Below are 288,358 nucleotides of genomic sequence, written 5' to 3'. Positions count from 1 at the left end.
CCCTCTGGGATTTTTCACCTTATGCATCAGAGCAATTTTCACCTCCCATTCATTCGCTAATAACTTTATCAATACTTAACACATTGTATTGATCTATATCTTGTTTTTTTCTGCCACTAATTAGGCTTTGTTTGGGTGGTACATTTTGCTAAGAATTATGTTTTTATAAATGCATTTTAACAGGATTAATAAGAAAAAAATTCATTATTTCTCAGCTTTCGGCCATTATAGCTTTAACCACTTCCCGACCGCCTAACGCACAGTGGCGGCCGGGAAGTGGAGCCCGCAAGGACCAGCTCACCCACAGAGGCGGCAGTCCTTGTAAGGGCATGGGCGGAGCGATCGCGTCATCCGTGACGCGATCCTCCGCCGGCGCCTGTCTCCGCTCACCCGCCGCAACATCCCACCGGCCATACGGAAGCGCCGGCGGGATGTTAACCCGATGATCGCCGCATACAAAGTGTATAATACACTTTGTAATGTTTACAAAGTGTATTATACAGGCTGCCTCCTGCCCTGGTGGTCCCAGTGTCCGAGGGACCACCAGGGCAGGCTGCAGCCACCCTATGTCACACCCAAGCACACTGATTTCTCCCCCCCTGCCCCAGATCGCCCACAGCACCCCTCAGACCCCCCCCCCTGCCCACCCCCCAGACCCCTGTTTGCACCCAATCACCCCCCTAATCACCCATCAATCACTCCCTGTTGTTATAAACTGTTCTTATCACCTTGCTTCGACACCATCGTCTCACAGACTGTGAGATCACTTGACTCTCCACACAGCAAACAGTAGATAGACTTTCTCAGGCTTCTTCAATGTTTACGTTATTTATTCAGGACTACAGAAATACAGATAGATACATTCATCATATCCTAGCCATGCCAATCTTCATGTTGCGTTACAAGCTCATGATTAGACTCCCTACTGAAGTCACTCAGGCACTTCTTGCTAACCTACGTTCCACTAAACTACCTATGTACAGCAGACATTATATCAGATTACATAAAGGAAGAACATGCTTAAAGAAATAATGGGGTTCCAGTCAGTATTGCGAGCTAGTGCGGAAGGAAGAAGCAGAAGCAGAAGTGAGTTCTCCATTGCTCGCTCCAGATTTAATACCGACTAGGAAAGAGTTAAATATGACATCATCTTCGCCACCCCCTATATCAGTCTATTGGTGGACCCACTCGTGGTGTCATCATACCTGCCTACTCGATTAATAATCAATGAGGCATTTGACATACATGCAGGAATGTGGATATTTACAAAACATGGCTGATGTTTATTGTTCCATGTCCAGGTCAGGGAGACCTGCGGCCTTGTTCAGAACAGCTTCTTGGTATGTTCTAGTTCTGCTGACAGAACTGCAGATTTTCTCTCTACAGAGAAAATCCCCTTAAAGGACAGGTCTGCTCATCAAGCCTTTTTGACTAACTCAGTCCAAATAACTGAGGCCTACTTAAATTATAACAATCCCCCCTAAAAAGGCTTGATCCGCAGATCCCCACTTCTGAACCTAACCTGTACCTGGTTTCTTTTCTTTAGATTTCACTTTTCGATGTTCGTGCTCACACAACTTCTCTGCTCTAGGCGATTACCCCTGGAAGAGAGAGAGCAAGACCTCTTGGTCTTCCTGTAACCAGGCTCTCTGGGGGGGCCCTACTTCTAAGTCCCTCTATACCACATGCTCAGCATTTGCGTCACTTCCGTATCACTCACAAACTTGCATGACCACAGAAAAGTGAAACTCGTTTGGTTGTTACTTAAGGGAGCAGTGCCAGGTGCCTTCTAAAAGAACGCCTTTATACAATCAGCTCCATCACAGGTACTACTAAACCTATACCCGTAACCCTGTATATCCCTTAATTTGAAAATATCGGTTCAGGAGATTGTTTATGAGGCACCAATCTCTGAACCAGGTTAATTTGTTTTACGTAATTTTAACACGCAACCTCACCTGGATAATGATGCCTAAAGTTGTCATCCCCATCCAGACGACCAGTGGGTGTAGAAAGAACTTTGGAACCGCAGAGGCCCAGTCCGAGTGTCCCTGGAACATCACCGGAACCCTTGTCCACCAGGTCAGACTGGCACTCACCTGCTCATTTTTGTGTTCTACCTCGTTAAGATCACCTGTATCATGGTGAAATCTTACCTTTAGCTTAGTGTACTGTTTGTTTAAACTTTGTAACAAAATGTGGTCGTCTTGGATCAAAACCTGTTCCCCTTTGTCCCATGTCGTGTTCTCTTTCAGGACGGGAACTACCCGTGAAACTTTGCACTTTAGAGTTCTCTTAACAATTTGAGAAACAACGTCATCCCACCTGGATGACTGGATCCATATGGGATCTCCGCTCCCACCATATGTTCCCCTTGGAAACTCCCCCTTATCGGAACAATTATGAGAATATACCTTGAATGTATCATTAGAACTTATGTTAAAAAACCAAACCTTTCCTTCAGCCACCGGAACTATCGGTTGGGCTTCAGGGTGGATCTTTTGAATGGTAGCCTCGCATTCTGCGTTATTGAGCCTGCAGGCTTCTTCACTAAATTTGACTTGCCCCGGCCAACGCAGGTACGTCTGCAAGAATTGCCCGCATGAGGACAACTCTCCTTGCTTCACCTCCCCGTCTAGCACCAAAAAAGGTTGACCTCTCAGGTCCTGGTGTGAGACACGGGTTGAGGTGGGAACCAAGGAAGTGGCGGTGCCTAAAGGAATTTTGCACCGTTTCCCTTTGTTCACCCAAACATCTCGAAGCTGCCATGCAAAAGATCCTTCTCCAGAAAAATTAATATACCTCCCCTTGTCCAATCTCTCGCTGACAAAATATGTCCCCAGCTGTCCTGATTGGACCTCTTCCCCCCTTATGTCCTGAGGCACACTATGTACCTGAGGTCGGGAAGATGGTACTCTCTGCAATCGTTCGATTAAGAGTACCTCTTCACTTACCCAACTATCATGAGGATAAGCTGTTGCATATGGACTGTGTAATATCGTCCCCTGTTGTGACCCGTGTGGTGTGAATGGGGTTCCCTGTGTGGGCTTTCCCTCCCCCGGGACCGCTCTCCCCACCCTCTTTGTCACCTGGAAATGTGGCTTGATCTCTATTTTTACTTCTTGTTTCGAGAACCACCCACCCTCGGCTTTCCAGCTTTACGTGTGTATAGTTGTTTCAGAGGCACTCTCTGTTGGTAGCTCCAGAGTGTGATGTTGTCCCCCTCGTCTCTCCGGCAGGAGAATTGACGCCTCCTGCTCGTTCCTCTCCAATCTGGAACCATCTCACTCTGCATAACCAAGACAAGGTACCCCTGAATCACACACTCCACCTTTTGCACGTACCCATTGTACTGCAATGTACCTTTTAACAAACCTTTGGATCGGTGCATCGATTCTGGGAGTGTGGTATTAAATAGCAGATTTACACTGCCATTCAATCCCCACTGCCCGCACACCTGACCCTTCAGACCTTTCACCCACATTGTGCCATGAAATTTGTTTTCTCCTGGCACAAGTGCTCTTTCCCTCCATCCCTGCTTGGTCCATCTGTGCCAATCAGAGGGAGGTGTGAAAGGATCAGTACCTTTGTCACCCAACATTAACATGCTTGGGCCTTGCATTCTCATTAACCCCTTATTATACATGAGAATGTCCTCTCTTCGTTCTCCTAGGACGGAATGGCAACCTAGGATCACCATCAGCACGGTACTCTTCATTATAAAAGCACCACCTTGGGAAAGAAAAACATTAGCAATTTGCACTATGCTTTGCTCAGACAGTTTTGTTAGTCTCTTTCCGATCTCCGAAATCTCGTGTTTTAGTCTCTTTCCAATTTCAGGAATCTCGTGTTTTAGTCTCTTTCCAATTTCAGGAATCTCGTGTTTTAGTCTCTTTCCGATTTCAGGAATCTCGTGTTCCTCCAAGCTTAGATCGGCATCTGGAACCTTTCGCTTATCCGACTGACATCTCCATCTTTGCTGCCAGCACTGCAGCTGTCTCAATTCCATATTGCCAAACACCTGAAATCGAAATACAAACAAATCAATTCTTATTAATGATTTGGGATTCGCCCTGCGGCTTGTACTCTTTACACTTTAAATTGATCAATATATACCGTAATTGATCTCGTTGCTTTATGGTTCTCATGAACTCTGTTTACTCTTATTGGTAGATTGGAGTTAAACTTCACCCCCCTACCTCAGTACTATCCTCAGTACTTACCTGTTTACAATATGCTCCCGCGGACTTCACCTATGGAAGCTCGCTTCACCTTTGGAAGCTCTCACCCCCTTGCAGCTCACTCCACATCCCCCCTTATCTGTCCATGCGCGGCCGTCGCATGCACAGATTACGGATGCCACACCTGATGCTGCTTTGCAGGTGAGCCTGCAATGCTCTTACTCATTATCGCATTTACTTATCTAGAACTTCATCGCGATACCAGCTCTGCTAGAAGTTCTGTGTGTTGTACCCTCTGACCAATGTTTGCCGTGCCACCACCCCCAGACTTCACAAAAAAAACGGCTGCCTCCCTGTAGGAAGGAGCACTTTGCACTTAAACTACACAGGGTGCAGGGCTAAGCATACCAGCGTCGCATGCCTGTATGCAGATCCCTGAATGCCCACATGGTAGGTAGTCACATGGCAAACAGCGTACTGATACACTGTCACTCTGTAAACGGCAATTCTATCATCTGTATAATTGCCCCATGAACTGCTGTCAGTCCTAGTTCATTGTGCTACAAATGATAGGAGCTGGAAAAAACATATTTGACCAATCAGTGGACGAAAAAAAAACGCACAAAAAAAACGCTCCAGCCCAGCATAGACCTCCCAGTCCAGCTCTGGCTCTGTCCACGACCAAACCGGAAAAAACGTTACCGCTCTGCAACAGCGGCGACGGAAACCCGTATTGGTCAACTCCCTTTTTTCCACCTCCGGCACCCCCCCTGATGCGCTGTCCCCCCCTTTTCTATTGGGAACTTATGCTGCACCACCCATTAAGGTGCCCCACTTACAGGAATAATCCCATAAGCAACTCAGTACAGACACTTCCCTGACCTGCACTGCTACGTGTGTCCCTGCACCTAGCTGGGACACTTTTCCTAACCGTGCTCCTGCTAATCATACAGTAATAGCTTGTTGCACGTATCCTGGCATTCCTTTCCACGGACTCAGGGAAAACCTCTGGGGAAATACTTTGAGACCCGAGACACTCAGTAGACTGTCTCTGTATTTCTACCCCCCTCCCTTTCAGCTGCTCTGCCCGGAGCCGCGAGCACAGCCTGACGTGACGTGGATCCCCCAGCCCCTCCTCCCCCCCTGCCATGACGTGTGGGGGCCATGACTCTCGGGGGCGGGCTCTCTCCACTGCCGCCATTTTGAGTCCTGGACTGCCAGCTAAGATGGCTGCTCCCATAGCAGCCTCTCGTTTTCTATATCTTAGGAGAAAGAACAAAATACACACAGAACAAACATTGTTATGCATAGTTACACACAGCATCGATACCTTTTACCGAGAGTCAGCCTTCCGCTACCTATCCTCTCTGGGATGCTTGCCAAACTTGAGACCAACCGCGTCACAGCTGCAATGCTAAATATTTTACATCCTAGCATCACCCAGGAACGTGGAACCCTCTCTCTCCTCACAAAACATCTGCAGTTTATAACAGCGTAACTATAAACCATATTAACAGCTAGTACTGCTGAGACGAACAACAGACGAGCTGGCTGAACAACATAACAGATGCAGATATTTACAAGCATGTTAGCAGCTCTGACTGGAAATACGAGAAACTTGCAGAACATCTCACAAACAGAAAGACACTCGATTTCCTCTTCTATCCCCACTCCCTCCCATCCAGTACTAACAGAAGCACCGCTGGCTTATCTCCTGCTGCGGGGGACCCCCCCCCCCCCCCTGCTCTATCTGGACATTCTTCCCAGCCTCTGTAGAGACGGGGAGAGAAGAGAAGAGAAAAAAAAAAACCCAATCGACTTCTTTCCAGCAAAAACATGCCTGAAACAAATGCAGAAATAACCCCCACGTAAATATGCAACACAGGAAACTTGAATCCGAAGAAACCAAACAAAACACATAAACTCCGACAACCGCACCCTGCATTTACAAAATGCGAAACCCGCAGCCTCCACGCTGCAATTAACACAAAACACAGAACACATTATCCTCCTCTCATACAATAAAGATAATGCAACATAACAACGTAAAACATACTTGCCTGAGCAGAGGACTTTGTAAGCCTGCGAATTCGACCAGCTTATGGCAACTTTTTCACGACACTGAGTGGATCTCTGGAACTCCTGAGCGTCACCTCTGTGTACCCACACTGGCTCAGCGGATCGATATCCAGCGGCAGCTGCCAGCCGGCCTCGGAGCGTTCCAGTCACCTGCGATCCGGTTTAGGCTATGACTGATGTGCACTTACAGCCAAAGTTTAACATCCACGAGTGTCGCCGCTGGTTTTCTCGAATTGCAGCCCGTGTGTGCTCGGCTCCCACACACTCACACCAGCTTATCAGTATCAGCTTGATAAGCTTTACAGTCCGTGTCCGTCTATTCCGCTTGTTTTGCTGTGGAATATCTTGAAACCACTTTCTTCGGCCCCGGCCCCGTCTGCCTGTATTGCTAGGCAGGGAAGGATTTCAGGCACCACTGTTATAAACTGTTCTTATCACCTTGCTTCGACACCATCGTCTCACAGACTGTGAGATCACTTGACTCTCCACACAGCAAACAGTAGATAGACTTTCTCAGGCTTCTTCAATGTTTACGTTATTTATTCAGGACTACAGAAATACAGATAGATACATTCATCATATCCTAGCCATGCCAATCTTCATGTTGCGTTACAAGCTCATGATTAGACTCCCTACTGAAGTCACTCAGGCACTTCTTGCTAACCTACGTTCCACTAAACTACCTATGTACAGCAGACATTATATCAGATTACCGTATATACTCGCATACAAGCCGAATTTTTGACCCCCAAAAAGGGGGTCAAAAGTTGGGGGGTCGGCTTGTATGCGAGTCTTCCCTGGTGGTATAGTGGTGGGTGTTCCGCGCCCCGCTCCCCCCGCGGCCGCCGCTGCTATTACCTGCAGGCAGCGGCCGCTTCCTAATCCGCGTTCCTCTTCTTAAACTTTTCAGCGTGTATCACAGCAGCGCGCCCGGCGCTGCTGCTGTGACGATGCAGGGGCAGGAAAGAGCGGTTCCCTTGGTAACGGCGATACAGATCGCCGTTATAGGGAGCCGCGCTCTTTCCTGCACTCTGCATCGTCACAGCAGCAGCGCCGGGCGCGCTGCTGTGATACACACTGAAAAGTTTAAGAAGAGGAACGCGGTTTAGGAAGCGGCCGCTGCCTGCAGGTAATAGCAGCGGCGGGGAGGGGGGGGGGGGAGCCGGGAGTACTACCTACCTATGCTGGGCACTATACTGGCTAAACTGGGCACTATACTGGCTAAACTGGGCACTAAACTAGCTAAACTGGGCACTAAACTAGCTAAACTGGGCACTATACTGGCTAAACTGGGCACTATACTGGCTAAACTGGGCACTATACTGGCTAAACTGGGCACTATACTAGCTAAACTGGGCACTATATTGGCTAAACTGGGCACTATACTAGCTAAACTGGGGCACTATACTGGCTAAACTGGGCACTAAACTAGCTAAACTGGGCACTAAACTAGCTAAACTGGGCACTATACTGGCTAAACTGGGCACTATACTGGCTAAACTGGGCACTATACTAGCTAAACTGGGCACTATATTGGCTAAACTGGGCACTATACTAGCTAAACTGGGGCACTATACTGGCTAAACTGGGCACTATACTAGCTAAACTGGGCACTATACTGGCTAAACTGGGCACTATACTGGCTAAACTGGGCACTATACTAGCTAAACTGGGCACTATACTAGCTAAACTGGGCACTATACTGGCTAAACTGGGCACTATACTGGCTAAACTGGGCACTATACTAGCTAAACTGGGCACTAAACTGGGCACTATACTGGCTAAACTGGGCACTATACTAACTAAACTGGGCACTATACTGGCTAAACTGGGCACTTTACTAGCCATACTGGGGCACTATACTAGCTAAACTGGGCACTATACTAGCTAAACTGAGGCACTACCTACCCATACTGGGCACTATACTGGCTATACTGGGCACTTTACTAGCTATACTGGGCACTATACTAGCTATACTGGACACTACCTACCTATACTGGGCACTATACTAGCTATACTGGGACACACTGGGGGGCTGCACCAATCCAGAATTTCCTACCCCCGGCTTATATGGGGGTCAATCATTTTTCCCAGTTTTTTCAGGGAAAAGTTGGGGGGTCGGCTTATATGCGGGTCGGCTTATATGCGAGTATATACGGTACATAAAGGAAGAACATGCTTAAAGAAATAATGGGGTTCCAGTCAGTATTGCGAGCTAGTGCGGAAGGAAGAAGCAGAAGCAGAAGTGAGTTCTCCATTGCTCGCTCCAGATTTAATACCGACTAGGAAAGAGTTAAATATGACATCATCTTCGCCACCCCCTATATCAGTCTATTGGTGGACCCACTCGTGGTGTCATCATACCTGCCTACTCGATTAATAATCAATGAGGCATTTGACATACATGCAGGAATGTGGATATTTACAAAACATGGCTGATGTTTATTGTTCCATGTCCAGGTCAGGGAGACCTGCGGCCTTGTTCAGAACAGCTTCTTGGTATGTTCTAGTTCTGCTGACAGAACTGCAGATTTTCTCTCTACAGAGAAAATCCCCTTAAAGGACAGGTCTGCTCATCAAGCCTTTTTGACTAACTCAGTCCAAATAACTGAGGCCTACTTAAATTATAACACCTGTCACTATCTGTCAACGCTATTTTTTTTATCTCCCCCCCCCCCCCTGCCCCCTCCTGATCACCCCCCCACCCCTCAGATTCTCCCCAGACCCCCCCCCCCCCCTGTGTACTGTATGCATCTATCCCCCCTGATCACCTGTCAATCACCCATCAATCACCCCGTCACTGCCACCCATCAATCACCCCCTAACCTGCCCCTTGCGGGCAATCTGATCACCCACCCACACCAATAGATCGCCCGCAGATCCGACATCAGATCACCACCCAAACGCAGTGTTTACATCTATTCTCTCCTCTAAACACCCACTAATTACCCATCAATCACCCCCTATCACCACCTGTCACTGTTACCCATCAGATCAGGCCCTAATCTGCCCCTTGCGGGCACCCAATCACCCGCCTACACGCTCAGATTGCCCTCAGACCCCCAGTTATCAATTCGCCAGGGCATTATTTACATCTGTCCTTCCCTGTAATAACCCACTGATCACCTGTCAATCAACCATCAATCACCCCCTGTCACTGCCACCCATCAATCACCCCCTGTCACTGCCACCCATCAATCAGCCCCTAACCTGCCCCTTGCGGGCAATCTGATCACCCACCCACACCAATAGATCGCCCGCAGATCCGACATCAGATCACCACCCAAGCGCAGTGTTTACATCTATTCTCTCCTCTAAACACCCACTAATTACCCATCAATCACCCATCAATCACCCCCTATCACCACCTGTCACTGTTACCCATCAGATCAGACCCTAATCTGCCCCTTGCGGGCACCCAATCACCCGCCTACACGCTCAGATTGCCCTCAGACCCCCCCTTATTAATTCGCCAGGGCATTATTTACATCTGTCCTTCCCTGTAATAACCCACTGATCACCTGTCAATCACCCCCTGTCACTGCCACCCATCAATCACCCCGTTACTGCCACCCATCAATCAGCCCCTAACCTGCCCCTTGCGGGCAATCTGATCACCCACCCACACCAATAGATCGCCCGCAGATCCGACATCAGATCACCTCCCAAGTGCAGTGTTTACATCTGTTCTCTCCTCCAAACACCCACTAATTACCCATCAATCACCCCCTGTCACTGCTACCCATCAGATTAGACCCCTATCTGCCCCTAGGGCACTCAATCACCCGCCCATACCCTCAGAACGCTCTCAGACCCCAGCCCTGATCACCTCGCCAGTGCATTGCTTGCATCTATTCCCCCCTCTAATCACACCTTGCGACACCCATCAATCACCTCCTGTCACACTCTAGCACACCTACCCATCAGATCAGGCCCTAATTTGCCCCGTGTGGGCTCCTGATCACTCGGCCAAACCCTCAGATCCCCCTCAGACCCCCTTCCGATCACCTCCCCAGTGCATTGATTGCATCTATTTTCCCCTCTAACCACCCCCTGAGACACCCATCAATCACCTCCTGTCACCCCCTAGCACTCCTATCCATCAGATCAGGCCCAATACAACCTGTCATCTAAAAGGCCACCCTGCTTATGACCGGTTCCACAAAATTCGCCCCCTCATAGACCACCTGTCATCAAAATTTTCAGATGCTTATACCCCTGAACAGTCATTTTGAGACATTTGGTTTCCAGACTACTCACGGTTTTGGGCCCGTAAAATGCCATGGCGGTATAGGAACCCCACAAGTGACCCCATTTTAGAAAAAAAGACACCCCAAGGTATTCTGTTAGGTGTATGACGAGTTCATAGAAGATTTTATTTTTTGTCAAAAGTTAGCGGAAATTGATTTTTATTGTTCTTTTTCACAAAGTGTCATTTTTCACTAACTTGTGACAAAAAATAAAATCTTCTATGAACTCACCATACTCCTAACGGAATACCTTGGGGTGTCTTCTTTCTAAAATGGGGTCACTTGTGTGGGTTCCTATACTGCCCTGGCATTTTAGGGGCCCTAAACAGTGAGGAGTAGTCTACAAAACAAATGCCTCAAAATGACCTGTGAATAGGACGTTGGGCCCCTTAGCGCACCTAGGCTGCAAAAAAGTGTCACATGTGGTATTGCCGTACTCAGGAGAAGTAGTATAATGTGTTTTAGGGTGTATTTTCACACATACCCATGCTGGGTGGGAGAAATCTCTCTGTAAATGGACAATTGTGTGTAAAAAAAATCAAAAGATTGTCATTTACAGAGATATTTCTCCCACCCAGCATGGGTATGTGTAAAAATACACCACAAAACACATTATACTACTTCTCCTGAGTACGGCGGTACCACATGTGTGGCACTTTTTTACACCCTAAGTGCGCTAAGGGGCCCAAAGTCCAATGAGTACCTTTAGGATTTCACAAGTCATTTTGCGACATTGTTGGTTTCAAGACTACTCCTCACGGTTTAGGGCCCCTAAAATGCCAGGGCAGTATAGGAACCCCACAAATGACCCCATTCTAGAAAGAAGACACCCAAAGGTATTCCGTTAGGAGTATGGTGAGTTCATAGATTTTATTTTTTGTCACAAGTTAGCGGAAAATGACACTTTGTGAAAAAAAGCCAATTAAAATCAATTTCCGCTAACTTGTGACAAAAATAAAATCTTCTATGAACTCACCATACTCCTAACGGAATACCTTGGGGTGTCTTCTTTCTAAAATGGGGTCATTATTTCCTATACTGCCCTGGCATTTTAGGGGCCCTAAACCGTGAGGAGTAGTCTTGAAACAAAAATGACCTGTGAAATCCTAAAGGTACTCATTGGACTTTGGGCCCCTTAGCGCAGTTAGAGTGCAAAAAAGTGTCACACATGTGGTATCGCCGTACTCGGGAGAAGTAGTACAATGTGTTTTGGGGTGTATTTTTACACATACCCATGCTGGGTGGGAGAAATATCTCTGTAAATGGACAATTGTGTGTAAAAAAAATCAAAAGATTGTCATTTACAGCATGGGTATGTGTAATAATACACCTCAAAACACATTGTACTACTTCTCCTGTGTACGGCAATACCACATGTGTGGCAGTTTTTTGCAGCCTAACTGCGCTAAGGGGTCCAAAGTCCAATGAGCACCTTTAGGCTTTACAGGGGTGCTTACAATTAGGCACCCCCCAAAATGCCAGGACAGTAAACACACCCCACAAATTACCCCATTTTGGAAAGTAGACACTTCAAGGTATTCAGAGAGGGGCATGGTGAGTCCGTGGCAGATTTCATTTTTTTTTTGTCGCAAGTTAGAAGAAATGGAAACTTTTTTTTTTTTGTCACAAAGTGTCATTTTCCGCTTACTTGTGACAAAAAATAATATCTTCCATGAACTCACTATGCCTCTCAGTGAATACTTTGGGATGTCTTCTTTCCAAAATGGGGTCATTTGGTGGGTATTTATACTATCCTGGAATTCTAGCCCCTCATGAAACATGACAGGGGGTCAGAAAAGTCATAGATGCTTGAAAATGGAAAAATTCACTTTTTGCACCATAGTTTGTAAATGCTATAACTTTTACCCAAACCAATAAATATAGGCTGAATGTTTTTTTTCCATCAAAAACATGTTTGTCCACATTTTTCGCGCTGCATGTATACAGAAATTTTACTTTATTTGAAAACTGTCAGCACAAAAAGTTAAAAAAATCATTTTTTTGCCAAAATTCATGTCTTTTTTGATGAATATAACAAAAAGTAAAAATCGCAGCAGCAATCAAATAGCACCAAAAAAAAAACCTTTATTAGTGACAAGAAAAGGAGCCAAAATTCATTTAGGTGGTAGGTTGTATGAGCGAGCAATAAACCGTGAAAGCTGCAGTGGTCTGAATGGAAAAAAAGTGCCTGGTCCTTAAGGGGGTTAAAGCCCAGGGTCCTCAAGTGGTTAAAATAATCCATGGTACCATATTTAAAACCTATGTATTTTATTTGCCCGTTATGACACCATTTAAATTTTGTCCCTATCACAATGTATGGCGCCAATATTTTATTTGGAAATAAAGGTAAATATTTTCCGTTTTGCGTCCATCACTATTTACAAGCTTATAATTAAAAAAAAATTTGTAGTATACCCCCTTCAAATGCATATTTAGAAAGTTCAGACCCTTAGGTAACTATTTATGTATTTTTTTTTTCATTGTAATTTTTTTTCATTAAAAATTTTATTTGGGTAATATTTTGGTGTGGGAAATAAACAGTTAATTTTTAATGTATACATTTTAATTTACACATATAAAATATTATATGTGTAAATTAAAATGTAAAAAATATGTAGATGTAGTTTTACTATTTGGCCACAAGGCGGCCACCTTGAGTTTTTATTTCTCCTTGTGCTTCTCGCTAAGCGGAAGCACAAGGAGGACGCGGAAAATTTTACGTGCAGAAAGACTGAAGCCTCTTGTAAGAGCGCTTCGGTTTTTCTGCTGGGGACACGGATCGGTGATCAGGAGGAACCATGTTCCCATTCACTGATCCCAAGGCTACCGGGGGACAGCACGAGGGCACGGGGCGCGCCCGAGATCGCGCACTGAAGCGCGGCACCGCAGCAGAGCAGCCGCCCTGACATGAGCTTCACGACCGGGCGGCAGAAATGTTTAATGCTGTACCAAAGAACATACTATATTTTTAGAATACGATAAGAACATACAGTGGCTTGCGAAAGTATTCGGCCCCCTTGAAAATTTCCACATTTTGTCACATTACTGCCACAAACATGAATCAATTTTATTGGAATTCCATGTGAAAGACCAATACAAAGTGGTGTACACGTGAGAAGTGGAACAAAAATAATACATGATTCCAAACATTTTTTACAAATCAATAACTGCAAAGTGGGGTGTGCGTAATTATTCAGCCCCCTTTGGTCTAAATGCAGTCAGTTGCCCATAGACATTGCCTGATGAGTGCTAATGACTAAATAGAGTGCACCTGTGTGTAATCTAATGTCAGTACAAATATAGATGCTCTGTGACGGCCTCAGAGGTTGTCTAATAGAATCTTGGGAGCAACAACACCATGAAATTCAAAGAAAACACCAGACAGGTCAGGGATAAAGTAATTCAGAAATGTAAAGCAGGCTTAGGCAACAAAAAGATTTCCAAAGCTTTGAACATCCAACAGAGCACTGTTCAAGCGATCATTCAGAAATGGAAGGAGTATGGCACAACTGTAAACCTACCAAGACAAGGCCGTCCACCTAAACTCACAGGCCGAACAAGGGGAGTGCTGATCAGAAATGCAGTCAAGAGGCCTATGGTGACTCTGGACGAGCTGCAGAGATCTACAGCTCAGGTGGGGGAATCTGTCCATAGGACAACTATTAGTCGTGCACTGCACAAAGTTGGCTCTTATGGAAGAGTGGCGAGAAGAAAGCCATTGCTAACAGAAAAGCATAAGGCCCGGTTCACACTTGCGGTTGTTTGCCAAACGGACCGGATGACCAGGTTGCATCAGGTGTTCATCAGGATGCGATCCGGATCCGTTTGGCAAAAGTAACGTAAAAAACAAAAAAAATGTTGGGGTCTGGGAGGTCAGCAGAAGGGGGACCTGTGGAATCAGGCCCTCTGCTGTTTAGCACTCACCTCCACCTGCGACATGCTGCCAACATCTCCGGATCCGGATCCAGCTGTGCTGCTCCACTCCAAAATGCTTGCCCATGTGTCCCCATCCAATATCGCCGCAACAATCCGCATAGGAAGTGGGGTAGAACATCCGGATTTCTCAGCCAGTGTGTTGTGCGCTCTCCGGTTCCCATTGGTTTGTATTGGCCGGATGGTGCAGTCCAGCTCCGCCCTGGATACGGCTGCCGGAGGAGCCGGATCAAAAAATAGCGCATGTTGGAACGGAGGCCGGAGTCCGGATCCGGCCTGGATCCGGTCCGGCTCCGGTCCGGCAGAAGGGACGCATGTGAACGGACGCATAGGCTTTCATTGCTATGCCGTGCGTCCGTTCCGTCCGTTCTGCAAGCGGTGCGGCTCCGGCACGGCGATTCCGGACGGCCACCGCTAATGTGAACCGGGCCTAAGAAGTCCCGTTTGCAGTTTGCCACAAGCCATGTGGGGGACACAGAAAACATGTGGAAGAAAGTGCTCTGGTCGGATGAGACCAAAATGGAACTTTTTGGCCAAAATGCAAAACACTATGTGTGACAGAAAACTAACACTGCACATCACTCAGACCACACCATCCCCACTGTCAAATATGGTGGTGGCAGCACCATGCTCTGGTGGTGCTTCTCTTCAGCAGGGACAGGGAAGCTGGTCAAAGTTGATGGGAGGATGGATGGAGCCAAATACAGGGCAATCTTTAAAGAAAACCTCTTGGAGTCTGCAAAAGACTTGAGACTGGGGTGGAGGTTCACCTTCCAGCAGGACAACTACCCTAAACATAAAGCCAGGGCAACAATGGAATGGTTTAAAACAAAACATGTCCATGTGTTAGAATGGCCCAGTCAAAGTCCAGATCTAAATCCAATCAAGAATATTTGGCAAGATCTGAAAACTGCGGTTCACATACGCTGTCCATCTAATCTGGCTGAGCTGGAGCTGTTTTGCAAAGCAAAATGGGCAAGGATTTCAGTCTCTAGATGTGCAAAGCTGGTAGCGACATACCCTAAAAGACTGGCAGCTGTAATTGCAGCAAAAGGTGGTTCTACAAAGTATTGACTCAGGGAGCTGAATAATTACGCACACCCTACTTTGCATTTATTGATTTGTAAAAAATGTTTGGAATTATGTATGATTTTCATTCCACTTCTCACATGTACACCACTTTGTATTGGTCTTTCACGTGGAATTCCAATACAATTGATTCCTGTTTGTGGCAGTAATGTGACAAAATGTGGAAAACTTCAAGGGGGCCGAATACTTTTGCAAGCCACTGTACATGTTATATTTTGGTTTACCTCACTCCAGTTAGAGTATCAGATCTAGAAAGATGTCAAAAGACTTAGATTGCTTACGTCAATAAACCTAGTAGCGTCATATATGTACGCACCTGCTCAGATAACCCGATAGTTTAAAATGTCACAAAATGTCAGAATGTTCCAATTAAAAATACATTTGAATTTTGTGCGTCACCATAAGATCCCCTAACTGGCGTCATCTTAGAAACTTTACAATAAAAAGCCCTCGCAGGCTGGTATATTTTATCATTGAGCCTGAAACTCTACTGAGAGCGACTGAGGCCTAGAGACTCTAACTTCCACTGTAATTGTAGAACAGAAGAGAGGTTCTCTATGCATTATTCTTGGTGAATTTATTGACAATAGCTTATATAAACGTTAAAGAATTGTCATTTCAGACTTCTGCAGTTTTACGTTTCTAGATTAACTTTTTAATATCATTTTTTTATGTACAACAATCAGTAAGCATTACTATTTAAATGCAATTGCAAGTATAGGGACAACTATCTAGCTTTGTTTTTATGAAGATATATCTACTTAAAGTTCTTTATACAAGAATAGAATTCTATATACTATTTTTTAGGATAAAGCTATATTTGTGTGTACCATACACTGTACAATCTCGAGACAACAATTATCGATGGAGGATAAAATCTACAGCAGAAGAGTTGCTATATTGATATGGACTTGTTTCACTAAAGGAACTTTGACAATGTATATTGGATGATGGACAACAACTGGAGAGATGTATATTCATGTATATATGCTTTATCTATTTTTTTGTATATCAATATAATTTTATAAACTTCAACAGATGAGTGTTGTGTATTTTTTCCAGGGCTATTATTTATGTATTTGCTATATTTTGTTTTGTATGATGTTGCAACCTCTTTTTCTAATAAACTTGACTTGTTAAGTAAAAAAAAATCAAAACGAAAAAATCAAAACAAAATCAAAGTAAAGAAAAAAAATAAATGGCATTCTTGTGAAAGGCAAAAATACCTCACCTACACACCCAAAAGATTGTAGCTCAGTGATGCCAAGACAATTTTTTGTGTGTTTTTATAATTTTTACCTTGTTTCATAGTCAAGAGTCTGGTGTCACCTCTCAGTTGGCGGCTAACAACGCATTGAAGAGATACAAAGCTGATATGATGAGTGAAGACAAAAGAAAAAAATTAGGCTCAGCATTTTGAAAGGGGAGAGACGTCTAAGTATAACCTCCAACCGGTACAGTCCCCTCGCTTCCAGGTGCGAGTTGATATTATATTAAAGGGAAGGTTCAAGCAAAATAAAAAAAATGAGTTTCACTTACCTGGGGCTTCTACCAGCCCCTTGCAGCCATCCTGTGCCCTCGTAGTCACTCACTGCTGCTCCAGTCCCCTGCTGGCAGCTTGCCGACCTCGGAGGTCGGCGGGCTGCATTGCGTACATTTTTACGCATTCCCGCTGGTGCAGGAACATGAACACATACATTTTTACGCGTTACTGGTTCAATGCATACATTTTTACGCATTGAACCAGCAATGCGTAAAAATGTATGTGTTAATGTTCCTGCACCAGCGGGAATGCGTAAAAATGTACGCAATGCAGTCCACCGACCTCCGAGGTCGGCAAGCTGCCAGCAGGGGACTGGAGCAGCAGTGAGTGACTACGAGGGCACAGGATGGCTGCAAGGGGCTGGTAGAAGCCCCAGGTAAGTGAAACTCATTTTTTTATTTTGCTTGGACATTCCCTTTAAGGCTAAGTTCACAAAGGCTGTTGCATTTGCTGTGACAGCAGGAATGCAACAGATTACATATTATTTGCGTGATATGTCAATATAGAGTGAAGCATACAGTCAATGAAAAGTATGATTTACTGTAACTGTTAACATGCTTTTTTGTGGTTAGGCAATGCGTTACGATGCCGCATGCTGTTATGCAACACACAGTATTACAGTGCTGCTAGCTACATTTACAAAGCGGTCATTATGCTGCAACGCAATGCATCAGTGTGAAAGTCAAAATCCTCTACATGCACTGCATTTAATGTTGACATTTGGCTGGTTTTGCACTTGATTTGTGCGATCTGGTGCGGTGTGAGCAACATATGAAGCTTCATATGACCCTGTGCCATGTTGCAGCGACAGGATCATATGCATATGCCCACTCCCAGCTAGTACATCACTGGAGCTCCCATCAGTCCACGCATGTGCGTCGCACTGTGCTCTTGTAGTGCACATTGCCTGTGGCGCCCATTCACTTAGAGTACTGCATGGTCCATGCGATAACATGCTGCACACTTTGCGTCAGATCGGATGCCCATCGCATCGCACCACATTAACTTACAAGGCTCCATTGACTTACATTACATTGCACTCGCAGCACCTTGCAGTAAGAAAGGGTAATGCAACGCAGTTTCACAATGCCAATGTGTGAGGGGTCTAAAGGAGGCAGTGTGTAAATGTAACCCCCTCAATAATGAGAGTGCATACTAGTGGTTCTTAGATGCATATAGGTGTGGGACAACAAGTCAAATAATTACTTATTGCTGCATGCTACACTCTTTAAACAAGGAGGGGGTGTGCTCTCAGAATATAACTGTTTTGTTTTAGGACAATAAAGTTGGTTTTGAGTAGAGGGGGAGGGTTGTGGAGCTAGAGGAAAGAGGCGGGGCACATGGTGGGCTGAGAGAGAGAGAGCTGAAGGAAGAGTGGGCCTGTCAAAAGGATTCTAGCTTCTCCTGAAGGAGAAGAAAGATCTAGTGGCCACAGGGACCCCCAAGTACAGCTGTCTGCAGGGAGAAGAGGGGACTATCTAACATTAGGCAAAGCAGTGAGCAAGACACCCCAGCACCCCCAGACAGGACTCCAATCTGCAAAGCTGCATGTGACTGCAGCTCTCAAGATAAGTTTCCCACTCACTCTGAGCACAGACTGATCTATCCTATGCATAGGAGGCGTGCCTCAGGCCATCCAGACTATCTGTGCTGTGTAGCTCCTGAGTAGGGTGGCCACTTGCAGAACCCCAAAAAGGAGGACATCACACCCTGAAAAGGAGGACATCGTACCGAGGACAGTGGCGCACAATACTCCACATGGTGAAGGGCCAGCCGACCACAAAATGCAATCAGATCCCCGCAAATGCAATGAGATTGGCGGCAGATTTACCCACAAATGCAAACTTATTGGCAGCAGATTTCCCCACAAAATGCAATGAGATTGGCAGCAGATTTCCCCACAAATGCAATCTTATTGGCAGCAGATTTCCTCACAAATGCAATGAGATTGGCAGCAGATTTCCCCACAAATGCAATCTTATTGGCAGCAGATTTCCCCACAAATGGGACCCCCGGCAGGAGGGGTGAGCTCAGGGACGTACCTCTGCCTCGTTCCAAGCACGGGGAAGCAGTAGTGATGTCCGGTTCATGAGCCATTTGAGCTGGTTCTTTCCTGTGAGTTTTATGATCCGACTCATCACACTGAACGAATCAGTTCAGTGGATGAGACAGGAACTGTAGCTGCACACAGTGTGCAGCTGCAGTTCCTGTCTCATCCACTGAACTGATTCGTTCAGTGTGATGAGTTGGATCATTAAACTCACAGCAAAGAACCGGCTCAAATGACTTATGAACCGGACATCACTACTGCTTCCCCATCGCTTGGAACGAGGCAGAGGTAAGTCCAGCCCGCTGCCAGCCGCCCCAAAATTTTAGTTCTGGAGGGGAGAACGAGGAAAGGGGAGCCCCAAGGTGAGGAAAGGGGGGGGGAGATGTCCCCCCCTTTCCCACTGCTGTGCCTACCACTCCCTCTTCTCTGCGCTCTCTCCCTCCACACAGCCCAGCGGTCCAAAAAGTAGGACATCTGGCCGTCCGTCCTGGCCTTGTGCCGGACGGAGGATCAGAAGTCCAAAAACCGGACTGTCTGGCCAAAATTCGGACGTATGTCCACCCTACTCCTCAGAGAGACCTTATTGCCAAGAGAAAGTATCCTATTATTTAATAACTAGTGACTTATCCCATTTAAAAACGGGCTAAGTCTGTCACTAATACTGCCGCACGTATGAGCGCACCCGCCGCGTGGCCATCGTGCATGTGCCCGCACCCGCCACGCACACCCGTCCGAGCACATACGCCCACCCGTCCCTTCTGGCCCTGTACTCCTCCGGCTCTCCGCAGTGTCACTGCGTCTGTCCCTGCACATGCGCAGTGCAAAAAAGCACGGACACAGGGACATTAGGGTTTTATTATAGAGGATGCTAAGTTCTGGTGAATGTTCTATGCATGAAAAACCCTTAAAGAGACAGTGTTGTACTGCAAATCAAAGTTCCTACTGCTGTAACATTGTTCAGTCACCGAACGAGGTTAACACATTGCTTGCTATGAAACATTGCCTTATAGTGGACAGAGAAGTGTGTTCTCTCACTTTATAATAATGAAAGACGAGATCTTCCTCTGGGAAAAATATTTTCTGCATTCACAGTTCAACTTTGTTATACATTTAATCTACATAAAATGAGTTAACGCTCTGATGTCTAGTAGAGAAGAAAAAGTTCCGCGGCACCAATGGCTGGGTGAAAAAAGATTCTCCGTTTATTATTACATCAGTGGGTACAAAAAGGTTAAAAAAGCTTTTTTAACCTTTTTGTACCCACTGATGTAATAATAAACGGAGAATCTTTTTTCACCCAGCCATTGGTGCAGCGGAACTTTCTTTCTTCTCTACTGGTTGCTGAGCTTACAGGTTCCTGACTCCCTTTGGCTCATTGTGTGTGGATGTTGCGGGTCCTTTCCTGTTTTGCTCTGATGTCTGCCTTTTCTTTATTGCCATATTCAAGAAAAGTATAGTGTCTCAAGGTTAAAGAAGAACCCTGCACTGGGTTACATTAATGCGGGAGGGGGGATTTAAGTTTATAAGTCAAGTGGAGATGTGGTGCCAGCCTATGCTTTTTTTAAGAGCACTGAGGGGGTGAAAGGCAGCAAGCTAACAATTCCACAACTGTCCAGCAGCAAGCAAACAAGTAAAAACAAGTAAAAACAAAACTGGTGCAAATTGGAAAGGGAGACTGCACTCAGGTTTTCTTTTTTTGTAGTTTCTTGACAAGTTGATTTTAAAAAAAAATGTTAGTTTTTTAAATTGGATCTTTGCAGTTTTCCAGAATAAAATAAAGGAAAAAATATAACTGAGAATATCCATCACAACAGTTTACCTCGACTGTGCATGCTTAGGATAATGTCCTGACAATCATTCATAACCCTTCTAATATTTTCTGTATCCACTGCACATGTGAAGTGAGGGTAACAGTAATGCCGTCCATCTCCGCTTGCTGTACTGATTCTAAGGAACTCATCTCTGATAAAGTACTTGGCCCTTGTGACTCTGGGGTCCTCTCCAGGCTCTGGAGCTGCATCATCTGGGGTTGTGTAACGATGGAACTCTGGAAAGTAGTGCTCCATTTTAGATTTACCAGCCAAAACCTTCTCTGCAAGTACATCTTGTTTATTCAGGAAGAGAAAGACTGAAATGGTCCGCAGCCATCTATTGTTCCAGATGCTATTAAAGAGATATAGCGCTTCCTGCAGCTTGTTGGTTTGATTGTCCCCCCTAATCACCATATCATAGCTGCTGCTGTCTACCACATATATAATTCCTGTTACAGTTAATTGATGTTTCCTGCGTTCATCTCTAGCCCTGTCATTAATAAACATGTGAAAATACAATTTATTGACCTGAAACGTCATTTCAAAAAATCCATATCTCAGAACTCTGCTGCACCGTAGCAAGTCCTGGTCAGTGGGGGTGTAATCCTTCTGCTGCACAATGTCGATTATATCTAAAAAATATTTTGCGCAGTCGATGAGCTGGTATTCATTCGCCCTTTCGTAGCAGGCCTTCACACCTTCATCCTGCCAGAGTGCCTTTGTGTGTTCATAGAACTCCGGAGGGAAGTCAAAATCCTTGTTGCGCGGTAAATTTAGGATATAGTCAAGTCGGAACTGGTTGTCTGGATTTGCTAGCTCCACCGGAGGGGACAGAATGCCCATTGTTCTAATTATGGTCTCAATGGCCTCTTTAATATTATTCTTAATATCTTGGACTTTTATCTTTCTCTCTTCTGCATTAAATCCATTCCTGTAAAGGATTTGCATTTGCTTCATGATTGTGCTTTTCCCAGATTCCCCAGCTCCGAGCAGCAGCAGCCAGTGTGTGGCCAGGAACACCTGTCTGTCCTTCTCCAGCTGCTTCTCGATCCTCCTGTTGGCCTCCCGCCGCGCCTTTTCCTCATTGCGCTGATCCTTCGTCTTACTGTTCCCCAGACAGCTTATCCTCCTCATCCCCTCTGAGTCACGGTCTGCACCAGCCTCTCCACCCCGACTCCCAGTGCCGCTGGAGGTGGTAGACAAACAACGATGACTTGGCGTAGGGAGTGGAATAAAAATGAAACCCCGGCTGTTCTGTTTCCGGCTTCTCGCTTGCAGGCTGATGCTGGAGACTGGGGAAGGTAGGTCAGGAGCTGACAGCCGAGAGAGCTGCTGGAAATAGAGAGACTGTGAGCTGAGCCTGAGCGGCACGTTGTGTAGTGTACAGCTTAGACCAGATCGGGACTGGGAGTAGGGACAGGACTCCACCCTGGCTGCACATATATTATTCTCTGTTCCTTCCCTTCCAGCCTGTGTTTGTTGACTGACTCTTTTTGGCTGAACATGTGTCCTTCTAGCCAACCCACTCACCCAGCCCAGCAGCATGTTTTCCCTTGCTACTACTAACTCTTTCAATGCTGGTCAGTAGTACTGTCTCTCTGTCACTTGTCTCACCTCAATCTTGTTCCTTGCTACTAACCCCATCAATGCTGGTCAGAAGTTAATTTAACTTATGCACTACTGTCACTTTGCTGTGAATTGATTTGCTCCGTATTTGATGATTGCTTAACTGTCTTGCACTTTTGTTTAGAACATTTTCCTGCATTCTTTTTATGACTATCAGCATTGGAGATCCCCTCCTGGGATCACACTACTACTTTGGCACTGAACACTTTTTTTTAACCCTTTCTTTGTTGCATATTATATATGGTATCTACCCCAATTGACCCAGCATTTCTACCTCTTGGGGGGTCACACAATTGTATATTACTTACCTCAAACCGCACTGAGTACTTTTTTATCCTTCCATTGCTGTTTATGGCATTAGTGGCATTAAGGACTACTGTCGCAAAAATCTTAAAATTTTAAATAAATGTAAACATAGACAGACAAGAAGTGCATTTCTCCCAGAGTAAAATGAGCCATAAATTACTTTTCTCCTATGTTGCTGTCACTAACACCGACAGGTCTTGGACTAGCCCATCTCCTCATGGAGGATTCTATGGTTTTCCTTTATTTTCAAAAGCACTTAGTCAATGACAGCTGCTCTGTCCAACTGCCAAAAGTGTATGGTGAGCGGGGAGTCTGGTCAGCATCTTTGTATAAATCTTTTTCAGGCAGTGTCTTTATGAAGAATAAAGGCCATGCTGAGAATCCCCTATGGAGAGATGGACTAGCCCAAATCCTGTCGGTAATGTCAGATTTCTACTACTTATTGTAAGTGACAGCAACATAGGAGAAAAGTAATTCATGGTTCATTTTACTCTGGAAGAAACATACTTCTTATTTGTATGTGTTTATATATATTTTAAATTTTATGATTTTCGCAAAAGTGGTCCTTTAACTCGCACTCGCACGACCCCAGTGATCAGCCTGCCAGCCAGCGATCGGCACTGCCAGGCGGTTTACTTTATTTATTGGCTAAAAATGTATATAGCGCTGACATCTTACACCAGAGGTTCCCAACCGGTGTGCCGCGACACATTCATGTGTCGCGGCAGCACCAGCTATGTGTCGCCGCTCTCTGCTCCCCCTGCTCGTCTCCCCCGCAGATCGCCCTTCTCAGGGCTACAAGAAAATGGCCGCCGCCGTTCACATTTGCAGACATGCGGCGGCCATTTTCTTGTAGATGTACACTAACTACAGGCAGAGGGCGGAGGCAGCGCATCGAGGACGGAGCCACGGTGCGAATGAGTGGCTCAGGGAGGAGAAGAAGGGGCGGAGTGGTGGCTATGGAGGGGTGAGTTAGGGCGGGGATCCCCAACCTGCCTGTGGTCCGCAGGATTGTCCTCTTCCCTTCCTGGGGCGCTATACTGGGGCACTATATTAGCTATCCTGGGGCACTATACTGGGGCACTATACTAGCTATCCTGGGGCACTATACTGGGGCACTATACTAGCTATCCTGGGGCAATATACTGGCTATACTGGGGCACTATACTAGCTCTCCTGGGGCACTATACTGGCTATACTGGGGCACTATACTAGCTGTCCTGGGGCACTATACTGGCTATCCTGGGGCACTATACTGGCTATCCTGGGGCACTATACTGGCTATACTGGAGCACTATACTGGCTATACTTGGGCACTATACTGGGGCACTATACTGGCTATACTGGGGCACTATTCTGGCTATACTGGGGCACTATTCTGGCTATACTTGGGCACTATACTGGGGCACTATACTAGCTATCCTGGGGCACTATACTGGCTATCCTGGGGCACTATACTAGCTATCCTGGGGCACTATACTAGCTATCCTGGGGCAATATACTGGGGCACTATACGAGCTGTCCTGGGGCACTATACTGGCTATCCTGGGGCACTATACTGGCTATACTGGAGCACTATACTGGCTATACTGGAGCACTATACTGGCTATACTGGGGCACTATACTGGCTATACTGGGGCACTATTCTGGCTATACTGGGGCACTATTCTGGCTATACTTGGGCACTATACTGGGGCACTATACTAGCTATACTGGGGCACTGCAGCATCAGCAGATTGTTTCTGAGCCCCTCATTGTGCCTGCAGCATCAGCAGATTGTTACTGAGCCCCTCATTGTACCTGCAGCACCAGCAGATTGTCACTGAGCTCCTCGTTGTGCCTGCAGCACCAGCAGATTGTCACTGAGCCCCTCGTTGTGCCTGCAGCACCAGCAGATTGTCACTGAGCCCCTTGTTGTGCCTGCAGCACCAGCAGATTGTCACTGAGCCCCTCGTTGTGCCTGCAGCACCAGCAGATTGTCACTGAGCCCCTCGTTGTGCCTGCAGCATCAGCAGATTGTTTCTGAGCCCCTCATTGTGCCTGCAGCATCAGTAGATTGTCACTGAGCCCCTCATTGTACCTGCAGCACCAGCGGATTGTTACTGAGCCCCTCATTGTGCCTGCAGCACCAGCAGATTGTCACTGAGCCCCTCATTGTGCCTGCAGCACCAGCAGATTGTCACTGAGCCCCTCATTGTGCCTGCAGCACCAGCAGATTGTCACTAAGCCCCTCATTGTGCCTGCAGCACCAGCATATTGTCACTGAGCCCCTCATTGTGCCTGCAGCACCAGCAGATTGTTACTGAGCCCCTCATTGTACCTGCAGCATCAACAGATTGTTACTGAGCCCCTCATTGTGCCTGCAGCATCAGCACATTGTTACTGAGCCCCTCATTGTGCCTGCAGCATCATCACATTGTTACTGAGCCCCTCATTGTGCCTGCTGCATCAGCACATTGTTACTGAGCCCCTCATTGTGCCTGCAGTATCAGCAGATTGTTACTGAGCCCCTCATTGTGCCTGCAGCATCATCAGATTGTTACTGAGCCCCTCTTTTCTATCATACGGGACGTGTCATGTATATCTGAATGTTTGGCATGATGTGACGTGTCCCGGATATCTGAATGTTTGTCGTGATGTGTCACGACCTGGAAAAGGTTGGGAACCACTGTCTTACACAGTGCTGCACAGAGTAAAGTCTCATCACTTTACTGTCCCTCAGAGGGGCACACAATGTAATCCCTATCAAAGGCATACGTCTGTATATATAGTGTAGTGTATGTAACGTAGTCTAGGGCAAATTTAGGGTAAAGGCAGAATAAAAATATATACATTTTTTTTACAAATTTTTTTTTTTTATTACTAAAAAAAAAAAACGCAAAACGCAGCAGCAATCAAATACCTCCAAAAGAAAACTCTATTTGTGAGAAGTAAAGGAGGTAAAATTCATGTGGGTGCTAAGTTGTATGACCGATAAAATAAACCGTTAAAGCTGTGAAGTGCCGAATTGTAAAAAATGGCTTGGTCACTAGGGGAATATAAACCTCTGGGGCTCAAGAGGTTAAGCAATATTTACCCCCTATTGTCGGATGAGGACAATTGGGCACCGAAATCTAATAAACTCCTATGTTAATTATTGGTGCCCAAGCAGTGATTTGGACATGAGGCAGCTAGTAGCCGATTGGCTACTACATAGTAATAATTATAGCTAATCGGCTACAACTAGTGGCCGAGTGGGCGCCAGGGATACAGATTAGTTTTAGGCACTCACTCACTGGGGGGGATTAGGTTAGATATAAGGTGGGGGTTCGCTTTAGCTTTTATTGTGGGGTTAGGGTTAGGCATCTATAGCAGAGGGTTCAAGTAAGAATAGATGCATAGTAAAATATTTTGGTAATTGACTTATCTAATTACCAATATTTTGGTGCTTAACTCATGAGTGAGTAGTGCTTGGTGCAACCGTAACTTTAATAGTTTTGCAAGACCTTACCAGAGGAGCTGGTAAGGTACTATCAGTACAAGAAATAGTGTAAAAGACCAGACCTTTCCAGAGGAGCTGGAAAGGTACTAACAGCGGAGTAAATAGATAACTCTCGCCAGAGGAGCTGGTGAGCACTATCCGCAACAATAATCGGGAGAGTACAATGAAACTTCACCAGAGGAGCTGGTGGGAACAATAAGTAAATAATGAGTGCTCACCAGAGGAGCTGATGAGCCTCAGGAACCCATAAGGCAAGGCCTCACCAGAGGTGCTGGTGGGCACTAGCTGAAAAAGCACTGATAAGTACGGCCAGACCTTACAGAGGAGCTGGCAACGTACTAACAGATACGGTAACTGTATAGTTGACTAGACCTTACCAGAGGAGCTGGTAAGGTACTATCAGTTACCGTAGCAGTACAATTTACGCCCGACCTTACCAGAGGAGCCGGTAAGGTATTATCAGTCACGGCAACTGTATAGTTTGACAAGACCTTACCAGAGGAGCTGGTAAGGTACTATCAGTTTAGGTGACAATATAGTTTGAGCAGACCTTTCCAGAGGAGCTGGAAAGGTACTATCAGTACACTGACTGTGTAGTTTAACCTGACCTTTCCAGAGGAGCTGGAAAAGTACTAACAGTGAGAGTACAGAAATAGTAAAGCTAGTCCTTACCAGAAGAGCTGGCAAGGTACTAGCAGAGCTCGTGACGGTATAGTTTAACCAGACCTTACCAGAGGAGCTGGTAAGGTACTATCAGTCACTATAAGGGAGAATAGTGATACCTCACCAGAGGAGCTGGTGGGTATATAGCATACCTCACCAGTGGCAAGGGCCCACTGGTGAGTAGAGTGGTCAGGTAGGCAAGGTTCGGCAACAGAGAGGTAAGTATCAGTACAGAATCGTAAGGCAGAAGAGTAATCAGTAATCAGGCAGAGGTTCAGCAACAATAGGCAGATAGGCGGAAGTACAGAATCAGTGAGCGGATGCGAAGTCAGAGTATAACCAGAGTCATACACAGGTAATAACAACAATATACAATAGTCCTAGTCTTGTGTGAAATCCCTGGTTTCCTCCCAGATCAAAGCACACCGGATACTAGTCTAAGCTCTGAGCGCTGACACATAGTATTCACGACAGCAGACAGGGAACAAATGAAGCTCGGAGGCTTAAGAAGCAGAGGAGACCTCACAGGCACGCCCCCTACGATCAGCCAATCCGGGGCGCCGTGAGTCTCCTCTGACGACAGCCGACCAGCAGGTCAGCTGACGAGCCTCCTCCCAGCATAAAGGTCCTGCGAGACAGGAGACAGCGACCTTATGGGCAAATGACAGTCCCGTCCTCGGCGTCCTAGACGCCGGAGAGACGGGCAGGGGCACGGAGGCAGCTGCGGCGGCGGTGCTGTTCGCCGCAGCTGCCCCTACGGTTGTTACAGTAATCAACACTAATTAGATGGTTGTTTCTCGTCCAACATATATTGTTTTGAAATTATTTTAGACATGGTTTTGAATATCTCTATTAATGAACATTGATTGATTATTTGAAACAGGCCTGGGACTGCCTTTTTTGATTATATTACAGGGGGCTAATCAGAGCTGGATTTACCATAAGGCACTTTAGGCATGTGCCTACAGGCGCCTGATGATGGAAAGGTGGCTCACTCTCCTCCCTCCTTCCCTATGCAGAGTCCTGATAAGAGTGTATATGAGAGGTTACTCACCCTGCTCTCAGCATTCCACTGATGAGATCTCCCTTCAGTCAGGGGCACCTCTAGCTACATAATATTGAGGTTCCCCTAGCTACCTAATACTCTACCTACTTAAAATTGAAGGTACTACTTCTGGCTACCTAATACTAAGGGACATCTGTAGTTACCTATGATGGACAAGGGAAGTAAGGGAAGAGTGACAGCTGGGACAGCCAGTACATTTGCGTTGCATTTTGTATGCTCATGGAGGACGAAGTCTAAGGTGCCAGGACATCTATGCCTATAGGCTCCTGTGAGGTAAATCCGAGGTAAATCCTGCAGTCAGCTTAGGAGGTCTCTGTCTTCTTCATAGCCTTAGAAGAACTTTCTTTTCATGAGATAAGTTGGCTCTCTGATAAGACCTGTTTGTGTAATTAACTTGATCAAAAGAGTTCCTTCCTGGGCCACGGACACCTAGGTTTGAAAGCTTTCCAGCAGCCTAGTCCACACTAGGTCCGGAAACGTATCCGTGGCTGCGTTTTTCAAACTGGATGAAAAACGGAGTCCCGGATACTAATGTTGAAAATAGCAGCCAGCCTCACCCAAGTAAAAAACGGATCCGTCTGCGTTTGCGGGGACCCGTTTACAAAACCTGAACGGAAGGTCCGGATCTGCTGCATTTTCACGGACCATGGATACACGGATGGGTAGCGAAAAGCAATGGGAAAACGCAACTCCATCTCCACAGGCAAAATAGCGCCAAAAACGGATGACAAAACGGATAGCCTGAACTTCCTTCTCCTCCCCTCAACGTCATCTCTGACAGCTTCCTGTTTACGAGCTGGGAGAGACACGAGTGCAGACATCATGCCCAGGAGCTTCATCAATGTGGAGGACTTCATTATGGCCGTCCAAGAGCGGCCAGAGCTCTATGACAAGAAGAATGACCTCTATAGTGACCTACAGCATGCCAGGAGGGTATGGGAGGAGATCACAAAACAATTTGTTCCTGACTATGACAAGTTTCCAGCCAGGAAGCAGGCCAAGGAACGTAAGTGTGCCCCCTCATATCTGTGTGGTTTGAAATACATGTTTTTAAGTAATCTAAATGCCACTCTCTGCCCTTCCCCCCTCCAGTGTCTCCTAAACTGCCACTCTCTGCCCCCCACCGTCCCCTCCCCCCCCCCTCAATCTAGCCCCCTCAGTGTCTCAAGTGTGCCCTCTCATATATGTGTGGTTTGAAATAGATGTTTTTAAGTAATCTAAATGCCACTCTTTGCCCCCCCTCCAGTGTCTACTAAACTGCCACTCTCTGCCCCCCCCCCCCTCAATCTAGCCCCCTCAGTGTATCAAAAATGCTCTGCCCCCCTGAAGTGTCTCCTAAAATGCCACTCTCTGTCCCCCACCGTCCCCTCCCCCCCCCCCCCTCAATCTAGCCCCCTCAGTGTATCAAAACTGCTCTGCCCCCCTGAAGTGTCTCCTAAACTGCCTTCCCCAGATATTGCTGTGGATATAATAATTTTTTGGTTTACTAGCCCGAAGTGCCTGCCACATACAGTGTGTGCCTATCAATCTACTTCTGTGCACCTGGCCATTGTTATAGCTCTTAAATGAGACAGCTTGCCTGACCTGTGGACCTGCACATCAATTTTTTTGTGATAACATATGCAGTAAGACCACCTATTGTGATGGATTGAATCTCTCTATCAGCCGTTATTCAGCCTTTTGATCCTGCAAATCACTGGAAATATTATAGCAACACAGCCGGAATCTGATACACCTGTGCTTTTTCTACTAGGATGTCTTTTCGATTTAGGTCCTGGACACTTGGCCTTTAAAACCAATGATATATTTTTCTCTAAGGTTTTTTTGTTTCAATGTTACCTGCTAGGAGTCGCTTCCCCCTCTTTTTGCATTAAGATATTTGATGGATTGCGCACTATCAATATTTTCTTTAGGGGATCCCCTACATCTTTCCATCTGGCCTAGACATGGTGGCACACCTGTGTGTTCTGGTCAATTTTAAATAGATTTACATATATATGTGTTTGTATTTTGGTCATTAATAAAATTTGTACTTTTATATATAATTTATTTCCTTCTGCTTCCTTAGTCTTACATTGGTCATATTGAGAAGTCTCATGCTATGTACACACATGCGACAACGATCGTTCGTTAAGAACGACGAACGAACTTTTAATTGATGAAAGAACGACCTAAGTAAAGGTAGTTTTAAAATGTGTGTAACGATCTGATCGTTAGAACGAACGTTACATCACAGAAAGCAACTATTGCGCCTGCGCATAAAAATGAGAAGTTCCATGGAGAAATAGTGAAATGCGCATGTCAAGCCTAGTACGAACGATCGTTTCCAACGATGTACTACTTTTGCAAACGATCGTTGGTTAAAATCCGCCGAGACAGAACTTTCTTTTGTAGCGATTTGGCTCGTTCGTCGTTTGCCTTAATAGTCGGTGGTTCGTTTTTTGTAACGATCGTCGTTGGTAAAGATCGGGGAACGATCGTTACAAACGACTATAGTCGCATGTGTGTACGCACCTTAAGACTTGTGGAGGATTATCTGTGATAGGAATTTTTAGGACCCATTTGTCTAAATTGTTTCACACAATAGACATCAAAGCCACTCCCAAAACACTCCCCTGTACATTACAAATATCCTTACATGGTGCTAATCTACTTTCTTTACAGAAAAACCACTCCCACTTCCCGGCTATTGTTCCAAATCCACTCCCACAGCCACCTCCACTACATTCCCAATGCTCAAAAAAGGGTAATTAACCTTTTTTGGAAAACATTAACCACACCCATGTCCTGCCCACTGAATTGACCACACCCATGTCCTGCCCATTGAATTACCATTCAAATTGATTGATTATTGTCCCAAAAACTCCTCCCTTTTGGTCAAATTCCATTGAAAAGCATAGAAACGTTTTCTGTCCGTTTTTTGGGGTTAAAAACGGACCGGAAACGGATGCAAAACGGATGCACTTTTTTGTAAAACGGATCCGTTTGCGGTCCGCGGGAGTTCCCCTCAGCACGGACTGCAGCATCCGTCCTGCAACTGTGTCTAGTGTGGACCAGGCCTTAGTGACTGGGGTCCAAATTCACTAAAGGGACAGAGCCACAAACAGCCAATCAGATTTCTTTGCTGGATAAACTGCTTCCATTTACACAATTTTGGTGCCAGGAACCCGAAAGCTCACAAACTTGGTCATTGAGTGACTGTGTGTCAAGGTCACAAAAAGTGGGTGGAGTCAAAAACAAATTTCCCTGGGAAAATGTAAACTGCAGTCCTTCTTCACTGTTAATGGCAGGATTCTCCAACTTCAAACTTTGCACAGTTGGTTACTGGGTGACTGGGATTAATATTCAGAAAAGTGGGTGGAGCCTAAAAAAGCCAATCAAAAATTGCCTGTTGATTTTCAAGGGGACTATTTACATTGCTGCCATTCACTGCATTGATAATGGCACAAGCCTCAAACCTGGTACAGTTGGTCATTGGGTCACTGGGGTTCAAATTCAGAAAAGGGGACGGAGCCACAAACAGCCAATCACATTTGTTTCATTTCACTGGGAAAATACAAATTATTGATGCCAAGGACCCCAAAGCTCACAAACTTTGTCATTGAGTGTTTGTGTGTTAGGGTTAGAAAAAGTGGGCAGAGGCAACAGCAGCCAAATACACGGGCAACGCCGGGTCATCAGCTAGTAAAAGACTAAAAGTCATTTTCTCAGCTGCATACCTGCTTTAAGCAATGCAGAAAGAGTCCTAGCCTGTCTGAAGATTCACTACCTGAAGTTGTATTGTTTAGCCAGATACAATATAAACAGTGGCATAACATTTGCCCCCAGCACCACTGCAGTGGCAGGGGGGCCTGGAGCTGGGAGGAGGCCCGGTAGGCATAGTCCCCAACAGTCCCGATTTGATCGGGACTGTACCGATTTGGGGGGCCCCTCCCGCCATCCCGCGCTGCCCCCCTTCTGTCCCGGCCGCTGGGCAGAGAGAAGGAAAAAAATTGATCGAGGCACCAGCCCCGGGGATCTGCATGCGGGATGGATTACGGCCGCTATTTATTTCTCCCTCCCTCCTTCCTAATGTGTCCCCCAGTGTCCCCGGCTTCCCCCCGCACAGTAATATGGGCAGCGGAGCGGGCAGTGAGTCTTACCACTGCCTCTCCGCTGCGTACCGGGATCTCCTCTGATCTTCTCGCTTCCTGTGACGTCACAGGAAGCGAGAAGATCAGAGGAGATCCCAGTACGCAGCGAAGAGGCAGTGGTAAGACTCACTGCCCGCTCCGCTGCCCATATTACTGTGCGGGGGGGAAGGGGACACTGGGGGACACATTAGGAGGGAGGGAGAAGGATAATGATGGCGGCGGCGGCCATACATGCCGCATACCGGGCGGGCTGGTGCCTCGATCGGCTTTTTTTCCCCCCTCTCTCTGCCTGGCCACCCCCCTCCTCCTCCTCACCACAACCACCCCGGCACCCTCCCATTTGGGAGTAATTTAATAACAAAATTATTTAAAAAAAAACAAAACTTTTTTTCCCCTGGGGTGGGCGTGACTAGGGGGTTGGGGCGTGGCCAGGGGTGTGGCCTAATTGTCCCGTTTTGGGACATTGAAATGTTGGGAGGTATGCCGGTAGGCGGTCATGGTGATTGGCTGGCTGCACACAGTGCATAGCACTTGGAAACTAGGTAGTCCCCAGTTAATGAACTAGATAGGGACTGTAGGTTTGTTCTTAACCTGAATCCATTCTTATGTCAGAACACTGTGTCATCTCTGTCCCCTTTGCCTCCTATGCGCCCCCTTTGCCTCCAGTGTCCCCCTCTGTGCCTCTCTGTCTCCCTCTGTGCCTATTTGTCCCCTTCAGTGCCTTTGTTCCTCCTCTGTGTCTGTTTTTTTCTCCCCATGCCCATTTGTCCCCCATGCTAGTTTGTCCCTGTGCTAGTTTGCCCCCCTTTGTACCTCTCTTTGTCCCCCTCTGTGCCTCTCTTTGTCCCCTCTCAGTGCCTGTTTGGCCCCCTTCTGTGCCTCTGATTGTCCCCCACCCTCTGTGCCTCTTTGCCCCCCTGTGCCTCTGTTTGTCCCCCCCTCTGTACCTCCGTTTGGCCCCCCTCTGTGCTTCTGTTTCTCCCCCCGAGCCTCAGTTTGTCCCCTCTGCGCTAGTTTGTCCCCCCATCTGTGCCTCTGCTTTTCCCCCTTGTGCCTCTGTTTTCCTCCATAGCTTTTTGTCACTCCTGTGCCTCGTTTTGTCCCCCCTGTGCCTATGTTTGTCCCCCCGTCCCTTGTTTTTGTCCGTCCCCCCCGTGCCTCTGTTTCCCCCATCCCTCATTTTGTCCCCCCCTCCTGCGCTGGACTCACCTTTCAGCCCCAGTCCAGCGATGTCTGTCTAGCCACTCCGCCTCCTGCTCCCTCTAGTGTACCACACTGCTTCCTGTATGCCATGTAACATACAGGAAGCATGGCGTGCACAAGAGCCAGAAGGTGATGGAGCGAGGAGGACGGACAGTGTTGCACTCTGTTTGGAGGTGAGTCCAGTGCTACTGCAGCTGTGGAGATAGGCGCCGGCACTTGGGGAAGTTGAAACTGTTTCTTCAAACTTCCCCCCACACAGAAATGACGTCATTGTGACGGGATCGTGCCGTTTGCATCAACAGGTCGTTTGTAAGTCGGACGTTCATAAGTTGGGGACTACCTGTATCCAGGAAGTGATTGTAGGAGTCTCGTCGGGAGCAAGTAATGTATAATAACGCTTCTGCTGCGCTGACTGCTCTGCATAATGATGTACTGGAGCAATCCCCCTAGCTTTTGCCTCCACCCCCAAGGTGGAGAAGGGGGAGGCCTGCTGACAGATATCTGCATGGGGGTCCCGTCCATTATAGTTATGCCCTGAATATAAACAATACAACATTTAACAAAACAAGACAATGGTGGATTACAGCTGATGCAGTGAACAAATTACTTCAGATCTTTAAATAGGAGTAGAAGATTTGTATGCACATTACACAGCATTGAGAGACAAAAGGGAAAGAAAGCCCTGGCCAATCGGTCTTACATTCTACTGGGTTAAGGGATAGGACAATAGGTGAAGGGGTGCTGTGCAGTGGTGCTCATCTGAGCTAGGATATCCGAGGTACTCGGATATCCTAGCTCTTTTTTCACTATTCGAGCTCGAATAGTATTAGCTATCCGGGCTGTGCTATCCGAGCGCACTCGGATAGCAAGCAGATATCCGGAGATATCCTAGCTATCCGAGCTCGGATAGCGTCACCAGCTTGGGTAGCGTCACGTCTGACGTCACCTAGAGTCCTCACAAGCGAATCAGAGGGCTCCCAGCCCTCTGACTGCAGCCAATCACAGAGGGGGAGCCTGGCTAAGCCCCCCTCTATAAATAGCGGATGCCATCTTGCCTCACTCGTCCTGCTTGTGACTTACTGACTAACTGTACTGAGAGACTGCTCCAGTGCATTTTGTCTATGTGCAAGTGCATTAATATTGTTCTAAACCAAGCGTTTTTACACTCCAACACTTGATATTCAACTGTATTGCTTTGTATTGTAGATAGATTGTATTTTAGGCAGTTTAGGTTGTGTGATTAGGGACTAGGGAGGGAGACTGTCACTGCTGCAGCTGCAGCCAGCAGCTAGGCCCTGTGCCTAGGCAAGGCAGCCTGCCCTGCTCTGTGCTCTAGTCTCTAGTTATAGTTACCTGTGCTCTCAGCTGTCCTACTCTACTGTACTACTACTACTTCTGTGTTAGATAGATTTGTACTATTTTGTAGTTAGCAAGGCCCAGCTTTACTGCTATACCTGTCCTGTATCTGCTCTCTGTAATCTAGTCACATCTGTTCTATTATTTAGCTAGATTCTTCTATTGTTTAGTTAGTACTACTAGTACTGTAGTGTACTCAAGTCTGTGTATAGGGACCGTCCGTCACCGCGTTACCTAGGGTCTTTGTGTGCGCAGTGCACGTCTGCACTGTCCGCACCCTCTCGTTAGTGCTACACCCGTCCTATTGTTTATATTACTTGTATTGTGTATTCGCTGAATTCTACTGTAGTCTGTGTATAGGGACACCGTCAGTCAGCGTCAGCTAGGGTCTTTGTGTGCGCAGTGCACGTCTGCGCTGTCCGCACCCTCTCGTTAGTGCTACACCCGTCCTATTGTTTATATTACTTGTATTGTGTATTCGCTGAATTCTACTGTAGTCTGTGTATAGGGACACCGTCAGTCAGCGTCAGCTAGGGTCTTTGTGTGCGCACTGCGCACTCTCTCGTTAGCGCTACACCGATCTCTGCTGTAGAGTACACCTGTCCGTCACCTCACACACCCACCACCACCAGTCCCACCCCATTAAAGTACCCCACTTGTCCCACCCGCCTTTACATACATAAGTTGTTTTTTTTTAATTTGTATAATATTAAAAATATACGATGTCTGGCACTGGCAGCCGCGGTTTGGGCAGGGGCAGCAAGGGCATCGCCAAGAGAGGAGGTCGTGGGCGTGGCAGCCGCGCCACCACCACCATGCACAGTTCTGCGTCTGCACCAGTGGCTATTCCGCCATTAGCCACTGGCCGTGGATGCCTTGGCCGCCCAACAGCTGGGAGTCATGCTGCAGAGACACAGCAGCAGCAGCATGTGGCGCAGATGTTCCTCTCACCGCCAGGTCGTAGTCGTCCTATTGAGGAGAAGGACGCAGACGCTGTGGTAGAACTGATGGTGGATGAGCAGGCCACCATTAGCTCTGGAACCGAGTCCTCCACCCTCGCCACCACTCCTGTTCGCAAGAGCAGCAGCAGCCGACCAGCACTGCCTGGGGAGTAGGAGGAGGAGTGCAGTTCTCCAGCCCCAGCCGGCGACACCAGCACCCTGTCACTCAGCACCTTCTTATCCCCAAGCACAGCGGGGTTATGGAGCGCTGTTGCGGCAGAATTGGAGGAGGAAGGAATGCTCATGGGCACTTTGGGGGATGATGCTTTGGACAGTCAGACAGTGGTGACTGTCCATCCGCCCATGCATGCAGAAGGGGAGTTTGTGGGATCCCAGCAGGACATGTTTGCGGAGGGGGAGGATGATGATGACAGGGTGAAGGACAGAGACTGGGTGCCAGGTCCTGGGAGTGGGGATGTCATCAGCTCTGAGGAGGAGGAGGAGGATGTGTCTGTGGGCCTTGCTAGAAGGATCAGCATCGCAGGCATGGGCAGGAGCACAAGTGGGCATGGTATGCAGGCCACACAGCGTGCTGATCCGGAGATGAGTTCTGCCAGTGCCACCACCGGCCGCACCAAGAACCCCCCCCCCCCCCCCAACCACCACAGGGAGACCAGCGGCAGCAGCACCTTCCAGCCGAAGGGGCAACTTCACCTCCCCAATATGGAATTTTTTCACCCTGCCATATGTGGAGTGCTAGTATGCCATCTGCAACCAGTGCCGCCAGCAGCTCAGCAGAGGGAAGGAGCCCTCTGCATTTGGCACCACCTCTCTGGTCAACCATCTTGCAGGGAAACACTTTCATGAGCATGAGGAGTTCGTGAAGTTGAAGGAAGCTGGCAGTGGCAGACCCGCCACCACTGCGAAGCCGTCGGCACCAGCCACCCGCCCTCCTCCACCTCCTCCAGCAGCACCAGCAGGAGTGCGTCAGCAACGCACTGCTCCTCCTCCCTCTGCAACTCCTGCCGCCGACACTGAGGCCTGTTCTGGCAGCCAGTCCTCAGTGGCCTCCTCTGATCCCTCCACTGATTCCCGTGCCAGCAAAAGGTGTCGCCAGACCCTGCTCAGCGACACCTTCCAGGGGGTGGTCAGGGTTCTGCCTCCCAGCAGCCATTGCATGCGTCAGCTGAACGGCTTGCTGGCACGGGCCATGTGCTCCCAACTCCTGCCTTATTCCCTTGTGCAGGAGGGGAGCGACATGCGTGCGCTCCTGATGTGTGCAGCCCCCGATTGGCCAATCCCCAGCCGACATTTTTTCGTACGCACGGCCATCCCTGCACTTCACCGCTCTGTGATGGCCAATGTCGGGAGAGGGCTGGAGCACGCGGTGGGTCAACGGGTCCACGTCACCATGGACTCGTGGAGCAGCCGGTTTGGGACAGGCCTCTATCTGTCCTTCACCGCGCATTGGGTCAGCTTGGTGGAAGGGGGTGAGGACGGGGGAGCAGCATCGGGCACTGTCAGAGCAGCAGCAGCACCAACAACGCAGTGGGTGGTGCCACCATGCAGGGTCAGCGGAATTGCAGCAGGTTCCTATGATCCGCTTCCATCCTCCGGCACACCAGCCCAAACCCCCCGCCTCAGCAGCAGCGTAAAGCCCCGCCACTGCCAAGCGTTGCTGGAATTGGTCAGCCTGGGGAAGACCAAACTGACGGCGGACCATGTCCTGGCCAAACTCCGAGAGCAGGAGAGGAATTGGCTGACCCCCAGAGGCCTCAGAGTCGGAGAGGTGGTGTCCGACAATGGGGCAAACCTGGTTTCTGCAATCAGCAGGGGAGACCTGACCCACATCCCCTGCCTGGCGCACGTCCTGAACCTGGTAGTCCAAAAGTTCCTGCGGACCTACCAGGGGATGGACCGACTCCTTGAGGCGGCAAGGAAGGTTGTGCGTCATTTCTGGCACTCGCCTGCAGCCGTAGCGAGCCTGGAAGAGGTGCAGAAGGAGCTGCACCTGCCACAGCACCGGCTCACGATCGATGTTCCAACTCGCTGGAACTCCACCCTGGTGATGTTGGAGCGTCTGGTTGAACGGAGGCAGGCTGTCAGCCAGTACCTTGCGCGAGCAACAGTTGCCTCCATCACTGCAACTGGGCGTGCCGCCACCAACCTCCCGTACATCATCTCCACTGAGGACTGGGGGCACATGCACCAGGTGTGCTCAGTCCTGGCACCCTTCCTGCAGGCCACCAGCATGGTAAGCAGGGACCATGCAATGGTGTGCGAGTGGGTCCCCTTGGTGTGTGTGCTGGACAGGGCCCTGTATGCACTGCTGGAAGAGGGAGCGGCAGCCTTGGACCAGCAGGAGCTGCAGGCAGCTTCACAGGCCACCTCTGAGGAGGAGGGCTTGGAGTTGGTGGAGGTCCCTGACCTTGCTGCTGATGAGGGGGAGCAGCAGTGCGCAGCTGGACTAGTGTGGGGGTGGAGAGAGGATGAGGTGGAGGAGGAAGAGGAGGACAGCACTGTCGGCTCTGGGGCTGCCGATGATGTGCCAGCAGACGTGGCCAGACTCTTCCCAATGGCAGCGCACATGCTGAGGTGCCTGGGCAAGGACCCAAGGGTGATCCAGATGAAGCAGAGGGAGGACATCTGGATCTGCATGATGCTGGACCCACGTCTGAAGGGGAAGCTCAGCCAGTTCCTGCCTGCAGGAGGAGACCGTGCGCAACAAATGAGGGATTTGCAGCTGTCCCTTGTTGAGCACTTGGAGGAAGCCTTCCCTCAGACATCCACCCCCACTGTCCAGCCAGCACAGAGGCAGCAGCAGGTGCCTGCATCCACCAGCAGCAAGCGCACGCACACCACAGACCTGCTGTCTCTGACCCAAGAGCTCTACATGAGTGTAGAGCTGCCAAGGACTAGAGAGGAGGTGCCTGCAGCAGCATCCTTCTCCAGTCACAGGCAGCGCTTGACCCGCATGGTGGCTGACTACATGGGGTCCTTCAGCGGGCTTGACAGCGTGGCCCCTGTTGATCCCATGGAGTATTGGGTCAAGCACCTGCTGATCTGGAGCGAGCTTGCGCAGTACGCCCTGGAAGTGCTCTCCTGCCCCCCTTCCAGCGTACTGTCAGAGCGTTGCTTCAGTGCAGCCGGTGCAGTCGTCACTGAGAAGCGATCTCGTCTGTCTCACAAGTCTGTGGACAGACTGACGTTTCTCAAAATGAACCAGGCTTGGGTGGAAGGCGAATTCCTGGCCCCTGTTGTCGGCGAGAGGGGGACATGAAGTGGCGCACACACATTACACCTGCTGCTGCTGTATTTCTTCCTGCTGTCTGTGTCTCCACTGCCAGGGAACACATTACAAGGTGCTGCTGCCCATGCGCCACCAGCTATTACGCTCAAAAATTAAATTATTTTAGACGTGTCCGGGTTGAAAACTGTGCTGTCCCAATTGTGGATTGGACACAATGTGGGCTTCACGACCGCTGTCTGGAACCTCATGCTGTGTATTTACGGCCCTGGAACTTCTGCTAGGAACCAGGGCCTCTTATGTCTCGCTGCCTGCCCTCCTGCTGCCTGCTGCCAAATGCCAGTCTGCCACACACACTCATCCTCCTCACGCTGCCTGCTGTTGTATTTCCTCCTGCTGTCTGTGTCTCCACTGCCAGGGAACACATTACAAGGTGCTGCTGCCCATGCGCCACCAGTTATTACACTCAAAAATAGCTGCCTGCATTATTTAAAAAAAAAAAAAAAATTGTAATTATTTTAGAGGTGTCCGGGTTGAAAACTGTGCTGTCCCAATTGTGTATTGGACACAATGTGGGCTTCACGACCGCTGTCTGGAACCTCATGCTGTGTATTTACGGCCCTGGAATCACCGCTAGGAACCAGGGCCTATTATGTCAGTCACATCACACTGCCTGACACACACTACTCCTCCTCCTGTAGCTGCATTGAGCTTCTGCTGTCTGTGTGCTGCTACCACTGCCAGGGAGAACAGAAGAAGAACTATTTTCTGCTGCCACCTGCCCACCCACTCTCCTACCAGCTATTACCACACTACAACTTGGAACTACTTCCTCCTCCTGCTGATGTCTGTGTTTTACCACCGCCAGGGTACACAGAAAAAGGCGCTGTGGCTTGCAATGTGCCACTACCTACTTATTATGCCATCAACACAAATATAACTATGACGTTATTAAAATAAAATATTTCCGCAAATGAAGTAAAAAAAAAATATTACAAAAGAAAGGAAAACCAAGACACATAATATAATGATAGAGAAGAAGAGGAAGAAGAAGAAGAAGATATAGAAGAAGAAGAGGAGGAAGAAGAAAGAAGAAGATATAGAAGAAGGAGAAGGAGAAGAAGACTTCCAACAACCATTTTGGACACACCTTCTCATGCAAACACTTTTCATGAAGTTAATTTACTATTTTTGATACCTTTTTTATAACTACTACATCACCCCATAATCACTTGATGTTTTTCTTCATAAAAAAGGTGGTTTCATGCATCATTGACCTCCAATACAAGTTTTAAAGGCTATTAAAGGCCAGCTCGAATATTTTACTCGAATACAGACTCGGATAGTGACGTCGGATATCCGAGGTCGAATCGGATATTTGATTAACTCGAATATTGAACTTCGAGTGAATTCGGATAGTTTACTATCCGAATTCGTCCAAACTCGAATAGGATAATGAGGTATCCGAGCAACACTGGTGCTGTGTATGAGATGGTAAAGTAATGGTCAGGGGCTAAAGTGTCCTAGGCAGGAAAGTATGCTTGCCTGAAGAGGTGAGCTTTTAATTTGCTCCTAAAAAGGGTAAGTGTGGGTGAGTGGCGGGTGTATTGAGCGAGGAGTTCCAGAGGAGGGAAGATGATCAAGAGAAGTTTTGTAAGCAGGAGTGAGAAGAGGTGACCAGAGAGGAAGACAGGAGAATATTGTTAGTAGAGTGGAGATTGCATGTAGGATGGTATCTGGAAATAATTTAAACAATAACGAGCTAGCTTGTAAAATGCTTTGTTGATGAGTCAGGATTTTGAATTGTATCCTTTGTGTTGAAGGTAGGGACTGACAGAGGGGGCTGGTACTGGAGAAGCTGGAGGAGTGGTGGTCTGGTGGATGAGTCATGCAGGAGAGTTCATAATAGACTGTAGCTGGGCCAAATGGTTAACAGGTAGACCACAGAGCAGAGAGTTGCAGTAGTCTAGTCATGAAATAATGAGGGCATGCACAATAATTTTGGTAGTGTTCTGTAAGAGAAAAGGGCCCATATGCAATTCACTTTTCCTCCTAAGTTTTCTCCTAGGAGATCATTTTTCATCTTTATTTAAAATAATTTTTCAGCACTTTGAAATTGAAAAAGTACCAAAAAGTAGGTGGAAAAGTACTATCAAAACTATTTTAAAGAGGAGCTGTTAGGTATAGGGTCTCAGAGAAAATAAACACATATATCAGTAGCTAAAGATTGGCTGTACTTACATTACATATGCATTTCACTGTCCACGTTTGGATTTCACAGAATTTGTATATAGTATATGCAGAGAATGATGCTCCTGACAGCTCATGGCAGGTTCCATGTTTGTGAAGCCAAATGTGTCGTCATGTCCTGCCTGCTTCTGATCACAGAACAGCTCATACTGAATAACACTAGTTTGCAGTGAGTATTAATGAGCCATGTGGCTAGGAACAATAGCGGACTCCTGCAGTGTACGCTGCCCCGAGATTTATCTGTGCTGTGGCTGGACTGAGTTTTAGAAGCTGCTGAAACTTGATCCCGTCTTCTCCTTAGCAGCCGAGGGGAGGGCCCCAGAATGCTTTGCAGTATGTTATGCGGCTTGCGTCCTGCTTAGGTCTAAGCTTTGCTGATAAGCATACATCAAAGGTAAGAGAGATCTTTATCTTAAGTAATGTCTTTTTGGCTTCCTTCTAAACTGTTTAACACAGGAGACTAGAGGTTTAAATTAGCTTCTGCAGCCTGACAGTTACTCTTTAAGTATTTTCTTGCTTGCTGGTGTTTGAAAAGACATTTTATTGACAAGTTTGAAAATATCACTTTGGAGAAAACTCAGGAGATAAAGTTAATTGCATATGGCCCAAGGGCTGATGTGGGAGATGTTTCTTAGGTGAAGATGACAGGAGGAAGATAGTTTGCCAACGTGAGGTTTGAATGAGAGTCAAGTATTGGTCCTGCAGAGTAATTAGAACTGGTTCAGAGGGTGATAGAATGGTTAGTTTCATTACAATCAGCAATATAATAAAATAATTAACATTATTTGAAAAAAATGACCCCATTTTTTATGCTGACGAGCAGTTGCATGAGATTTTGCAGCCAGGATGTAAGTTCGCATACATATGAGCTCCATCCTTGGTAACCAGCCTGTCCCCCCACAGATTCTTCATGTCCCACCTGACTTTCGACCACAGGATTCTATTGATGTGGTTACTCCACCTATAGGTATTGCTCCTGTCACCGTCCTGCATGCCAGATTGTCTCAGATGCAAATGGTCAGTTTTCCTCTCTATCAGTATATTAATTGTAATACTAGACCTGTCTTGTATGTCATCACCTATATGAGTTTCAATGTACAGTATGTGGGCTGCATGACTCGTCCAGATAGTGATAGATAGACACAGATAGTATTTCCAATGTTGCCAGACACTTCAGACAAGTGCATGGCGGTGACATGAGAACCTTCTCTTACCAGGGGGTGGAGAGAGTCACATGATCAGTGAGATAAGACGATACCTATCGCAAGCTACTATTATGTGAAGCCTTTTGGATAATGGCCCTGGGTACCCGCACACTGAACGCTAGGTGGGATTTGAATTTTATCTCTTAGTAACTTTTTATTATATTTGTGCTTTTGTGTTTTTAAATATACATAAATGTGTATTTCAGTAGCGTAGCTAATGAGCTGTGGGCCCCGATGCAGGTTTTACATTGGGGCCCCCCAAGCACTCTATACATAACAATTGATACTGCGCACCAAAAGCTGCCAATGGCAACTACAGTGTCAGAGGTGCAAGAAGGGAATGGGGAGCAGATTGTTAATGATTACCACTATGCAAAGTATCTATAGAAATGATTATTATGAGCACAGGACCAATAGAGAGCTAATACTGAAGTTGAGGGAGGGCCCCTCGGGACCCCTCTAGCCCAAGGGCCAAGATGCAGTCGCAACCTCTGCACCCCCTATTGCTACACCCCTGGTGTATTTGAATTTGATTTTAAAATAATCCAGAGACCTGCAAATGAAAAGTTTTTTACTTACCTGGGCTTCCTCCAGCCCCATAAGCACAGATGTCACTGTCCTCCCGCAGTCCTCCATTTAGCGGCAATCATCTGCGGAAACTGGCTCAGTCGTGTCAGTCCGGGTCTATCACTTGTGCATGCACAGAAGACCACTACTGACGCGACGGAGGCAGTTACCGGGATGATTGCGGACAAACGGAGGTCGCGGGAGGACCGCGAAGGACCCATCCGTGCTTATGGGGCTGGAGGAAGCCCCAGGTAAGTAAAAAAATCTTTGCATTTGCAGGTCTCTGGTACACATTAAATGCATTATCTACTAGGTATACATATATTTGAGCACTATACCTTCTAATATTTCACGGGCTCACCTAGAGGGTGCACTCATAAGGGGTGTGGCTTAGGGTTTATATACCTTGATTGATACATGTAACTCTGGGCTATGATTTAAGGACACACAATCTGAAACATGTTAGCCATTTTTTTTTTTTGCTATACCAGTTGCCTAAATAAAGCTTTCTGGATTTTTTTTTATGTACTTTGAAGTGTGCTTACATTCATTTCGGAAAAGCTTGAATTCAGCCTGATTTGTGTCATGTGTTAGATTGACCGATGTATCTGCAATCTAAGAAATAACCTTCTTTTATCGTTTCTTAATGTAATAAAGCTGAAAATATGTTATAACAGTGAAAACTATAATATATGTATAATTGTTATAATCCTCTATAATAATGCCTAAGTGTCTTTGCGTCCCATGTCCGTGTGTCCCTTTTGCGTTCTGCGCATGTGCAGGAACGCAGAGACACTGAGGGGGAGTGAAGTGCGGCAAGGGATGACGGGCCAAGGGGCGGACAGGCAGGCCTGCACGGTGTGCGAGGCGGACATGTGCGCGTGCGGCGGGCGCGTGCGCAGTGACAGACCTAGCCTGTTTTTTAAACAGGCTAAGGTCACTAGTTGCATAATATTGTATATAACCTTCATTTATTGTTTCTTCATGTAATAAAATCTGAAAATATTGTTTATAACAATGAAAAAAATATATAAGTACGATCATAATAACTGTAGTAAAACATCAGTAAATATTACTTACATTTTACTACAATTAAACCTATCGATACTCTCACACAGAACCCTCCCTCTACCTATCCCTAACCCTTTGACCCCCCCCTGGTGGTGCCAAACACTAAGACCCCCCCCCCCCCATGGTGGTGCCTAACCCTAGATCCCCCTGGTGGTGTCTAATCCTAGATCCCCCCAGGTGGGGCCTAACCCTAAGAACCCCATGGTGGTGCCTAACCCTAAGACCCCCCCCTGGTGGTGCCTAACCCTGAGATCCCCCTGGTGATGCTTGATCCTAAGGCCCCCTGGTGGTGCCTAACCCTAAGCCACCCTGGTGGTGCCTAACCCTAAATCCCCCTGGTGGTGCCTAAAGGCCCATACAGACGTCGGATTTTTCCGAACGATGGGTCGTTTGATCGTCCCGTCGTTCAGTCGTCCGCACGCCAAATCGGGCGTGTGTACAGACTGTCGTTCGCGTGATAAGACTGAGTTTGAGCGAACCGCCCGGCGGATTGCTCAAACTCAGTTTTATCACGCGAACGACAGTCTGTACACACGCCCGATTTGGCGTGCGGACGACTGAACGACAGGACGTTCAAACGACCCGTCGTTCGGAAAAATCTGACGTCTGTATGGGCCTTAACCCTAAGACCTCCCTGGTGGTGTCTAACCCTAAGACACCCCCATGGTGGTGCCTAACCCTAAAATTCCCATATCGTTTATCAAATTAGTTTTTAAATCCATATATTTCGTTATTTGAGGAATTTTGTATTTTCCACTACAGGGAGTGCAGAATTATTAGGCAAATGAGTATTTTAACCACATCATCCTCTTTATGCATGTTGTCTTATTCCAGCTGTATAGGCTCGAAAGCCTACTACCAATTAAGCATATTAGGTGATGTGCATCTCTGTAATGAGAAGGGGTGTGGTCTAATGACATCAACACCCTATATCAGGTGTGCATAATTATTAGGCAACTTCCTTTCCTTTGGCAACATGGGTCAAAAGAAGGACTTGACAGGCTCAGAAAAGTCAAAAATAGTGAGATATCTTGCAAAGGGATGCAACACTCTTAAAATGCAAAGCTTCTGAAGCGTGATCATCGAACAATCAAGTGTTTCATTCAAAATAGTCAACAGGGTCGCAAGAAGCGTGTGGAAAAACCAAGGTGCAAAATAACTGCCCATGAACTGAGAAAAGTCAAGCGTGCAGCTGCCAAGATGCCACTTGCCACCAGTTTGGCCATATTTCAGAGCTGCAACATCACTGGAGTGCCCAAAAGCACAAGGTGTGCAATACTCAGAGACATGGCCAAGGTAAGAAAGGCTGAAAGACGACCACCACTGAACAAGACACACAAGCTGAAACATCAAGACTGGGCCAAGAAATATCTCAAGACTGATTTTTCTAGGGTTTTATGGACTGATGAAATGAGAGTGAGTCTTGATGGGCCAGATGGATGGGCCCGTGGCTGGATTGGTAAAGGGCAGAGAGCTCCAGTCCGACTCAGACGCCAGCAAGGTGGAGGTGGAGTACTGGTTTGGGCTGGTATCATCAAAGATGAGCTTGTGGGGCTTTTTCGGGTTGAGGATGGAGTCAAGCTCAACTCCCAGTCCTACTGCCAGTTTCTGGAAGACACCTTTTCCTTAAGCAGTGGTACAGGAAGAAGTCTGCATCCTTCAAGAAAAACATGATTTTCATGCAGGACAATGCTCCATCACACGCGTCCAAGTACTCCACAGCGTGGCTGGCAAGAAAGGGTATAAAAGAAGAAAAACTAATGACATGGCCTCCTTGTTCACCTAATCTGAACCCCATTGAGAACCCCATCATAAAATGTGAGATTTACAAGGAGGGAAAACAGTACACCTCTCTGAACAGTGTCTGGGAGGCTGTGGTTGCTGCTGCACGCAATGTTGATGGTGAACAGATCAAAACACTGACAGAATCCATGGATGGCAGGCTTTTGAGTGTCCTTGCAAAGAAAGGTGGCTATATTGGTCACTGATTTATTTTTGTTTTGTTTTTGAATGTCAGAAATGTATATTTGTGAATGTTGAGATGTTATATTGGTTTCACTGGTAAAAATAAATAATTGAAATGGGTATGTATTTGTTTTTTGTTAAGTTGCCTAATAATTATGCACAGTAATAGTCACCTGCACACACAGATATCCCCCTAAAATAGCTAAAACGAAAAACAAACTAAAAACTACTTTCAAAAATATCCAGCTTTGATATTAATGAGTTTTTTGGGTTCATTGAGAACATGGTTGTTGTTCAATAATAAAAATATTCCTCAAAAATACAACTTGCCTAATAATTCTGCACTCCCTGTATTCCACTAAATAGTTTTAGTTGTAAAACTTTACGTAAATAGAAACAATAACTATAGTAAGTATGTTTGTAAGCGTTATTATATGGTAAGTATAATAGTTTGTAAATGTTAATATTCACCGGGTGCCCACTGAAAACGTTATTCACCGGGTGCCCAAATTTCAGTTGTGCACTAGAGATGGGCCGAACCTCCGATTTTAGGTTCGCGAACCGGGTTCGCGAACTTCCGCGGAAGGTTCGGTTCGCGTTAAAGTTCGCGAACCGCAATAGACTTCAATGGGGATGCGAACTTTGAAAAAAAAAATAATTATGCTGGCCACAAAAGTGATGGAAAAGATGTTTCAAGGGGTCTAACACCTGGAGGGGGGCATGGCGGAGTGGGATACACGCCAAAAGTCCCCAGGAAAAATCTGGATTTGACGCAAAGCAGCGTTTTAAGGGCAGAAATCATATTGAATGCTAAATGACAGGCCTAAAGTGCTTTAAAACATCTTGCATGTGTATACATCAATCAGGTAGTGTAATTAAGGTACTGCTTCACACTGACACACCAAACTGTTCACTGAACAGAACAGGTATGCAGTGGCGGGTTCACTAAACAGGTATACAGTGGCGGGTCCACTGAACAGAACAGGTATGCAGTGGCGGGTCCACTGAACAGAACAGGTATGCAGTGGTGGGTTCACAGAACAGGTATGCAGTGGCAGGATCACTGAACAGGTATGCAGTGGTGGGTGGGTTCACAGAACAGGTATGCAGTGGCAGGATCACTGAACAGGTATGCAGTGGTGGGTGGGTTCACAGAACAGGTATGCAGTGGCAGGATCACTGAACAGGTATGCAGTGGTGGGTGGGTTCACAGAACAGGTATGCAGTGGCAGGATCACTGAACAGGTATGCAGTGGTGGGTGGGTTCACAGAACAGGTATGCAGTGGCAGGATCACTGAACAGGTATGCAGTGGTGGGTGGGTTCACAGAACAGGTATGCAGTGGCAGGATCACTGAACAGGTATGCAGTGGTGGGTGGGTTCACAGAACAGGTATGCAGTGGCAGGATCACTGAACAGGTATGCAGTGGTGGGTGGGTTTACAGAACAGGTATGCAGTGGCAGGATCACTGAACAGGTATGCAGTGGTGGGTGGGTTCACAGAACAGGTATGCAGTGGCAGGATCACTGAACAGGTATGCAGCCAGGAAAAGCTAAGCCTAACTAATCTTTCCCTATGAGAGACAGACAGCAGCTCGCCCTACTCTCTCTAATGCAGGCACACGAGTGGCCGTAATGGCCGCCGCTGCCTGCCTTATATAAGGGGGGTGGGGCTCCAGGGGCTAGTGTAGCCTAATTGGCTACACTGGGCCTGCTGACTGTGATGTAGAGGGTCAAAGTTGACCCTCATAGTGCATTGTGGGGCGAACCGAACTTCCGGAAACGTTCGCCTGCGGGAGGCGAACGCGAACCACCGAAGTTCGCCGGGAACCGTTCGCCGGCGAACCGTTCGGCCCATCTCTATTGTGCGCCCGTCAAACGTTATTTAAAATGAAAATCAATGGCGGCGCCCTTTTTGTCCACTTGCCTCATGCCCAAATGTCCTGCTTCCGCCCAAGCAGCACAGGCATTTCAGGTCATACACAACAAATGGGCTGTAACAGTAGGTATAAGAATTCCTGTGTCCTGACATTTTTCTCATCAGTACACATAGAACAGCACAATTAAGATGCAATTAAGATGGTTGGTTTATGACTTATACAGGCAGGGATAAGCTGTTGTTATAATAAGAGGCAAAGCTGATGTATAACTTCAATTGTAAATTTCCTAATGGTCTAAAATACTGAAGCAAAATGTCTTACACAAAGTACTGACAGTCATTCTGGACTGTTTTTTTTTTTTAATTTAATTTTCTCTAATTTGCATGATCTCTTTTATTTCTCTGCTATATTTGCATTAAGTAAATACAGCTGGAATACGTAGGGATTTTATTGCGTGCATTTTTAAATATATTGAAAGTGCTGATTCTTTTTTTATACCTACCGTATTTAACAAGGCAAAGAGCAATTAGATATCAGCATTCCATTTTCTCCTCTTATAATTCAAAAGAAATGTACACACCATCAGTCTTCAAACTTACTTAGAACAAAACCACATAAATATCGGTATCTGGTCTAATAGCAAATTTTAAAGGGAAGGTCCGAGCTAAAAACAAACAAACTAAGATCTACTTACCTGGTGCTTCCTCCAGCCCCTGGAATCCTATCTATCTGTCGCTTCAGCTCCGGTCCCAGCCGGTGGCCCGGGGCAGGGGAAGGGGCGGGCCGAGGCATAGGCTGGAGAGGCTCCAGCCTCAGGGCGCAGTGTAGGAGGGGGCGCAGAATTCATTCAGCTGTCATTCCTAATTGTGTTTAAAGCAGAAAGAAATAAGAAAAGGGGATACACGGCAGTGACTACAAGCCAGATAACTAGATATTAAAGTGAATGTTTACCATTATAAAAATCAAAAAGTCAGATACTCACCTAAGGAGAGGGAAGGCTCGGTCCTAATGAGCCTTCCCTCTCCTCTCCCGGTGCCCGGTCCCGCGCAGGATCCCCCGTGACAGTATTCGACCAGTTCGGTCAAATACTGCTGTAAACGGTTTCAAACCGCCAACTGAAGGAGAACTCCACAGACACCAATGCAGGTTGTAAAATTCAAAAGATTTATTCAAAATAAAAGATAAAAAATACACTTTCTACTCCATGTAACCAATGAGAATTACAAACAACACAATCTAATATCACAGTCTTCTTATTATCTTCTGGTCTTCTTTCTATAAAACACTTCCGGAAGCTAGGAGGAAAACAACTGGTTAACAATAACACATAACCTTCCCACCCGGTAAGTATTTTCTCAGCGTTCCCACCCACTTTAATGAAAAATGGACCTTATTTAGATTTCCTCAACCCTGAATACTAAAGTAATTTCAGTTTAATGCTTCCCTGACAAAACCATTATATAGTACTTTAACCTCTAAGTTTGCTGATCAGCAAAATCTTTCATAACTCAATAGTAAATAGAGTACTCTTGTTTTTTTTTTTTTGTTCTCAGTCTGATCAATTATTCTGGCTATTTTTCTTGATCAATTGTTCAGCCGTTTCTTAGGAAAAGCCAGAAGAATAAATGTATAAGTTAGATGGTTAGGAGTTAATAAATTGGTTGGTTAATAAGTTAATAATAAATAATAAAATAAATAAAATTGGTTAGTGAATTACTAAATTCTTAGTAAATTAATAAGGTTACTAGAATTAAATAAGAAGAAAAAAATAACTCCGTCACTTGTTCTTATGAGCAAAACTACTCAATATGCTTGCCCAAAAAAACCAGCAGAAAAATAAAAACACAACAGTTTCTTTATAAATCTCAGCTTCTGCCGCTCCTGTATGTAATCTCTTCTGTTCTTTTGCAGGACCAGTCTATTGCCAAAAAAACAGTCTATTAACAGGTACTTCTTCTAAATCTTTCAACACTACTGGTAAATGGACATATTAATCATTTCTCCTTTCTTTCACAGGAATCCAGTCGGACCACTCTTCCCATAGGTAAGTATTTCTTCCAATATAACTTCGCACTATCTTGTGCACCACACATAAAATAACCAAAACGAAATGGTTTCCTGCATTTATTACTTTGGTAAAGTCAGTAAGCTATAAGAGGTTAAGATAGGCCTCTAGCGGACAGGACAGTAGCTCATTTCCTTAACCCTCCTGGCGGTTTGCTAAAAAATCGCCAGGGGGCAGCAAATCTTTTTTTTAAAATTTTTTTTTTTTTCATGTAGCGAGACAAAGTCTCACTACATGATAGCCGCTGCTCAGCGGCATCCCCCCAGCCCCTCCGATCGCCGCCGGCGATCGGCGATCAGGAGATCCCGTTCAAAGAACGGGATTTCCTGGAGGGCTTCCCCCGTCGCCATGGCGACGGGGCGGGATGACGTCACCGACGTCAACGACGTCGTGACGTCATAGGGGATTCCGATCCACCCCATAGAGCTGCCTGGCACTGATTGGCCAGGCAGCGCACGGGGTCTGGGGGGGGGGGCGGCTGCGGCGCGACGGATATCGGCGGATCGGCGGGTAGCGGCGGCGATCGGGCACTGCACGCAGCTAGCAAAGTGCTAGCTGCGTGCAGGACAAAAAAAATTATGCAAATCGGCCCAGCGGGGCCTGAGCGGTGCCTTCCGGCGGCATAGCCCGAGCTCAGCTCGGGCTTACCGCCAGGAAGGTTAAGCAGATTCACTTTCCTCTCAATCTCACTATCTCTTAGTCTCAGGCCTAGTATATGGGTAATATGCAGTTTCTGTCTTCCATAACACAACTGTTTTCCCATTACAGCAACCATTCAGGCCACTTATAAAAATCAAAATAAAATACAAGTGAGATTATATTCATCACAGTAGGGAGGGTAATTCTGAATTCTCAGCCTCCTAACACTACACTTCAGAAGTGGGGGATATTACCAGAGCCAAATTTACTGTAATTAAAAATGTTTAAAAATCTTTCTTGTGGCATGCTGATTTATCAACACATTGATCACATTTCATACGTGTCATCTTGAACGATTTCTTTTCCAGCACTTCAGTGTCAAGAATCACTGGCTATCATCTGTCTGGCTCTCTTTCCACTGTCTGAAATCTCTCTCCTGGCTTTCCCACTCCTTGTCAGCTTTACAGGACTGATGGCTGGCTTATCTTATGGAGGATTGAAGAATCATCATGGCTCAGAAATTTTCTCCCAAAATGTCAGCTATCGCATCGTCTGGCCTGCTTCTTTTCAGCTGTGCCTGCTGCATCTTTCCCCTTCTCCTGTCTGCTCCAACTGCCAACTCAACCCCTCAGAAAGCTGTTATATCTTCCCTAACGGCTCCCCAGCTTGTGTCTCTGGTTGCTTAGCAACCTTCCCTCAGCCATCAGCTCTGCCTACCCACACATTACAACTAAGGGCAAAATGCCCTTACTTAAGAAACCTGTATCAGCAGCGCCTCTATTTAAAGCTGCTGACCAGGTAATAATATAAAAATAAATAGATCCCCCCTCTTTCTACCTGCTACACTGCCACTTCCGCAGCCGAAGGGAGCTTTCGGAAGCCTTCGGGAGCACTCAGGCTCCCAAAGACGGGCCGCTCCATACTACGCATGCGCGAGCGCCCTCTATGACGCACTCGCACGTGTGTAGAATGGAGCGGCCCGTCTTCGGAAGCCCGGGTGCTCCCGAAGACCTCCGAAGTCCCTGCTGCGGCGGACGCGAACGGGGGAGCCAGCGCAGCACCGAGGGCACCGGGGGAGGAGAGGGAAGGCTCATTAGGACCGAGCCTTCCCTCTCCTGAGGTGAGTATCTGACTTTTTAATTTTTAAATAGGTAACCACTGGCTTTAAGGTGTTGGGGAGGTTGCGGGCCCTGTGGCGCCTCTTAGTCTAATAGCAATCAGTGTGTGATTGGCTGGGGTGGCAGGGATGGAGGGGCGCACTTTGGTGTCTCAGCCTTGGGTGCTGTAGGACCTTGTCCCAGCTCTGGCCCGGGGTCCCCTCTGTTGCAGATGCCGACTTCGCCAGGTCGGCATCTTCTGTGCCTGCGCGAGCATGCGGCTGTGCCACTCTGGGTCGCACTCCCGTCGGGGGAAGCATTCTGCACAGGAGTAGTACTTCTGCTCCTGCGCAGAATGCTCAAGGCTACGTGAGCATGCTCACAAACGGCGTGGCCGCTTGCTCCCACATGAGCAGTAGATGCCGGTCGGTATCTGCAACGGAGGGGGCCCCTGGACACCGGCTGGGAGCAGAGTTGCAGCGAGAGACAGATTGGCTGCCATGGGGGGGCTACAGGAAGCCCAGGTAAGTACATCTTGTTGCTCCGATGTTTCCTTTAAGCTGTGCTAGTAAATACACATAAATCACCAGAAGATGGCAGCACAGATTAACGTAATTTTGCAGTGACTCACTTGAAACGGTTTTATCATCCCAAAATCCTGTGTAATGCTGGGAATGCACAGTACGTTTTTGAGGCTCAATTCTCCCGGCCGATCGATTCCCCGCTTGATTTTGCATCCAATTCTCTTATCTTCCATTCATTTTTTTCTCTTCTTCCCATTGTTCCCCGTGCAAAATCGAGCGCGGAAATGATCAGGCGCAAGATCGGACGTGTCGGAAATTATCTATCGAGCCATCTAAATGGTTCAAAATCTAACCGTGTATTCCCAGCATAAGGGCTCTTCATACCTTTTTTCAAGCGCAGTGTATCTGTTCTTATAATAATAACGATGATTATTATTCATTGTTTGTATTATGTCCAGTAATATTGGTGCACAGATTGCTGCATGGTCCTATCTCTTCCTGCTTCCCACAGATTATTATACTTCAGCCTCCTATTGAAGCAAGTCCTAGCAGCACATCTGTAAATTCACCTGTGCTGTGGCTGCTCCAAACAGTTCTATTTACTCCTCGTCACCTGTGTTGCGTGTCTGATAAATCCCGAGATACTATTTGCATATAGTTTGAACATTAACTTATGAACAGTCAGTTTTCAGTCACTTGGGGATGGATTGAGGAAAGAAGAGGACAATCAAAAACTAAGTTTAATGGAATGTTGCTGAGTGGGACATTTTCACCAAAAAATATGTCAAAATGTTTTTCCCTCAGATATCCTCTATTTAACCATGAGTGGGCTTCAGCGACAGGAGAGTGGCAAGAGTGGTGGGTCCGTGCAGCATGACATTGGTAAGCTCTGTTTTTGTGGCAGAAAGTCTCTGGTCCTTAAAGAGACACTGAAGCGAAAAAAAATGATGATATTATGATTTGTATGTGTAGCACAGCTAAGAAATAAAACATTAAGATCAGATACATCAGTCTAATTATTTCCAGTACAGGAAGAGTTGAGAAACTCCAGTTGTTATCTCTATGCAAACAAGCCATTAAGCTCTCCGACTAAGTTAGTCATGGAGAGGGCTGTTATCTGACTTTTATTATCTCAACTGTTCCTGGACTATTTATTTTTCCTCTGCTAGAGGAGAGGTCATTACTTCACAGACTGCTCTGAAAGACTCATTTTGAATGCTGAGTGTTGTGTAATCTGCACATATTATAGAATGATGCAATGTTAGAAAAAATACTATATACCTGAAAATAAAGTATGAGAATATTTTCTTTGCTGCTAATCTTCTAGTAATTATTCATAGTACACAACCAATTCACTTTATCATATATTTTTTTTCGCTTCAGTGTCTCTTTAAAGAGACTCCGTAACAAAAATTGCATCCTGTTTTTTATCATCCTACAAGTTCCAAAAGCGATTCTAATGTGCTCTGGCTCACTGCAGCACTTTCTACTATCACAGTCTCTGTAATAAATCAATGTATCTTTCCCCTGTCAGACTTGTCGGCCTGTATCTGGAAGGCTGCCAAGTTCTTCAGTGTTGTGGTTCTGCTATGAACTTCCCCTTCCAGGCCCCTCTATGCACACTGCCTGTGTATGATTTAGATTAGGGCAGCTTCTCTCTTCTCTTTTACAAGCTGGATAAATCGTCCTCTGAGCTGGCTGGGCTTTCACATACTGAGGAATTACAGACAAGGGCAAAGCTGTTTGCAGGAAGAAAAGAGCAGCCTGAAACTTCAGTGCATGAGAACTGCAGGGGGAAAGAAACACACAAATGATCTCTTGAGATTCAAAAGGAAGGGTGTATACAGCCTGCTTGTGTATGGATGTATTTTCTATGTGTGAACATACTGTACATCAACCTACTTCCTGTTTTGGTGGCCATTTTGTTTGTTTATAAACAAACTTTTTAAAACTGTTTTTAACCACTTTTACTGCGGCGGGGAGCGGCGAAATTGTGACAGAGGGTAATAGGAGATGTCCCCTAACACACTGGTATGTTTACTTTTGTGCGATTTTAACAATACAGATTCTCTTTAAAGCAGTAGGATCAGCCATACTATTCCAAGGAAAAAAAAAACACATATATAAGTAGATAAATACTTGATCTACTTACATAACATGTATTGTACTGTCCACGTTTTGAAATCAGTGAATGTTATATAGTAAATGACGAGAATTCTGTTCCTGGTGGGGGCCATGTCTTTTGCCCACAGTAAAGGCTAACTCGTGATGTAATTTCTGCCCTTTACTTTTTTTCTTGTCTCCTCCAATCGCTGAGTCACCTCAGCCTTGCTTGTAAACACAAGTGATTAGGGGATCAGGTTTCAGATAAGCAGCAGGCAGGGAAATAAAGGGAAGAGGAGGAATATATTATAGATAAAAAGAACCCCCAGCATGCAATTCTTTGGCACCGACTACTAAAGAGCCAGTGCTCCTAAGGTATATGATAACTCCAAATCATAACAGCAGAAAACGTTTTGAAAGTTTTGAATGCAGGATTAGCATCTTTATCACTTAATACATTCAGACCAGTTGCTGCTGAAATTTGATTTTTATGGTGACAATACCACTTTAACCCCCTTAGCGGTAACCGAGCTAGACTCGGGGTGGAAAACCGCAGCTCAGAGTGGTAACCCCGAGCTACACTTGTGGTAGCCACCAGGAGGCCCATGCAGAGCATTGCGCACAGCGCGTGTTCTCACTCACCTCCTGGGCGATCCAAATGGTGGGTGAGATTGCCGACTGTTGTCATGACAACAGCCAGCAATCTCACTATAGGGTTACAGCGCCACCCGGAGGACGGAGGAAGAACTGCAGTGCTTGATCCCAGGGAGGTGAGTGAGAGACGGGGCTGCTGCAAAGACTGTGGCAGCATGATTTTTTTTTTTTGCTTTTAGATGCTAAAAGCACATGAAAAAATAGTACCACTTTTAGACTCTAAAATAAGAAAGGTATCATACTGCCAGGGAGGTTAAAGGATACATCAATTAGAAAAATAAAAGTTTTGCTCACCTGGGGCTTCTTACAAGTCTTTTAGGTCCCATGGAGCAGTTCTTCTCTGAGCCAGGCCTTTGCTTTCCCCTCCAAAAGATCGCACCCCTTGGCCGGGTTGGGATCTCCTGCACATGCGTGTGTGCACCTCTCGTGATCGCGCTGCCATGAGACTTGAACTGCGCAAGTGCAGAATGCTCCCAGCAAGGGAGCACGGTTACAACAGGCAGTGTCGCACCTGCATATGTGCAGAAGATCCCGGGTGCAGGTTGCGATCTTACAGAGGGGAGAGCGGAGGCCTGGCTCAGAGCAGAATTGCACTGTGGGACCTAATCAGGGGCGTAGGAATAGACCCTGCAGCCCCTGCAGTTGCAGGGGGGCCCCTAGCAAGTCAGGGGCCCGGAGGAGGAAAGGCTGTCACCACCGGCGTACCTACCGGGGATGCGACTCTCTCAGCCGCAGGGGGGCCCGGCCGCCCGGGGCTGCTCTGGGGCCCGCTCACTGTCCGTGGGGGGAGCGCTGCTCTGGACCCCCCAGCAAGGTGCTCAACTGGCCGCAGCGTCTAATAGACGCTGCGCCAGTTCATTCCCCGCAGCCCCGCTTCAGCAGCCTGCATAGTCGCAGGCAGAGCAGGGCTACGGCAAGATGGCCGCCGAAGAAGCCCTACACTGGAGACTTTGTGTCTCTAGTACAGGGCTTCGGCAGCCATCTTGCCGTAGCCCTGCACTCTGCCTGTCAGCGCGGGAGATGTGCTGCAGGAGGACTCGGGGAGCTGCGAGCCAGAGATGCCGGGAGAGGAGAAGACTTCTGTCAGGTAAGTGAATTGTTTTTTTTTCACAGGTGCATTTTTTTTTTTTTAGTGTCTGCTGCCCACATTGTGATTTTCAGGTGCCTGCTGCCCACATTACGATTTTCTGGTCACTGCTGCCCACATTGCGATTTTCTGGTCACTGCTGCCCACATTGCGATTTTCTGGTGTCTGCTGCCCACATTACGATTTTCAGGTGTCTGCTGCCCACATTACGATTTTCAGGTGTCTGCTGCCCACATTGCGATTTTCTGGTGTCTGCTGCCCACATTACGATTTTCAGGTGTCTGCTGCCCACATTGCGATTTTCAGGTGTCTGCTGCCCACATTGCGATTTTCAGGTGTCTGCTGCCCACATTGTGATTTTCAGGTGTCTGCTGCCTACATTGTGATTTTCAGGTGTCTGCTGCCCACATTGTGATTTTCAGGTGCCTGCTGCCCACATTATGATTTTCTGGTCACTGCTGCCCACATTGCGATTTTCTGGTCACTGCTGCCCACATTGCGATTTTCTGGTCACTGCTGCCCACATTGCGATTTTCTGGTGTCTGCTGCCCACATTACGATTTTCTGGTGTCTGCTGCCCACATTACGATTTTCAGGTGTCTGCTGCCCACATTACGATTTTCAGGTGTCTGCTGCCCACATTATGATTTTCTGGTGTCTGCTGCCCACATTGCGATTTTCTGGTGTCTGCTGCCCACATTACGATTTTCAGGTGTCTGCTGCCCACATTGCGATTTTCAGGTGTCTGCTGCCCACATTGCGATTTTCAGGTGTCTGCTGCCCACATTACGATTTTCTGGTCACTGCTGCCCACATTGCGATTTTCTGGTCACTGCTGCCCACATTGCGATTTTCAGGTGTCTGCTGCCCTCATTACGATTTTCAGGTGTCTGCTGCCCTCATTACGATTTTCAGGTGTCTGCTGCCCACATTACGATTTTCAGGTGTCTGCTGCCCACATTACGATTTTCTGGTGTCTGCTGCCCACATTACGATTTTCTGGTGTATGCTGCCCACATTAGGATTTTCTGGTGACTGCTGCCCACATTGCGATTTTCTGGTGACTGCTGCCCACATTGCGATTTTCTGGTGACTGCTGCCCACATTGCGATTTTCTGGTGTCTGCTGCCCACATTAGGATTTTCTGGTGTCTGCTGCCCACATTACGACTTTCTGGTGTCTGCTGCCCACATTACGACATTCTGGTGACTGACTGCTGCCCACATTAGGATTTTCTGGTGACTGCTGCCCACATTAGGATTTTCTGGTGACTGCTGCCCACATTACGATATTCTGGTGACTGCTGCCCACATTAGGATTTTCTGGTGACTGATGCCCACATTGCAATTTTCTGGTGACTGCTGCCCACATGGCGATTTTCTGGTGACTGCTGCCCACATTGCGATTTTCTGGCCCACATTACGATTTTCTGGTGAACACTGCCCACGTTACGATTGTCTGGTGAATGCTGTCCACGTTACGATTTTCTGGTGAACGCTGCCCACATTACGATTTTCTGGCCCACATTACGATTTTCTAGTGAACACTGCCCAAGTTACGATTGTCTGGTGAATGCTGTCCATGTTACAATTTTCTGGTGAACTCTGCCCACATTACGATTTTCTGTCCCACATTACGATATTCTGGTGAACGCTGCCCACATTACGATTGTCTGGTGAATGCTGCCCACGTTACAATTTTCTGGTGACTGCTGCTCACGTTACTATTTTCTGGTGACTGGTGCCCACATTACGATTTTCTGGTGAACTCTGCCCACATTACGATTTTCTGGCCCACATTACGATTGTCTGGTAAAATGCTGCCCACTTTACAATTAATTTACAGTGAAATGCTGCCCCATTACGATTATTTGGCACCTATGGGGGGGCCCCATCCAAATATTCGCAGGGGGGCCCAGTGATTTCTAGTTACGCCCCTGGACCTAATAGACTTCTAGGGGCTGGAAGAAGCCCCAGGTGAGTAAATATATAGTCCCCTGTGACGATTCAGCACCAATGTCCCGTCTAACTTGCTCCAGTTACTATCGGGGAATAGTCACATCGGTTGGCTTGAAAGGCTGTGAGCAAGCTGACGTTAAAAAGACCGGTTGCTGGATCACAGATGATAACGTGACAAAGCACGCCAAATCAATCCAATCTGCTACCGTGAACCATTCAGGGAATAGCTGTACCCGAAAGGCTTGAAACACAGTGAACAGACTGACGTTAAATATTGGTCACCCTGCTGCCAACAATGTAATGTGACACCCACCCACCAATCTCGTATTACTAGGCCACAGTCGCCATGCAGGTCTCATTCACTAGAGACTTCTGGAGGCGATTTCACTATGAGTGTAGTAAACTTTTAAGATTGGTTGGTGTGCCCATACTTGATACAATCTCAGTTGTACTGTATATACAATAGTTAAAATAAAATTATCGCTTAATCACTGGATATCGGGTACTGCTGCCACCACTGTCTGGGTTAAATGGAGGAGACAGAATCCACCTAGCTACTCCTAAAAGAAAGAAATGCTAATTTTACAACCTAGATAGGAGATCAACAATTTATAAAAACTAATAGAATTCGGTAGTGTGTCTCTTGTGAGGCAGAGTTCTAAGCAACGGTCAGATGGTCAGAAACAGGTGCAAGACTGAAACGATTCAATTGTTAGTTTTATTCTAAAACTATACACACAAATATACTTTACATCCGACAGGTATATATACCAGCCAGTCAGACAGACTGGGTAGATAGAAATGAATAGAGATGAAAAAAGGAAATAGAGTGTCTTATTGTAACAAATATAGTGGCAGCTGCGGCGAACAGCACCGCCGCCGCAGCTGCCTCCGTGTCTCCGCCCGTTCCACCGGCTTCTGGGTTGCCGAGGACGGATGTAACCTGGGGGGGGGGGCGACAGCAGCGGCGAACAGCACCGCTGCCGCAGCTGTTCCCGTGCTCCTGCCCGTCCCTCTGGCGTCTAGGACGCCGAGGACGGGGCTTTCTATTGCCCATAAGGTCGCTGTCTCGCACGGGCGTGCGCGCAGACAGGACCTTTATGCTAGAAGAGGCGTCAGCTGACCTGCTGGTCGGCTGACTTCACAGGAGACTCACGGCGCCCTGGATTGGCTGATTGCGGCGGGCGTGCCTGTGGGGTCTCCTCTGCTTCTTAAGCCTTCGGGCTTCAGTCCTTCCTCGTCTGCTGTTGTAACTTTAGTGTTAGCGCTCAGACCTAGATCCCAGGTGTTGAAACCAAGGACTTCACACCTAGACTAGGATATTGCTATATTGTTATTGATTATCTGTGTATGATTCTGGCTATACTCTGACCTTGCATCTGCTCGCTGATTCTGTACTTCTGCCTATCTGACTTATTGCTGAACCTCTGCTTGTTTACCCGTTATCCTTTTGCCTCACGATTCTGTACCGATACTCACCTCTCTGTTGCCGAACTTAGCCTGTCTGACCACTCTGTCCTCGCCAGTGGGCCTAGCCTCTGGTGAGGGATTCTAGTATAGAATCACCTGCTCCTCAGGTGATCATTAGTTGCAGTACTGTTTGCAACTCCTGCTCCTCAGGAATTCACTAGCCTGCAGTACAGTCTTAATTACCTGCTCCTCAGGTGATCATTAGTTACAGTATTGTTTGTATCACCTGCTCCTCAGGTGTCCTCTAGGCTGCAGTACCGTCTTAATCACCTGCTCCTCAGGTGATCACTAGGCTGCAGTACAGTCTGAATCAACTGCTCCTCGGGAGATCCTATCTCTTCAGTATCAGTATCTCCAGCTTGCTGGGGCTTGTACGCTATTATACAGTCAGTGTACTGATTGTACGTCACCAGCCCCTCTGGTGAGGTCTCGCCAAACTATTACATTACGGTTGCACCAAGCACTTCACTCTTAGCACCCTTTAGGCTATACTAGTATTATTGGTGATTCTGCAGATCACCACATAATCAGGTATAGCGTCTGCATTATTGGTGATTCTGCAGATCACCATATAATCAGACATCTGAGTTGCTACACCCAACCGTTACAGAACAGCAGACCAACTTATTATGGATGCACTGGTCAGTCGCATGGAGGGGTTAGTGACGACTGTTGACCGATTGTCCCTCTTGGTCAGCACTCAACAGACCCAGATTTTTCAATTATCTGAGGCCTTACAAAAGACCTCCCCATCAACTGTACCAGTGTCATCTCCACCTTTTTCAGAGCCCAAACATCCCCTCCCTGAGAGATTTTCTGGGCAAATGTAACGATCGGTGTAACACAGAGAGGATCTGATTATCGGTGATCTGCAGTATCACCGAGAATACAGATATATACCCGATTATTGATGAGCTGCAGTATCACCGATAATCAGATATATCTCTAACCTCTGGACTCCTGAGTAAGATGAGTGTTTGGTGCAACAGTAATACTTTGAGGACAGCACCCGTATCGAGGGTGCGAGGCAGTAAGAGATACTGCCCAAGAACAAGCTCCTTCCAATGGCCTGAGGCTCCCCAAGGGGAGGAGTCAGGCTGAGAGTGGGAAGGACCAGAGTGTGAGTGACACCAATGGTGGAGTGTCACTGACAGATCTGTGAACTATCTCTAAACAGAGGAGATAGTTCTTGAGGTCGGACAAGCCAGGTCGGCAACAGACAGACAGATAGATACAGTGGAAGAGACTGATTCAGAGTCTTAAGGCAAGCAAGGTTTGGCAACGGAGTATCAGATATAGCGAAGTACCAAATCAGAGATCAGAAGAGAGGTCAGGAAAGCAGAAGGTCATAACAAATAATCAACAATGTCTAGTCTATAGGTGTGAGCTCCTTGATCATCAACATCCTGGAACTAGTCTGAAGATTAACAGGATGGTAAAGCTAATTCCTAGTCTTGGGTGTGAGCTCCGTAGTCATCAACACCCTGGAACTAGTCTGAAGTATAACAGAATGATAACACAGATTCCTAATCTTTGGGTGTGAGGTCCGTGATCATCAACACCCTGGAACTAGTCTGAAGTATAACACAGAATGATAACACAGATTCCTAATCTTTGGGTGTGAGGTCCTTGATCATCAACACCCTGGAACTAGTCTGAAGTATAACAGAGATAACACAGATTCTAACAATAAGGTCTGAGTGCTTCCACGTAGTGATCGCAACGGCAGACAACCAGAGAATGACCAGCACCCAGTATATATAGCAAAGCTCTCTCCAGCGCCTCCCCTAAGTGCTGGACCAATGGGAAGTGGTACTACTGTCAGCTAACCGGCTTGGTCAGCTGACTCCCTTCTGGCTGTCATATAAGTTCTGCCTCTCAGCGCGCGCGTCCTTCTGAACTTGAGTGGACTATCAGTCCTAGCCACAACAGACATGTGATGTTAAGCACACGCTGCGCTGGACGTGGAATCCACAGCACCGCTATCAAGGCATGCGGCGGTTTCTCCGCGTTCGGCCATACTACTACGCGTACCAACCGCCGCGTTGGACGCGGAATTAGCCGCCTTGTTCTGAGTACACGCGGCGGCTTTTCCGCGTTTACTCACAGTACCCCCCTCCCCTGAGGAGTGGACTCCGGACAGCTCCTACCCGATTTCTCAGGATGTAGGGTGTGGAATTCCTTCTTTAATTCATCCGCATGCATGCGGCAATCAGGTACCCATGTTCTTTCCTCTATGCCATAACCCTTCCAGTGAGCCAAATACTGTACCGAGTTCTGTACTATACGTGAGTCTAAAATCTTTTCCACTTCAAACTCAGGTTGGTCATCCACCATCACAGGAGGAGGAGGAGTGGAACCTACATGTACTGCTGGCTTAAGCAGGGATACATGGCACGATCTTACCACACGCATGCTGGCAGGAAAATCAATGGCATAAGTAACATTGTTGATTTTCCTGGTTACTGGGAAAGGGCCCACAAATCTGGGTCCTAACTTGGGCGAAGGCTGTTTTAAAGTCAAATGACGAGTTGACACCCAGACCAAATCTCCTGGCTGGAACTTCCACTCTATGGAACGTTTCTTGTCAGCTTGACCTTTCTGACTCTGAAAGGCCTTCTCTAGATTTTTTTTCACGATCCCCCAAATGTTCTTAAATGACTCTTGCCAAGCCTCCAAAGCTGGAAACGGAGTGGAAGCTACTGGCAGTGGGGAGAACTTAGGCAACTTTCCAGTTACCACCTGAAATGGAGAGAATCCAGAGGAAGAGCTTTTCAAATTATTGTGTGCAAATTCTGCAAACGGCAAGAACTTGACCCAATCATTTTGCGCATCCGCGACATAACACCTTAGAAACTGTTCCAGTGACTGGTTAAATCTCTCGGTCTGACCATTGGTCTGTGGGTGGTAGCCCGACGAAAACGACAGTTCCATACCCAATTGATGACAAAATGCCCTCCAAAATTTAGAAACAAATTGGACTCCCCGATCTGACACTATATTTTCCGGGATGCCATGTAGCCGGAAAATGTGCATGATGAAAAGATCAGTATTATGGTAGAGAACAGAGGCGCCAAAAGGATAAAAACAATATTTAAAAGTTTTAAAATTATTGCTTAGGAGGCAGTGGTGGACTCACCTCCCACAAGCAGACACAACAACTGTGTATTCACAAAAGGGACATTTATTGGTATACTCCAAATAAGGTCGCAACGCGTTTCGCAGGTCAAACCTGCTTCATCAGGCAATTACAGGAAGGAGCACACAACAGCAGTATGTCCAGATAGCACCTGGCGCCTCAGAGGCCTTTTGTGAATACACAGTTGTTGTGTCTGCTTGTGGGAAGTGAGTCCACCACTGCCTCCTAAGCAATAATTTTAAAACTTTTAAATATTGTTTTTATCCTTTTGGCGCCTCTGTTCTCTACCATAATACTGATTGTATCCACCTTTGGTGGAGGGGGATACCCCTTCTTGTTTTTCAAGCCTACAGAGAGCGACTTCTTATTCCTGAGTGAGGACAGGCTAATCTCCTCACCTGCCTATACAGTGGTTGCCTGGAGGTAACCCTGGTTTGTGAGTATACAATTCATACTCTTTCTAATTATCCAATTACCTTGACATACTACACCATATCGGGCTCTCGGTTCTTCTCTTCTTCATGATGAAAAGATCGGCCAACTCCTGGGCAGAGGGGAGTCCTTTCAGGGGCACGAAATGGGCCATTTTACTGAATCTGTCGACTACCACCCAAATGACCGACATGCCTTCAGACCTTGGGAGCTCACCCACAAAATCCATGGACAAGTGGGTCCATGGTTCACTCGGGGTGGGCAAAGGCTGCAATGTTCCCACAGGTGCCAGACGGGAGGGTTTGCTTTTTGCACACACTGCACATTCTCTCACATACTCCATGCAGTCAGTTGCCAATGAAGGCCACCAAGCACACCTAGCAACAAGGTCCTGTGTTCTGGCGGCCCCATCATGTCCAGCATTTTTGTGGGAGTGGAACATCTGCAATATCTGGAGACGAAACGGCAATGGTACAAACATGACCCCTTCAGGCTTCCCCTCAGGAACATCCTGCTGGAAGGGACTTAAAGTCTCCATCCAGTTCTTCCAGGTCTCTGTGGCTGCCAATACCACTTTCTGTGTGATAATAGTCTCTGGGTCTGAGGGCTGTGTTGTCTCTGGCTCAAAGCATCTGGATAAAGCATCTGCTTTAATGTTTTTACTACACGGAGTATACGTAATTACAAATCTGAATCTCGAGAAAAACAGTGACCATCGAGCCTGAAGGGGACTCAATCTCTTAGCCCCCTCAATGTATTCCAAATTTTTGTGATCAGTGTAAACTGTAATCGTATGTTCTGCTCCTTCTAGCCAATGACGCCATTCTTCAAAGGCCAATTTAATGGCTAGGAGCTCCCTGTTGCCTATATCGTAGTTTTTCTCTGCTGGTGAAAACCTACGAGAAAAATAGGCACACAGGTGTAATCTTCCCTGCAACCCAGAGCGCTGAGACAGCACAGCCCCCACCCCGACCTCTGAGGCATCCACCTCCACGATAAAGGGATAGGATGTGTCGACGTGTCTCAAAATGGGTGCAGAACAAAATAGTTCTTTTAGAGTGGAGAAAGCAGCCAAAGCTTCGGGGGACCAGTGGTTGGTATCTGCCCCTTTCTTAGTGAGACTGGTGAGGGGTGCAATGACTGTGGAGTACCCCTTTATGAACCTTCTATAGTAATTTGCGAACCCTAAGAACCTCTGGAGAGCCTTCAGTCCTACTGGCTGAGGCCACTCCAGGACAGCAGAGACTTTGGCAGGGTCCATAGAAAGGCCCGAGGTAGAAATTATGTACCCCAGAAAGGCGACAGATGTTACCTCAAAAATGCATTTCTTCAATTTAGCATAAAGCATGTTCTGTCTTAGCTTGTGCAGCACAAATCTGACATGAGCCCTGTGCTCTGAGAGGTTATCTGAGAAGATTAGTATATCATCCAGATATACCAGGACAAATTTACCCAAAACCTCCCTGAATACCTCATTAATGAGTTCCTGAAAGACAACCGGAGCGTTACACAACCCGAAGGGCATCACCAGGTACTCGTAATGCCCATCGGGTGTGTTAAAGGCCGTCTTCCACTCATCGCCCTCTCTGATCCGCACCAGGTTGTATGCACCCCGCAAATCCAATTTTGAGAAAATCTTAGCATTGGTGACCTGAGTAAATAAATCGTCTATCAAAGGCAGAGGATAGCGATTTTTTTACTGTGATTTTATTCAGACCCCGATAATCAATGCATGGCCGTAGGCCTCCGTCTTTTTTCTTTACAAAAAAGAAACCTGCTCCAGTAGGTGACCGGGAAGGGCGAATGAACCCTTTAGCTAAATTTTCACGGATGTACTCCTGCATGGCCAACTTTTCCGGCCCAGACAAATTGTAGAGATGACCTCTAGGGGGCATACAACTAGACCGGAGATCGATGGGACAATCGAAAGGGCGATGTGGAGGAAGTTTATCGGCTGATTTCGGACAAAACACGTCTGAAAATTCAGAATACTGATCCGGCACCCCCTCCATGTGAATCTTGGTCTGGCCCAAGGTTACCTTTGCTAAACAATGATGAAAGCAATGGGACGACCAGCTCGTTAGCTGACCAGTGGCCCAATTAATCTGAGGGGAGTGAAGTTTTAACCAAGGCATGCCAAGAATGATCGTGGAGGTTGTCATGTGTAACACAAAAAAATGCAAATTCTCCCTATGCAGCACCCCTATAGTGACTCCCACCTCTGGAGTCTGCGACAAAGGACTGTTAGTCTGCAGAGGAGAATCATCCACTGCCGTAACTTGAATAGGTGGTTTTACCGGGGTGAGCGGAATACCCAATTTTTTTGCAAATTCGTAATCCATAAAATTGGCCGCTGAGCCTGAGTTAACAAAGGCTTCAGTGACTTCAGATTTATCCTCCCATGAAATACTACAAGGAAGAAGCAATCGTTCATCACCTAGGGGTAAAAATTGTACGCCTAGGGTATTACCCCCAACTACTCCTAGGCAGTAGCGTTTCCCGATTTCTTAGGGCAATTCTGTACTCCATGACCCCCCTCTGCACAATAAAGACAAAGCTGCTCTGCTATCCTGCGTTTCCGCTCCACTTGAGACAACTTTGACCGGCCAATGTGCATTGGCTCAGGTGGAGGCGAAACGGGAGGAGGTGGAGTCACAGGGGGCGCAGCGTGGGATACCATTCTCACATAGTTTCTACCCCGGGTCTGTCTCTGATAGCGCAGCTATCGATCTATTCTGATGGCCGATGAAATGGCCTCATCGATGGACTTAGGTTCAGGCTGACTTAACATAAGATCAGAGACCTCATCTGACAACCCTGATAAGAAACAATCTAAAAGGGCAAAGGTATCCCACCTGGCTGATACTGACCACCTCCTAAATTCAGCAGCATACTTCTCAACCGGACTCTTGCCTTGACGTAACAGTTTGAGCTTCCGCTCAGAAGTTGAGGCAATGTCTGGATCATCGTATATTATAGCCATGGCTTTAAAAAATTCCTCCACAGAGGTCAGGGCTAAGTCTCCGGCGGGCAGACTGTACGCCCAGGTCTGAGAATCACCTGATAACAAAGTTTTAATAAATGTGACCCTTTGGGCCATAGTTCCTGAGGATCTAGGTCTCAACTCAAAGTATGATAACACTCTACTCCTAAAATTTCGGAAGTCAGATTTGTGACCAGAAAACTTTTCCGGTACAGGCATACTTATCAAACATGACAAAAGAGATGGCACTCCACTGGCTGCAATCAAGATGCTGTGTATTCACGAACAAGAACAAGAAGTTCTTGTTCGTGAATACACAGCATCTTGATTGCAGCCAGTGGAGTGCCGTCTCTTTTGTCATGTTTGATGGTGTACGAGCTGTATGAGCAATCCAGCTGAGGCAAGGCACCGGCATTGTGTCTCAAGTAGTTACTACTTGGGTTGCTGCTTATCCTACATCAATCTCTTTGTTACAGGCATACTTATGTCTGTGCTAGGAGGAGATCGCACTTCATCCACAGCTGTCTGGAGGGTTTGTATAGACCCGGACAAAGCGTCAATTAACGCCCGGTGACTACCCAGCACTTGGTTGATGTTATCCACCGAAGTGGTAAGTGTGCCCAGACAGCCGGTGAGTGCGTCCATTTGCATTTGGTCTGCCGTTCTGTAACGATCGGTGTAACACAGAGAGGATCTGATTATCGGTGATCTGCAGTATCACAGAGAATACAGATATATACCTGACTATTGATGATCTGCAGTATTACCGATAATCAGATATATCTCTAACCTCTGGACACCTGAGTAAGATGAGTGTTTGGTGCAACAGTAATACTTTGAGGACAGCACCCGTATCAAGGGTGCGAGGCAGTAAGAGATACTGCCCAAGAACAAGCTCCTTCCAATGGCCTGAGGCTCCCCAAGGGGAGGAGTCAGGCTGAGAGTGGGAAGGACCAGAGTGTGAGTGACACCAATGGTGGAGTGTCACTGACAGATCTGTGAACTATCTCTAAACAGAGGAGATAGTTCTCGAGGTCGGACAAGCCAGGTTGGCAACAGACAGACAGATAGATACAGTGGAAGAGACTGATTCAGAGTCTTAAGGCAAGCAAGGTTTGGCAACGGAGTATCAGATATAGCGAAGTACCAAATCAGAGATCAGAAGAGAGGTCAGGAAAGCAGAAGGTCATAACAAATAATCAACAATGTCTAGTCTATAGGTGTGAGCTCCTTGATCATCAACACCCTGGAACTAGTCTGAAGATTAACAGGATGGTAAAGCTAATTCCTAGTCTTGGGTGTGAGCTCCGTAGTCATCAACACCCTGGAACTAGTCTGAAGTATAACAGAATGATAACACAGATTCCTAATCTTTGGGTGTGAGGTCCTTGATCATCAACACCCTGGAACTAGTCTGAAGTATAACACAGATTCCTAATCTTTGGGTGTGAGGTCCTTGATCATCAACACCCTGGAACTAGTCTGAAGTATAACAGAGATAACACAGATTCTGACAATAAGGTCTGAGTGCTTCCACGTAGTGATCGCAACGGCAGACAACCAGAGAATGACCAGCACCCAGTATATATAGTAAAGCGCTCTCCAGCGCCTCCCCTAAGTGCTGGACCAATGGGAAGTGGTACTACTGTCAGCTGACCGGCTTGGTCAGCTGACTCCCTTCTGGCTTTTCATATAAGTTCTGCCTCTCAGCGCGCACGCGCGTCCTTCTGAACTTGTGTGGACTATCAGTCCCAGCCACAACAGACATGTGATGTAAAGCACCCGCCGCGCTGGACGCGGAATCCGCCGCACCGCTATCAAGGCATGCGGCGGTTTCTCAGCGTTCTGCCATACTACTACGCGTACCAACCGCCGCGTTGGACGCGGAATCAGCCGCCTTGTTCTGAGTACACGCGGTGGCTTTTCCACGTTTTCTCACAGCAAAGGACCGATTTTTTTGAATTTCAAAAATCGGTGCCTCTCGTATTTTGATTTATGTCCTAGGGCTTCAGGGTCAGAGAGGCAGAGAGTCATTTTACTAAAGACATTATTATCAGGGGACTCACAATCTTGGGCCTATAGTCTTCCAGATGACCATGAGGCTTTGGCATCTGTGCAAGACTTCTTCAAAGCGATGGCAGTTATATACGGTGATCCCGATTTGGCTATTACATCGGAGCGGAAACTTAAGACCCTCCGACAGAACCATAACACTGTTGAGAGATATTGTCATGATCGATGTCAGCACACAGAGAGAATCCGATTATTGGTGACTTGCAGTATCACCAAGAATGCAGATATATACCCGATTATTGGTGATCTGCAGACTCACCAATAATCAGATATATTGCTAACCTCTGGGCACCTCAGCAAGAGAAACACAATAAAGACAGTAATATCACAGAGGTAATTCCTAAGAGGTGTGGTTACCTCTGAATGGGAACCCCGTGAGTGAGATCCTCTAACCAGGCTGAGTGAGGAATCTCGACCCCTAGCAGTAATCGTCTGCTTGGGGCAGGCGTCTCGGAGAGGCAAGCCTCAGAGATAACCCTCCAGTGGGAGACGTTCCACTGAAGGGAGAAAGGTCAGACAGGCAAGGGTTCGGCAACAGAGATGACGGCAGCAGTACAGGAGTGGAAGGCAGAAGAGTAATCGGTAAACAGGCAGAGGTCGGCAACAAAGATCAGATAGGCAAAGGTACAAGATCAGCAAGAGATAGAGTAGTCAGGGATAGCCAGAGTCAAAACACAGATCAATATACAATAATAATCCTAAGCTAAGGTGTGAAATCCTTAGTATCAACACCAGGGCACTGCACTAAGGTCTGAGCGCTAACACAGAAGTGTATTCACGACAGCAGACAACGAGCAACTGACAACTGTGGGCTTAAATGCAAAAGCCCTGTTTCACCAGCCCGCCCAGGGGGCTGGAACTGAAGTCTGCAAGTGATTGGCTGGCTGGCATATATTAAACAAGTAAAAAAAGATATTGCCAAACTAGAGATCGAATTTAAGAGAGGGAGTATGCCTTATGTTCAACATAACATTACCAAAGCAGAAAAAGAAGCCCTGTTTGGTCTAAAGAAGAATCAGTCTATCGTAGTTAAATCTGCGGATAAGGGAGGAGCAGTGGTGGTTATGAACAAAAATGATTATATTTCTGAAATCTTGAGACAACTTGAAGATAGTAACGTTTATAGGAAGTTGGATGTGAACCCGACTAGGAAATTTCTGAGTGAGCTTAAGATAATTCTTGATGAAGCTTTGGATAACAATATTATTGATCAAAAGCTATTTGATTATTTGTATAATGAGAATCCGGTCATACCGGTTATATATTGTTTACCCAAGATTCATAAAAGGCTCAATCAACCGCCGGGGAGACCAATCGTGGCAGGATGTGACTCAATCTTTAACCATACTTCTATCTTTTTGGATAGAGTCTTAAGAAAATGTATGTTATGCCAAAAGTCCTATCTTAGGGACACATCCGACTTCATTAAACAAATGAGTGAATTAATCTTACCCCATGAAGATTGTCTCCTGATCACGTTAGATATTGAATCATTATACACTTGTATTCCACATACTGAGGGCAAAGCTGCAGTTCGACAATCCTTATTGGGTGATCTATCAGTGAATGGGTTACAAATAGAATTTCTTATGTCACTCCTGGAACTTGTCTTGGAGAGGAATTTTTTCCTTTTCCAGGACACGTTTTACCTTCAAATGCGAGGTTCCTCTATGGGATCTAATGTAGCTCCGGTATATGCAAACTTGTTCGTGGAAAGATTTGAGGAGGACTGGGTGTATAGGAACAACCTTTATCGAAAATATGCATGTGTGTGGCGTCGTTACATCGACGACATCTTCCTGATTTGGTCAGGGCCCAGGTCCTCTTTTGATCTCTTCTATGACGAACTACAGGGAGCCTCCAATGCACTTAAGTTTACATTCAATATAGATACTCAAAAAATTGCATTTCTGGATGTCAGTGTGTGTAGGAGGGGCCGCATGTTATCGTTCGATCTCTTTTCCAAGCCAACGGACCGTAACACCCTTTTGGACTTCAATAGCTTCCACCCTAGGAGCCTACGGGAGTCCCTCCCTAAATCACAACTTATGCGTGTACGTCGCATAGTGAGCGAGGACCAACAAATTGAAAGATTTCTCCGCACACCCGCCCTCTGATCCAGCCTACTCCGGTAAGCCCTATACTGCACACGCACCTTCCATACACCAATTTTCCGCACTGGGGCTCCCATTGTTGTTTGTTCCCTCACTCCTTTTTGGCCAGCACTCTACTCGCTGGTCCCAACACTTGGCGACACGCCTCACATCTCCTTAATATTAGGGGGCATCAGCCTCACTTGCACTGATCACTTTTTTGCAGACTTAGATCTGCTTCACCCATCCCTCCCTTCTGTGCTCCCGGTGGTAACAGCTGGTATCTGGTCATTTGGATCTATTTAGCTATATCAGCACATACAGTGCAACTTCGAGGGCTATTGTACTTATAGTGTGCCTGTTTTTATGGTTTTATTGTATTTGTATGGATCAATAAAGGCTTGTTTATTATCTTTATATGCTGTGGTGCGGTTCATGCAGGGTCATACTTTCTCTTTTGGTTATATGCTCTCATTTTCATATTGGCCTTTCTGCACACATGCATTATTTGATATATATCACTTATTAGCCTGATATTATTTGATGATATACAGTATTAGTGATGGTGCTTGTCCTATTTGTTTGGGATTGGCAACAAATTGAAAGACGTATGTCTGGTATGGCGACAAGATTTCTCGACCGCCATTATCCTAAAAAGCTTGTGGAACGCATCAAAAGGGATGTTATGAAACAAGATAGAGTGGATTTACTCAAAACCGGTAAGAATCGGGGCAATGGAAAAGATGATCGCATGATTCTGGCAACATCTTTTAACACTATGTCATCAGAAATTGCAAAGGTGGTGAAGAGACACTGGCCCATTCTGCGCTCCATGGGTACTGAAATTCCAGCTTTTAGACAGGTCCCTATGGTGGCTTATAAGAAGGCACGTTCTATCCGAGACCACTTAATTAAAGCAGACATTGGATCCACTAGAGTTAGTACCCAAAGACAGCTAGTTCCTCAACAGAAAGGAACTTTTCCTTGTTCACACTGTTCGTGTTGCCAGTTAGTTTTAAAAGGGAGGAGTATCAATCATCCCATGAAGGGATTCCCTATAAAGTTTTCCCATTATGCCACATGTGATACTAACTTTGTAGTGTATGGCATCAAATGTCCATGTGGCAAAATGTACATTGGGGAAACCACTAGGGTGGTTAAGGAACGAATTATTGAACACAAATCTAAAATCAATGTAGCCATTAAACGGGGTTTGAACCCCTCTCAAATTGATTCCCCAGTAGCTCAGCATTTTGTGGAGATGGGTCACTCAGCAAATCAGCTGAGATTTTGTATATTAGATATAGTTTCCCCTCCTAGGCGAGGAGGAAACAGAGAATCCATTTTGCTCCACAAAGAAGCGTGGTGGATAAAGTTCTTGCAAACATTGTATCCTACCGGCTTAAACATTGATTATAGACCCCAATAAGTGACCAAGAATTGATTTATAGACTCCCATGAATGATTTTATATTTGCTTCTCTGTCCTTTCTTTTATCACATGCGCATTTAAGGGTGCGTTTTTCTCATTTTTGCTCATGTCTCTTTTCTTTCTTTTTCTTAGAAATTCGGATTACCAATGTGGGATCACGCTTGCATAGATCGTCTGGCTGGATATGTGGTAAATTATTCTTCTGGTGCCTCAATATATAGTGCTCACCAATTTTTTCAACATAGGTTAGGGTATGGGTATAGTGGAGTTGTATAATTAAAGGGTTTAGAGGGGTCTCATTAGGGTGTTATTTGCCCTCTCCTATTATCCCTTTTCAATAGTTCCCAAACTATGCCTTAGTCGGATTTCTTTAAAGTGTATCCTTGACTTACTTATGCTGGGAATACACGATGCGTTTTTGCGTTCGTTTTTGCCGTCGTTTTCGCTTTCGATCGATTCTACTCTCGATTCACTGCTCGATTCCCCTCTCGATTCCTTATCTTTTCTTATCAATTACATTCACTTGAATGAGGAGAATCGAAACGAAAGTAGAATCGACCAGATCCAACAGGTTGGAATTTATCTATCGAACCCATCTATCTAAAGTAAAAACTTAACGTGTATTCCCAGCATTAGGCTTCCAGATTGTCTGAATTTAAATCTGAACACAGGCTGTGGTCCATCTCTGCCTTATTTGATTGATTCTTATGGCATTTCCGCCTATATTTGGTAGACCTATATGATATTTCCGCATCCTGCACTTTAGCGCAGGTTGTGGTCCATTTCCGCCTTTACTCTATAGAGCCTTATGACATTTCCGCCTTTTACAGATCTATATGGCATTTCCGCCTTTATGAGATAGATTTATATGGCATGCTAGACGGATTGGTAGTTCCGAAAAGGGTATGGCGATCATCGTGACCGCCCATGTGTGTAACTCTTTCCCCATTGGCGCATTACCACGCCTACGTGTCCGCGTGTGCGATGTTGCGTCCCGGCGGGTATATGCTGGAGCGCACATTGAGAACAGGAGGGCGTTGATTGGCCATTAGTTTGCGCAGGCGCATAGAACATTGGAGGACGCCAAGTGTGGATATTTAAACAGCGGAAAGCGCCATTACAGTCAGGACTCCCACTCTAGCAGCGTTCTTTCTTCGTGACGCCGTGGAAGAGTAAGTATGGTTCCTATCTTTTGATTTATTCAACCTCACGAAAAATATATATACTCTAGTTACAGTACCTTATGTTCTATATGGGCATATACCTTATTTTCTATGACGCTTTGAGGGGCTCATGCTCTTATGTGGAGGGACTTGTGCTCTTATGCTGGCCCAACTAGGCTTAGGTTGCTGTATCCTGGAGGTTGCTTTGGGGGCACTATGTGTTGAGGTATCTTTGCCTTGCATCCAGTATATACATATATGTTTATTTTTATATTTTCACAGATCCTTATGTGCATCTGCTTGGTCTGGATGCCTGTGCTCAATTTTTTGTAATTTTCTGGCATTGCGCTAATTTTTTCCGCCATACAGGTTTGTGCTTGTGTACCCTATATTGTGCTTAAAATACTGCATCTTGAATGTCTTTCCATTGAACTGCGTTCTTTATATTATATTGGTGGATTCTTGTTGCTCTAATGATCTTAGTTTCTCTGCACTAGAATTTCCTGTGACCTTTGGGATCCTTAGTTATTAGCAGTGATACATGGACTGATATTCACTAGTCCATGGTGCAGACCTGCTCTGGATTTTCCTCTAAGGGAAAACTATGGCTTTTCTCTTTCTGATTTTCCCTTTCTTTTTCTTATTATATGGCATGAGCTTTTATATGATCACTGTAGGGTTTGGTGTCTACATTTCAATTTCCCTTTTTGGTATGTAGGTTCAGAACTTTTTCAGAGCCAGGTGTATTACATACCGGAAATCACAATGGTGAAGCTTTTTTCCCTTGCTCTTTTGTTCTTCTTTGAGCTTATTTTTTTGAGTTCTGATTTTTAATATCTGTTTTTATTGCTTGCTTTCTAGAAATGTGTATTACGGCCTGATGAAGGGCAAATTTACGACATAAGGAGCCCGAAACGAACATGTGTCGTTGCCTGTAAAATACAAAACCTCTTTTAAAATTGCATCAAGCTAGAATATAATATTTATCAATCAGTTTCAATCATTCATGTCTTATGGTATTGAATTGATCATATGAAGACTAATTGAAAAAGCTTTTAATATTTTTTGATATTTTGTACCAATAAAGTTTTTCTACAAGATTTTGCCAAAACTGCACTATACCTCCTCGTTCTTTGAATCTAAGTCCTTTTCTATAAATTATTGAGGTCAGCTGATCACCAGATCACGAGAGGCCAGGTCCCCGGTCAGCGCACGCCCGCATACGGAAGCCCGCCGGCTGGATTGCAGGGCCTGCCGCCATACTGACAGGCGCGGCGGTGACTGCCCCCCTCTGTCGGAAGCCGCCAGCTGGGAAGCGGAGGTCGCCGCCATGCTGCCCTGCGCGGCGGCGGTGGTCCCGCTATTCCTCACAGATATGCAGCAGAATTTAGAAGATGGGCAGTGACGGCCAAGTGGGGACAGTATGCATTACTTGATTGTTTTTTATCAGGTTTATCTGATTCAGTGGCCGACTTGATGTTAGGCCATCCCGAACCCAGGTCCCTAGACGAGGCTATAGCTCTTGCTATCAAGATTGACCGGCGAGTTCGGTTTCAGAAACGGATTCGGGGTAAGCCCCGGGAGTTTATGGAGATCTTATCACTTCCGCAGAGTGATTTAGGTCTCTCGGATCAGACAGTAGCTTCCGAACTGGGGAAGCAGAAGGGGTCGGGTTCCCTGACAGATTTTGAGTTTATGAGTCCAGACTTTTCACAGGATACTGACGGGCTGTACCGCACTCTTGTGGCTGGTAGTACCACGGTTAGTGGTTCAGCCAGGGCCGGATTACCGACCAGGCAACAAAAGCAGTCGCTTGGGGCCCCATTCAGAGTCAAAGGGGCCCTATCAGCACATAAACCAGCCCAGCGGTGGCTGGATGGTATAATGGTTAAAGGGACTCTGAGCAGTGCAGTAACTATGGAAAGATGCATATCATTTTAAAGCTCTCTTTCTCCTCCTTCCAATGATATATAAACCACCACCCTATGCCTTTTAGTTTTCGCCATTTTCGCGATCGAAATCGCAGCCACGGCAATTTCGATCGCGAAAATAGCGAAAACTAAAAGGCGTAGGGTGGCAGTTTATCTATCATTGGAAAGAGGCGAAAGAGAGCTTCAAAATGATATGCATCTTTCCATAGTTACATTGTATTACACAGCACAACTTCTCTCCAAATTCGGCAGCTCGATTCAGCACAATGCAATGAAATATAAGGAACCCAGGGGGATATAATTACAAACATCATGCTGGTAGGTGTGAGGATTTAATTAATTAGTTGTGGGTATGCTTAAAGGCATACCCACAGGCACTGCTCGGAGTCCCTTTAACCACTTGCCGACCGTGCACTCATAATGCGCGTCGGCAAAGTGGCAGCTGCAGGACCAGTGACGCAGATCTGCGTCGCCGGCTGCAGGCTAATTAATCAGGAAGCAGCCACTCGCGCGAGCGGCTGCTTCCTGTCAATTCACGGCGGAAGGCTCCGTGAATAGCCTGCGGGCCACCGATCGCGGCTCGCAGGCTAAATGTAAACACAAGCGGAAATAATCCGCTTTGTTTGCATTTGTACAACGCTGCTAACAGTAGCAGCGTTGTACTAGATCAGCGATCCCCGGCCAATCAGCGGCCAGGGATCGCTGTCACATGACAGGCAGGAGCCTGTTAGAGGCTGCACAGGACAGATCCATTCCTGTGCAGCCTCCGATCTCCGGGGAAGGGAGGGAGGAGAGGGAGAGGGGAAATCCTGCGGTGGAGGGGGCTTTGAGGTGCCCCCCCCGCCAGCCACACACAGGTAGGAGCGATCAGACCCCCCCAGAACATCATCTCCCTAGTGGGGAAAAATGGGGGCGATCTGGTCACTCTGCCTGGTGTTTGATCTGTGCTGGGGGCTGTAGAGCCCACCCAGCACAGATCAGCGAAAACAGCGCTGATCCTTAAGGGGGGGTAAAGGCTGGGTCATCAAGTGGTTAAGGGCTCTGCCTCTGACACAGGAGACCAGGGTTCGAATCTCGGCTCTGCCTGTTCAGTAAGCCAGCACCTATTCAGTAGGAGACCTTAGGCAAGTCTCTCTAACACTGCTACTGCCTATAGGGCGCATCCTAGTGGCTGCAGCTCTGGCACCTTGAGTCTGCCAGGAGAAAATCGCAATATAAATGTTATTTGTCTTGTCTTGTCAAATGATGCCGTGCGCTGCTGATTGTCTTCAGAGCCAGGCTCTCCTCCTAGGTCCCCCTCCTGCTACTGTGCACTCTGCCCACTCCTCCCTCCCTTCCCACAAAGAACCACAGCTGCAGCAAGAATGATAGCAGCAGATGGCAAACGCTCACTCACCTATCCATGATCCAAGCGATAGAGATCCTGTCATCTGAAACCCATTTGTCTCTTCTACAGTGCAGCCGCTCGCTCTGAACTTCCTGATTCTCAGATCAGACAGGAAGTAGGAAGTAGTAATAGTAGAAGTAACAGAGCGGCAGCACTCTAGAGGAGACAGATGGGCTATGGATGACGGGACCTCTATTGCTTGGATCGCAATAGGTGAATGTGAGTCATCTGGTGCTGTCATTCTCCCCAGCTGCTGCTGCCTTCCCTGCTGGACTATGGTATTCACTGGGATGGAGGCTGCATGGTAGATGTGGCTCTCTAGTTTGGGAGGAAATCGGTTGTTCGGTGGTGAGGGTGGTTATGTACGGTAATTCTGTCTGGGGAACGGCTTCCATTTTGGCGGTGTCCAGAGCTTTTTGCTATTGCCAGGCTGGAGATGCAGAGGGAAAGTGCTGCTGCTGTGATATCTGGCACCCTCTTCACAGGGGTGCCCCAGCCCTTGAGTGCAAATCTCCCAGCCAATTATCTCTCACTCTGCATTTTGGCGCAGCTATTGCCTGCATTGTGGACCCACAGAGGAAAGCGGGCTGTTGCCCATAGCAACCAGTAGCTCGGCTGCCCCGGTGTGTGCGGCATGTTGCTGTGCAGCTGCATCTTCTGATTCTATTATGACATGATTGGGGGGCCCAAATCAGTTACTTTGCTTAGGGCCCCATTTAGCCTTAATCCGGCTCTGGGTTCAGCCATTCCTTTAGCGGAGGATAGACTTCTTTTGCCCTGTGTGATCAGTTGGTGAGACCGAGTCCAGGAGATGCAGGCATTTTTGGACTCAGGCTCCGCCGCCAACTTTATGAATTAGGATTTTGCACTCCAGCTTGGGCTTCCTCTCCAGCCCTTGGGTCAGAATGTGTTAATTACCGCGGTGGATAGTTCACCATTGCAGAACAATCGATCTCCTTCACAGACTCCAGTACTATCATGTCAGATCGGTGCCCTCCACAAGGAGAATATTCAGCTCCTTGTTATCAAGATGGCCACCACCTCCGTGATCTTAGGGATGCCGTGGCTCGAGAAGCACTGTACTCATATTGACTGGGGTTCCGGACAATTGTTGAGTTGGTCCCCTTATTGTCAAGACCATTGTTTAGCGAACGATTTTTAGGCTTTGCCAATTATAATAGACTATTCATAAAGGGGTTTTCTTCTATAATTGTGCCCCTCACGGATCTTACCAAGAAGGGGGCGGACACCCACAACTGGTTATTAGACGCACTGACCGCATTCTCCTCACTCAAACTGTTGTTTTGTTCCGCCCCCATCTTGAAGCATGTAGATGTGTCCCTTCCTTTTGTGGTGGAGGTGGATGCTTCAGAGATTGGGGTAGGGGCTGTACTGTCCCAACACCCTGGCCTGCAGGGCAAATTGCATCCGTGTGCATACTTCTCCAGGAAGTTCTCCCCAGCTGAAAGAAATTATGATATAGGGAATCGTGAGCTATTAGCCATCAAGCTTGCATTTGAGGAGTGGCACCACTGGCTTGAGGGGGCTCAGAACACTATCACAGTCTTTACAGATCACAAAAACTTGCAGTATATTGAAGGTGCTAAGCGGCTTACACCTAGGCAGGCCCGGTGGTCCCTGTTTTGTACTCGGTTTAACTTTATTATTACGTATAGACCAGGCAACTAGACTGGTAAAGCGGATGCACTCTCGAGATGCATTGAGCCGGAATCTGTACAGTCTCGTACTCCTGTTGGCATTCTCCCTGAAAGTGTAGTCATTGCAACTTTGGGACTTCAGGGTGAGCAGACTACCAGTGCAGGGTTTCCTTTGATGGATGGTGAAGAACAGGTGGTGGATTGGAAAGTCATTCCGGCAGACAGAGTTTGGGCTCTCCCAATCAGGTCCAGGAGGTTAAGGTTCTTCTCGTCCTATCATTCTGAGCTTTTGAAGCAGAGACATTCCCCTCCCTCCCACCCTGAGCAGAGGTATTCCCCCCCTTCCCGCCCTGTGATGGTTAGGGTAAACAAAACGGGGAAAAAGTCTCAGGAAGCGTGTCCGGAGTCCACGCCTAGAGGGGGGGGGGGGGTACTGTAACAAATGTAGCGGCAGCTGCGGCGAACAGCACTGCCGCCGCAGCTGCCTCCGTGTCTCTGCCCGTTCCACCGGCTTCTGGGTCGCCGAGGACGGATGTAACCTGGTGGCGACAGCTGCGGCGAACAGCACCGCCGCCGCAGCTGCTCCCGTGCTCCTGCCTGTCCCTCCGGTATCTAGGACGCCGAGGACGGGGCTTTCTTTTGCCCATAAGGTCGCTGTTTCGCGTGGGCGCGCGCACAGACAGGACCTTTATGCTAGGAGGAGAGGCGTCAGCTGATCTGCTGGTCGGCTGACGTCAGAGGAGACTCGCGGTGCCCCGGATTGGCTGATTGCGGCAGGCGTGCCTGTGGGGTCTCCTCTGCTTCTTAAGCCTTCGGGCTTCAGTCCTTCCTCGTCTGCTGTCGTGCATACTTTAGTGTTAGCGCTCAGACCTTAGTCTAGATCCCAGGTGTTGAAACCAAGGACTTCACACCTAGACTAGGATATTGCTATATTGTTATTGATTATCTGTGTATGATTCTGGCTATACACTGACCTTGCATCTGCTCGCTGATTCTGTACTTCTGCCTATCTGACTTATTGCTGAACCTCTGCTTGTTTACCCGTTATCCTTTTGCCTCACGATTCTGTACCGATACTCACCTCTCTGTTGCCGAACTTAGCCTGTCTGACCACTCTGTCCTCGCCAGTGGACCTAGCCTCTGGTGAGGGATTCTAGTATAGAATCACCTGCTCCTCAGGTGATCATTAGTTGCAGTACTGTTTGTAATTCCTGCTCCTCAGGAATTCACTAGCCTGCAGTACAGTCGTAATCAGCTGCTCCTCAGGTGATCATTGGTTACAGTATTGTTTGTATCACCTGCTCCTCAGGTGTCCTCAAGGCTGCAGTACCATCTTAATCACCTGCTCCTCAGGTGATCACTAGGCTGCAGTACAGTCTGAATTAACCGCTCCTCGGGAGATCCTATCTCTTCAGTATCAGTATCTCCAGCTTGCTGGGGCTTGTACACTATCATACAGTCAGTGTACTGATTGTACCTCACCAGCCCCTCTGGTGAGGTCTCGCCAAACTATTACATTACGGTTGCACCAAGCACTTCACTCTTAGCACCATTTTGGCTATACTAGTATTATTGGTGATTCTGCAGATCACCACATAATCAGGTATTGCGTCTGCCTTATTGGTGATTCTGCAGATCACCATATAATCAGACATCTGAGTTGCTACACCCAACCGTTACACTTATAATACAGTTCAAATTACTGTTACTGGTAGTTCATGCGGCAATCGAAAGTCCATGCAGCAATCAAAAGTCTTTGTCTAATGAAAATTCAAGAGGGCTGATTGCCATGCAGCCAGAAGCCTTTGTGAAAAGGGAAAAACCAATATGGCCGCTTGCCAGAGTCCACCTGGTTGTTGGGATGGTATTCGACACAGGTGATGAACAAGGAACCCTGAGTTCCCGTGTTCTCTATGGTTATACTTCTTACTCAGCAAGGAGGAATGCGGGTGGGGATCACACACCTCTTGGAACCTGAGATGAGCCGACCCCTTCTCATGGAGACAGAAAATATATCTGAATTATGAAATGTGCTCTATCTCCACAACGGTGCAACTTATGATAAATAATCATATTTATCTTATTTGTCAGAGAAGAAGACAGCGGAGACTGGGGGGCTCGCGCCGGCCGGATCAGGTAATGTATGCGGGGGGTGGGGGGAGGAGGCGACGGCAGCTCCACAGATTGTAATCGGTTTCATGCTGAAATCGATTCACAATGATATGATAAATCGAATATCATTTTTAGGTCAGTCAGGATTTATCAAGAACAGTGATATCAAATATGAGTGAGCTGGGGTGAACTGTGGCCCCAAAATGCATATCTCTGCTTTGGCAGGACTTACTGTGATTTCGGAAACATCCCATCGTGTGGTTTGTTCCGAATCTCTAAAATAGCCGGATCTTCACCCTTTGGAAAGTCATATTTATGACAAAAGATGGATTTCAATGTTTCTAAGGTCAAGACAGTTTTGCTAAGTCAGGCAGAAGGCCAGCTGTGCTGATAAAGATCTCTTTCAACTTTCTGCAGAGTGGACAGATGGTAGGACTGCTATTGAAGTACGGAATGGAGGTGCCGCACTGTCTCCGGAAAGCTGTCTAAAGGGGCCCATACACCTAACGATTTTCCCGCCGATATACAGCAGATTTTGATCACTGTGATTGAATCTGCTGTAAAATTGTTGCGGAAACGTTGACCGAACAATCGATTTCTGACCGAAATCCATCGTACCCGTCGATTCCCGTCGTTCCTGTCTGTGCTGAAGATTTCGCTCGATCGCTGGCGGGTCGGGAGTGCGTTGATAGCAGCGTTGGAATGCCCGACAACCACCCAATACAGCGGCAATACATTACCGACGGCGTTTGTCCCCGCTGTCACCGCTGCTCCTTCTCCGCTGGGCTCCGAGTCCGGCAGGCTTCACTTCTTCCTGTCCCGGCAGGAAGTTTAAACAGTAAAGCGCCCTCTATTGTTTAAACTGCCCCGGACCAGAAGTTCAGTGAAGCTGGAGCCGAGCACAGAGAAGAAGACAGCGGAGACCGGGGGGCTCGCGCCGGCCGGATCAGGTAATGTATGCGGGGGGTGGGGGGGGAGGCGACGGCAGCTCCACAGATTGTAATCGGTTTCATGCTGAAATCGATTCACAATCTGTTTGCAGTAAAGGCAGCCATACAATCCCTCTCTGATCAGATTCGATCAGAGAGGGATCTATCTGTTGGTCGATCTGATGGCAAATCGACCAATGTATGGCCACCTTTAGGTGTGACGTTTCTCCCTCTACATGGCGATAATGCCATTTGGTTGTCCTGGGCCCTTGCAATATCTTAAGACTCTTGTCTTGATAAAGGAAGTCATTTGCATGAAGTTGCTAACATTTGACCAGGAAGAGGGAAAACTGTGTTAACCCCCGGTTAACCCCTACTCTTTTTAAACAGAATTGTTTTTTCTGTCTGCTGTCACAGGGAAAATGTTATAAGGCACTAACTACTTTACTTGGACTATGTACAAACAACCCAAGTTACATTATTTCAGAGATTTTCAGCTTGCTTAAAATGGTATAAATCTCAGTATTTTCTCTTTATTCTAAAAGAATATTTACAGCTTGAAATGTACTACTGCAAAAAAAAAAAGCAAAAATAAAGCATTCAAACAGTTAAACACAACACTTTGTTCTTCAGTGGAACGCTCCTTGCTGCAGTGGGAAACTTTTGTCCACATCAAAAGAAGTGATAACCACTGGCGTACCAATAGGGGATGCGACCCCTGCCGTCGCGGGGGGCGGGGCCCCCCTAGGGCCCCACTCAGGGACTTTTGGGGACAGGAGGGGTCGCAGCATAAGAGGAGAATGTGGCAGATCGGTGGGGAGGGGGGAAATTCCCCCCCCCTCCCTCACCTCGGGCTCTCCTCTCAGCGCTTCCCTCCTGCAAACATTGGTGGCAGCGGGCAGGCAGCAGCAGCGGCGGTGACGGCAGGATGAATACATTACCTCCTTCTCGCTGGAGGACTTCCGTACTCTAAGAGCAACTTCCTGTTTACACAGGAAGTTGCAAGAAGCTCTTAGAGAATGGAAGTCCTCCAGAGAGAAGGAGGTAATGTATTCATCCTGCCGCCAACGCCGCTGCTGCTGCCTGCCCGCTGCCACCAATGTTTGCAGGAGGGGAGTGGTGAGAGGAGAGCCAGTGGTGAGGGAGGGGGGGGATTGCCCCCCCTCCCCACCGATCTGCCACATTCTCCTCTTATGCTGCGACCCCTCCTGCCCCTGAATGGGGGGGGGGGCGGAATTTTTTTTTTTTGCAGGGGGGCCCGGGGATTTCAAGGTGCGCCCCTGGTGATAACATTATCTTTTGATTACATTCCTTTGTCAGATACATTTAGTAGTAAAGTAATTGCAAAGTGATGATACTGAACTATACTGAGCTGACAAGCAGAAAGAGCTGAGAAGTGATCACTAAATATAGACTAGATATTAATATATAAATACAGCAGCTATGCAATAAAATGCAATGGCAGCTTTCAGAGCAGATAAACTGTACTTTGGGAATTTGCAATTTGTAAACAGTCAACCCCCTCACTGCCCGGGCCTTCCCATGGTAAAGGTGCTGCTTCCCGATAGTTATGCCACCGTTCCCCACCTCTTATAACAATCAGACAGTAGGGTCTGCTGAGTACCAAGAGACGTTTGGTCTGGTAGGAGGCATTTAGGCAAGGTATAGAGGACAATTGTCATATACCCTTAGAAAGCTATTAAAGGTAAGACCACATTGAATAAAAAGGCTAGTCTGATGAATTGCAGAGTGCTTTATTCAGGGTTTACAATTACAAAGCTATTCAATTAATTACAAGCATGGGTGGTGCTACACTGGGACCTGATGGGTCACTGCCGCCCCCCCCTGCGAATCACTGAGCCCCCCCCCCCCCCCCCCTCCCCGCTCATTAACATACAGTTAACTTTTTTCAGGCTCCAGCAGCATACAGTGAACAGGATAGGATCTGTAAAAAATGTCAGCCAGAGTCTATGAAGACAATAAGTACACCAAGGGTCTTATCTATTTTCCATAAACACCTCACAATCCTTGCAAGATCCCTTGTAATCAATGTATCTGGGTGACACTTACTTTTGTAAAAAAAAATGTATGTTCTAAACATTGTCAATCAACAGGAATAGTCTGAAGAAGGCTTACAAGTTGAAAGCTTACTGTTTTTCTTTTAAATTAGCCAATAAACTAGAGCTTGTATTTTACAGTCAGGAAGTTTTGAATCAGGATCCCGATTCAAAACTTCCTGTCTGTAAAATACAAGCTCTAGTATCCAGCAATGAGATACAGGCTCTAGTCTCCAGCAATTTCTCTCCCTCCTGCCTCTTCCCCCTCCCCTTGCTTATAGAGTCTTGAGAGGCTGGAATGATTTATCTGTGATCTGTCCACACAGGAGCAGCTTGCTAGCAAGTAATGGTTAAAGCATGCAAACTAGCCAAGTACATATGTAGGTAACTTTTCTTCAATAAGAGCACCAACATTTGGACAATCTGCTCTGCTCAAAAGCCTTTGAGTTCTGTTTGTGATGTTTGCATTTGGTTCCTGTCATTGCTGAACTAGTTAGGCTAAATTTTATCCCCTGAATTAGGCAAAACATAACTAGAACTCACCATGAAAACATTGATTTTGATCACCCAAATGGGCCACACCAGCCAGCCATCATGCTCACTTTGTGCCCCCCTAGAAAGCTTTGGGGCCGCCACTGGTTATTGGGGAAGACACATGCTGTCTGTCATTGGGGACAAATGCTGCATAATTATGTTATTGGGGGACATACACAGCCTATTTCTGTTATTGGGGAGCGCATGCAATATAATTATAATGTTGGGGACACATGTTCTTTACTTGTGTTATTGGGGAACATATTGGAAGACACATGCTACCTATATATATATTCCAAGAATCACATGCAGCATAATTATTTATTTATTTATTATTTATTTATTGTATTTATAAAGCGCCAACATATTACGCAGCGCTGGACAATAAACTAATGAATTATATCCTCACACCTACCAGCAAGATGTTTGTAATTATATCCCCCTGGGTTCCTTGTATTTCATTGCATTGTGCTGAATGGAGCTGCTGACACTGGGGAAAATGTCGTCCTGTGTAATAAAATGCTGAATAAGGAATCCAAGATGGGGGCTGTGATTTCGAAAAATTTTGAAAATAGCGAAAACTAAAAGGCGTAGGGTGGCGGTTTACATATATATATCATTGGAAAGAGGAGCTTTAAAATGGTATGCATCTTTCCATAGTTACTGCACTGCTTGGAGTCCCTTTAACATTTATTGTACAGTCTCAAGCTAAGTGGCGTAACTATAGCAACCATGGGGGCTCCAGTGGAGGCAGAAAAGCATCAAGATGAAATGTGGGCCAAAGCAGGTTGCCAAACTTCCCCTCCACCATAGTCTTTCCGATAAGCTTCCACGAGGGGGTTTGGATGCCAAGGTATGCCATGGTAATTTTGCTGTGATGTCCCATGGGTTGTTCCTGAAGTCTTTCAACCAGAAACCCTGCGTCCGGAGAGCTCCTCTTGATGGGAAGGCAGTGTGCGGTTATTCTTTTACCGCTTACATTGATGCACATTTGAGGGCTCAAACCCACTAGAAGCCTTTTCTAAGGGCTAAGGATTTGAAAAAAGCGGATAGCATGCATCCCCACATAATAACATTATGTGGGGATGCATGGGGCATCATTATATTATTGAGGGAGACATGCAGTTTAATTGAATGTGTGTTATGACACATTTGTCCTAATTATGTTAATGAGAGACTCAGGTTGGCTATTTATGGTTTTGTAGGACATTATGGAGATACATGCAGTATATTGATATTATTGGGGTGCATGCAGACACATTCTTCCTATGTTATTTAGGGGACACAAGTGGCCTATCTATGTTGTTGGGAGAGAAAATGGCCTCATTCTTATTTAGAATAGGTGGCTTAACTTTCTCTTGGGGTACATGATAAGTGTTCATTGGGAAACATGCTTCCCTAATTGAAAATGCAAAGTTTGATGTGAAAATGACTTTGGTGAAGATTTCTCTACTCCTTATAAACAGTCCCCATTATTTGTATACTAGCATCAAGTTTTGAATAACTATGATACCATTTATTAGTTAACTATAGATTGAAAAGTAGATAATAAGAGATGGTAGGAAATAGCCGATTTCCAATTCTACAGAAATTCCGATTTTCTCTAATGTTGATTACTGAATCTGCGGATTTCTGATTTCCGTTTTCCATATTCAACTTCCAAGGAGTCTTTATTTGGTCATATTTTGCATTCTCTGATTGGCCAAATACTTCTGAGTTGACTCTGCATTCTCTGATTGGTCCAATGCTTCTGAGTTCTGGGATTGGGCTAAAAATACCAAGTTGCGGCAATGCAATATTTCTAAGCACAGTTTAAGCACAAGTGTGGGGAGAGGGTGTCAGCCCCTGGCTCGGGGGTTCTGGGGGGGGGGGGAATTTGGCTGCAACAAAGGGTCCGTTCTGCCGCTTTGTGGTCGGGAGAGGGGGGGGTGTTTATTGGGGGCCCCTGGTTTCATTTTCCCCAGGGACCCCATTGTTACTAGAACTGTCCCTGTCAAAAACAGAGCTGAAAGAAGCCATGTGGGGCTTGTAGGCTTGAGTTTAGGATATCACAGGTTCTGTGCTTACATACACAGCGAGGATAAGGGACACCCAAATGGCCAAGCAATGAAGGTGGTGTGCCTCAACTCAGTCCTTGTACCCTCAAGGATCACTCCATGTAATTATAGCAAGAAGTCAGCACCCACATAGGAATTAAAAGCTCTTTAATGTATTTCACCCCTTTGTCTCCTTTGTCAATCTGCTCAGAGCAGTTCTCAGCAGCTTGGCAAAGGGGTGAATACCCCGAAACAGCGGTCTGTGACGGCTGATTTGCTTGTATCTGCAATATGAGGCATTAACCCTCCTGGCGGTTTATTAAAATCCGCAGGGGGCAGCACAGATGTTTTTTTTTAGTTTTTTTTTTTTATATCGTGTAGCGAGACAAGGTCGTGATGTCAAAGGGGACTCCGATCCACCCCTCAGCGCTGCCTGGCACTGATTGGCCAGGCAGCGCACGGGGTCTGGGGGGGGTGGCTGCGGCGCGCCGGATAGCAGCGGATCGGCGGGGAGCGGCGGCGATCGGATTGCACACCCAGCTAGCAAAGTGTAGCAAAAAAAAAAGCTCGGGCTTACCGCCAGGAAGGTTAAAGAGGTTATAATTACTATGGTGGTGCTGATTTCTTGGTATAATTACTGCGCTGACATCCTGCATAAAACAAAACATTTTGGCCTGTATGCAAAATAATTTTCTTCTCTTGTCTCCAAAGTTGAATAATGCAGTTTTGAACATTCCATACTTTTTGAAATCAAGAAAAAATAGATGTGAGAATCTCCATTACATCAATACATATTGATGGAGGTGCATCTTTTGGATAATCTCCAATCATTAAAAACCCTTCTAATATTTTTCGTATCCACTGCACATGTGATCGAGAACTTCCCGCAGCCTGTTGGTCTGATTGTCCTCCCTAATCACCATATCATAGCTGCTGCTGTCTACCACATATATCATCGCTGTCACAAGGGCACTCCATTGTCTGCGTTGTTCAACACGTGGCCCGCTGACACCACCAAACATGTGAAAATGCATGTTATCTATCTAAAACTTCAATTCATATATTGCTGATGTCAGAACTCTGCACCGAAGTAAGTCCTGGTCAGTGGGGGTGCAATCCTTCTGCTGCACAATGTCGATTTTATCTAAAAAATATTCTGCGCATATCACAAATAAACTTCCCTCCTTCAATGACAATTACAAGAGTAAAAACTTGTATCCAGCATCTCCCAGGTTTAACCCTGTTATTGCCAGCATGCAGTAGAAATATCATCCACAATGAAAACTTGAATAAAATTGTTGTAACAATACAAAACAGTCCACAACCACCACCGACTAGTTTCGAGGTACATGGTTTGCTGCTAAATGGACTGAAAATCTTTCGCTGACTCGTTAAAGAGGAACTCCAGTGAAAATAAGGTAATGAACAAAAGTGCTTAATTTTTACAATAATTATGTATAAATGTTTTAGTCAGTGTTTGCCCATTGTAAAATCTTTCCTCTCCCGGATATACATTCTGACATCTATCATATGGCGACATTTTTACTGCTGGCAGGTGATGTCAGTGGACATAGCTGCGGCTTGCTTTTTTTGGCAGTTGGAAACAGCTGTTATTTCTCACAATGCAACAAGGCTCCCACAGTGTGATGTCAACACCATGGTCGTGACATCACACTGTGGGAAGGGTTTCACCACAGTATCAGCCATACAGAGCCCCCTGATGATCCGTTTGAGAAAAGGAAAAGATTTATCATGGGAAAGGGGGTATCAGCTACTGATTGGAATGAAGTTCAATCCTTGGTTAAGGTTCCTCTTTAATATGCACTGTGTCTTAAATGGGATGGGAACTTCCGTGCATGAGCAGAAGAGCCAATTGGCACAACTGAGACAGATTACCAGGGCTTATTGCGGCGGAACAAAGGCATTCGGGAGGACGGCGAGGGACACCTCGGTGCTCATGGGGCCTCAAGTGAGTATAAAATCTTTCTATTTCACTATCTAAGATTTACTTTAAGTGAAAGTACAATAGGTAAATGGTGTAACGATCGGTGTCAGCAACCAGAGAGAGAATCTGATCCTTAGCGATCCGCAGTATCCCCAAGAATACAGATATACCCGATTATTGAGGATCTGCGGAATCGTCAATAATCAGATATGTCTTACCTCTAGACACCTGAGAGAGTGTAAGTGTTTGGTGCAACAGTAACAACTGTGAGTGAAGATCACCAGAGGAGCTGGCGGCCTGACTCCCGAGGAATTCACCCCTGACTGTGGGTGATATTCCTGTAGCCTGTGGACCCCTGAGCGAGGGACCGAGGTTGGGGTTGCAGGAAGCCCTGCTGCTAATATAAGGTCTTGCCCTGAACTGGGCTAACATAATACAGTAGAGGCACAATCCTAGTCTTGGGTGTGAGGTCCGTATTCACAACACCCTGGAACTAGTCTGGAGCATAACATAAATGATAATACAATTCCCTAGTCTTGGGTGTGAGTTCCGTGATCATCAACACCCTGGAACTAGTCTGGAGTATAACATAAATGATAATACAATTCCCTAGTCTTGGGTGTGAGTTCCGTGATCATCAACACCCTGGAACTAGTCTAACAAATAATACAATTCAATTAGTACTTTAAGCTATCAACAGAATCTGGCTAAGTGTGAATTCCTAGGTCCACCTAGTTCAAACACACTGTAAGGATCTGACTATGGTCTGAGTGCCTTCACGTAAGTGTTAGCAATGGCAGACAACCAGCAACTGACAAGCAGCAGAATATATAGTTGCTGGACTCTGCCGCCCCGCCCGAGCCATTCAGCCAATCATGAGTCCTGCAGGAATCAGCTGATCTTCCTGATCAGCTGACACTTCCCCTGCTGGTATAAAGGTCCTGAGTTCAGGCCCGCGTGCACGTAGCTCTCCATCTGCCTATGTGCACTAACAGACCCAGCCACACCAAGCGCACGCTGCTGCATGCAAACCGCCGCGTTGAACGCGGAAACAGCCGCTTTGCTGTCAGGACATGCGGCGGCTTTTCCGCATTCCACCATACTACCAGACGCGTGTCTATGCATGCAAACCGCCGCGTTGGACGCGGAGTCAGCCGCCTTGCTCTTGGCACAGGCGGCGGCTTTTCCGCGTTTTCTCACAGTACCCCCCCCCCCCCCCCCCCCCCCCCCGAGGAGTGGACTCATGACATCTCCTTCCTGGCTTTCCAGGATGTAAGTTAGAGAATTTTCTTTTTATCTCATACTCAGGCCGGCCATCAGTCAACCCAGGGAGGGAGGGAGTGGAATCCACATGCAGCGCTGACCCGGGCAGGGACACAGGAAATGATTTCTTGTCAGCCTTTTTTTTCGGTGGTAGAATGGTTTTGGGCCCAAAACCCCTGTCTAAATCGTCTGCTTCGGGGCTTTTGCTATCAGGCTTATGCATTAGAGGTAATTGTGATGAACAGGAACCATTAGAAATATCTGTACGCTGTCCTGCCCTTCCTGCGACCTGTATCCTGGTTTTATCCACCTCCCCCTTCTTCAAACAGTGCTCATGACAATGGGCTGACCAGTCCAGTAGCTGTCCTGAAGCCCAGTCAATCAGTGGAGAGTGAAGTTGTAACCAGGGCATACCGAGAACAACAGCAGAGCCTTTCATCGGCAGGACCAGGAACTGTAAACTCTCTTCATGCAATGCCCCTAAACAACATGACAGTAGGGGGGTTTGGGAAAGAAACTGGGCACTGCGCAATGGAGAGTCATCCACTGCAGTGACCGAAATCTGCCGGTCGGGTGCAGTCACAGGCCCGCCATCAGGGGGGGACAACCGTGACTCCCGTCACGGGCCCCGGCCCTGCAGGGGGGCCCCATCCCCGCCGCGGCCCTGGCGGGTGCCGCCCGGCCGCCGCTCAACCCCCCCTGACCGCTGCTCCCTTCCTCCATCCCTCTAGCCGCCGCCACCGCCTAGTCAGACCCCGATCAGGCGGCGACAATAGTGCGGGCGCTAGGACCCAGCGCCCGCACTGATATGTGAAAGTTACGTCACTTCCGCATATAGAGCGGGTGCGTCCAGCGCCCGCTCTTACTGGTTGGGTCGCCGCTGATCTTGAGGTCTGACGCTTGGGCAGCACTGGCAAGGTAGGGGAGGAAGCGGCGGCGGCGGCTGGGGGGCTCTCTGTCAGTCGCTCACTAGCTAAAGGGCCTCCCTGTCACTCACTCACTACTTAAAGGGCCTCCCTGTCACTCACTCACTACTTAAAGGGCCTCCCTGTCACTCACTCACTACTTAAAGGGCCTCCCTGTCACTCACTCACTACTTAAAGGGCCTCCCTGTCACTCACTCACTACTTAAAGGGCCTCCCTGTCACTCACTCACTATTAAAGGGCCTCCCTGTCACTCACTCACTACCTAAAGGGCCTCCCTGTCACTCACTCACTACTTAAAGGGCCTCCCTGTCACTCACTCACTACTTAAAGGGCCTCCCTGTCACTCACTCACTACCTAAAGGGCCTCCCTGTCACTCACTCCCTAAAGGGCCTCCCTGTCACTCGCTCACTAGCTAAAGGGCCTCCCTGTCACTCACTCACTACTTAAAGGGCCTCCCTGTCACTCATTCACTACTTAAAGGGCCTCCCTGTCACTCACTCACTACTTAAAGGGCCTCCCTGTCACTCACTCACTACTTAAAGGGCCCCCCTGTCACCCACTCACTACTTAAAGGGCCTCCCTGTCACTCACTCACTACTTAAAGGGCCTCCCTGTCACTCACTCACTACCTAAAGGGCCTCCCTGTCACTCACTCACTACTTAAAGGGCCTCCCTGTCACTCACTCACTCACTACTTAAAGGGCCTCCCTGTCACTCACTCACTACCTAAAGGGCCTCCCTGTCACTCACTCACTACCTAAAGGGCCTCCCTGTCACTCACTCACTACCTAAAGGGCCTCCCTGTCACTCACTCCCTAAAGGGCCTCCCTGTCACTCACTCACTACCTAAAGGGCCTCCCTGTCACTCACTCCCTAAAGGGCCTCCCTGTCACTCGCTCACTAGCTAAAGGGCCTCCCTGTCACTCACTCACTACTTAAAGGGCCTCCCTGTCACTCACTCACTAGCTAAAGGGGCTCCCTGTCACTCACTCACTACCTAAAGGGGCTCCCTGTCACTCACTCACTACCTAAAAGGGCTCCCTGTCACTCACTGCCTAAAGGGCTCCATGTCACTCACTACCTAACCTGGGGGTCCCTGTCAGAATCCAGGTGAGAGGTGTCTACCATAATAAGGGGGCATTCTGCCTATTTATGTGAAATGCTGTCTATTTATGTGCCTCATGACTGCTGAATTTGTCTTGTTGGGGGCCTAATGATTGAATTTTTACTTGTTGGAGGCCTCATGATTTGTTGGGAGCCTCATGATTGCTGAATTTGTCTTGTTGGGGGCCTCATGATTGCTGAATTTGTCTTGTTGGGGGCCTCATGGTTTGTTGGGGGCCTCATGATTGCTAACTGCGAGACTATGGGAAAAGCTGAATCATTACCATATTAGACAATAGCATTAAACCTACTTTTTTAGCTTTTTTAAACAGAAAATAAAACTGGGAGGTTCTAAAAAAATGATGGAGCACTTCCTCCTTCCGGCTTGAAGGAGGAAGTGCTTGATATCGAGGCTTGCAACGCGTCCATTCGGACACTTGCACCTCGTTGAAACGCTGGGCGGAGAGCGGCGTTTTGGGTAATTAACCCCGCCGCATCTAGCCGCTCAGATGTGGCAATTAGAGCTAACTTGAATCACGAGTATCCACCATGGTTATTCATGATTAATTTGTGGACAGCAAGCCTCCAACTAGCTCTGCCAACATGTAATGGCTACGCGCATTTCTCAGTTTGTGAGGGGGGGGGGGGGCCCGGACTGATTATTTGTGAGGGGCCCCAAAATTTCTGATGGCGGCCCTGGGTGCAGATAACGGTATCCCAAAACTTTTGGCGAAATCGTAATCTATGAGGTTTGTGGACGAACCCGAGTCCACCATGGCATCTGCGGACTTGGTCCGACCTTCCCACGTAACCGAACAAGGAAGGATCAGCCGACCGTCGTTCAGGGTTGAATCCTGCTCACCTATGGTTTTGACTAACCCTAGGCGATAGCATTTGTCTGGCCTGGTGGACCCATGTAAGGCGTTCTTTTTTGGGCTCCTGTGACTCTTTCCTCCCAGACTCAACCTTGTGTACCCAATTTGCATAGGTTCGCCAGGGGGTGAGGGAGACCGAGAAGAGTCGTGTAAGATAGACCTTCTGGCCACTCTACCACGAATCTGCCTCTGGTGGCGCAACCGGCGATCTATCTGTATGGCCAAAGAGATTGCCTCATCCAATTATTCAGGCTCAGGATGACCTATCATTACCTCATGAATAGTGTCTGACAATCCGGCCAAAAAACAGTCTAGGAGGGTGAATTCGTCCCATCTAGCCGAGACCGCTCACCTCTTGAATTCTGCAGCATAATTCTCTACCGGACCCTTGCCCTGACGCAGAAGCCTGAGCTTCCGTTCAAAAGTCGAAGCGATGTCCGGGTCATCGTAAATCATAGCCATAGCCTCAAAAAATTAATCGACATGGGTCAGGGCCTGATGCCCAACAGGAAGACCATATGCCCAGGTCTGGGAATCCCCTGACAACAGAGTCTTAATGAACGTAATTCTCTGTGCCTCGGTTCCAGACGAATTAGACCTTAACTCAAAGTATGATAACACTCTATTTCTAAAGTTCCGAAAATCAGATCTGTCGCCAGAAAATTTTTCAGGTACAGGCATACGTATGTCTGTGTTAAGAGGAGATTGCACTGATTGAAGTTCTGAAATAGCCCCAAATATCTGACATATCTGGGTCTGTTGGTTCAAAACTGCCGCGGAAAGTTGGTTTACCGCTGTGGTCAGGACTTCAACATGGCTATACAGTGCGTCCATTTGGGTTCGGTCTGCCATTCTGTAACGATCGGTGTCAGCAACCAGAGAGAATCTGATCCTTGACGATCCGCAGTATCCCCAAGAATACAGATATACCCGATTATTGAGGATCTGCGGAATCGTCAATAATCAGATATGTCTAACCTCTGGACACCTGAGAGAGTGTAAGTGAGTGAAGACCACCAGAGGAGCTGGCGGCCTGACTCCTGAGGAATTCACTCCTGACTGTGGGTGATATTCCTGTAGCCTGTGGACCCCTGAGCGAGGGACCGAGGCTGGGGTTGCAGGAAGCCCTGCTGCTAATATAAGGTCTTGCCCTGAACTGGGCTAACGTAATACAGTAGTAGCGCAATCCTAGTCTTGGGTGTGAGGTCCGTATTCACAACACCCTGGAACTAGTCTGGAGCATAACATAAATGATAATACAATTCCCTAGTCTTGGGTGTGAGTTCCGTGATCATCAACACCCTGGAACTAGTCTAACAAATAATACAATTCAATTAGTACTTTAAGCTATCAACAGAATCTGGCTAAGTGTGAATTCCTAGGTCCACCTAGTTCAAACACACTGTAAGGATCTGACTATGGTCTGAGTGCCTTCACGTAAGTGTTAGCAATGGCAGACAACCAGCAACTGACAAGCAGCAGAATATATAGTTGCTGGACTCTGCCGCCCCGCCCGAGCCATTCAGCCAATCATGAGCCCTGCAGGAATCAGCTGATCTTCCTGATCAGCTGACACTTCCCCTGCTGGTATAAAGGTCCTGAGTTCAGGCCCGCGCGCGCGTAGCTCTCCATCTGCCTATGTGCACTAACAGACCCAGCCACACCAAGCGCACGCTCCTGCATGCAAACCGCCGCGTTGGACGCGGAAACAGCCGCTTTGCTGTCAGGACATGCGGCGGCTTTTCCGCATTCCACCATACTACCAGACGCGTGTCTATGCGTGCAAACCGCCGCGTTGGACGCGGAGTCACCCGCCTTGCTCTTGGCACAGGCGGCGGCTTTTCCGCGTTTTCTCACAAATGGAAGTTGTATATGAGATGGTAAAGTAATGGTCAGTGGCCAAAGTGTCCTAAGTGAGATAGTATGCTTGCCTGAAGAGGTGAGTTTTTAGGTTGCACTTAAAAGGGTAAATGTGGTGGGTGTCTTGAGAGAGAGTTTCAGATGAGGAAAAAGGATCATGAGAAGTTTTGTAAGAAGAGGTGACTAGAGAAGAATACAGGGGAATACTGTTAGTAGAGTGCGGATTGCATTTAGGATGGTATCTGGAAATATGTTTATTTAAATAAAATGGAGCTGGTTTGTAAAGTGCTTCAACTGGAATTTGACGATTATTTCCGTCATTTCCGATCTGCTCCCATTTCAATAATGTGATCGATTTTCCGAAGTATGAAATCGATAAGGAGCAGTTTGGACATGTACACAAGATGCAACACACGATGCAACTATCTGTCAGATTACCTGATATATTGGATGGGAAATTGCATCCGCCCTTTTCTAACACAGGACATTACCAAACATCTGGTGCATGTCCTGATTATTTCCTGACTAGACTATTGCAACGCTCTGCTCTGCAGTCTCCCTGCCAACCGTTTAGCCCTGCTACAGTCTATCATGAACTCTGCTGCACAACTCATCCACCTCTCCTCCCGCTTCTCCAGCCCAATCCCCCTCTGTCAGTCCCTTCACTTGCTGCCAGTTACACAAAGGATACAATTTAAAATCCTTGCTCTCGCCTACGGAGCTCTCCACAACATAGCGCCATCCTACCTTAATCAACTTATTTCCAGATACCATCCTACACGCAATCTCCACTCTGCTAACGGTATCCTTCTGTCTTCTTCCCTGGTCTCATCTTCTCACTCCCGCTTACAAGACTTCTCTCGATCCTCTCCCCTCCTCTAGAACACTCTCCCTCAACACATCCGCCACTCATCCACACTTACTATTTTTAGGTACAATCTGAAAACTCACCTCTTCAGGCAAGCATACTCTCCTACCTAGGACACCTTTCCCACTAACCACCATTTTTACCACCCCATACACAGCTTTCCTTTACCTACTGTCCTATACCCTAAACGTTTAGACTGTAAGGCCTTTTGGCCAGGGCTCTCTTCCCTTTTGTCTCACAATGCTGTGTAATGGGTGTACATACCTCCCACCCCTTGTAAAATATGCAGTTAATTTGTTCACTGCTTTAGCTGTTATACCCTCTTATCTTGTATCAACTGTTGTATTGTATACTTTGTATTGTTATACACTGTATGCTATTGTACAGCGCCACGGAAGATGCTGGTGCTATATAAATCAATAATAATAATAATTGTGTGAACCCAGCATTAGGCAGCCAGTGAAGGGAATAGGACTGGAGAAGCAGGAGGGGAAGTGGATGGGTCATGCAGGAGAGTTCATGATAGACTGTAGTTGGGCCAAATGGTTAGCAGGTAGGCCACAGAGCAGAGAGTTGCAGTAGTCTAGTCGTGAAATAATGAGGGCATGCACAAAAATTTTGGTAGCATTCTGTCTGAGAAAAGGGCCGATGTGGGAGATGTTTCTTAGATGAAGATGAAAGGTAACAGGGGTTATTGGAGGGCCTTTAATAGAGATTATTATGTCAGACAGGGAGGGGTAAAAATTTTGGGTGAAAAGATAACCATTTCTGTTTTGGTTGTCGTAAGTGACAGTGAATAGCTGGTACAGGAAACCAAAGGAATTGATGAGTGTGGATAGAGAAAAGGTGAGGTTCAAAGACTGAGCCTTGGAGAATTCAATCAGTGAGGGGATGTTTTAGAGGAGGTGGTGCTGGAGTGAGTGAGTCTGAAGGTCCTGTCTGTGAGATAAGAGGAGAGCCAGAGCAATATTGCTACCTTTCAAGGATATTTTACAGCTGGGCTTCACAATTTACAAAGCTAATTTGAGTACAGAATAACCATTAAGCAAATCACTGACTTCACATACTTATTTCCCCCTTTGTAAACTGTGCTTAAAGGATACGTCCAGGGAAAAAAACAAAACAAAAATCCACTTACCTGGGTCTTCCTCCAGCCCCTGGCAGCCGTCCTGTGCCCTTGCCACAGCTCCGGTAGCTCCCGGTCTTCTCCCCCGCAGAAGCCGACCTCGCCAGGTCGGCTTACGGGTCGGCTTCTTCTGCGCTCCACCGCTGACGTCACCAGCACTGCACTGCGCAGACGCAGTAGTTCACCGGAGCTGCAGCGAGGGCACAGGACGGCTGTCAGGGGCTGGAGGAAGACCCAGGTAAGTGGATTTTTTTTCCACTGGATGTTTCCTTTAAGAAATTCCTTAATATTTCAAAATGTACCACCACTCCAGCTGCAGAAATTGGAAAGTACAGCCGCCCCGTAGCAAAATATGTTATACTCTTTTGCTCCTGTATCCTTAATTTTGCACCATTAGCCTCATCTTACCAATGAACACCAAGCCACATGGGCATTTCAGGCCATGGCATACACAACCAATTTGCTGTAACAGTAAAATGTGTCCTGACGTTTTGCTCAATCAGGTCACATACAACATACAGCAGCACAATTAAAGCTAATGGGAATCGACCCCCCCCCCCCCCCCCCCAAAAAAAAAAAATCAACCAGATACTTACCTAAGGAGATGGAAGGCTCTGGGTCCTATAGTATAGAGCCTTCCCACTCCTCTCACGGTCTTCTCGTTTAAGCGCCGGCTTCCTGCTTGAATACTCTGCTGCAGGAGGCTTTGGAAGTCTATGAGAGGCGAGTGCTCCCGAAGACAAGTGGCAGGGTCAGTTCTAAATTTTTTGCTGCCTGAGGCAAACTTGTGAGGATGCACCCCCCCCCCTCCCGAATTGAAATGTTCGCACAGCACCCGACAATTTGCATCGCACTTTATAACTACGGTGAGCCCACCAAAAGACACCCTCAGTATAGGTAGGTAACTAGGTATAGGTGCCCCCTGTGTTGGTAGCTAGGTACAGTTTCCCCCAGTATAGGTTAGCCAGGCACTCTCTTCACTTCCTATTTCTTCCTGGTGCTGTCCTCAGACGTCTGCCGCCTGAGGCAGTCGCCTCACTAGGCATCATGGGCGGACCGGGCCTGAAAAGTGGCTCCATACTGCGCAGGCGAAAGCATTCGAGAGAGTGCGCTAGCACAGGCGCAGTATGGAGCCGCCCATTTTCGAGAGCACTTGGGCTCCCGAAGACTTCTGAAGCCTCATTCGGCAGCTGAAAGCAGTATTTGACCAATTGGTCGAATACTGCTCCTGGGACAGGGTAATTTCTAGGCTAAATAGCACTAAGGAGCCAGGTATAGGTGCGAACAGTAAAGGTTAGCTAGGTCTAGTTGCCCTAGTATAGTTAGCCAGCTATGGGTCCCTCCCCCAGTATAGGTAGCCAGGCATAGTTGCCCCCAGTATAGGTTAGCTAGGTAGGTGCCATCAGTATAGGTTAGATAGGTAGGTGCCCCAGTATAGGGTAGATAGGTAGATGCCTCCAGTATAGGGTTGATAGGTAGGTTCCCCTGGTATAGGTTAGATAGGTAGGTTCCCCCAGTAAATGTTAGATAGGTAGGTGCCCCAAGTATAGGTTAGATAGGTAGGTTCCCCGAGAACAGGTTAAATAGGTAGGTACCCCCTGTATAGGTTAGATAGGTAGGTTCCCCCAGTGCAGGCTAGATAGGTAGGTGCCCCGAGTATAGGTTAGATAGGTAGGTTCCCCCAGTATAGGCACAGTGGCGGGGGGAGCAGGCATAGTGTACTTACAACTTACCTTTTGCAATCCCCGCACGCAGCCTCTATCTTCTTCCTGTCCCAGGCGTCCGTCACATTGGTAACAGTGCCCCCTGTGATGACGTGCGGTAACATCATCACAGGTGGACCTGTTACCAATGTGGAAGATGAGTAGTAACTACTATGCCCACTCCCTGTCAATCTGGCGCCCCGGGCGATTGCGCTATTCGCACGCTCGTAGAAACGGCAGTGCCTGGAATGACAGGGCCGTGAGAGGAGTGGGAATGATCCCCCCCCCCCCATTAACTTTAAGATGGTTTGTGACTGATACCATGAACCCATTATAAAGAGGAGGTGAAAGTGATAGGCTGTTATAAAAAGACAAGATTGATTTATAACTTCCACTGTATATTTCCTAATTGTCTAAAATACTGAACCAAAATTTCTTACACAAAGCACTGACACAATAATTCTGGACCATTTTTTTTTTATATATTTTTTTTTCTAATTTGTATAATCTCTTTTATTTGGCTGCTGTAAGATACATTGGGCTCGATTCACCAAGCGGTGCAAAGTGTTAGCACCGTGGTGAAAAGGCCCTTATCACGCCTAAAGTCACTTTAGGCATGATAAGAAGAAACTCGCGCGAAGTTACCGCGCGCAAAGTTTTGCGCGCGCGCAGCGGCCCCGCTTCGCGCGAAGCTCCCATTAAGCCCTATGGGACTTTGCGCGCGCTCTCACGCGCGTACGCGCGGTAACTTCGCGCGAAGAGCAGGAAAAATCGGTGATAACTCAGTGGTGAAAAGGTCATCACGCCTAAAGTCTTTTAGGCGTGATAACTGGGTTATCACCGCTTTGTGAATCAAGCCCATTGAGTAAATACAGCTGGAAAAAGTATGTTTTTTTGTACATACATATCTGGTGTGAATCTTATGTAACATTCAATTACTGTAATAAGTTTTTAATTAGGATGATAGCGAATTTTAAAGCTAATAGGAACCTGGAAAAAAGAAATCAAACAAATACTGGGTCCTATATGGAGCCTTTCCATTCCTCTCATGGTCCCCTCATTGTAGCACTGGCTCCTTTGTTTCAATCTCCCGCTGGAGGAGGCTTCAGAAGTCTTCGGGAGCCGAGTGCTTCTGACAACGGGCAGCTTCGTACTGTGCCTGTGCTCTCTCGCACGCTCACGCAGGCGCAGTACGGAGCTGCCCATCTTCAGGAGCACTCAGGCTCCTGTAGACTTCCAAATCCTTCTGCGGCGGCCAAGAGCGGTATTCAGTCAAATACTGCTACAGATGGTGACAGTGTTGGAACAAGGGATCAGTGAGAGGAGCGGGAAGGCTCATTAGGACCCAGAGCCTTCGCTCTCCTTAGGTATGTATCTGTTTGATGTTTTCCCAAGGTTCCCATTAGCTTTAAAGGAAACCTAAAGTCTAACAAAAAAAGCCCCAAGTCGGTAAAACTAGCTTTTTTTTTTTTTTAAAGGGAATGTGCGAGGTCTTTAAAAAAAAATCTACTTACCTGGGGCATACTCCAGCCCCAGGCAGCCGCAATGTCCCTCACCGCAGCTCTGCTCTCAGCCGCTGGCTCCCCTCTGAGGCTGACCTCGCCAGGTCGTCCTCTACTGCGCCTGTGCACAACACTCCAGACCACATTTGTGTGATTGACGCTGGCGCAGTAGAGGACGACTTGGCAAGGTTGACCTCTGCATCGGACCGTGAGCCAGCTGCTGAGAGTGGAGCTGCGGCAAGGGACATAACGGCTGCCAAGGGTTGGAGGAAGCTCCGAGTAAGTCTTTTTTTTTTTTTTAAAGAGCTCGGACATTCCCTTTAAGCTGTGATAGTAAATACACATAACTCACCACAAGATGGCAGCACAGGTTAAGGTGATTTTGCAGTGACTCACTCAATGAAACTGGTGGCAGCCCCATCACCTCAAAATCCTGTGTGAGACTTAGCTCATGGTACAGTCTCTCTTCTCTGGTAGGTGCCACTGCCTGACCTCTGCTGTGACTTGAAAGGGAGGAGTCCGGCGCCAATTACTATTCCCCCTCCAGGTCAATGTGGATGGTGGGGAATGGTGTAATTCAGCCGTCAGCTATTGCTGGTGGCCGAATTACAGTGTTTTAAAAGTAACTTCAGCTCCGTCTTTTGACGGTGCCAACGTTACTCACTCTGCCCCGCTATAGCTGTAATTCCTATTACGGTCACCGTCTATGGTGGCTGTGCCCGAATCTCCTGTGCTGGATATCCTGTGTTCAAAGCCGAGGGGAGTGAGGGAGGCCCAGTAGGTTTGCCCAGTATGGGACCCAACAATTTCTAATGGCGGCCCTGACCAAATGCCATTTATGATGTGTGTTTAGTTTAAATATTTAGGCCTCAAATCAAGATCTGTAAAATTATTTTGGTCAGTAAGAAACTGCATTCGGTATATTACACTTTTTTTTTCCAAATTCACTAAAGATCTTCTGCATGAAACAAACAATTCCTCAATTCACTCAGCCCCTCACTTACCAGCTGTGTAGCAGGTCAGCAGTGATGCAGGGAGCTGTGTGTATGAGTCGGAGTATTCCGGCCAGTGTTTCGCTGACGCTGACATCTCTTTAGATGTGCTGCAGCCACCAGGAGGAGCTATAGTGCATGCCAGCATACAGATTTCACATCTAAAGGAATGCCGAAAAATCTAAAAATATGTCCCCTTCCTCTGCTCTGTGAGAGACCCACCCAATATCGTGTTGCATCAAATCAGCATGAGAAGCAGGGCTGTGTGGCTCTCCCTATTGTGGCTGCCTTGCTCTCCCTAAAGGCTGTCTTTCACAGTTACCTCACAGAGCGCATGGATTTACCAAATTTCTTGACATTTTCTGAGGCATTTACAGCACAAGTCAGTAATTTACCTCACTGGTCAGTAATTCTAATTTTCTGTGCGGTTATAGGTTTAGTGAATTGTAATTAGGGGAAGGTGATCTGTAAAATCATCTGTTTTCAGCATTACCGAATGCAGTTATGCTTAGTGAATTGAGGCCATAGTGTAATAAGCCAAACATTTTTAAGGGCTCGTTCACACTATGGAGTTGATTCACAAAGCAGTGCTAACTGTTAGCACGGGCGTGCTAAACAGTTAGCATGTGAAGTGCCGCTCGCGGACTTTTGCGTGCACAAAGTCTTACAATTGCGGACATTTAGGCACAATAATGTGGACTTTTGCGTGCGATCAGCCGCCGACCGCATGCAAAAGTCTGCATTATCGCACGCAAATGTCCTCGATCGCGCAAAAAAAGTTAGAACGCCCATGCTAACAGTTAGCACCGTTTTGTGAATCAACCCCAATGTGTCAATGTTTTTGACATTTTTTAAGCGCTGGCGATTTTCAAAATCGCCCTGAAAGCACTTGTGCAATGATTCTCTATGAGAAAGTTCACATCTGAGCGGTTAGTTTACGATGCATGGACCATTTTTGAGGCAATTCTGCCTAAATGGAAGGTATAGGAAAACACAAAACGCTCACAAAATTGCTTTGTGCAGCGATTGCGTGAGCGTTTTTAAGAATAAATACATTGCATTTATTATTTTCTGGATCAAAGAGTTCACTGATGTCAGGAAGTGGAAAAAAAAGCAATAGCTCTGAAAAAGCGCTTAGAAAAGCGCTTAACAAAACCATCCAATGCACAGAAATCGGGGAAAAAAAGCATCAAAAAACGGCCACGTGAACGATGGAATGCAATGGAACAAGGCCTCAAAGCATTCACTGGCCACATAGGCCCGGTGCACACCAAAAACCGCTAGCAGTTCCGCAAAATGCTAGCAGATTTTGAAACGCTTTTTCTTCTTTTTCTGTAGCGTTTCAGCTAGCATTTTGCGGTTTTGTGAAGCGTTTTTGGTGTAGTAGATATCATGTATTGTTACAGTAAAGCTGTTACTGAACAGCTACTGTAACAAAAAACGCCTGGCAAACCGCTCTGAAGTGCCGTTTTTCAGAGCGGTTTGCGTTTTTCCTATACTTAACATTGAGGCAGAAACGCATCCACAATCCAAAATCTGCAGCAGCCCGGGAGTATGCGTTTCTGCAAAATGCCTCCCGCTCTGGTGTGCACCAGCCCATTGAAATACATTACCCTCGCGGATCCGCACCCGCAAGCGGATCGCAAACCGCAGCAGAACCGCTCCGGTGTGCACTAGGCCATATTGTACAACTTAATAATAATCCGAACATTTATATAGCGCTTTTCTCCTGTTGGATTCAAAGCGCTCAAGAGCTGCAGCCACTGGGACGCGCTCAGGAGGCCACCCTGCAGTGTTAGGGAGTCTTGCCTTGAACTCCTTACTGAATAGGTACTTGACCTAGCCAGGATTCGAACCCTGGTCTCCCATGTCAAAGGCAGAGCCCTTAACCAGTACTCTATTCAGCCACTGTAACTTGTACAGTTCATATCCAGTCATCAAAAGGGGATTAAACTTATCTCAGAAAAATATCCACTACTCAACTATTTCCTTCTAATCATCAAAACTTTAATTTACCTTTCAATCAATCTATTTTTTTCCACACTTGTGAACATGCATGTCTGTACTTCTGGCAATAAATATATTTAAAATATCTGGTTGGCTAGCTGCTCTTTTTCAGTTTCATGTTGAATCAACAACGCAATCATACTGGACAAACAGCTGTCCAAACTCCTCCTTCTATTCCATTATATCCCACATGAGATAGCCAGGGGACAAAGTCTCGCTACATGATAGCCGCTGCTCAGCGGCATCCCCCAGCCCCTCAAAGAACGGGATCTCCTGGAGGGCTTCCCCCGTCGCCATGGCGACGGGCGGCATGACGTCATTGGGAGACCCGATCTACCCCTCAGCGCTGCCTGGCACTGATTGGCCAGGCAGCGCACGGGGTCTGGGGGGGGGCCTCACGGCGCGGGGAGCGCCGCGTAATCGGTGCGGAGCGGCGGCGATCAGAGGGCACATGCAGCTAGCAAAGTGCTAGCTGCGTGCTGCAAAAATTTTTTTATCAAAATCGGCCCAGCAGGGCCTGAGAAATCCCCCTGCGCGGCATAGCCCGTGCTCAGCACGGGCTTACCGCCAGGGAGGTTAAGGCAGCTTTCGCACTCAATCTAGACCAAAATTTCACTTATTGAGATTAGTGGCCGTGTTTTTGTATTTGTGATTCTGAGTTTTGCAATTTTTTAGTTCAAAATCTTCTTTTGTTTGTGTGCGTTTTCATGTGAATTTCCGTAATGGAAAATTTTCATGCATATCAATAAAATTATTCTATTTGAAAGTGTGTTTAATGAACTTCAAATTTGCATGTGTTTTTTTGCTCTTCTAATGCGAAAATTCACAATTCCTTGTATTGATATGCGAATTGCAAACATCGCACAAGGCAAGTCAAATACAATGTATGATTTGCATTAGATGTGCAATGAACACAAATTCCCAAAAACTGCACTTGGTACCTTACCCTTCATACAGTTTCGTCGGTGGCTTTCTAAAAGGATTTAAAAAAAAAAAGAAGACTGAGAAATGGCAGGGCAGGGTGATGAGAGATGCAAGTGGCACACATGATGCAATTTCTCGTCAGATTGACGGTCAATTTGATTATTTCCGACAGGACTGATCTAATTCCCAATCATCCTTCTGATTAATTTTCTGATCACTTCTATACAAAATAGACCAGAAAAACGATCAGGAATCAGATCAGACCTTTCGGAAATGAACGATTCGACCGTCAATCTGACGGAAAATTGCATTGTGTGTTCCAAGCATTAGAGATTCAGGATATTCTAGGTTAAGGCCAATAAAGTTCTCACTGCAGGTGTGTGTACATGTGACTGCAATGAAATGACTAGACATAAAGCACTACTTGCTTGGTCTGCTATAACCCAGGAGAGGGATCTATATTTTTGCTACATGATGGAAGACTAGATTTGAAAACAATCCACACCAACTTTGCAGAATTATTTCCACCTTCCACTGTTCTCCAGTGTTCTCCAGCTACATTTGGCTTGTTATTAGAGAGCACATGTTGCTTGCTATTGGGGGACACATGATCAGTGGCGTAGCTAAGGAGTTATGTGCAAGTTTTACATTGGGCCCACCAAGCACTTTATACATAACAACTGTTATAGCACAATACCTGCCAAGAACAGCCAAAGTAGTAGAGTGCACCTGCTTGCACAGCAGGGGATGGGGAACAGTTTGGTGATGATTACCACTATTCAAATCATCTAAAGAAGTGATCATTGCCAGCACAGGACCAATAAAGAGCTAAAGGCCCGTACACACGCTAGATAGGCTGGAACGACGGGTCCATCAGACCCTACCGCTGGGCGGGCGTTCCAGCGACAGTCCGGCGTGTGTACAGTCTGTCTGCAGACTGATAAGTCTGTTTCTGAGCGATCCGCCGGGCGGCCTATCTAGCGTGTGTACGGGCCTTAATACTGCCGCTGAAGGAAGGCCCCTCTGGTCCAAGGGCCTCGGTGCGTTCGCTGTGACGTCACCCTCCAATTCCTGTTTCCTTTGCCACAGCTTACCATTCAGCCTCAGGCCCTTAGGGAATCCTGAAGGCATTCAGCGCTGCAGGCAAAGTAACCTTTTGTATTGGTTTCGATTGGTTGGTTTCGATTGTATGTACAATCAATACAATCTGTGATCTCATTTAGAAAGCGGGTTGTTGCCACTAAATCACAGTAGTGTGCGAATACGCAAATCTAACTCTAGCTAGTCCTGTAAGGAAAAGGGGTTATTTCAACAACCTTTCTATAGATAGCATAAATATAACAACATCAATAACCATTATGGTAACGTTCTCTTCAGAGAAGCAGGACTCTTTGCAAGGCTATCCAGAACAAGCACTTAGACAAACAATTTTTTTAATCATTTCTTTTATAGAAAAAGCAGGCCTAAGGCCCGTTTAATAATGGGCACTAGGCTCTTTCCGCATAAGCTGCATGTCCGCGCACGCCGCCGTGCACGCATCGTGCATGCACATGCTCGGGACGGCGGCGTGTGCAGACACGCAGCTTATGCGGAAAGAGCCTAGTGCCCATCCTTCTCCTGTCTCAGTGGCTACACATGTGCAGTAGCCAAAACACACGGACACAGGGACAGGAGGATGATGCAGGGACAAATGGGGTTTTATTATATAGGATAATGCATAAAACTGAATACAGAAAATGAACAGATAGATACAGTAAAAATTAAGAGAATAGAAGTGAAAATAACTTGGTATAATGTCTGAGGCAGTCTGTAGAATTACCTTGTCCTTTGAAATTATAAGTCCAAAACAGAAGTTAGAAAGTTCTGTGGGTAATAGTCCAAAAGTAACTACCCAAATCCTTGATGGTAAATGGATTGGCATAGGAAGGACACCCTGACAGCCTATGTCCAGCAATTTAACCCTCTCTCCTCTGGAGGGTGGAGATGGTAACCAGGGATGATTCCTCCACCCCTAGCGAACCGTTGCCTTAGGGAGAGAGTTTGGTATTTTCTCCAATTATGTCATAACTCTGTGGATATCTGGCATATGATATAAAAACCAACCAACATTTAAGACTCATGTGTTGAAACTATAGATATCAATCATGCTTGTTTTACCACCTTCCCTGTCTAGGAAATTGATACCTCATACTGTGAACCAGCTATTCGAACCATGGACCTCTCAAAAAGTGTATTGACCTTGTCGCATTATGCACTGTGACTTGTGAACGACTGCACCTAAGCGGTTCTGAAATATTCTTCAAATTATGGCATCATGTGAAATTATATACTGTATATCAAAGTTCAATTAGGGGACACTGGCTCTGGGCTTCCGAAAGGACAGGCCTGGCAAATGTCTCTTTGAATGTCTTTTTGGCATTTATGGTATGGTTTATGTTGGGTCTGCTTTTCTGACTTAGCTATTAGTGTCCCTATGAAATAGGAACAAGGAATGTGAGGTGAATCTGCTTTAGGGTTGATTGTCCTCTCTCTAGGGAAGAACCATTTCCCCCAGAACAGAGGCCTGGGCTGAAGGAAATGCTGGTTTTTTTTTTTTTAAAGTTTAAGTTTTAAATGGATACTCTGAATCATGCTTGGTGTGCTCGATTTCGTGCGATTGTGCCGGTGGCGCCGGCGAATCCATGACAGTCGCAACCTCTGCATCCCTGGTTGCTATGCCACTGCACATGATGCCTGTTATTCAGGTATATGTAGTCAGTTATTTGAGGGATACATGCTGTCATTAGGAACAAATTAAAAAAAAGGACATTTTTATATACAAAAACTTCATTAATTAATAATAAAAACACATACATCGCAGCAGCAATTTTGTTGTGGCAACAAAAGGGGGGCAGATTCATTTGTGTGCCAAGTTGTATGGCCCTGTTCACTAGGGGGGTGTAAGCCTGAGGTCCTTAAGAGGTTAAGTGATGGTTAACACACCAGGGTGAGACTTCTAACCATGGGACCCCTCAGAGAAGCTATGATATGAGGGTCCCCCAACATGCACACCCCCTCCCCCCACCATGGTGAAGCCCTCGGACTTGGGGCCATCTGGTGGGAGTCCTATATCAATTGTGGCCACCATGATCCCTTCCTATATAAATGAAGTCACTACAGTATAACTTCCTTTATTTAAAACAAGTGTGACTGTAACAACACTTGCTATGGGGGGCTCCTGTATCAAAGTAAGGGAAGATGAGTATTTGAGGACCCCCAACGCCCTGGGTTGCCCTTTGGGGGTAGATCCTTCAGCAGTTACACCTCTGCTAACCTAGTACTCCACTATTTAAACTAGTTGGGAAAAAAAACTAGATCCTTTATTTCTATAATGTTGATGTTCTTATTTCTATAATGTTGCTATTCTATATTTTTCTCTTAAAAATAGGCTGAGTGCTGTATGTGTTAATTTTGTTGCTACAAGTCTGGAAAGTTGGCAACAATGACCTATATTTTTCAGTAAAATAATTCAAGACTCTTGCTGCTGCACTACATGTGTTCATCAGAGTAATAACTGCAAAAGGTTAAATTCTGAGCCAAACAGCCCTCCCATTTCAGTATATATAAACCCGCCTACTATTCAGGACGAGTGTACCTGTCCAGTCTACTATTAGACACTACAGGAGAGCCGGCAGAGGGACACGCTTCACACTCTGAGACAGGTTGGAACATTCAGTAACATTTTAAACATTCAAAAAAAAATGTCTATTAGAATTTTCTCACTGCTGCAAAGACATTTAATGTTAATGTAATTATGATCCTGATGTGAGAGGGCAAGGGGAAACATTGTACAGCTGTGCAGAAAGATCTGCTGGAATCAGAGGACCAGAATGTCCAGGGACTGAACCCTGCACTTTTAGCTGATTAGAAACGCAGGCCAGGGGTGACAAGCCTGGAACTACAGGTAATACTAGGGGGCTGAGGTAAAATAATAAGGCCAGAGGTGACAGCTTGGCGCTAAAGGTAATACTAGAGGATTTAGATGAATGAATGAATGAATGGATTTTTCTGACAATGGTGCTGCAGTATGTTTAATAGTTGTACTGAATGAATATTGATAGAATACAAATAAGAAAGGAGAAAATATAAATAGCGTAAATATACAGGCAAAACTGGCAGTCATAACAAAAGGATCGCATAAGGTATATGAAGACTGAAAATAACTGTTCAAAAACACTACTGTATGAGAAAAACTGTTAATAAAATATGTTAAGGGCTTATTCACACTTATGCACGGTGCTGTCCGTCGTGGCTCACTGCAGGTAGAGTCCACAAAGCAGGTAGCATGAAATTCTATATACGCAGCCGGGAACATCCTAGCGCACAACACACGCATTTGCGATTTAACATGTTGCGACACGTACTTCCATGCGGTGTACAAGATTGTGTTCTTGCATGCGTTGTCCAGTGTGAATGAGTCGGAGACAATGTAGACTTCCGGGCAGTATATGTAAAATCACAATGCAATAAGCTGACAGTCTTAAAAATCATTGTACAAGCATTATTATTTAATAGTGTTAATGTTAGTTGTAAGGTCATTTTAAGCAATGACTGCTGTGTTCTTCATCTACAGACTTCATTTTAAATAATTTAAGGCTGTTGAATGTAGCAGTTATATAGTATGCATGGGTAGTTATACAGTATTAAGCACAGTCCTTCCTTCAGCACTTCATCTACTAAGATGTATCGGGTGATGTATGCAGTTGCATCATTGTTGAAAATGCTTTGGAAGCCTGAAAGAGAGAGAGGAGACCGGGGTGTGGAATAGCTGGCATGCTGTGTGAACGTGTACAGAACACCACAAAGACGTTTTCTCTTTTCTCTTTCATTTTCGGAGGATTTTTATAATTAACATAACATGGCTAATATGTCATGACATGGCTAATATGTATTTACTTTGTTTCCTTTAGTTTGAAGCCCTGCCTGCTGTGGGGTGTGTGATCTCTGCAAGCTTTTGAGAGCATTGCCTGCTACTGGAACAGCATTTTGGCCACAAGTAGCAGTTCTTGCCATGAGGTCATGGATGGCTGTGTCCCTGGGCTGTATTAGCCTCTTGTTTGTACAGCAACTGCCAGGAACTCATTCTGTGCCCGCTCCTCACCTTCTGCTGCTGCCTTCCCCCAGGTAATCCAAATTGTATTATGTAATATGCCATACACAGGCGTTTAATCTCAAATCACACTATCATCCTGCTCAGAAAAAAATCTAGTATGTGACTTATTACTGAGGCGTGGTGAGTGACATTTTGCAAAATACCTCCCAGGTTTGGACCAAGTATGTGTCATTCTTTAATGTAGAGTAACCAAGCAGCTCAGGGTGACCCAAACTACTAGGAATGTATAGGGGGATAAAAGGAACCAAAAAGTTCTCCTACTAAAAAAGCAAAGCTTGGTGTAATTGCCTACTTAAAACAGAAGGAAATTTGCAATAATTCAGTTATAAATGAACATTTGTGGTTACCCACAATGCACTACCACTAAATATGCAAATTATCCCTTTTCGCCCTTGTTAAGCTAAGCAAGCACCCAGAACCGCTGGTGTATAGCAAGCCTATAGCTTTAAGTTTTACACAGCCATATCAAACCCACATGTAGACAGCCTGTTTCGGACTTTTGTTCCTCATCAGTACATGGCAGGGATTAATAAGGCTGTATGAAATAGGACTTGGACGAGTACAACAGAGTAACCAAGCAGCTTAGGGTGACCCAAACTACTAGGAATGTATAGGGGGATAAAAGGAACCAAAAATCCATCCTTTAATGTAAACTCCACTTTTAGCCCAAATGCTTTTTCTTTAACTAAAATCATACCTCCCTACTTTTTGAGATACGAAAGAGGGACACTTAAGCCACGCCCCTGCCACCCCCCTAACCACACCCCTAGTCATGCATACTATGAAGATTTCATAAGAAAAATGTATTGTTTTATAATTAAAACCATACTGTTCCTTTCTATCTTGGTTCATTTTCCTTCACATTAACACATGGAAGTGATAAATATATCAATTTAAAGGGAAGGTTCAGGGAGGGGATTAAAAAAATAAAAATAAATTTCCACTTACCTGGGGCTTCCTCCAGCCCGTGGCAGGCAGTAGTTCTGCGCATGCGCAGTACAGCCCGGCGGACGTCCGATGACGTCAGCGCGCCGGCGTGGGACGCAGAAGTGCCAGGAAATGGAGCGCAGAAGAGCCCGACCTGGCAGCCGGCCTGGCCAGGTCGGGTCGGGCACCGGAGACCACCGGGAGCCTGCGGAGCGGCGGCGAGGGCACCTCCTGCCTGCCACGGGCTGGAGGAAGCCCCAGGTAAGTGGAAATTTATTTTTATTTTTTTAATCCCCTCCCTGAACCTTCCCTTTAAAGGATGGGAATATAGTTTAGAGTCAATTAAACACATTTTTTAGTAGAAAAATACACATATTTACAAAGATATGTGTATCATTCTGAAAGAGGGACAAATGAGGAAGAACGAGGGACAGAGATATTTGGTTCCCAAAGAGGGGCTGTCCCTGCAAAAGAGGGAGAGTTGGGAGCTATGCTCAAATATATGAAAATGTTGGACACGTGCCTGGACACGTGCCTGGCTGCTTACAAGCTCACAAAACACACTTCTGAATACCAGTGTGAACAAGGTCTCATTGGGCACGTGGGGTCAATACTGGTCAGACAGGGGAAACCAAATATTATGGCTCAACAAAAAAAAGTGGGACTACACATTAACACTTTCATAGCCTACCTCAGCATAATCATTGGTGTCAAGGTCTGGGGACTCTTGTGACTGCACGCTCCTGACTTAAACAAATTAATTTGTGTTTTGCACCCCACTATGGTGCCCTTTATAGGCATGATCACTGAGATGCAAATCTTTCTGAGTTCATGCAAAATTATGTAAATTTGTATGCAAATTTATGGAGCTTGAAAATGGACCAAACAATTTAAACCTTGGCGGGACTTGATTGGTCAATTTTCAAGATGGATATATTTGCATACAAATGTACGTAATCCTGCGTGAAATATTTGTATCTTATTGACCATCCCTAATGTACTGTCAGGGAGAGACTCACCTCTTCAGCGGCGGCCAGTATGGACGCCGCTCGCAGCGCTGACGTCACCGGATCCCCGAACTTCCGGTCGGCATCAGCTGGCGGCGCCGGCGGCCGTCACAGCCACAGGTCATCATTGCAGGGCCGGGCAACGCGCTCACGCACGGAGCGTCAGGCCCTTTATGCCCTGAGGAGAAGGTTGCCTTGATCCGCCCTGTTGAGGCACGCTCCGCCCCTTGCTGACATCATCCGGGGGGTGGGGGTTCCTGGAGGAACAATCTGCATTTAAGCAGCAGACTGTCAGTACTCCTTGTCCGCTGTAGCGATCACACTCTGTGCTAGCTCTCGGATCCACAGTATACTTATATATTGGTTACGCCAATATATAGGTACTGGAAGAAATATACCATTGTATTTACCTGTGTCTTTGATCTTTTGCCTGTCCTTGACTCTGAGTTTGCCTAATCCTTCTGTACTGCTGCCTATCTGATTTCCCGTTGCCTACCTTGCTGTGCCCTCGTTTACTCTCTTGCCTACCGTCTCTGTACGTCGTATCTCTGATCTCTGTTGCCGAACCCCGGCTAGCCTTCTAGACTCCGCCTCCGCCTCCTGATTCTGTACCTCGTATTTCTGATTACCTGTTGCCGATCCTTGCTTGTCGACCATCCCCGCCAGCGGGCCCTTGCCGCTGGACGGTAGTCTGTGTTCTGTGGGCCCTCGCCACAGAACAATACGCTATTATTGTTTGCACCAATCATTACACCCCATTTTGGGTGGACAGAGGTTAGCGTATATATCAGATTATCGGTGAGACTGCAGATCACTTATAATCAGGTATATCTGTATTTCTGGCGATACTGCAGATCTCCAGAGATCAGTCACTCTCTGTCCTCTCTAGTTGTTACGGAACGTGACAGTACAGCGGACCAATTAATATGGAAGCCCTGGTCCAGCAGGTCAATACTCTGACTACAGTCGTTGCTCAATTGGACCAGACCATTAAAAACCAGCAGGTCCAGATCAACCGACTAACAGAGACTGTGCAAAACTTGCAGGCACCAGGTGTTCCCGCTCCCATAGCACCTGTCGAACCTAAGATGCCGTTACCGATACCATTTTCAGGGGAACGTTCCGATTTCCGAAATTTTCGGGATCGCTGTCAGTCTTATTTTTTGATGCGTCCTATCTCATCTGGTTCAGAATTACAAAGGGTCACGCTTATAAAGACCCTCTTACAGGGCAACTCACAGACCTGGGCCTACAGCTTACCCTTAGGTCATGAGGCCCTTACCTCTGTTGAGAACTTTTTTAATGCCATGGCGGTGGTATATGATGATCCAGATATAGCCGCCACAGCTGAAATGAAACTCAAGAGACTCAGACAAGGTCAGAACTCTGTTGAGACTTATGCGGCAGAGTTCCGCAAGTGGTCGTTCTCCACCAGGTGGGAGGCACAGTCTCTTTTAGATAGGTTTCTGACGGGGTTAGCTGACTCTGTATCTGAATTAATGTTAAGTCACCCTGAACCCAGAACTCTGGATGAAGCCATAAGCCTTGCTATTAAAATTGATCGAAGGGTACGTTTTCATAAGTCATCTAGACAACGACCCATTATGCGACTTCAAACTCCCATAAGTCTTCCCAGCTCTCCTTCCACTGATGAGCCCATGCAGTTGGGTCATTCTAAACTATCTGAGACAGAAAAGTTAAGAAGAAGAAAGGAGGGTCTATGCCTTTATTGTGGGGAGAAAGGTCATATCGCATCTGTTTGTACCAGGAAGGCGGAAAACTTCTCCGCCTAGGGTTAGTCGGAGGTACTACCCTGGGCGAAAATTCGATACCTCCCAGAGATAAAGTGTTATTACCTATTTCCATTTCCTGGAATAAACAGGTCAGTTTACTGCAGGCTTTTATTGATACAGGCGCTGCAGCCAATTTTATGGACTCTAGTCTAGCTTTAAAGATGGGCATACCAGTCATCCCGTTAGAAAAACATATCATAGTCACGGCCATTGATGATTCGCCATTACAGGATAGTTTGCCGGTCTCCGTCACACCTGAGTTGACATGTACTGTGGGGATCTTACATTGTGAGAGGTTACGATTCTATCTAATCAGAATGCCTTCTTGTCCTATTATTTTGGGCCTACCATGGCTACGTCTGCATTCCCCACAAATAGATTGGGCCTCCGGGCAATTATTATCCTGGTCACCATACTGTCAGAAGCACTGTATTTCCCAAATACCTCTCCGTGCCACTCAGTTAGTTCTTCAGGGACTCCCTCAGCCATATGTATCTTATGCCGACGTGTTCTGTCCACGATCTGCTGATTCACTGCCACCTCACAGACCGTATGACTGCCCGATTGAACTCAGACCTGGAACCATGCCTCCCAGGGGTCACCTTTACAATCTCACTGGTCCCGAGAAAGTGGCCATGAGGGAATACATCCAGGAGAACTTGGAGAAAGGGTTCATTAGACCCTCTAAGTCACCCGCTGGGGCAGGGTTTTTCTTTGTAAAGAAAAAAGATGGTGGCATGCGGCCTTGTATTGACTACAGAGCTCTTAACGCCATTACAATTAAAAATCGTTACCCGCTCCCCCTGATCGATGATCTCTTTAATCAGGTCACAGGTGCCCAGATATTTACCAAGTTAGATCTCAGGGGAGCTTACAATTTAGTCAGAATTAGGCAGGGGGACGAGTGGAAGACAGCGTTCAACACTCAGGACGGGCATTACGAATATACGGTCATGCCTTTTGGTCTGTGTAATGCTCCCGCTGTCTTCCAGGAGCTGGTCAATGACATTTTCAGGGACGTTGTGGGGAGGTTCGTGGTCGTCTATCTAGATGACATCCTGGTCTTTTCTCATGATATCAAGGAACATCGGTCACAAGTTCAGTATGTTTTGCTCAAATTACGTGAGAATTCATTATATGCTAAATTAGAAAAATGTTTATTTGAGGTCACAGAGGTTCCATTTTTAGGTTATATAATCTCGAGTTCCGGGTTATCTATGGATAACAGCAAGGTCACGGCGGTTTTGAACTGGCCTCAGCCAGTTGGACTGAAGGCCCTACAACGATTTTTGGGGTTTTCTAATTATTACAGAAAATTCATAAAGGGGTATGCCGCCTTGATAGCCCCTCTTACTGACATGACCAAGAAAGGGGCTAACACCGTCAATTGGTCTTCCGAGGCCATTTCCGCTTTTCAAAACCTTAAGACAGCGTTCTGTTCCGCCCCCATTTTGCATCACGTGGATTCTTCCAGACCATTTATTGTGGAAGTAGACGCATCTGAGATTGGGGTTGGGGCAGTCTTGTCACAATACACCGGGTCACAGGGAAGACTCCATCCCTGCGCTTTTTTTTCGAAAAAATTTTCCGAGGCAGAGAAAAATTATGATATTGGCAATAGGGAATTGCTTGCTGTGAAGTTGGCATTTGAAGAGTGGCGACACTGGCTTGAGGGGGCAGAACATGTGATCACAGTTTATACAGATCATAAGAATTTGGAGTATCTGAAGGGGGCCAAGAGATTGAATCCCAGACAAGCACGGTGGTCTTTATTTTTTTCCCGGTTTGACTTCATTATCACATTCAAACCGGGAAGTAAAAATGTCAAAGCAGATGCCCTCTCCCGATGTTTTGACATAGAGTCGGTATTGCCCTCTGAACCAGATCCAATTTTATCTGAGAAAGTGGTGTTGGCTTGTGTAGATTCGAGGGAGGATCTTGCCTCTGTTCTTCTTCCTCATCAACCAGACAGTCCGACGGGGAAGCCACCTGATCTGATGTTTGTTCCGTTACAGTTTAGGTTACAGGTGTTGCAGTTGTTCCATTCATCCAGACTGGCAGGTCATCCTGGAATTGACAGAACCAGAGAATTGTTATCCAGGAGTGTCTGGTGGCCCAACTGGAGGAGGGATGTCGAGGAATTTGTTGCCTCTTGTGCAGTATGTTCACGGAGCAAACCCTCACATATATCCCCAGTAGGTACCCTCCAACCCCTGCCCATACCCTCTGAACCCTGGACTCACATATCCATGGATTTTGTGGGGGAATTGCCTTCTTCAGATGGTAACACTGTGATTTGGGTCATTATTGACCGATTTTCTAAAATGGCTCATTTTGTGCCATTGAGAAAATTTCCCTCCGCCAAGGAACTGGCTGAGCTATTCGTAGTCCATGTCCTTCGCCTTCATGGGGTCCCGGAGAATATAGTGTCTGACAGGGGGGTGCAGTTTATCTCGGAATTTTGGAAAGAATTTTGCAGAGTACTAGGAATTACGCTTTCATTCTCATCTGGTTATCACCCTCAGACCAATGGTCAGACAGAGAGGGTGAACCAGTCACTGGAACAGTATCTCCGGTGTTATGTGGCAGATAACCAAACAGAATGGGTACAATACTTACCATACGCCGAATTTGCCCATAACAATCTCCGGAGCTCTTCCTCAGGGTTTTCACCCTTTCAGATTGTTAATGGGAGATCTCCCAGGTTTTCCCCCTTTCCTGTTAGTTCTTCTCCTTTTCCTGCCCTAGAAAACTGGCAGGAGACACTAAAATCCCGATGGAAGGAAGTAAATGCCAATTTAAAGAAGTCGGTTTCACTCCAGAAAGTACAGGCTGACCGAAAGCGTTCACCTGAGTGGGAGTTCTCTCCCGGGGATCTTGTATGGATTTCCACTCGGCATATCGCCTTACGGCAACCTTCAGCTAAGCTTGGGCCTAAATTTGTGGGTCCATATCCAGTAGCTAAAAGAATCAATAAAGTTTCTTATCAGATAACGTTGCCTCAATCTATGCGTGGGGTGAGAACATTTCATGTGTCATTACTAAAACCTGCGGTGCATGTGGACCCTGGTCCTCCTCCTGTGTTAGTGGATGGTGAGCCTGAGTATGAGGTCGAGAGAATACTGGATTCTCGATTTCTTAGGAGGTCTCTCCAGTATCTGGTTCATTGGAGGGGATACGGTCCTGAGGAGAGATCATGGGTACCAGCTCATCATTGCCATGCACAAGAACTCATACAGGAGTTTCATGACTCCCATCCTGATAAACCTTCCTTAGCGCGTTCGGAGACCACGCCTCAGGGGAGGGGTAATGTCAGGGAGAGACTCACCTCTTCAGCGGTGGCCAGTATGGACGCCGCTCGCAGCGCTGACGTCACCGGATCCCCGAACTTCCGGTCGGCATCAGCTGGCGGCGCCGGCGGCCGTCACAGCCACAGGTCATCATTGCAGGGCCGGGCAACGCGCTCACGCACGGAGCGTCAGGCCCTTTATGCCCTGAGGAGAAGGTTGCCTTGATCCGCCCTGTTGAGGCACGCTCCGCCCCTTGCTGACATCATCCGGGGGGTGGGGGTTCCTGGAGGAACAATCTGCATTTAAGCAGCAGACTGTCAGTACTCCTTGTCCGCTGTAGCGATCACACTCTGTGCTAGCTCTCGGATCCACAGTATACTTATATATTGGTTACGCCAATATATAGGTACTGGAAGAAATATACCATTGTATTTACCTGTGTCTTTGATCTTTTGCCTGTCCTTGACTCTGAGTTTGCCTAATCCTTCTGTACTGCTGCCTATCTGATTTCCCGTTGCCTACCTTGCTGTGCCCTCGTTTACTCTCTTGCCTACCGTCTCTGTACCTCGTATCTCTGATCTCTGTTGCCGAACCCCGGCTAGCCTTCTAGACTCCGCCTCCGCCTCCTGATTCTGTACCTCGTATTTCTGATTACCTGTTGCCGATCCTTGCTTGTCGACCATCCCCGCCAGCGGGCCCTTGCCGCTGGACGGTAGTCTGTGTTCTGTGGGCCCTCGCCACAGAACAATACGCTATTATTGTTTGCACCAATCATTACACCCCATTTTGGGTGGACAGAGGTTAGCGTATATATCAGATTATCGGTGAGACTGCAGATCACTTATAATCAGGTATATCTGTATTTCTGGCGATACTGCAGATCTCCAGAGATCAGTCACTCTCTGTCCTCTCTAGTTGTTACGGAACGTGACATGTACATTGGTTAGACTCTGGATTTTTTTCTGGTGAGAATTACAAGACTTATTTCTAGTCACATAGCATAAAAAATAGATATTTGATATTTAATAGTCTTTATGCTACAGGGCATTAATTTGTGTGTGTGTTTATATTGTCAAAAACAGAGCTGAAAGGGGGAAGCCCCCCCGTCTGCGAAAAGAAATCTTATATTGCCCCAAAAGTGAAGGCGGTTTAGCCCTCCCGAGCGTTGAGAGATATTACTTCGCCTCCATTCTAACTAGAATCATAGATTGGAATAGACATGGCTTATATAAACAATGGGTGAATTTAGAAAATAACCTTTCCCCCTATCCACTCACAGACCTAGTCTGGTTGCACCAAAAACCAAGTTTGCATTGGAAACTACCACCCTTGCCATATGCAACCCTAAACACTTATTATAAAGCAAATCTCAACTACCTCCTTGCACCTACCCCATCACCATTGCTCCCACTCACAGATAACCCTAATATAGGGCAGGACGGTCTAGGGAGTATTAGACATGTGGGAGAAGATACTACTAACAAACTGAGATTCTCCGATTTATGCTCTTCTGGACAATGGGCAACGCTAACTGAGATCAGACAAAAACCACAGTTCACAGGTACAAAGTGGTGGGAATATCTTCAATATAGGCACTACTTAATGAAGCAAAACTTTAACCCCACAAAATTGAGACTGCAGTCTGATTTTGAAGACCTGTGTGTAGCAGAAGGTCCCAGTAGTAAAACCCTGTCCAGAATTTATGAGATGATAGCCTTCCTAAGTATCCCGGAAATGCCCTTCCTCCACAACTGGGAAATTGAATTAGGGACTTCCTTCTCCCTGCATCAAAAAACTAGGATGTGTATCTTTGCCCATAAATCCTCAAGAACCGTTAGTATGCAGGAAATGAACTACAAGATACTATCTCAATGGTATCTCACCCCCTCTAAACTTAATAAGATTTACCCAGACACCTCTGATACTTGTTGGAGATGTGGTCTTAGTATAGGCACGTTGCACCATATCCTATGGACCTGCCCACTACTGAAAGTCTACTGGAGAGCTGTAGAAAGATTAATAAAAGCTATCACAGACAGAAATACCCCATTCACTCCAGAATTTTATCTTCTGCACCTCAATAGTTGGACCATGAAACAGTATAAACGATCTGTAGTAGGCCACATCCTAAATGCAGCTAAACGACTAATTACACGACGGTGGAAACAGTCAGTGGTACCGGGTGTGGAGGAACTGGTAAAGGAAATTGACGAGATACAATATATGGAAGAGCTCTCTTATACTGCATTTGATAAATATGAGATATATAAAAAAACATGGTCCTACTGGACATATTTCAGACACTCCGAAGACTTCATTAAGGTTATTCAGGCCTAAGGACCCAGCTTGAAGACATATGGTAGGGGGGGGAAATGGAGTTATCACAGATAGATGCCCTTTGATAAGTCGGTTTTGTGCTTTTTGGCACTCGCCAGGCTTAGCATTTTTAATTAAGGCCCATAGCTCCCGAAGTTGCTTCCAGAGGAAAAGGTGGGCGGGGGGGGGGGGGGGGGGGGGCGGGTGGGAGAGGGATCTTAAAATGAAAACTTTGGTGTGAACACTATTTTAAACTAGAAGAGACTATTTCGCTCCACTCAAGAGCAACTCAACAACTGCCAAGTGTAATGGTACAATAATGTTGACCTAGTTTTATGTGTTGCAAAACGTATGAAATTTGAATAAGGTTATATGTCATGTTCATGTTTTTATCTCCATAACAAGCATTTGGATCCTGTCTCTATGTATGTACAACTTTTATGGTGAATTGTTTATACCTTCTTTATAAATAAAGAATATAAAAAAAAAAAAAACAGAGCTGAAAGAAGCCATGTGGGGCTTGTAGGTTTGAGTTTAGGATATCACAGGTTCTGTGCTTACATACACAGCGAGGATAAGGGGCACCCAAATAGCCAAGCAATAAAGGTGGTGTGCCTCAACTCAGTCCTTGTACCCTCAAGGATCAATCCATGTAATTATAGCAAGAAGTCAGCACCCATATAGCAATTAAAAGCTCTTTAATGTATTTCACCCCTTTGTCTCCTTTGTCAATGTGCTCAGAACAGTACTTGACAAAGCAGCTTGACAAAGGAGTGAACAACCCCAAACAGCGGTCTGCAAATATTTTTGCAATAGCTGGCTAATCTGGGTCTTTTGGTTCAAAACTGCCCTGGAAAGATTGTTTACCGCGGCGGTCAGGACTTCAACATGACTATATAGTGCGTCCATTTGGTTTTGGTCTGCCGTTCTGTAACGATCGGTGTCCGCACGCAGAGATAATCTGATTATTGGTGATCTGCAGTATTTTGTCCTGTATACAAAATTATTTTCTTTTGACTCCATAGCTGAATAATGAAGATGTGGACTACAAACTTTACATTTTTTTTACAGGATTTTTGGAATTTCATGTCTAATTTTTAGTTGAATTAAAAGTCCAGGAAAAAAATCAAGAAAAAATGTATGTGAGAATCTCCATATCGCATCAGTTCATATTGATGGAGGTGCATGTTTTGGATAATGTCCTGACAATCATTAAAAACTCTTCTAATGTTTTCTGTATCCACTGCACATGTGAAGTGAGGGTAACAGTAGCATCGTTCATATTTGATTACTGTACTAAGGAACTCATCTCTGATAAAGTACTTGGCCCTTGTGACTCTGGGGTCCTCTCCAGGCTCTAGAGCTGCATCATCTGGGGTTGTGTACTGAAGGAACTCCGGAAAGTAATCCTCCATTTTAGATTTCCCAGCCAAAACCTTCTCTGACAGTAAATCTTGTTTATTCAAGTAGAGAATGACTTAAATGGTCTGCAGACACCAACTGTTCCAGATGCAGATGAACATATTTAACTCTTCTTTCAGCCTGTTGTCCTGATCGTACTCCCTATTCACCATATCATAGCTGCTGCTGTCTACCACATATATAATTGCCTTCACATTAAAATTCAAAAAGCGATCCACTCCACTGGCTCTGACTGTGTGCTTCCTTCTGATCTGGCTACAGAGCCTGGGAGGAGAGACGGAATACTAGAGCAATTCGCTCTGTGTAAAATCTTTTATTACAAATAAACTTCCCTCCTTCCATGACAATTACAAGAGTAAAAACATGTATCTAGCATCTTCCAGGTTTAACTCTGTTACTACCAGCATTCAGTAGAAATATCATCCACAATGAAATCTTGAATAAAATTGTTGTAACAATAAAACACAGTCCACAACCACCACCGACTAGTTTCGAATTGCAGGGTTTGCCGCTAAATGGACTGAAAATCTTTCCCTGACTCATTAATATATGTCTTAAAGGGGAATTTCCTATAGGCAATTTATTACCACTTCTCCATTAATTAGCATTCTATTTTAAAGGAAAATTACCGTAAACTTCACCTGCACCTTATTTTACAAAGCATGTAAGGTTGGATAAATTGGGAAGTGATTTCTCAATCATGATAAAACCAGCAGACAAGGGAGGAGGGATAGTGATTTAGCACAGAATCGATTATGAGTCAGAGACTGAAAGCCAAATAAATGATAATGTATAAATGTTTAGAGGGAACCCTACAGCTAAGTTATGTGATGTACAAAAACAGATTTTGATAGAGGGCCTCAACCCGAAAGTGATAACAATGGAGGAAATAGACCTCTTCTCCCCACACACAGGCAACCGATTGTCGTAGGTGTTGGGTATTGGGTCATTAATTCTGCCAATTATTTGGGGGGGGGGGAGGGGGCACAAAGAGGGCATGATAGCTGGCTGGTGGGGCCCATGGCCCATTTGGGCACTTGACAGTGAAAAAAATATACCCACCCACCAGTACGTAAAGTGTATTTAACATATATTACTTGCCATACACCATGCTGTCTCGAACGCTTTTACACCCCGCGTGGGGGAGGGGTTGTTTTGGGGGTTAGATGGGTTGGAATACAGTGGCTGTAGCTGCTGCTAACCCAGATCTTGGCTGCTGCTAACCAAGAACCACACTGTGGGGCTGAAGATAGACTTCACTGATTTTCTGCAGGGGGGGGGGGGGGGGTTGAAAATGGATCAGAGTGTTGCTACCAGACACTACTAATGCTGCAATGATCAGCTGTACGTATCTGTGCCAAGCAGTTATTACTGCAAAGTTCAACATTGACTGAATTACAGCCTCTTCAGATTTATGTCTGGGATATAAGCCCTGGTAACAAGTTCAGATGTTGGTCTTAGAAGTTACGTCACTCTGAGTAGGGGTATGTGAGTTCCATATTAGGATTGTTTTGTGCGTTGCTCTCCTATTCTCTCCCACCTATCCCTCAGTAGGTTTGCATTATTGTGTTTGACGGTATTTCCAGTCACCGCTCATCTATAATTTATTGTCATCTGGTCATAGGGAAGCTTAAAATATTTTCATGGAACGTCAGCGGTCTTAACCACCCTGGAAAACATTCCCTTGTAAATGCATATCTAAATAAACATAAACCAGATTTGTTATGTCTCCAGGAGACACATCTCTTGCCAGAGACATGCTGTACTCAAGTGCAGAAACCATGGTTTCATTTAAGATTTCACAGTACCCATTCCAGCTTCCCTTGTGGGGTCTCTATTTTAATTTATAAGTGCTTGAACTTCCTGACAAGATGAGCACTGATTGACAGAGGGGAAGGTTTGTTTGCATAGCTGCTGAAATAGAGAATGCTCCATTCCTCTTTGTTGGTATGTATATATAACCCTCCTCTGGCATCGAGGGAACGCCTATATCAAATTGCCTCCTTTATATGTAACTATCCAGATTTATATTTAAATTACTTTGGTGACTTTAATATGCGGATGGACCCTGTATTAGATAAGTTTAGCATGTCTGGACTGAGTATTTCTGTCCCAAATACTTACCTTTCTAGATTTATGTCAGAAATGATTAGTTGAATATCTTCGGGGGTTCGAAGCTAGGAAGTAGGGGGCCCTGGTCTGAAGATTATTATGCAGGGCACAGTGGAGAGCGCTTATACATTACCTGCTCCCAACACTCACAGCTCCTCCACTTCCTGGTTAGTTTGCAAGTGCTGTGCTCCGTTCTGCATAATAATGTGCAGTCCCCTATACCTTCCTACATTTTAGTACACTATACCTTCCTAGCGGTTCTGGGTCACCATCAGCTATTTGGGTATTCTGTTGTACTGGTCCAAGCCCTATCCCAGAGCATATTAATCCCTGCCATGCACTGATGAGGACCAGAAAGTCAAAAACACGCTGCCTGCATATTGGGTTGATGTGGCGGCTCTGTAAAATGTATAAGCTATAGGCTTGCTCTACACCAGTGGTTCTGGATGCAAGCCTGGCTTCAGGGGCATAAAGAGATAATTTGCATATTCAGGAGTGATGCATTATGTGAAATCACAGTTGCTAACACAAAGCTGAATTATCGCAAATACCTTCTTTTTTAACCTGTTGCCGACCGCGTCACGCCGAGGGGCGTGGCCGCGGCGGCAGCCCCAGTCCTGAGGCTTACATTTGCAGGAGATCGCGCGCACGCTGCGCGCGCATCTCCTGCTTGGAGGCGGAGCTCCGCCCCGCCTTCAGTCTCTTGCCGCTCGGGAGACTGTTAGACGGTGATCACGCCGTCTATGTATATGGTGCAGCGCTGCGATCAGCAGCAGCGCTGCACTGGGGACAGCCGTGTGACACGGCTGTCCCCCTGGGGGATAAGGGAGCAGTCGGCTCTCATAGGGTGAAGCCTATGAGAGCTGATCACCATGATTGGCTGGCTGGGGGGAGGGAGGGAAGGATTTTAAAGGAACAGGTCTTTTTTTTTTTTTTACGCAAAAAAAAATATTTATTTTAAAAAAAATAAACATGGGGGGAGCGATCAGACCCCACCAACAGAGAGCTCTGTTGGTGGGGAGAAAAGGGGGGGGGGAATCACTTGTGTGCTATGGTGTGCGGCCCTGCAGCTTGGCCTTAAAGCTGCAGTGGCCTTTTTTTTTTTACTAAAAATGGTCTGGTCACTGGGGGGGTGGGGGGGTGGGGGGGGGGGGGGAGGGGGTTTAGCCCTGCAGTCCTCAAGAGGTTAAGAAGGCAAATTACAATTAGTGAAGATCCTCTTGAGAAAACTATTGCTTTGTTCTAGATGTCTCCATCCCCTCCATGGATTACACAGTGGATAACTTTAATCAATGAAATGTTGTCTTTCCATAAGCTTATCCATATACAGTACATAGAGAATGCGCTACAAAATGCAAAGAAGTTTGGGACAGTTGGCTTTAAGGTGGCCATACATTTAGTGATCTGGCTGTACAATCGACCATTCGATTCGATCATTTTCTCGAAGCGAGAGAGAATCTATTGTGTTCCAGTAAGCCCAATCGATGAAAAAGTGGTTGATATCATGTCAAATCGACCAGCTTAATTGACCCAGCAGGATGAAACATATTGGTCGATCGCACAGGAATCGGCTACTGTTCACATGCCAATTGATTGACTCTGAATACATTTTCGCATTCAGAGCATCGAGGCACAACATTGGTCAGATCAATTAGTGATGGTGAATCGCATAGGATATTGCTTGTGGGCCACTAATCGATTGACTTTCAATCTTTGCCGATTAAATGAAAATAACTAGATGTATGGTTACCTTAAGTCTCCGCCAACAACCTCTGTGGACACACCAGTGTAAGTTAGATAATTCATAAAACAACCTATATCGATAAACATAAAATTGGAACACACCTAGCCGAGACAAAAAAAGGGGATTATGTTGTAGTTTGTGGGGGAGAAATGTGCAACAGAGATAGTTTTCTGTTTAGGTAGTTTATATGGTCAGAATGCAGTAGGGAGGTTGTGCACCATATAGGATTCCCAGGTGCTGGGCGATCAGCGATACAACAAATCCAGAGAGTTCACAAACTGAGTACTGTACAAATTAAATGTCCTTTATTGTGTCATACACCAGCTATCACCAGATAGCAATCTGGTGATCAGATGGACTTCTGTTGCATGACACAATAAAGAACGTTTACTTTACTTATTTAGATATGTCCGCCATGCTTGTATACTGTTGCAATATTGTACAATGCACATTACCATCTGTTAATCTTAATGTTCAAGTCTTGGTGGACTTTTATTATGATGTTATGTTCCCTCTGTAAAAGGGCTTTAAAAAAAAAGATATTACAAGTTTCAACAGACATGAAGTGCGCTTGGCTTGGCTAGCAAGGGGCAGTATTTTTGTGCCTTCTATGTCAATGCATGACTCCAAATTCCAGCATTTTTAATATGAACTGCTTATTTGAAACAGATTATTTCAAACAAGATGGCTAATCTTTATTATTATGTTTATTATTTTTTTAGTACTTACTTAGTACTTATATGGTAGTATAGGGCACAGCTCCCCAACCCTGTCCTCAAGGCCCACCAACAGTACATGTTTTGCAGAAAACCAAAAACATGCACAGGTGGGGTAATTAGTGTCTCAGCAGAGCTGATTAACTACCCATGTGGATTTCCACAAAACATGCACTGTTGGTGGGCCTTGAGGACAGGGTTGGGGAACACTGGGGTAGGACAAATTAAGGAGAAGCCAATGAAATTATCTGTATGTTTTTGAGGTGTGGGAGGAAACCGGAGTGCCAGGATGAAACCCACACAGACATGGGGAGAACATACAAACTCCTGGCTGGGATTCGATCCGGGGACCCAGCGAGATTACTAGCCACTATGCCACCACGCTGCAGAGCAAACGGATCTGGCAAACTAGTCTGGCAAACTGTTCTCTAAACTTCTCCCAGATCATGCTGCTTTGGCCATTTAAGGACCAGAGCCTTTTATGTTTCATCGATGATCACTATGATTGGGTCACGGTGATCACAAGTCAGGAGCCCAGCTCTCCGCACTCAGAACAAGACTATTAAAATCTACGTCCTGGCAGAGAAAAAAGGCAGCAAACATGATGAAGAATTGAACAAGGTTAAACTCAGGGGCATAGCAATAGGGGTTGCAGAGGTTGCGTCCACATCGGGGCCCCGAAGGGCCTTCCCACAACTACAGTATTAGCTCTCTATTAGCTCTCTATTGGTCCTGTGCTCATAATAATCATTTCTATAGATACTTTGAATAGTGGTAACCATTGACAAACTGTCCCCATCCCCTTCTTGCACCTCTGACACTGTAGTTGCTATTGGCAGATTTTGGTGCGCCATATCAATTGTTATGTATAGAGTGCTTGGGGGGCCCCATTGTAAAACTTGCATCGGGGCCCGCAGCTCCTTAGCTACGCCACTGGTTAAACTCATGTAAACAAAGAATCTCATAATTGTATCTTTCAACACACTTGTCACATTCCCCGCTTCATATATTGAGTCATTTGGAACTTCCTTATATTGACTAGTTACATAGTATTCAGCTTTAAACTGTAATATTTAGTAAGTCTATAATTATTATATATGTATAAAGAATAATTATCTAGTTTGTTACCGTTAAGCATGCTATTTCCATGCAAAATTTTGAGTCTAGGTTGGTGAGATTTATTTGGCCTTGTTAAATATAGTGGCTAGTGTTTGCAAATGTGAAGATCTCCAATGCCTGAATAGTCTGATGCAATACTGGTGCAATGTTAAATGTGTTTTAGATGATGCGAGTGCTCTAACCACAGGCACACACGCCTCAGCTCAAACTTTCCTACACATTCTCTGACATGAGTGTACAAGGGAAAGAGGGAGGGTGTAAATTCCATTCACAAACCTGCTGCTGAATGAGATCAGCAAGTATGGGATGACACATCATACACTGAATGGGGCTTGTTCAGCGAATTAGTGTTGAGCTCTTTATCACAGAAATGAAAAAGCAATAAACTGAAGCTGTGCAATATTTAGTGTGTCAGTGGATCAGTGTGCTAGAAGGTCTTACAGAGATTAGAGAATATGTTTAGTGATATCTTTGTGCATGAAGTACAAAAATAACATACTCTTCTGATGTTCTATACACCTCAGATTTGACGGAGTGCAGAGTTTAGGGTGCTATTACTCTGGTGCCTATAGGCTCCTGAGATGTAAATTCAGCCCTGGCTGTAGGAGTGCACAAAGAAACTCCTGTAAGTCCTGTTTGTGCATATTTGCTCCCCACCCCACATATAGCGCTCTGGTGACAACATGTGACATACATTCAGAGATAGTATTTATCAACAAATTATCATAGGGTCACTAATATTGGATGAGGCAGAGTAAGGCTATGTACATATAGACCAAGCTAGCCAACCCCCCCCCCCCCCCTTCCTCCATAGCAAGTGTATCCCATATAAACCCTTTCATCCAACAATGACAAGTATGATCAGGACCCCCCACCCACCCACGCATGGCAAAGTGTGACCAGTATAACAATCCTTCCTTCCCCATAGCAAGTGTGTCGACTGTGGTACTGCCCCTCACTCCTCATAGCAAACATGGCCAGATACTATAGCAGAGTGTGGCCAGTATAATAATCTCTGTTCCTAACTACTCTCTACCCCTATAGAAAATTGGTCCTGTAGAACTCATTCCCAACCCCATCCTCAACAAATGTCAGTAACAAGTAATGTTACTACAAAATATATTTTTGGGTTTGTTTAGCTTGATGAGGTTGGAGGTCCATGGAGTAAGACAGACCATAAGACCATAGTTTCCACACCAGTTGACACCAAGAGCACATGTAGAGGGGATCTTTAATACTACAGCACCAATTAAGAGCTAATGCAGTAACTGAAGGAGGGCCCTTGCGGGCCCCTAGGTCCAGGGGCTCTGGTGGGATTGCATTCTCTGCATACCGCCCTGCCTGATTCCTAAAGAGTCTCTGAAGCTAAGGCTCAGGTACCAGCCGTGTACTAGGAAGGATATGTTTAAAAGCATTTTTAAGACACTCTTTAACATCAGTTCACAGCTTGTGTGAAGTGATTATGATCTGTCCTGTCTGGCCTGTGCTCACCGGGCCCAGCCGTATATATGCAGAGGATCGAGTGCAGCGAAAACCATTAATCTCTTACTTTTCCACCAACGATGCCTGTCATTCTGTCACATATCGCTCTAGATCTTCTCACATCACGTGTAATCATCACATGATGCCGGAGGAGATGCTGGACACTAGAGCAAGTGGTGACAGGAGGATGCCCATCGCTGGAGAAGTGGGAGATTGATGGCTTCCACTGCACCCAATACTCTGCATATATACTGCAGGGCTGGAAGAGCACAGGATGGGGGCACTACTACCACCAGGGAAGCTGTATTAAAGAAGGAACCAGACATGCTGTATTGGGGCGGAGGAAGGATGGGAGGAAGCCCTAGGCCACCAGGGAAGCTGTACTGGGGAGTAGAGATGTAGCAAACCTAGAATTTCCTGTTCGCGAACAGCGTTCACAGTATGTTTATTGAGTTGGTTGTTTAGCCGTCTTGTCGTGTGTATGTATAGGTCATGCAGTTTGTCAGGTTGTGTGGTTTGTCATGTTGGTCATGTGGTTGTGTGCATGTTGGACGTGTGTATGAACCTTTAGGGTGGCCACTAACCATCCAATTTTTTTCATCCAAGTTTACCATGTCTATGTAAGGGACTGCCTATAGTATCTATTCAAAATATTCATTCAGTTAACTCTTCTACTACATTGATTTGGTAAGATTGGATGAAAAAGATTGGATTGTTAGTGGCCACCCTAAGTGTATCTTTTTCCTGGCTTCAAAAGTTGGGAGGTATAAGCATTTAAAGGGTTATACTGTTGGGCAGCTTCCTTTCTTATTATGGACTGTAGTTTTCAATATGATAGGAAACACTGTGTTGTCACTGAGCTTTTGTTTTAGGATAAGAACAGACGTTCAATAAAAAAATGAATCAGCTTAATCTGTTTATGTACTGCAGTGACACCTACAGGCTAAAATCATAAAGGCAGAAGTCTGACAGGCTTTACCAATATCTAGTAAAGAAAATAATTAGGAAGGACAATAATGAAAGTGAGTTTCCTTAGAAGAAATCTATACTTTATTCAATACAAAAAATGTTAAAAACCTGCCTTAAATACCTGCCAAACTCCCCACCCTCCCCACCTGCACAGCACTTGATATCCTCCGCCCCCATACATACATTCCCAGACATGCACTCTATGCAGTATCTCACAGTGGTCACAATCAAATGTTTGAACGATGCACTAAATCATGAATGGAAAAAGCTGCAGCCACTAAATTGGATGTGGATGCACTTTATGCATTATGCTCAAGTAACAGGTAAACAGCGAGTCCTCCAAAATACAGTGTTCATATGAGCATTTAAATCCTTTAATGTTAGTGAGCACAGTGGTAATAATGCAACAACGTGGTTATGCAGTAAATCAAAAAGTCCGGCAGCCAGACAGCATGTAGAGCAGTAGCATAAAGCATATGTCAGTTCAGCCAAGCAGTATATGAAATCGCAGCATGAAGCATATAGCAGGCCAAAGCAGTGTGAACCAAGTGAACAAAATTGCAAGTCTCTATATCTGCTCAGTAGTGCACATTGCACAAGACTCAGCATCCATATAAGCAGCAAGCAGTAGTTGAAATGTATAGTTGACACTCGGTCACAAGCTCACCACCACGTTAACCAGCAGATCCTGCATCTCCAAAAAAGGTTTGGGACCTATACCAAACGGTGGTATGCATATGGAGCCCATGATGTCAGTGCAAGTCCATTGCTAAAGCATGAGAGGTCTGGGTTGCGGACCAAGAGGGTGCAGCGGGAGAAACTGGCTGAAAGGATCAGGCAAGGCAAAGGTGCAGTATTGCCAAAGGTAGCCCCAACATGTTTCACAAGCTACATGCTTGTTTTCTCAGGAGGCGTGGCTCACCGCATAATCCTCATCCCTACATTTAATATGCAAGCGCAGCCAATGGCCGCGCAGCAAGTCCAACTGCCCGCGCCGCCAAACTTCAACGGCAGTGCGAGACACACAAAAACACGCACCCTCCACCACACCAATCAGCGGAAGAGGTGAGCAGCGGGACGCTTGCAGCCAATGACAGCGCGCCCGCCCCACCCCCGGTCACCCTGGGCCACCAAACACCCAGAGAAGGAGGCTGGATGGACATGCATAACAGGACAGCAGGGTGGGCAGAACAGGAGGACAAGTCAATGTAAATACAAACACATTTAAACATCCCCATACAACATAATCATAACTTAACTAAATTCTGTATATTAATAAAACATCTTTTATATGCCCTGTAATGTAGTACACAACCAGTGGCCGGAAAAAAACAGCCACAGTAATAATCTCCATACTGCATATCTATTTAAAACCTGAACAGTAGTCCAACAGCACCCCACATAGAGTAAACCAACAAAACAAAAGAAAACACGAAAATCTAGTTCAAACGTTTTATTATTTTTTTATTTATCATACTTATGTATCAAACTTTTTTATTAATATTTTCTTTATGTATTGCAGATTGTGTCATTTATAAGTAATATTATATGTAAGTATGTTGATCACGTCATTCCCACCAATTGTTTAACTGGACCAGGAGACTGATTCCAGTGGACTAATGACCCCAAACAAGACAGTCATGTTTGCAAAGCTTTCCCAAGAAGACACATGTTTTTATCACCCACCTGACTTGTACTCTACTTCTACCATTTGACAAGAGAAAATGACGTTTATCCCCCTAAATAATTAATGATCATGCAAACAACTCATTCAGTCTACACAGTTCAGAATAGTACAAAACACTTTACAAAAGAGACGTAAACAAGAGTTCAAGGCTAGGTAGATAAACTTCTTTCAGTTTTCAGACAACTAATTTCTATTGCTTTTGGATAGATGGCAAAAAAGTTAGATGTTCTGCAGGGGCTTTGGCTGGACCAACTGGAGAAAATCCCTGAATTTCTATGTAAAGGTGGCAATCAAATTACACAATCTTGACTGTACAATCGTATAAATTCTATGTAGTAGAAACATAAACTGAGTGAATATACTTTGAATGGATACTTTAGGTAGCCCCTCATATTACATAGAATTAGTAAGATTGTACAACTAAGATTGTATCATTAATGGGTACCTTTAGTCATGTATATCATTGAGCTGGGAAAGGAATCTGGCAAAACGCAAGTTGCCCCAGGTGACTGCGTTCACACCTGTGGATGGGCTGAAAGACACTTTCTTCATGCAAGGCAGATAACTTTGGGTGGTCCAGAAGATCCTGAGAACTTCAGATTATCCACATTCTTTACAAATAAATTGTTACAGAGCTGACTTCTCAAAGATTGTGCCCACGCAAAAGCACATCATTCAATATTTGAATATATTTCCTTATTTCCTTTAGTGCCATAATAAAACTGTTATCAACTTTTATTTCTAAAGCTGACTTTGAATTAATGGAGGTTACAAAACTGGCTGAAGTCCATATAGCAGGTTTATACTTTCCATCTGGGTAAATACTTACAGAGTATGCTGTGAGGAAGCGCAAGTAATGCAAACTGCTGTCTTGGCCAGCCTTTTGCCGTGGCGCCCACTTGCCTAATAGGCCCCTTTTTGCACCGCTGCATATTCCTGTGATCTTTGGAGAGCACAATAAAGCACTACTGATGCTAAGACAGTGACAGTTTTCCTCATTATCCATTCGTCTTATATGACAGATTTTCGGATCAATGCTGCCAATCTGATTAGATTGGTTAGGAGATTTTTGTCCATTTGTGGTCCTAATCGATAATTTCTGATCGTTCATATGAATAATCATTCTTAAAAAATTGTTTTTGGTAAATTGTTTCGTTAATGGCCACCTTTCAAGGGATATATAAAAATATGAGCACTATCTATATTCTGAAGACTTTTATCTATACAAATGTGAGGTTTATGTATTTCCACTGTGAAACACAAAAATTATATGGCACTCTGCGTTTTTAAAGTGGACCTGAACTCAGAACTCCTCTCTGCTCTAAAAGATACACAACAGCATAATAACCTTTAAACAAAAAAAACAAACCTTTTTTTTGTTATGGCTGATAGAAATCCTAAAATAAATCTGCACTGTTTCTACTATTCATGGAAGCAGACATATTGTTTTCAGCCTGTGCTTTCAAATGGGCTTATCTGCTTATCTGCCTTAGGCAGACATGTGACACAGGGGAGTGATCAAATTACAAGTAGTGATTAGACACAAATTAGGGGGAATTACCAGGGATGGTCGTAGTCAGCCAACTTCACTACGCTGGAAATACGCGTAGTTTAACGCAATTACGCTTCGCCAAACTACGGCTTCGAAAACAAATATTCGCTTCGTATGCATTTATTTATTTATTTATTGTATTTATAAAGCGCCAACATATTACGCAGCGCTGGACATTAATTTAGGTTACAGACAATATTTAGGGGTGACAAACAGCAATATGACAATACAGGAATACAAGAAAACCAGATCACACAGCACAGTATGAGTACAAGGTAATGCTTAGTCAGTCACTGGATGGGAGCATGGAGTTAGGCAAGTTAGGTTCACTCAAATGCATAGCATGGGTGCACAGTAATAGAGGTGCATGATCAGGTAGGACACAAAAGGAGTGAGGACCCGGCCCAAAGGCTTACAATCTAGAGGGAGAGGTAGGGACACGAGAGGTAGGGGACCAGAGTTCGGCTGTGGGTTTAGAGCAATTGTGAGGGGTGGTAGGCAAGAGTGAAAAGGTGAGTTTTGAGGGCCTTCTTGAAGGTGTTGAAGGAGGGGGCTGCCCTAATGGGTGGAGGTAGGGAGTTCCATAGTGTCGGAGCGGCTCTTGAGAAGTCTTGGAGGCGTGCATGGGACTGGGTGATGCGGGGGACGGTCAGGCGAAGTTCATTGGAGGAGCGGAGTGAGCGGCTTGGTGTGTATCTCTGAGTAAGATCAGAAATGTAGGTTGGACAGGTTTTGTGGATGGATTTGTAGGTCAGACACAATATCTTGAATCTGATTCTGGACTGGATAGGAAGCCAGTGGAGGGATTCACGGAGGGGAGCCGCCCTGGTGGAGCGATGGGAGGAGTGGATAATTCTGGCAGCCGCATTCATGATGGACTGCAGTGGGGCTATTCAGGTCTTAGGGAGTCCAGACAGAAGGGCATTGCAGTAGTCGAGGCGGGAAATTATGAGGGCATGGATGAGGAGTTTGGTGGTGGCAGGGGTCAGGAAAGGGTGAATCTTACAGATGTTACGAAGGTGGAAGTTGCAGGACTTTGTGAGGTTTTGGATGTGGGGAGTGAAGGAGAGTGCGGAGTCCAGGGTGACACCCAGACAGCGGGCTTGAGAGGTAGGGTGAATAGTAGTGTGGTTAACAGTGATCTGCACATCTGGGAGGTCCAGGGATGACCGGGGTGGGAAGATCATAAATTCCGTTTTGTCTAGATTTAGTTTTAGGAACCTAGCGGACATCCAGGAGGAGATGGCAGATAGGCAGGAGGAGACCTTGTCCATGGTAGTGGTGGATATGTCAGGGGTGTGGAGATAGATTTGGGTGTCATCTGCATACAGATGATAGTTAAAACCCATGGAGGAGATAACCTTGCCAATGAAGGATGTGTATAGGGAGAACAGTAGGGGGCCAAGTACCGAGCCTTGGGGGACTCCCACTGAGAGGTGGTTGGGGGTGGACGAGGACTCATTGAAGGAGGTCGTGAAGGAGCGGTTGGAGAGGTAGGATGAAAGCCAGGTCAGGGCGAGATCGTGAATGCCCATGGATTGGAGGGACTGGAGGAGTAGGGGATGATCTACTGTATCAAAAGCTGCTGAAAGGTCAAGGAGGAGGAGAATGGTGTATTTACCTTCAGCTTTAGCTAAGGCAAAGTCATTGACCACTTTGGTGAGAGCCGTTTCGGTTGAGTGGGCAGGCCGAAATCCAGATTGCAGTGGGTCTAGTAGTGAGTTGGCATTGAGGTACTGGGTCAGGCGTTTGTGAACCAGACGCTCAAGGAGTTTTGAGGCGAAGGGGAGGAGGGAGATCGGGCGGTAGTTGGAGGGTAGCGAGGGGTCGAGGGAGGGTTTCTTGAGCAGAGGCAGTACAGTGGCCTGCTTGAAGTCTGAGGGGAAGGTGCCTGTGGATAGGGAGAGGTTAAACATGGTAGTGAGGACTGGGGCCAGATCCGTGAAGTGAGGCTGAAGTAGATCAGAAGGGATAGGGTCAAGGGGGGAGGTAGTGGTATGGGAACTCTGCAGTAGGTGGTTGACCTCCTCAGTGGTAGTAGGAGTGAAGGAGGTGAGGGGAGGATAGGGTGGAGAAGGAGTAGGTTGTGAGCAGGTGGGAGGTGAAGATTGAAGATTGGATATTTCCTGACGGATGGAGACTATTTTGATGGTGAAGTGGGTGGCTAAATCTGTGGCAGAGAGGGAGGAAACAGAAGGTGGGGGGGTGGGTTTAAGCAGGGAGTTGAAGGTGCTAAAAAGACGCCGGGGAATGCATTTCGTAGAATACGCGTTAAAATACGCAATTACGCGTAGTGCGAAGCGTATTGTATGCGGATACTTATGCCCGTATGAAGAAAATTGTACGCATTAATTTCTTTAGAAATGCATATACTGGTAACCCTTCTATGCGTACATTCCCCTTTCCAATGCATACATTTGTATGCATACAATCGGAAGATTAGACGCGAGTAACGCATTCGTAGTTCACTACGCAATACACATGTTAACTACGCATAATGGGCGTAATCTACGCGTAGCGGTACTTCGCTACGCATAAATTCGTAAACGTAGGTTTGAAACTTTGCCTATGAACTTCGATGCGTAGATGCGAACTACGATGCGTAAATTTGCGCTGGAGTAGTTTCTGCTCATCCCTGGGAATTACACAGGCTAAACTCTCTAAGTACATACTGGGTGCATTTCGTTATGTTTTCCATGTGCCTGTGCAAGAGTTCATTTCAAGGTTTGAAGTCGCATTCACAGTGGGACGTTATGGTCGCTCGTTATAAAGTCTTATAACGCAGCTCACCACACTGCAATGATAATACTATGGGTCATTCACAGTGCGACGTTAAAGTCGCATTAAAAATGTTGCGTTACGGTAACTCACTGCTTGCAGTGCGTTACCTCTTAACCCAGTCACGTTGCGACTTTAACCTCGCATTAAAATGCAACGTCCCACTGTGAATACATCCTCAATTTCAGGTTTGTTTGTTTTTTCTTATCATTGCTGATCTGTGGTTACTATAGTCACAGGAAAAATCCTATGGTAAAAATTGTATGACTAATATAGGCCCATTTATATTTGTAAATATATGTGATGCTATTTATATGCTCACCTAGGTCTCAGTGAATCAGCTCATCATATTACAGAGCACAGGGGAAGGTAAAGTAATCGGATGAAAAGAGATTGCAATCTAAAAGAAAATACAAGGCCCCATATGCAACTTTTTTTCATGAGTTTTCTCCTAGGTGTTATTTAGAGAAGATGATAAATTATCTCCTAGGAGAAAACTCAGGAGAAAAAGTCAATTGTATATAGGCCAATCTGTGATAAAGTAGACCATCTATTTAGAATAGAGAATTGGCATATAAAATGACAAATAAGATTTAATGCTGAATTAAGCTAAGCCCAACAAGACACTTTCTTTATAAAATAAATGTGAGGCATCTGACATAGGTATGTTTGTAAATAGAAAGCCTGAGGCCCCTTTCACACTGGGGCATTTTCATTGCATTGTGTTGCGTTACTGCACCGTAATGCTCGGCAATGAAAGTATATGGGGCCTTTCATACTGCCGGTGCAATGCGATGCGCTGGAAGTGACGTTTATGCCGCACAGCCAAGACTAAGTCATCTGTGTGCATGGCGACGTGCGGCGGACCGGAAGTCATGTAAGTTTTCACAGCGTTGTTGCGGCACGCATGCGCGGAAGCGTATCTTTTACAATACACATTTCTTTTTTCGGCCACAGTTGTCAACCAAAAGGGGGATTACCACGTATAAATGCGAAAATCCCCGAAGGCTATTTTTAGCATTGCGATGCTATCATCCGATCACATTGCATCGCTACTGCCAGTTTCCAGTGTGAAACCAGCCTCAAGGAAATATATATGGCAATATGGATGATTTACTTCTGTGTTATACTTTGTACTTAAAATACATGGAAAACTATCTTAATAAATAATTTTTTTTTACTTTATATCTTACAACAGTTATAACTCCATACAAACAGCTAATATTCAATGTCATATTCTGTTTGCCTTTCTTTTTAGCAGTTGAACAGCAGTGCACAGGAGACCATGGTTTGAATCTTGGCTCTTCTGTTCAGTAAGCCAGCACCTATTCAATAAGGAGACATTGGGCAAGTCTCACTAACACTGATACTGCCTACTGAGCGCGCCCTAGTGGCTGCATCTCTGGTGCTTTGAGTCTGCCAGGATAAAAGCGCTATATAAATGTTATGTATCTTGACGACTACTACTACTACCACCACCACCCATAGAATTAATTGTTTCATAAGTTTATCTCCAGTTCAGGTTTGTTTTAATAACAACACTGAGTACCATGCAGACACTGCAAACACTAGCAGCATAATTGATTGTCGCAAATGGTAAAAATAAGATGTCTGGGGATATTTATGCCAGATTCTTAGGAATACCAAAAATCAGTATCTGGTACCATCACTAAAGTCAGGTATGTAACGGGGAAACATCTGCAAAATAATTAATTTGGTTATCAGGATGAAAATTGACCTTCCTATAATGACCTTCCTACAGTGAATTAAAAAATGCCAGGACTACTTTATAGGATCTGTGCTAATGAAACTGATTTTATTTTGATCTATGCAATATACAATGAATACTCATAAAAAAAAAATAGAAAGCCATTACATTTGAACTTTGGTCAGTTAAAAAAAATAAAAATCCTGTCCTTGATTGGAATAATCCCTTCTGTACTTCAAAAGAGTTAAATCTTGCAAAGTAAGCATTCTAAATGTTTGCACTGTTATAAATGGTACTATTCTAGGGAGTCTCGGACACTCATGAATAGCCACCTTTGTTGATTCTTTTTTTTTTGTACATATAATTATTAGTCCTTTTTCTGGGTATCAGGGCTGTTTTGTATGTGTAAAAAAAAAAAAAAATCATTAACATCAACCTTCTGCATCCAAGGAGATTGGTACTGTTGTTTTGTTTTGTTTTTGTAATGCCGAGGTGCATGCTAGTTCTGTGTAAGAAACTCAGTAGGATAGCTTTGTGTATGAGCTCCTTCATTATCATCCTACTGTGTCCCTGCATCCATGCACTCGCTATGCTACTCTGATAAGGCGTGTTAACTTTGATAAGGTGTGATTTCTTTGATAAGGTGTGATATTTTTTCATAAGGTTTGATACCTTTTCATAAGGTGTGATATCTTTTCATAAGGTGTGATATTTGAGTTATCACGGTTTAGTGAATCAAGCTTCATGTGTGGTGCCTATAACGGACAGCATATAAGTGTGAAAGGGTCCTAAGGAGAGGGAAATAGGATAGAATAGCTCCAGCACTTGCTGGGGAGAGGGAACCACCAAGAATTGAGGGAAGGGACTGAAAGTGGTGCAGACATGGTTGGAATGTAGGCCACACTTGTTAAAGGAGGTAGGGGGAGAATGGTGGCAGCACTTGTTATGTGTATGTGGGGAGGGAGTAATGGTGGCCATGTTTGTTAACAGGTGGTGTGGGGAAGGAAGAGTGGTTGTAAGTACTTTTTAACTTATTTGGGGTTGTGGTGGGAAAGGGGTTATGGTCACCGCACTTGCTGCAGTCTGCTGAGATCAATCTGCAGAGGGGAATAGCAGGGAAAGTAAAGGAGTAAGATTTTATGGAAAAGTAAAGCTATTTTGGAAAAAAATATACATTCTCGCCGGGCTCAAAATTTCTGTGAGATCGAGAAGTGACATTTACAAATAGAGAGGGGTGAAGAAAGCAAGTAGCATGTGAAAAGGAAATGATGTTCTATCGGTAAGGAAGATGACGGTGTGGGGAATGTATACTACCTGGATGGAGACTGCAAACTAGAGTGCTACACCCCGCCAAGCCTGACACGTGTTGTGCGCCACGTCCACTTCATCAGAGACTTGGCCCACGACATGCGTCAGGCTCGGCGAGGTGTAGCGCACTAGTGTGCAGTCTCCATCCAGGTAGTATTCTTTCCCCACACCGTATCCTTCCTTATCGATAGAACATCATTTCCTTTTCAATGCTACTTGCTTTCTTCACCACTTTATTTGTGGATGTCACTTCTAGATCTCACTCTTTCCCTCACTGGGCCAGCTTTTCTATTCACACTGTGCTCAGTGCGATACATTCCCTTCTATATCCTTGGTGGCTCTCTCTGCACAGCACTTGCACCTTATACATACCACGTTGCAGGCGCAGTCGGTTTGCACTATTGCTCTGTTGCGCAGAGTAATATATGTATCATTGCACTTTGTTATTACTCTCTTCATTGAACACACATACTATTCTATGATTGTATATTCTCAAATGTTATTCATATTTATGGTTGGTTTATCATATGATTATTTATGAGTTGTAATTCTGTTGAGTGCAGCTATTGTCATTATTATCCATATATCCTTGATGGTAGACACAAATATATGCAATTATTGCAGTACTATACATGTATTATTGCAGCCATACTTCGCCCCCTTTACTCTGTTTTTATGTTTTTTAATACTTTCATGTGATTAATAAAGGTAACATATTATTAGCATATCCTGGTGCGACCTTTTGGTTTTTCTCCTTTTGTTCAACTGACAGCGTATCATGTGATACCCTGTTGACATGGAGATGTGACGCTGGAATCGGCAATCAGGTGAGTTTTAAATAACCCCCTGTTACTGCCCGCTCGCAACTCTGCAGGGAGGGAGGAGGGGAGAAATGTAAGGCATACGGCCCGTGTTCTGCAGCATGCGGCCCGGTGTCTCAAAGTTTGCCCAGCCCTGTGCTAGATGGTTCTCAGCCAAGGCTGCCAAGAAGCTAGTGTGTCTACAACACCCCCGATTCCCTTTATGTGTTGGTGAGTGCTCAGCCTAGCAGATCGCCTTGCCCAAGCGCTACTTCTTACCCCACCCACTCTATGCAACTCTGTTGGATGCCACCCTGTCAACCCACGACCCATTTACATAGCAACAGAAAGCATCACTAACCTGGGGACTAGCAACATTCATTGAGTACCAAACTGTTGCCCAAGGGGTCAAGTCCCGATTCTTGTGGGCGTCAGAAATTAAACTGTGTACACACCTTTTGACCAGCTTAACCTATGTTGCAGAAACAATGGAAGTTTTTATAATATGTCTGTAAATCACAAATGAGTAACACATAAAATAGGCAATGCTGTGAGAGAAACAGGCCAGAGCACCCATTCAGCCTTACAGGGTTGTTAGTTTTACTGTGACGTGGAAAATGCTGGATAATCAAGTCAACAAAAAATGTGTTCCCAATGAGGTTCCGTCAGTCTTTGAATTATATTGAAGTTTGTTATTAGAAAAGATCAGAAGAAAAATTTCCATATCCTTCCTTGAACAAGTCATATCAAATATTGGCCTTTGATTTGCCATAAGCAGTGACGATTGCTAAACATGTGCCCTAACTTTCCATCCATTTAGCAACATCCTCTTTACCCTGTTTACTTGAACAGGTAATACAGTGCAAACACTGATCTTTATATCTTGCTGTGCTCTGGAAGTTGTCCCAGCAATAAATGATCTGGAAGAAGTAGGTTACGAAAGTCCAGGGATCAAGTTTATCAATGGCAGAAATGAACCAGCTTGAAGATACAGTAATTTGCTAAATGTTGTATTCTTTTGGTCAATGTTTTCTCAATCCAGGATATAATACTATTTTTTTCTTGGTGGGGCATATGATATAATTGTGCTCATTCTGGCTTTTGATTCAAACTTCTGGTAATAAAGTAGGGCTGATTATGATATATTGATTCCAATCTGTTGTAGATACTAAAAAGCACTTTAGAAAAAGTCAGCACATAGCAGCTAGATATTAGGATGCATTACTTCTATTGCTCAGGCTGCATTATCATAACTTACACTAGAGAACTATGTACCGTATATACTAGACAATAAGGCTAGAAATGTAGGTCTCACTCACTAAATACAAATTCTTTCAAAGAAGCGCTACAATCGTATAGTTGGAAAGGATAGTGCAATATATAAATTGTCACTTATGTCCAAGTCCAATCTAGTGTTTTATAAAAATTGCACCACAATATAGTCCACTTATATATATGCTGGCCGTTCGCTTTATATGGCTCTAGGTGAAGCTCCAAACAGTCTATTTGTATATATATAAAAGCGTTCTGGCCTTCTTATAAACAACGTCACCATTCACACCTTGTGGGAAGCAACTCACCTGATTGTATTGACCACTATTAGACTGGTCAATATCAGAATCAGAATCACTTTTATTTCGCTAAGCACGACTGGGTCGTGCCCGGAATTGGGCTTGGCACTTGAATACGGGGCATATACATAGAAACATCTGAGACATCAGAACATAGGGCATAATAGACATCAATACAACACATATACCTGCACATATATATACATAACCACAATTCTCCATAACTAGGTTGGTTACAGGCAGAAAGTCTACAGGGGGAGAGCATGAGCAGAGTTTAAAGAGAATCTGTATTGTTAAAATCGCACAAAAGTAAACATACCAGTGCGTTAGGGGACATCTCCTATTCCCCTCTTTCACAATTTCGCCGCTCCCCGCCACATTAAAAGTGGTTAAAAACAGTTTTAAAAAGTTTGTTTATAAACAAACAAAATGGCCACCAAAACAGGAAGTAGGTTGATGTACAGTATGTCCACACATAGAAAATACATCCATACACAAGCAGGCTGTATACAGCATTCCTTTTGAATCTCAAGAGATCATTTGTGTGTTTCTTTCCCCCCTGAGGGGGGAGTGCATAGCAGAACCACAACACTGAAGAACTTGGCAGCCTTCCAGACACAGGCTGACAAGTCTGACAAGGGAAAGATACATTGATTTATTACAGAGATGGTGATAGTAGAACGTGCTGCAGTAAGCCAGAACACATTAGCATAGCTTTTGGAACTTGTAGGATGATAAAAAACAGGATGCAATTTTTGTTACGGAGTCTCTTTAAGGAGTTCAGCGAGTTTACTGCTGAGGGGAAGAAGCTGTTTTTGTGTCTCATGGTCTTTGTGGAGATGGACCTATACCTCAGATAATATGAACTCTAGTATCCTCCCCGATCTCTGCATACCTCAAGATGTCTCCCCAGGTCCCAATAAAAAATAGATTTTTCACAGATATCAATAAAATCAACCTTAATTACATCTGGGCAGGGAAAGAACACAGATTAGCAAAGAACATACTCAACATTACAAATAAATCAGGAGGGGTAGGAATCCCCTGCGTAAAAACCTTATATACAGCATGCAACCTAGAAATTTCCAAAGCTTGGTGGTCAACAGACAGCTTACCACTTTGGGCAACATTAGAAGCCAAATTACTAAAAGCCCAAAAATAATATGCCCACCTTATTCTACTATTCAAGCCACAATCACAGCATGGCGATCTCTACTGAAACACCTGCCTCAGAATATACACAAATTCCATTTACCAATTCCACTAGAATGTCTTTCCTTTTGGATAGATAATATAAATCTGCACCCATGGCTTAAAGCAGGAGTAACACATACTCATGATCTATTCTCAAACAACGAGATGAAATCCTTTCAGAACATCAAAGATGAATATAATATTAAAAATTTGGAATTTCATACATACCTACAAATACGCCATTGGATACAACACAACCTTCCCAAAACTCCCCTATGGCCCAAACAACTGACTAACTCATTTATTAGTGGCTCAATCTCAAAAAAAAGGTATTTCTGCCTGTTATGACGTGCTTATACAAAATAATACAAACAACTTGGAGAAATATGTCCACACCTGGTCTGATACTCTCCAAACTAAAGTCTCCCCAGAACAATGGCAAAAAGCAACAGAACAGATATGTAAATATTCCAAATGTTGGGAAACCCTACAAAAAGTGTTCACACACCGGTACATCACCCCAATAAAAATGTCAAAATTTAATAAAAACTGCACCAGCAAATGCTGGAGAGATTGTGGAGAGACAGGCACACTAGCACACATACTTTGGTTTTGTCCAAAAATCCAACCAGTATGGGTATACGTTTTTGAACAGATCTCCCAATACACAAATACAACAATACCCCCAAATCCTCTATTAGCACTACTACACATAGGCCTGACGAATATTCCAAAGAAATCTCGCTTAAATGTGACACACATCCTCTATGCAACTAGACAAGCTATTAGCACAAATTGGAAAGATTCTTCTCCACCCACAATAGATGCAATTGTGCGCACCTTTAATCTTAATCTTGATATGGACCGCAGACTCCGAGGACATATTCATACAACATACTTATTACCCAAATAACCATACATGGCCTAAGTATTACAATTAACCACTACTTGAAGTTTTGATCAGTGGTGCTCAACAGAGCTCGAATATTCGAGTAGCTCGAATATTCGAGCTCTTTTTCAGCTATTCGAGCTCGGTATTCGAGCTCCGAATAGCTGGAGATATTCGAATGGGCTATTCGAGTGAACTTGAATAGCACATTCACTATTCGCGCTATTCGAGCTAACAGCGCTATTCGAGCTCGAATACCGAGCTCGAATAGCGTCATAGCCCAGATTGATGTCCTCAGAGCCAATCAGAGGGCTCCCAGGCCCTCTGACGGCAGCCAATCACTGAGGGGGACCCTGGCCAGCCCCTACCCCATAAATAGCGGCCGCCATGTTCGGTTTTTCCGTCCTTGCCTGACTTTGTACAGAGAGAGATCTGCTCCTTTGTGCTTTGGCTTAGCAAGAGCTTTATTGTGGTCATTCACCTAGCGTTTTTGCTCACATACACCTCCTATATACACCTATATTGTTGTTAGTTAGATAGACATTGTATTTTAGTTAGTAGCTTGTGTGTTACTAGAGAGCCAGCTGCTGCAGGCAAGCTTACACAACTTTAGGCCTCAGGGCCTGCCTGTGTGGGCAGCTCAGCTGTTCTCTCCTGTCCTCTGTTAGTTTATTTCTCATCTATACCAGTATTTCTGCTGTCCTTTACTAGCTACTGAGTGATTGTATTTTGTATTGTAGTTATATAACTGTACTAGGACACTCACTGTCACTGTTTGTTCATAGCTCCTGCGTGTGACCGTGTGTGTGTGCGTGCACAGTCTGTAGTGTACACACACTCTATTTCCTTCTCATTACTGATTAATTATTGTAATTTCTAGTTGTACTTCCTGACTGTTACTACTTACTTACTGTACTAGGGACACTCACTCAGTCACTGTTCATAGGCTAGCTCCTGCGTGTGTGTGCGCGTGCACTGTCTGTAGTGTACACACACTCTATTTCCTTGTGATTACTACTGATTATTGTAATTTCTAGTTGTACTTCCTGACTGTTACTACTTACTTACTGTACTAGGGACACTCACTCAGTCACTGTTCATAGGCTAGCTCCTGCGCGTGTGTGCGCGTGCGTGCACTCACTGTCTGTAGTGTACACACACTCTATTTCCTTGTGATTACTACTGATTATTGTAATTTCTAGTTGTACTTCCTGACTGCTACTACTTACTGTACTAGGGACACTCACTCAGTCACTGTTCATAGGCTAGCTCCTGCGCGTGTGTGCGCGTGCGTGCACTCACTGTCTGTAGTGTACACACACTCTATTTCCTTGTGATTACTACTGATTATTGTAATTTCTAGTTAGTGTACTAGGGGACACACTCACTGTTCACTGTTCACACTTACTGATTACCGATTATTGTATTTTGTATTTGTACTGTACTAATCAGTTAGCGATCTAATCACTTAGTGATTAGTGTCACCTCACCCACCAACCCACTCCATTAAAGTACCCCACTTTTCACCCGCCCTTTTAAAAAACTTTTGTGTTTACGCCCAAAACATCTAAGATGTCTGGAAGTGGCAGCCAGCGCGGTTTGGGCAAGGGGAAGGGCAGCAAGGGAATCAGGAGGAGAGGGAGCAGCATTGTGGCAAGCCGCGGCCGCGCCACCATGCACAGTTCCGCAGCAGCAGCAGCAGCGTCAGTGGCTAACATTCCTCCTATAGCCACTGGCCGTGGATGCCTTGGGCGCCGCCCAGCAGGAGCATCTGCAACTCACGCTGCAGAGACACAGCAGCAGCAGCGTGTAGCACCTGCTCCGATTTTCCTCCAGCCGGGTCGGAAACGTCCCATTGAGGAAAAGGATGCAGACACTGTGGTGCAACTGATGACGGAGGATGAGCAGCCCGCCATCAGCTCTGCATCCGAGGCCTCCACCCTCACCACCACCACCACCACCACCCCTGTTCGCAGCAGCCGCCCAGCAGGGCCTGGGGAGGAGGCTAGTTCACCGTCACTCGCCGACCTGTCATTCAGCAGTCTTTTGACCCCAGGCATCATGAGTAAATTGTCTGCTGTTGTTGCCGATCTTGAGGAGGAGATGCTGATGGGCACTTTGGGGGAGGAGGGATTGGACAGCAAGACTGTGGCGACAGTCAAGCAGCCCATCCATGCATCAGGAGAGGAGTTTGGGGGGTCATCATCCCAGCAGGACATGTTTCAGGAGGGGGAGGATGATGATGACACGGTGACAGACAAAGACTGGGTGCCACCAGCTCCAGGGGATGTCGTCATCAGCAGCTCTGAGGAGGAGGAGGATGCGCTTGTGGGCCTTGCAAGGAGACGCATCATTGCAAGCATTGGCAGCAGTAGGCAGGTCCCACAGCCTGCTGGTGTCTCAGGCTCAGCAGCAGCAGCAGCAGCATCTGCCAGTACCACCACCAGCTGCACCCAAGCCCCCGCCCCAACCACCACAGGGAGACAGGCAGCAGCGGCTCCAGGCCGTAGGGGGTTGTTTTTGTCACCAATCTGGCGGTTTTTCACCATGCCCACAGTGTACAGCAAGTACGCCACTTGCAACCACTGTCAGCGGAAGTTGAGCAGAGGTGCAGACCCCTTAAAGTTCAGCACCAGCTCGCTCATCAACCACCTTGCTGCGAAACATTTCCACCAGCATGAGGAGTTCCAGAGGCTGAAGGCATCTGGTGCTGGCAGTGGCACCACACCCATCACTGCACAGCCTTCAGCATCAGCAGCAGCAGCAACAGCAGCCACCCGCCCTCCTGCTCCTCCAGCAGCACCAGCAGGAGTGCGGAAACGCACTGCTCCTCCCCCCTCTGCAACTCCTGCCGCCGACACTGAGGCCTGTTCTGGCAGCCAGTCCTCAGTGGCCTCCTCTGCTGTGTCTGCTGATTCCCGTGCAAGCAAAAGGCCACGCCAGAGCCTTTTGAGCGAGTCCTTCCAGGGGGTGGTTAGGGCTCTGCCTCCCAGCAGCCGTCGCGTGCGGCAGCTGAACGGCTTGCTGGCACGGGCCATGTGCTCCCAACTCCTGCCGTACACGCTCGTGCAGGAGGGGAGCGACATGCGTGCGCTGCTTGCTTGTGCAGCCCCAGACTGGCAGCTCCCCAGAAGACACTTCTTCGCCCGCAAGGCCATTCCTGCACTGCACCGCCTTGTGATGGCTAATGTGGAGCGAGGGCTGGAGCACGCGGTTGGTGAAAGGGTCCACGTCACCATGGACTCCTGGAGCAGCCGCTTCGGGACAGGCCGCTACCTGTCCTTCACTGTCCACTGGGTCAGCTTGGTGGAAGGGGGTGAGGATGGGAGAGCAGCAGCGGGCACAGCAGCAGCAGCAACACAGTGGGTGGTGCCACCCCGCAGGGTCAGGGGAACTGCAGCAGGTTCCTCCGATCCTCTGCCATCCTCCGGCACACCTGGCCAAACCCCCCGCCTCAGCAGCAGCATGAAGGCCCGCCACTGCCAAGCACTGCTGCACTTGGTCAGCCTTGGGAAGACCAAACTGACGGCAACCCATGTGTTGGCCAAACTCCAGGAGCAGGAGAGGATTTGGCTGACCCCCAGAGGCCTCAGAGTCGGAGAGGTGGTGGCCGACAATGGGGCCAATCTGGTTGCCACAATAGACAGGGGAAACCTGACCCACATCCCCTGTCTTGCCCACGTGCTGAACCTGGTGGTGCAGAAGTTCTTGCGCACCTACCAGGGGATGGGCGAACTGCTGGAAACGGCAAGGAACGTTGTGCGTCACTTCCGGCGCTCGGCTGCAGCCTGTGCGAGCCTGGAAGACGTGCAAAAGGAGCTGGAGCTGCCACACCATCGGCTGATCCTTGACGTTCCGACTCGCTGGAACTCCACCCTGGCGATGTTGGAGCGTCTGGTTGAACAGAAGCACGCTGTCAACCAGTACCTTGCCCTGGCCACTGTGTCCGCCGCTCAGAGAAGGGACAGGACCAGCAACATCCCGTCCATCGTCCCCGATGATGACTGGAGGCACATGCAGCAGGTGTGCTTAGTGCTGGCTCCCTTTCTGCAGGCCACTAACATGGTGAGCAGGGACCATGCTATGGTCTGCGAGTGGGTGCCCCTGGTTTGTCTGCTGAACAGGGCCCTCGATGCTTTGCTGGAACAGGGAGCGGCAGCTTTGGACCAGCAGGAGCGTCATGCAGCTGCACAGTCCACCTCTGAGGGGGAGGAGGAGGAGGACTTGGTGGAGGTCCCTGACCTTGCTGCTGATGAGGGGGATCAGCACAGCGCAGCTGAGTTGGTGCGGGGGTGGAGAGAGGATGAGGCGGCAGAGGAGGAGGATGAGGACAGCACTGCCGTCGATGTGCCAGCACACGTGGCCCGCCTCTTCCCAATGGCAGCGCACATGCTGACGTGCCTGCGCAAGGACCCCAGGGTGATCCAGATGAAGCAGAGGGAGGACATCTGGATCAGCATGATGTTGGACCCACGCCTCAAGGGGAAGTTGAGCCAGTTCCTGCCGCCTGCAGGAGGAGACCCAGCGCAACAAATAAGGAGCTTGCAGCAGGCCCTTGTTGAGCGCTTGGAGGAAGCCTTCCCCCAGCCTTCCACCCTCACTGTCCAGCCAGCACAGAGGCAGCAGCAGGTGCCTGCATCCAGCAGCAAGCGCCCCACAGACCTGCTGTCTCTCAGCAACGAGCTCTACAGGACTGTAGAGGCTCCGGCAGCAGTGACTAGAGAGGAGGTGCATGCAGCAGCATCCTCCTCCGGTCACAGCCAGCGCCTGACCAGAATGGTGGCTGACTACATGGGGTCCTACAGCGGGCTTGACAGCGATGCCCCTGTTGATCCCATGGAGTATTGGGTCAAGCGCCTGGAGATCTGGAGCGAGCTGGCGCAGTACGCCCTGGAAGTGCTGTCCTGTCCCCCTTCCAGCGTGCTGTCCGAGCGCTGCTTCAGTGCAGCTGGTGGCGTGGTCACCGAGAAACGCTCACGTCTGTCTCACAAGTCTGTGGACAGACTGACGTTTCTCAAGATGAACCAGGCGTGGGTGGAAGGCGAGTTCCTGGCCCCTGTTGTCGGCGAGAGGGGGACATGAACTGAAGAACCATCGTTAATGTGCCTTACCACCCTTTACCACCTCCTGGCTCCTGCTCACTAAGCCAGCCTGGTTCACTTTGACTATTACGTCGCCTGCAGCCACACATTTTACACCTACAGTGGGCTGCTGTGTACTGCCCTTCTGCTGTCTGTCTGTGTTTCCCACTGCCAGGGTACACAGAATTACCTTCTGCTGCCACTCTGCCACCAGCTATTACGTCAAACAATAGCTATATCTGTCTGTGTAATTTTCTATAAAAAACAAAACAAATAAACCCCCCAAAAAAAAAAAAAGGTTTAATTTTTCTGAGGTGACCGGGTTGAAAACTGTGTTGTCCCAGTTGTGTATTGGACATGATGTGGGCTGCACGACCGCTGTCTGGGACCTCCTGCTGTGTTTATTTACAGCCCTGGTATCACCGCTAGGTACCAGGGCTATTATGTCACGCTTCGAAATCTGAACACATATGGGTACTCAGGCCACCTTAATATGCAAAATATCAAAGTTTATTAATAAATCAAGGACTATTAAATAATCAATTAATCACAATATAGACAGGACACACATGATTCAAAGATAAAATTGCATAAGCAAAGCTACAGTTTAGCCGTCAATCAGCCGCTATAATAAATATGTCAGCTTGACAATGCTTTAGGAAGTTAACCATCCATACATCACAAGCATGCCGCGCTTCCGTACTGGTGCCATGCACTATGGAAAAATAGTATATATATATGTGTATAGTGGGGGCCCCCCTCTTCCTTCTGAGGACAATAGTTCAAATTCCCATTATGATCCGTCGCACTAAGTAATTGAATGGACCTGGGAGCTAGCAAAAATTCATTCCTCCACAGGTAGTGCAGTTCGTATGCTTGTCAGCAAGGAATAAAGGATGGGTCTCACCACATGATGTTGCTGGCGTCCGTCCTGCTTTCCTGATACTTGTATTGCTGTTTCATATGCCACTGGGGAGTGGTTGAATAGAGAAAGGCCGCATCTCGGCTTGTACTCCTCAGTGCTGGTAATGCCTTTGTCCTGGCAGTCTGGTTAGCTGCCTGGGTCCAACCTGGCATGCATACAAGACGGAACGCCACTCCATGCGCTCGCAACACGGAAGCGTAGCAAGAGAACAGGCTGCGTGGCTCCACCCACCGACGTTTCGCGTCACCTGCGACGCTTCCTCAGGGTGTGGCTCAAACAATAGTTGCTCACATTACTCCTCCATTCCTCCTGCTGCTGCTGCTGTCTGTCTGTGTTTCCCACTGCCAGGGTACACAGAATTACCTTCTGCTGCCACTCTGCCACCAGCTATTACGTCAAACAATAGCTATATCTGTCTGTAATTTTCTATAAAAAACAAAACAAATAAACCCAAAAAAAAAAAAAGGTTTAATTTTTCTGAGGTGCCCGGGTTGAAAACTGTGTTGTCCCAGTTCTGTATTGGACACGATGTGGGCTGCACGACCGCTGTCTGGGACCTCCTGCTGTGTTTATTTACAGCCCTGGTATCACCGCTAGGTACCAGGACTATTATGTCACGCTGCCTGCCTGGCCTGTTGCCAGACTCACACTACTCCTCCATTCCTCCTGCTGCTGCTGCTGTCTGTCTGTGTTTCCCACTGCCAGGGTACACAGAATTTCCTTCTGCTGCCACTCTGCCACCAGCTATTACGTCAAACAATAGTTGCTCACATTACTCCTCCATTCCTCCTGCTGCTGCTGCTGTCTGTCTGTGTTTCCCACTGCCAGGGTACACAGAATTACCTTCTGCTGCCACTCTGCCACCAGCTATTACGTCAAACAATAGCTATATCTGTCTGTGTAATTTTCTATAAAAAACAAAACAAATAAACCAAAAAAAAAGGTTTAATTTTTCTGAGGTGCCCGGGTTGAAAACTGTGTTGTCCCAGTTGTGTATTGGACACGATGTGGGCTGCACGACCGCTGTCTGGGACCTCCTGCTGTGTTTATTTACAGCCCTGGTATCACCGCTAGGTACCAGGGCTATTATGTCACGCTGCCTGCCTCATTGACTGCCTGCTGCCACACACTCATCCTCCTCCTCCTGCTGCTGAATTTACCTCCTGCTGTCTGTGTGTTTCCACTGCCAGGGAGCACATACAATGGCGCTTCCAACATGCGTGCGCCACCAGCTATTTGTTACGCTCAAAAATAGCTGCATTTCTTTAAAAAAACCAAAAAATTATATATACTTTTTATTAATACTGTGTGATATTATTTTTAGAGGTGTCCGGGTTGAAAACTGTGTTGTCCCAGTTGTGTATTGGACATGATGTGGGCTTCACGACCGCTGTCTGGAACCTCATGCTGTGTATTTACGGCCTGGTACCACCGCTAGGTACCACAGCCTATTATGTCTCGTCTCGCTGCCTGCCTCATTGACTGCCTGCTGCCACACAATCATCCTCCTCCTCCTGCTGCTGAATTTACCTCCTGCTGTCTGTGTGTTTCCACTGCCAGGGAGCACATACAATGGCGTTTCCAACATGCGTGCGCAACCAGCTATTTATTACGCTCAAAAATAGCTGCATTTCTTTAAAAAAAAATATAAAAGAGAAATAAGTGAAGAAGAAGAAGACGATATAGAAAAAGAAGGAGAAGAAGAAGGAGAAGAAGAAGAAGGAGAAGAAGAAGAAGAAGAAGAAGATGAAGAAGAAGAAGATGAAGATGAAGAAGATGAAGAAGATGAAGAAGAAGAAGATGAAGAAGAAGATGATGATGAAGAAGATGAAGAAGAAGAAGATGATGAAGAAGAAGAAGATGAAGAAGAAGAAGATGAAGAAGATGAAGAAGATGATGAAGAAGAAGAAGAAGATGAAGAAGATGAAGAAGATGAAGAAGAAGAAGATGAAGAAGATGAAGAAGAAGAAGAAGATGAAGAAGAAGATGATGATGAAGAAGATGAAGAAGAAGAAGAAGAAGAAGATGATATAGAAGAAGAAGAAGATATAGAAGAAGATATAGAAGAAGAAGATATAGAAGAAGAAGAAGAAGATATAGAAGATAAAGAAGAAGGAGAAGTATATACAGTACTGAACAACATTTTGGACACAACTTCTCTTTCCACCTTTTTTTTTTTTAAAGGAACATCCCCACATAATCACTTGCTGTTGTTACTTGGAAAAAAAGATGTTTCTTGCATCATTCACCCTCAAAACAAGTGTTGGAAGCTATTTAAGGCCAATTCGAATAGTCAGCTCGAATAATGAGCTCGAATACCGACTCGAATAGTGAGGTCGAAGTCCGAGGTCGAATCGAATAGTAAAAAATATTCGACTCGAATATTCGACCGAATTCGAATAATTTACTATTCGAATTCGACCAAACTCGAATTATAAAAAGGGGTATCCGAGCATCACTAGTTTTGATGTAAAGGACGAAGTTTTTACTGTTACTGTTATAGAATGTTATGGCTTATAAATGATGATCTCATTTCATGTCTACATACATATGATGTTAACTACCTTTCTCTGTACCATGTACCAATTTACACTGTCTTGGTATGTAACATTTTATATGCTTCAGAAAAATGTATAAAAATTTGAAGTTCAAAAAAAAAAAGATGTCTCCCCAGGGTTAAACAGTGCTGCCTCCACTTCATAGACAAAGTGCTTCAATGTACCTCATAAAAGAAACGCCACCATAGCGTAAGTTTATATGGAGTTACGCTATGATGGCGTTTCTTTTATGAGGTATATTGGAGCACTTTGTCTACGAAGTGGAGGCAACACTGACTCACTAAATAAAAGTATAGAGGCCGACTTGTACTCAAGACGGACCTAAGTTTCGGACTCATAGGCGAGGGGTGGGAGGCCCACCTCTCTCTCAACCTTTGCATAGCTAGCCGCAGTGGTCAGCATGCTTTATAACCCCCTCCCCCTTTGCACCAATTTAGAAAAGTGGTGACACTTTCTTGATAAAGGAAATGCCAAGAAAACACATGTCTGAAAGCCCTGGCCACTACAATTAACAAGGAAAGGACAAGAAGAAAAATACTGGGCTGCAGTGCCTGCTAAGAAGGGGGAATGGCTAATGGCTGCGCTTAAAGTGTACCTGAGATGGTACACTGGCCCCTAATTATACTTACTTCCTCCATGGAGTGCAGTCATTAACAGCTCCTGGTCCCCAAGTGCAACTGTTAATTCCTCCAGGTCCCGAAGTGCAGCCATTAACTTTACTGGGTAGACTTATACTTGAGTTATTAAAAAATTCCAGCCTAAGAGGGTCTAATATTAGAGTCGACCTATGCACACATTCTAGGATATAGGTATTTTACATCTGAATTACTTCAGGACTTGTGCAGGGAAAAGCTGTGAGGTTTCCCTTTGTTCCCTTTAAACATGTAATCATATTAACGCAGACATTCATTCCCCCTCCCCCCTTTTTTTTTTTAATTTCCCAGAGCCTGTATATTGGAGACGATGGATGCCATGCATTTTCGCTGATCTGTTTTGTGTCACGTAGGATGGTGAGAGGAGAGGTTGAAAAACAAAAATCATGCGGTTTGGCTTTAGTTAGACTCAAGGAAATGTGCAGACTACCTTTCGAGGATAAATTCACTTATCCTTGAAAGGTGGGCTGCTCGTTTCGAGTTATTTGAGGATTCCGGTCCTCTTTAGAGATCAGTTCCATCTTTCTGGCACACAATAATGTAAAATGTAACACTAATTAGACTACATAAACAGTAAAAGCTGCATTTTCAGAATCCAGTTTATGGTTTAAAGTGTAGAATTAAAGCTCTGGGCAAAGTACTGCTTTTGTAAGTGAAATTAATTACAGTATATACTGTATGAAATATTCAAACAGTCAAACAAATTTAAATTCTGTTCATCCAGTTCAGCCAGTTTTTGTGATAAAAATAAGCTCCTTGGTGCCCCCTAAAGCAGCTGTAACCTCAGGCATCTGCATGGGTTTGTCTATGCCTAAAAACGGTCCTGTTGAGGAGAAAGAGAAGGAAACAAAGCTACTAACGGTGTTGTGCTATGGAGCATAGCACAACACCGTTAGTAGCTTTGTTTCCTTCTCTTTCTCCTCAACAGGACCATTTTTAGGCATAGACAAACCCATGCAGATGCCTGAGGTTACAGCTGCTTGAGGGGGCACCAAGGAGCTTATTCTTAGCAGACTGTGCTTTATGGAATTCTAATGCACAACTGCTAGTCTCATTAAGACAGGGGTGAATGGTAATTTTAACATCTAAATGGCCACTAATGATTAACATAATGCAGGTTGCCTGAATAGCAAAACATTCATTGGCGAATTAAGTTATAATTGTTTTGATTTGGTCTGTATTGATTGTTGCTACTCTTTTGGATTTCCAGGACAATATTCCAACTTGTAAAGACCCAGGCTTCACACAAACAGAATCATTTATTTTTATAAAGTCAGTACCCACCTCTCTTAAAAGTGGTCTAAGGAAGTTTGAGCCAGTGAGGTGTATCCGGCCTGGTAATAATGCATATATCCTTTATATACTTATTTTAAGAAACACTATTCTTGTATCTATCAAATGCCATCATTACTGTCTGCAAAGTCAGTTGATGTAGGCTACAGACTTCCTATTCATACGTTTTGGGGGTGGGGGGAGGCAACAGCTGCCTTGCCTCAGGTGTCAAAATGTCCAGAAACAACCTTGCTCCTCAGTAACACATCATGGCAAATATCCTCCTCCCAGCCTCCCAGCCTGCTGATTGGACAGTGTTGGTGATAAGCTTGCTGGTGAGCTCATCATTCTTCTCTGTAATCAGGCTCACAATATTACAGCAATAGCAATGTGCAATGCAGTAGAGTATGACTGGCTGACAGTACAGCCCTCCCACCTCCAGTTTGTGTGTGCAGTTGTGCAAGAATCATGTGTACATTCAACAAAATCTGGTACATATAATGGCTGTGTAAAATTTATTGAAATGTTCTTTATGAAGCACAATCATTTATACTTACCATGCTTTTACTACGCCAGGATTGTATGTGGAACCAAGCACCCAGTTTAAAGAGGAACTCCAGTGAAAATAATGTAGTAAAAAAAGTGCTTCATTTTTTACCATAATTATGTATAAATGATTTAGTCAGTGTTTGCTCATTGCAAAATCTTTCCTCTCCCAGATTCACATTCTGACATGTATTACATGGTGACATTGTTACTGTGGGCAGGTTATGTAGCTGCTCCTAGCTGTTTTGGCTGTTAGAGACAGCTGTAAACAGCTAATTCCTGTCTGTGAACCTTGTTACATTGTGGCAGTTTGCCCAGAGTACCGCGGTACTCAGAGCTTCTTGCGGGAGGGGTTTCAGCACAAAATCAGTCATACAGCGCCCCCTGATGGTCTGTTTGTGAAAAGCATTATATTTTTCATGTAAAAGGGAGTATCAGCTACTGATTGGGATAAAGTTCAATTCTAGGTTGGAGTTTCTCTTTAAGGAGGATTCCACGCTAGATAATTAGATTGTATGCTCACGCACAATACAGACCCCAACCCCCATGATAATTAAAAACTTAACTAAATGGAACTAAATGATTAAAATACTTAATATATACTATATTACAATACTCATTATACTGTACATTATTTAGTCAATATTTGCCCATTGTAAAATCTTGCCTCTTCCTGATTTACAATTATAAATTTATCACAGGAGTACAGTGATTTGGTAGATTTTTAGTCATTTTCCATAGTTTAGAATCACTTTTGTAGTGCCATATATTAAATGATAAGCTAGCACTGCCTGAATTCTATTTACACTAGTGAATGTGCAGAGCTCAGTGCACATAGACATCACATAGGCATGAATCACTACCCAAGCACAAGTGTACGTGTGAAACTGCAGGCAGCCTGCTCTCCCCTCCTCCATGTCTTCATTCTCCCTTCCCAGTCTCCTTACTTTCATCCTGACTTCTCCCCCACTGCACATTGCTTTCCTTTGCATCACTTTCCAATGTTTTTTCATCACTAACTTTGGAAAGTTTTACTTTCCACAGCACTGAGGATTTTTTTTTATTTGACATATAATTCTATATTTTATCCCAGCTTTTTGTAAGATGAATCTACATACAGGCTATCAATTATAAATTATTATAGAATAATTAATGGTGCATTTCATTTACCAATTTATAGATTTGCATGTTTCTGACTGATTGGTTACTATCAGCTTTCACAGAAGGTGAGGCATGTCCAGCCGGCAATGCTAAAATGCACCACCGGCAAAGCAATCCACCAAAAATGGCTGATCGTTGTTGTATCTCCTGTGCTTGCCCCCCATTTTTTCCCATGTCCGCTTTCTCTTCCCCTAGTGAATAACACACATATTTAAACTAATAAAGGGTTTTATTTACCCCATATTGGTCTAGGAATGAAGACATAGCTTGGTGCACATACTGTATGAAACTGATGCTGATATGTTGCAGCCATTTAAATGGGTGAAAGATATTGCTTATTAAGAATTTAAATATACTGCCTTTTTCTGCCATCTTCATGACTTGTGGTGGCAGGTAAGTCCGCACCTGGCTTAACTGCAGCTTAACTCCCTAATCAGGACAGGATTTGTGGGAAGGCCACATAGGCTCATGCCTGGAGCGCTGGGGAAGCTGGGGTAGTGCTGGTCCTTGAGCTCACTCTCCCGCCTGCATACAGAGACCTGCACTTCCTGCCCACCTTCCTGCATACACGCATGCTCTCCTCCTGCAGTCATAAAGTTCCACACGCTCGCTGTGCTACCTGGATATATCCAGACCTGCAGATCAGTGGTAGCACACATTGATGAGATAGGTGAGTGGTTCCCAGTAACGGCACTGTACACTTCAAACACAGTAAGTAAAACGTTCTCCCTCTGTGTTCTAGTTCCAGTGCTGCTGTCACCCCTATTAGAGCTATTTGACCAATTGGTCGAATACACCTCCTTGGAGGACTTCAAGACCACTCCTGTACTGTGCATGCGCAAGAGCGCTCAAGTGCACACTCACCCATGCATAGTTCAGAGCCGCCAGTCTTCGGAGTGATTGGGGAAACGAGTGCTCCAAATATCTTACAAGGTAGCAAATTCGAACAGGGGTGACAGCGCTGGAACCATGATACTAAGGACAAAATGAGAATGCTCTTTAGGACCCAGAGCCTTCCCTCTCCATGTAGTAGTATCTGACTTTTTTGCCTACAGATTTGCTTTAATTATTTTATCTTGAGGCAACTTGCTGTTTCATTATTTTTATCTTGAGCCACCACTACTCTTTCTGGAGGCATGTGACTACTTGATTCTTTTATCTGGAGGCATGTGACTACTAAATTCCTTTAACTATAGGCATGTGAACACGTAATTGTTTTATAAGTTAATTTATGGTTTCATGAATGGTAACTCTAAACTACCACCCAATCAACCATTAACTGTTATCTAGCTCAATGATCTGTCGAATCCCTGCCCAATTATAGTAACCTAACCATAAGCTTCAAGTGACTCAAGCCCATCACTAACACAACTCAGACCCCCCCCCCCCTTCCCCTTCCCAACACACACACACACACACACACACACACACACACACACACACACACACACACACACACACTTATCTGCCCTGTTTTTTCCTCCCTAAATCTATGGATACTTTGTCATTTGGATGCCGCTGTCCTAGTGGTTGCTGAGCTCTGCACCCACATGAATACAAAACTCTACGTTATTCAGACTGAATGTCCACATCCGGCCACCGTGTTGTGTCAGTACATAGCTTCAGGATATGTAATGCAATAATTGACTTTGCCATGCAGCAGTCAGACACTCCTGTGTCCATGATGTAGAGAGCACATAAATAGATTGGGAGTCGTCCATGGTCTAAACTGTGTTTTGTGCTTACCATTCAATGTTGGAGATGAAACTGATGCAACAATCACTGTGTTGTCATCAGCTAATGAAAATGCCTCATCATATCTAAACTAGGCACATAGCTGTGTCTATATGTCATATATGACTTGTTTCTCACAGTGAGGATGACAGATAGATGTAAAGCTGTTATAGCACATGCCACATTTTGCGTCATTGAGAGAGAGTAGATTTTTTTCAAGACAAAGAACAGATTTAAACAATGAAACTCTCATTGTATGATTATTTTCACCTAGAAAAGGTACATAATTTGTACTTTTCTGTACTGGACTACCAGACTAACTGAAAGACATAATGTGAGAACACCAATATAGCAAATATGCCAGTTCTGGGGCTTTCATCCTGATCCTGGATTTATCTACTGTGCAATAGGTATTTAGGATGGGATTTCCTGCTTAAACATGACCCATTTCCTGCTTAATCCACACGAGTGCATGCTAGTTCCAAGGCTTTTGCTCACTTGTGTAGTGTAGACAGGACAAGAAAAACCTTGCTCTGTGACAGTTTAATAACTGTTGTGGTATTGTTCCACTTCCTGGCAGTAATGGTTTAGGACTGGCTAAAAAAGGATAAGAGACAGTGCTGTGCCAATTTGTTTTGGAACCCACTCAGAGCCCCTTGAAGTGGAGCAAACTTGCCTCTACTGGGAACTTCTGGATGAACTCCTGGACAAGCCTCACATCAGTAGGTGTTATTAGCTTCTGTTGAGGTAGATGCTGCTCTTGATCTATTGGAATGCTTGTTTTCCTTTCCAGTTTCAGCGGTATTTGTTTCCTGGCCTACAAAATCTTGCTTCTGCAAATTTTTCCTAATATATGTTTCCTAAAATTATGATCTTGGGGTAGTAGACCTGACTTGCTCCCAGTTACCCTTGATATGGCCTTGTGCATTATTGCCCATCTAGCCATGGCAGTACAAAGCATTGACCTACTTGTACATCGGACTATATTGACACTTGCTGCTACAAGAAACTCAGCTGCCAACTTGAGATCATCCAAAGAAAAGCTAACATCCTCCAAGTCAATGTTCCTATGAACTTCTTTTTGAAAACTTTCAATCCTGATTTTAAAGAGACACTGTAAACTCAAAAAGTTCTCCTGGGGGGTACTCACCTCGGGTGCGGGAAGCCTCAGGATCCTAATGAGGCTTCCCACGCCGTCCTCTGTCTCACGGGGGTCTCGATGCAGCCCTCCGAACAGCCGCCCGACAGACCCGACTGTTAGTTCAATATTTACCCTTCCAGGCTCCAGCGGGGGCGCTGTGGCGGCTTTCGGCTCCGAATTAGACGGAAATACCCAATCTCAGTCGGGTCCACTCTACTGCGCAGGCGCCGGAGACTTGCGCCTGCGCAGTAGAGCAGACTCGACGGCGATCGGGTATTTCCGCCTTCTTCGGAGCCACCAGACCGCCGGCGCAGGAGCCAGGAAGGTAAATATTTGCATCGCCGCTGTACGGAGGGCTGCAGCGAGACCCCCAAGGGACGGAGGACGGCGTGGGAAGCCTCATTGGGATCCTGAGGCTTCCCCCTCCCGAGGTGAGATTTTCTGTAAGAGCCTTGGCTACTGATGTAAGATTCACTGCTACCCTAGATGATTCTCCTGATGCCAGAAAAGCCCTCTTAAGATCCTGATCCATTTGGCAGCCCATCAAATCCTCAAAACAGAATCCTTTAGGGGTAACGTAACATTCTCATTAGGACATGTTCACTATCAGAATGGTTTGGATTAATTATTCATCTTCCTCAGATAGATACATTTTTGGAATCTTTTCTTTAACTGTCTTCCCCCACTTTTTAAGAATCATCCCCTAGATTGTAAGCCTTTGGGCAGGGTCCTGCTCCTTTTGTGTCCTACTTGATCATGCACCTCCATTACTGTGCACCCATGCTATGCATATGAGTGAACCAAACTTGCCTAATCTCCATGCTCCCCTCCAGTGACTAAGCATTACCTTGTACTGTGCTGCATTATCTGGCTTTTTTTGTATTCCTGTATTGTCTTATTGCTGTAAGTCACCCCTAAATATTGTCTGTAACCTAAACTAAAGTCCAGCGCTGCGTAATATGTTGGCGCTTTATAAATACAATAAATAAATAAAATAATAAATCTACTTAATCTCCTCCATCAGTGTAAACAATATTTTACTTTTATTCATTTGTTTTTAGTACGTTTTCTTTTTTGTGTTTTGGAAAATATACTTCCCCTTGGCACTTAATTGCTTCTGTAACCTTTGACACAAATGGAGGAATCAAAGAAAAGTCAAATCCTAATAGCCCAATAGACTGCAGAGCTACACACCTTCTGGCAGCAATGCTCCAGTTCCACCCTTGAAAGCTACACTCCATGCGCGTGCACATAGCCTCTCGATTCCTGAAGTACATGATGGGGAGACACCCACTGCCAATGGACGCGGTGCACGATGGGAAGCTCTGCTATAGCTACCCTCCATGAACCATGCCGCCTTCCATGAGATGCTGAACACTGCCCACCAGCTCACTAGGTAAAATAACTTAACCGAGGGACAGAATAACGCAACTGTCAGCTATAGAGGAGCCACCATACCCTTAAGGTATGCCTGGTGGATGCAGGAAAGCATTCATATTCTGCCCCAGAGAGTACCTAGAGGGGGTTCTAAATCTCATAGGAGAGCCACATCCTGCTGGTACCCACCATAGTGGAGGTAAGAGATAAAAAGAACATCAAGGGAGAAAACATAAAAAAGAATGTCAGTGTAGGGCTACCGTAGGCCTTTTAACATCTTGGGAGGACCCATTAGGGCAAAGTAGGTGGGGCTATGCCCATTAGTATGCTGACATGGAGAACACCAAGGGAAATATGTTGTTCATTCTGGGGCATTACTTTAGAGAAGTCTGAAGGAACCTATATTACTAATACCACGAGCAATGTTTCTTTATAAGTCAGCAGCAATTTGAAACGTTCTAAAACCCACATTTATTTGTTATTCCTAGTATTTATTCTGGTCTGCTTGAACACAGCACGCCTATACAGATCTTTTGACGTCACTGCATTTATTTACAGTCATGGGTGACATTACACAAAATAAACATTTCCACCAGTCAGAGGATTAAACGCGAGATAGCCTGTTTTCTTTTTTTTTTGTCTTCAAGTGTTTGAATGTATAATTGTCTGTGACATTTGATCAGGATAACAGCCAAAGAGTTTGCTCTTTTAAAATGATTGTTAGTAAAGTCAGTTTCTATATTACTATTCTCACAGATTAACTTTATTTATATTATGTGTCAACAGCTGAGCTACCAGCTTTGGGTAGTGACTGAAAAAAGAGCATTTTCATTTTATGGTATTTTAGGACACTTATTCTATTCTTTCTACCTCCAGGACAGGGAGTACTAGTTTTGTGAGGTGACAAGCCTGCATGTCTATGCTATGAGAGTGTGTAAGCTATTGGATTTGGTCTCTGTGGTGAAGGCTTTGGCTCTCAGAGTGAGAACGTGTACACTTGCACACTTTGCTACGTCCTCAATCCTGTAACAGATCTCTTTTGTTTAGAAAAAGAGCCATCGAGCCTCTACACACGTCAGTCTCCTCTTATACACTACCTGCCTGTCTTATCCATTCCAGTCAGCCTCTGGTCACACACTTTTGTTAGGGCCCGTTCTCACCTATGCGATTAGCGGGTGATTCCCGCAAATCGTCGAAGCACTTGTGCTTTTTTTAAAGCGCTAGCGCAATGTTAACCTATGGCAGTAATCTCTCTTAATGCCGCTGATCGGGGGTGTTTTGCGATTAGCAGCAATCGCAAAATGTGTTCCCTGCAGTATTTTGCCATGATTAAATAGCGATCGTGATACAGTGCTTAAAAAAGCGCTGATCGTGATCACTCTGAATCGCAAGAGGGTGCAGTGATTTCACCACGCTAATTGCGGTAAAATTACCCACGCAAAACGGTAGCGCTAAGCGTTACTGTTTACTACTTTTAAGTGTGATTGGGCCCTTAATGCACAGGCTCACACCCTTGTCCTGCTCATTACTCTTGTCAATAGTCATTGCTTCAACTGAGGCAAAGGAACATGTTTTACTTAAATGGACCGTAAAGTGAGAGGGATATATTTAATTGTAAACAATAGCAGTTTCCTGGCAGTCCTGCTGATCCTCTGCATCTAATACTTTTAGCCATAGAACCTGAACAAGCATGCAGATCAGATTTTTTTGACAAAAATCTGCCAAGATTAGCTGTATGCTTGTTTCTGGTGTGTGATTCAGACACTACTGCAGCCACATAAACCAGCAGGGCTGCCAGGTAACTAGTATTTCACTGGGAAAATGTAAACTGCAGCCAGTCTTACACTGTTAATGGGGTTCTCAAACTTTGCATAGTTGGTCATTGGGTGATTGGAGTTCAAATTCAGAAAAGGGGGTGGAGCCACAGTCAATCAGATTTGTTTAATTTCAATGCAAATTACTGATGGCAAAGACCGCAAAGCTCACTAGGTCATTGAGTAATTGAGTGATCATGTGTTAGGGTAAGAAAAGGGGGGCGGAGCCGTCGCCTACACTAGTCAAATACATACCCAGGCAATGCCGGGCCATCAGCTAGTGTGTGTGTGTGTGTGTGTGTGTGTGTGTGTGTGTGTGTGTGTATGTATATATATATATATATATATATATATATATATATATATATATATATATATATATATATATATATATATATACAGTGGTGTGAAAAACTATTTGCCCCCTTCCTGATTTCTTATTCTTTTAAAATGCAGTTTTAAATGATGGTTTTTATTATTTAGTGAGGAAAAAAAAACTCAAAACCTACATGGCCCTGTGTGAAAAAGTGATTGCCCCCCCTTGTTAAAAAATAACTTAACTGTGGTTTATCACACCTGAGTTCAATTTCTGTAGTCACCCCCAGGCCTGATTACTGCCACACCTGTTTCAATCAAGAAATCACTTAAATAGGAGCTATCTGACACAGAGAAGTAGACCAAAAGCACCTCAAAAGCTAGACATCAAGCCAAGATCCAAAGAAATTCAGGAACAAATGAGAACAAAAGTGCTGTAATTGAGATCTATCAGTCTGGTAAAGGTTATAAAGCCATTTCTAAAGCTTTGGGACTCCAGCGAACCACAGTGAGAGCCATTATCCACAAATGGCAAAAACATGGAACAGTGATGAACCTTCCCAGGAGTGGCTGGCCGACCAAAATTACCCCAAGAGCGCAGAGAAAACTCATCTGAGAGGCCACAAAAGACCCCAGGACAACATCTAAAGAACTGCAGGCCTCACTTGCCTCAATTAAGGTCAGTGTTCACAACTCCACCATAAGAAAGAGACTGGGCAAAAACGGCCTGCATGGCAGATATCCAAGGCGCAAACCACTTTTAAGCAAAAAGAACATTAAGGCTCATCTCAATTTTGCTGAAAAAACATCTCAATGATTGCCAAGACTTGTGGGAAAATACCTTGTGGACCGCCGAGACAAAGTTGAACTTTTTGGAAGGTGCGTGTCCTGTTAAATCTGTTGTAGAAGTAACACAACATTTCAGCAAAAGAACATCATACCAACAGTAAAATATGGTGGTGGTAGTGTGATAGTCTGGGCTTGTTTTGCTGCTTCAGGACCTGGAAGGCTTGCTGTGATAGATGGAACCATGAATTCCTCTGTCTACCAAAAAATCCTGAAGGAGAATGTCCGGCCATCTGTTCGTCAACTCAAGCTGAAGCGATCTTGGGTGCTGCAGCAGGACAATGACCCAAAAGACACCAGCAAATCCACCTCTGAATGGCTGAAGAAAAACAAAATGAAGACTTTGGAGTGGCCTAGTCAAAGCCCTGACCTGAATCCTATTGAGATGTTGTGGCATGACCTTAAAAAGGCAGTTCTTGCTAGAAAACCCTCAAATAAAGCTGAATTACAACAATTCCGCAAAGATGAGTGGGCCAAAATTCCTCCAGAGCGCTGTAAAAGACTTGTTGCAAGTTATCGCAAACGCTTGATTGCAGTTATTGCTGCTAAGGGTGGCCCAACCAGTTATTAGGTTCAGGGGGCAATTTCTTTTTCACACAGGGCCATGTAGGTTTTGAGTTTTTTTTCTCACTAAATAATAAAAACCATCATTTAAAACTGCATTTTGTGTTCAATTATGTTATCTTTAACTAATGGTTAACGGTTTTTGATGAGCAGAAACATTTAAGTGTGACAAACATGCAAAAGAATAAGAAATCAGGAAGGGGCCAAATAGTTTTTCACACCACTGTATATATATATTCTCAACATACCACTGTCCATACATGACCTTATACCTATACAGTAGCTGCCACACTTACTGCACCATAACCAGTCCTTCTTGGCAGTACTTTATCTAGGGAAAGCATCTAGTATCTTCTGTTCTTAGTTTATGAGAATGAACTCGAGCAGGTGATAGATCACAGTGCTGCTCACACGTTTCAGTTATTACAAAACTTGGGAAATATCCAACACAAGCTTTTATCTCAGGTAAGTCACACTGACCTCGTACCTGCATGGATATCCACCTGACCACAAGCAAGGCATTGCTGATTCATGCAACTTCCTGAATTTCATGATTTTACATGAAATAAAGCAAATGGAGTAAAAAAAACTCAAATAAAGAATTGTATATACTAACTCCATTAATGTTATTAGACTACAAGTCAGAACATACAGTCTGCCAGTATATTATCATGACTCTCTGGACAAGGTATACACTAAACATTCAAACTTGACACAGAACCTTTAAATCACCTTTTAGAAAAGGTAAAATGTAATATCTTGATATGTTTTTTTCTTATTTTCTCACAAGCTGCTTTAACCACTTGAGGACCCACCCTTTACCCCCCCCTTAACGACCAGCGCTGTTGTAGCTGATCTGTGCTGGGTGGGCTCTGCAGCCCCCAGCACAGATCAGCGTGCAGGCAGAGCGACCAGATCGCCCCCCTTTTTTCCCCACTAGGGGGATGATGTGCTGGGGGGGTCTGATCGCTCCTGCCTGCGGGTGTTGCGGGGGGGGGGGCACCTCAAAGCCCCCCTCCGCGGCGAAATCCTCCCTCTCCTACCTGGCCCCCCCTGGTAAGCCGGGCTGCACAGGACGCTATCCGTCCTGTGCAGCCAGTGACAGGCTGTCTCCGGTCACATGGCGGCGATCCCCGGCCGCTGATTGGCCGGGGATCGCCGATCTGCCTTACGGCGCTGCTGCGCAGCAGCGCCGTACAAATGTAAACAAAGCGGATTATTCCCGCTTGTGTTTACATTTAGCCTGCGAGGCGCCATCGGCGGCCCGCAGGCTATTCACGGAGCCCCCCGCCGTGAATTGACAGGAAGCAGCCGCTCGCACGAGCGGCTGCTTCCTGATTAATCAGCCTGCAGCTGGCGACGCAATACTGCGTCGCTGGTCCTGCAGCTGCCACTTTGCCGACGCGCGTTATGAGTGCGCGGTCGGCAAGTGGTTAAAATCCCAAATCCCTCTTGTGCCTATCCCTAAACACTGGCCAATACATTCATCTTTTACAATAAGGGATGCAGGGAGGTTTTTCGTGAAACAATTGCGAATTATGGTTTGCGCTGTTTGCCTATTACTTATTATAGTATGTACTGTCAGTGAAAACTACATAGGAAGTGAGAAAAAATTACAGAGCGTTACCTCTGGGACAAATCTTCATCTCATATGAATGTGTACATATAATTTTTTTTTTTTTGCTATAGTGCCCCTCTAATAACAGGAATAACTGAAAGCTTGTAGAATATTCAGTACTTGGCTATTGTGGTCAAATCCAACACAACAGGAGAACTCAGCTTGCATTAATGGGGTACAAGACACCTTTCATTCTGGGTTCCAGTTTGAAAGATTTTACTAAGTGCAGGAAATTAGGTTACATTGACTCTGATAGTGGTAAAACATTAGTTGTTATTAGCGTAGGAATAAGTAAGAACCTATGCAAGGTTTTAATATTGTCTGTGTCTTTTGAAATATTTCCCTTACTTCCTGCCCATGTGACTGGGTTATTTAGAACAGGAAATGACAACACAGATCTCCTTATTGAGGACAAAGACAAATATAAAAGCCTGACAGAGATTGTAACCTTTCCCTGTGCTGTCTCAAACGATTGTAAAATGTTTTGGCTGGGGTTACACTTGAAATCGCACTATGATTAGTTTTCAAACATCTATTCTGGTGCAGGGAATGAAACTCAAAAGCTTCTCTGTACTAGTCGGTGTTTCAGGTGATCACAATAAAAATTCACTGTCCACTTCAGCGTGTTAATTATTAGTTAGGCAAAATAAGTGTCTCACCCCAGTAGGACAGCGCTATTTACATGCACATCACGGATGATCAGCTGGGTGCTGCTGACTGTTTAACATTACAGCTGAACATTGGACTCACAGTGATGCATGAATTAGATGCGCCCTGAAGTTACCTTTAAGCATAGTTTCTTAACTAGCGGTACGTGCGTCCCAGAGGGTTCACCTTGCATTTCAAGCCTTGTTCCTACCTGTCAAAATAATTCCAGTTTACAGACTAAATATTTATCAACTATAATAAGTAAAAGTGGCCACACACCATACCATTTTTTTGTAAATTTAAGTTTTAGAGTTATGATTTTTCTGATTAATTGTAACTTTTGAAAAGACTAAGCCATGTATCACATGTGTGTTCAATTTTCCCCAATTACAGTATATAAAAAAAATTGCTGTTGGTATTCTCAAGGCTATGTCAGTCTATCTATGAAAACTTTCTGCATCGGTTGCGGAAGTTGTCGGCAGTCTCAAGCTTACAAACCATATTAACTGTCAACAATATAGCTGCTCTTTAACCTGCTGAGCGGTCTGGACGAGCTCAGCTCGTCCAACACCGCCAGAGGCTGCCGCTCAGGCCCTGCTGGGCCGATTTGCACCAAATAAAAAGCAGCACACGCAGCCGGCACTTTGCCAGCCGCGTGTGCTGCCTGATCGCCGCTGCAGCGCGGCGATCCGCCGCGTGCAGCGGCGAAAGAGGGTCCCCCCAGCTGCCCGAGCCCAGCGTAGCCGGAACAAACAGTTCCGGCCAGCGCTAAGGGCTGGATCGGAGGTGGCTGACGTCAAGACGTCGGCTGACGTCCATGACGTCACTCCGCTCGTCGCCATGGCGACGAGGGAAGCGAAACACGGAGGGCCGCTCATTGCGGCCTTCCGTGTTATCTCTTGCCGCCGGAGGCGATCGGAAGATCGCCTCCGGAGCGCCCTCTAGTGGGCTTTCATGCAGCCAACTTTCAGTTGGCTGCATGAAATAGTTTTTTTTTTATTTAAAAAAAACTCTCCCGCAGCCACCCTGGCGATTTAATCAGAACGTCAGGGTCCTGTTGGAAAAACCCTACAAATGTTACTTATCTCTGTAGAGGCAAGCCTCTGGATCCTCTAGAAGCTTTTCTGATCTTAAACCCACCGCTGCTCACTGGAAACCTTCTCTTTCCTGTGCATGTACAAGGGGCGCCGTATTGCACAGTTGCAATGGCAGCCCCCACCCACACAGTAGTATGGAGCTGCTCGTGCACAGGGGAGACCCTATTCAACAAGTATTTGTCGAAAAGTTTCAGAGGTTCCCAGCACTGGACCATTGAGCTTGGGGGAAGGAGAAGGGGAGGTGTCTTCTGTATTATCCAGAGGCTTTCCAGTACACAGGCATATAACTGTTTTGATTTTTTTCACTTCAGGTACACTTTAAGTTGGCCACAAAGCTATCACTACACAAATGTATGCTGCTTGTCGTAAGTAATTTTGTGGCTATGTGTAAAAAGGAAAAAAGGGAACAGTTTACTGCAGTGGTCCTCAAACTAAGGCCCGCAGGCCAAATGCGGCCCCCTGAGGCTTTTTCACTGGCCCCCCAAACAGAACATGTATAACTTATAAATGCAGCTCACTGCACCTTTAAATATCGGGGGCCCATATATAGAATAGCAGTGCTGGCACCACCCATCCACATACTGTAGAAGCCAGCGAGCAGTCATTTGCTGGCTTCCAACCCTATTCTGCATCAGGTGACACTGCTGTCCAACTGGACGGCAGGTTGTGACCTGGGTATGCTTCACTGTCTGGTGCACAAAGATGTTCTTCGGGCGCCGCAGGACTGAATGGCTGCTGCTGGGAGTTCTCCTCCTGGCATGATTGGGGGGATCAATGCCTAGATTCAATGTAATGTTTTTCAACATCATTTTATGTATGTTCCGGCCCCCCAGCAGTCTGAAGTATGTTGACCCGGCCCTTGACCGAAAAAGTTTGGCGACCCCTGCTTTACTGCCTAATACTGGAAAAAGAGCACTGCTGGTGGTGCTGGTGGTGCCTAACCTTAAGACCACCCTGGTGGTGCCTAAACCTAAGACCCCCCTGGTGGTGCCTAACCATAAGACCCCCCTGGTGGTGCCTAACCCTAAGACCCAGAAATTAAAAAATTATATTAAAAAAGTTAAATTTCATGTCAAAACGATAATTAACGTAATTATAATTCTAAAAAAGGACCCCTGAAATTAATTAAAAATGTCACAAAGATAACATAACGTAATTATGATTCTAAGAATGAATGTAAAATTGATTAAAAAAAAGTACATTATCAAAATATTGAAAAGTTAAAACAATCATTTAAAAAATAATTGTGAAAACAAATTTTATAAAAATATTTTCCGTTTTAGCATTGTAAAATGATAAATGACAATAGGTGCAAAACAGTTTAACAGGTGCTCGATTTGTCCAGTTTTGTGCCCAATAGCTGATATTTAAAATTGGAGTCAATGGTGGCGCCTGATTTGCCCGCTTCTCATATGCATCCGATTTTCCGTAAAAAGGCCAGGCACCAGGTGGTATAAAGATCCAAGCTTTATTTAAACCTCAAAGTATAAAAGCATCTCAGACAGACATCAGCGGTACAGCAGTGGGGGGGATGTATAGGTTTAGCCTGACAGCACCTTTGTCTCCAGGTCTGTTATTTACCATTTAATTTTTTGAGCTAGCACCTTTGACTCTATATTTGTTATGGTCCTATTTGTAAATACTGTAACTTGTCCACACAATTCAAAATAAGGCCAATGTACGTTCCTTACTTTTGTACTTTATTAAGGTCACACGTACATTGGCTTAACCTAAGGGTGCGTAGTATATACCTGCGAGAGATGTTGCCTATTGGGGAGCGGGACCTGATCCCCTTGGGCCGGGCTCCACAGATGCAAAGTCAGCTCTGTTGCTGAAGACACGTTATGTTGCTATGCGTGCGACAGATCGGGGCATGCGTAACGTCACGTGGTGGGCGAAGGAGTGACATGAACAAAAGAATCAGCCATCAGCTGAGGTGAGATCATCTGCAGGTCAGTGGTTGCGGGCCGCTGTACACACGCATGATTATCCTCTCAGACGGTTGTTATCGGCCACCTCAGAAATCGTTGATGATGTGTGTGTACGAGGCTTTACAGTGGAGGTAGTGAGGTACCTCTTACATATTCTGTTTTGCATGTTCAGTAGATGTTATAGTGCATTTTACTGATGCAACTAAAAGGTTTTCTGGATGCAAGTTGATTGCACCTGTTCATCCCTTTTTTTTCACTTGGAGACTCAGAACAACAGTTACTTGGGAACAAACACAACAGAGCGTACTGTACCTTCACCTATGGACCATCTGTACCCCTCTGACTCATTTATTCAGCACAATGCCACCTAACAAAAACATGCTTGTGAGAGCAGGTTTGTTTTTTGACCAGCTAATCCCCTTGACATAGTTTGAAAAATAACTGTTTTCCCAGAACAGCGGAAACGAACATGTAATGCATGCTTCAGTTCTTTTACACAACAGATAAGATTTTTCTAGAATATAATAGATCCTCTGTGATGATTTTTAAGGAGAAGTGTTAGAAATATGCTTTACAAATAACAGAACCACGTGAAGTTAATGATGGCTGGATCACAATGTTGCTTACTCAGTTTAGTTTAGGCACATTTTAGAGGAAATTTGAACAAAATGAAAATAATTACTTAAACCAAATGCTGAACTGATAACTGCAATTAGCTTGAACAGATCTATGTATGGGAACCAAATCAGGGCAGTTGTCACTTTTCTTCTTCTTTACAGTAGTTAAATCCTGGGTTCAGTAATTGCAAAGGACTTGATGTGACTTGATGTCCTAGACGCACATTGATGCACCCCAGTCCCCCTTGTCAAAGGAAGAGCCCTCAACCAGTATACTATCCAGCCACTCCAGGTTTATATCGTTCTGACGCTGGTCATTCCTTTACACTCTTGGCCACCCTGCCTGTGATTGTTGTTTGCAACCTAATTACATTACATACATTCACCAACCCAGTAATTATGTTGAACTGTTTACTTGTCCAACGGGATTGACTAGACAGAATAGATATCTGATACATAGGAGAGGATTTTATCCATACTCTATGTTGCACTTTCTGATGTAGTTTTTAACTGCCTCATGTCACGACCATTGAACTTTAATTGTTTGCCACTAAGGAAGTGTCTCTTCTATAGACCACGAAACGTGTGTCAGGCCAATCACTGCACATCGACGTGACATAAAAGTTATGTTTTTTAATTACTTTATTATTGACTAGCTGATGGCCCGGCATTGTATTTGTATTTGGCTGGTGTTGGCTGCGCCCACTTTTTCTAACCCAAACACATAATTACTCAATTACCTAATTTATGAGCTTTGTGGTCTTTGGCATCAATAATTTGCATTTAAATAAAACAAATCTGATTGGCTGAGGCTCCACAGCCTTTTCTAAATTTGAACCCCAGTCATCCAATGACCAACTGTACCAGGTTTGAGGCTTGTGCCATTAACAGTGCAAGAATGGCAGCAATTAAATATTCCCCTTGAAAATCAATAGGTGAATTTTGATTGGCTTTTTTTAGGCTCCACCCACTTTTCTGAATATGAATCCCATTCACCCAGTGACCAAGTGTGCAACGTTTAAGAACCCTACCATAAACAGTGTGAGAATGGCTGCAGTTTACAATTTCCCAGTGAAATTTGTATTTGTCTCCACCCACTGATGAACCAGCGTTGCCCGGGTTTGTATTTGGCTGGTGTTGGCTGTGCCCACTTTTTCTAACCCTAACACACAATTACTCAATGACCAAGTTTGTAAGCTTTGCAGTCTTTGGCATTAATAAATTTGCATTGAAATTAAACAAATATGATTGGCTGTGTGTGGCTCCCCCCCCCTTTTCTGAATTTGAACACCAGTCACCCACTGACCAACTGTACCAGGTTTGAGGCTTGTGCCATTAACAGTGCAAGAATGGCAGCAATTGAATGTTGAGTGAAATTTGTATTTGTCTCTGCCCACTTTTTGGTTTTGGGGATAAAAAGTAACCTATATGTTATTTCAGGTAATGTACTATGTGTGTGCCAAATTTCATTCAAATCCGTTCAGCCATTGTTGCGTGATTGAGTAACAAACATCCAAACTTTCGCATTTATAATATTAGTGAGATTGTGGACCTGAAAACCCTAATTTCCTTGTTTTCTTGTTATCTATATTGATATGATTGTTTTATGTTCCAAAAATGTAAAGGGATAAGAAATGTCTTTAAAGCCAATGGGTACCGGTAAAAAAAAGAAAAAGTCATATAGTCACCTAAGGAGAGGGAAGGCTCGGTCCTAATGAGCCTTCCCTCTCCTCTCCCGGGTGCCCTCGGTGCTGCGCTGGCTCACCCGTTCGCGTCCGCCGCCGCAGGGACTTCGGAGGTCTTCGGGAGCACTCGGGCTTCCGAAGACGGGCCGCTCCATACTACGTACGCGCGAGCGCGTCATAGAGGGCGCTCGCGCATGCGTAGTATGGAGCGGCCGCGTCATCGGGAGCCCGAGTGCTCCCGAAGGCTTCCGAAAGCTACCTTCGGCATGCGGAAGTGGCAGTATTTGACCGAACTGGTTGAATACTGCCACGGGGGATCCTGCGCGGGACCGGGCACCGGGAGAGGAGAGGGAAGGCTCATTAGGACCGAGCCTTCCCTCTCCTTAGGTGAGTATCTGACTTTTTCTTTTTTTTACCGGTAAACATTCACTTTAAAAACTGGTGGTACCTCAAAATGCATGCAATATCGCAGACCAACTCCCCCCTATGTTTTAGAGGTTGCGGTTTGCCCGGAACTATTGATCATATCTGGTGGTTCTGTCCCATTGTAAAAAGATATTGGGACCAAGTCACCTCTATTCTGAGCACGGCTCTAGAAAAGTCTCTCTCACCAGACCCCCTGCTTCTACTTCTGGGAGACAAACCTCTTGGATGGAACTACCCCCAACATAGGCTCTCGCAGCATATAGCCAAGGCTGCCAGAATCCACATTGCACATCAATGGAGGCAACCAACACTATCGATAGATCTTACTGATCACATTATCACTGACATATTAATCTCCGAATGAACTTTAGCCATAATCAATGATACCACAGATGCCTTTACTAGAACCTGGCAGCCCTGGCTTTCTTGCTCCCACACGCTAGGCCTTCGATCTTGTGCCCTTACTTTTTGAACAACAATATGTGTACTGCTGATTGTCCTCTGCTCCCACCCGGATAACAATCTTACTTTATCTGACTGCCTGTAACTAACCAATAATGTTTGGCTGACATTTTACTACTCGCGTTTTGAGTAGACTGTGTTACTAATTTCCTTTTTATGATTGTTTATGTTATGTTATGCAACGCCCTTTATCAAGGGCTTCTGAAAAGCGACTCTGTATCCAACTAAATATGTTAATAAAATGCTTTTGAAATTAAAAACTGGTGGTACCGCCCAAGGTTTTCTGTAAATTAAACCCTTGGGACTGGAATGTATATGATTAATTTAAGGGAACCTGAAGTGAGAGGGATATGTAGGATGCCAAATGTATTTCTTTAAACAATACCAGTTGCCTGGCAGGTCTGTAGATCTTCTGGCAGATGTAGTACCTGCATCCCACACCTGAAACAAGAATGCGTCTAATCTAGTCAGTTTTCAGTCAGAGAGGACCTGGTCTGCATGCTTGTTCAGGGTCTATGGCTAAAAGCATTAAAGGCAGAGGATCAGCAGGACAGCCAGGAAACTGGTATTGTTTACAAGTAAATACGTCTGTCAGCCTCCATATCCCTCTCACGTCAGGTTTCCTTTAAAGGGGCATTATGGCGAAAAATTATAAACTTTAAATATGTGCAGACATATACAAATAAGAAGTACTTTTTTTCCAGAGTAAAATGAGCCATAAATTACTTTTCTCCTATGTTGCTGTCACTTACAGTAGGTAGTAGAAATCTGACAGAAGAGACATGTTTTGGACTAGTCCATCTCTTCATAGGGGATTCTCAGGGATTTATTTATTTTCAAAGCACTTAGTAAATGGCAGTTACTCTGTCCAACTGCCAAAAAACTGTGTAGTGAGCAGGGAAGCTGGCTAGCATCATTGTTTAAATGCTGTTTAGGGAATATCTTTATAAAGAATAAAAGCTTTGCTGAGACTCCCCTATGAAGAGATGGACTAGTACAAAATTTGTCACTTCTGTCAGATTTCTACTACCTAATTTAAGTGACAGCAACATAGGAGAAAGGTAATTTATGGCTCATTTTACGCTGGAAAAAACATACTTCTTATTTGTATATGTTTGCACATATTTTAAATTTCGCATTTTTTTTCGCCATAGTGCCCCTTAAAGTGAGCACATGGAATGGGTCTTGAAGCTGAGGTCATCAGGACAGTAGTGCAATGGAGGGATCCTTTTGATTTATGGTGAAAGTTTTCTTTGTTTTTGCTTTTCCAGAGAGCCTCACGAAAAGGAGAAGCATCTGAGCCAAGTGCCTCCATCCAATCAGCCTCTGCTCTTTCCTGCAATCACTGATCTGAAGATGCACCTTCAATCCCTGCGGAGGAAACGGAGGCGTGCACGTCGTGGACATCCCCCACGCTTGATGCGTGTTGGCTGCTCTTTGGGGACTTGCCAAGTGCAGCAACTAAACCATCGTGTGTGGCAGCTGATGGGACAAATAGGAAAAGAGGATTCTCCTATCCCGCTAAGCAACCCACATAGCTTTGGATGAAACCAAAAGACCTTATGTGGCTCCATAGAAACCATTAGATGTTTACCAAATAGTGTCAAATGTGCTGCTTAGTAAATAGACGGCTTCAGATTCATGGCGTGTCTGGGTCATTTATACTGTCAGCTAAGCATAGCACACATAGGTCACACAGAGAGCTTTTAAGGACTATATAAACCACATATGGCAAGGAAGCAAGGCAAGCTTATTGGGTATCTTCAGCAGGTAGAAGCGGATCTGCCGCACAGGTCTAAAGGCTAGACATTAATGATTTATATAATTTCACAAGCTGGCTATATCTGTAAACAGAAGACCAAGTCTAATATTAAGGGATGTTTATTTATAAAATATTTCCATGCAAAATGTATTAAAAAATAATAATAAATTAGCTCAGAGTTATTCTTGCAAGTAAAGGAAACACTTTGATTTCTTTTTTTCTTTCCGTACAATTTACTTGAAACTATTTTTTAGTAAATAAGGTATATGCAAGCTTCCCATGTTTGTACAGTAAGCTATTTGGCATTGTGTACATATTAATTGACAATTGAAGTGCATCCTATTAAGTTATTAGCCATTTTAGACAAGGCAAGGCTTATGATTGAAAATACATAATGTGAAAACTTGCACAATGTTACTTAAAGGTGAATATATCAAAATAATCACTGATAAGGAATAACAACTGGATCCCTCTAAATGGTTGCTCCTGGACTATAGCTGGACTATACTTGTCATCTTATTAAGGGGTTAAAGTGTTTCTCCACTGGAAAGCCATTGTAGTTAGGCAGATATTATGTGTACTTTACTGACATCTATAGGTGGCTATGGTTATTGTTTGATGACAGAAATATTTAACTTAAATATTAACATAGTTTATTTATTTCTCATTGACTGCTGTAATTCTTCATAATAAAAAAATATGACGCATATGACATCTTTTCTAAACACTTTCCATTATTTAAAACTAAATGGACACATGTATGGGTATGGTATAATTCACTGAGTATAATAATAGTGAAATGGTTTACTAGACACACACACGTCTTTGTACTTGATCAGGTTCATAAAACGTAGCCAATAATGAGTCATGCTATGTGTGACTTCTCATTCCTCATACCACAAGTAATTAACTAATGATGAAAACTAAGGTCATTGTGGGTAATCAGGGGGTTGCATCAAACATGATATTGTGTAAAACTAAAGGCAGATTCATCCATATCTGGTCAATGTAACCAATTATCTAGTTAACATCACTGACAAACAGGACACACAATTCCAAAAATGAAACCAGATGTTCCTGGTAGGCAAAGGGATGGTTTGGGTAGCCTAGTATGTCAAGAAAATTCTATGATGTTGGTTCAAGGGCTAGAGGGAAGCTGGGTACAGCTCAATTCTTCATTGTCACATAGACATTGGTCCCTGTACGATAATGGTAAAGAGTAAGGAACAAATAAGGATTTTATAAATGTCTCATATACAGGGATTGTGGGTAACATATCAGAAGCGTATTGCAATACTATGACCTGGAGGGGGAAGGAAGCTCGAGGGGAGGGTGGGTGGGGGGTTTCATTGTTTAAAAGCAAATAGGCAATTAAAGATGGCATCTTCTCCATCCCTTTTACAACAAGACAAGTCAAATAACATTTGCCTTGTAACACTTTTCTCCTGGCGGACTCAAAGCGCCAGAGCTGCAGCCACTAGGACGCGCTCTATAGGCAGTAGCAGTGTTAGGGAGACTTGCCTAAGGTCTCCTACTGAATAGGTGCTGGCTTACTGAACAAGCAGAGCCAAGATTTGAACCCAGGTCTCCTGCGTCAGAGGCAGAGCCCTTAACCATTACACCGTCCAGCCACTACTTTTACTACTGGGCTACTTTAAGGATTGTGCAACCTTCACTTTATTGCCAAATTTATAACTGGTAAATCTTTGACTAAATCTTCCTAGTCAGTAAAGTATCTAATAGGGATGGTCAATGTAACATAAATCATTTTGAAGTAATGCAGGATTATGCAAAATTTTTTGTATGCAAATTCATGCAGCTTGAAAATGTACGAGTCAAATTCCACCTTGGTGGGATATGATTGGTCCATTTGTCATCTGCATAAATTTGCATAATTCTACATCAACTTGAAATTATTTGTATCTCACTGTCCATTCCTACTGACTGATAACAGCAGTGAAGTTTTATGGTACTAGCCGCAGATCCTGAAATCAGAATGACTTTTCCTGATAGTATAGGGAGCTCCTTAGACCCTATCCACATTGGCTCAATGTGTAAAAGTGGAGTCAATAAAATTCAGGTTTGAGGTAGAATTGTATTCTGGAGTTTTGGGTGTTTCTACAGGATGCCAATCATCATTAACAGTCTTGATTGCAGTTTGGCTCCTTTTCCTGAGTGTAACCTTCTCTGCATATTGATTGCAGTTCCTGTCCTGTTGTCGACTTGTTTGAAGAGGATTCAGGAGGAGGTCCATCTAATATGCTGCCTCTGGCTCCTCCTCTTTGTTCAGACTTGGCTAAGTCAGCCCTATGCAAGGCCTGGTTGAGTCTATAGAGGAGACGCTACAAACTGTTAGATAAGTAGAAGAGCTTGAAAATGAAGGTCCTCCTCCTGATCAACAAGGCATTTTCACCCACAGGACTGCTGCATACTGGATGTTTTTCCCTTTTCACACCATTCTTTGTAAACCCTAGAAATGGTTGTGTGTGAAAATTCCAGTAACTGAGCAGATTGTGAAATACTCAGACCGGCCCGTCTGGCGCCAACCATGCCACGCTCAAAATTGCTTAAATCACCTTTCTTTCCCATTCTGACATTAAGTTTGGAGTTCAGGAGATTGTATTGACCAGGATCACACCCCTAAATGCATTGAAGCAACTGCCATGTGATTGCTTGATTAGATAACTGCATTAAAGAGAAATTGAACAGGTGTTCTTAATAATCCTTCAGGTGAGTGTATATATATATATATATATATATATATATATATATATATATATATTTAGATTACTTTGAGAAATTCAATTTTCCAAAGTGTATTTCTAGTCCAGCCTTGTTGAATCTTTCTTTGCTTGGAGGAACCTTTCTGAAAATTTGACTGACGTTTAACACACTGATACATAATTTTTTGATGGCATTATGTATTAGACCACAAGCCCCCAAATAATAAATACAGCAACCATAGAGCCCCCCCCCCCCCCATATTAAATGGAGCAAGTATCATCTCCTAAGAACAAATGCCGCAATCATCATCATCAGAGGCGTCTGAGCCATTAGGCAGCTATAAATTTTCGCCTAAGGCGACAGGAAGAGGCAAGGGCGCTTCTGCACTGAGTAGTGAGAGAAGAAATGCCTCTCAGCTGACTCAGGTGTCAGTTTACACAGCAGCAGCAGCAGCGGGGCTGACTGGACTTCAGCTCAATGATTCAAAGAACCACAGTAATGAATGAGTCAGTGAGAGAAGGCACTCATCCTAGTCAGGGATCCGAGGAGTACAGCATCATCAGCTCCTGAGTCCGACTCCTGAGAATTCAGTCCCTCTCTCTCTACTACTGGTAACTGCGTGGATGTAGAGACTGTGTAGCAGCCAGGCATTGACTTCCCCCCAGGCCGCCTTTCATTCAATGATTTAGGGTTGGTCCTGTGTCTGCTGTATTCAGGTTTGTTGATGTAAGGCAATGTAAAACACTAGGCTAGCTGATAAAAGTGCAATTAGAGGGCAGGCAAGCTGGTAAATATACACAGCATGATGTAGAACTCGTCTGGAGGGTCAGTGGGAAAAAATCTGTCTGGTCTCTCCCCATTGTTATAATGACTGCAAGTGCAGATAAGGTCTTAAACAGGTTGAAAAGTTTTGACAGTCCCTAGACTCCAGGAGGGCTGCTTGCTGACTTGTGTAAGAGACTGGCAGGGACAGCAGTCCTATTACCAGCAACTAGTCTCTGTGTAATGTGGGACTGCAATACAGATAAACTGCTCCATCTCAGGCTATTCTCAGTCTCACTCCACTCCTCCTATCTCTGTATGTGTATAGTGTATGTCTACTGTGTGCTGTGTATAGTGTGCTGTGTGTGTGTGTGTGTGTGTATAGTGTGTGTACTGTGCTGTGCGTGTCTAAAGTGTGTGTGTGTGTACTGTGTATAGTGTGTACAGTGTGTGTACTGTGTGTGTGTGTGTGTGTGTGTGTGTACACTGTGTGTGTGTGTATAGTGTGTGTGTGTGTGTACTGTGTGTGGTGTGTGTGAGTGCATGCCGCAATAAGTATATTTTATGGTGAAACGCTCTGCTGCATAACAACTATTTTCTGGTGAACCCATGCCGCAATAAGTATATTTTCTGGTGAAACGCTGCTGCATTATGATTTTCGGGGGTCTTGGGGGTGGGGTTCACCACAGGAGTGGTGTTCACCATGAGGGGTGCGGGGTATGGGACTGGGGGCAATCACGGGGGGGGGGGGGGGGGATTTATCGCCTGGAGTGACAAAATGGCTAGAGACGCCCCTGATCATCATATATAACAACAGTATCCTTCAGTGTCCTTATATAGAAGTGTGTTCTACATACCAGTACCTCAAACATTAAAACAAATGTAGCCCATGTGCCTCCCCCATTATAATAACTAGTGTGGTTCCCTTTACATTATGTGTAGCCCCTGTGGCCCTCGTTATAACAAGTGCAAGTTAGCTTTGACTTTTCTCCAGAGAAGGACTTTAGTTTATCATCACTTCCGATTCTTGACTAGCCTCTGCACATTTTCATTTCTGTAATGTTGAAATTTGCATACCAGGCATATTTTAGCTTGCTTGCTGTTTATGGGGCCTTATATTTGGTGATACAAGGACAGATACAGCAAAACATGCAATGTCTTTGTTTATTCATCATCAGCCACTGAGCTTTCATACCAAGAAACTCTGCAACAAATGATATCTGTAAAACAATTATTGCTAATCAAATTACTACTGTTTTGCTATGCTAACTCCATGGGTTTTGCAGACAGATGAAAGCCTGCAGAGACAAACAGATAACCAAGTTTGAAATAATGTATTGAAGTAAAGAGAAATAATAATAATTGTTTATTTAAGGTAAGTGCACTATTTACAAAAGAGAATACTGTACACATGAACTGAACCACAAATCCACCATAACACCAGCAAACAACAATCCTAACTGACTATCTAACTAATAAACAAGTGCACAGCAAGCATAAATATATACAGCAGATGTACAGGGCTGTGTAGTATAAAATCAGCAGGCAAGTAGCAAGGTCAAAAGGCGAGGCAGAGTCCAAACCAGGTAAATGAGACACACAGATCAGAACAGGAAACAGGTACAGGATATACGCCACATATCAACAGCACAAATACTCACTCATCTGGCACTGGACTGAAGCACAAACAGGCCTTGAATATGCAGCCCCATGTGTCAGGTGACTTGATCTGCATATTCATTGGATACTCCTTGTAGCACTGGCAGGTGGACCAAAGAACTTTTGTGACTGTTCAAAGGCTGGTGAGGTCTATCTGCTGGTAGGCAGTGGATATCCATAATAGTTCATGCAAGTGCTGCCATCAGCAGGAGAACTGAGGCAATGATCATGACAACTAACCAGAAACTAGTTAGAAGGAAAGGCAAAACTAATGTGCAGTTTTTGCACAATACCACGCTTTTGTCCTATGCCTTCTATCGTGTATTCCACATCTATATACAATAGTTCTATAAATTAAAGTCTCTTAGTGTCATAGGTCTTTGGAGTCCTGTCTAGCAAGTGGGGTCTTAGGCAACTGCCTAGTTTGCCTTTGCCTAAAAACAACCCTGCCCACCTGTACCATATTAGTGTTCATGTGCTTTTGTTGAAATATAAAGATTTTAAATGAAGACAGGTGAAGTTGTATGTGGTATTGTAGCCTATTATGGGCTGAAGGCAAATATATGGAGCCAGGACCAGGTATTCCGAAGAGAGACTTTTCCCAATATTTAGGATTTCTCCTGAGACCTCCAAACTGTGCTTGATTTCACTTATCTGGCATAACCCTAACCTCACCACCTGTCCTATTCCAAACCCTTAGCTCCTACCTAGGCATGCCTTACACTACCACTAATGCTTATCTTAGCTCTACCCTAACCCCTCATTTAAACTCAGCCCCATATCTGAACTTCTTTTTTGGTTCCCAACACTAGCCCCAACTTTTCACAGAAAACTAACCTCCACTATTAAATCAGAAGATTAAAAATTATCTCCTAGGAGAATAAGGGCCCCTGCCACTAAACTCCCTAACCATAGCCTTACCTGATCTTCCTAAACTCTGAAGCTTTCCATATTTGCCTATTTCAGAGGCAGATAGAGGTGGACTAAGGGAATGTAGAGAGGTTCGAGAAGGCTCTATGGAATTCAGGACCAACCCTCTAAATAGGTCAGTATCTACCTTTTTTCAGGGTAGCTTTACATTTGCTTGAAGAACAACTATCAAAGAAACTGTCCTACTATAAACCCCACATACCAATATAGTTTTTAGCCAGCAATACTAGAAATCTTCTCCGAAGTGTCTCATCACAGCCTATGTGAAAAAAATGCCTTGTTTAACAGCTGTTTGTAACTATACCATGTAGATAGGTTACATTTCTCTGTCACTATTCACAGAGGAATTATTTACTGTTTGTTTTTGCACTGCCCACACACACACTGTTTTATCACAGATCATATTAGAACAGCGGAGGGATTTGTCAGCTAAAGATAAAGGATCTGAAGAGAAGGACCTGTAATTTATTCATGTTCTTGCATGCTTCCCCTTTCCCATTCAGAATGAGCTCTCCCCGTCTGTAAACTGTTTACTTTACACTGCAAGGCAGAGAGAGAGAGAGAGAGAGAGAGAGAGAGAGAGAGAGAGAGAGAGAGAGGGAGAGAGGGAGGATCAGGCACACAGAGCTGTAGCTGATGAGTTATTTACACACTATTTGAAGCTATATTTCTTCTTTCTATTATTCTGAACACATTTAATTCACAGGATTATAGCCAGTGAGGATTGTTTCTATATGCTGGATGTGCTGGACACAGACCTCCATAGTAATGCCCACAGTGAAAACGGGTCTCTGTAAATGTCATATTTTCTTCAAATTAAACCTAAAAAGATGAAAAAAGGCTTTGTATTGTTATTTTCTAGTAATTAATGGAAATATATGTGGCATTTAGAATTTTTGTTAACTTTGATACTTTTCCTTTAAAGTAAAAAAAATAATGCAGGTGCTTCAGTATGTAGGGGTAATTTAACAATAAAAAGAAGGATTAAATACTGCTGTTAAAATAATACAATTGCAAAAAATTATCAATCAAGCTTTAGACATTTTATAGCAAAATATTTATTGCTCTAAGAACTTCCATATAAATTACATGGTTACATAGTTGCAACACTTAATTGCTAGAGATCACTGCAGACACCAGGGTCATATTAGTAGTAAAGGCTGGTGAAGAGTTAGTGTTTGGGTGATGTGCAGTCACATTGACACATCAATCATGTAGTCACATGCCACCACGCTGTTAGATGTTTGTTTTTTTTTGTTGGTTTTTTTTTTGGGGGGGTTGTGTTAAATATTGTAAATATGAATTTCCACACAACAGTAAAAACTGCAAAGTAACTCTTGTAACACAGGACATTTATGTATGAATGCATTCTAATTTGCTAATGATAATCCTGTAAAAATGGTGCAAAAGTACATTTCATAAGAGGCCATACTCTTTTTAAATCCTAAAATGAGTACACTCTTTGCAGGGGGTATGTGTTCATATGGCGTAACTAGATTTGACTGAGTGTAACAGTAGTTTTGTAAGACTTTTTCAGCTTTTCAAATGTCACACATGGTTGCTGGTGACCTACAAGCAACTTTAGAGATGATGCAGATGATTTTGGACAGAAATGGTGAAGGCATAAACAAGAAAACACAAGAGCACTCAGCTATTATGCCTTTTAATCATTCAAGCTCTGTTAAAAGAAGTATGCATGTTGAACTTGGAAAGCAATGAAGATATCAGCAGTTTCCATTTCTAAGTGAACTCAATGACGGATACAGATGCCCTGTTGACCAGTAAAGCCTGTTCATGTTATAACGTGAGTGGGAGTGCACTGTTCTGTGGAGCATTGACTCTTGCTAGTGACTGCCAAACACGCTTCTGTGCTGTTCTGTGCTCCCATACTTGCTCCAGTCAGTGGTACTGAAAGAAGCTGAATGTCACAGTAAACAAAACTGCATGCAACTGTGATATTACATCTCATTACAATACACCTCACTAGTGTGTACATCAAGCATTGCCTGACATGCCTGCAATCCAATGTCTCATGTGCAGTGTGCGGTAATATGCAGCACAGTGTGGATGGAACCCTCCTCTTACTCATAAGGCACTAGGTTCCCACTGTGGCGTTGCAGTACGTCAGACTGCACAATCGAATTGCTAATGCAATGCAATTATATTGTAATGGCACTAGCAGTGCAGTGCAGTGGAACTCATAAGCATAAATGCCATGCCAAAGTGTGAACCTAGCGTAAGAATGCTTTAAGCATGCATTAAAATAAAAGAGATTACAAATGATACCATCTGGAGAAGATGCAATATTATTTGGTAGACCTTATTTGTAATGACTGATCAAATGTAGTGGCTGAATAGTGTACTGGCTCTTCCTCTGATGCAGACCAGCCAGGGCTCGAATCTTGGCTCTTTCTGTTTATTAAGCCAGAACCGATTCAGTAAGGAGACCTTGAGCAAGACTCCTTAAAGCTACTTCTACCTACTGAGAGCATTCCAGTGGCTGCAGCTCTGGTGCTTTGAGTCTGCCAGGAGAAAATCACAATACAAATGTTCTGCGTTTTCTTGTCTAGTTTTATGCCTGACTTAACAGCAGAGGGAGCCAAAGATCAAACTGTTGGTTCAAAAAATAGGTCTGTTTTCATTTTGTCTTTATTACCTTGAGAATTCAAAGGCATTCAAAAGAAAATAATCTTTCACCTTCTCAGACCAAAGTTATACTATACTCTTTTCCAGATCTGCTTTGTTCTATTTCAATAAGGGTTTTTAAGGGTGCTCCTTTAGAATTCAGCTTGAAGTAGTGTATAAATACTAGGAGTACTGTATAAATACTGTAGTCATTTACTGCATGGATGTTTCTGCTCACTGGTGTAACAATAGGGCCTGCAGCCCCTGCTCCCGCGGGGGGGCCCGGGCTCCCCCCTGGGGCCCGCACAGGGCCGTTTTGTGGGGGCTGGAGGGGTGGCAGCATGAGGGGAAAGCCGTGGCCACAGTCGGCGGGTAGAGGGGAAGTTCCCATCCTCTCCCTCACCTCTGGGCTCTCCCCTCTGCGCTCCCTTCCAGCTTAAATGTGTGTCCGTGGGCAGCGGCGGGCAAGAAACAGATACATACCTTCAGTGCGCTCCACCAGCCTGCGTTCCTCTCGCTAGCCTCTGACGCGACTTCCGGTATAACAGAGGCTAGCGAGAGGAACGCAGGCTAGAGCGCACGGAAGGTATGTATTTGTTTCCTGCCCGCCACTGCTCACGGACACACCTTTAAGCTGGAGGGGAGCGCAGAGGGGAGAGCCCCGATGTGAGGGAGAGGGGAGGAACTTCCCCTCTCCCCGCCGACTGTGGCCACGGCTGTGCCCTCATGCTGCCACCCCTCCAACCCCCACAAAACAGCCCCGTGCGGGGCCCGGGGGGGCGTTCTTAAAATCTGCAGGTGGGCCCGGCGGGACCTAGTTACGCCCCTGCTATTCAACACTCATCCCTCCCATCCAATGCAATAATGTTATCCAACTGATTCCTGGTCATAGTTTATTCATTAGTAATAAATAGACTCTAGATGTGGGCTGCGGATATTTGCTAAGGAGGAGCTTTGTAGTATGCATCACGTTTCCTCGCCTCCCTCAAGGAATGAAAATTTGGCCTAGGATTATTAATGGCAACAGACTATAAAAAAATGGATTAACTGGTTTTAACTTTTGAACTTTTGAACCCTCCTCTGCAGAGAGAAAGAAAATACATTGGCTGACAGTTGCGATAATAAGCTTAAGAAGACAAAGCTCTCTGCAACTTTGAAAGTCGTTCAATGGCTCTTTTGCATAGATAACTGGAATTTCTTAACTCTTCCTGTACTGGAAACAATATTAGGCTTATGTCTCTGCTCCTAATCTTTTATTTCTTAGTTGTACACTACACATACAAATTATTATATCATAAATGTTTTTTTGCTTCAGTGTCTCTTTAAGCACTCTGTCATTGTAGAAGTACTGAAAATAAGAGAAAAAGTTCTACCAATATTATTTTGAGTATTTTCTCGCTTGCTTCTCTGTCCTGATTAGCGGAAGTAGTGAGTGGCGCTGGAGACAGAGAAGCCTGTCGACACGTGGACCTTGCATGGAGCCTGACAGGAGCCCCTCCTTTGCTGAGTGGAAGCGGTGTAGTGAAAACTCACCTCCTTTCAGCCTGCTGATGAACTTTGGCAGGCTGGGGAATTACAGTGAAGTAGGGGGGAGCAGCCCCGGGCACAATAAGACACAGCCACAGGAAGGGGGCCCAACTCCTCCCTCATTTTGCCTCCTCCATGCTCCCCCAAAGCATGGGGAGGGGCAAAGAGAGGGAGGAGTTGGGCCCCCTTCCTGTGGCTGTGTCTTATTGTGCCCACTGTTCCACTCTCCTTCACTGTAATCCCCCAGCCTGCCAAAGCTCTTTGGGGATGGGGGGATGCATCTATACCTGGATACCGGTACCTATACTGGGGGTTCCTATACCTGGATACTTATACTGGGGCACCTATATATGGCTACCTATACTGGGGGTTACCTGTCTCCATTAAAGAAAACATAATCAAGCTCATTTGGGATAAACTGGATAGAAGAGTTGGGAGAGGCTCTTGGCTCTCTCCTTCTATTATTTTACAAGTAAACCTCACTGGATTGCTTTAAGTCTTTATCCCGTTCTTCCTCACCCTGTCACGTGGAACAAAGAGTGAGTAAACTGACAGCAGTAATATTTAGACAGGTGTTCTCAAGTTGGCTAGGGTTTCATTTTAGTTCAATGGACTCACAAGTACGGTACATACATTTTTGTTTGGGTACAGCTAGCACATGGTCTGGAAAATTCAAGAGTTTTGCCTTTCTTCTCTGTAAGGCCTCTTGCACACTGCAAGCAATTCAGATTCAGATTCCGCTTTTTAATCAGTTTTTACCTCCGATTCAGATTCAGATTTGCAGTGTGCAAGGAGCAAACTGCAAATCTGAATCTGAATCGGAAGTAAAAACAGATTAAAAAGCGGAATCTGAATCTGAATTGCTTGCAGTGTGCAAGAGGCCTTATAGTGGGTGGACTTTATGCTTACATCAAGCTAACAAAAGTTGATTTAGATAATACCTTTAATGACTAACAGTAAATTGTTTTCTTGCAAGATTTCAAGACTTTGGGCTCGTTTCCACTATAGCGAATCTGCAGGGACGGATCTAGGGGGGGGGGGGGGGGCGAGCGGGTATCTTGCCCCAGGCGCAGTTTGTTGAATTCTTAAAAAGGCGGCAAAATGAATGGCAGTTTAGGCGCCAAAAACTGACCTTTAGGCGCCAAAACCTGACCTTGCCCCAGGCGCAACTTGGTCTTGATCCGTCCCTGCAAATCTCCATGCGGTGTCCGCATGCAGATTCGCATAGGCAATGCAAGTTGATGGGGCTGTTTCCACTTGTGCGGCTGTGGGAGCGTTTTTTTTGTGCGGCAGAAATCTGCACGGCAGAGCCGTCAGATTTCGCGTGCGAGAGGAATGCACGCGATTCTCCGCTAATGCTTTTAATAGGGAAACCGCATGCGGTTTTTGGCGCGATTTCGCATAGGTATAATGTTAATATACACAGGCAGTGACATTGTTAAATTCGCACATACCCTTACCTATGCGGAATCGAAAGCGAAATCGCGGCAACACCGCATGCGGAATCGCACCCGCATGCGATTTCGTCCGCGGTGGAATGCAGGCGAATCCGCACCGCAACAGTGGAAATGAGCCCTTACAGGTTCTTCAGGCATGATACAGAACTGGATCAAAACCGTGCGGTACAGTTAATCATTAAAGGTATAACCTGATTCAGTGTATTGGTTGATGTCAGCAGATATGCTCCATGATTAACATCGGACCATACCTCACAATGAGTTAATTAGCGAATCATTGGTCCAAGCTGGCCGGCAAGACTCAGCATAATTTCACTACCTCCGTTCTCTAGTTAAAAGATCACTTATTCTTGGCGGGTTTTTCTCTTACATAATAATACACATAAATGAAGACTGCTATGCAATGTTTTCATGCTGTGCTCTGTAACTGCATACTGGTCTTCCACATTGATAGTCCCATAAGATGAGGGTTCTTCAGTTGGTGAGTATATTTCTGATTTATAAAGAAATGATCCTCACAGTCTTCATGTCAATCTGATGTACAAATGCAGCATTAATTTCAAATCGCGAACAAGTTATCATGTGACAGAAATACATAAGTTGTTCAGGATATTAAATGGAACCTAGTTAGAAGTTGTGTTTAAAGACAAAAATGACAATGTGACAATATGGACAAATGGTAATCTAACCTACTGGTACAGCAAAGTGTAGTAGAAATCACCTTAGCCATAGCAGCTGGTACGTTGCACAAGAGTATGGAGGACTAGTTTGTCTCTAACTTTTCATTTCTTGACTGAATTTTGCTTCCGCTTGTAGTGGTGGACACTATCCTACTGTCAGAGTGGAGGTGACTATTCCCCAGTGTTTCCATACACTGTATTCATGAACTGGGGTGAATGAGGTATGTCTATGCTGCCCTGTCTATTCCTCTGAAGGAAAGAAGGGAATAATATGTCCAGAACCTGTGGCCCCATAAATATTTTGCTATTAGGTTAGTTGAGTTGAAGCTATGCCCATGCTACAGAAGCCAGTCTCTGGGGATAACTTATGGCTGCTGATAAGTACTATTTCTGTAGACCTGCATTCAGCCTGTATCCATGAGCTTCAATCAATTTTTAACCAAAACAACAGAGAATTGTACTACTGCCATGGAACAGTTGCTGGGGAAACATCTGCAGTATTACAAGTAATTGAGTTACTGCTGCAATAATATTATAGATTGAGTGAGGTCTGCTGTGTCATGTGTGTCATGGAAGGCTTGGTGAGCATTGCAGTCACAGGAGGCTGAGTTTCGACTAATTGTAGCACTGTTGACTCAAGTGGCGGGCTAGGGCTTTCCCGGGGTGCAGAATCTAAGTAGTCACTGGTACTCACCAGAGCTTACTGCAAGGATCAAGGTTCCTGCTAGCGGGCAACAGGTTATTTTGCCTCAAAATAGCTACCAGGTCCTGACCCCTGGCATTGCCCCACCAAAGCCAAGGAGAACAAGTGAGTCTATAGCAGGGAGATGATTGGTCAGTGATGTTTTAAACTCAGATACGAGTTTAGGCCGAAGGTCATGGACAGTCAGCAAGCATAGTAGTCATATAAGGAGCAAGAGGTAAGGGCTGATGGCTGGCAGATGTAAGAAAATGAACAGGAGGTTGAATTAAGTAGCTGGCAGAAGGCACACTCAACTCACAAGCAGAGTATGAAGTAGGTGCCAGCAGATGACACTAGTTGGGTAACAGTCAGAGGTTGGCCACTGTTGGCAGGGAAAGCCTAGTAGGGAACATACAAGAGCTGGCAAAAAGGTATGAGTAATGGTAAGAATAAGGTAGCAAATACAGTACTACAGAAGCTGCTTAGAACTTACAACACTGAGCGGTGTCAGAGATTGATTTAAATAAACAGAGATAAGGGCCTTCAGCATTCGGTTTTCTGTGGATATGTATGCATAAACATTTGGCCATGCACATGTAAGGTTTTTTTGTTATGATGCATGAATGTGCATCTACTCCCAAAAGAGATTATATGTAGATGCCCAGATCTGGTGAGGTGACACTGTCTTGTCAAAGGGAACTGATGATGAATCACTGCCATGCCACAGGAACCAGTGTGTGTGTGCAATGTCACAGAAGGCTGGGAGACCACTGCCATGTCACAGGAACCAGTGTGTGTGTGCAATGTCACAGAAGGCTGGGAGACCACTGCCATGTCACAGGAACCAGTGTGTGTGTGCAATGTCACAGAAGGCTGGGAGACCACTGCCATGTCACAGGAACCAGTGTGTGTGTGCAATGTCACAGAAGGCTGGGAGACCACTGCCATGTCACAAAAGATGGATTGACCACTGCTGGTTCTCTGAAACCTGATTGACCATTGTTGTTTCACGGAAAGCTTAGTGGCTACTACCATGTCACAGAAGGCTGATTTACCAATGCTATTTTCCAGAAAGCTTTTTGACCATTGTAATTTCAAAGAAGGCTGACTGACCTTTGTAGTGCCACTGTAGGTTAATTGACCATTGCTGTTTTGCAGAAGGCTGACTTACCATTGTAATTTCAAAGAAGTATGACTAATCACTGCCATGTCATAGAAGAATTATTGGCAATTGCTGTATCACAGAAGGCTGTTTGACCGTGGACTTGTCAGGAAACACTGGGAGTCCACTATCATGTAAAAAAAGACTGAGAACTCCATGTCAGATGTCTAAAAGTGACCATTGTCATGCCATAGGAGGAAGAGTAACCAGGGTACCATCCTAGACTTTTATGCTTAACCCAGTCTAGAGGAAATTGAGAACCACAAAAAATGTCATGGGCCAGCTTCTGACCTCAAAGGCTTTATTTTAGATTATCCTCATATGGATGAACTGTTCAGGATTAGTTGATTTCAAGCCACAGAGGCCAGTTTCTGGGTATCTGTGACACCTGATGGTCTATAGTCTCAAGAAAAACCTTGGGAAATTAAATTTCATTATGAAGGTACATGGTCAATTACTATGGTCAGTTTATCAACAGCTACCTTCTTTGTCATACTTACAAAACAAACTCTGAAAAAAATATGCCCTGGATGGTGTACTGAACTGATGGTGTACTGAAGTAAATAGCTTGGCATTTTTCTGTGAGTAAAGAGGTAAGGGCTGGAAGTGGAGTGATGCAGGGTCTTCGTAATGGCTTCGCAGGACAAGGCTGCTCAGGTAATTATAACTTTTTTTTTATTAGGAGGCTGCAGGATTTTGTTGTTCTGCTTTAAGGTTATACAGTAAGTGCCTATAAACTGCATTTGCATAGAAGTAGGTTTATAATAGCACTGCTTAATGGCTGTCAGAGAACTCTTCTTCATGCTTGGTGATGACGAGTAAAGTCTGTTTATGTTCATGACCTGGGGATTTGTTTGTGCAGCTAATGGTTTTGCCTAATACAGTCACAAATTACACAGCACATATTGTTGTGGTATAACTATCAAAAATCAATTAAAAGTAATATTAAATGTATCTACATACCTGATTTCACAACAATCAGCAGTTCCACATAACAACGCATGGTCAAATAGGACAAGTGGAATATCAGCCAACTGTAATTGTTTCTAATCTCTGTACAATGCATTACAGGAAACCTAAAATGAAAGTACAGTAGTAAGGAAGCTGTCTTTATTCCTGTGAATATTAACAGCTGCTTGAGAGTAATGCATGAGTCACTGGTCCAGATTTATCAAGAGTGTCTGAGACAAAATATTAGTAGGTTTTTAGAAATCCATGCAGAACTGTCTCAGACATCGTAAGAAATCACTAGATAGTGCAGATTCCTTCTAAATCTGTAAGGAATAGAAGAAGCTAGGAAGGTCTCCCAGGCAGTGCAGTGTGTGAGGGGAATTGCTGTTGCTGAGGTAACCAACACACCTGCTGTCAACAAGCTCTGAGTGAGGGGGAGGAGCCCTCCACAAATCACATCTAGCCTGCACTATCTGAAGAACTGCTAATGAGCACTTCTTAATCTACAGCAGTTAAGGAATGGATTTGCACTTTTCTTAACTGTAGTGTAGCTCTAGAAATCCACCCTAAACTGCCACTATTATATAGGCTTTGGGAAGTTTCTTACTATCATGCAGAACTGTTCTTCTGCTGGTTAGAACAGCTTTAGAAGAAAAAACTGTCGGTAATGCTTTGATAAATCTGGCCCTCTGTGCTTTAGCAAATCTCTCAGGTGGCCAATAAGTATGCAACCAGTGGAATCCAATCCAAGTAGTGGAGGCGGAGTACCTGATCTGCATACACAGTATTAAGCTATACACATGATAGGTGTTTGTATTAAAGACAATCAGTTGTGATAGACTTGGTTTAGTCATCTGCACAGTTTCGAAGTGGTTATCACTCTCACCTTGCAGCACTGGGTACACAGTTCAAATCCCAGCCAGGTCAACATTTGCAAGGAGTTTGTATGTCCTCCCCATGTCTGCGTGAGTTTCCTCTGGACACTCTGGTTTCCTCCCACATCCCAAAAACATACAGATAAGTTAATTGGCTTCCTCCTAAAAAAATTGGCCCTAGACCAGTGATCTGCAAACTTGGCTCTCCAACTGTTAAGGGACTACAAGTCCCACAAAGCATTTGCCTTTATGAATCATGACTGTGGCTGTCAGACTCCTGCAATGCATTGTGGGTTTTGTAGTTCCTTAACAGACCCTAGACTATGATACGTGTACTACACAATACATACATAGACATATGCCTATGGTAGGGACTAGATTGTGAGCCCCTCTGAGGGACAGTTACTGACAAGACAATATATTGTGTACAGAGCTGCGTAATATGCCGGCACTATATAAATACATAAATAAATAAATGGCAAACGAGGACTAAATAGCACGTCTGTACAGCTTTTATTTGAAAACCTGTTACCTGTAACAATCACTAATGATCAATCTGGGTGACAGCTATTGACCATATGTATGACGCTTCATGTTTCATTCACATTATCAGCATGTGTGGCAGTGCACTGCACTACACATTGTTCCCACGTGCATTTCTCTGCACTGAGACACTGGCTGATGGGCCACTAGAGGCAGAGGATCAGCACAACAGGTAGCCAATTAGCATTTAAAAAGAAGAAGAACATGACGGGAATAGCACTGTTCATAGTCCTTACATTCCAGGGATCCTTAACAGAGCAAGTAATTATTTTGGAATGATTATACCATGCTAAATGCTGTTTCCTTGCATGCAGGATCCATCTCTTACGTATCGTCCTGAAGCAGAACATCACCAGTACAGGAATTACAAAGTAAGTATATAAAATGTTAATAAACATAACAGGGAAAATGGGAATGAAAAATGAAGCGGATTAGGAAAAGATGTGTGAATCTTGTTTTGCAAGGTATAAAATACAGAATGCATGCCCATCAGCATTAACTTTCATGGCTTCTCTAGCTAGGCTGTAATTGCCAACAACTTGCTGAAGCTCAAACAGACATGAACCAAAAGATCCTCTATCTATATGGTAACCATGTCCTAGCCACTGCCACACTGGTAAGGCAAGGTGAACAAACTCTCACTGAAAGACTCTACTTAAGGTGGCCACTAATGATCCAATCTTTTTCATCCAATTTTACCAAATCTATGTAGTATACGGGTAAATTGAGTGAATATATTGAATGGATAATTTAGGCAGTTCCCTTATATTATAGAGAAAAGGTAAGATTGGATGAAAAAGATTGGATCATAGTGACCAAAACAGCCGTGAAATCGCCACGCACACCGCTGACAGAACGATGGATTTCCGTCCGAAATCCATCGTTCCCGTCGACTCCCGTCGATCCATCTGTGCGGAAGATTTTTCTCGATCGCCGGCGGGTTGGGAGTGCGTCGATAGCGGCGTTCGAATGCCCGACGACCGACGCAATACAGCGGAGATATATTACCTGCTCCACCGGCACGAGTTCCCGCTGTCACCTCCCGGCTCCCGGCTGGCATCTTTTCCGCATCACGGCATCCGGCATAACTTCCTGTGTCACTGCAGTGACAGCGGAAGTACAAATAGAGGGCGCTCTATTTGAACTTCCGCTGTCACTGGAGTGACAGAAAGTTATACGCGGATGTCGGATGTGTGATGCGGAAGGTGATGGGAGAAGATGCCAGCCGGGAGCCGATGCGGAGAAGATGCCGGGACCAGGCGGAAAAGAAGACAGCGGTGGACCAGGGGACTCGCGCCGGCCGGAACAGGTAATGTATGCGGGGGGGGGGGGGGGGCGCAGCAGCGGCAGCTCCACAGATTGTGATCGGTTTCAGGCTGAAATCGATTCACAATCTGTTTGCAGTAAGGTGGCCATACGATCCCTCTCTGATCAGATTCGATCAGAGAGGGATCTATCTTTTGGTCGAATCTGATGGCAAATCGACCAGTGTATGGCTACCTTAAGAAATACCAGACCATGATAACAAAGCTTAAAGACCATTCTAGCATATATTCAGAGCTGAAAGTAGTTTTAAACATGGAGTGAGGACAATGAGTATCAAAATGAGCTAGCTACACCTTTACCCATAATAAGCCCTCGGCAATCTGCCCCTGATTTAAGGTTAAGACCTTTGATGTTTAGCTGCACACAGTACAGATCATCCAGTAATGGAACTCGAAAGAAGTCACTGGTGATTATTTACTAAGGCTCAGCTCCCATTTGGATTAGAGTGGAGCAAATCAGTACAGTGTCTGCACTGCTCCATTTTCACAAAGTGTTCAAGTCCAGGGGTGGATGCATTGCACCATAGGTGCTATGAACAAAGCATCTGCTTGACCGGAAAAACAGAGTAGGTGTGGACTCTACATTAATTTTTTTTTTTCACAAGTGGAGGTAGGTCCTATTTTTTAACAATAGGATCCGCTTCCTGTACGGGTACGTTTTCTACACAAGTGGAAACCAAGCCTAAGGCCCATCACAATTTCTCGACTTTGTCCTTCTGCAATAGCCTAAGCACCAGGTGGATGGTAATTGAAGCTCAAAATGCAAGCATTGAAATGAATAGGTAAACTGTACACATTTCCATATACATCACTGGCCATTGCAGCCTATCTGCCCAGTTATCAAACGTCCAGTGTGGACAGCACTGTTCATGCAAATGCCCAAGTGCATCAGAAGCTGAATCAACAAGGAAGGATCCGCAGTCACAGCGAAGTTGTAAAAGCTGGTATTCTTTATTGAAACACGCCACTAAAAATGACACACATAGGACCAGGAAATGACTGACGCGTATCGGGCTCAAAATCTGCCCTTAATCATAGTCATACAGATTCTAAAAGAGGCGGAGACTTTATAGCAGGAGGAAGAGGGAGGGGAAAACCCCACACCCAATCGTCCCGAAAAAAGCCAACACCCCTTAAAGAGAACAGCATACATATTGTAATGAAAGACAACCCACATAGTTAAATAGAAATAGTGCATCATTACAAAAGTGCAAAAATATAGCAAAATTTGTAAAAAACATCTCAATATTAAAATTTCATACAAGTAGTACAGGTAAGTATAAAAACTGGCAACTGAAAGAAAAGAGTATATATCATCAGAAGCTGGATGTGAGATAAAATGTTATTCAAGGACACATTTTTTAGATTTACTTTTTGCTTGCAATGGACTGAAAAACGTTATTATGTAAATAACTCGTAAGATGAGAAGGAGATGAGAAAGATAAGAAAAGATAAGTGCTTCAGTACCATAGTTACAGAAAACTATGCAATACTGGTCTTGTCCAAGCCTTTATTTATATGATCTAACTTTGTTACCTTTCAACTTTTTCTAGGATGGTCCTCTAGTGGAAAGAGTGAAAAATACCTACAAGCTTATGCACACCTACCAAACTGTGGATTTTGTAAAAGAAAAGGTGAAATATATAAAAGTACAATGATAATGGAAATGGAAATGGCTTGGACAAAAATGATGAGACCGGTCCAACATTTTGCTGCACAACCTTTAGAGGCAATCACTGCAAACCACCTATTCCTATAGCTCTCACTCTAATTTGTGTACCTGTTGACAGGCCAACTGCTCCAGCTGTTCTGGGCTTGTAGTGTGCCTTATCCAGACTGCATGCCTCACTTCTATCCATAGATGTTCAATAAAATATAAATCAGGGGCATAGATGGCCACTTCACAATAGTATTTTTATTAGTCATTCTTAGAAGACTTACATTGTGTGTTTTGGATCATTTTCCTGTTAGAGAATCCTTGATCTGTTGCTGAGATAGATCTTTCTAGCACTGGGCAGTGCTTTTCCTTTCAGAATGTTATGAGATTTCATAGTTTTCTGCAGAGACTAAAGGCACTCCCCGCAATATACAGTGAAGCAACCCTAAACATAACTGAACCCCCTCCATGTCTCACAGTAGGTGTAGTGGACTTTTCATTAAAAGCTTCAGTGGATGAAGAGTTATTGTAACTTGTTAAAGATTTGCAGTTGTGTCCCATCTATCCAAAGGATCATTTTCCTTTTAGAAAAACCTTGATCTTTGACTGGGATTTTATGTTTTTAACACTGGGCATTGCTTTTCAATCTAGAATGTTGTGATAATCTCTTGAGATTTCATAGTTTTCAGCAGAGACATACGGCACCCCTGCCATACTGTAAATAGTGAAGCAGCCCTAAAACATAACTGAGCCCCCTCTATGTCTCACAGTATGTGTGGTGGACTGTTCTTTCAAAGCTTCAGTGGATGAAGAGTTTTTTTTTTTTTCCCCCGCAAACAATCAGCAGCTTTATAAAAGCCATGTCCCAACCTGTTAACTTGGCTTCATCAGTGCTCTCTTGTAGTTGGGAGTAATTTGCATCATAGTTTGCGTTGGTCTCTGAACATCTTTATTATATAATAATCTATAAAAAACTAGGACAAACACTCGATCCTCAAAACCACTCGGGATGAAAAGTTATTGTAACTTGTTAAAGAGTTGCAGTTGTGTCTCATCTATCCAGAGGGAATTTTTCCATAAAACATTGTGCTTTGTTAAAGGACACTAAGAAAATACATAATGAAATGTTTCTGGTAACAGATAGCAGGTAACTCTTCAATGTGCACTGCAACTTCATTTTCACTCATTTCCTGTGCAGTCAGCTTTCCAAGCTTCCTTGACAATGCGTTTATTTAGCATTTTCTGGAGCCAAAGGAAAAGGTGAAGGGTGCTACTCTCTCTCCCTATACTTCTGCACCTACCAGCTGCTTAGTTCTCAGGGTGTGGGGTGTCCCCTTAGCCCCCACCAAGTGTCAACAATAAAAAAGTAAAAAGAGAACAGCGCTCGTATCTAAATTTCTATATGCTTGTATTTTTTATTTATTTTTATCTAAAAATTTTTTTTGTATATTTCAAATAGGAAGTGAAAAATAAGAACTATAAAAATCATAAAAACCACATGAAATTTCTCAAAAATTTCTCCGAAAAATCACGATCTCTAGAATCCTGCACATACCGTATGTTTCTTAAAATACAATTGGACTATAAGCCCCACTCTTGTCCACATACATACTACCATGTACACTATGGAGCCACCTGATTCTCTGCTAAAAGTTATTTACAATGTTGGGGTCTCCTGGATATTCTGTATGTGTCAGTATTCTGGATAAGTCCTTGTTTATATATTTTCTCCCCTTTACTTATTAGGAAAGAGTTTCCCCACCGTAGGGGGTTCTGCAGTCACTTACACGTCTTGCAGCTTTACTGATGTCTCATGGGGGCTCCTGCCGGTAGCCTACAAGCAGAAACCTCTTTAGGCTTAGTCTCGCCGTTTACCCCCGGTATAGCTTCTGCCTGTGGAGTCCTCGCTGTCCTCTTGCGGCTCCGTTCGTTCCGGCTGTACGGCTTCCGGGTGGGTGGCTAGCTGGGAGTGACGTCACTTCCCTTCCAGGCTCCTGCATTCCACTCTGCGTTCCAACGCGGCCACTGCTTACAAAGCTTGTATGAGTGAGCCGTGTATTGCGTATTATGTTACGATCTATGGGAACAGCTTGATAGGTTGTCAGAGAGCCCTTCTTACATCGACATGTTTCGATAGTTGACGACTATCTTCAGCAGGATGGGAAATACCCACTAGCCACCACTTCCTGCTTTTTATAGGCACCAAGTCCTTCAGATATCCACCTCTTCTTAAAGGGGAACTCCATTTCTCAATCATGGCAACCTCTAATTGTTTCAATCTCTATTTTATCATCCTCCATAGGTTACTAATATAATATATTAACACATAGCATCTCCCCAGGAATCCTATCACTCCCCTTTACTCCATAGAGACTCAGGTGGTCCACCATTCAGATGGCTCCCACTCATCTCATCCCAAAAAAACAAACATTTCCCATTCTTCATTCAGACCTTTGGGTACCATAGTGTTTAAATTAAAAATCCATTGGATCTCTTTCCTTGACATTTTTGCTATATAATTGCCCCCTCTGGAATCTCTTTGAACTATTTCCAGTCCAAAGTATACTATATTATTTACTTTACTTCCATGATTAAATTTGAAATGTTTCGAGAGGGGATGCCCCTCCCAACCCTTCAAAATATTATTAAAATGTTCTCCTATGCGCTTATGCATTTCTCTCTTCGTGCGTCCTATATATTTTTTGCCGCATGGGCATATAAGGCAATATATGACACCCTTGGTATCACATGTCATTAGTTAATTGATTTTATATATTTCTTTTCCCTCATTCACTTGTAAAATTTTGTTGTATCCCTTCGTCCTCTGGCAGTTACGGCACCTCCCACATCTCACAAACCCCTTCCCCTGAATCTTTGATCGTGATCCATCCCCATTGTTAGCCGTGGCTATTTTAAAGAGAACCCGAGGTGGGTTTGAAGAATGTGATCTGCATACAGCGGCTGGATCTGCCTATACAGCCCAGCCTCTGTTGCTATCCCAAACCCCCCTAAGGTCCCCCTGCACTCTGCAATCCCTCATAAATCCCTCATTAAGGCCTACTTGCTCACTTTTCTGAACACAAAGGAGGGGACCTCTGGTAGTATCTGCCTTAGTATTTTGTCACCCTTCAGAATCCCCCAATGTTTTTTGATAATCCCCTTTACACATCCTATTTGCGAGTTGTACTTCAAATTTAATCTCATTGAAAAATCCCCTGTATCCTCCTTTTGTTTTTTGCTCCAATAGTAGTTTCCTATCCATTGTTTCCACTTCCTGTCTCACTTTCTCCAGAGCATCCCTCTCATATCCCTTCTTCTCCACAAACTGTTCAGACATCCTTTCGGCCTCTTTTATATATTGTGCCTCTTCTGTGCAATTCCGCTTAAGTCTCATAAATTGGCCTTTAGGGATGTTCTCCAACCATACCGGTAAATGGCAACTATTGGCCAGGATGTATCCATTCACATTGGTCGTTTTTCTATAAGTTTTAGTTTTCAAATCTGTCCCCTCTATGTATATGGATACATCCAAAAAATTGACTTCATTCTTGCTTATTTCAGCTGTAAATTTTAGCCCCACAATCATTAATATTTATTTTCTCAACATAATTACTCAGAGCATCCTCAGTGCCCCTCCAGACCAGCAGGACATCGTCTATGAATCTTTTCTAGAGGACCAGGTCCGCGCCCGGTCCCTCATGCCCAATGGGCCATGAATAAATTAGCATACCTGGTCCCCATCGCCGTCCCGCTCGTCTAGAGGTAACTATCCCCCCCTATATTCAAAATGATTATGTGTTAGTACATACAGAATTGCATCCTTAATAAATTGTTTCTCTTAGGCCTTACAGCCGTTTCGCAGGATAACCTGCTTCTTCAGAGGCAAGATAGTTACAAATTTGTGGCAAATAACAAACGTTATATATACACATAAAGATAGCGTAGATCAGGTCTTACCCGCCGCTTCCAGGTCCTCCCACTGCCGAGCGCGCGTCCCTAGTGAGGCGCCGCCCCGAGCCGGGCCGTCCGTTTGCGAGGGAGAGACACGCCCCCTTGACTGGGAGCGTGTATCGGGATTTCCCCGTACGTCACATGACAGCCGTCATGTGACCACAAAGACTTACGTCACTTCCCTCTTTTACTGATAGGTCGCCGGTATATGTGAGAGGTTGGAGCGTAGTAGCGTAGCCTAGCAACCAGGCACGCTGGTAAGACCTGAAACGAAAAATTGAGAAAATACATACATTTAAAAACAATTAAAATCACTGAAGCTAACAACCTAAAAGGAAACAATTGGTTATGAGTTATGATGTTGATTATATATCCATAATGGCTGAGATCGTAGCCTAAATAGGGGAGAGAGGTGTTGAGAACCCTAACCAACCAAAAAGTTACAGGAAGTAGGTAGAACTAGGATTCATTCCTTACGCCCCTGAACAGCCAGGAGATAAAAGCCAGGGCATGGGCAAATAAATGGGATAAAAGAGGGGAGGTTAACATCAACCATTGGCAAACAGGATATTGCATTACATTACTAGATATCATGTACCCGTATATATATATGTCTTTCATCCTGCCATTATGTCTATAATAGAATGAAGGGGGAATAAATAAGTTATTTCAGAAAGGGAGCTGCAACTCTTTTGGACAGTAGCTACCCTCAAGAAATATGATGACAAACAAATAGCAGCAAGAGGTTTTCGAAAATATAGTGAAGCTATCGAATATCAGGACGATGTCGAATTTATGGAAATTTGGAAGAACCAACAATTGGATAATGCATTGAAGTTACAGAAGATTGTCCTTAATCGCAGTGAAAAAGAATACAACAAGATATCAGAGGAGTTAACAGGGTGCAAACAAGAACTTACCTTACTAACCACGAATACCCAATACACAGAGATCGTAAACAAAGTCGATTCTCGATTGGGTCCACTTCAGGATAACATCAAAGAGAGGAAGTTAAGGAAGTTCAGGAGAGATCAGGAGGATTTTCGAACAGGTCATATCTTTGACTGGGGCCAAACAGGGGGTCAATCGATAAAAAGGACCCCTGTAAGAGGAAGGAGTCATCAAAAAAGGAGAAAGCAATCCGGTTATTGGACAACTGATTCTGGAACGGAATCGAGCCCGGACAGGGCAATTACTCCTACTAGACCCAAGCCCGCAACTCCTCAACCATGTGCCGGGGCCCCTTTGGGAGAAGGACCAGGAGGGGCTGGAGGAAGCCCAGACAGACCTCCATCGAAGAAAGTGAGATGGCATCAACAAACCTCTGGTCGGAGGTACTGGAGGAAGAAGTAGGAATACTCAAGGATGATCTTCAGATCATCAATATATCAGGTATCCAGTTGCCAGAGGGTTGTGACACACTTTTGAAGAAGGGTCTGGGATTTTCCATCAACTGCGAATTTGATAGGTTCAGATTTGAGGTGGACTGGTACAAAGCAGTGAGACGGTTAAACATATCCACCTTTCAGAGCCGAATGTCTGACCATGGTCAATCTACATCCAATCAAGTTGGAGAATTGGGCTTCACCCCTTCCTCTACGGATTTACAAGCATTACGGGATTTAACTGATTTGTGGAAGGAAAGCCACGGTGAGGACCAGGAATGTGAACTCCTGGAGGACCGTGGATCCCTTTTTATCCCATGCAAGTCCACTAGGGATTTCCCTGTGACCCCGGGATCTGATCTTGAAGCATTTGATATGAAGACAAGGGAGGAACTTAAAGCCCTGATATACCCAAAGAGTGTGGCCAATTTGACTCGACAGGAAACGATTGCACTCAAATGGTTGAGTGAGAACCCCCAGGTCATAGTTGAAAAGGCTGACAAGGGGGGTAACTTGGTCCTAATGTCTAGAGAATATTATCTGAAGGAAGGCATTAGACAATTGGAAGGCCCAGAAGGTTTCTACGAAAAGCTGAGGGGGGACCCTACCCACCAATATAAGAATATCTTAAGAACCCTACTCAGACAGGGGGTGGAAAGGGGCTGGCTTACTAAAAAATTGGGAGAAGGTTTGTTCTCAGAGTTCCCAAATAAACCGGTTTGGTATTTCTTACCCAAGGTTCATAAAAACCTAGAACAGCCTCCGGGTCGCCCAATTGTGTCTGCCAGGGGGTCGATCACTGAGCCGTTGTCCAGATATCTTGATTTCTTGCTAAGACCCCATTTAGAGGAAGTTCCATCTTACCTGGCAGACACATTGGCGGTACTAAGGTTGTTACCATCTATCGATTGGAAAGATCACTATAGATTAGTGTCAATCGATGTTGAAAGTCTATATACACGTATCCCCCAAAGTTTGGGGGTTGAAGTGATTAAATCCCTCTTAATCAATAAGGGGAAGGATTCTGATTGGGTGGAATATATTGGTGAATGTCTATTATATGTTCTTACTCACAATGCTTTTCTCTTTAATGACAGGTGGTGTAGACAGGCCTCGGGCGTTGCTATGGGGACCTCGGTAGCACCAACATTTGCAAATCTGTTTTTAGCATATTGGGAGGACCAATGTGTCTATAGCCGAGATAACCCATATCGCAATGCGATTATATCCTGGCATCGTTACATGGACGATGTGCTCCTGATTTGGAATGGGAGTGAATCCCTTTTCCATGCTTTTGTTGATTGGCTGTGTGTCAACAGTCTGAATATGCGATTTACTGGCGTATGGGGGGGTACGAGTTTGGAGTTTCTGGATCTGGTCATCTTTGTGGATGAGGGGCGTCTCTTATCCAGGGGCTTCAGAAAGGCCACATCCACTAACTCCATTCTAGCTTACAACAGCTATCACCCCCGCCACGTGGTGGATGGCATCCCATATGGCCAATTTCTTCGCTTAAAAAGAAACAACAGCAAACAGGAGGACTTCGTCCTCCAGAGTAGGGAGCTGGGATATAGGTTGCTGGCCCGGGGCTACCCTCTCCCTTTGTTGATAAAAGCCTTTAACAAGGCAGACAGCCAGAGGAGAGAGGATGTCTTGAGAAGGAGTAAGAATAAGAAAAAGAAAAAAGACATTGGGAACAATTTCAGCCATGAGAAGAACAATATCCCCCTGATTTTTGATTTTTCACCTATGGCCAAAAGGATTTGTAGTGCCATTTCCCACAATTGGGCGGAATTACGTAGTCGTCGCGAGTGGGAAAATCGTCTCACTGAGAGACCTTTAGTGACCTTTCGCCGCGCCCCCACGATTGGTGATTGCCTGGTCAGGAGTGAATTTAGGGGTCAAAAAGAACCCGATTGGCTCACCAGGGCAAGACCCAAGGGGAACTTCCGGTGTCATAACTGCTGTCACTGTCATCAGTTCTGGCCATGTAAGAGTATCCAATTGGGGGGCCTTACAGTTCAGATTAAGGACTGCATACATTGCGGTACGGAATTTGCTGTATATGTGGTGTTTTGCCCATGTATGAGGTTCTACATAGGCAAGACTACCCGCCCCATAAAGACGCGTTTTCAAGAGCACTACAAATCTATCCAAACGGGTAAAGGGGCAGGGAGGTTAATTGCCCATGTTAGAGAATGCCATGCAGGCAATGCAGATTGCTTGAGATTTTGCGGGTTAAAAGTGGTCTCCCCTCCACATAGGGGAGGTTGCAGGGATCAATCCCTACGTAGAGAAGAAGCTCGTTTGATTTCCCTTACGGAAGCTTGTGGTAGGATGGGTTTAAATGAAAGGAATGAATTGTGGTGTTTCTTAGATGAACATTAACTTATTTATTCCCCCTTCATTCTATTATAGACATAATGGCAGGATGAAAGACATATATATATACGGGTACATGATATCTAGTAATGTAATGCAATATCCTGTTTGCCAATGGTTGATGTTAACCTCCCCTCTTTTATCCCATTTATTTGCCCATGCCCTGGCTTTTATCTCCTGGCTGTTCAGGGGCGTAAGGAATGAATCCTAGTTCTACCTACTTCCTGTAACTTTTTGGTTGGTTAGGGTTCTCAACACCTCTCTCCCCTATTTAGGCTACGATCTCAGCCATTATGGATATATAATCAACATTATAACTCATAACCAATTGTTTCCTTTTAGGTTGTTAGCTTCAGTGATTTTAATTGTTTTTAAATGTATGTATTTTCTCAATTTTTCGTTTCAGGTCTTACCAGCGTGCCTGGTTGCTAGGCTACGCTACTACGCTCCAACCTCTCACATATACCGGCGACCTATCAGTAAAAGAGGGAAGTGACATAAGTCTTTGTGGTCACATGACGGCTGTCATGTGACGTACGGGGAAATCCCGATACACGCTCCCAGTCAAGGGGGCGTGTCTCTCCCTCGCAAACGGACGGCCCGGCTCGGGGCGGCGCCTCACTAGGGACGCGCGCTCGGCAGTGGGAGGACCTGGAAGCGGCGGGTAAGACCTGATCTACGCTATCTTTATGTGTATATATAACGTTTGTTATTTGCCACAAATTTGTAACTATCTTGCCTCTGAAGAAGCAGGTTATCCTGCGAAACGGCTGTAAGGCCTAAGATATATGTATATGTTTGGAAGGTGTCGGGAACTAAATAAAGGGTGACTGCAAATCATTGGTGCCCGGAACCCTGGTTTTCTCTTATGCACATTGATCTACTTTGGCTGGAGGCACATTGGTGCTGCACCCAAGGCTCCCGACCTGCCGGTCTAAGCATTTGGTGCCGGTTGCTTACATCTCTTTTGATACACAATAAATTGTTTCTGCTCGCATTGTAATGATTCATCTAGATTCAGAAAATATTCAATTGCCTCTATACCTTTACTATGTTCAATAATGGTATATAATGAGGTGACATTTTCTGTCTATTGTGAGTTGGATTCTTCCACTTGTGAAATTCTCAAAGGTGCGTGGCAACTGTCCCATTGACCTTTAAACCTCTTAATAATATTTTTGGCTGTTATCACAGGAACATCATGTTTTAACATGTTCAGTGTGAGGCATATGATGGTACCAAGCATCACAACTTTGTTGCACAACTAGAGACGTCACACAGATTAAAAGGGAAAAAAAATAGTTTAAAAAGTTTTCTAATCCTATGATCTTGGGAAAGTTGCTTTTTATTTAACCATCCTCCTTTATTTTATCCTCGACTGTATATTACATGTTTCTAATGCTGCATACACACTTGAGATAACAGTCTTTGGAAAATGAAAGATCACAGACCAATTTTACCCCCTTCCATGTAGTATGAGAGCCATACTCTACACAGTCTATTCTATGGAGCTGCACTCCCCATCAGATAAAATCTTTGCAAGATGCTGCACACAAAGATGCCCGTACACACTCAAAAGATCATTATCTGCAAAAGATCTGTTCCTGCAAAAGATCCATTCCATGCAAAATGCATTATAGTCTATGAGATCTGCAGATCATCATACACACTTGGTTTAACAGACTTCATCTGCATATCTGGCAATCATCTGCAGATCTGAAAATCCACCCTGTTGAATCTGATCTGCAGATGATTGTCTGTTAAACCAAGTGTGTATGATGATCTGCAGATCTCATAGACTATAATGCATTTTGCATGGAATGGATCTTTTGCAGGAACAGATCTTTTGCAGATAATGATCTTTTGAGTGTGTACGGGCATCTGTGTGTGCAGCATCCTGCAAAGATTTTATTTGTTGGGGAGTGCAGCTCCATAGAATAGACTGTGTAGGTATGGCTCTCATACTACATGGAAGGGGGTAAAATTGGTCTGTGATCTTTCATTTTCCAAAGACTTTTATCTCAAGTGTGTATGAAGCATTATGCAAGCATTAATTAACATTCAGGTTTCTAAATAATCATCTTTCCCTGTAATTTTCTCCCTCAGACATAGTACAAGTCAAAGTCAAACTTAAGTCAGGCCTTTGTGCATGACTGACTCTATTTATCATTATAGGCACATAATGGCATGACATAAATAAGATGCATAAGAATAAGTAACACAATGAATTTTATAGTACCGGTATAAAGTACTCTGCAAAAGGACTTGGTTCTATATTTTGTTATATGTGTAAGCATTTTGTTATCACTCTATATGAGTCTATAATTAGCTAGTTTAACCATCATATCTCATTTTTATGTCTTTATATTTCATGCAACCTATAGTCTCTATTGATTTGAACATAATGTCATCCACAGGTAACTTGTAAATCCATGTAGATTAGACGGTTCACTGGAAAAGTACATTGCATAATGTAATTTCCTGTTTTTTAGTATTTTGTTCTCTCCTTATTCTGTCAATAAATTAGATAACGGTTATGTGAAAGGTTTTTATTACGTTTGAACTATGGAATATATGCCAGACAGAAAACTCGCTGTTTTGATCTTCCAGATCCATAGAGGACATGAATATACAGGAAGTTACCACAGTCAGACTTTTGTTGACTTACTTTCTTTTTTGTGAGGCCTGGAACCCACTAGAGCGTTTTTTTTAGTGTTTAGGGAGCGCTTTCAAACGCTAGCGATTTTCCTACACGCTCTGCCAATGTAAATGGATGAGACGGATTCCACTAGAGCGATTGCGATAAAGGACAGGCAGCATTTTGGAAGCTTTTCCATTCTAATTAATTGTATAGGAGCAGGGAAATCGCTCCCAAAATCGCTGGCAAAACGCTATCACAAATCACTAGCGATTGCGATAGCGCTTTGTCCTTTGTAGCGCGTTCCAGGCCTGAATGGGGGAAGGTGTTCTATGACCTGTTCTTTGATTACCTATGGAAGCTGATGTTTAGTGTCAAAAGAGCGCAGAGAGAATATCATGTAGGATCTAAAGTAAACACCAACATGTAATTATAGGCTGTTTCATTTTAGCATGCCTTCAATGAAAGCTATACAATCTCATTTCTGCGAATGGAAACACACTTTAAAGGACATCTGAACTGAGAGGGAAATGGAGGCTGACATATTTATTTCCTTTTAAACAATGCACATTGCCTAGCTTCCATGCTGATCCTCTGTCTCTAATACATTTAGTCATAGATACTGCTGCAGCCAGCAGGATGCCAGGCAACTGGTATTGGTTAACCTCCTCGGCGTTCTATTGAGATCGCCAGGGAGGCTGCGGGAGGGTTTTTTTTTAATTAAAAAAAAACTATTTCATGCAGCCAACTGAAAGTTGGCTGCATGAAAGCCCACTAGAGGGCGCTCCGGAGGCGTTCTTCCGATCGCCTCCGGCGCCCATAATAAACAAGGAAGGCCGCAATGAGCGGCCTTCCTTGTTTTGCTTAGATCGTCGCCATGGCGACGAGCGGAGTGACGTCATGGACGTCAGCCGACGTCCTGACGTCAGCCGCCTCCGATCCAGCCCTTAGCGCTGGCCGGAACTTTTTGTTCCGGCTGCGCAGGGCTCAGGCGGCTAGGGGGGCCCTCTTTCGCCGCTGCTCGCGGCGAATCGCCGCAGAGCGGCGGCGATCAGGCAGCACACGCGGCTGGCAAAGTGCCGGCTGCGTGTGCTGCACTTTATTTGATAAAAATCGGCCCAGCAGGGCCTGAGCGGCAGCCTCCGGCGGTGATGGACGAGCTGAGCTCGTCCATACCGCTCAGGAGGTTAAAAGGAATAAATATAGCAGCCTCCATATCCCTCTCACTTCAGGTGATTGGATAGTGCACTGCTAAAGGGTGCTCCCTTTTATGTAGAGTTCTAGCATTTCACCAGGATTCAAATACCGGCTGAAGCTAGTACACAAAACAGTAAGGAATCTTTGGGTAATGCTTTTGGTAGTCCATGGAAAGCGCCCTACGTGGCTGCTTTCAGTCAACTAGGAGAAAAGCATGGTATATGTTTTGACTTGTCTACTAAAGCAGCAATATCTTTGACTGAGCAGAAAGCTTATTTAATGTTTGACTTTTCAGCATGCTTTATGGAGTTCTTGCACTCACAAAAAGATGACTGTGATGGAAGCCCTAAGTTTGCTGGATGACCTGGTAGATGAATCTGATCCTGATGTGGATTTCCCAAACTCCTTCCATGCATACCAAACAGCAGAAGGTATCCGCAAGGCTCATCCTGACAAAGGTACATGCATAAGATACGCAGTATCATTTATCCAGAAAATATCCCACGACAGCTAATGTAAAAAAAAATACAAGCATTGTAAATCCAGGAGTGTTGCTAGGATCCTGGAAGACGTGGGGACATAATTTGCCACCCACTGGAGGGGACACACGTGGCAGGCATAGGGCATTGATATGTACAGAACTCCTTAGTCACAATAACCAATGTTTGCTAATGTATTTTTGCCTGATGAAGTGGTCAGTAGAACAGTGAAACACTGTTAAGGTACCCATTAACGGTACAATTTTTTCACCAAATGCGATCTTTCAATACAATTTTAATGATCAATTTGTATAGAGAATTCACCATTTATGAAGGCAATCGATAAGGAATGATTCTTTAGTCGATTGCTAGATAGGATAAAAATCAAGCCGAAAGTTGAATTTTATGATCGAATTTGAAGAAAGAATCATTCAGTAAATGTGAACAATCGATAATTGCTTTCCGATTAGTTATGATCATTCAAATTGCATCAAAAGATCGTATCTGATGAAAAAATTATAATGTTAATGGGCACCTTTAGACTTGTTTAACACCATCAATCAAACACTCACTCCATAATTAATTATTCTTATACTTTATAGATGTATCTCATATATCATAGCTGTTTGTTTAACCACTTCGCATCCAGATCTTGTTTCCCGCTTATGGACCAGAGCAGTTTTGACATTTTAGCTATGTCCTAATTTAATCAGCAAGAGCGTTATCCCTACTTATGAAATCTAAATGAAATATATATTGTTTTTTAAAAGACTAACTAGGCTTTCATTGTATGGTATTTTTCCCTCTAGCAATTTTCGTTTCTATGCATTTTAATAGAAAACAGTGGGACAAAAATAGAAAAAACACATTATTTCTCAGTTTTACCAATTCCAGTTTAAAAAATAAAAAGCGGTATTGTAGATAAAAAACACAAATTTTGTTTGGCTATTTCTACTGCTCATCACAAAGCTTAAATTACGTTCCTGTCACGTTCATGGTGAAGATATTTGATTCTGAAATAATGCTACAGTATGTATTTTTCACTACGAACTGAGAAAAAAAAATATTTTTAATGGTAAACATCAAGCTTATTGGCTCAGGGAACGTATATTTGCTTTCACCAATTAGTGCTGCAGCAGATAGTGCCGGAGGTTTTGCACTGGAGCAAGCCCAATTATGCACAGCTGTGCTTCTGCTACAAGACATATATCTACGACCTTGTGGCTTACATGAAGTCACAGAGGATGTAGATATACAGTACTGGTGGCAGGGGCATAGCAATAGGGGATGCAGAGGTAGCGACCGCATCGGGGCCCTTGGGCCAGAGGGGCCCCGAAGGGCCCTCCCTCAACTACAGTATTAGCTTACTATTGGGCCTGTGCTCATAATAATCACTTCTATAGATACTTTGAATAGTGTTAATCATTAACAAGCTGTTCCCCATCCCCTTCTTGCACCTCTGACACTGTAGTTGCCATTGGCAGGTTTTGGTGCGCCGTATCAATTGTTATGTATAGAGTGCTTGGGGGGCCCCAATGTAAAACTTGCATCGGGGCCCACAGCTCCTTAGCTACGCCACTGACTGGTGGAAAAATTGGTTAAAAAACTATATACAGTTTGTTCTGTCTGCTGAAAAATTCATATTTTTTTCTGACTGTTTTGGACATTTTTTCCCTTGACATCCAGACCTGCCCACATAAGATAGCACTTCTTGCATACATAACCGAACGTGCTTGTGGAGTTTCAGCACTTACTGGACAGTCTTTATTAGGGATGGCAATGCTAAGGAGAACTCATGGAAAAGCATGTGATCAGTTTGATCAGCTGATCAAACTGATCACATGCTTTCCCATGTGTTCTCCTAAGCATTGCCATCCTTAGTCTGCATAACTGATAGACATTGGACGTTATTCTCAGATTGTGATTTTCTATGGCACCTGTTTTCAAAACTTTTTATTAAGTGGAATTGCATACATTATATAATGCAGGATATAATATGCTTTTACCTACCACTTGTTTTCAATGTAAATAGAGAAAAGAAAAGTAGCAAAAATCTTTCGCTTGCTTATATTTTTACAGCAAGCTAACAAAATCTACTACTAAAAAGAGAGAACAATACTTCTAACCTATTTTCTCTCCCTTAGACTGGTTCCAGTTGGTTGGCCTGTTGCATGATATTGGAAAGATTCTGGCCCTGGATAATGAGCCACAGGTACCTAAAAGAAAATGCACATCTTTCTCTCATGTTGCTGTCCCAGAATTCCGGTCAGTGTAGAATCTGACCATATCAAGCCCCACGTGGCTAGTCTGACTGTATACATTGAAGGAAGTGCGCTTATTGGCTAACACACAGATTCATAATACTTATATTAGTTGTAAATTAGTTGCAAATAGTATTAGTTTATGAATAAGAAATATATATGGTAGATCATCTCCCCTGTGTTTGAAGAATACACTAATATGTCAATAAAATGTAGATAGCAAAATATTAATTTTGGAAGTGTATAGCAAAGGTATACTATGATGGAATGAAAGTGGAGCTGAGTGGTGAACACAGTGATCTGTTTCCTTGCAGTGGGCTGTTGTTGGAGATACGTTTCCAGTGGGCTGCAAGTTTCAGAAGTCTATAGTGTTTAGCGACACAACATTCAAAGATAACCCAGACACAAACCATCCAGTGTACAGGTCAGTATAAAACACAAAGCATTCATGTTATTACTACACTGTTCTTAAAAGGAACCTGAAGTAAGGGGAGTATGGAGGCTGCCATCTTTATTCTTTTTGTTTTTTGTCATGATAATCTTTGAATTTAGTAGTGCCTGTGTCACACTTGGAACAAGCATGCAGACAGTGCAGTTACAATTGAATCAAAGGGAGAGCACCTGATCTGCATAATGGATAGTGTAGTGCAGGTGCTCCCATATACTGCTGCAAAACAGACTGTTGACACTGCTGCCAGAGGCTGCTACTCCACAGATAGGTACAAGAGAAATCCATGTCAGCCTGCCAACAATGGAATCCTTCAGACTAGTAGTGGTATATTAGGACCAGCACTCTTCTACACTCACCAAGTGCTCAACAACACAACATGGTGTCTATTATAACATAAAGCCTAAAGCGCTGTCGATGCACTTTAAATTGCTGGAAGAATTTTATTAAGACATGAAAAATCAAATTGGAAACAAATACATTGTAAGCAACAGGAGTCCATCAGATACAATTACGTATATCATGCACATAAAGTGCTAGGCGCAATAATGTGTTAGCTGCAATAATATCCACTCTTCAGTTGCCAACCGGTTTCGGCCTTGCACTGTCATTAGGGGTCTCTGGAGAATATGCGAGAATGAGCGGCATTACGTAGATTTGGACTTACTGTAAACTGGTGATCTCCTGCCACATAGACACGCTGTCCAAAGCAGCTGCCATAGACTTGTATTAATGACTGCTCACTGGTTGAGAGAGGTCATGTGGTCAGTGCCCAAAGCGTCTCTGAGAACCGCAAAGGATTATGCGGTCTGTTGTGCTGATAAGTGTGGCCAAATAGGTGGATACGATGGGCTGGATGCCAATGACGTGACCTGCTAGTGTTATGCACTGCATTCTGGGAGTTGTAATGCTTTAAAGGGGAACTGAAGTAAGAGGTATACGGAGGCTGCCATATTTATTTCCTTTTAATCAATACCAGTTGCCTGGCAGCCCTGCTGATCCTCTGCCTCTAATACTATTAGCCATAGCCCCTGAACAAGCATGCAGCAGATCAGGGGCTTGATTCACAAAGCAGTGCTAACCTACTTAGCACGTCTAAAGTCTTTAGACGTGCTAACCAGAGTGCTAAGTAGGTTAGCACCGGATTTCTCAATCAGATCAGGCGCTAACTTTGCGCGCGCAAAGTTTTATGCGCGCTAAGTCCCATAGGCTTTAATGGGCACTTTGCGCGGTGCGCCTTGCGCTCTGTGCAGTGTGCGCGTAAAGTTTTACGCGCGTAAAGTTTTACGCGCAGAAAGTTTTATGCGCGAAAAGCTCGTTTAGACGTGCTAAGGGGGTTTTGACAGGCGTGCTAACAGTTAGCACCGCTTTGTGAATCAAGCCCCAGGTGTTTCAGACTTTAAAGTCAGATCTGACAAGACTAGCTGCATGCTTGTTTCTGGTTTTATGCAGATACTACTGCAGAGAAATAGACCAGGCAACTGGTATTGATTATAAGGAAATAAATATGGCAGCCTCCGTATACCTCTTACTTCAGTTCCCCTTTAATGCCTGCACTGCACAATTGCTGGGTTAATTAGAACTAGCAGCCAGAATGAACATACAGTATATACGGTAAGTAAAAATTAAAATGTCACATAGAAATAAATATCCAAATTGGAAAGCAAAATGGATACACTCAATATGCTCACTTGATAATATGAAATCACAGCAGAGCTGAAAAGTCACATATCTATAACCATATAATGCCGCAGAGGGCATGCATAAGCCTAAATAATTGTATATATCAGTCATTGTGAAAATCATGCAAAACTAATAGAAAAATTAATTCTTTCAGCAAATATGGATTATAATATTGCACAGAGCATGCACATATGGTTCATGGTTGTTTACATGCTGACTTTTAAAGAAATAAAGTGCAATTCTGGTGAAAACTGCAACTTAAGATGATATGGTTACATTTTAGAATATAAAATTAAAACTAAAGACCCTATTATATACCATAAAGCCAATGCATACAGACTATAAATTAATGTATAAATAAAGTGCAGTATGACTGAGGTACAGACACACAGTATTAAAAATAAATAGGATATGCCCTTTTCACAGTCCCTCTCATATCACAAAGAATTGGATCAAAGTCTCTTGGATGAACGCTCTGTTCATCCAAGAGACTTTGATACACATAGAAACCGAAGAGAGACATACATAGAAACCGAATTAGGCCTCTTAATTAGATAAAGCATCTTAAATCACTTAATTGAATGACATGGATACAAGGATTTGAATAGGAACATTGTGGTAGTAAAGTCTTATGTGTTTGAAGTCCAGGCGCCATCTAATGGTTAAAATGTATAATACCTATTTGGTAAATTAGTGTTACAGAAAACCCAGCGAGCTCATGGTGAACCAGATCTCCCAGAAGTGTGTAAGGGGCTACAATGGACCAAAAAGCCCTTTTACTAAACAGCTATGGATAAAAAAAAAGTTTGCTTTCTTAAAACAGAACGTATTTGCAATAATTCAGGTTGGGTTACATTCTGAGATGTCTCCCGGTGCAAATCATCTCTCTGATGTCCCAGTAAGCTAAACACACCTCTAGATTCGCTGGAATGCAATGATGTGTCAGCTTGTTAAATATACAGAGACACAATAAACCAACATACAGACTGTCTATGCCATGAAGAATGTGTGTGCGTGCGTGCGTGCATTGTGCGTGTGTACTACTTTTTGAGAATCCCTCACTTAATTGTTAACTAGAGTTGTTTTTCCTGCACAGCACAGAGTACGGGATCTATGAGCCCAATTGTGGTTTGGAAGATGTCCTCATGTCTTGGGGCCATGATGGTAAATTGAACCTACTTTTCACTTTTATATTAAATAAGTTTCAATAATAGCTGCAGGAGTTCGAAATAAATGCACTGGGATGACTAAAGAGATAGTTAACTATTCCTGACTAAACCATTAAGACTAAGTTTTGTAGCTCCACTTTTGTAAATTGTTCACAAATGTTATGGACCTTGTAGGCTGCTATTGCTCATTATCCCCATGTCAGTGGTCTCCCAGTCCCTGGATTATAAAAGCTTACTTAGAAGCTTACTTGCGGCTGATAGGGCCAGGGGCGGGGTTGGAGGTGACGGCGCTACACTCTCATATTAGAAATGTATTTAGGTCCTATTTCTGGTATACTGGGCAACCTGATGGGCACATGCATGTATGGTGCAATGCTGCCAATCACACTGTCCAGCCTGCACACTTTTATTCAAGTGTCTGAATCTCTTACATTCATAACTCAAGGTCATTATTTTTCTGGTATTATGATCACTGCATAATATAATTTTTTACTTAGATTTTTTTTTTTTTTTTTTTTTATGCTTTATCTTTCACTGTTTGACAGAATACTTGTATCGAGTTCTGAAGTTCAACCAGTGCACCATTCCAGAAGAGGTGAGAACATGGCAAAGTGCATACATTCTCCAAGCATTATGGTTTCAACTGCAGTCATGTAATGGGCTGAAATCTGAAACCAAAAAAGGGCCCCCACTGATTTAAAATTCAGACTGAGCAGACATGACACGTTCTTTTCTAATTTAAGGGACCACTATCGAGAAAAAAAGTAGGCAGTTAAAATCTGACAAAACCAACAGGTTTTGGGCCAGTCCATCGCCTCATGGGGGATTCTCAGGGTTTTCTTTGTTTTCAACAGCATGAACACAAAGAAAACCCTGAGAATCCCCCATGAAGAGATGGACTGGCCTAAAACCTGTCGGTTCTGTCAGAATTTTTTCAAACGAAACAAAAGCGAGCATGCATAATTTAGCAATTAATATTGCTCTTGGAGGGTATATACAAGGGGACAAGGTCATAGACTTCAAGCTATAACTGAACAACCAAAAAGGAAAAGCAATCCCTCTATATAAATGAACAGTGGGATAATCTAGCATTCATTCAATTGGACCAAAAGTTCACGTTTGAGGTAATTAATATGTATCTTTATTGAAGCCAACTAAAATATAAAAACAATTAAAACAAAGCAAGCCGTGACCAAGTCTATACACTGGGGGCCTTATATAGGCTTGGTCACAGCTTGCTTTGTTTTTATTGTTTTTAACTGCCTACATTTTTCGTGATAGTGGTCCTTTGTATTGTATTGTAATACCAAATTTCGGTAGGTTTACATGACACTGGCATCTGCTGGTATGCAGTTATTGGACTCAAACTGTGGTGAAAATTGGTACTTTGTAGCACTGCATGGAAGGATGCTTTTGGGCAAGCTCATGGTAAGTATTGTCTCATATGTGTCCCACTTAGGATACTCTTACTGCTTTTAGAGTACAATCCTAGATGCAGGCTACTTGGCTTTGTATTCATCAAAAAATAAGTGTACTAGATAACACATTTTTAATTACGAATAGAAAGAGGAATTCTTGTTGACTTATAACTGAGCAAATTGTTAATTTGTGATTTATATCCTATCGTATAAAATATAGATTTGTTCGTAAACAAGCCTTTTCTTTGCCACTATTTACTAGAAAATGTTCACCTGTTTTAAAGAGAGCCACAAACATCTGGACCTGAAATGGGTTGAGGTGAACTGTGGCCATAGCCAATATAGCAGCTTTTGGCTACTCATGCTTACCTCCTGACTTGTTTCTTATTACGATGAGGTGGGAGCTTGGGTCAACCAGGCCCCAAACACATGCCTAATTTGCTCTTGTGGGTGACTAGCTCTGATCTGGATTGTTATTTCCTATTTATAAAAATCAGAAATCTGTTTATTTGCCAAGTACGAGTGTGTCGTGCCTGGAATTGGTTTTAGCAAAAACAGGACAACGTAGGAGATAAACATTGATTGTCCGTGACACAATGACAGCAAGAAGTGGCAGCAGCAGCAGAATTGTCAATAAGCAAAAACAATGACAGAATAATATGGAAAACAAGTATTAAGGTCTGCAGCAACTATAGATGCATCATAAGGGGGAAACGAGGGTGAGGGGCGTATGGAGAGAGTTCAAGAGTTTAACAGCTGTAGGAAAGTGTTCCTGTACCTCTTGGTGAAGATGGCCCAGAACCTCTGGCCCGATGGGAGCTGACTGAAGAAAGGGTGGCCTGGGTGTGAGGAATCGTTGGCGATCCTGATTGCTCTGGAGCATATCCTGTAATTTTGAATGAGGTCTAGTGGGGGAATGGGCTTCCCAATTATTTTCTCCACTGATCTGATGACTCTCTGAATTCTATATCTGCCGCTGGCAGAGGAGCCAGCATATCAGACAAGTTCATAGGCCATGCTGAACTTCTTTAGTTGGTTGAGATTAAAAAAAAATATATAGCAATGACTTTAGAAATATTGAATGTTATGCAGGTTAAGAAAACAGTTTAACATGCAACTATCTTACTGCATGCTTTGGTCCCTTTGAGCTAGTGTCAATGGCATTTTGGTCTTCAATTTACCATCCAGACCAGCAGTATACCAGTATACAGGGCCGGTTTAAGGGGACCCGCGGCCCTCGGGGAAAATTGCAGGGTTGCCCCCTCGCCATTACCCTTTCTCCCTGAAAGTATATTAGTAGCAATAACTACCTCAGTCCCGGTGTGTGAGCGGGTGGGCAGTAGCTGCACTTTGAGACACGCTGTCTCTCTCTCACTCTATGATCCAGCGCATGTTTACACATGATGCGCCGGGTCATAGAGTGAGAGAGAGACAGCGTGCCTCAAAGTGCAGCTGCTGCCCACCCGCTCACACGCCAGGACTTAGGTAATTATTGTTACTAATATACTTTCAGGGCCCCCGGGGAGCAGTGCGAGCGGGGGGAGCAGGCAGCCAGGGTCGGTGCTGTGGGGCCTCAGCAGAGGTTGGGGCCCTGGGGCAGTTGCCCCCTTTGCCTCTATGGTAGCACCGGCCCTGCCAGTATAGCATAAACCTCATGTCAGAAGCAGTCAAATGCTTATGTATATCAAAGGACACCCGTGGTGAAAATAAACTAATGAAATAATCGATTGTATCTACCGGTATCTTCCTTCTCCTAAAAATGACTTTTTAAGATATACCACAGTTTTATTTTATGTTTAAAGCTACTTTTTAAGTTTTTACTGTTTTATTGTTTTTGCTCAATGACACATTCATTGAAGTATGCCAGAGCCAAAATCTATGAACTAGTGACCCTTTTTATCTCTTTCCTGCTCTCAGAAGCCATTCTCTGCTAGGAAAGTGTTTTATATTTGGAATTTCTTATCAGTGGGGGTCACTTTGTAGTCACGTCCTGTCTGAGTCAGGATTGAGTCAGCCACTTACATACCTGATGTTTAACTCTTTCAGGCAGAGAAAGAAAAAAAGGAACACAGCCTAGTTATTTGTGTGCTAGGCACTGTACCTACCCATGTCTATCTCATCATGTCACATCGGGTATCCTTTAAGCCTTGCAGTTGTTCCCTACAGAGGACTCTTTCACAAATTTCAGTTTTATAGACAGACAGACAGACACAGACACACAACTTTTAATTGTCGCTTTTCTCCTGGCAGACTCAAAGTACCAGAGTTGTAGCCACTAGAACACCCTCAGTCAGTAGGCAATGGCAGTGTTAGGAAACCTTGCCCAAGGTCTCCTACTGAATAGGTGCTGGCTTACCGAACAGGAAGAGCTGAGACTCGAACTCAGGTCTTCCTGTGACTCACATTTGCCTTTGTTTTGTCAATTCTCTGTTGACGTTGAATGCGGACAGATCAAGGCACCTGAATGGCACTTACTGGAAAAGGGCTTCTTACATGTCGATTTACCTTGTAGGGTATGTACATGATCAGATTCCACTCCTTTTATCCATGGCACACAGGAGGAGATTACCAACACCTGTGTACTGAAAAGGACCTAAAGATGTTGCCTTGGGTTAAGGAGTTCAAGTAAGTATGTATGTAGGATATCAGAATGATGTCAAGTGAGTATGTCAGATGTCAGAATGTGCGTGAACTATTCAGCCCTCTCGTGAATTCTGGTTTAAATAATGGGCATGGAATTAAAGTATGGTTGTTCTTAAGATAGCACCTGGTAGCTAACAGATCAATCTGGCTCATAGTAGGAAATGTGTTGTAGAGTAGTGTTTGATCAGATTTCTGAAGACATAGTGTTGCACCTCTTAAAGTGAAAAAAATGACTAACTTTCCTGGGATTTCTATGAGCCCCCTGCAGCTGCCCTGTGCCCGTGTCATCACTGAACGATCCTCCAGTCCCCCGCAGTGACCCAGAGATGGATTAAGATGTTATGGGGCCCTAGGCAAGATAGTAGATTTGGGGCCCCCTTGTGGCCCTATTGGTAAGCTGAAGTGAAGAGAGGTCAAAGAAGGTGGCTGGTAGATCCCTTAACACCCACTAGGCCTCAAGCACCTGCCTAGGTTGCATGGTGGATAGTCCTGCCCTGCAGTGACCTTCTGTCCAGCAGAACAGGTGAAATCCGTTCAACCTTTGTCTCCTGGACAGTACGGTGACCAGGCAACTCAGACCCAATGAACTTGAAGAAAGAATTGGTTCTGCACAATGCCATTCCAAAGTTCCATTACATCAAGTAAAAAACTTACACAGCCAGGTCACTGACATGTCTCGGACTCACACTGGTCCTTAATCATAATGCCAATCATAAGCACTATAATTAAGGATCAGTGTGAGTCTGAAACATGTCAGTGACCTGGCTGTGTGTGTTTTTACTTGATGTAATAAAGGCATTTTCTAACTTTGGAATGGCATTATGCAGAACCCAATCCCTTCTTCTAGTGACCCCGTCATTTGGATGTGCTGCCCTGGTCCGCGCACCACCTGATCACGCTTCCATGGATAGGAGCGATCTGTGTATGCAGAGTATGAAAAAAATCTCTACTGCGCATGCGCAGAACACTCCCGGCTATGGAAGCATAATCGAGGATATGCACAGCCGCAGTGGCCCGTCGACTCGCCAGTCAGACGGCCGGAAGAGGGGCGCTGCAGGGGTCTGGAGGATCCCTAAAGTGACAGCACAGGCACAGGGCGGCTGCAGAGGGCTGCTAAAAGCCCCAGGTAAGTTAAACTCATTTTGTTTTTTACTTCATTTTAGGTTTACTTTAAATGTAGATATTTAACCTCAACAGCTAGTTTGAAATACTGGGGTGCCCCTACCCCAATAAAAATAAAGGTACAACAAAACAGAATCAATCTGCGCTATTGGGAATATTATTCTAATTTGCAGTTAACCCTCCTGGCGGTATAAAAAAATACGCCAGGAGGCAGCGCGGCAGTTTTTTTTTTATTTTTTTTTTTCTATATCATGTAGCGAGCCCAGGGCTCGCTACATGATAGCCGCTGCTCAGCGGCATCCCCCCGCCCTCTTCGATCGCCTTCGGCGATCTCCGATCAGGAAATCCCGTTCAAAGAACGGGATTTCCTGGAGGGCTTCCCCCGTCGCCATGGCGACGGGGCGGAATGACGTCACCGACGTCACTGACGTCAGGTCGTCATTGGGAGTCCCGGGCCACCCCTCGGCGCTGCCTGGCACTGATTGGCCAGGCAGCGCACGGGGTCTGGGGGGGGGGGGCGCGCGCCGCACCGTATAGCGGCGATCGGGCGCGCGGCGGCGGCGATCAGGGTGCTGGCGCAGCTAGCAAAGTGCTAGCTGCGTCCAGCAAAGAAAAAATTAAACAAATCGGCCCAGCAGGGCCTGAGCGGCACCCTCCGGCGGCTTACCCCGAACTACGTTCGGGGTTACCGCCAAGAAGGTTAACTGTATGCCAATAATCATCGATTACAAACAGTGGCTAAAAATTATTTGTTCTAAAAAAAACGGTGGCTGTAGGGAGAGAGATCTGATGGGCTTCAGATGAGACTCTTAGGGTGCGTACAGACATGCGACTATAGTTGTTTAAAACGATTGTTACCGATGGCATTGCCCGACGATCGTTCGTAAAAAGTGCACGAACGATCATTAAAACGACCGACCAACGAGATATGTCGTTGGTAAAGAACGATCCATTCTGCCAGATCTTTTCCAACGACCATCATTCAAAAAGTAATGTCTGTACAACGATCGGTCGTTGATCGTTCGTTCTCAAAGCTTTGCACATGCTCAAACAGTTTTTTTTGACACTTGTGTTTGAAATCAGTTTATACATCATGTTGCGCACGCAACGCTCGTTCAAAGTAGCCTTTCTTCAAACGATCATCGGCCGATACCTCCTTTAACAACGTTCGTCGTTCAGAACGAACGATCGTTATCTTATGTCTGTACGTACCCTTAGTCCGTTCATTTTTTGGAAACCACTTCTTTCTACAGTGGGAAAAAAGTGGTGTCCAAAAAAAATGAACGGGCTGAAGAGTCATGTCGCCAGCTGAACCTCTCACAACATGAGATACCACAGATTGTGCTTATCCATCTGAAGCCCATCAGTTATCTCTCACCTCAGCCACCGGCCAGGGCTGGTTAGATTGCGCAGCGCCAATGGAATACAAGATCTGCAGTACCGTTGGTTCTTCCCTTAGCCTGCCTGCCTACTAGCCTGTGCAAGCTGCTATTATGCACACTGCAGGTCTGACAGCGCGGAAGCATCACTGTCTATTCAGCTCCAGCTGCATTCCAACTATGCTAAAGCACTGACACACATCATACTAGGAACTGCTGTAACCTTCCCACTGAGGAGACTTGTCTCAATTTCAATACAAAGCACTTTACGGATTATACATGCCATTGCATGAACTTTGATTTTATCTTTTTTATTATTTATATATTTTTTTCTTTATTGAATTTTTTGGACACCACTTTTTTTTCTCACTACAGTGCATGAGCTGTTTTGGCAAATGTGTGTACGTGCGAAATCACTGCTGCAGCATTCATTTTGATTACTTTGTATACCCTTTCGTATTGTTATCAAGCAGAGACTGAACAGCTTGTCATGAACCCATTGCTGCAATCATTATTGTGACCAGTGATAGTTGCATGGACAAGTAATTACTAAACAGCTTATTCAAATCAGATCATATTAACCCATTGTTGCAACTATTTTTTTCATAATTTCAGATTGTGATTATCAAGTCCATTTTTGTATTTATAATGTATATACAGTTCTGAAAGAATCAATTATGTTATGGTACTGCATGTTATTTTAAATTGTGTGATAAACAAAAAAACAACAAACAATTTTCAGACACTGTTTATTATTGGCATACAGTTAACTGTAAATTGGGATAGTACTCCAATAGCGCAGTTTGATTCCTGAATTATTGAAAATCAATTGAACCTCTGCTCACACTTACACTTAAAGTGACACTGAAGTGCAAAAAAAATTATGATAGAGTGAATTGGTTGTGTAGTTCAGATAATTAATAGAACATTAGTAGCAAAGAAAATAGTCTAATATTTTTATTTTCAGTTATATAGTTTTTTTTACAACATTGCATTATTCTCTAATATTTGCAGTGAACACACTACTCAGCATTCTAAATGATTTCACAGAGCAGGCTAATGATCTTTTGAACTTTCCTCTGCAGAAAAAACAAAATACAGTGACAGACACTTTAGATAATAAGCTTCAGAAGACAGAGCTCTCTGTGACTTTGAAAGTCGGAGAGATCAGTGAAGCTCTTTTGCATAGATAACAACTGGAGTTCTTAACTCTTCCTGTACTGGAAACAATATTAGACTCATATCTCTGCTGCTAATGTTTTATTTCTTAGCTGTACTACACATACAAATCATTCACTTTAAAGAGAATCTGTATTGTTAAAATCGCACAAAAGTAAACATACCAGTGCGTTAGGGGACATCTCCTATTCCCCTCTGTCACAATTTCGCCGCTCCCCGCCGCATTAAAAGTAGTCAAAAACAGTTTTAAAAAGTTTGTTTATAAACAAACAAAATGGCCACTAAAACAGGAAGTAGGTTGATGTACAGTATGTCCACACATAGAAAATACATCCATACACAAGCAGGCTGTATACAGCTTTCCTTTTGAATCTCAAAAGATCATTTGTGTGTTTACCTTCTGTCCCCTGCAGCTCTCATGCACTGAATAGTACACTGGCTGAAATTTTCTTCCTGCAGACAGCTCTGCCTTGTGTCTGTAATTCCTCAGTATGTGTCAGCCAGCTCGTTTCACAGACTAACAGAGGAGGATTTGTATCCAGCTCTCTTGTCTCACTGATATCTGAGAGCAGAGACGCTGCTGGCTTATGTAAATAACACACACACTGGAGTGTGCATAGAGGGGCCTGGAGAGGGGTGTGCATAACAGATCAGCATGGAAGTGTTGGCAGCCTTCCAGACACAGGGCGACAAGTCCGACAGGGGAAAGATACAGTGATTTATTACAGAGAGGGTGATAGTAGAAAGTGCTGCAGTAAGCCAGAGCACATTAGAATAGGTTTAGGAACTTGTAGGATGGTAGAAAACAGGATGAAATGTTTGTTACAGAGTCTCTTTAATGCAGTACAGAGCTATGCAACTGTCAACCCCCCACCAGGCCTCCCCTCACCTTCTCTATAAAGGTTTTCAAATGTCAAAGCACTTATTAGTCAATGAACTGAAAAACAATTATCAGAGGTTCATTTATTGGGATTTTTTCTGACATGCAAATCGAACCGTGTAAGTCCAGCTTTACACAGGAGAGATTTACAATGTGTTGCCGGAGTACAAGGCAGAGCCCAGGACATGTACCCCCCCCAGCCGCTACCCATGTATGAAGCAGACAACTCCCACCTACAGAAGTAGGGTACTAGGACTGCGTATATTTGAAAAGGGCGCCTAATATAGCCAAGATATTGGCTATAAAAGGGTGTCGGATATAGGAAATGTGCTATAAAAGGTTACTGGTTATAGCCAGGATTTTTTGTTGGGACTATAAAAGGTTGCTGGTTATAGCCCAAAATTTTTGGCCTATAAAAGGGTGCTAGTTTTAGCCAAGATTTGTTTGAGCTATACAAGGGTACTGGTTATAGTAGATAATTTTTTTGGCTATAAAAGTGATCTAGGCAAGAAAAGTGATATAGCCAACAAAAGTGATTACTATGACCTAAATTCTCCCTACTTTCACACAGTACCCTCCCCTGGTGGTGCCTAACTCTAAGACTACCCTGGTGGGGCCTAACCCAAAGACCCCGCCCCCGGTGGTGCCTAACCCTAAGACCTCCCCAGTGATGCCTAACCCTAAGACCCCCTGGTGATTACTAAGACCTAACTTCCTCCTACTCTCACACAGAACCCTCCCCTGGTGGTATCTAACCCTACGACATCCCCTGGTGGTGTAGTGGGATGTGGGTGTGGGGGCACCCTCTAGGAAAAAGGAACAGGAGACAAAAGTGGGAGCCCAATAGTGTAGTATGTCAAAACAAGTGGCAATGGTAGAAAGTGAAATGCTACTCACAAAGGTGGGTTGCAGGGGGGCAACCGACCACAGGAAGCAGGTGGAGACAATAAACCTGACTCCACTCGGGGTGGTCACTGGGGACCTGGCTGCGGTCACTCTCTTGGTGAAAGAACGGGGTCAGATGTTCTCCGTGGTCGAGGCCATGTGTGTTCTGTCTTCACCCCTCAAACGGGTGAGGTATAGGGGTTTAAATTGCACAATACGGGTATAAGAGGTGCCCTGGTGTAGTATAAAAGCATCTAAAAACAATTTAAATGAGAAAATGATTTTGAGGTAGCTTACCTCAATGACGAAAAACTCTTCGTGTTAGCAAAGGTTCTACTAATTAAAACCTTTGCTAACGCAAATAGTTTTGCGTCATTAAGGTAAGCTACCTCAAAATCCTTTTCTCATTTACCGTAAATTGTTTTTAGATGCTTTTATACCACACCAGGGCGCCTCTTATACCTGTATTGTGCATCCCCTGGTGGTGCCTAACCCAAAGACCCCCCCCCCCCCCCGTGATTACTATGACCTAACTTCTCCCTACTCTCACACAGAACCCTCCCCTGGTGGTGCCTAACCCTAAGACCCACCCTGGTGCTGCCTAACCATAAGACCCCCCCCCCTGGTGGTGCCGAACATTAATCCCCCATGGTGGTGCCAAATCTTTGCCGCATTTCATGTCAAACATATATGTTATTTTAAACGGATATAACCAAATTAACTGATATAACCTAATTTAGTAACCTGCTGATATAACCGATGTTGTAGCCACATTTATATAGCTGAAAAAATTCTCGGCTACATCCATCACCCTTTTATAGCCGAAAAATCTTGGCTATATCCAGTGCACCTATATAGCCTAAAAAATCTTGGCTATAGAATGTAGCCAAAAAAATCTTTGTTATAAAAGGGCACCAATTTATAGTTGAAAATAAAATCTCTGCTATAAAAGGACGCCCTTGTATAGCCGAAAAAAAGTGGGCGCCCTTTTCACCACCTTATAGCATTATAGATTTGCAGCAAATAACATTGAGGTTTATGGAGGTGCCCTTTTCATATAGAAATCTCAGGCGAACTGATTCGACTAGGACTATCCACCTCTCCTGCAGTAATGCCATTTCTGGAAGGCCTATAATCACAGACTCTATGGCGGAAATTTATAGATGACAAATCATCTTCATAGCTGACAAATTTATATATACTTTTTTTCTGTAGTTTGTCCATGTTTGACATACATTCAACATTTTGCTTGTGTTTCCAACAGTAAGTTTGATCTCTACACAAAGACTGTAGAAATGCCAGATGTGGAGAGCCTCCGTCCATATTACCAAGGCTTAATAGACAAGTATTGCCCACGGGTGCTGTGCTGGTGAAATTCCCTTCTATCATCATTGACTTTCTCTCAATAACCAGAATTCTGTTCCATCCTCTGGCACCATTCTCTGACACCATTCTTTTTCACCTCACTGTATTCATTACTTTAAATGTGAATTAAAGAGAATCTCCAGGCAGAATGCAAAACCCGATCATGGGGAAGTAGGTATTGTAATGTTAGCAGGTCCCTCAATGCCTTTGTCCCACACTTCTGACAGCCACTGTCTCCTGTGTACAGAATATGCAACGATCTCTGTGTCTAAGCACAACCCCATTCATTCTAATGCAGAATGGAGCAGTGGTCACTGATCAGTAGATACAGCCTAAGCTCTACACAGCACAGGAGACAGCAGCTGTGAGCTACTTGTGACAGCATTCAGACTGCCAGAGAGGAGGTGAGTATACCCTGTACTTAGGGTTGCCACCTTTTGGGGAAAAAAATCCAGCTAGGGGGTGTGGCCTTAAAGTGAGAGTGGTTTGTTATTTCTTTTTTTTTTTTTTTTACGGAAATTATTGAACAACACAACTGCCTGGCCTGAATGGATGGGCCTCCTGGCTGGTTGTTACTGGCCTTTGACAGCAGCTAAGTGACTGGCTTGTGGCTGGACCTGCCTGGTTGTTGCTGGCTGGACAGCTAAGTGTTACTATGCTTGGGACTGGCCACCTGGACCTCTAAACCTCCTGGCTGGCCCTTAAGGGGGAAAAACATCACTTGATGTAACACCAGATTGACCATTAGATAGATCCCTCTAGGCCAAATCTGATTAGAGAGGGATCTATAACCTGGCCTCACACTACACTATTGGAAATTTTCTTAGTGCCATGGCCCCCCCAAGTGTATGTTTCCCCCATCCATGTGCAATGTTTTATTGTCACCTGTCCATCGACATGACTCCTGCCCTTGTCCAGTGTCCGTGGGTGCATGTACCACATGACACCAGCGCAGTGGCGTTCCTACTGTAGTGCGCAGGGGGGCGTGGTGCACCGGGTGAAAGACAGCCAGGGGGTGTCGCCACGACCCCCCACAGCAGCAGAGCAGGAGGGGGAAGCAGCGCTAGAAGGAGGAGCAGTGGGGGCAGCGGTGGGGAGGGGGGGAAATATCCTCCCCCCCCTCCCTCACCTGGGACCCCTCCTTCTGCCTCTCTCCCCCTCCATTTAGCGGTGGCAAGTGCGGGAAGACAAGCGGAGAATTACCACTTCCGCGTTCCAAGCGCTGGCAGCGTCATGTCGTCACAGATCTCCGCCTTCAAAGCTGCCCACTGTACTTCTTGATAAACGGAAGCACAGTGGGCGGCATTGAAGGAGGAGATCTATGACGACATGACGCTGCCAGCGCTTGGAACGTGGAAGTGGTGAGTAATTCTGCACATGTCTCCCCGCCGCCGAGCCCGCACTTGCCACTGCTAAAGGGAGGGGGAGAGAGGCAGAAGGAGGGGTCCCAGGTGAGGGAGGGGGGGATATTTCCCCCCCTCCCCACTGCCCCTCCTAGCGCTGCTTCCCCCCTCCTGGGACATCTATGCTGGGTGCAACTGTACTAGCTATACTGGGGCAACTATACTGGGGGCAACTATACTAGCTATACTGGGGGCAACTATACTGGGGGCAACTATACTGGGGGCAACTATACTAGCTATACTGGGGGCAACTAAACTACCTACACTGGGGGCAAATAAACTAGCTATACTGGGGGCAGCTATACTAGCTATACTGGGGGCAACTAAACTAGCTATACTGGGGGCAGCTATACTGGGGGCAACTATACCAGCTATACTGGAGGCAACTATACTGGGGCAACTATACTGGTAGCAACTATACTAACTTCATTGGGGGCAACTAGCTTCACTGGGGGCAGCTATACTGGGGGAAACTACAGGAAATTACAGTTAGCTCTGCCCTCATCCGGTCATGACCACGCAGGTTGTAGCCACGCCCATTTTTTTAGGGGGGGGTGTCTTAATACCCAGCACCGGGTGCCAAATGCCCTAGGTACGCCACTGCACCAGCTCATTTAGTGACTTCACTACATGCGAGAGTGTCTCATGGCACTCACAGTGATGCCAGACACTGGAGGAGGCCAAGAGTTGCACCAGACAGGTGAGCCTTTAAAACTGCACACAGGCACTTGGACATTGCAATACTGAACGCGGTTACCATTGCGCATCCAATCAAGCCCTTGAAACCGAGATTTTCTGCCATTCCCAATCGCTCTATCCATCTGACTGTCCTCAGAAGAGCTCAGAATTGAATCCTACCATAGTTATAATGTCCTACATCTTCTGCAGCGCTTTACAGAGTACAGGTGGTAAAGTGTAAATGCTGCTTTAACCACTCTAATGGCCGGTCCCAATGCAGCAAGTGAAAAAGGAAGAACATTGCCCAGTAAAAAACTTTTTTTGTGCACATATCAAAAGTGGAAAAACAAGACGCATAGGCAGAAAGCAGTGTCTAGTTTTTCACGTTTGATACGTCCACAAATACTGTTTTTCATCGGAAGACATGCAGATCTTTCTTTTTTCACTTTACAGTACAGTTATGTCACTAACTGACCCTCGGAAGAGCTCACACTCTAATCCCTTCCATAACTATCTGTCCATCATAATCTTGGGCCAATTTAGGGAAAGCCAACACAAGATTGTTATCCACTAAGCCACAGTGCTGCCCTCAGTGGCTGGGCTTTGCTTGCTGCTGTCTGTCTCCTGAGTGCTGGCTCAGCTCAGCTGGCTGGAATCTACTGTCCACACACACAGCCAGGGTGCTCTCCCCTGAACTCTCCCCTCTCTCTCCCCTGCTAAATCTCGATACTCACACAGCAATGCACAGCTATAGGAACTGGAAGACAGTACTGTCTGTGCAGGGGCGTAACTAGAAATCACTGGACCCCCCTGCAAATCTTTGGATGGGGCCCCTCCCCCTGCACACTCAATAGGGACTGTCTATAAATCTTTGTCTACATAACTTTGTATGATTCCTTTTCAGTGGCTGAGCAGATGCAGTCATTAGAACAATTGTGCAGAGAGCAGAAAGTTTTTTTCTCTCCTTGCCCTTAGTTGTCAGTCTCTCAGGACGGGGCCCCCTGTGGCTTCTGGGCTCCCCTGCAGCTGCATCCCTCACAGGGTCTATTGTTACGCCCCTGTGTCTGTGCCTGTGAGTTATCCTGCAGCAGGGCCGGTTCAAGTAACAATTGGGCCCTAGGGCAAAATTAGCCTGGGGACCCCCAACAGACACCCCTGACCAAAAAGCATCATTAGAAGCCCTTTGTTGCAGCCAAATTTCCCTCCTGGGCCCCTGAGCTGGCTGCTGACCCTCCCCCAATCACCTCCCAACTTAACAGACTCTGCAGAGTCCCTGGGGAGCAACAGTTAAGATGGGGAGGGACACCTTGGGGGCCCCAACAGGCTCTGGGGCCCTGGGGCAATTGCCCATTTTTCCTATGGTAGCTCCAGCCCTGTCCTGCAGGGACGGGGCACACACGCAATGCTTGCTCCTGATTGGCTGGCAGTGACCCACAGGCAAGCCAATCTAGGAAGGAGGCCGGGAGGTCTCTGTGTCTGCACTCTGCTCCGCTACAAGAATTTCCGGCATATGACTTGCCGGTAAAAATTAAATACCGGCAGCAGCTTTGTAAAGGATTTTCCGGCTGGGCCGGCCAAATACCGGCTGGGTGGCAACCCTACCTGTACTTCCCCTGGCAAGTTTTGGTCTTCGTCTAGAGATTGACCCTAAAGAAAAATGTAAATCCTTGTTTCTGTATTGTAAATACAAAACATAAAAAGGTCTGTGGAATTATACATAACACGCAGTATTTCTAAATAATAAAGCAATAAAGTACACTGTTTGCAAAACAAAACCTTTGGTAGATTGATTTTGGTTACTAATCTCTCAAAAGCCCTAGTTTACATTCTCATATTTGTCATTGTAAGTTCTCATATCACAAAATTCTCATTTGATGCAGAATTGTTCTTTCCAAAAAAAAGTTAGTCACTTGAGCCAGAGATCTATGCAGAAGGCATGGAGCTGTCAGTAGGGATGATCAAATTCATGCAAATGTATGCAGTTTGAAAGTTGACTAATCAATTTAAACCCAGGTTTAAATTGATTGGTCCATTTTGAAGCTGCAAATATTTGCATAAACTTGGAAGACTTTGCATCTCTTTGATCCTCCCTAGCTGTCAGCTGGTAGGAAGTGTCTCCTCAACATAGATCCAGCACCTGGTCACACCCACACCACTCTATGCTCCCTCTTGTGGAAGAGATGGGCAGTGTCAGTTGTGTGTTCACAGGAAAAGACCGAATGCTCTTACCTCCCAGCTCCTGCCAGACTACCTCCTGTTTTATTATTATTCATATATATATATATATATATATATATATATATATATATATATATATATATATATATATATATATATATATATATATATATATATATATATATATATATATAGTGCCAACATATTAGGGGATTATGAGATAGAAGAGTTTGAAGAGCTTATAGACAGCTGTTCAATCTAGTCATGTAGTAATGGACATTTGCACAAGATGTCAGCATTGTAAACCAAACCAAGCACCTAATAAAAAAAAATATACCTCATCAAGTTTATATGCAGTGCAGAAAAACTTTGTGCTTCTGACTAAAGTCTAAAGGCTCATACACACATCAGACATATCATCACACATAGTCTTTGGAAAATGAAAGATCACAGGCCAATTTTACCCCCTTCCATGTAGTATGAGAGCCATACCTACACAGTCTATTCTATTGAGCTGAACTCCCCATCAGACAGAAATCTTTGCAAGATGCTGCACACACAGATGCTGTAGACATTCAAAAGATCAGTATCTGCAAAAGATCTGTTACTGCAAAAGATCCGTTCCTGCAAAATGCATTCATAGTCTATGAGATCTGCAGATCATCATACACACCTTGTTTAACAGACATTCATCTGCAGAGGAGATCCACCAGGATGGATTTTCAGAACTGCAGATGATTGTCTGATCTGCAGATGAATGTCAGTTAACCAGTTCGGCCTATCTGGACGAGCTTCCTCGTCCAGATAGGCACTGCTGCTTTCCCTGCGTGGTGCGCGCAATCGGGCGCGCGCCCACCCGCCGCTAGCCCCCTGATCAGTGAATGGGAATATAATTCCCATTCACCGATCTAACTTCCCCGCAGAAATACCGACGCTTTCTATCCAGAGAGCGCGGTATTTCTGCCCCAGGAAACAACTCCTCTGATTTTTAGTTCCTGGATGCAAGATCGTTCGCATCCAGGACTTTTTTTTACTGTGGCCATCTTGTGGCCAAATAGTAAACTGCACCCACATACATTTTTAATTAAAGAATTATATTATTTTACATGTAAAATAAGCAGTTTCCCTCCCACACCAAAAATTACCCACATACATTTTTTATTAAAAAAAAAAATAAAATACAATAAAAAAAAAAACAAATAGTTACCCAAGGGTCTGAACTTTTTAAATATGCACGTCAAGAGAGTATGTTATTATATTTTTTAAAATTATAAGCTTATAAATAGTGATGGACGCAAATTGAAAAAATGCACCTTTATTTCGAAATGAAATATCGGCACCATAAATTGTGATAGGGACATCGTTTAAACGGTGTAATAACCGGGACAGATGGGAGAATAAAATACATGAGTTTTAATTATGGTAGCGTATATTAATTTGAAACTATAATGGCCAAAAACTGAGAAATGATGATTTTTTTTTCATTTCTTTCTTAATCTTCCTGTTAAAATGGATTTAGAAAAAAAAATAATTCTTAGCAAAATGTACTACCCAAAAAAAGCCTAATTAGTGGCGGAAAAAACAAGATATAGATCAATTCATTGTGATAAGTAGCAATAAAGTTATAGGCGAATGAATGGGAGGTGAACGTTGCTCGGATGCATGAGATTTTCGGCACTGCGGTGCTGAACCGGTTAAACAAGGTGTGTATGATGATCTGCAGATCTCATAGACTATGAATGCGATTTGCAGGAACGGATCTTTGGCAGGAACAGATCTTTTGTGTCTGTACAGCATCTGTGTGTGCAGCATTTTGCAAAGATTTTTTTCTGATGGGGAGTTCAGCTCCATAGAAAAGACTGTAGGTATGGCTCTCATACTACATGAAGGGTGGTAAGATTGGTCTGTGATCTTTCATTTTCCAAATACTATAGTCTGATGTGTGTATGAGCCTTAACTGGATTAGACACATGCTTGCTTCAGGTGTGTGATCCAGATATCACTGCAGCCAAAGAGATCAGGAGGATGCCAAACAACTGGTATTGGTTAAAAGGAAATAAACACTGTATGGCAGCCTCCATATCTCTCTCAATTCAGATGTCCTTTAACAATTGTTGACCATTTTGTTTTCAGTGAAATGTGGAAAATTCTATAAAGCTTGTGCTGCCACCTAGGGGATATCGACAGAAATCTTTATTTTTTTAACCTTTATTAAGATGTGGACATAGTGCCATATTAATCCATGCCATGCACTGATGAGGATCAACCAGTCCTGTATGCATGTTGGATTCGTTTGGCTCTGTAATAAGAACAAGCTGACACATCATTGCATTCCAGCAGTTCTGGAGGTGTGTTTGTGGAGAGATAACAAAGATATGATTTGCATATTCAGCAGTGATGCATTGTAGAATACCTCAGAGCTCACTCCAACCTGAATAATCACAAATACCTTCTGTTTTAGAAGGCAAACTTCTGTTTCACAAGATGTGGACAATGATCAAGAAAGACCTGTATCAAACATTTTATTTAAAAAGGAAAAAAGGTAGTTACAGCTGGACAATTTTGTATTCTTTAAAACATTGAAAACATTTATTAAAGCCTATATATGCGTATGAGAGCTTCGCTCATACAGCCGAAAATAAAGACAGCACAGGCTTTAATAAAGCCGGAACGGGGCTAACAGCATGAACTGAGCAAGACATGCAGTGACCGGCCAACATCTCCCTGTAAACTCACACACGTGATAGGTAACAGGGCCAGTCTTTCGTGTACCACCCTGTATCAAGTCCACTTTTGGCCTAGTCTGGGGGGGGGGGGGGGGGGGGGGGAGAGAAACAACAACCATAAAGCCAACCTCCAGTGCACCTCTCCCAGGCAGCCCCTAGCCTAGACAATATCAATTCAACCCCTAGGAAGAGTGTGGCCTGCACAGTAACTAAGTACCCAGACACACTGCTTCCCCCCCAATATTTTACTATAAACCCTGTACTGCAGACTCCTGTACTGTACCCCCAACCCCTTAAAGAGGCTATACAGCCTAAAACGACATTTTCATTTAAGGATGCAAGAGTCCTGTCATTTAAAAGATTTCTTTACATCCAGGCTCATTTCTTCGGAAAACCTACCAAAGCCACAGGGCTGCCAGGTAGCCCCACTTATCCTCACCCCACCACCACTACCACTGAAAAAACACCATTCTGTTTTCAATCTTGAGCAGCGAAAACAGAATGGAGTTTTTTCAGCAAGGGGTGGGGCTACGCATCCACATGGTTTTCAGGAGGGATGAGTCAGCAGGTAAAGATAACTTTTAAATGACGATGCTGACATCATTAAATAAAAATGTCAATTTAGATTGTATAGCCTCTTTAATTTTCTTCTATGATACATCTGCTGCAACCTCCCCCTCCATCAAATACTCACACATACTAGCAGCTGTGATATAATACCTGGCAATAGACTAGTCAGTAACTCCCTGTCTCCTCTGCTCGTCGATCTTATGCAGGCAGCCAGGAATCACGATGCACTTTCTCAGCTCCACTATAGCAGTTGAGCACATGGCTGCATCGCTGCTATATGTGACCAAAAGCTCCAGGGGGCAGAGCTTAAAGATTCTGAACAGAGGTTGACGGGAGGCACAGGAGAAAACTCTTGCCCTGCACATAATAATCAGTGCGACAGCCAGGACACATGCCCTTAGGAGCTGCGGAAGGTGGGGCTTAGAACTGAGCGGTTTCGGCTGCTGCACAGCACTGGCTAGAGGGCCATAATTTCTGCCAGTGTACCGGCCAAGATTGATGAAAGAGGCAGCGGCTGACCTCTTTTCTATCTCCTTCCGCCGCCAGTCTGTGCCTGCGTATGCACACTGCTGCTCCTGGCCATCTTTAAAGCACATGACGCTTGTAGGCACACCCCTTTCCTGCTCTCCCCCAGCTTAGTGTGTAAATGAAGAGTATATCAGAGGAGCAGAAGCTGTGTTCTCAACCCTTCACTGGAGTCCAGTGCTGCGCTTGCGCCTGACCAATCAACCGCTCAGCCTAGTGCCCTGCATCTCCTACCACATGTAGCATGACTACACGTGAGAAGAGAGTAAGGTTGCACCACCAGAGGGAGCAGGAGACAGACAGGATGGTAACACAGGCAGTGCTTTGTGCCTGTGTGAACATTCTGTCTGTCACAGGGAGGTGAGAGTACATTCCTGCGCTATACTCAGCATCTACACACTGGACTGGGCACAGAGGGAGGCACAAAGAGGGGCTGGAGGAGCCTAGGCACAGTGGGACAGAGGGATGCACAGGGTGGCAGAGGTAGCACATAGGGAAAGAAAGAAGCATGGGTACAGAGGGGAGGAACAGGGGAACAGGAGGAAGCAAACAAGGGGACAGAAGGCACAACAGCACAAAAGGAGACACGTGGGTCAGATGGGGTCACAAAGGAGGACAAAAGAAGGCACAATAGGGGGACAGAAGCACAGGAGGACTGAAGGCGGCAAACAGGGGGACAGAGGGATATACAGGGGGACAGAAAGATGCACAAGGGCCTGAAGTAGTCACACAGGACAGAAGGAGGCACAAGGGGACTGATGGAGGCACATAGGGGGGACAGGTGGAGGCACAAAAGGAGTCAAAGGACGACAAGAGGCAGCACAGGGGGACAGGAGGCGCAGGGGGTCAAAAGAAGGCACAGGGAGACAGAAGGAGACACAGAGGCACAGGGGGGGACTGAAAGGGCACACGGAGACACGAGGCGGCACAGGAGGACAAAAGGAGGCAGAGGGGGACTGAAGGAGGTACAGGGTGGGAAAGGTAGCACAAGGGGACAGGAGGAGGTACAAAGCAGGGGAGGACTGGCCAGGGGGGAAGGGGGGAGATTTCCCCCCAGGCTGCCTCTCATTTAATGATTTAGGGCTGGAGCATGGCCTGCTGCATTCAGGTTATTGTATAAGTCAATATGAACCACTAGGTTGGCTGAGGGAAATAAAAGCCCAATTAGCAATTAGAGGACGGGAAAGTAAATATACACAGCATGATGCAGAGCAGAGGCTTGCCTGGAGGGTCTGTGGGAAAAAAACTCTGCTCTCTTACCATCATAGCTCCTAACTTTCCCTCTTTTAAGGGACAGTCCCTCTTTGGATATACAGTAAGTGTGTGTGGGGGGGCCATTTGGGCTGAGGCTGCCATGAACATGGGCCTCTAGTTTGTGTTTTCCCCCCAGGCCAAAAGGTCCCAGTCCTCCCCTGGTACAAAGGGGCACAAAAGGAGGCTGAGGTGGCACAGGGGAACTGAATAAGGCACATGGAGACAAAAGAACAAATGGAGGCACAAGGGAGGAAAGAAGGATGCAGAAGGGGACAGAGGGTTGCAAGGAGGAGGGAGAGGTGGCACAGAGAGAAACAGTGGCAGCTGCCTGCAACTTATGCTACCCGGTCGCAGCAGAAGCAGGTGACAGAACACCTGTGGTGGTGGGGCTTAACTGAGGGGCATGGCGCACCCAGGACCAATGGCACTCCAGGCAATGGCCTGTAATGCCTATGCCTAAAAACCACCCTGTTTTAGGCCAATGACAACACTTGGAATTTGGAAATATTCAGTAGCGTATAATGTGGGGGTTTACCGTGGAAGTTAGAATACCATGGAAATTTTAGACTAATCACTGAGTATTACCAAGTCTTGTGATTGGTCTAAAATGTTTTCAGTATTCCAATTTCCACGTTAAAATTCTGCAGCCTGTGATTGATCCAATGCTCCCAAGGTCTGCGATTAGGTTAAAATTTCCAAGTTGTGGTAATGGGTTTTATCTGTGGAATATCAATTTCTGATTACCACTGCAGTAAGCCCATTTCCCATCGGAAACTTGGAAATAGTTATTCCGCGAAAATTTTCTAACCATCCCTAGTATCCAACACCTTCAACAACTGCTCAACCACAAGCAAGTGTTGGTCCCTAGCCTTAGCCAGCTACTGCTCAAACTTGAGGAATGTCTTGCAATTATTGTAGGTTATCATTATTCATTAACGTTCACTGGTGTTTGAAGGCAGTTGCAAAAACCTCAGAGGTGGCTTAAGGCAGTGAACAATCAGACTTCATATGAGATGGTTACAGGTAACAGCCTGATAACCACACAAAGTAACAAACACTTGTCAGTTGTTCTGCAAGAGTATAACTGCCTGCTGGGCAAGGCCGGATTTAGAATTTTTGTGCCCCTAGGCCAAGTATGTTGTAGCTTCCCTTTCTTGCGCAGCAGCGCCCCTCTCATTCTATGTGTATCCCCCTCTTCCATGTGTATCATCCATCGACAGCAGCTCCTTCTTTCCATGAACAGCTCCCTTGAGCATCAGTTTCCCCTTTTCTTGTGTTGCTACCCATTTTCATCTCCCCTTTCATATGTAGCAACCCCTCTTTCATGTCCAGGTACCTCCATGGGTTCCAGCCACCCAAAGCCCAGGCCTTTGTGGCCTTTCCAGAAACCTGCATGGTGGCGTAGTGGTTAGCACTCTTACCTTGGATCCTCGGTTCGAATCCCAGCCAGGTCAACATCTGCAAGGAGTTTGTATGTTCTCCCCGTGCCTGCGTGGGTTTCGTGTGGGCACTCTGGTTTCCCCCCACATCCCAAAAACATACAGATAAGTTAATTGACTTCCCCCTGGAAAAAAAAAAAATTGCTCCTAGACTATGATACATGCACTGTATAATAGCACGATATAGATCTAGGACTATGGTAGGGACTAGATTGTAAACCTCTCTGAGGGACAGTTAGTGACAAGACAATGTACTCTACAGCGGTGCGTAATAGGTCAACGCTATATGAATACTTAAATAAACTTGGCCCTGCTGCTGGGTTGTATTCAAATCCCCCTCCACAGGAATCATTGAGCCATTGTGACTTCTGTCACTGTTGCACTGTTCGAGTTACCGCAGATAGTTTCCTATCCACATAATGGCTACCTGGTTATAACAAACTGACCCTGGTTTGCCTGCATTTCAATTGGGGAGTACAATAGAACTGTGTACATAAGCTACACATTGATATCCATTAATTTTAATAATCCACACAAACATAGCAAAAAGAAACTTATTCAAATAATACAATCCCTTATCCCTTCATTAATGATGTGATACAATTCATTTTTTTTTATTTAAAGTTCCAGGATTATTTTGCCATCCTTTCCCTGCCTAAGTATCAAGAGACCAGTAAATGCACTTATTTCAATGTGTCTGCTCTATACTGATGGAGGAGGAAGACATTTATATTACAGTAATATCCTATCTAGCATTTCTGTGAATACAGTAATTATATCACATCTGTTATAGAAACCACGGGATACAAATCTCTCTGAAAATATCCTCCCAGGAAGAACGATTCTCATCTAACCAAATTAGGAGGATTCTAATTTTTAGCAAATCTTTTTTATTACATTTATAAAAGTCTGTGACACATGACTCACCAGTGTGCTTCCTGAGAGCTTTTATGGTAGCTGTAACAAGTCTTCCCACAGATCACATTGCAGCAGTTTTTGAAAAGGTTAGATATGATCCAATATGTATTATTCTATACTAACTCACTGTGAGATAAGTCCACTACTACACATGGAAGAACATTTCCAATTGTGAGCAACCTCCAAAGCATAAAGGAGAGACAGTAGCTGTAAATGTTCACATAAAAGCAAGAAAAAACCTTATAGGAAGTTATTGACTTTGCTAACTAAAGCCTTGTAGACATGGTACATGGAACTTGGCCATTTGGTGTCATGTTGAAAATCTAGTGTGCGTACAGCCATATTGGAGAGCCAGATCATCTTGTACGAGTAAATTTGTCGTCTCCTTACCACACCTGCTCAAAGACACTCGATGGTCAGCCAGTACCAAGCCAGTATAGTTTCTTAATCCAGTCTGCTGATGCAGCTGGATGCCAGAGACTATGCTGGTTGTGTGGCTAAAGGGAAGCTTTTGTATCAGTCTTTACACTAGTGGGCTGCAAGGGGTGGGGGTGTGTCAACTCACCCTTGCTGCCACCGCTGGCAGTTGCATTCCATGCCAATACGATGCTTCCTACTTCCATCGGACAGGCATCAGAGTAAAAACACAATGGCCAGAGGCAGCAACAAGGGTGAGTTAAACCCATGTGCCCCCACCTGCAGGTGTAAAGACTTCAGTTTCATACAGAACTCAGAATCAGCACACGTACGCTCATCCCTAGCAGAATCATGAGGGTACTAGAAAGTGGGGGTGAGGGGGAAGTAAGGAATTGGGGCTTGAGGTGTAAGCAGATATGGAGGATGAGTAGAGGCTGGGCAAATGGAATGTTAAGTGAAGATGGGGTGGGTGGGAAAACAAACAAACAAAAAAAACAACAAAAAAAACAACAAAAAAAAAAAAAAACTTTATACTCACCAGGTGTCTGGATTAGCCCACCCCCTAAAGGAAGAGGTCACAGGCGCTTCTCCTATTGGTCCTAGAGAAGCACATATGACCTCTTCCTTTAGGGGGTGGGGCTACAGATGGCAGCTGGGCATCTGGTAAAGTTTTATAAAAAATAAAAAAAAAACCAACTAAAAAAAAAAAAAACACACAAATCGCTAATCGGAAGTGCTGTACAGTTTACTGTACAGCACTTCTAAGCTTTGGTTAATCACAATCGCACTAGGAATCACTGCACACAGTGCTGCTGCAATTTTAAAGCACTGCAGCGATTCCTAGTGGGTTCCAGGCCTAAAACCCCATTGGGCTGGTTGGAGTACTAATGTAAGGCACATCAGTGGGCCTATGGGTGATCTGTTTATACAGTAGTTGTTTATAGTAATGAATCTGTAAAGGTAAATGTTTATATGGTTTATATTAACATAGGCATTCTTACCTGGCCAAATCTATTTTTCTTCTAATCTCCACATCCCATTTTCTTATTGCAGATGTTCATTGCTGCAGTTCTGCCAGCACTGTACTTTTTTGCTGATTGCATGCCTGACACAAGATTCTGTTTGTAGCAGATCTGTTTTTGGTTACAAGTCAATAAACGCCAAGATGCAGGTATGCAAGTCCAGCTTTATTACAAAATACAAAATCATCACATTGTGCATCCAAATCCAATAAGACAAAAACTTCTTCCAGAAGTAAAAAGGTAACATCTCTGCATTGTGCACATGCAATTTAAAGGAAAGTACAAAGAAAACAGGGTGAAATAGCACCAAAAAAAAAATTAAACCCACACAGACATTATTAGCACTAGCTGTATATTCAGATTATGAGATCTGCACAAATGCTGGACCAGTTGCTTTGTATATAAAACTTTAGAGGGTTGATACCTCTCGATGCATAAAATGGCTGGAAGCAGACTAAACTAAGAAGCAATTTACTATATGCCTGATGCCTTTCAGACCAGAGCGTTTTTTTCCCAATGAGCACTCTCTGTCAGTGCTTATTTTTTAGCCTCTGTCCCACAAATGGAAAGCAGACATTTTTTATGTCCCTTTCCTGACCTGCTAAATACTCTGAATTCAGTATCTCTGTCTGACCTCAGCCAGTGTGGGGTGTTTAAAATGGCGTGTCACAATGACCCTTGTATTTGGTGTTTACAGCTATGTAAGACATTCGGACATGAACTGGTTTAGGGGCACACAGTTTTCTATTTCAAATCATTGAAAAAAAAAACAAAAAAAACGAACACTTTGATTAGGCCCATTTCATCCATACAGTAAACCGCAACAGCTCATACAAGCTTCTTTCTAACCAGATAAATTCTAGTACACTGATTTATACAACAATAAGGCACATATGGCTTCAGATAAGAGCTTCACACATCTAAAAAGGCACTTCATTACAGCTACAATTGGATGGTGGCGATTTTACACTCTTTACAGATTAGCAGCGAGCTTTCCAATGCAACCAGAGTATTATTATTATTTCATCCTGGATATAAAGTAACTACTTAAAGAAAATGATTTTTTTTGGTCTTGCCCATAAGAAAAGCAGTCAGTCAATCGTCAAGCAATGCTCATACATCCCAGCTTTTCTGAATGATAATAAATTAGGATGGTACAGCCACTCTCTAAATATATACAGCTTAGCTGCACTCTGTAAAATGATCCCATGGCCAAAATGATTAAAGAAGACAGGAGAAAGATAGTACTTGCCTTGTGAAATGTGGTTTGGCGTGTGATGTTTTTCTTTAGTAAAAGCAAGCATATAAAACAAAGTATAACTCAAAGGCAGCAAAACATTTGAAATATTCATGATCAGTGGTTTTGCATCTGCTCAGTTATGGTGTTGGTCTAAAAACAAAAATACCTGTAAGAAAAGGCAATAATGCATGCTCAGTATAATGAAAACCCACCAGTGTATTAACAGTATTGACCATAATTGCAGTATAATGGACGGTAGCTCAGCTGACAGGTTAGAGTCTCAGGAAGTAGCACACTGATTAGCTCTTCTCACGCCTCTTGCTGTGTTGGCCTGAAGATGCAGTATCTCCTTGTCCACTGCTGCCTTTTTGTTTTTTATCACTCTGTGGCTTTGAGTGGCTCCGCTGCTTAGGGGGCCCACTCTTGTTCCCACCTGCAAACAAAGCTTGTAGGCAGTTGATAGCTAGTATGGTAATAATAAGGGAATACAAAAGTAAAGGTGCTGGGTAAGAGTTCAAGAAACTTCGTATGTGTTTGATTGTAGATGGAAGGGGGCCATCCAATGAACGACGAGGAGGTGGCTTGTCCTGAAGGTGGAAAAACAAAAATGATATTAAATATATACCAGAGCCATACTAAAGACCTAAAAGATTAGATTACATAATTGAACACAGACTAAAAGTCTTCAGAACTAATGTTCATAGTACATAGTTCACAGGTAGAAATCCTTATCAGGGCTCTTGCTAGTTCTCGAAAATCTTTGTTAACTTCTCCAACTTTTGTTTGGCAGAAAGAAGAAGTCCTCACTTAGCCATCAAGTAATTCCAGAGACCTTATCAAAAGGTTCAGCTGGCAACTCATAAGCACTAGCAGAAGCTTTATTTCTGGAAAATACGGTATAGAGACTAACCTTTGTAAAAGGACTCAAATGTAAATACCCAAAAGGTGTTTTATTGCAAATCTGTCACAAAATAAGGGCACATGTAACACTGTATATATCACATAGGAAGCATTAAAATCTGGCTCCCGATACATGCAGCTAACCAGCCCATGTGGTGGACCATCTGCTATATACTGTGACACAATAGAACCCAAATGTGATCACACACTAAAAAAAGAAATGGAGAACGTAACAGTGAGGGTAGTCAATAAAAGCAACAGATTTTAAGGGAACCTGAATTGAGAGGCATATGGACACTGACATATTTAAGAGTAAATACAAAATACCAGTGCCTGGCAGTGCTGCTGAACTCTAGCTGCATGTCTAAATCACACACCTAAAACAAGCATGTGGCAAATTCAGTCAGAGCACCTGATCTGCATGCTTGCTCAGGGTATTTGGCTAAAACAATTTGAATCAAAGGATCAGCAGGACAGCCAGGCAATTTGCATTTTTAAAAGAAATTGAAAGGAAGTGTGTTTATATGTATGTAATATATACAGTGGGATGCGAAAGTTTGGGCATCGTTAATCGGCATGATTTTCCTGTATAAATTATTGGTTGTTACGATATAAAATGTCAGTTAATTATATCATATTGGAGACAAACACAGTGATATTAGAGAAGTGAAATTAAGTTTACTGGATTTACAGAAGGTGTGCAATAATTGTTTAAACAAAGTTAGGCAAGTGTATACATTTGGGCACCACAAAAAAAAAAAAAGAAATGAAAACAATATTTAGTAGCTCCCCATTTTGCAGAAATTACGGCCTCTAAACACTTCCTGTAAGCTCCAATGAGAGTCTAGATTCTGGTTGAAGGTATTTTGGACCATTCCTCTTTACAAAAGATCTCTAGTTCATTCAGGTTTCATGGCTTCTGAGCATGGACAGCTCAGCTTTAACTCACGCCACAGATTTTCAATTATATTCAGGTCTGGGGACTAAGATGGCCATTCCAGAACATTGTACTTGTTCCTGTGCATGAATGTCAGTGGATTTTGAGCAGTGTTTAGGGTCGTTGTCCTGTGTAAAGATCCAGCCCCGGTGCAGCTTCAGCTTTGTCACAGATTCCTGGAGATTGTTCTCCAGAATCTGCTGATACTGAGTGGAATCCATGCGTCCCTCAACTTTGACAAGATTCACAGTCCCTGCACTGGCCACACAGCCCCACAGCATGATGGAACCACCAGCATATTTTAATGTAGGTAGCAGGTATTTTTCTTGAAATGCTGTGTTTTTCCTCCATGCATAACCCCCCTTATTATGCCCAAATAACTTAATTTTAGTTTCATCAGTCCAAAGCAACTTATTCCAAAATGAAGCTGGCTTGTCCAAATGTGCTTTAGCATACTTGTTTGTCCTGTGGGTGGAGAAAAGGCTTCCTTTGCATCAGGGCTGTGGAGTCGGTCGAAAAATCCACCGACTCCGACTCCTCAGATTAGGATTCCACCGACTCCGACTCCTCTAATTTGCATATTACAATTTTGTTGATTAAAAGTATGTAACATGAAATTCGTCTCTTAACTGCCAACGCTTAGGAATTTTACAAGACAGCTGAAGTGAGAAGGATATGGAGACTACTATATTTATTCCCTTTAGACTAAAACTAGTCCTTGGTACGAGTACTTGTAAAAGATACAAACCGGAACAAAGAACATCTATCAGGCCTTAGGCAATGTAAGTGTGGGTACATGTAAGAATGATGTGCAGGCACTCTGCAGGGGAATGAGGAGATTGTAAACAGACAACACCTCTGTGTTCAATGTGCACAGCATTCTCAGTGGATTCCCAGCAGCTCTGTGGGCAGTGCATATGTAGAGTATAGTATTACTGTGTAACAAAGTAAACCTGAGACAGATAAAATTAAAGTTTTATACATACCTGGGGCTTCCTCCAGCCGCCTTCAGGATAATCAGTCCCTCGTTGTCCTCCTCCACCACCTGCATCTTCTGCTATGAGTCCAGGTACTTGAGCCAGTCAGGCGTAGTGCACACACTCCGCCGCCAGGAGCATACTAAACCTGTGCAGCACTATTGCGCAGGTGCAGAATGTTCTTGGCTGTGGGAGCGGCATGCGACCGGACAGCGCTGACTGGCTGAATTACCAGGACTCCTAGTAGAAGATCCGGGTGGTGGAGGACAGCGAGGGACTGATTAGCCTGAAGGGGGCTGGAGGAAGCCCCAGGTATGTATAAAACTTTACTTTTCATCCGTCTCAGTTACCCTTTAATTTGTAGTCACCAAACCAAATTTTAACAACCTATCAAATTATTTGATTTCATCAGCAAAGGGAGTGCATACATTTGCATAAATCAGCATCAATGCAGCATAATTTCCATCTCGTTGACCATCTCTATTAGTGACACAGCTACACATCAGGCTTTATTCTTACAGCATAGATGTTATTTAGTATATATAAGAGATTCCTGTGTACACATCATATATACAGTCACAATCAAATATGTATATCTGACCTTAAAAATACGGGGACTGCTTTATTGAAGCAGCACAAGTAACTAATTTTGATTGGTTTATTTCATTTTTGAGGACTAAGCACAGCTATTACTGTATATATACTGTATATATACATTATTTTTAATGACTATTATCTGAGAAATAGAACATTTTATCATATTTTCTATTTTAATTACAGTTACAAATTCATTAGGAGTCGGAGTCAGAGTCGGTGCATTTTTTCCCGACTCCGACTCCAGGCACCCAAAATTGCCCGACTCCGACTCCACAGCCCTGCTTTGCATACAGCATCTCCTTGTGTAAAGTGCGCTGAATGGTTGAACAATGTACAGTGACTCCATCTGCAGCAAGATGTTGTAGGTCTTTGGTGCTGGTCTGTGGGTTGACTGACTGTTCTCACCATTTGTCCCTCCTGTTTATCTGAGATTTTTCTTGGTCTGCCACTTTGAGCCTTAACTTGAACTGAGCCTGTGGTCTTTCATTTCCTAACTGTGGAAACAGAGAGAGCTGAAAACTCTGAGACAGCTTTCTGTATGCTTCCCCTAAACCATGATGGTGAACAATCTTTGTCTTCATGTCATTTGAGAGTTGTTTTGAGACCCCCATGCTGAAACTCTTGAAAGAAAATTAAAAGAGGAGGGAAACATACAACTGACCCCCTTAAATACTCTCTCATAATTGGATTCACCTATGTATGTAGGTCAGGGGTCACTGAGCTTACCAAGCCAATTTGAGTTTCAAGAATTAGTTCTAAACATTTTGTAGCCCATCCGCCTCAAGGTTGTGCGTGTTGTGGCTTCACAAATACTTTGCTGCATACCTCGGTTGTAACCAGTGATTATTTCAGTCAACATTGCTCTTCTATCAGCTTGAATCAGTCGGCTCATTCTCCTCTGACCACTAGCATCAACAAGGCATTTTCGCCCACAGGACTGCTGCATACTGGATGTTTTTCCCTTTTCACACCATTCTTTGTAAACGCTAGAAATGGTTGTGTGTGAAAATCCCAGTAACTGAGCAGATTGTGAAATACTAAGACCGGCCCGACTGGCACCAACAACCATGCCACGCTCAAAATTGCTTAAAGGGGAACTTCAGCCTAAACAAACATACTGCCATTAAGTTACATTAGTTATGTTAATTAGAATAGATAGGTAATATAATCTCTTACCCACCCCGTTTTAAAATAACAGGCAAATGTTTGTGATTCATGGGGGCTGCCATCTTTGTCATGGGGCAGCCATCTTTTTGGTTGAAAGGAGGTGACAAGGAGCAGGAGACACAGTTCCAACTATCCTGTGTCCTGATTACCCCTCCCAGCTGCACACGCTAGGCTTCAAATGTCAAATTCAAAATGTAAAATAAAAAAAAAAATGCACCAAAACAGCAGAAAGAGAACAACAAAATCAGAAATCCCATCATGCTTTGCACAGCATCAGGGGAAAAAAGCCCGGGCAGTTTTCTTCTGTGCAGCTAAAAATGAGGTTTGTATAAGAGAAACAAAGTTCTGATGCTGTGAAACTGTTAAAGAAACACAAAGCCTTTTCAGTGCTGCTGAGTCGATTTTTAGTCCGGATGTTCACTTTAAATCATATTTCTTTCCCATTCTGACATTCAGTTTAGAGTTCAGGAGATTGTCTTGACCAGGACCACACCCCTAAATGCATTGAAGCAACTGCCATGTGATTGGTTTATTAGATAATTGCATTAACGAGAAATTGAACAGGTGTTCCTAATAATCCTGTAGGTGAGTGTACATTAGAAGGTCCAGCAAGAAACTTAATGGAACACTATCGATTACCATGACTGAAGTGTCTGAAGAGAGCAGAGGAAATGTAACTTGTTATAAACAACTGTAATTGTCTGTGACACCACAGCTTTTCATCCTTTTTGTTTGCTTTCAGAAAAAAATACTCTGTAGTCTGATATGCAACACTGGCTGTGCATTGAAGCAGGCACCCTTCTTCAATGGATTTGTCCCAATATAGATAAATCCTACACTCAAATTAAAGCTTTTGCCTCTGATACTTAACATGAAAAGTAGGAAAATGTTTACACTGCTACTTGATTATTTGAACATTGTCATTTTAGAATACTTGGGTATTGATAGTTTTCCTTTAACCCAAATATACCTAGCACAAAACTGAAATGTCCCCTTTTAAAAGGATTATTATTGCTCAGTATTATACAGTTCTGACATCTTCCGCAGCGCTTTACAGAGTAGTGCTGTCACTGACTGTCCCTCAAAGGAGCTAACAATTTAATCTCTACCATGATCATATGTCAAAAAAGAGCATCTTAAAGTGGATCCGAGATAAACTTTTACTCATTGCATAATGTGTTCCTTTCGTATAGTTTATAGGGCATTCCTCAAGTCAAATACTTTTGTTTGGTTTTAATACTCTAATTCCCTATAAATTAAACAAGCCTCGCCCACAGCTCCTTTTGTGCTTTGGCACTGTAGCAAGGGCTTATGGGAGCTCAGTCTAGGCAGGAGGAGGAGGAGGAGGTTACTACCAAGAGATTTCAGAGGCAGAGGGAAGGAGGAAGGAGAGGGGACTGAATTTACACACAGGCAAGCTGATAGCATCTCCAGCCCTCAGCCTGTGACAATGTGACAAGCAGAACATGGCTGCCCTCACTGTAGCAAAGGAATAAATAATCATAAACTTTTGAAGCCGTTTGCAGCTAGATATGCTGTGTAAACTATCTAAACTTTAGATAAGATATATAGACAAGTCACTTGTTATAGTTAGTTTTTCATCTCGGATCCGCTTTAATAGATTCAGAGGGCTGAATAAGAAAAAACAAACAAAACACTTATTTAATGCAAAAAAAAAGATGACCTCATGCTAACCAACGTGACAATGGTCCAAAAGGGTTAAAGGAGCACTTTAAAAAGGAAGGAAAAAAAAAAAAAGTGCGACCGGAGGATCGTTTTGGCCCGGGGCGGGCACAGGACATCTGTAGGGGCCGTTACAAGCTCCAGGTAAGTTCAACTCTTACCCCCCCCCCCCCCCCCCCCTACAGTACTCCTTTAAGTAGGCACCAGATTCAAATAGCCCAATAAGATGTTTGTTTGTAGTATTGTAGAGTTATAGAGTTACCATATATCAGACTAATAGAGGAGCATCTGTGTGGTGTCCGAGACTACACAGAATCATGTGCGTTTTGAAAACACATCACCATTTACTAAAGGAGCAGGTGTGTGTGTGGTGTGTGTCTAATAAATGGTTTAGAATTTGGCCACACTCATTTCCCCAAATTAACCTACTTAGGTGAATTTTGTATCTAGTTATCCCCTACTAATAAGGTTCTTCGCAGCACTTTCCACCAGCTCTTGCACCTGAAGCAATTACACACAAAAAAAGTGCTTCAGGTGGCATTTATGCAGCATGTCAACAGCAAGATTTACCTAGGCAGTTTGATGGAATCCCATAAATCAGTGTTTCTCAACATTTGGTATGTACCCCTTTTAAAACCCTGTACTCACCAAGTACCCCCTAGCATAACATTATCACAACTTCCCCTTGACAAATATATATTTAATCATAGTACATGATAATTGGTCCTAAACAATTTCCAAGCATTTACTATTGCTTTTAATTATCTAAAATACTAATTTGGTGCTGTTTAAATAAGATTTATCATTTTCTAAAACTCTAAATTTGTTATTCTTGGTTAAGTTTATCAAGCCCGAGAATCCTCTGGAACCATCAGAAGTACCCCCTGGGGTAGGCGTACCACACGTTGAGAAACTAGGCCATAAATTATCTATACATACCTTGAGCCCATGTTGGCTTAAAAGAGACTCCAATGTAGGGTCTCCTATGAACACCTCAGGAAAATACTGCTCAACATGACGCCTGCGCCACCAGTTCTTGGATGTTTCTCTGGCAAAAGAAGCAAAGGAATGAAGAATTAACACAAAACTACAAAGACTGAAAAGAGATACTTTAATGTCAGTTTCTAAACTACTGGAAGTCACAGAAAAACAAGGCCCATTAAAGGATCTAACCAACTATAACATCAATAAATAACAGATTTTTATTTATCATACTGTAAATTTGTGCCAGTATTTACGTATGCAACTTACTTCCACCGAGTTCCCACCAGGTCCAACAGCAAACAGTGTTTACAATCGTGTATTACTACCTTAGGCCCTGTACACACTAGCTGTTGTGCGCTGCGAATCAAAAAGCCTTCATGAAAGAAAAAAAATTTGCATCGCTTCACTTTGTACAGGTCATCACGATTTTCATTATTTGTCAAAAGGCCTTGCAATTAAAAAATGTGTGCGATTTTAAAATCGCAGTGAAACGCAGCCAGTGTGTACAGGCCAGTGTTGTCAAGGAGATGCAAAAATTCCCAATTGATGCAAGATTATGCAAATTTATAAAGCTTGAAAAATGTGCCAATCACATACCATCAAGATGAATCAGAGTGGTCCATTTTCAAGTTGGATAAATTTGCATAATCCTGCATCATTTTGGAATTATTTGCATCTCATTAATCATTCTTAATGTTGAAGTTTAATAAGCGTTCACAAGGATTATCCTTATACCGTTATCCCACTCCACCATTGCTCATAAAAGTCTAAAGTTCAACAACTGTGAGACCCAAATAAAAAACCAGTTACAAGCAATCACAGTCTAGTGGATATCAACCTGGCAATTCTTAAAGGGAACCTGAACTGAGAAAAATTATTTAAAATAAACACATGATGTAGCTGCAAATGAATATTACGTACTTACCTCACCATCAGTTCCTATCAGAAGCTCACCATTTTCTTCTTACAGTGATCCCTTCCAGTTCTGACAAGATTTTGTCAGAACGGAAATATACCAGTTACATATTAGCTGCTGTCAGTTAAAACTGAATGTGCAAGGTAATGTCCATGTTTCCCTATGGCTCAAGTGGGCGATTTAACAGTTTCAAAATGGAGGAGAACGGAGAATTCCATTGATCACAATGAACAAAAAGGACGCAGGAGAGGAGAAAGATTGATGTGCAGAATACATGGGATGCAAGTATGACCTGTGTAATGTTTTTTTACTTTATTTTAAGTTCAGGTTCTCTTAACACTCTCGTCTCATTACTGTGACTGAAGATATGTTGAAAGCTTGACAGCCACTGTTTATTTAATGATTGAAATTCAATCTTTAGGACAACATTTTGAGGAATGAACGCTGCATAGATATACTGTTCAGCTATAATGGAGCAGTGTGTACCAACGTATTTAATGGTGAGGGAAGGAGTGACGATGGGAGATGCATGAGCAGGTGATGTGAAAACAAAGAATGTACTTGTTAATTGGCAGCTATAAATATGCTAGATTGACAGCTGAGACAGCACAGAACAATCACCTACATCAAGGATCAGTGTACGGGGCCATTAACCTGCTTGAAGAGTCGCAAAAAAACAGACACATAGAACAGGAGGAGACAGCATCATGTTATAGCTGATCACACAAAAATATCAACTGTTACATCGAAACTCTTTATATTTCACAGTAACCCGCTTTGTATAAGTGGCAATAATTTAAAAGAAAATTGTATGTGTGATGCTTACCCTGTTTGGTCAGACTCTGTAAACCAGTACTTGTACAGCTGTGCTCTTATGTAATGAGGAGGGTGAGCACTAAAAGGATACAGGGACTCATCATGCTGGACTAGACGTATCACTAGGAATGAAAACAGTTAACGTTATTTTTCTCCTTATGGTTGTTAAACTGTATACTTTGCTTTGGCTTTTGCTTTTCTGCAGTACAAAGTCATCATAGCAATAACTCATGCAAACAACTCTCACATTACAAACAGAACTGCATAGTTTGCAATATCTCATGATGGAGTGATAATTTTGGTGGGCGACTATTTGAATATCATTTGTATACAAACGTGGCAGTTGCCCTACATGTCACTACAGATGCACCAGGTGGAGTGGCAAAACTATACTGTACAAGCATTAAGAGATGCAAATAAAACATTCTACAAAATCTATCACATACAGCTTTCTGTCCTTAACAGGTAAAATAAGGTACAGTATTATTGAAAGGAGACCTGAACTGTAAAAACACACAGTTTCCCAAACCCAAAAAGATGAACCAAAGCTAAACAAAAAACAAAACAAAAATATAAAACCCCTTTGACCATATTACACTAGCAGCATTATAAATAGAAAATACTTCATCATTACCTAGCTATTTCTTCACCATTGTGTACTTAAATTGACAGATACTCCCCCTCAGGCCTCTTGCAATTTTTTTTTTATACAATCTGATTTTTGATTCCAATTAAAAAAAAAAGAAAAAAAAAAAGAAGTACTGCATGCTGCTACTTTTTTAATTGGAATAAAAAAAAAATCTGATCGTATAAAATAAAAAAAAAATTGTAATCGCATTTAGTGTGCAAGAGGCCTCATTCCTTCTTCACCACTGCTGCATGGGCCACAAATATTCAGTGTTTCTAGGATGTATGCTAAGTAGCATTCATCTCCAGTTTTATATGTGCTGCCAATCAATATTGTTACATTCAGGCACAGCCAAGTGGGGAAGGAATCGTTCAGCATATGTGAAAAACCTTATAGTATCGAGATCTGCATAAAGGATTCAGAGGTTTGTGCAGGGAAAAATATGTCACATTCCACAGCTGAGGATGCCAATTCTGACGGGGTTAAGTCACGGTCATTGTGGTGATATATTGAGGTGCTGATGATATTAGGGAATACAGGAACATATTTCTGTAATTTTTCTGTCTGCTATATCTCACATGTGTATTCTGTTTTGAAGCGATGGTCATCTGGCTGTACTACATTTGCATCTAAAGGGACTTCAGTGAATAGAGCTGGGGTGTTAGCCTCCAGCAAAGACATTGGTTAAGTAGACAATGGCAGAAGTGAAGGGTTTTGTTCTACCTAACTGGAGTGGAAGCTTGGAAGTCATTGACAACTGAAACACTATTTCGTTGTGAGGAAATTAAATTATTGGTGGAGGTTGAAACTATATCCTTATCTTTGATCAGCTAGGAAATACGGTCAACAATGGAGTTGAAAAGTCTCACTTCACAATCTTTTGATGTATAGACTTTTACCCGGGGAACTTGGATTAAGGAAGTCTTTTGTTGTGTGTGTGTGTGCTATAGCAGGGGTCCCCAACCTTTTCCGGCCCGGGGACCACTTTCTGACCAAAGTTTTCTCCGGGGCCCGCAGGGGGTGTAGCGTCCTAGTGGACAGCGTCGTGCACAGCGGGTTACCGGGGGGGGGGCATAGCTAGCATAGTTGCCCCAGTATAGGGAGTTTAGTTGCCCCAGTATGGCAAGTACAGTTACCCCAGTATAGCTAGTATAGTGCCCAGTAAAGCTAATATAGTGCCCAGTATAGCTAGTATAGTGCCCAGTGTTGGTAGGTAGTGCCCCAGTATAGCTAGTATGCCCCAGTATAGGTAGTATAGTGCCCCAGTATAGCTAGTATAGTGCCCAGTTTAGCTAGTATAGTGCCCCAGTATAGCTAGTATAGTGCCCCAGTATAGCTAGTATAGTGCCCCAGTATAGCTAGTATAGTGCCCCAGTATAGCTAGTATAGTGCCCCAGTATAGCTAGTAGTGCCCCAGTACAGCTAGTAGTGCCCCAGTACAGCTAGTAGTGCCCCAGTACAGCTAGTAGTGCCCCAGTACAGCTAGTATAGTGCCCAGTATAGCTAGTATAGTGCCCCAGTACAGCCAGTATAGTGCCCAGTATAGCCAGTATAGTGCCCCAGTATAGCAAGTATAGTGCCCCAGTATAGCAAGTATAGTGCCTCAGTATAGCAAGTATAGTGCCCCAGTACAGCCAGTATAGTGCCCCAGTATAGCTAGTAGTGCCCCAGTACAGCCAGTATAGTGCCCCAGTATAGCTAGTATAGTGCCCAAGTACAGCCAGTATAGTGCCCAGTATAGCCAGTATAGTGCCCCAGTATAGCCAGTATAGTGACCCAGTATAGCTAGTAGTGCCCCAGTACAGCTAGTAGTACCCTAGTACAGCCAGTATAGTGCCCAGTATAGCCAGTATAGTGCCCCAATATAGCTAGTAGTGCCCCAGTACAGCCAGTATAGTGCCCAGTATAGTGCCCCAGTATAGCTAGTAGTGCCCCAGTACAGCCAGTATAGTGCCCAGTATAGCCAGTATAGTGAGTATAGTGCCCCAGTATAGCCAGTATAGTGCCCCAGTATAGCCAGTATAGTGCCCCAGTATAGCTAGTAGTACCCCAGTACAGCCAGTATAGTGCCCAGTATAGCCAGTATAGTGCCCCAATATAGCTAGTAGTGCCCCAGTACAGCCAGTATAGTGCCCAGTATAGCGCCCCAGTATAGTACCCAAGTATAGCTAGTATAGTGCCCCAGTATAAGAGCCCCAGTATAGTGCCCAAGTATAGCAGCCCCCACTCCCCCCCCCCCCCCGCGGCCGCCGCCGCTGCAGTTACCTTGGCCGGCGGTGTCTTACATTCCCCTCTCTCTCTCGCCGGAGCGCGCCCCGCTGCTGCTGTGATGGAGAGGGAGGAAGCAGGAAAGAGAGAGCGGTTCCCATAGTAACGGCGCGCCGCTACAGGAAGCAGCTCTTTCTCTCCTGCTTTCTCCCTCTCTGTCACAGCAGCTGCAGGGCGCGCTGCTGTGACTCACACGCTGACAAGAGGGAGAGAAGGGGAATGTAAGATACCAAGCGGCCGCCAGAGATAACAGCAGTGGCGGCTGCAGAGGGGGCGGGGGCAAGAGGACAGTCCCGCGGCCCAACTGAAAGCGTCCTGCGGACCACCAGTGGGCCGCGGACCACAGGTTGGGGATCCCTGTGCTATAGTACATTTTTCACCTGTGGATGTTAGATCTCTGGAAATCCAATTATGACTGAGGATGTAATTAAATCTAGTTCGCCCCGTCCACACAGGCTTACAGCCTCGAGGCGAATATTTCATTATAAAAACCAGGGGACAGATACCTCAAATCAGTCCCCTCCTGACGGTAGCTGCAGCTGGACTCCTGGCCCAAGCTAGTGGACTCCTGGTCTAACCTGCAGCCCTGACTCCTGGTCTAACCTGCAGCTGCAGCCCTGCCTCCAGACGCGTCTATCAGCGGCGCATCGCCGCCTCTCCCCCGCCCCTCTCAGTGAAGGAAGACTGAGAGGGACGGGGGAAAGGCAGAGATATGCGCTGACAGACGCGTGTGGGGCAGGGCTGCGGCGGTTAGCCCTGCCCCAACCAGGAAGCGCTCCCCGGCTGTACGGAGGAGATTTGGGGGATCAGGGGCCCCGTTAAGCCGCGGGATAGCGGCGGTTTAGCAGGGGCACACATGCCCCTGCTATCTATGAGGTCTGAAGCGAGATTTATTCTCGCTTCAGACTCTCTTTAAAGAAATCTATGGAAGGCAAAAAAAAAAAAAAAAAAAATTAAAAAAAAACAAAACAAAGAAAATCATCTCTTTACACAACTTGCTGTTGGATTCACATACGACAGTTCAAAAATGAGCTATGGCATTCCATTATATGGGTTTTCAGGATGCTGAGTACACGTGAACAGGCAATTCTAATGTAGAGGAGATCTATCAAAGAGATGACATTGCCCCCACCTGGATGTACGGGTACTAATGGGATCCAACAGAGCTCAGGAACACTTTGATTTTAGCAAAAATTACCAGAGGTAAGACTTGGTTCAAATTACTCTAACCCTATCCCTACATTACTCACTTAAAGTGGTCTGAAAGCCAGTATTTCTACTTTGCTCTAAAAGATTCCTCACAGCTTGAAAGCTACTATCCCAGAAAAAAATTCTAGTAGAACATCACTGAAATGGTTAAACAAAGCACATTCTGCTATTTAGCTTCAAATCCATCCAAACTGGACATAATATCTTTGTTAAAGAGTAACTGTCAGGCTGCAAAAGCCAATTTAAACCTCTATTCTCCTGTGTTAAACAGTTTAGAAGGAAGCCAAAAAGGCAATACTGAAGTTAAAATTCTCTCTTACTTTGATGTTTGCTGAACAGCAAGGCTGTATATTCACAAGCCCCTAAGAAGAACGACAGGCCGCATAACAGATACTGCAAAGCATTCTGGGGCTCCTTCTCCCCACTGAACTCCCTTGGTCCTCCCCTTCATTTACCTATCCCTCCCTAAAACTGCTTACAGTGAAAAGTTACAGGCTCATGTTACAGCAGCTTGTAACCTCGTGCAGCCAAGCTCCCAGCACTGAAAAATCAACATGCTTTTCACAGGGCACGTTCCATTAGAGTATACTGCAGGAGTCCGCTATTGTTCCTAGCCACATGGCTAATTAATATTCACTGCACAGTAGTGTTGTCCGGATCCTGAACCATTTTTTGTGAGTCGAATCATCAGGAAGCAAGGAAAGGGAGGATATTACATCACAATTGGGTTCATACAAGACAGACAAACATGGAACCTGCCATGAGCTGTCAGGAGCATCATTCTCTGCAAATACTATATAAAAATTCTGTGAAATCCAAACGAGGACAGTGAAATGCATATGTAATGTAAGTACCGCCAATATTTAGCTACTGATGTGGTTTTTTTTCTCTGAGACCTTATACCTAACAGCTCCTCTTTAACCTTTTCGGGACCGGCCGCCTACCCCCCCCCTTAAGGACCAGGCATTTTGCGCGGGGGGGGGGGGGGGGGGGGGGGGGGTCAGGCGGCCGGATCCCATCTGTGGCTGGCTGGATTTGTGTCCCTCCATAGTGGCCTGTGCCCCCCCCCCCTCCTGCAAGCAGCCTTCACTCACCTTCCAGGCTCCAGCGATGAGCCGCACGGGACCCTCTTCTCCGGCCGGCAGCTCCGTTCTGTCTGACGATCAGTTCCGGGTCGCAGCTTGATGACGTCATCAAGCCAGGACCCAGGGCTGACGTCAGACGGAGCAGAGATGCCGGCCAGAGCGGAGGGTGGTGCCGATCGTCGCGGGAACGGCAGGGAGGTGAATGGATCCTCTTTTCCCCTCTGCCGCCGCAACTGTCAAACTGATCACTATGATCGGACGGCGATCGTAGTGATCATGTGATCAGCAGCCATACGCGATGGCTGCTGATCACTCGGGGGAGATGTCAGCTGTCATTTCACAGCTTAATCTCCCCCTCCGGGTGCGCACGATCGCGTCGGGAGCGGAAACTGCGGGCCGGCGTAGATTCTACGCCGCATCAGGCTAGAACAGCCACAAGTGCGGCGTAGAATCTAATGCATGCGGTCCCGAAAAGGTTAAACACAAATGTATCAACACTGGAATGTAAACAAAGACACTGAGAAACTGTCTCTGCTTCTGGCACACACAGTGTTCAGAATAGCTCATTAGAAGATTTGTCTCTCTCGCTCTCTCTATATACAGGATCTTCTCAAAAAATTAGCATATTGTGATAAAGTTCATTACTTTCTGTAATGTACTGATAAACATTAGACTTTCATATATTTTAGATTCATTACACACAACTGAAGTAGTTCCAAGCCTTTTATTGTTTTAATATTGATGATTTTGGCATACAGCTCATGAAAACCCAAAATTCCTATCTCAAAAAATTAGCATATTTCATCTGACCAATAAAATGTGTTTTTAAAACAAAAAAAAAAAGTCAACCTTCAAATGATTATGTTCAGTTATGCACTCAATACTTGGTCGGGAATCCTTTTGCAGAAATGACTGCTTCAATGCGGCGTGACATGGAGGCAATCAGCCTGTGGCACTGCTCAGGTGTTATGGAGGCCCAGGATGCTTCGATATCGGCCTTAAGCTCATCCAGAGTGTTGGGTCTTGCGTCTCTCAACTTTCTCTTCACAATATCCCACAGATTCTCTATGGGGTTCAGGTCAGGAGAGTTGGCAGGCCAATTGAGCACAGTAATACCATGGTCAGTAAACCATTTACCAGTGGTTTTGGCACTGAGCAGGTGCCAGGTCATTCTGAAAAATGAAATCTTCATCTCCATAAAGCTTTTCAGCAGATGGAAGCATGAACCCACTTTTGAACCAGAAACAGCGGCAGAGGCGCCTGACCTGGGCTACAGAGAAGCAACACTGGACTGTTGCTCAGTGGTCCAAAGTACTTTTTTCGGATGAAAGCAACTTTTACATGTCCTTAGGAAATCAAGGTGCCAGAGTCTGGAGGAAGACTGGGGAGAGGGAAATGCCAAAATGCCTGAAGTCCAGTGTCAAGTAACCACAGTCAGTGATGGTCTGGGGTGCCATGTCAGCTGCTGGTGTTGGTCCACTGTGGTTTATCAAGGGCAGGGTCAATGCAGCTAGCTATCAGGAGATTTTGGAGCACTTCATGCTTCCATCTGCTGAAAAGCTTTATGAAGCTTTATGGAGATGAAGATTTCATTTTTCAGCACGACCTGGCACCTGCTCACAGTGCCAAAACCACTAGTAAATGGTTTACTGACCATGGTATTACTGTGCTCAATTGGCCTGCCAACTCTCCTGACCTGAACCCCATAGAGAATCTGTGGAATATTGTGAAGAGAAAGTTGAGAGACGCAAGACCCAACACTCTGGATGAGCTTAAGGCCGATATCGAAGCATCCTGGGCCTCCATAACACCTGAGCAGTGCCACAGGCTGATTGCCTCCATGCCACACCGCATTAAAGCAGTCATTTCTGCAAAAGGATTCCCGACCAAGTATTGAGTGCATAACTGAACATAATTATTTGAAGGTTGACTTTTTTTGTTTTAAAAACACTTTTCTTTTATTGGTCAGATGAAATATGCTAATTTTTTGAGATAGGAATTTTGGGTTTTCATGAGCTGTATGCCAAAATCATCAATATTAAAACAATAAAAGGCTTGGAACTACTTCAGTTGTGTGTAATGAATCTAAAATATATGAAAGTCTAATGTTTATCAGTACATTACAGAAAATAATGAACTTTATCACAATATGCTAATTTTTTGAGAAGATCCTGTATATATATATATATATATATATATATATATATATATATATATATATATATATATATATATATATATATATATATATATATATATATATATATATATATATATGAGTAAGTGCCTCAACCTTCAAGCAAGAAGAAGTAGCGTCCTGCCCCCAGGGCCGGTACCAAGCAAGAAGAAGAGTAGCAGTGGCTGACTAGAGTACTGGTTAAGCGCACTGCCTTTGACATGGGAGGCCAGGGTTCAAATCCTGGCTAAGGTTAGTACCTATTCAGTAAGGAGTTCAAGGCAAGACTCCCTACCACTGCAGGGTGGCCTCCTGAGCGCGTCCCGGTGGCTGCAGCTTTGAGTCTGACAGGAGAAAAGCGCTGTATAAATGTTTGGATTATTATTATTATTATTATTAAGTAGCGCCCTGCCCCCAGGGGCGGTCCTAGACTTGCCGCCAAGCTGGAAGGGGTAGCGGGCAGAAAGAGGGCATTGGGCACAGCGGCAGGGAGGGTGGGTCAACCCCACCCTCGCCTGGGTCCCCCATCTGCGCTCCCCCTCTAGCTTAAGTTCAGCAGCAGCCGCCGCTATTAGTAAGAGGAAGTGGGCGGGGATGACTCACCTCTTCCGTGTTCCAGCATGCGTTCCACTGTCACTTCCTGCAATGGCGTCCACTTACAATACAGTGGGCGGCATTGCAGGAAGTGACGACAGTGGAACGCACGCTGGAACGTGGAAGAGGTGAATCATCCCCACCCACTGCCTCTTAATAATAGCGGCGACTGCTGCTGAGCTTAAGCTGGAGGGGGAGCGCACATGGGGGACCCAGGTGAGGGAGGTCCTGTTAAGCTTAAGCTGGAGGGGGAGTGCACATGGGGGACCCAGGTGAGGGAGGGGGGGGGGGTCCGACCCCCCTTCCCGCCGATGTAACCAATACCCCTTTCCTGCCCGCTACCCCCTTATGCAGGTGTATGCGACGCCGCGGGTCGGCTAGTATATAATAAAAAGCAGTTATAATAGAAAAATAATAAAATGCAATTCCAGCTTTCAGGGTAAGAAAAACTATACTTTGGAAACTTGTAATTTGTAAGCAGACAATATTACGTGTGCACAAAAGCAAATATGATAACTGTATGAGTAATACAAAGTAGGAAAACACATTTTTATGGAATGTGATCTCCGAGTTTCAGACCACTTTAAGAGAAATAACATTTTGGTTCTTGGCAGAAAGTTACACTGCTGACAAGCTCATTGACGTTGCTGATCAATTATCAAAAATCACACAATGCTCAACATAGCTCACCATCTTTGTTTCCCTGCAGAAGTCTGTGCACAAAACTGGTAAACCATGGGTTCTGCGAGTGTTGACCAAGAGCTGCAAACCACATCTGCCAGTCCAGGCGAGGTTGGTGAGGCGTGATTATTGGAGGGGCTGCACTGACATTTCCAGGCTTATACATGAATTCTATTTCCTGAAGAAAAGATGCTGAGTGAGACAAATACAAAACACCAGAGAGACAATATCGGCAGCGAATGCGTTTAATTCAAATACTCTCTTAATTAATCCAGCAGGGGGTCAAGCCCTGAACAAGCAAATCAATAACAGGTTGTAATTTTTCAGTACCCACAATCACAGGCACAGTCAAGCGTAAGATACCCCACTTCTAGTTCTATGTATGGAGAGTGTTTATTGCATTCAGGAGTTTATTTTTGTACAGGTTTTACTCATATGTTATAGTTGCTTCCAGTGCAGATTTAGTAGACACTGGACTAGATTATTCTCAGTACATAAGCGGTATACAATAACTTACCAAGCATTCATAGTTGGTATGCCACAATAGTTAAGCTACACTGTATATAAAACATAACATTTATTTTATTATTTAAAAGGAGCCATAATATTCTTAGTGCATAAAACGTAACATTTAATAATACAGATAAGAACAATGTTGTCTGTAGAAATCTTGTGTGGTACGATTCACCAAATACAAACTCTTTACATGAAAATAGCAGTGTAATTTAGCACAGCTAGATCAGCATGAACACTTGTGCTGCCAGATGCACATGTAACCACTTGAGGACCGTGGGCTTTACCCCCCTTAAGGACCGGCCACTTTTTTTCCATTCAGACCACTGCAGCTTTCACGGTTTATTGCTCGCTCATACAACCTACCACCTAAATGAATTTTGGCTCCTTTTCTTGTCACTAATAAAGCTTTCTTTTGGTGCTATTTGATTGCTCCTGCGATTTTTACTTTTTATTATATTCATCAAAAAAGACATGAATTTTGGCAAAAAAATGATATTTTTAACTTTCTGTGCTGACATTTTTCAAATAAAGTAATATTTCTGTATACATGCAGCGCGAAAAATGTGGACAAACATGTTTTTGATTTAAAAAAACCCATTCAGTGTATATTTATTGGTTTGGGTAAAAGTTATAGCGTTTACAAACTATGGTGCAAAAAGTGAATTTTCCCATTTTCAAGCATCTATGACTTTTCTGACCACCTGACATGTTTCATGAGGGGCTAGAATTCCAGGATAGTATAAATACCCCCCAAATGACCCCATTTTGGAAAGAAGACATCCCAAAGTATTCACTGAGAGGCATAGTGAGTTCATAGAAGATATTAATTTTTGTCACAAGTAAGCGGAAAATGACACTTTGTAAAAAAAAAAAAAAAAAGTTTCCATTTCTTCTAACTTGCGACAAAAAAAAAAATGAAATCTGCCACGGACTCACCATGCCCCTCTCTGAATACCTTGAAGGGTCTACTTTCCAAAATGGGGTCATTTGTGGGGTGTGTTTACTGTCCTCGCATTTTGGGGGGTGCTAATTTGTAAGCACCCCTGAAAAGCCTAAAGGTGCTCATTGGACTTTGGGCCCCTTAGCGCAGTTAGGCTGCAAAAAAGTGCCACACATGTGGTATTGACCTGCTCAACTCTTCCGCACGGTTGACAGTCTCTGCAATCCATCTTGCAGGAAATCCAGCATCAGACCTTCACAGGAACTGTGCGAGAAATTTGCCCACTTCTTCTCAGACAAAGTCTCCTCCATACGATCTGCCATTCAATTCACAGCCCCAGAAACCCATGCAGAGCCATATAACAGGTGCAAAAATAGCCTACCACCATGGTCTGATTTTAAGGTAATCACTGAAAAAGACATCTTGGATATCCTCTCAAACCTTCGCCAGACTACCTGCGATCTGGACCCTGGCCCCACTAAGTTCATGTTGAAATGCCCTGAACTATTTACATCGGCATTCCACAAAATAGTCAACGGCTCCTTACAAGAAGGGTGGTTTCCCTCTACTCTGAAAGAAGCAATCGTCAGGCCTCTACTCAAGAAACCATCCTTAGACCCAGATGCTCTAAACAGCTACAGACCTGTCTCAAACGTCCCCTTTCTGGGAAAAGTTATTGAAAAGGCTGTCTACCTCCAACTTGAAGCCAGGCTCTCCAGAAACAACATCCTTGACCCTCTTCAATCTGGTTTCAGGAAATATCACAGCTGTGAAACAGCCCTCACCCAGATTTGCAATGATCTGCTCATTGCAAGAGACAAGGGTCAATGTTCCATCCTGATTTTGCTCGACCTCTCAGCGGCTTTTGACACAGTCGATCATGAAATCTTACTCAACAGGCTACAAGAGTACTGTGGCATAGATGGCATTGTTCTCCGGTGGTTCAACTCCTTCCTGGCTGGCAGAACACAAAGGGTAGCCTTAGGGCCCTTCCTCTCCAACCCTGTACCACTAAAATACGGTGTACCTCAGGGCGCAATATTATCCCCTTTACTGTTCACCATATACATGCTGCCACTTGGAGAAATCATACAAAAACATGGCCTGACATATCATTGCTATGCTGATGACACCCAGCTATATTTGTCATTCAAACCTGACGTCACAGACCCTACTTCACAAATAAACGCATGCTTAGCTGAGCTTCAGGAGTGGATGAATAATCATTGGCTAAAACTTAATGCTGACAAAACTGAGGTTCTTGTTATCGAGGGCCAGGGCTCAACAGCAAAGCAGCTCCAGTCTCAACCAACACCGCTAAGGATAGGGAGCTCAGACCTGAACAACTCAGACTGTGTGCGCAGCCTGGGAGTACTGATTGATGGGAAATTAAGCTTCAGGAATCAAATCTCAGCTGTTGTGAAACATTCCTTCTTTCACCTAAGGAATATTGCAAGGATTAAACACCTAATTCCTTCAGAGGATCTTCCAACCCTAGTTCATGCCTTCGTCACATCAAGGTTAGACTACTGCAACGTCCTCTACACAGGCCTGCATAAGAAAGACTTACGCCGCCTGCAATTAGTACAGAATGCCGCCGCAAGGCTGTTAACGAGCCAACCCCGCCATTGCCACATAACACCAACCCTGAGCTCACTCCACTGGCTACCGATAAAATGGAGAATTCTGTTTAAGATTGGCTTACTGACATTCAAATCCTTGCACAATCTGGGCCCTGGATACCTGAAGGACTTGTTGCAACTACATCACACCCCCCACAATCTTAGATCAAAAGGACGTAACACCTTGGTCACCCCCAGAGTCCACCTCAAAACCTTTGGAGACAGAGCCTTTTGTCATGCTGCCCCTACACTTTGGAACTCCCTGCCACACCCAATCAGGACAGCCCCATCCCTGGAAACATTTAAGGCTAAACTGAAAACCTACCTTTTCAGTCTGGCATTCATGAACATCTGACTATCTCCTCTGTAACACAACCCAGCCTGAAACCCTGTATTAATCTGAGACACAGCTATGCGCTTTGAGTCCTATGGGAGAAAAGCGCTTTACAAATGTTATTGTATTGTATTGTATTATTGCCGTACTCAGGAGAAGTAGTATAATGTGTTTTGGGGTGTATTTTTACACATACCGATGCTGGGTGGGAGAAATATCTCTGTAAATGACAATTTTTTTATTTATTTTTTTTACACACAATTGTCCATTTACAGAGATCTTTCTCCCACTCAGCATGGGCATGTGTAAAAATACACCCCAAAACACATTATACTACTTCTCCTGAGTACGGCGATACCACGTGTGGCACTTTTTTGCACCCTAACTGCGCTAAGGGGCCCAAAGTCCAATGAGTACCTTTAGGATTTCACAGGTCATTTTGAGAAATTTCGTTTCAAGACTACTCCTCACGGTTTAGGGCCCCTAAAATGCCAGGACAGTATAGGAACCCCACGAATGACCCCATTTTAGAAAGAAGACACCCCAAGGTATTCCGTTAGTAGTACGGTGAGTTCATAGAAGATTTTATTTTTTGTCACAAGTTAGCGGAAATGACACTTTGTGAAAAAAAACAAAAATCAATTTCCGCTAACTTGTGACATTCTATTTTGCATCAGTAGACACCAAAGTCCCTAAAAGTATCTAAATCTATGGGCTTGATCACTGGCGTAACAATAGGGGATGCAACCCCTGCCGTCGCGGGGGGCCCGGGGACTTTAGGGGGAAACTTCCTGTGTAAACAGGAAGTTGCTCTTAGAGAACGGAAGACCTCCGGCTAGAAGGAGGTAATGTGTACAGCTTCAGCCTGCCACCGCCGCCCGCTGCCACCAATGATTGCAGGAGGGGAGCGCGCTGAGAGGAGGGCCCGAGGAGAGGCTGCCACACACTCCTCTTATGCTGCGACCCCGCCTTTTTTTTTTTTTGCAGGGGGCCCCGAGGATTTCTAGGTACGCCCCTGGGCTTGGATCACAAAAAGTCTCATAAATTACTTATCACCTAATTGATAAAAATAACCTTTCAGCACATTTAAAAGCACAATAAACACTCAGTTGCTCCTGATTAACGTAATTTCAATATTACTTTCTTGCCTTAATTATATTATAATTTTGCTCTTTAAGAGCTTAAAAATGTAACATAGATAAGGTGAAAACAGAGGAAAACAGGTGAAAAAGCTTTGCGATTCATGCCCAATATGCCCTCCCTCCTAATGCTGGGTGCCATGTTCAGAAAGACCACAAAGTTACTCTAACATGACCTCTCCAATCCTACAATGCAATATGGGAGCCTCTTTCTAGTCACTAAGCACAAGGATCGTGGAATGAAATGGCACAAACGTTAGCACTAAAGGTAGCCATACACTGGTCGATTTGCCATCAGAACGACCAACAGATAGATCCCTCTCTGATCGAATCTGATCAGAGAGGGATCGTATGGCTGCCTTTACTGCAAACAGATTGTGAATCGATTTCAGCATGAAACCGATCACTATCTGTGGTGGTGCAGCCGCTGCCCCCCCCCCCCTGCATACATTACCTGCTCTGCCGATGCGACTCCCCCAGTCTCCGCTGTCTTCCTCTCCACGCTGGTCTCCGGGTCCGGCAGGCTTCACTTCTTCCTGTCTGGAGGAAGTTTAAACAGGAGAGCGCCCTATACTGTTTAAACTTCATTCCGGAACAGGAAGAAGTGAAGCCTGCTGGATCCTGAGCCCAGCGCGGAGACGGAGCAGCGGTGACCGGGGGGGATACGCGCCGGATCAGGTAATGTATTGCAGCTGTATTGCGTCGGTCGTCGGGCATTCGAACGCCACTATCGATGCACTCCCGACCCGCCGGCGATCGAGAATAATCTTCCGCACGGACGGATCGACGGGAATCGACAGGAACCATTGATTTCGGATGGAAATCGATCGTTCTGTCCGTGTTTGCGCAACGATTTCACAGCAGATCCGATCACAGTGATCGAATCTGCTGTATATCGGTGGCAAAATCGTTAGAGGTGTATGGGCATCTTAAGGACCAAACTGAAGTCCATTTTTTGCATACAGTACACATACTGTATATGCAAGGGTATAAACAGATTCCAGTATAACAGAAAACAGGTAAAATGGTTGAATCATTCTCAAACTGAGGGGAACTTTACTCACTCCTACTGACATGGTGGCTTCCCCATCAGTCCTGCTGCTACTCTTCTCCCCTGGCTGATCAATTGCTGTTTAAGCAAATTCGCACAAATTCACATGCATTTTCTGCATGCAGATTCAATTGCAGATCAATTGCTGTTTAAGCAAATTCACATGCATTTTCTGCATGCAGATTCTCATAACCAATACAAGTAAATGGGCCCGTTTCCACTTGTCAGGAAAACTGAGGGTTTTGCTATGCAGGAAAAATCTGCACAGCAGAGCCATCAGAAGTTGCACAGCGCACACACCGCTTGCGGTCCGCATGTAATGTATTTAATAGAATTTTGCATTGTGGTTTCGCTATGCGAATTCGCTTATGTTTTCGGGTAAAATCAATGTAAAAGCACGCAGGCACTGACATGGTTAAAATCACATACTTACAAAAATACAGAAAACCACATACGAATTTGAATCCAAATTTGCATCCGCATGCAAATTCGTTTATGCATTTTCCGCAAAGAAATCGCACCACACTAGTGAAAACAGGCCCTTACTCTTCATCAGTTACGCAGCTTCTGATGCCCCTCCACCCCATACTACAAATGCAGCACACAGATTTCCAGCAACCCTCACCCCTAGACTGGTCTTACACACTCTTCCCCTCAATAATGCAAAATACAGCAAAGTGAAGCTAGCTGGAGAAAAGTTGGAATGGGCCCCATTGTTGGTTAGAGAAACAAGGAAAAGATTGTCAGTGCTCAATCAGGCTGCAACTGAAATTTAACAGACAAAGGCGTGCACCCAGGACCTAAATTACACACCTTGAATGCAAATCAGATGCAAAACTATGCACTAAACCCTAATCTAAATAAACTGCATGCAAACTGATACACATGGAGGCAGCTAGCCATAAGTAGACTTACATTTTTATACAACGAGATATTGGCAGTGCTTCCCATTGCTGGTTACCCACCCCCATATGTCGCTGTCTGCCATGTCACCTCTGGGTCTTGACACAATGGGCATGATTCACAAAGCTTTCTCACCTGTTTACACTCGGTTTTCACCTTATCTCTTATTTTGTTAAGCTCCCAAAGACCAAAAATACAATATAATTAAGGTAATAAATGTAATATTGAAATTAAGTTAATAAGGAACAACTTACTTTGAGTGATAATTTTGCTTGTAAATGTGCTGGTATTTTAATCAATTAGGTGCTAAATAAGTAATTCATAAGAAGTTTTGTGAATAGAGCCCAACCCCCCAATGTTCTCCAGGCTGTCTTGTGCCGATGTCCTCCAGCCTCATTCTGGAATCCACACTTTGTTGGCAATGTGGAAGTTCATACTGGCAATGAAGAGCTTGATTTAGAAGACACAGGAGTGGTAGCTATTCTAACTGCTCTCTAGCTTGCTACACTGTTATTTGAATTCAATAGAGTTGGATGTGACCACTTGTGGTCTAGACAAAGTAATCCTGCTGTGCACTCTTTATCTGGTGAACTGTGAGGAAACTCCAGTAGCTGTGGTACTAGAAGGCAGAATGGGAAAAGAGACTCTCCACTGCAAACTCTGCATTAACTCAAAAAATAAACTGAAATTGGAAAGAGGACTTCTTTTTTTTATTAAGAAATTCTTGGTTTATATACGAATATACAATACACACAACCATACTTCATGATAATATTTATGCAATTGATCAATTACCGTCCAAGTGATTTTGTCAAAGCTTCCTTCAACCACAACTTCTGGCCTTCCGCCAACTCCAGTCATCCTTCGGAACAAACCGTAAGAGTTTGTCAACTGGTACCGATCCACTTTACTGAACAATTGATGAATAGAAGGCCAGAGCTGGCCATTAGACTCAAAATCAATGTATGTGTAGGGCACCTAAAAGGAGATCACCAAGGAGGGGTAACAAAGCAAAGTAGTTAAAAAGTGTACATGAACTTAGGCTGCTTTTTTTATGAAAAAAAAAAGGATAAATGTACATTTTCCCGAGAAGTACGAGTAGATACACAAGTTACTTTGCGACATCCCATTGCTAAGATATTCCCACTTCCTCCTGTATGCTGGCAGCAAGTCTACAGGCAGAAAGTGGGCATAGCTAAGGCATTAGACTTTCTAGAGACAATCATGCTTCAAAAGAAGAATGTATAACTGCCATCTAAAAAATATATTCAGATTTCAGGTGCCACTGAGGGGGGCATAAATATAGGTTTCCAAATTGCTACAGCGACCAAGAAATGTCTCCTGTTGCCATATCTGAAGCAGCAAAAAAAGATGATGACCATCACGGGCTATCTTTAAAAATGCATCATTTTATTTACATTGACAACTGTGAATAAACATAGCTCTGGACATCCGGCAGCTTCCAGGATATAACTATAGCTCTAAGTATTATAAAGCACTTTGATGCATGCAGGTACTTGAGGACCTCAAACAGCAGTAGGATGGGTCCCCATTGCAGCCAGGTCTGCCCACAAAACGGATGCCGTTTTGAACAGTTACGCCATTCTTTGTCAAGTGAATAGCACTAGAGCTATAGTTACATCCTGGAAGCTGCCGGATGTCCAGAGCTATGTTTATTCACAGTTGTCAACATAGTGGGGATCATCCCAATAAACTCTTTGGTTCTTTCGCAGTTGAATGCATGCAAAATGCTGAGCATGTTGCTTTCTGCAATATGAACATGGGACAGAACAAAACACACCAGTACAAGTTGTTCAGTAATTAAATATTCCATTTAACTCATTGGTAACTGTAATAAACACACACATCTCTGTATTAAGACTAACATAAAAGATCAGTACAAATTTGCTTGCTTTTATGTTTTGTTTTGTTTTTTTTGCAACAATGTCTCTATGATCTGGATAAAAGCTGAAATAAGATTTTGAAATGAGAAATGAAAGGATCACAGAAGCAATCAATAATGAATCATACTTACCAAACTGACAGCAAACATGCCAACAGCAGCAAAAGAAAATATTATCCACTGTATGGTTGCCCAGAGTTTCCAAAAGATTCCACGAACTGAGGCACTCCTGAGAAAACAGAAACAAGTAACTCAAAATTATCTACAAGTCTGGTATGTTTCACAAAGCAGAAATGTCTAATCTCCCTCTGAAAAATTAATCTGCCCAGATTTTTAAGTGGGTTTATAGAAAACCTGACAAAACACACAAGGACGGATTTATCAAAAGCTGGAGCAAAGAATAGAGCAGAATGGAGGCCAAAATGGCACATATGTCCAGTTCAAGGATTTTGACTGGTCCCTCTGCTCCATTTCTGCATCACATTTGCTCTAGACGTTCTCCTTGCACTGGTTGGGATCAATCTGGCACAGTGTTATTGGAGAAGCTTGTCTGCTGCAGCTGAGGAGAGCACATGAGAGCTGTTTAACTGCTAGAAATATATTGGTTAGACATTTGCACAAACGATATCATAGATAAATTGGCCTTCAAATATTCAAGCAGTAAGCAAATCCTACTGCCTCAGCAAGTAAGACATTGTTCTGTAACTTTGAATTAACACAGTTACCGTATTTTCTGGTTATAAAGGGCAAATATCTGTGAGAGCTATATGCAAACTGAAATAAATAATACTAAAAATGGAAGCTTCAAATAATCAGGAACTCTGGATGCATGTTTTGGCTATAAAGGCAAAAAATTATATGTTGTGAGTTGATAAACATCTGTGTTGCTGTTATCAATTAGAGCAAGACAAAGTGTGCGATATTACCCCAATGTGGACACAAATAGAAATAAAAAGCTGGCAGCGGTTCCAACCATTTCTTGCTTTAATTTATGGTTAAGTAAGGCTTTAATAACTACATTATTAAAAAGGGAAGGTTCAGGGACAATAAAAAAAAAAAATCCACTTACCTGGGGCTTCCTCCAGCCCGTGGCAGGCAGGAGGTGCCCTCGGCGCCGCTCCGCAGGCTCCCGGTGGCTGACCCGACCTGGCCAAGCCGGCGGCCAGGTCGGGCCTCTTCTGCACTCCATTGTGCGTTTCACGCCGGCGCGCTGACGTCATCGGACGTCCTCCGGGCTGTACTGCGCAGGCTCAGTAGATCTGAGCCTGCGCAGTATAGCCCGGAGGACGTCCGATGACGTCAGCGCACCGGCGTGGAACGCACAATGGAGCGCAGAAGAGGCCTGACCTGGCCGCCAGCCTGGCCAGGTCGGGCGCGCCACCGGAGACCACCGGGAGCCTGCGGAGCGGCGCCGAGGGCACCTCCTGCCTGCCACGGGCTGGAGGAAGCCCCAGGTAAGTGGATTTGGATTTAATTTATTTTTTTTATTGTCCCTGAACCTTCCCTTTAAAGTGGGTGGTTTGGTGATCATTATGTAAACCCTTTACAGTTACATCCTCTATACAACTATTAGGGCTCGTTTCCACTGTAGCGGTGCGGAATCGCCTGGATTCCACCGCAGAAGAAATCGCATGCAGGTGCGTTTTTTTACGCGATTACGCATGCGATTTCGCATAGGTTAGGCTATGTGCGTTTTTAACTATGTCACTGCCTGTGTTAATTTACATTGGTTCCTATGCGGAATCGCATGCGTAATCGCGTAAAAAACGCATGTGATTTCCCTATTAAATACATTAGCGGCGATTCGCATGCATTCCACTAGCGAATTCGTTGGCTCTTTTGTGCGTTTTTTCACCGCTCATAAAAACGCACCACGCAAACGCTACAGTGGAAACAGGTCCATTCACTTGCATTACATGTGCGAATCTGCATGCGTTGGACGCATGCAGATTCGCGATAGTGGAAACGAGCCCTCACTCCACAACTGAATGAGAAACTAGTGCAGGACTACATCTTGAAGGGACAGTGCTATTTTTTATTGTTTTAATTTTGTTTGGGTGGGGCTTAAATCCAAGAAGCCACAGCTACAGGAATGATCAAGGTTTTTAATGGTCACTTTCCTACAGACAGGACATTTAAATATATGTGCTTGCTTCTTACATGAGAAAGTAGCATAGAAATATACTGATAAATGCTGTGCTCACCTGTACAAGCCTTTGAGAAGCTCCCAGCCTAGAGAAGCCGAGGCTATCCAGATAGAAGGGAAGGCGAGTGTCCTGAGCCACTGCAGAAAGTCATGGTACGTGAACGCTGTTCAATTGACAAAAGACAATTATTGCCAAAATTAATCATAAGGCAAAAACTATAAAAATCACTAAACAATGGATCACTGACCTGTTCTGGACTCCACACTGTAATGCTCAAAGTTGATCTTAATATCAAAATATTTTACAGTCCAGAAAGCAAGCAACCCAAATACAACGAGATCTAAGAGTAAGACCAAAGTCTGGAGGGAGAACCAACGACCTACAAAGATGTAACCAAACAAAAATGCAAATAATTAGAATGGAATTACAGAGAAGATGTCCCCACTGCTCCATTTGCTATACAACTATATAACTAGATGATGGTTATCCTGCTGTTTCTTTGGACTTGCACAAAAACTGAATGCAAGTCACATGAAGTTTGGAGTTGCGCCAATCAAATGCAGCTGCTGCAGTCTGCATACTGGCACTATTCTAAAGCTGAGTACACACGTACGATAACGATCGTTCGAAAACGAACGATAATGACAATCGGACCGATAATCATGCGTTACAAATTTTCCAACGATCGTTTTTTTGGGACGATAACGACAGTTATCGTTCAATCCGACCGATCCAACCCGGCAGATTTTTTCGAAAGATAATCGTTCAATCGTTGCAGTGTGTACAAAGATCGTCCGATAATGATTATCTGTGGAGTAGTACTGTCATAACGTCACTCCCGTTTGCGCACGCATTTTTTTTTAGCGTTCGTCGTTCAGTACTTTAAACTTATATCGTTCATGTGTGTACACAATCGTTCATAACAAACAATCTTTTCGGTCTAATTTGAATATCGTGTAAACGTCACGAATCGTTCGTAACGAACGATCTTTATCGTACGTCTATAGAAACCCTTAACCACATACAATCTGCACTAAATGTTATGCAAGCCAGTCACATTAACAGCTCATTCATCATCTTTTAATTACCACCAAGTGCAGAATATTTTTTTTTTTAATTAGGAGTAGATGTATCACTAATCACTAATTTTACCACCTCCATGTAGTATGAGGGCCAACAATCGATCTGAATAGTATGACCATGTTGTGCAGATAAGCTCCAAAGGTCCATACACACATCTAATATTTAACTGCAGATGACTAGCCAATGTTACCACTCCAATGTAGTATGAGAGCATAACTACACAGTCTGTTCATAGTATTCAAAATTTGTCTGTTGGTCCTCATGCACCATGGCAGTGGTAAAATTGACCAATCATTTGCAGATTTAAATTGGATGTGTGTATGGAGCCTAACTATACAGAAGTGGTAAAATTGGCCAATCAAACCTGGGTGTGTATACCAGGCTTAAGGGCTTTGAGGAAATACAACTCAAAAACATTTGTTGGGGTTCATTTCAGCTTTCAAAGCAACAAAACCTGAATATGTATATTGCAGCTGGCGATTCTTTTCTATTCCCTCTGTAGAGAACAAACATAAAAAGCAAAATAAAAAAGCAGAACAAGATGGGGAATGCCATTCCATACATAAAAAAGTGTTGCCAAAAACAATTTCCTTTTTCCCTGCCTTCAAAAAAGAGTTGGGTGATACGTGGTATTCATTCAAAGCAATTACCTTTCTGCTGTGCCCGTTTGCCTTTTTGTTCAGGTTTTATTAGCTGGTCATCCAGCAGAGAAACGCAAAGGACCAGTGTCAGCAGGTTAAAAAAATTGTAATTGCCAGTAAATATGATGAGGACTTGCAACAAAACCTAAAGAGTAAAAAAAGAAAGATGAAAAAAACAAAACAAAAAAACAAACAAACAACAACTCACTATTATACAACTAGATTCTGAATACTGCAGACAGAATGGAAAAAAAACCTTAAAGAGATCCCAAACTAAAAATAAATGTATAACTTGCATTTGTTCTAGTTACCTTTACTAGAACTCATACAAGACTCCAGGAAGCTTCCAGGGGATAGAACATACATACATACATACATACATACGACCCAAATAGGCTTGCTGAGCAGGATTGCCCTCAAGGCAGTATAAGCAGGTGCTAGGGGCCTAGTGGGTGTGAAGATTAACAAGTAACATGTGTACCCTTGCTAATTTTAAATCAGTTCAGGTATACTTTAATACAAACAGTTATCGGATTACTTACCTGAAAATAAAATGAAAAGGAACGGAGCCTCTGGGAAGGCAGGAAGAATAGCCATGGGAGTCCAATTTCTATCACATATGTAGCAACTACTGATAGTTTCTGGAACCACACAGGTAGCTGATGTGCAAACCAGGCAAATGGAGTTGGGATGCACTGAGTCTCATAGTGATAAGTAAGAGCTAGTGAAGAGGGGAAAAAAAGACTAGATATTAAAGCTATACATAAAAAACATAGGTGCATTCTAATTTTATTTGCATGCATGAACTTAATGACCTACCCAACATATCTACCACATAAAGCTAATAACATATCTAAAAAAACAAAAACAAAAAAAACACAACACAAACAGGCTGTAAAATGTATCAGTGACACACAAATAATTTTGGAAATCAATGTTTCAAAAGATTATGTATTCATTTTAGTTTACAGCCTGCTTTTATTAGAGGACATGGACATTCAAATAGCAATATATTTCAAGCACAAAATCTGTACTTTCTAGCGCTCTCTGTAACAATATTGACTACCCTATCTGTCCTTTTCCTGCTTGTCTTATTAGCTACACAGAACAGATAAGTGTTGCTAATCAACTGGACTAGTCAGAAAAAGGACACATCCAATACTCTGACAGGAAGGCTGAGCTCTGCACAAAACACCAAAGTAACACATGTGGAATGCTGTCTGGAGAATACTTTGTGATGTGTACATCGGATATTGCAGGTATTTGATGCAGTCCACCTTGCTTGCTCTCCATCCCTGTAAAAATGTTCCAAACAAGATTCGGATCTCAGTGAGCAGCCTGGAAGGGTAAAGCTGTCTGCATTTGAATATCCTGCACATGTTGCTCTGGCTGGGCGGATGGGCTATAGGTGGTCAAAAATGTGGTGCTGATGCTGAGGACAGCTGGACACAGAGGCAAAGACAACAAAGGAGAAGGAATAGCTGCAAGGGTGGTCTTTCATTTTGGGTGCTCTAAAAGTGCCTGGGGGTCAGGCTCCCTCAGCACACAAAGCAGAGGAGCTTTAGGCATGATGCCTAAAGTTTAGGCATGATGCCTAAAACTCTAAAACTTGATGCACGGCATCCATGCTGAATGCACTGGTCACATGCAGGGAGCCTCTTTGGGAAACCCGGGGATCTGCAGACCTTAAACCCAACTGTAGACAGGCCAGGTGCAGGAGTGGAAAAAAAAAAAAAACGGACAAAAGACAGAAAAACCCACATACAAAAAAACTAAGGGAAGAACATTGTTAGTGCTCCTCCTATAAACACTACGCTGCAACTGGAGCTTAGCGTCATAGGCCTGGTTCACACAGGTACAGATGGAAAACTGATCCGTGTAAAGACGGATCAGTTTTTAAACGGATCAGTTTTCCATCCGCGACTGTCCATTCCGTTGGTGTGTGGTCAAAGCGGGAAAAAAAACCCAAAGACCTGCAGACCCAAACTTGCAGTCCTTGCGGTGGAACTGTTCCAGCACAGCAATCTGAATGAATTATATTGATAAACATAGGATCCGTTCACCTCCGTTATGGTCCGTTCCAGACCTTTTTTTTGTCCAAAGTGAACTGCACCTTCGATGTGGCTGAGCTTTATTAGAGACCAACCTCCTATAGACTACTGGTTATAATGTGCCCCCCAGTTAACAACAAAGAAAAAAAATATATATTACAGAGTAAACTTGATAAAAACAAAGACGCTGGTATTTTTTGTGGAGAACGCTAATGGAATGTGTTAAGTAAGGTGGTGGACCTAAAAGGACTGTGTTGAGAGGTATTGTATTGTGGCTAATTGAAGCATACTTTTCAAAGTATGTGAACATAATGAAAACTGGTCTCACCTGTCAGACCCCACCATGTGGGGCAGCGGCTGGTTAGTTTCACAACTCCAGATGCAAACATAAGTCTGAAAAGCAGCCAGCGAATTAGCCAGAACGTGATGCCGTCATGACAGCTCCAGACATTTGTCTTTGAGCGTAAAGCACGTAATGGTGCTACCAACACTGTAAGAAACCCTGCTTCAAGTAGAAGGCTGTCCCTGAAATACATGTACAGACAAATCACACATTATTCTACTTAATGCGAATATGCTAAGACATATGGTCACTGTGCACCTTGCACTTACCACTGGAAATAGAGGAATACTTGTCCAACCTGCAAAGGATAAAAATGAGTTGTAAGAAAATGTATCTAAGATGAGCTATAGTAAAAGCATTACAAAAGAACTCCAATTAATACCTAAAGAGTGTGTACAGATGCACAAAACAGTTATCCACGTGGATTGATACATAATCACTCTGGAAACAGTTTGGGGCTGAGTTCCGTACAGACATGTTTGCTAGCTTGTAGGCCAGCAATGTGTTCTGTTGCTATGGAGGGGGCGTGGGATGATGCATGGTGCAAGGCTGAGTGGGAGGGGTAAGAAGGGGGAACCATGGACAAGGTGATCCAACAGTTCAGATATCTTGCCCACTCATGGTTGAGGGGAAATGCAAGCTGCCATATACACACTAGACTCTCAGCAGAGGCAGCATCTATTGTGTGAACAAGACTTACCAAATTTAATTTTACAAACCAACACAATATACAAATCAGCCACTCCTATAATAATAAAAAAAAATAAGTAAAAAAAACAAACAAACAAACATGCTCTTTTTAAGCTACTTGTTATCTTCACAGGTAAATCATGAGTTTATAAAATGTATAAACTTCTGATCTTTGTGTTTTTCTTATCCACCTTACACATCAGGTGTTTAGGCCTAAAGCAATTTGGTTTCTATAATAATGCTGGCGATTCCACTTTAAAGGACCACTATCGCAAAAAAAAGTGTAAAGTTTTAAATACAGGTAATTACATACAAACACGAAGTACATTTCTCCCAGAGTAAAATGAGCCATACATTACTTTTCTCCTATGTTGCTGCCACTTACAGTAGGTAATAGAAATCTGACATTACCGACAGGTTTTGGGCAAGTCCATCTCTTCATGGGGGATTGTGATGGCTCTGCCGTGCAGATTTTTCCTGCACATAAAACCGCACAGGATTTCTGACAAGTGGAAACAGGCCCATCCACTTGTATTGGTTATGCAAATCTGCATGCAGGATTCACACACGTGGAAATGGTCCCCAACACCTGCTTACATCTAAAGCCCCATCTACACGATGGGACATTGCAGCGATCCGGCGGCTCGATTAGCCGCCGGATCGCCTCGTCCCCGCGCCGCTTATCTTCCGCTCCATTCCCTGCCATTGTCCTCTAGCGTGGAGCGAGCAGGGAATCGGCGGAAGCAAGATCCGTCCTGTCGGATCTTATCAATCGAGCCGCATCAGCGGCTCGATTGATAAGGAGCATCGCGGCCGCATCTACGCGTGTAGATGCAGCTTAATGCCTGGTACACACCATACAATTTTCTGTTAGATTTTTCTGATTTTCTGGAAGATTTTCTGTAATTAAATTTTGTGTAAAGTACTGGTAGAGACTGGTCATTATCTCTGGTGCATTGTCTTCTGGTTATCTCCTGCTGAGTAGAACAATGCTTAATTGCTAGGCAGATAAACGGTTATGCTGGGATTACACGATACGTTTTTTGCGTTCGATTCGGCACGCAATCTATTAGCCATTTGATTTTCTGCTTGATTCTCTTATCTTCCAATCGTTTTTCTTATCTTTTTTCCATTGACTTATATAAGAAATCGAACGGAAACAAAATCGACGGAACATGTCGGAATTTTATCATCGAAGGCATCTATCGGAACGATTCTTACAAAAAAAGAATCATGTAATCCCAGCATAAGATAGATAATTTCCAACATGTTGGAAATTATCCATCTGGCAGTTAAATCTTACAGAGAATTGTATGGTGTGTACTAGGCATAAGACTTCAATTGCCAACAAAGATATGCACTGGAGATAATCATGGGAGACGATGTGTTTCTCATACTGCTGTAATTTTAACATATGTACATGTACCAACTACATATCAACTATGGATGTATCTGTATTTATTCTATTCAATGTCATGACTGTACAGTGTCTTGTATTTCTTATATATATTTGTTCCCCATTATTTGTTTGTACAGCGCTACGGAAGATGTTGGCACTATATAAATAAAAATAAAATAATAATAATAATAATAATAATAGAAGATGTTATTTTATCTCATCTGTAATAATGCTCAGACATGGCAAAAAACAAAACAAAACAAAAAAAACACCACCTGTAACTTTCTAGTAGGTTTAGTTGTTTCACTTAATCAACGAACTCAAAATTTTAAAAAGGGACAGTGTAGTGAAGGTTCCAACCATAGGCTATATGGGAAAAGCATCTGCTCTACCGTAAAAATCGTGGACAGATCAAAAGAAAGACCAGGCTATCACGAAGGAAACTAAAGAACAGTGCTCCCAATGAAAGAAGCCACCAGGTTTTTCTTAATTGCCTTAAAGGCTTGTCATGCCACTGAGGCATAATGTGTGTTTACAAATGTGCAGAACTAATACGGTTTACGACAATTAGAGACAGTGATTTTTCTGCAGGCCTATCCTTCCGTTTCCTTCTTTTAAAAAAATACCAATGTCTTGATTGCTTTTGATAGAATTGCTACACATGGGTGCAGCTTCTAGTGATTGTTTTAAAAACAAAGATAATTAAATAAAATGAAACGATTGTCACAAGTATGACCAGCATTGCAGAAAGACCAGTCCACTTAGTCAGATTTACTGAAGATAAATGTAGTATTCAGGTTAAGTTAGTTGTGTATTATTGTTTATTAATTAGTCTAATAAAGGCATTAAGAACAGAATTACGCCATATCAACACAATTGTCCCAATGATTAATAATACATGATCAACCTCTTATCTAGGACAATACATTTCTACAGTGATTCACTGGTCAGTGCGATTTGCAGGTAGAAAAGTCACAGATTTGAGCGTAAAGGTAGCCATACATCAGGCAACTTGGCGCCCAATCGACCATCCAATTCTATTATTTTTGAATCGGATGAAAACCGGAACTGCCGAGTGCATGCCCGACTGACAATGCAACCAATTTCAAGAAGAAATTGGTTGCACAAGTTGATCGCGCATGCTGCTAGATGTTGGTCCGACTTGCTTGATCGGGTGCACAACGGTAACTGCGGGAAATTTCAGGACGATCAACAAACACGACGAAACCCCCGGACACTGCCCCCCCCCCCCCACCCTTCCCCCCATGGCCAGTGCATGTTATACATTACCTGTCTGCCGCCTCTACATGCACGCGCAACCTCCGCCTGTCCCTGCTGGCTCTGGGCACACTCTGTTCTTCATACACGAGCCCCACATGGTTGCCTAGTAAGGGTGCGCATATGACATCAGACGTCATACACGTGGCCACGTTACTAGGCAACCACATGTATGAAAAACAGAGTGGACCCAGAGCCAGCGGGGACAAGCAGAGGTCATGGACAGGTAATGTATAACATGCACTGGGCACCGGGGAGACAACATTAGGAGGAAAGTGTTGAGGCAGCGAGGCGGTCGGATGCGGGGTTGCAAGGCCGATTCTATATCGATTTCAGCATGAAATTCATTTGGATTTGGCCTGCGGTGTATGGGCAGTCGACAGATCTCTCACTAATCAGATTTGATTAGAGAGATTTGTCTCTTGGTCGAATCAGCCCATCATCGCTAGATGTATGGCTAGCTTAACACCAAGACACACTGAGGTATGACATTTGGAAGTAAAGGGGCAGCAGAAGTTGGCAGCAGTCACCACACTACTGTATGTGGTGTACAGACAGACTGTTGGTCAAAGGGGACTGATTGTAAGCATCAGGCAATCAGACAGGGCCATAAGATCTCTTAAAAAAAAACAAAATCAGCAAGCTTTATTTATCTGGGGAGGTTTTGCATTACTTTTCTAAATTCATATTAATGAGCCTCTGTAAGGGCGTAATGTTGGCTGTATAGTTGAAGAGTTGTGGTATATCACGTTAAATATATCTTCCAGATATTGATCATTTACCTTATCTACCACTTTGCACTATTCAGCAGAAATATTGTCTGACAGAATCTAGTTATAGTAAACCTCTGGATATAGTAAACCTCTGGATATAGTAAACCTCTGGATATAGTAAACCCAGTTCTTAGTTCCCGGCAAAAGCATCTGTATAAATATACAATGTATGACCAATTCTGATACAGTAAACTGCTAATATAGTAAACTACTTTTCCTGGTCCCTTGGAGTTTACTATAAAGGAATTCTACTGAATAGACTACATCATCATACATGGCAACTGCCATTCCTTCCTGAAATAATATAGAATATGTTCAATCTTCATCAGTGCAATGTATGAATTAACTTAAGTAGGGGCGTAAATAGAAATCCCTGGGCCCCCCTTTGCAACTTTGGATGGGGCCTCCCCCCCACCCCACTTTCTCCACAGGTAAACTGAGAACCAATGTTAGTCTCAATTGGCTATTGTACATGTGAATGCGTTTTCCTCATACAGATAAAAACAAGCAGCAGTGAAGCACTACACGCATGGTCTATCAATTACATTAGCGTCTGTGATAAAACATGCGTGTTTTCACACATACAGAAAAACATAGTGTGCAGAAAACACTCAGAAAACCATCAGACTAGTGTGCTCCCAGCCTCAGTTATTACACTGACTTTGTCCATCTCTAATGGAGCATAACTGGCTCTGCAGACTTATCCAGCATCATTATAGTACAGAGCACTTGTGGAGGGGTGGATAAGCTGGGGCGCTGTACACAAGACCAGGCTGCACACTGAATAGAGATTGTCTACAAAGCTTTGTATGATTCCTTATCTGTGGCTGAGCAGATGCAGTCATTAGAACAATTGTGGAGAGACTAAAGCGTTTTATCTTTGTGCCCTTAGTTGTCAGTCTCTCAAGACAGGGAAAAGAAGGTTCTCCCCCCACAAGGCCCCGTGCGGCTTCTGGGCCCCCTGCTGCTGCATCCCTTGCAGGGGCTATTGTTACAGAGTAAACATAAGTATGGTATGGCTAAGACATGGTTAACCTAAACCAGTAAGATGATTTTTTTTTAGAATGCCAAAAAGAAATAGAATGCTCACCCAATGAAAAAGCTATGCAAATGCCCTCCTAAAACAGAAAGTATTTGCAAGAATTCAGCTGAACATGAGCCTAAAGTTACTCCCAAAATGGATCATTTTAGGACCTCTAAGTGAATTTGCAAATCATTGCATCATCTATATTCAGCCATCAAAGCAGATCTGGTTAAAGTAGGGATTGCCATAGCCTGACTTAAGATACATTGGTTTCATTTTTAGGCACCTTTAACCAATCAAAGTTTGCGTATGAATAATAAACAAATTTGAGTAGCAATAGGGATGCCATCAGACTACTTTTTGCGTAGTGCATTTATAACTCATAGGGATATTGGGCAGCCACATTAGACACATAACAGCTAGCACTTTTCACACATTCATGTGTTCACTGATCTGAATTAATTTTCAAGTGACCTTGTAGTGAGAGCTATGGAGGCTGCCATATGCATTTGCTCTTAAAACAAGCCAGTAGCCTTTCTGTCCTGATCTGTCTGGCTTCAGTATGACACACACACACACACACACACCTAATCTGCATCCTTATTCTGAGCCTGTGGCTTTAAAGGATACCCCAACTGAAATGTGACATAATGAGATAGACATGTGTATGTACAGTGCCTAGCACACAAATAACTATGCTGTGTTCCTTTTTTTCTTTCTCTGCCTGAAAGAGTTAAATATCAAGCATGTAAGTGGTTTTTTTACCTCTTTCTTGCTCTCAGAAGCCATTTTCTGCTAGGAAAGTGTTTTATAGTTTGAATTTCTTATCAGTGAGGGTCACACTGTAGTCACTTCCTGTCTGAGTCAGGACTGAGTCAGCCACTTGCATACCTTATATTTAACTCTTTCAGGCAAAAAAAAAGGAACACAGCAGAGTTATTTGTGTGCTAGGCACTGTACATACACATGTCTATCTCATTATGTCACATTTCAGTTGGGGTATCCTTTAACTACTGGGTGCAGGGCATCAGCAGGATGGCCAGGCACTTAGTATGGTTTAAAAAGAAATATGGCAACCTGCATAGATTTTTTTTTTTTTTTTTTTGCAGAGTACCAAGGTAGTATCATTTAACCATAGCAAACTGCCCAGCAGTGAATGGAGAAACTCCGGCTGCACTAAAGTCATGAAAGCCAAAACTTCCTGCAATAGGATAGCTATGGAATATTTGCATGTCTTTTAATAAACACCTTCTCTGCTGCCAAGTGTGCATGTCTGTACGGGGGTAAATGGGAGATCCTTACATAACATTCAGATTGTGTTTTTTTCCATTCCCAAATATTATCTAAAGAATATACTGAGTGGTTGTAGCTACAGCTCTAGTGAGGCACACATACCTGATACGCAGAGAGGTAGAGGATCCACAGAATAAGAAAGACCAGGCTGTCACGAAGGAAACTAAAGAGCAGTGCTCCCAATGAAAGAAGAGTTCCCAGAAGGCAGATCAGTTCCAGTCCCTGCTCAGTGTCCAGGCCTACCCATGGGCCTAGCCAGAGCAGTGTAGGGGAATCCTTCAGTTGTTCCAGTAATCCTTTACCAGTAAATCTAAGTGTCCGCCAAGCAGGCAAGATTCCTTCTCGTCCATATAGACCTGAGGACATAAGAGAATTACCGTAATCAGAAGTGTAGAAGACATTATTCAACATAATGCTAAACTTAAAGAGAACCTGAAGAGAGATTTATATGGTGGCTGCCCTATTTATTTCTTTTTAAAAGGAATCTGTAACTTTGAAAACATAAAAAAAAAGAAAGAAAGTAAGAAAGATAGATCCCCACCTCAGGAGGGGGAGGCCCCCTCAGCCAACCCGATGCAGAGCAACCGATTGGAACCAATAACAGCGAGGAGGGGAACCGCTAGGTAATTTAGAGGATTCCCATCTCTTCCTTGATCCCATCGTTGCAGGACATTGATCCTCAGAATATATCCAACACCCCTTGTTGGATACGTACTCCTGAAGCTCCGCACCATGTACGAGCGCAGCTCACCAGTAAGGCTGTCTTTAGTAGATGCACCATGGACATAGAAAGGAGGTGATCCATGTCCATGGTGCATCCAAAAAAAAAAAAAAAAAAAAAAAAAAAGACTGTTTTACTGACTTGAAAGAGATGGTAACCTGTGAAATGCACCATCATTTGTGTCCAATAAATTACTTTTTTATAAGCCACTCCTAATTTGAGGTAAGATCATTGATTTATTTTCTATAGCATACAAGAGCTATATACTCCTTGGGGCGCCTCCTTCCACCCATTCTAGTATTTACCCCTAGCTAGGGGTACTTCCCTGTGAAATACTTGTGGTCAGGCCCAGTCTGGAACTGACAGCAGAGAAAAGACAGTGATCCTGGTGAGGATAGCCTATTAATGTTTGTATAAACTATTATTTAGCATTTATATAGCGCCCAGCATTTTACAGAGGATAGATAGATAGTTTTGTCACTAACTGTCCTTCAGAGGAACTCACAATCTAATCCTTAACATGTCCATAGTTGTCTAGGGCAAACTTGGGGGAAGGCTATTAACTTATCTGGATGTTTTTAGGATAAGAACTTATCTGCAATAATGCAAAGTATTCTCAGCCTGTTGGTTCTTACATTAGTCATGATAAAATTGTACAATTAAGATGCTATGGCATATGCCCACCATAATCAGGATGGATGGGAACATGGTAATATGCACTCAACACACTGATCGATAGATGCTAGACAGTAATCTCGCAGTGATCCAGAGGCTTCCCTCTTTGCAGGTAAGTATCTGTCCTTTTTGGTTCAACCTACCACTGGTACACTTTAAGCCATATGCGTGTACTGTCGCCTGGCAGTGATTGGGAGTCGATCCCTTGGTCAACAGTTTCAAGACCATGCTATACAGACATGTTGCTAGTCTCCAGGCTAGAGACACGTTCCATTATGGTGGAAGGGCGGGAAGTGGTGAACAACAGAGCAGTGGAGAGTTGGGCTGGTAGAGAGTAAGAAGGGAGAACAATCCAGGCAGGCTAGATATCTAGCCAACATATCTGGGAGGGGTGAGGGGCCACCATACACACACAAGTTTCTTGGCAGATAGGCAGAGGTGGTCTTTAGTGGCCACCTCAGCTGAGTTTAATTGAATGTGCATAGATGGCTTTAGGCTACTTACACACCAGGACGTTGAGTTTAGGGGACGTTATAGGGCACATAACGTGCCCCTAACGCAACGCCTGGTGCTCTCTGGTGTGGACGTCGGAGTGAGCCGCGTTGTGCAGCTCACTTTGCGTCTGTGATGCCTACTCTTGGACGCATGCGGCATCACGTGGTCCCGCCCGGCCAATCGCCGCACAGAGCGGCCGCTCCAGGAAGTAAACACTGCACGTCACTGAGTGCAGTGATTATTAATTAGCCATGTGCTCGGCCTGTCTCCCCTCCTCCCCAACATGACTGAGCATGTGCAAACAGTCCAACACGGCTTAGCCGCAGAGAACGCACAGCATGCAGCACTTTGCTGCGTTACAATGTAACGCAACGTGGGCAGTGTGAACAGCCCACTTGTGTTACATTGCTGTGCGTTGGGGGAGCGTTACAGGCTGCACTAACGTGCACCTGTAACGTCCCTGTGTGCAAGAAGCCTTAATGTAACTCCCCATCAGTGCTCAGACCCCCATCTCCCCAACTCATCTGTGCTGTGTAAAAAAAAAAAAAAAATTAAAAACACTTTCCTTTACAATATCGTCCCTCTGCCCCATCTTTTACAGCCTTAGAAACTTTGGGAAAACAAATGCAGCAGAATTGATTGATACAGCTGCCATTGTGTCAGGGCTGTTTCACACTGCGAGAGCTTTTTCTAAGCACTTGTGATTTTAAAAGCTCTTGCTAATTTATGCTATGGCCTTGTACCCACTAGCAGCGCTTTAAAAAAACAAAAACAAACAAACAAAAAAAAAACGCTTGTAATTTGAAAAGCAATTGCTATGTAATGCTATGGGTGAATAAAAAAAAAAAACAAAAAAAAAAAAACACATCCTTCAAGTGGGATCATACCTATAGCATTACATTACCAAGAGCTTTTCAAATCAAAATCGCTTACAAAAGGCTTAGAAAAGCACAACTAGTGGGTTCCAGGCCTATGTTCTCACTTGAGCAATTTGATTTTTTAAAAATCACCCATAGCACTGCATTAGAGCTTTTCAAATCACTAGCGCTAAAAAAGCTCTTGCAGTGTGAACCAGACCTTACTTTTTCCAGAATTCCTATGCTGCAGAAAGAAGTAGCAAGATATTCTTCTCCAGTTGTTACAGTGCCATGAAAGAGAACTGCAAATTCTACAGATAAGACCCGCAGTCACAAGTGTGGTTACAATCTATGAGAGTTTAGTTTGACATAAAGGCGGAACAGGATATTAGCATTAGGGCCCAAAAAAATAATACGTAGCAGAAGCAATCAGATGCCACCAACAGAAAACTCGGTTGGTGGCAAGAAAAGGAGGCAAGATCAATTTGTGTACTAAGTTGTATGGCCCTGCAGCAAACTGTTAAAGCTGCAGAGTGATAATTTGTAAAAAATGGCCTGGTCAATTGGGGGTGTAAGCCTGTGGTTCTCAAGAGGTTAAATGTAGCCTTTCACACTATGCATACAGTAACATGCAGTGTATTTCTAATTCATTACTACCTACATCTTTCTGCAGACAGATGAAACCAACGGCAACCTGCTCAGGTTAGGTTATCCAGAGTCGCCGGTGCTCGATCCTCCAGTGGGTCACCAATCCACTTCAAGTAATCCAATAAACAAGGGAGAAGGCACATAACAGGCTTTTCAACTTGTGTTTATCTAAACTTGTATTTGCTAAAGTTTAGATAAACGCAAGTTGAAAAGCCTGTTGTGTGCCTTCTCCCTTGTTTATTACCCTACATCTTTCTGCACACAGTAGCTATTTGTATAATGCCAATGTGCACACAACAGGCCCTAATCAGATAGGAATGCTAATAACTAACTGACACCTCGATTCATTAATCCAGCAAACAGTTAGGCCTGGAACCCACTAGCAATCACTGCAGCGCTGTGTGCAGCGATTCCTAGGGCATTTGCGTTCGCGATTTCCTGATGCTTGTACAACGCTATTTTTTTTGTAAAAAAAAAACAAAAAAAACTTTATTATACTTACCAGACGTCCTTCCGTCCATAGCCCCGCCCCCTAAAGGAAGAGGTCATAGTTGCTTCTCTAGGACCAATCAAAGAAGCGCATGTGACCTCTTCCTGTAGCCACCCTGGTGGTATGGACGAGCTGAGCCTGTCCAGGAAAAACCGTTAATGACGAGCTGAGCTCGTCCATGCCGACAGGGAGATTTCCTGTTTCTCTGCCCCGCCGGCTGCATTTTTTTCTCATCAGAGGGATTCCCCAGGATGGCTGGATGCCTGACTGCACGCTGTGGGTAGCGACCTGTGATACCTCAGCATGCAGAACAAGCATCCAGCCACCCTAGGGAATCTCTGGGCAGCGGATCGGCAGGCAGAGAATGTGTGTGCGAGGGTTCCCCCTTGTATGCGGTGGCTGTGTGGGCGGGGGGAATCCCCCATCTGTGCGGCGTGCGGGTGGCCTATCCCCTCCCGATCTCCCATCCCAGTCTCAGTCTAAATAGATCTTCTCACCCGAGGGCTCTCTCCAGCGAAGGCTGCGGCGCACACCCTCCTCCATCTCCGAAGTCCCGGTCTTTGAACATTTACATTACGAGTCTTGGTGATGAAAGTGCTGTTGCAGCCATCGCTGGAGAGAGCCCTCAGGTGAGTAGATCTATTTGCTCAACGGGATGAGACGGGGAGGTGGGGGGTGGGGGACACACACACCTAGCTACCTATAAATCTGGTTAAACACCTGGCTCAATATATATATATATATATATATATATATATATATATATATATAATATATATATATATATATATATATATATATATATATATATATATATATATATATATATATATATATATATATATATATATATATATATATATATATATATATATATATATATTAAAAAAAAATTTCAATACAGGTTATTGTTTTGAATTCAATTTAAAAAAAAGTGTTTGCTGCGAGACGTTGACACTGTGTGACCCTGGTGTCATCAACGCCGATCGCAGTGGGAGAAGCAAAATCCGCCAAGGGACATGGAAGAAGACACTGGGGAAGCTATCAGAGGTACGTGATAGATAGATATATATATATATATATATATATATATATATCTATCTATCTATCACGTACCTCTGATAGCTTCCCCAGTGTCTTCTTCCATGTCCCTTGGCGGATTTTGCTTCTCCCACTGCGATCGGCGTTGATGACACCAGGGTCACACAGTGTCAACATCTCGCAGCAAACACTTTTTTTTAAATTGAATTCAAAACAATAACCTGTATTGAAAAAAAAAAAAAAAAAATATATATATATATATATATATATATATATATATATATATATATATATATATATATATATATATATATATATATATATATATATATATATATATATACATATATATATACATATATATATATACATATATATATATATACATATATATATATATACATATATACATATATATATATATATATATATATATATATATATATATTTTAATTTACAGTTGGCAAAGCGTTGTTGGAAATCACCTGCGATCCCAAAATGCTGCCAAAAATGGCCTAGTGGGTTCCTACCCTTAGGCCGTGTTCCCACTTGAGCTAAGAATGGACATTTTTTTTTTTTTTTGTCCGTTCTCCGTTCATTGCTAAACTGGCAGTGAATGGCTCCTATTTTATGAATAGGAGCCATTCACACTTGTCAGCCTGCAATGGATCGGTGAGATTCGTTGCAGTAAGCGGGCCACACTTCTGTGCAGTCCACGATAATCCCGGACAGGTGGATGCTTTCCCATATAGCCCATGGGGGCAAGGCTGGTTCTTGACTTTTTGCTGCCTGAGGCAAACTTGTGAAGGATGCACCTACCCCCCCCCCCCCCCCCCAATTTGGAATGATCGCACAGCACCCGACAATTTATTCTGCTTCATTTTATGTTCTCACATGACATGCTGCAGCTTAACAAAATAGCAAGCTGGCTGTGCTCACCCTCAGCCACTCCATTCCTCCTCAGTCAGGACAGCATGCCACCTCCTCCCTTCTGCTGTGCAAGTCAAATGCTACGCTCCTGCCTCCCCCCTCCATTAATTGTCAGACTCCTCACACTGTACAACAAGCTGCTTTTCCCCAATGATGACCTCTTCACCTCGCTCCCTCTCCTCCTGCTTCTCCTCCTACTCTGACCACATGCTGTAAGTGTAAACACAGTATAAACATGCTGCCCCTGTAATCTTTCTGCCTGATGCAAATGTTTCACCTTGCTTCATGAGAGAACCGGCCCTGCATGGGGGTAATGCTGCATCTGCCCAGGCTACAGCCGGACCACCATGGACCATTACAGCAGACACTTCTCTGGCACAAGTGGGAATGCAGCCTAATACTAGGTGCACATGATGCAATTTTCTGTCAGATTGATTATTTCCAACATGTCCTATCTGATTTCTAATCGATTTTTTTTAACGATTTATCATAGGATTGAATGGAAAAATCTATTGAAAACTGGACCGGAAATCAAATCGGACATGTTAGAAATAATTGATCTGACAGCAGGTCAGAAAATTGCATCGTGTGTACCTAGCATTAGGACACATCCAAGTTTGATTGGCCAATTTTACCACCTCCACGTAATATGAGATTTACTAGATTTTGAATGCTGTGAACAGATTATGCAGACAAGTTCTCATCCAATATGGAGGTAGTAAAATTGGCCCTTTCTGTTGTCTGGCAGGGATCTCCTGTCATATATCTACTATCAGGAATAACAGAATTGAGTTAGCCATTTCTGCTCACTTCGCAGATAAAAGACACACTGTTGCGCAACTCTGATTTCAGGCCCCTAGCAGGGCTATTTATTGAGTACAAAAATCTTCCAACTCCGACTCCTCAATTTAAGAAAACCACGGACTGAGTCCAGGGGCTTGATTCACAAAGCCGTGCAAACTGTGCGCGCAAAAGTCTGCGATCGCGGCACTTTGCATGCGCAAAAAGTCCGCGAACGGCACTTCACATGCTAACTGTTTAGCACACCCGTGCTAAACAGTTTGCACGGCTTTGTGAATCAAGCCCCAGGTGCCCAAAATTGCTCCAACTTCACAGCGCTGAGTATGAGGGCCAACTGACTTTGAACAGATTGGGCTCTATTCATAATGGGCAGTTTGGTAAAATCATTTTGGATGGTTAAATACCTCCTGCGGTATTTTACACTTTGTTTCCAAATTCACTAAAGTTTTCCCACATGAGGCAGAAGTCCAGTAATTTACCATACAAGCATGCCTCAAATCACTAAGCCCTGTAAGTCTCACAAGCGTAGAGCAGGGCGGCAGGCAGGCAGGGAGCTGTGTGTGTTACTCTGAGGTTTTCTATCCACTACAGCCGGTTATCCCTTTAGATCAGGGGTCTCAAACTCAATTTACCTGGGGGCCGCAGGAGGCAAAGTCAGGATGAGGCTGGGCCGCATAAGGGATTTCACAATCGCGGCGCATCGCTGCCTCTGCCCGCCCCTCTCACTCTTCCTTCACAGAGAGGGGCGGGGAGAGGCGGCGATTGACGTCAGGAGGGGCAGAGCTGAGGCTGAAAGCTCTGCCCCTTCCAGGAAATGCCAGCAGATTGCCCCCCGGGCGATTTGGGGGCTCTGCAGCCCTCGTTTAGTGGCGGATTACTTGGGAGCACTGAAGCGAACTATAAGGAAGCTTTTGCCAGCAAGGGACACAAAATATTGCATCAAGGGCCGCAAATGGCCCGCGGGCCGCGAGTTTGAGACCCCTGCTTTAGATGTTCTGCAGCCACCCTTTAGATGTGTAAACCTGTATTGTAGGATACAGGTTTACACATTTAAAAAGGGATGCAGGAAAGCCCTCAGAATTGTCAGTTTCTTCTACTTTGATACAGTAAAAGTCCCATCAGATACCCCATCACATCAAATCCGAGTGAGAAGCAGGTTGTGTGGCTCTCCCTATTGGCTAAATTCTATTAACCCTTCGCACACTCACATGCAAATGTTCAAACAATTGCATTCACAGATTCACTCATCCAGGCACAACTGTTATCCCTACAGCTAAATTAAAAGCCAGGGTTTTAGTTCACAGAAGAATGCATTCTTATGCTTAATCACCTATACTGCGCAGAAGTACCCAGGTAAACATAGGTGTCCTAACTCTGGCCCTGTAACATGCATAGTGCAGACATGCAAACACATTCATTGCATCAAACCTATCAATGGATTAGGAGCACACATCCTAACTTCCTCTCCTGGGAAAGACAGTGCATCTTACCAATCGCACAAGGGAGCTAATGTTATGTGTCCATGTGCACAATGCGCATACACCAGCATAAGCTGTCTGCATGCTGACAAACATACAGGGGAAGGGGGGAGTGCACCGAATTGGACCCTAGCCACAGGGGTCAATGATAAGAATAAACATACATATATCCAGGCACATCGCCTCTAGTTAGGACATTAAATAAATTATTAGGGAAAGGGAGGTGCTGAAGGGGGTGTGGCTAGAAAACAGCAAAAATCTATTAACCCTTCGCACACTCACATGCAAATGTTCAAACAATTGCATTCACAGATTCACTCATCCAGGCACAACTGTTATCCCTACAGCTAAATTAAAAGCCAGGGTTTTAGTTCACAGAAGAATGCATTCTTATGCTTAATCACCTATACTGCGCAGAAGTACCCAGGTAAACATAGGTGTCCTAACTCTGGCCCTGTAACATGCATAGTGCAGACATGCAAACACATTCATTGCATCAAACCTATCAATGGATTAGGAGCACACATCCTAACTTCCTCTCCTGGGAAAGACAGTGCATCTTACCAATCGCACAAGGGAGCCACACCCCCTTCAGCACCTCCCTTTCCCTAATAATTTATTTAATGTCCTAACTAGAGGCGATGTGCCTGGATATATGTATGTTTATTCTTATCATTGACCCCTGTGGCTAGGGTCCAATTCGGTGCACTCCCCCCTTCCCCTGTATGTTTGTCAGCATGCAGACAGCTTATGCTGGTGTATGCGCATTGTGCACATGGACACATAACATTAGCTCCCTTGTGCGATTGGTAAGATGCACTGTCTTTCCCAGGAGAGGAAGTTAGGATGTGTGCTCCTAATCCATTGATAGGTTTGATGCAATGAATGTGTTTGCATGTCTGCACTATGCATGTTACAGGGCCAGAGTTAGGACACCTATGTTTACCTGGGTACTTCTGCGCAGTATAGGTGATTAAGCATAAGAATGCATTCTTCTGTGAACTAAAACCCTGGCTTTTAATTTAGCTGTAGGGATAACAGTTGTGCCTGGATGAGTGAATCTGTGAATGCAATTGTTTGAACATTTGCATGTGAGTGTGCGAAGGGTTAATAGATTTTTGCTGTTTTCTAGCCACACCCCCTTCAGCACCTCCCTTTCCCTAATAATTTATTTAATGTCCTAACTAGAGGCGATGTGCCTGGATATATGTATGTTTATTCTTATCATTGACCCCTGTGGCTAGGGTCCAATTCGGTGCACTCCCCCCTTCCCCTGTATGTTTGTCAGCATGCAGACAGCTTATGCTGGTGTATGCGCATTGTGCACATGGACACATAACATTAGCTCCCTTGTGCGATTGGTAAGATGCACTGTCTTTCCCAGGAGAGGAAGTTAGGATGTGTGCTCCTAATCCATTGATAGGTTTGATGCAATGAATGTGTTTGCATGTCTGCACTATGCATGTTACAGGGCCAGAGTTAGGACACCTATGTTTACCTGGGTACTTCTGCGCAGTATAGGTGATTAAGCATAAGAATGCATTCTTCTGTGAACTAAAACCCTGGCTTTTAATTTAGCTGTAGGGATAACAGTTGTGCCTGGATGAGTGAATCTGTGAATGCAATTGTTTGAACATTTGCATGTGAGTGTGCGAAGGGTTATTAGATTTTTGCTGTTTTCTAGCCACACCCCCTTCAGCACCTCCCTTTCCCTAATAATTTATTTAATGTCCTAACTAGAGGCGATGTGCCTGGATATATGTATGTTTATTCTCCCTATTGGCTGCCTGGCTCTCCCCCAAGGCGGTCTGTTAAATCCACCGCACAGAGGCAGCATGGGTAGAGCCAGTTATTGGCTGCTGTGAGCTGGAGAAAATTACTGAACACTTTTGCCCGGTAATGGAAATGCGGAAATCATTGTGAATTGAAATTTCCTGAGGTAATTACCACACAAGTCGGTAATTTACCTTACTAGTCGAGAACTCTGATTTTCTGTGCGGAGATAGGTTTAGTGTATTGTAACTTGGGAAGGTGATCTGTAAAATCAGCTGTGTTCAGCATTACCGAATGCGGTAATGCTTTGGGAATAGAGCCCATTGTGTAGGCAAGTTATCATTCTACATCAAAGTGGTAAAATTGGATGTGTGTATGCACCCTTAATCATAGGTGACCAGAAACAAGACAGGAAGTGACATATTTACCAAAAACTCCTCCCATCCAGGCCTTAACTAGACGCCTGATAGCTAATAAACTAAACCAGCTTCCTGAATACTGCAAAGAGTTAGATCGGAGTAAATAGTGTACATATTAAAAACATACACAAATTTAGTATAAAAGGTTAATATCCCATATTGAATTTGGGATCTGTACAGTCCAGCTCTTTGTAGCATTTGAGAAGCTGGTTTAGATAATTAGACAAGACAAATAACATTTTTATTTCGCTTGTGGACTCAAAGCACTTGAGCGGCAGCCACTAGGGCGCACTCAGTAGGCAGTAGCCGTGTTAGGGAGTCTTGCCCAAGGGCTCCTTACTAAAATAGGTGCTGGCTTACTTACAGCCCTAGATGGGAGGAGTGTTCTGTACATATGTCACTTTGTGTCTTGTTTCTGGTGAGCTATGACTAAGGACATGTGTGTCTGAAACACGTCAGCCTGTCTCGTGGCTGTATCAATTAACTATTTGACATTCTTGGACGTGAAACTCACGTCCAGGAAGCCATGTGTGCTCCTGCGCGTTCCCGCGTGCATGCGCGCTCCCGGCCCACGGTTTGTTAGCCAGCGAATCAGTGAATCGGGCAACGGTGCCCGATCACTGATTCCTCTCCCCTGCAGAAAAAGCGACAGCTTCTATCGGAAGCCTAGCTTTTTCTGCTTCCTATTTCCCCTACGTCGCTCTAAGCGTACGTGTTACGCTTAGAGTGACGTCACTGTAAACAAACTCATGGCTGCCATCTTGTGGCCAAAAAGTAAACTACAGCTAAATGTTAAATAAAAATACACATATTTACTAAAAAAAAAAATACAATTTAAATCCCACCCTCCCAAAAATACCCACATAAAATGTTTAATTGAAAAAACAAACAAAAAAACATTACAATTAAAAAAAACAAAAAACAAATATTTACCTAAGGGTCTAAACTTTTTAAATATCTATGTAAAGATGAAATATTTCAATTTTTTTTTTATTATAAGCTTGTAAATAGTGATGAATGCAAAACGGAAAAAATGCACTTTTATTTCCAAATAAAATATTGTCGCCATACATTATGATAGGGACATAATTTAAATGGTGTAATAACCGGGACAAATGGGCATATACAATACGTGAGTTTTAATTATGGAGGCATGTTTTATTTTAAAACTATAATTGCCGAAAAGTGAGAAATAATGATTTTTTGCCGTTTCTTTCTTATTCTTCCTTTTAAAATGCATTTACAGTAAAGTGGCTCTTAGTAAAATGTACCCCCCAAAGAAAGCCTAATTGGTGGCGGAAAAAACAAGATATAGATCAGTTCATTGTGATAAGTAGTAATAAAGTTATAGGCTAATGAATGGGAGGTGAACATTGCTCGGATGCATAAAGTGAAAAAACGACTGAATGCGAACTGGTTAATATATTTATTATTTTTTTTATATTCGTATGTTGCGAGCATTTGTGCACGTTTCTGTGTTGCTGCCACCCTGAGGGATTGCCTGGCATCACCGACATGTGAGGGGGTTTTGAAGCAGTCTACTCATTCCTGTGTATATGCAAATTGCCATCATAAAAATGGAAGCAGCAACCTTTGTAAAAAAACAAAAACAAAAACAAAAAACACAACAATGTTTTGCCTTCACTTTATGCTTAACTTTTGAACATCAGGGCTATACGCAATTCACTTTTTCACCTGAGTTTTCTCCTAGGATATAATGTTTCATTTTGGATTTGAAATAACTTTTCAACTAAAAAAAAATACCAAAAAGTACAATCAAAATTATTTTGGAGTATTTTCTTTCTTTCTGGTGGCAGGCATATTGATAAGTTTAATATCACCTAGGAGAAAACTCATGAGAAAAAGGTAATTGCATATGGGCCCTGGACTCTGTTTATCAACCATATTGTTGGAATTTAACTTTTTGAATGGACTTTTAGCCATCACCTGGTGGTAACCATTTGTCGGTTTATTCCCTGAAATGTCACCGTATATATCTGCACAACTAGGTTTCCAATAGGTTGTAATAAACTACACCCACACTATTAGGCCAATCACAATGCTCTAGAACTGCTGTAAGAGAGAGTACTGTGACTGAAGAACTATTCCTTACGAGGTTTCCTGCTGGGTCCCCTAAACTAGACTATCTCCCATATATCTTGCAGAAAAGTGAAGTATGATTATTGTTTCAGAAGATAATTTGAGTGTACTGGTCTATATATAGTTACATATTAAGTTTCCCCAGACAGCAGGTTACATTGCTGGTCATTTGAGGATAGGCAAGTCTCCACTCTGGAGTGGCAGCAGACTTGAATCGTACAACATATCCATACACTGCAGATGCTGTACTGCTGGGGAATAATGTGAGCTCAGCCTCAATCACAGGCTTCTGAATCAGCACAGTACTGTGCAAAAGATCTGCTACTTTGGTTATTACATAATAGGGGAAAAAAAACCTCAACAACCAAGTATCTTCACTGGTCATTTGTAGCCAGATTTCTTAATAAGAATCCTAACATATAATACATGGTTGCTCAGGAAAACAATGTTTTTGCAACTAGTTTTATCATTTAGGCCCAATATCAGGATTGAGTGTATGGGCTGATGGGCTCTACAGCTGGATCTCATCAACCCTGTAAAGACCTCACTGAATATTACATCAGTTTTGCAGGAGGCTACTAGGTTGCTTATCTGTACTATTTGGCCTTGACAAATGTAATAAGGTTGCATGCCAAGATAATGGCAAGCCACAATGCCAGGTGTGCAATGGAAATACAGCACATCAGTAAAGTTTGCAAAATCAGTATGTGATAAGCCACACACACAAAAAAACCCCAGATGGATGCAGAAATATGGCTCCAGATTTCTAGCAAGTTTTTCATTCAACAGATCTACATAAACACACACACACACACACACACACACACACACACACACACACACACACACACACACACACACACACACACACACACACTTCCTTTTCCAAGCTAATACAACCTAAGGATACAATTACTTATCACCATAATTACACTGCTACAAAGTTTCCTGCTGCAAGATAAATATTCAAATAACTAGGAAAGCACTGACTCACATGCATAGTATACAAGCTAAGCAAGCTAACAGGCGTACGTTTTACTATGATATATTCATAGACAATACAATATTTACATCGTCTGGGTTCTATGACAGTGGCAAAGCATAGTGATCAATAACTTTAACTAAAATATGCATACCAGGAATCTGGGTGTACAGAGAAAGGAATGCACATAAATAAATGCCACTCATCCCCCACAGGAAGTAGCCCCGTCCAAAACGCTGTTCCCCCATCCTTGCTCGTTCTTCGGGACCTGCAGCTGTCTGTCTGGATGAGTCACAACGTGGACGGTCCGCGCAATCGCACTACAACATACCACTCGCCCCCAAATACTGCGCAGTCGCGAAACTCAAATCCAGCCGCCAGATTTCCTACAGCGCATGCGCACAGCAGCAAATCTTTTCTTCCAACATCTGCGGTTTGTGCACAGCCCAATAGTGAGAGCGCATGCGTTTAGTAGACACGTGCCTGCTCAGAGTGGAATTACCTGTGCCCCTGCTTCTGAAATCGCTGTGAATATATTTTTAACAGCTGAAAGGCATTGTACAAATAAATAGTTATTCACTTCCTATCCTGAAGGATATGATATCAATGAGAAGTTGTTGTTTTTTTAATCACAGAATGATTTGAAAAAATTGTTAAATGATTGGTTAATAATCAACGGGATATGCTGGTAGATCATAATTGGTCCTGCACGTGTTGTAAATGTGACAAAACAGGAATTGTGAGAACTTGCATAAGGACTAGAGATTGGATGTGACAGACATTGTAAACGTTTCTGCATTCCTGTCTGATCAATTATCAGTCAGGAAATCGTTCAGAATCGCAACTGATTAACCAATGCTGGGAACACAAGATCGACAGGAATCGGACAATTATTTCCAACATATCTAATCTGTTTAATCCATAAAGGGATACATTTTGCTAAATTATCATCGGAAGATCAATCCCTTTATCGATCAGGAGCAACTTTCTGTCAGATTACCTGTAGTTTGGATGGGAAGTTGCATTGTGTGTTCCCAGCATAGAAGACTGGTTGCAAGTCTGCCAGTGTCTACTAGTTGACGCTCAAGCGATGTGTAATGTTTCTTTGGGGAGGGATGATGGCATGACCTATAAGGGAGCAAAGTTTGGCAGGATGGGGACAATTCTCAGGGGTGTCTGTAAAAGAACACACGTACACATGCTTGGCACAAAAGGCCTCCTTGCCCAATGATGTGTTTACGCACCTTTAAGCTTATACACAGCTTTGATTGCTGTGATCTAAACTGATCATGGTAATTGTTTAGGGTGTGTTCAACTTGGGTAGGTAGGTGGCCTGGTTTCGGTGCCCCCTGTATAGGAAGCCAGTTATAGGTTCCCCCAGTACAGGTAGCCAAGTATAGGTTCCCCCAGAATAGGTAGCCAAGTATAGTTGCCCACAGTATAGGTAGCCAAATATAGGTGACCCTAGTGTAGGGGGCACCTAAAGAAAGTAGGTAAGTGGCCTGGTATAGGTGCCCCCAATTTGGCCAATTTTACCACCTTCATGTAATATGCGGGGTAATAGATTTTGAATACTATGAACATATTTTGTAGGTAAGCTCTTATACTATGTGGAAGTGGAAAAATCGGCCAATGATTAGCTCATAAAAATGGGATGTGTGTACCAGGCTTTAAACCTGGTACACACCTTCAATTTTGACTGGCCAGTGATTGACCAATATTACCACCAACAGATTTTGAACACTATGAACTGATTGTATAGGTAAGTGTTTGTAGAATATAGAGCATAGGCAAATGCAGGGGGGATTACAGCTGCCCAGAATCCCCACTCAGACCAGGGCCAGTGCAGTGTCTGTGGACAGGCACAAGTTGAGACACCAGAATGTCTGCAGGTATCCTGCAACTCACAGCACTGCCCCCTTTCTCTGCTACAGTTGACTTTGGATGTAGCAGCAGCATGTGGACAGAGCATGGAGCAGCTTTTGGGAACTTAAAGAGAATCTAAACTGAAAATAAAAAGTCAAATTAACCATAGACAGGTCATACTTACATCCTGTATATTCTACTTCTCAATCTCATTCTCCGCTCATGTGTCCCATTTGTCCACTGTGATGAATTGAATTCTCCATCCTCCATTTTAAAATTGGCCTTTACCCCATAACAGCTTCCTGGTCAGCAAACTGAAATATCACCCGCTTGAGCCATAGGGAAACATGGACATTACCTTGCTCATTCAGTTGTAACTGACAGCTGCTGATATATGACTGACAGCAACTGGTATATTTCAGTTCTGAGAAAATCTTGTCAGAACTGGAAGGGATCACTGTAAGAAGAAAATGGTGAGCCTCTGAGAGGAACTGACGGTGAGGTTAGTATGTAATATTCATTTGCAGCAGTTTGTTTTAAATAATTTTACTTGCTTCAGGTTCCCTTCAACAGAGTCAGGTATGAGGCTTCTTTTACATCAGGAAACGCGTGCAGGAGCCGATCTCCTGCATGCGTTGAATGGCCTGCAGCGTGTCGTCGGGATGTTGCAGTGCGACGCTGATTAGCGGCAGTAGTTATAATTCACCCCAACAGGAAAACACTGGCTCCGGGCGATTAAAAGCTCACAGGTGCGTCGAACCGCAACGCACCAAAACGCAGCGTTAGATGTAAAAGGTAAAATGAAAGCCTATGGACTTTCATTTTACCTTGGTTAACGCAAAGTATTGACTTTGCGTTAAAACACAGCAAATGAGGTCTAATGTGAAAGAGTCCTGAGCACAGCCCTGTGCCCCTGCTCTGTGAATGCTTCACTTTCCCCTTCATTAGCAATGTCAGCTGTCCTCATTTGTATAGATAGATAGATAGATAGATAGATAGATAGATAGATAGATAGATAGATAGATAGATAGATAGATAGATAGATAGATAGATAGATACCGTTGTCGATCGGGAGCTGATCGGACTTTTAAGAAAAAAATTGTCAGTCTGAAAATATATTATGTGTGCCTAGCATGATGTTCTACCATATTATTATACTGTACTGTGCGTGGCTAAGGGAGACCTTTCAGGAATCCCCCCCTTGAAAACCCTGAGTTTGCCCCTGTAGAGGTGGTAAAATTGGTCAATTATTGGCCAATCAAAATTGGATGTGTGTACCAGGCCTAAGGAATGATCAATGCATAGACATGCTCCTCTGCGACTTTCTAAGTAGCCTGTTTTTTTCTATGGAGTAGAGAGAGGCTGGAACAAGCAAGAGGTGCTGTTGCAGGAGCTTTAGTAGAATAACAATAGTCAGTCATCTGACAAAGTGGATCACAATATATGTCATCAAGGACAAGGACTGGATATAGCAAAATGCTAATAGTTCTGAGATGTTGCAGGATTATGCAAACTAAATGTATGCAGATTGAAAATGCATCTTATTGACCATCTCTATCCAGAACATTGAAGAACACCTGTACTCTCACTAAATTTTTACCTGAGATGACTGCAAGCAAACTTT

At 44.4% G+C, this 288,358-nt stretch overlaps 3 protein-coding genes and 2 long non-coding RNA genes across 8 annotated transcripts; 2 read left to right on the top strand and 3 right to left on the bottom strand.

Annotated features, from left to right (window-relative positions):
* Nucleotides 1–20,436: 20,436 nt before the first annotated feature.
* Nucleotides 20,437–22,397, bottom strand: LOC137563452 (guanine nucleotide-binding protein G(s) subunit alpha-like). Its single transcript, XM_068275899.1, has one exon. The coding sequence runs from the start codon at nucleotides 22,068–22,070 to the stop codon at nucleotides 20,931–20,933; it is 1,140 nt and encodes a 379-aa protein (XP_068132000.1). The 5' UTR covers nucleotides 22,071–22,397; the 3' UTR covers nucleotides 20,437–20,930.
* Nucleotides 22,398–49,174: 26,777 nt separating this feature from the next.
* LOC137563453 (uncharacterized) lies at nucleotides 49,175–169,916 on the top strand. 3 transcript variants are annotated; one of them, XR_011030357.1, is made up of 6 exons: nucleotides 49,175–49,239; nucleotides 49,808–49,843; nucleotides 49,913–49,940; nucleotides 53,026–53,103; nucleotides 71,777–71,833; nucleotides 169,827–169,916. It is a non-coding gene; the product is annotated as an uncharacterized lncRNA (long non-coding RNA). The 3 variants fall into 3 exon arrangements; XR_011030355.1 differs by lacking the exon at nucleotides 169,827–169,916 and adding an exon at nucleotides 107,498–107,705; XR_011030356.1 differs by lacking the exons at nucleotides 49,175–49,239; nucleotides 49,808–49,843; nucleotides 49,913–49,940; nucleotides 169,827–169,916 and adding exons at nucleotides 50,476–51,398; nucleotides 107,498–107,705.
* Nucleotides 169,917–175,148: 5,232 nt separating this feature from the next.
* On the bottom strand, nucleotides 175,149–185,761 carry LOC137561335 (uncharacterized). Its single transcript, XR_011029967.1, has 2 exons — nucleotides 185,489–185,761; nucleotides 175,149–177,214 (listed from the first exon to the last, which is right to left on the bottom strand). It is a non-coding gene; the product is annotated as an uncharacterized lncRNA (long non-coding RNA).
* Nucleotides 185,762–185,927: 166 nt separating this feature from the next.
* MIOX (myo-inositol oxygenase) lies at nucleotides 185,928–219,338 on the top strand. Of its 2 annotated transcripts, none has more exons than XM_068272619.1 (10): nucleotides 185,928–185,987; nucleotides 187,209–187,265; nucleotides 189,773–189,853; nucleotides 201,725–201,887; nucleotides 204,053–204,120; nucleotides 204,484–204,593; nucleotides 207,397–207,464; nucleotides 208,015–208,064; nucleotides 211,400–211,512; nucleotides 218,240–219,338. In XM_068272619.1, exons 3-10 carry the CDS (start codon nucleotides 189,815–189,817, stop codon nucleotides 218,346–218,348), a joined length of 720 nt encoding a protein of 239 aa, XP_068128720.1. In that variant the 5' UTR covers nucleotides 185,928–185,987; nucleotides 187,209–187,265; nucleotides 189,773–189,814; the 3' UTR covers nucleotides 218,349–219,338. The 2 variants fall into 2 exon arrangements, with proteins under 2 accessions (XP_068128720.1, XP_068128721.1); XM_068272620.1 differs by having other exon boundaries at nucleotides 185,960–186,140.
* A 12,276-nt stretch (nucleotides 219,339–231,614) lies between these two features.
* LMF2 (lipase maturation factor 2) lies at nucleotides 231,615–285,198 on the bottom strand. Its single transcript, XM_068275898.1, has 14 exons — nucleotides 285,023–285,198; nucleotides 271,561–271,814; nucleotides 265,271–265,299; nucleotides 264,987–265,183; nucleotides 263,150–263,328; nucleotides 262,617–262,752; nucleotides 261,131–261,262; nucleotides 260,941–261,046; nucleotides 258,869–258,965; nucleotides 257,629–257,811; nucleotides 250,338–250,506; nucleotides 241,698–241,809; nucleotides 239,911–240,019; nucleotides 231,615–233,297 (listed from the first exon to the last, which is right to left on the bottom strand). The coding sequence occupies exons 1-14, from the start codon at nucleotides 285,114–285,116 to the stop codon at nucleotides 233,010–233,012; spliced, it is 2,085 nt and encodes a 694-aa protein (XP_068131999.1). The 5' UTR covers nucleotides 285,117–285,198; the 3' UTR covers nucleotides 231,615–233,009.
* Nucleotides 285,199–288,358: the final 3,160 nt, after the last annotated feature.

This window comes from Hyperolius riggenbachi, chromosome 3 (assembly GCF_040937935.1).
Source record: "Hyperolius riggenbachi isolate aHypRig1 chromosome 3, aHypRig1.pri, whole genome shotgun sequence".
Lineage (NCBI taxonomy): Eukaryota > Metazoa > Chordata > Amphibia > Anura > Hyperoliidae > Hyperolius > Hyperolius riggenbachi.
The sequence above is the reverse complement of the archived record's forward strand: the minus strand, read 5'-3'. Positions and strand labels throughout refer to the sequence as shown.

What these genes read in the sequence shown, in the direction of transcription:
- LOC137563452 (XM_068275899.1), bottom strand. Translation starts at nt 22,070, where the DNA reads ATGAGGAGGATAAGCTGTCTGGGGAACAGTAAGACGAAGGATCAGCGC.
- MIOX (XM_068272619.1), top strand. Translation starts at nt 189,815, where the DNA reads ATGCACACCTACCAAACTGTGGATTTTGTAAAAGAAAAG. An exon ending in ACAAACCATCCAGTGTACAG is followed by an intron (nt 204,594 to 207,396) that starts GTCAGTATAAAA and finishes TTTCCTGCACAG; the next exon opens with CACAGAGTACGGGATCTATG. An exon ending in AGTGCACCATTCCAGAAGAG is followed by an intron (nt 208,065 to 211,399) that starts GTGAGAACATGG and finishes TTTACCTTGTAG; the next exon opens with GGTATGTACATGATCAGATT.
- LMF2 (XM_068275898.1), bottom strand. Translation starts at nt 285,116, where the DNA reads ATGGGGGAACAGCGTTTTGGACGGGGCTACTTCCTGTGGGGGATGAGT. An exon ending in CACATGGTGGGGTCTGACAG is followed by an intron (nt 263,329 to 264,986) that starts GTGAGACCAGTT and finishes CCTCTTCACTAG; the next exon opens with CTCTTACTTATCACTATGAG. An exon ending in TCTGCAGGGAAACAAAGATG is followed by an intron (nt 241,810 to 250,337) that starts GTGAGCTATGTT and finishes TTTCATTCCTAG; the next exon opens with TGATACGTCTAGTCCAGCAT.